Below are 288,358 nucleotides of genomic sequence, written 5' to 3'. Positions count from 1 at the left end.
TCACTACTCTTGTAGCCCAATAAGCTACCACTCCAGCCCAAAATGAGTCCAAGCACAAGTCTCGAGACGACCTCCACCACTAGAGCCACTAGATGGTCCACGTGGAATTCTTGGATCCAAGGGTATTCCCCCTTCTACCTATGAAGTTAGTGAACCCTCTCATGCTAATGACAAGCCTCTTTTGAGTTCCCCCATCATCCATGTAGCCAACCCTCCAATGAGACCCTCATCCACCATTGGTCAAAGCTCCCCCACTCTTCATAGGAGCCCCAATGGAACTTATATGGCTCAGCCCCATCGTGGACAATATGGTAGTAATGGCCAACATGGTAATAATGGACAACATAGCAATAATGGGTAGCATGGGATAATTGCACAACATGGTATGTATAGACAGCATGATATGTACCATCATGATATGTATAGGCATCAAGGCTTCCATAGGCAGTAAGGCCCCAATGATCTCCATGACAAAATCCTTTTCACTAAGTACAATGGGCAGTCTCCATCACCATTAGATTTGGAATAAGAGTCCTATTTCTACCCTCATATGGATGATAAAAATTTTATGTTTGCTTCTTTCCACTTGGAAGGGTTTGCCCACACATGGTGGCACTATATCAATCAAGAGAATCATCAATTTATCGATTGGGAAGGCTTTAAAATGCATATGGTTTAAGCATTTGTATCCCTTGTGAAAAAAGAGCAGTTGGCAAGACGATGATACACTCTTGACCAATGCAATATCACTGTACAAGAGTATACAAATTAATTAATGAACTTGACCATGTATGTGGAGAGCATTAGTGATGATGCTAAATTGCACAAGTATATCTATGGGTTAAACCAAGCCTATCGGTGGATGTCATAGCTCAAAAGCGTACTACCCTATTTAATGTAATTGAATTGGTTGAAAGATATACAAGAAAATACTGTAAAAGTAAGAGTTTTTAGCAAAGTTATAGATAGCTCCATAGCCCATTGAGGTTAGTCCCATATAGGGGTGTTTTTAGAGGCAATTCCATACCTAATAACAACTCAAAAATATCCACTTATTCCCCCTTCCATGGTGAAAAAAAACAAGGCACTTTTGGGACACCACATTGCATCACCTTCAAATGGTTCAAGTGATCAAAGGTTCATTCTCCCAGATGTTGTGAAGGAACGTAAAGAAAAAGGCCTATGTTTTAAATGTGGAGATATAAGTACATAGTCAACCGTGCCTCAAAATGCCCCTATAAGACAACCAAGATCAAAGTTCATAGTAGGCACATAATGGAAGATTAGAACAACGATGAGGAAGAATTACCTCTATGAACATGAAAAATATACTGAGAATGTGGACCAAGAGCAGTTCTATGATCTGGAGGGTGGGTTCCCCTTTGACCCAAGCAATTGCCCCTCCTATGCTTTTGATATGATACTCCACCTGACTACCACCTCCCTTTGCTCCATCTCCTTGGATGCTTAAACTAGTTCTATGAATCCTAGCAGCCTATGTATTCAAGGCAATATTAATGGGAAGCATGTGATTATTTTTATGGATAGTGGTAGTACACACAATTTTTTCAATGAATCAACCATTGATCGATTGAAATGCACCCCTATGGAATTACAACATCCCCTAAAAGTTCAAGTAGCACATGGCGATGAAGAAAGCAGCACACATGTATGTTCCAAACATCCCCTATGCTTGGTTGAGAATTATGTGGCATTGGTTGACCTAATCACATTAGACATGGGCCCCATTGATGGTCTTGGTTGTGACTGGCTGAAACAATTGAAAAAAATTGCTATGGACTTCTCTCAGCTATCTTGATGACAAGGAGATGCAAATGAATATTTATGACCAAAATATGTTGGCCATTCTCCACGTTATTAAGAAATGGCACCACTACCTATATGACAACTGTTTTAGAGTGAAGAGTGACCATAGAGTCCTCCAGTATTTTGTGACTCAGTCTACTTTGAATCCTAAGCAAAGGTGATGGGTGGAAACCTTACAAAATTATGATTTTGACATCTCTCACACTTGGAGCAAAGATAACATCGTGGATGATTCACTCTCATGGAAGTGGGCATGCAGAGTATCCTCCATTTCAGAGTTACATAGTGATTGGATCGAGGAACTTCAAGAAGTTTATTTGTTGGATGCCACAAATTTCAAAAATTACAGCATGGGGTAACGGCTGAAAACTACCAATATAAGCTCAAACATGGCCTTATTTGGTTCCATGGCAAGATTGTCATCCCCCACACTTCTCCCTTCACACAGAAGATTATGGAAGAGATGCATTCTTACCCCACTACTACTGATCACTTGGGTGTTTTCAAAACATATGATAGAATTGCCAAGAGCTTTCATTGGAAAGGCTTATGGAGGGATGTCAAGGATTTTATGATCAAATGTGTTCCATGCTAGAAAACCAAGGACAACATGCTTAAACACGCTAGCCTCTTGCATCCCCTTCCTATCCTTAAAGGGAAATGGACATATATCACTATGGACTTCATCACTAGCCTCTCTATTTTACCAATAATGGATTTAATAGTATATATGTGGTAGTTGATCGCCTTACCAAGGCTACCCGCTTTATCATCACCAAGATCCAATACATTACCTCTTAGGTGGTCACTGAGTTTATGGAGTATCTATTCAAGTTGTATGGATTACCGCAAGTCATAGTAGTATATGATCAAGATGCCAAGTTTATGAGTAACTTTTGGTAGGCGGTTTTCATGTCTATGGACATTGAGATTACTCCATCCATTGCATACCATCCACAGATAGATGGCTAGATAGAAAGGGTAAATAAATGGCTTGAGATGTACCTATGGCACTTCTACCATGATGTACAATACAATTGGAATATGTAGCTCCACTTGGCTGAATTTGAATATATCAATTCCACCTACTCTAGCATTGGGGTTTTCCCTTTTGAGGCATAATAAGTGTATAAGGTTCCCCTCCCTATAGTCTTATTCAATGATAAGATCAACCCTTAGAGTAAAGCCGACTTGGATCACATGCAAGCCCTACTTCAATTATACAAAGTGAATCTTCAAAAGGCATAAACCCACATAAAGCTTTATGGTGATGAGAAAAGAAGGCATTTGGAATTTCAAGAGAGAGACCTAGTCCTCTTGAAAGTGCCTAAGTCCTGTTACTCAACTCTTAAAGAAGGTAGCAGTAATAAGCTAGCCTACCATTTCTATGGCCCCTACCAAATCCTCAAGAGAGTTGGTAACTTGACTTAATGATTAGAGCTTTCCCCTACCATCAAGATTCACAATGTGTTTCATGTCAGCCATCTAAAGCCCTTCATTGGCACCTTAGTGAACTATCTGGAAGAGTTTCCCCCCATAGATGAAGAAGGTATCATTAAATACATCCTTGTCAAGGCAATCATTGAGTAATGAGATAAACACTAAGATCTAAATCCATCAAGAAATACCACATCAAATGGCAAGGCCTATCCTTGATGCCCAACGGGCTGAAGACTAGCAACTTATGTCCCCTTTTGACCACACCCTGCTTGCAGATTACACATTGTTTTAGAATAGTTTTGTACCTACCTAAATTATAGCCATGTGCTTCCTACATGGGCTAAAAGTACAAGTCATAATCCATTTGGACATGTGGTGGCACACCCCATTTGGAGCAGCCTATCAAAAGTTATGGCAGATTTACCCCAGTAGACATGTAGTGGACAACATAATGTCCATAGTCTTCATCCATCCATTTTCATTGTAATGTGGATCAAAGTAGTCCCTCCTGTTGTCTTTTGTTTTTAAGGGCAAAAACTTTTAGGGTAGGGATGCAATGTAATGAGTGAGATACATGAGAACTAGGGGTTAGACACCCAATCACACTAATTGGGATATATAACGTGTAAAAGACCCAATTTAGGGGCATCCAGATATTATCAAGAACTGACTCTTCACCTCATCTCTAGCTTACATGACTTCCTCATTCTTTCTACCCTCTTTTCTATCTTTCTCTCTCCTCTTCTAGTCTTTCTTCTTCTTCTTCTTTTTCTTTCTCTCTTTCTCTCTCTTCAGCTCATTCTCCTCTCTCCTCTCAGCTTCATTCATTATAAAAAGATAATCTTTTGAGATGTCAATTGGTTGAAACTAGTATTGAATTTATTGAGAATTAGACATTAAAGCCTCCTTCTCCATGTGGAGATCAATGAGTTTTTTCAGCCAATAAACCTAAGAAGTTGCACTTTCTTCTTAATACATGTTAGCAAGCTTCTTTCATACGCTGTATGCACTTGCCATGTCTTTTACATTCAAATACATGGATTTTGAGAGTACTTAGAATATTGGCTTCTTCTTAATAAACCTAAGAAGAAAGTGTTATTTATTAAATGTCTTTTACATTCTAAATACATGGATTTTGAGAGTGTGAACATAATAGTAGAGCATGTCAGTTTATCCAATTCCTCCCATACATCTATATTTGTTCTTTCTAATATGAAAAGTCCATACCACCAAGCTTTTCAATATTGAATAACGCATTCTCTAAATTCAATGAAGAAGTGATAATGAAAGAAGTATGTCTACACACCAAAAATAGCAAGGAATACCCAATTAAACAAATAATATATACTAGAGAATCAAATGAATCACTTAGAGTCAATCACAATGCTTTTTAAAACTATAATCTTATGAAAATTATCTTTGTGCTTTTATGTTGAGATATATATTTTAATCATAATAATCTCCCTTTTAAAATTGGGCCGATATGTTTGAATTAATTTCTCATAAAGCATAATATTAGACCAAATTAAGATCAATGTGCTAGATAGTTAAGAGCTTTAAATAAACATAGTTTTTTAAATTTAAAATTATATGCTAGTAATAAATAACAAAATTCCTCAAAAGAGTACTTAGAATATTCTTTAACTTGAAGAAGAAATTTTAATTTAAATTATACATTGAACATCAAACATGGAATTCCTCTTGCATTCCTTAGGGGTGGCTCGAGTAACTTTCTTTATCATAGATGTGTATCTAAAAATATTGTTACATCTCCATAGAGTCATGGAATTTGGTTGAAAGTCTATTGAAGTATCTATGGATGTTGAGGGAAATCACCTGTATCTATCTAGCAAATTATCAATGCTTGCTTGGAAGTTATTGTAAGTTAATACAAACAAAATATTAGTCCTTATCTAGAAAAAAAAATAGTAGGATGCATAGATGTACTCCTTTTGATAGGTCTCAACATCTTGGTATGTTGTCCATGTGTGTAGAACTAAATGGCCTACATTTACTTTGAAATAAAGTAGGCATGTAATGTGAACCCAAAGCAAATTGGAAGATATGTTGAAGCCTTTTATGTGAGTCTTAGTAAGGTTGAATGTGAGGCCTAAAGAAGGAGAAATATGTGTAAGGGGCTTTTACGATCTTCACAAGCTTGAAATAAGAATTCCAGCAGTCCCATAGAAAAAAATTATTTGCACGTAAATAGGGTCCCGAGTTTCGAATAGGAGCTATAAGTTCTCTACGTGGAAACACATGTTGAGAAAAATCCTCTCAATCTTGGAAAATTAACTCTAAGACATATCCACACACGAATTGGGCTATATTTAATGATGATGGAAAATCAATCGTGTGAATATAGGAAAAAAGAGAATAATGCATGAGGCTTTGTGGAAAAAGGGGGGAGGGGCCTCCTTCAAAACAATTGGGTGCTGGAAAAGACAAATAATAAACTTACTAGTGTTCCGCGCATGCTTCACACGCATGAAGTGCCAAGCGACGAGCGAAGCTTTCTCTCTCCTCTTTTTCCTCTCAGTTTCTACTTTTTTAATTTACTCTCTCTCTTTTTCTCTGCCTTCTATTTTAGTTTATTTTTTCTCCTCTCCTAGTTCTCTCTCTCTCTCTCTCTCTCCCCCCCCCTTTTTTTCTCTCCCTACTTTTCTCCTCTCTCTCTCTCTCCATTCTCTTTTTAAATTTGTTATTTTCTCTCTCTCCCCTTTTCTTCTCTCTCTCTCTCTCTCTCTCTCTCTCTCTCTCTCCCCCCCCCTTCTTCTTCTTCTTCTTCTTTCACTTTCTCCCCCCATAGTCTCTCTTAAAGTAGGTAAATTTTATATTTTTCATGTATATAATTCTCTTTATGTTTATATTGTCTCTCTTCTTCTCCTCTCTCTCTCTCTCTCTCTCATTTTATTCTCTCTCTCTCTCTCCCCCCTCTTTCTTTCTCTCTCTCAAACAATATTTAAACTTAAAAAAAGACTTTTCTCTTTTCTCTTTTTCCCCAACTCTCTTCCTCTTTTTCTCTTTCTTCTTATTTTTCTTCTCTCTCTCTCTCTCCCCCCTCTCCTCGCTTTTCCTTCTCTCTCCTCTTTTTTTCTTCTTCTCTCTTTAATTTTTTTTTCTCTTTCTTTTAAATTTTATCTTTCCTCTCTCGATGTTTCACTCCTAGACAACTTGCGGGTCAGGTGGAGCTTTGGACACCCCTTGCTAGGTCTAGAATGGAGTTGAATACCTCCGTGGCCCCCAACATCTGGGCATGTTGGGAGATCCTATTCTAGATAAGTTTTTGGTGCCATGTGATTTGGACTAGTTACTTCTGCAAGGCAAAAATGAATACTTCTGTTGGACAGAAGGGATACAAAATTTCCCCTATATGGACGGAAGACAAAGATTAACTTGGAAATAAGTTAAGGAACTTGTTTGAACTTGTGTGTCAGTAGATTGCTTGCTCTATTTTCGTGTCTATGCTATAAGTTATGCGAATGAACCATGTTTCCTAAAAGGCTTAATTAATGAAGCTGACTTTAAGTGTCACACATAAATGTGGTAGGACCTAATTAGAAAACTAAAGCTATTAAGGGAAGCGGGTGGGCGGAACCCCTGACGGGTCCGTCCTATGGCAGGGTGGTCCCAGAGAATTGGGAGGCTTCTCGCAAGATTTTATCGTCATTCAACCTTTAGGTATTGTCAGGTTAGAACCTGATTCATGCCATTTTAGGGGACTGGAATGGGATATGCCCTACGGGCAAAGAGGTTGAGCAGTGCATCCCTCTTGTTTCCCATTCTCTTTGAACCAAGTGTGGCATGGGTCTGCTTCGGCTTAGGTATCTCTGCATAAAGTAGGATGTCCAAGATCTAATGCTAGAATGTTGTTAAGAGACCTTGGCCACTAGGAGCCCAAGTTTCAGGTCGATCCTAATGGGTTCAACTGTGAACATTTCGTTACGAGGCAGATTTGGAAAACCCTAGGCGACAAAACTCGAAACATTCCATGGGAGTGCTGGGCAGCGATGCTTAGATTCGTTTCTCGATAGACAACTAAAATCATGCCTGGACACCCGATGGGCGGGCACCTTACAAACAAAATTTGTGAGCATATACCAATCCACCTTTGGAATGAAATCCAAGCTTCTAGACCAAGTTCTACATTTTTTGCCTATGGAAAGACCAAAATCCTAACCCTATTTATAATCAAATATAGAGCCACTAGTGTTACATACTTTCTTAAATTGTTTAATGAGGCCTTAATGATCATTTTCTAATCTATACTTGTCTACTCACTTAGCAACTACAAGGATTTAGGCATGGTCCAAATCTAGCAATATGTATGAAAAAATTATTGTTTAAACCTTTCTTTGTACAAGATCCGAGGTAATGTCTATTGAAGTGCTAGCTACACCAAGATGAGAAAGATAGTAGTCTATAGATTCTAATTTATCATCTCACTTCTTTGTCTCTTCCAATTGTATCTAGTTTATCGCTTGTTCTTCACTTAGTACTATAGCTATAGTATGTGAAACGTACCCAACCCTAATTCCCTTAGGGAGAATCGTTCCATAGTTGTCTAGGGACCAATCCTAGTAACCACCATTCAGGCTAACTTTGGGTGAGCGGATTTAGGTGACCAAGTGTTCCCTAGGTTTATCTTGTGTGAAAAGCATCTAGCCTCATCCCATGAGGACTGACCTATAATTTCCTAAAGACACAACTATAGTCTCTAGCAACAATCTAACATCGAGCTCAAAATAAATGCATTTCATGAGTTGTCCAAGATTGAGGTAGGCGCCATACTTGGTTCAATGAGAGTGAGAAATGAGGGGAAGCTAAGTGTCAGCCCCTTTGCCCATAAGGCATAGTCTCACATTGGCCCCTTACAACGATGCTTAATCGATTCTAGAAATGACTCCTAAGAATGTCATGCTTGTCAATCTTTTTCTAATTTTTTTGAGAAAAGCCACCCTGCTAACAGACTTCACCCAGCCGTAGGACGATTCCATCAAGAAACCATCCCTTCCCTTGCCATGGTGTCAATGCATATTTTAGTATTCTAAGCAATCATGCTACTACACTTGATGGCATATACAAACAACTTGATTAGTGAATGTTTGCATGTGGTTTATTGGCATGTCCTTGAAATGAAAATAAGTTATTTTTTATTTTTATTCTCATATATACAATCTCTTCAAAGGTGTGTGAACCAATCCAAAATCAGGTTTCAACCCTTGCCCTATACATAAGCCTTCTAACACTCAACCATGTTGGGCTCATATAGATTTCCTATCCAAGATTACAACTCAAACTATAGACTAATTATTCTCGCCCACCATAAGAGTGAACCTTCTTATATGAAAAACAAAACATACCTAAGCAGTGGTTGGCCACCTTAGATAACGTTGTATCGCAAGCGGTGTTCGGGAATAAATTCCTCACACAACCCAAGATACAAGAGGAAAAGGAGCACTTGAATAAAGTTGTGGCTTGATGTTAACCTCTAGTAACTTGTATTCTCTCTTCAACAATCTTGTCGAAGTTTCATTATAATATCAACTCGGCCTAAATAAGCAACTACTAAGAGTGGTGTGACATCTGTTTTTAACTAGACATACTCTATTTTCTAAATATCAAGAGCCTATGCATACTGAATAAAGTCTATATTTTTGCGAATAGATTTATAGTTCTCATACAACTTGTCATTTACAACTGGATTGGAAAAACGATCATCAAATGTCCCTTCATCCCCTTCAAGAATAGCATCAATAAGTCTTTGGGAAAATATCTATGCATCTTCCTTCGATGTCAAAACATGCCTCTTTGTAGCCTTTAGAATATGAATCTTGAACCTTCAATCCCTCTACCATTCTACAACTTTGTGAGCTCCATCTTTGTGTATCCAAGAAAAAATTGAAAATAGGTTCAAAATTGGCATGAAAGCATCCATGCTTAAAAGTGAATATACCACTATTGGAGAAAGACAAAAACGTTGAAACTCTGAAGTGTGCCCCTGCCATTAAACATCATGTATAAACTTCTCGCAGGGGGGAAGCATGACTTATGAGGCATCTGCAACATAAATCATGAACACTTTAGTTCTGTTTATGCTATGTAAGAAAATGATGAAAAAGTTATCTTGAGCACTCTTTCCATCTATCACTTACTCCTCAAAAGCTCCTGTAATTCTTCATTGATTCATGTTAGCATGATGAGATCTTCAAATTGCTGGTACCCTCTAGTCTTCATCGTTCCCCTTGAACCGAAAATTGGTCAACTATTGAATATGACATTGTATTCAATAGAGATAACATTGAGCCTCAATAAAGATTGCTTATGCTTATATCAACACACTCATATGATCAAATTGCTATTGTCTAAAGAGTATCATCACTCCTTCCATTGCCTTTTCCAAGCATATCTAGCTTTATGGCAATCCTCCCGGCCCCATACATCATTTTTTTTCTCTCAAAACAACACAAACTACATTTTTAATTTTTTTTAATTAAAGCTATGTTTAGCTTTTGGGTGTTCCCACACACTTTCTTTGCATGTATCAAAATCACAAATATTCTAAAAAACACCTCTTCCTTTTGAATACATTCACATGCCCAAGTAGTTACAAATATTGTATCAAGTGTTGAACTTGTATGAAGATCAAAATCCCATGTTCTCCAAGTTAAGTCCATCACCGAATGGAATCAATCTCGCACTTGCTAAGGCTCGAAAAAACATTGCAAATACACACTGCTATGATTCTCCATCTGCTCAATCTCTGAAAATCAAACTTCTTGTGTCCAACTTGCAAGCTCCTGTATGCTTGTTCCACTTCATCAAAATATAGTTTTCAACTTATTTGACATGGATCGATTTATCACAAAAATACCTGGCAACGTACATATACTCTCGGTGAAGAGTAAGCAAGGCAACCTTCAATATGGCATTATGCCTCATTCCCGTCCAACCTGTTAAAGCCACAAATGTGATTAGTATAATTCTTTCATACTTTAAAGAAACCGTACTTAGTTTTTAATTTTTTGTATGAATTGTTCCTTTCAAAATAAAATTTCTAGTAAATCAAAATTAACAAATAAAAAGTTTCCTATGATTTCTCAATCAAACAAAGTTTATTTTTCTACCTTTAAATTACGTGTGAATGTATTCTATTTCCTATTTTTTCATTTATGAAATCATACCTAAGTATTTCTATAACATTAAGTTACACTAATTTCAATATTTATCTTATTTTTTGCCAAGTAAAGAAATAATACAAAAACAATAATGATCTTATCATGAAAATAATCTTTTTAAAGAGTCTAATCTTAATTTATTAAAAGAAAATTAAATTTTTGATTTAAGGATTTGATTAATCAACCATCTTAAATGTCAAATAAGATTTTTCTACAAATTTACATAGATTTTAAGTATTAATAAGAATTTTTAAACTAATTTTTATTGAAAATTTTTTATAACTAATATCTTTAGTCATACTTAAACTAATTTTAATTTTTAATCTAGTTTATTTCCTTTATTTTAAACTTTGTCATAATTTTTAAATTTTATCATTATTTTGATTATATTTTTAATTATAAAAGATAAATATATTAAATAAAAATAAAATAAATATTATTTTATTATTTAAAAATAGTTCATATTATTAGAATTAATAATAACATAAATTCAAAATAAAAATAAAATAGATTTAAATTTATAATACTTTTTTAAAATTTTAGATATTATTTTAACTTTATTTTTAATAATAATATAATTTAAATATAAGATTTAAAAAATAAATATCATATCTTGATCGTATTTATAGCCATGCTTTTTGTATCATGACTGCTCAAGGGTCCTGCTACATTGATACACTTGCAAGGGGCCATTGTGGATGGGAAGGATGAGGAAAAAAGAATGATTTTTGGGTAGAAGAACCATACGCAAACTGTCGCTAACTTCTTGTTACATAATTTTCACACCTTTAACTTATTAATTTCCACTCCCTCTCCCACTCCTAGAAGTAGACTTGTCCTCGTTATGTGTTGAAAATAAGAAGAGAGGCCCTTCTTTAAATAGTTTTTCTTGGGAAGGGGGGATTGTCTTTTAGTGAGGCTCTAGTAATGAAGAACTATTTTCATATCAATACATAAGGGATTTTTTATTTTCTATTGAAAAAATAAATTTTTATTTAATTTTATGTAAATATTTTTACTTGGGTTCTCATTTTATATTGAAAAGAGAGGGGGGAGGATTTTTTTTTCTTAATTTTAAAAAGGAAGAGTTTGTATTTTCTTAGTTTGTGTGTGTGTGTGTGTGTTTGTGTAAAAGAGACACATCCTAATTTTTTTTCTTTTTACAAAATTTATATCCCAAAAAAGGGGGGAGGTAATGGTAGGGACCCATCCCTAAGACTTTAAGAAAAAATAACTTAAGTGTTTGATTTCTGACATTAAAAAGTTTAGAGAAAAATTTGCAAAAAATCATCAAAATTTAAGATAAGGTGTAAATTACTTTAAGGCGATTACGATTGAGGCAAAAACTACAAAATTATTTCTAAAATCAAATTTTTTATTATTATCCTTATCTTTTTTCCTTTTAAAATTTTGATATTATTTTGATCATATTTTTAATTCTAAAAGATGATGTTTAAAAATAAGATAAAATTATTTATTATTTAATATTTTTATATACTTTTCTAAAGTTTTGAGTATTATTTCACATCTATTTTTAATAATAGAATGTTAAAATAAAATATTATACCTCAATCATATTTTTGACATCATGCATTAGGAAAAAAATGAACTCACAAATGGGCCCTTAAAAATGATATAGTTTAAGATGTGGGCCTTTTGGATTGTCCAATAGGAAGGTTAGATGTTGACATCCATGGAGGGTGAATCTTCTCTCTCCAAATCTTGGGTTTTCTATTAAAAAAAGGGATAATGGGGGATTAAAAAAAAGAGAGAATGAATAGTATACAAAATTTGAGTTTCTCTCACCTCGTATTTTCCCCCCTTTTTTGGAGAATTTTCAATTTCGGTTTTTTTCCCTCTCATGAAATTAGTTTGATCCAAAAGTTGAGCAACATACCACTTTCCCTCTCTTCTCTATACTCGTGAATTTTCGTCTCCATTGAAGCTCCCTGCTGAAAGTAATTAGGGTTTTGAGCATTCTACTTACCTTTGCACTTTCTTCTCTATGCAGCTCTAGATTTTGGGCAAAACACAGGCACCCATCTCTCTTTGCATTTTCTCTTGTTTGCTATTTTTTCAATAGGGTTTGATGTCGTTTCTTACTATTATTGTTGTTTTATTGCAGAGGTTGTTTGGAGCAAGAGACAGAGGTGCTCATATATATATATATATATATATATATATATATATATATATATATATATATATCTCTCTCTCTCTCTCTCTCTCTCTCTCTCTCTCTCTCTCTATGTGTTGTTTCTCTTTTATGTTGTGTTTTCAATAGAATTTTATGTTGGTTCTAATTGTTGTTTTCTTGCAGAGTTTATTTGGAGCAAGAGGCAAAGGTGTTAATCTCTCTCTGTTTTTTTTTTTTTTTTTTGCTAATATCTTTTCAATACAACATAATGTTAGTTCTAACCCTTGTTGTTGTTTTATTGCAGAGATCATTTTGGGTGACATTGCATAAGTGCTCATCTCTCTCTCCCTCTCTCTTTCTCTCTCTGTGTTTCCTCTTTTCTACTGTTTTTTCAATATATCTTCATGTAAATACTAACTCTTGCTATTGTCTTTTGTAGATATCAATTTGGGCAAGATTGGATAGGTACTCATTTCTTTCTCTCTCCGCGTACTCACACACTCTTTGTTTCTTTCTCTCTGCATTATCCCCTTTCTACTATCTTTACAATAGGGTTTGCTGCTAGTTCTAACTTAAGGAGCAATTGTTGTTGCAGCACTTAACATAATGTAGAGTAGAGATTCTGTAGCTCAATTTATAGGTAAATCTGCCATATTGTGTGGTGCCAAAATTTATTAATTTAATTAGTGACCTTTATATTTTATGGAATTGATGTTTTCTTATGTCCATCATTTACAATGGGTTTTGATTAGCAACAATTGAATCTTATCTTTAGCAAATCAACTTATAGGTAAATTGACCATGTTTTGTATTGCTTCTATTCATGCAGTTATATAGATATTTTTTGCTAAAAGGGATTCATGCATGTGTTTTTTTGTACATGCATGTATTGTACAAGGTTTAGATGAAGCACATAATTCTCGATCAACTATTTTGATATAGTGAGTGATTCCTTTGTGATAGATGATATGGATATGCTGGAAGTTGATGGTTCAAAAATCCTCTGCTTTATTGGTCCTATGTGTCCATTTGGTTCTCCATGCCAATTGGCAATGATCCATGAAACTCTTATATCATATCATCCATATAGCACACAATGTGTTGAGTCTTAGAATATCTCTGGTGTCAATCCAATGTGCCTATTAAGATTTGCATGCCATGTGGCTGCTATCCTTGTAACAACTACTCTATAATACCCACATTTCATACAATGTATTGAGTCAAATCAGACTCCTTTTCATTATAATAAAATTTATTTCGGCAAAATTCTCTGAGTATTCTTGTGCTATTCTTTTCATTATATTTCATGTAAATGGTATGATTAAAGTGATGCCTTGAAAATGAATCTATACTTTATGTCGATGTATATATCCACATGCGTTTCGATATCGATGTTTATGTCTGTTTACAAAAGTATAAACATCTCTTAATGCCATGTTGATTTGTATGGTATATTGGTGATTACTAGATAGACTTAAAATGCTTATTATTTAGGGGTTAGTACATACTTCTTTACATCTAATGCGTAGGTTATAATGTATGAGAGAAGAACAAGCATTCTCTCGATAGAAGTACATAACAGAAAAGATGAAGAAGGGATTTGGATCACTAATACGTATCATTGCTTGTCTTGGGTACATATGCGTCCAAGTATGAAGGGAGCTTTCAGGGTGAAAGCATTTGCAATTGCAGATGTATCAAAGCACTGGAAGGGTAAAATCTTACCTTGTAACAGAGGCATTTATATAACATGTATTCATGCAAAAACAAATACATATTACACCCACTGTGTCCTTTCAACAAAACATTGCAAACAATAAGTATTTGCAACTCATTGAGAATGAGAAATTTCATGATACCTATGTAACAACTTATCTCGTATTTGCAGAAGTATACCCTTCGGATTGCTGTGAGTGGCAAAATGTTGAGAGTTTCATTGGTTCTTTTAAGTGTTACCACCTTGAAATTGTTAGATTGCTCTTTGAGGGGCATACAACTAAGCAACTCACAAAGGACCTTGTTTTTTTCTATGACTCCAAGTACATATTACCCAAGGGGAGTCGAAAACAAGGATTCTAGGCAAAACTTGGACATAAAAAATAACTCAAGTCCTGATAGAGTGGAGTGTCGAGTCACAACAAGGGACATGGCTTTCATGTAAATTTTTTCTAACTTAGTTGAGTATTATCTTACTTTGGGATGAATCGGCTAAATTTCCTTTCCAATTACAGGTACTTTGTCATACGACAGACTTTATGCCTAGTGTTCAAGTATCGTAGATGGAGGATGCTCAAGGGTAAATGGTTGTGCCTTAATCAAGACATGTGTGAAAGTGCAACTGTGGATGTTACTATCATTTGTGAGGGCCGTGAGTCCCAAGTGTTGCAAATGGAGGATGATTGGCCCTTGAGTATAATGTGCTAGGAAATTACAATGTTAATGCAGAATCCACCTGTTAGCTTTTATTTTAAACTAGATGACAGGAAAGTTCGAAGCCAAGCTGAGGATACTGTTACCAGTGGAAAATGTGTGACTCCACATATTTTAGAAATTGTAGAGTCTCCCTAAAATTCTGTTATGGCCTTTCAACATGCCATAATAGCCACGAAACATCATTCTGCCTGAATACATAACAGTGTTGTAAAGGAACTTCCTGAATGTATTTCTAGCCATCAACACTACATTATGTTCAAGAAATACATTCAAGCCCAAAGTAAACATCATACTCAGCAACATAGAATTGCTATTCATCAAGTGCGACACTGTTTTCTATAACCATAATCATTATTGATTAAACAATGTGAAAGAGAATAACATCAACACAAAAAAGACAATCAAAAGATAATGGGATCAAACATCGACAACCATTTCTGGGCGCTGCATACAGTCATATTCCATTCCTGATCAAGAACCAACTACTCGAATACAACTGCCTGACGTTTTTGACCTGCGCCTTGACTTTTAGGCGACACATCATATGAAGTATAAGGACTGCTTTACATATGTTGATCTAGAAGACTACATGCATACTTATACTAAGGTATGAAATAGTACTAAATAGATGTTAAAGTTCAAGTCCTAACACCCGGCACATCCCAGTGGATGACTGGGCCAATCATGACTCAAACCCACGAACATGTAGATAGCTAACTAAACATATGGAAACTAAATATGATGAAGAACTACTCAGAGAACACAATTATGCCTTACCAGAGGCCTTGCACCCCTTAACAAGCCACACTGAGCTATCATGAGTAGAGCCCCTCTAGGATACTCATAATCCTCTTATGCAGTTGCATAATTGGTTCTAAGAGTCAGTGGGATGAACAAAACAAAACTACATCCAAATTAATAACTAGAAAGATCTAGGAGTATAGGGAATGATGTCTGTGCATGAAGATATTTGACATGCCACAACACCAACATCATGATTCTGAACTATCCCATGATCCATGACAGAAGAATCCTGATAAAGTGTATGAACCACCTCCTGAATGACAAAATCATGCTCATCAGACCGAAAATCTCTATGCTGCAACAAAGAAGCTACATGCTCCTCACTTGCTCTCTTTGCATCCAAAGCCTTCTCCAATTTTGCATTGACATCCATGCATTTTGTCTCCGATTCCTCCACTTTCAATTTCAAAGCATCTCTCTCATGCATGACATCCTCATAATTTGCGAACACAAAGACATTCTTAAGCATATGATAAGGCCGAGAAATCGTGCCTTCAAACCTATGTGCAACCATTTGCCATGCAAGTTTGACATCATTCACCAATGCATTTCTAATATCCTCAAAGTCAGATTTCAATATCACTGAAGCATCCACTTCAACTTCAACATTGCTCAAAATTTTCTTTTCAACTTCAATGGCTGAAATCTCTCCAACAACATTTGATAATCAACTTGAAGTTGAGTATGTTTCCCCATAAAAAATTGCATCTCCTCCAAGCATTAAGTCTTAAGTTCACTAGTCCATTTTTCAAAAAGTGTAGTAGACAATTTGTTTTCATCCAACATCTGTTGCATATTTGCAAATTTACCCCTAAGATCCACTTCTAATGCATCATACGCTAATTGCTTGTGCTGCAACTTCTGACTCAAGTTTGCAATTGCCTTCTGCCTGACAGCCAATTGAACCTGCATATCAGTAATCCGAACAGCAGTCCGCTTATCATAATCCTGAAAGTATGCCATGAGTTTGTGCATAACTCCAACAACATCAGAAATACTATCAAACTAATCATCATGCATCCTAGAACCAGGTAAAACCGAAGGTATTTCTGCTGAACCTTCATTCACCTGGCTGATCACCAAAGACATTGTCAAGTTGATTCCGAGCATCAAGATTAGCATCTTGCTTCTTCTCCTATGATACAGACCTACTCCTCAACCATATTTTCCCAATTTTCTATTTTTTCTTTGCATAAAGATTGCCATCCACTTTAAAAGCATCCCCATCACCATGCTTACCAACATGAAGTGCATCTTTAATACCTACATCTTTATGATCTCCCTTAAAAAATTTGGAAGCAACCTGCTTGGCATATGCCTCATCATATCCAACCTGTTTCAAGTCACAATAAATAGCCTGTTTTGCAGCATCACCATCAAACATATCATGAGCATCATTGACATTTTCAACCTCATGAGAAACATCAACCTTATGATCAATTTCCACTGCATCTTCGGCCAAAGAAGTAACATCCATTTTCAGCAAATATTCAGCCATAAGCTCTAGATACAAGACCCGTGCATGATCATACAAACCTGCTAGAAAGCAACCCATCTGAGATTTCTGAAATATCTTTTTAGTTTTGGAAATCTTTATCTCGGCCTTTAGCCTATCAAACATAAGGCCTGCCCAATTTGGCATCCCCAAATGCTCTGCACAGTAAAGAATGCCATAAGTATCTCGAGCAATACTATCGGTCTTAATGAACATCATGAAGCGCTCCATGAACCAATGCAACTGCAATTTCTTGACACCATCAACGCGCTTCAGCGCATAAACATTCCTGGGTCCAATTGCTTCAGCAAAAACATATTGCATTTGGTCTTCCGTACACTTATATGCAATCGGATTATCATTCATAGGGAGTGCAAACACTTGACTGACAATGGCAGGAGTTAACTCAAGACGACCTGCAATTTTACAATTTGAGTGCCTCAAAATATCCTTCTGTATGGAGGCATGCACATTCAATGCCCAACAATCCCATGGCAAACAAGAATAATCATACAACCCGATTTTTTGCAACCATAACCGATGAACTTCTGCCTCAAAATTCAAATACAAGTTGGAGTCCACGAAGGGAGTACCAACAGCACTAGGGCTGGAAAGAGATGAAGCATTTGGCGGTGTTACCTCTTCATCTCCCTGCAGCCCTAACATGTTGTCATCACTGACCACATAGAGCTTATCATCTCATTGTCTTAGTGCCCACGCTTGTTCAGGGGGACAGCTTCCGGGCTGAATAGCAACGAGTATGCATCATGGCAGTGAGAGTTGCAGTCCGAGAATGAGTCGAGAGTGGAGAAGGAGAGAAACCCCCAAAAGAATACATTTCCTTTTCCATTTGCATGCCAAAGTCCAAGTCCTCTCTCAGTCCACCCTAGTTTGTACTAAGTGTCACCTCAACATCATGGTATTTAGACCATTCACACATGTAACTACCAATAACTGATTCTATTGTCCCATTTTGAATGATAACATGAACATTTGAATAATAAGGTTGTACTAACCTCTTAAGCCTAAATCCATTCACTGCAGGGTGTAAAACCTTCCCTTTCAAGTCCTGCACCAAAAAAGTACCCTGACCCATGTCTTTGAAAATGACAAAATGACCTGCATACTTGAGTTTCAACTTACCAGGAAACTTGCCAAGGCGAGAGTTATAAACTACAACCCAGTCTCCCTCCTGAAAAATTTTCTTCTTGACATGACTATTAGCCCATGCATGTCTCCTCTGTTGTGTGACACCCGTAATATAAGCTGCTAATAGCCGGTCCTCTTTCAATTTCAAAAGTTGTTCGAATATATGATGCACTGATTCTTCAGGATCCATCTTGCTCATAACACCAACTCTCAGACTTGGAACTACAAATTCCATAGGAACTATCACTTCCAAACCATAAACCAGCCTAAAAGGTGTAAGCCCTATTGCAACTTTATATGCTGTCCTGAAAGCCCACAATGCTGAATCAAGTTTAATATCCCAATCTTCTCGATTATCTTCAACAAAATTTTTCAAGATATGAAGCAAAATATTGTTGGAACTTTCAGCTTGACCATTAGCCCGAGGATGATAAGGAGCAGACTTCTTGTGCAAAATCATATGCTTGATAGTCAGTTCTCTGATCACTTGATTCAAAAAATGCTTACCCCGATCACTGATCAGCTCAATAGGACAGCCAAATCTAGTCATAACATTAGAATACAAAAACTTTGCCACACTTGCTGCTTTATTACCTTTTAATCCATGGGCTTCTACCCACTTAGTAGCATAATTAGTCCAAACCAAAATTTATCTGTTACATGTCCTTCTTGCACCTGGTTTGATGGGACCAATGAAGTCAATCCCCCACTTTTGAAACAACTCAAGTGGCAACACAGGATGATCTTGCATCCTATCCCGGTCAAGTGGTTGACCTTCCTTGAGACATTACAAACACTCTTTAGCATACTGATAAGCATCTTTCAACACAGTAGGCCACCATAACCCTGCTTGTTGCAGTATTTTTCTACATGTAATCTCTCCTAAAAAATGACCTCCTAACAGTCTGGCATGAGCTTCATATAACACTACTGGTTGCTCAAACTCAGGAACACACCTTCTCACAAGACATTATCAACTCCCCTCCTATACAATGTGTTCATAATAACCTGAAACATTCTTCTCTTCAGTGCCAACCTTCTTCTCTAATCTGCTGAAAGGTGTGTAGGCATAATTCTTGACTTCAGGAAATGTAGCATCTAGTCATAATATGAATCACGATCAAGGACCTGAACCTCAAAAAGTTCAGCATCAGGTAACTGATCAGAAACTCCAACTTCAAACTCATCATTTTCCAATCTACTTAAATAGTCAGCTATAGCATGCTCTTTCCCAGGGGTATGCACAACCTTGAAGTCAAACTCCTGTAACAACAACATCCATCTTGCCAATCTTCCTGTCAATTGAGGCTTATTTATCAAGAATAAGAGTGCTTGATGGTCGACATGAAAAATGACTTGATTGCCAAGCAAATAATGCCTAAATTTCTGCACTGAAAAAACCATTCCAAGTGCTTCTCTTTCAGTTACTAAATAGTTCTTTTCAGCAGTGCTTAATCTCTTGCTTGCATAATAGATTGATCTATACTAACCAGATACCTTATCTTGCATTAGAACTACTCCCACATCCAAGTCAAATGCATTAACAAAAATATGGAAATGTAAATCCCATGCTGGAGGTTGCAAGATTGGAGCCACCACTAACGTTTTCTTGAGAATACTAAAAGCTCTCTCCTGATCTTCCCTCCACACAAACTGTATCCCTTTCTTAGTGAGAGTTGTAAGAGGAGAACATATATGTGATAGGTACTTTGAGCTTTAGCTTTCTGAACAGTTGCAATCTTTCTGGGATCAATATTCATGACTTCTTCTGACAAGATATGACCTAACAATACACCCCTTTTGGTTGCAAACACTGATTTAAAAATATTTAAAGACATGCTAAACATTCTGCATCTTTGAAAGCAGAGTCTAAGGTGTTTAAATGTTCTCTCATGCTGCCAAACACACAAAAATCATCAATAAAGACCCTCATAAAAGTTGTTAGATAAGGCTCAAATGTCTTAGGAGCAACTCCCTGAAACTCAGGCGGTCCATTTTTCAACCCAAAGTTCATAACTGTGCTAACATAAGCTCCCCACTCTATGATAAAAGCTGTCTTATCCATGTCTTCCCCGGATGCATCCTAATTTGATTGTATCTTGAAAACCCATCCAGAAAACTGTATATCTCATGACCTGCCACATCATCTAGGAGAGAATCAGTAAAAGGAATCGGGAAAGGATCAGTAATAGTAGCTGTATTTAATTTCTTGTAATCCACACAAACTCTAATCTTCCCATTATTATTTGGCATTACAACAATAGGAGATAACCAAGTAACCTCATTGACTGGTTTAATGAACCCCACTCTCAAGAGCTTGTCAATTTCTTCCTTGACATGTTTGGCATAGTTAGGATTCATTCTATACCTCTTCTAAACAATAGGCTTAGCATCTTTCTTCAAGTTTATAATGTGCTGACACACAGCTAGATCAAATCCTTTCATATCTGTATAATCCCATGCAAAAATATCTTGAAACTCTCTGCACAACTGAATTAGATCCTGCTTGAAATTGTCCTCAACAAAAATACTAACCTTGATGGGTTTAAGCTCTCCTCTAATATTCAGGTTAAGCTCCTGAACCTCATCTTCAACAACTCTTGTAGATCTTCTCATTGTATGCTCATACCTTAATTTAGCCTGCACAATGGCTTTCTGCCCTTCATCATCCAGTACACCTGAACTGTCTATGAAACTGTCCATACCAGTTTGCTATTTTTCAAGTCCTTCTTACTGCAAAACTTCAGGATGAGTAGTGCCTTGGTCCTGAAATAATTTATCATGTTCATTCCCTGACCTGTCCTGAAATTTAGGATGCTCCTGACCTTCAGGAAGACTCTCTGATTGTTGTCCATACTGATTTTGACCTGCAGTTTCAACACATTGATGCTCCAAAAGTGCATTTCCAGCCACATTGGGCTGCTCTTGATACCCTTGTATAATACCATGAACATCTATCTCAAAAACTGGAACCACAGAAGGATTTACTTGAAGAAATAATTCCTCCTCATCATCTTCTACTTCATCTACAAGGTTAATAGTCTAAGCTACTATAGGTCTAGCTGAACTTTTCAAGATAACCTTATTAAATGTAGATAACCTGATTTCCTTGAGTCCTCTTAGAATACACACATAATCATTTCCCCAATCCTGCTTGAGTTTGGCCAATCTAAACCACAGTCTCCCCAAAAGCATTGCATAAGAGTCTCCAATTTCTGACATTCTCAGCACAATAAAGCTCACCCTGAACTTCAGACTAGCCACTAAAATTTGTTGATTCATTAAGATACCCAAAGGCTGTAACCTCCTTTGATTTGCCATCCGGACCTAAAATGGGACTGGTAAAAGCTCCTCTTGCTTAGTTGCCAAATATGTATGTTCAGGAAGTATATTAACTCCGAAACCCCCATCCAACATGACATCATCATGTTTTCTTCCGGCATACTCAACTTGAATGGTGGGTACTTGGTAATCCACAACCTCATGTTGAGTTGGTATGACTGCCTGGCAATCAAGAATTGCTTGATATTGAACTGTTGTACTTTCAAGGACTTACTGTTGCTTCTGCCTAATCTTCAGGAGTAACTTCTCCTTAAATCCTGGTATCAAATCCAAAATTTGCTCCAAGGTCAACTGCAAAGAACACTTGGCCAAAGCTTGAAAAAGCTCTTCTGAACCTCCTTGATGTAATTGTCTAGCAATTCTGCTATCAAGAAAATGATTCTGATGTTGAGGAACATACTCCTGATGTTCAGGAAGTTGGTCCTACAGTTCAGGCTCATGTATGCCTGAAGTCCCTACATCATCAACTTGATCAAATTCCAATTCTTTAGCAAGTTTTTGCAACTTTCTTACTTGTTTTGTTGCCTCTTTTCTTGTCTTTTCTTGTTCCTGCCAATCAAGCTTCTTACCAACTTGGCTTCTAGTTATTGCTAATACCATTGGTTCCTCTTGATATTCCTCTACTTCAATACAATTAGAACAATCACAATGAACATGCATACTTACAGCATTATTGTTACCTAACACCTCCTTTGCCTCTTCATGAACTATCTCTTGCAGAATTTCCATACAGCCAATAGTTCATATACCTTCAGGAGTCTGCCCTTTCTCATCTTGATCAAGTAACTCTATAAGGACTATTGCAACTGGGGGCAGGTGGATGCTATTGATGAGATGCTCATGCAGGTCTTTCGTCATTGCGGGACCTTGTTATTGGCATTCCTCTCTCAGTCCTATGCCTTGCCCAAAGCTCACAGTTTGGTCCAACAAAGTGTCCTTGACCTCCACAATAGTGGCATGCTCCCATTTGTGGAGTTTGCTACTGTGCCTGAAAATTTGCCCAAGGATGTCTAGCCTGCATTCTTTTAGGTCCTCTGAAGGATCTCTGTGGTATGGTGTCCGAGGTAATCTGATTTACTGCAGCTAGTTGAATAGGTCTTGGTCTAGCCTGCATCACTGGCATTTGTTGTGCCATCCTGACATTAGGATTATACCAACAAGTCGTAGTTTCATGGCCCATTCTCTAGCATATCTCACAACGCTTTTCCTTCCTCTTACTTTCAAAAATACCCAAATCTTTTAACTTCTATTTTATCATTTTATCTAATTTGTTGTCCGCCCCGCTGACTTCTTCCTATCTTTGTCATTTGCTTTCTTCTTTTTGGTCTTGGCTGATCCTAATTTCTTCTTCTTCTTCTTATGCCTCCTTCGGCTAGAATTGTCTTCATCAGAGTCACTAGAATCATCATCAGAATCCGAACTGTAATCACTGCCCTCATCATCACTGTCTGTATCTGAATCTGATCCTGAATCTACATCAGAATCTGAATTCGAAGAGTCCTCATCTTTACTGTTCTTAGATCTAGAGGTACCAAGTCTTTTTTCCACCCTCATAGCTGCCCTAATCATTGTGTACAATGTATCATTCTGGCCCATCTCAACATTGGCAATGGGATTCCGAATCTTACCTCTCAAGCCCTTCATAAAGTAGGTAATCTACATTTCAACTGAAGGTATATAATCAACATGTAGCCTATTTAACAGATTCTTGAACTTCTGGGCATAGTCCTCCACCAATATAGCCTTTTGCTTGATCTTCTTGATCTTCCTGAGAATGTCTCCCAGAGTTTTATATTTACGGAACCTACCCAAAAATGTTGTTTTTAAAGCATCATATGAATTAAAGGCTGCCATACCAAAACTGGCAAACCAATCCATAGCCTTTCCTCCCTGGAAGGTGGCAACAAATTGTTGCATTTTAACCTAATCCCCATACATTTGATTGAAACCACTAGATGTCCATCTGGTCTCAAATTGTGCCACATGGCAATCAGGGTCTTCCTTCTTCTTGCCTGAAAATTTAGATGCACGAACCTTTGGATTAACCAACTGATTTAGATTCATTTTGGGTCTCTTCTTGGGCTTCCTTGGAGGTTGTAATGGGTTAAAATTCAGAACCCTCTGAATTTTAACGCTCTGAGGTGGAATTCTAGCACTTCTTAACAAAAATATTCTCCCAAGCACTACATGTTTGTAACCTCTCAAATGCCTGCCTAGGAGGAGTATCCTGCTGGTCAAGAGGTAATATTCCCTCATCATTTAACAAATTTGGAGAGTCTGATAAAGTGGTAGGAGAATGATAAACTGTTGAGGTACATGTAGAGGTACCCCCTTCCAAAGAAGTCTTCCCAGCATCAATAAACTACTCATCCATCCTATCCAAACCTTTTTGTCCACCCTTATCATCCAGCCCTGCAACTTGGTGTTGCTGTCTTGCCAAAGCCTCCTTGATTTCCCAAGACCTGCTCCTGGTAAGTATAGGATTCTTAGGGCCTAATTCCAAAACTACACCTAAATCAAGAAATTATTTTCCTGGACCTGGAAGGGATCGCCAAAGTGTTATGGCCTTTCAACATGACATAACAGCCACGAAACATCATTCTGCCTGAATACATAACAGTGTTGTAAAGGAACTTCCTGAATGTATTTCTAGCAATCAATACTACATCATGTTCAAGAAATACATTCAAACCTAAAGCAAACATCATACTCAGCAACATAGAATTGATGTTCATCAAGTGCGACACTGTTTTCTATCACCATAATCATTATTGATTAAACAACATGAACGGAATAACATCAACATACAAGAGACAATCAGAAGATAATGGGATCAAACATCAGCAGCCATTTTTGGGTGCTACATACAGTCATATTCCATTCGTGATCAAGAACCAACTGCTCGAATACAACTACCTGACGTTTTTGACCTGCACCCTAATTTTCAGGCGACACATCATATGAAGTATAAGGATTGCTTTACATATGCTGATCCAGAAGACTACATACATACTTATACTAAGGTATGAAATAGTACTAAATAAACAGTGAAGTTCAAGTCCTAACAAATTCCCAACACCACAAGTTGTAATATCCAACACCTATAAATTTTTGGATTTTTTTGGCCAATAGAATATTGTTGCTTGCAAACTTGCAATATTTAAAAATGATGGTATTCATGCAAAATCATACACTTGTTATACACTTTCCACATCAACACATTTAAATATGCATGTAAACTTTACAAAGACGTAAGTAAAGCCATAACTAAATATCATATGTGAATAGACCTTAATGGTTTAAAACTTAAGGTTTTTAAGGTAGAACTAGTTTAGTTCTTGTTTCATTGTTTCATTTCACACTTTCTCTCTTCATCTCTTTACATCTACCACATCCCTCCTACCTATTACGATGGATGTTCGCGCACACTTTGATGAGTGGATCCAAGAGACTATCTTAGCAAACCAGGGTGACAAGATATTCCACGTCTTCTCTAAGAACTTCAACCTTGAAAGTGTGCTCTCATCGCTGGATCCCCCCCTTCAGGTTTTGGAAGACTTTGTGAGCACCATTTGTTTACCGCAGCACAGAGGAACGGAAAATGGAGCAGAAGTGCGGAAAATCTAGAAAAAGGAGACAACCAAGAAGGCACAGGACAAAGGAAGGAAAAGATGTCCTGGATGGAGGTTGGACCCTGAAATTTTGAATGATTCGAATGACAGTGTTACCTCGAGGAAAGAAAAGAGTAAAAGTGCGCCATTAAATATGAAGGCGCCCCCGAATCCTTGTAAAAAGAGCGCCAGGCTCACTCCTGTGCAAATTGTATGCATTAGTGGAAACAGGATAAGTTAGAATGGTGGAAAATAGAAGAAAAGGGCCTAGGCTAATGGCTAATGGCCGGCCATGTAAAAAGTGGGGATGACCGCCCAAAAGGTAGGGCATGTATATAAAGTTCAAAAGTGAATGAGAAGCTCATTCTTGGGTGTGGCTAAAGCTTCTTCTTCTTCTTCTCTTGTCTCTTACCTTCATGCTTGTGCTTGAGTGAGGGATTGAGGGAGTGTGAGGGAGTGAGGGAGTGAGTGTGTGAGAGTGAGGGATCGTGGAGAAGAAGCTCCCCATCTTCTCTCTTCATCTTCCCTTCCCTTCTTCTCTTCTCTTGTCTCACGCGGCTATGGAGGATGAAGCTTGACGGAGGGGGCTTGAGGTTTCTTGAGCTTGCCACAAGGATCGTGGAGCTACCGGAGTGCAAGAGAGAGGAGGGAACTCTATCAAGCATCAAGGTAAGCTCACTATACCCGCAAGGTAGGCATTGCGAGTCGGCTATGTGAGAGGTAGCCATGGCCGCTTGGCTTGAAACGCTTGATCAATAAGCGGTCTGTAGGTCTCGGGGTAGAGCTCCGTAGCTCCCCTATATTTTGGTTCCGTTGTCGGGACAGAGGGAATCGAGCCTTGAGCGCCACGCGCATCGGATCGAGCATAGCAGTAGGGTTTGCAGCCTGAACCGGTGCTCAAGATAGTTAGGAGATTTAGGAGGTTTTAATCTCTAGAGCAAGTAAGTATGTTGATTTGCTGTTGAATGTTAGAGTAGGACCATCTGTCTCTATCTCTATTTTTTATTTCTGTTGCATTAGGTTAAGTGTAGGATAGGAAAAAGAAGGGAACAGAAGGGTTTTGCTACTCTGGAGACAGGGAAGTTGGGGCACAGATTCAGACATCTGGCTGGAAGAGTGTGCGAGATTAATCTTTGAGTCTACAGCAGGCTGAGATTAGGTAATAAGGGGCCCAAGAAACCAGGGGATGCCACATTTGACATTCTGCCTTCTGAGAAGACTGTGAGCCTGAGAGCCAGGGTGAGAGCAAGAGAAAGTGTTGATCGATTCGAGCGCCCCATCGCTTCGAGGTATGCCAGACGGTTCCCTCTGTTGCTCGCATCTATTTGGAAGGCAAGGCACGATTTGATAGAGTAGACGTTGACCTAGAGGCATCGCGTGCAACTTGCAGGCCGTCGTCCCCACGCCGTCGGACCGGTGCGTTCGAGTCCCAAAATAGGACTGTCCAATTTCAAGAGTCAGAAAATCCGACTCCCATAATCAGACCATCCGAAAAATGGACCGTTGGCGGATCGGAAATCAGATTCTTGATCCGATCCGACTCTTATAATCGGACCAGCCGAAAATCGGACCAGCCGAAAATCGGACCGTTGGTCGGATCTGATTCCTATAATCGGACCAACCGATCAAAGTCAGGCCACATGTCCTAGTCCTAGACTTGGACCACTCGACCCATTGCAATAGGACCTGAGTAAAATTGGACCTGCCCGTCCGATCGCCATAATCGGACTAGCCTATTCGATTCCCAGAATCGGACCATTTCGTCCGATTCCCAAAATCGGACCATTCTGTCCGATTCCCAAAATCGGACTAGCTCACCAGAGTTTGAATAGAAGGTTTTTAAACTTGCCCCATAGTCTTGGGCACCTTGGTCACATCTCTAATCCCCCAGGGAACCTAGTTTAACCTTGGAAGCTAGAGGCCAGACAGGGTAACTAAAGATTCACCCCGAATAGCTGGACACTGGGCAGACCAAATTCAGAATTGGACGTGGCGTTCGGCGACCAGCCAACCAACTAACCAACCCTGAAGTAGAATAGAGAATGCAATAGGGTCTTTCAGTAAAACTTTAGATTGGCTAGAACCTGCGCTTGCTCTCACATCAGGCTACGAATGTAAGGGGTAGGGTGGAGTCTGCATTGGGCATTTCGTGCATCCTCATCTCACCTTTTGATTTCATCACCTAGGGTGCAATACAAGGAAAGGAAAAGCCTGTTTTCACATGGAGCACTAGAAAGCACGAAGCACAAGTTGTGGATAAGATTGACGACGATTTCCAATAATAAGGAGCTGATCAAGAAACATAATAACATCAAGGAACCCACTACTAGGAGAAGATCCCGAAACATAGCTAGCTACTAGAGAACCCCATCGATAGGGCCCTAAGAGGACATAAAGGTCCGAAAGGCAACAACATAGAGGATCAAACATTGCCGGAGTTACTCAAGTTGATCGATGGCCTTGTGGAGCTGGAAGTGGGAGCAATGTCAGGATCACAAGGCAGACAAGGAGAGGACCGACTAGACTTGGGAGAATTCCCAGTCATGGTGCAGGAGTTAGTCAACGAGTATGACTTGTTGGCTAGGACGGTAGTTCAGGGTAGGCCAGTAGAGGAAGTGGTAGCAACCCTAGAAGAGGAAAGAAAGGCGATCATAAGGGCGCTAGAGAGCATGATCACCTATAACCACGAGCAAAAGGATAGGAAACTCCAACAAGACGTGGATATGTACGAGGCCCAGCGTGTGCTAGCCCTAGCTGGAGCAACCAAAGCAGGACCAAACTCAAAGAGAGAGCGGGCAGTGGAGGCTGACTTATCATTAAGTGAACTTGTAGCCAGGCGGCTCATGGACAACACGTCCACTAAGCAGAGCACAACAGCCTTAGCCACAGCATTACTCTCGAGATTAGGGGTCATGCAAGGGGCAAAGGGGCAATCTAGGATCCCTGTAGTGGCAAAACAACTAGACAAGTATGAACCTAGCAACGACCCATATAGCTTTGTGGAGCAGTTCGAATAAGTTTGTGAAGCAAACGGCCTCACAAACCCTGCACAATGCTCCCAAGCTTTTGGGCTATGCTTAGGTGATAAGGGGAGGGTTTGGTACACTAGTCTAGATGCAGCCGAGCGCATGAACTTTGCCCATCTTAAAGATCATTTTATCAAGAGGTTCTCTGAGGCAGGATACTCTGACAACCTCATCGTCCGGTTGATGAATGTCAGTCAGAGGGAAAAGGAGGACGTAAGAGACTATGTCACTCATGTACGTAGCCTCTTCAAGAGGATCCCGGCCAATGAGTGACCTAATGAGAAGGCTGTCTACAGTGTTTATAAATGGAATCCAAAGTGAGGAACTCTACAAGGCCTTGGCTAGTAACTCCACCCTACACAGAGATGTGCTAGCTAGGGTTTTTGAATAAGCAATAAGGGTGGAGGATCAGCTTAGGGAGCGAAGCATGAGGAACTCCAGTCAGGACGGTACAAGCTAGAGAGCTTCAGAGTGGGCAATGACGTCGGGAGAGAGAGAGAACTCTAGCATACGAGATAAGGGAAAGGGTGTTGACCAAGGCCAGGACCTGGCTAAGGTGAGAATGGAGCTTGCACGATTGCAAGAACAAATAAGGAAGCCTGCGTGGACTCACGTGCAGTGTATACACTATGGTGGAAACCACCTCCCAGCCAAGTGTCAAGATCCTAGATCTAGGCTGTGTTTGAACTGTGGTAGGTTCGGTCATGACGTGTTGCATTGCAGATTGCCTAGGAGGTTCCCATATGCACAACAATACAACCCTCCATACCTAGGCAACATGCCATCTAACTTCCTTGGCAGGGGAGCCCAACTGGCGCTTCCAGCACCAAATGACTCGAGACCAGCCATCCCTAGGCTAGAGATGAACCCGACAGGCATACCGAGACCATCAGGACCCTACGTAACCCAACCACCAAGTGGCTCTCATGTTCACTATGTGAAAGAACCTAGTGAAGAAGAAAGCTACGTGAACCCATACATCTCCTATGATAAGGAAGGCAATCCAGCCCTGATGGACTATCGACCAGTACCGGTGATGGCGCTGGGTAGAGGAAGAGGTAGAGGCTTTGGAGGACCAAGCCAGGATCCAATCTCATGTTGGACTTGCGGTCATCCAGGCCATATCTCGTCACGCTACCCGGAAAGGGAATGGGCAAACCAAGACAAGGTTGACCTTCGATGTGCTGAGTATGGGATCACATACCTGTTTTCTGACTGCCCTAGACGGAAACCATCAGCCAGTTCTGCCAACATGCCCTCCTTGCCCTTGGGACTATTTGGTGTGGAGACCTTTGGCGGGAAGGGCATGCCCATCCCACTGCATGTCATGACGCGAGCGCAAACAAAACGAACAGGCATCTCGCTGCCTGGGCCAAGTAACCTAGATGCAGCCTCGTTGGGAAAGAAAAGCCAGAGGAGAAGGAGAAAGAGAACAGACGCAAGGATCACCCTTAAGACTGAGGAAGCTACAACCCTAGTGGCATGAAAGGGGGTCACTGATGCCGAGGTAGAGACTTCAGCTCCTAAGACGGCAAAACTAGGGAGTGCCAAGGTGGGGGAATACCCTCATCCCAGACGGCAACTCGAGGCTATAGCCAAAGTTAAGGAGTGGGTCAAGGACGCCCAAGAACACCTTAAAGACATAGAACCCATGCTGGAGGATCCGATGGAAGACCTTTCTAGTGTGAGCACACCCACTTCACCATCATGACCTCAATCGGGAAACGCACCCACACCACGAGAGATGCCACAAAGGCAAGACCAGGGAGAAGCTTGTCAATAAGCTAACCAAGACATATGGCCAAAGAATGGCGACCAAGGAGAAAGCCAACTACCTAGCAACCTCCTCACCACCTTAGTAACCACCCCAGTGTGACTGTGAGCCTAGGAGATTTGCTTAGGCAACACCCTCCATTATGGCAAGAATTAAGGCACTGGGTGGAGGGACCAATGTCACTGCACATCAACGCTTTTTGGGAAGGCATGGAGATGCATGCAGTCCTACCTATCTTAGCCTTGGGGGACGCAACACGGAAAGGAATTGTAGACACCAGCGCCGGGGTCAATGTCCTGAGCCACGCAGTTCTACAGGCCTAGGGAAACCCACCTGTGCAAGCGGCTAGGTTTAATGTTACATTGGCCAGCAGAATGAATGTCAAACCATTCGGGGTCTTAAGAAACTGGCCAGTGAAGGTTGCAGGAGTGCAGTTCTCTGTGAACTTCATTGTTATGAAGGGTGTAGACTACGACATACTGCTAGGCCGGCACTGGATGAGGAACGCACGAGTGGTTGAAGATTGGGAAAACAACCTCATATTCTTGGTTAATAGGATGAAAGTGGTAAGGGTTGAGATGGACACCTAGAAGACTACCCCAGCCGACCTCGATGCTACCTCGACCATGCTAAAAGGTGATGCCCAAGCAAGCAAGTCCTATGGGACACTAACCAAGTACATCCCCTGCCCTGAGGACGAGAGGGATTGGATGCATGTCTTGGCAAACCGTTGACCTACCATTCCCAGATGAGGAAGAGCTATATAAGCAAGCTGCTAAATCACCAAACATGCCAGCAAAGGAGCCCATGGTGCCACTCTGCATGATGGCAGGAAGCTCGCGGGACCCAAGGAGACCGGTCTCATTCCACATCCCCACCAATAAGCTTGAGCTTCAGGAAATCGTAGAATGCCTGACCAATAAATTGAAAGGCAACAAGGCGGCTAATCTAAAACCCCTAAGTGATCTCTTGGCTTGGCCTGAATGGAAATAGACCAAAATTCACGATCTTAACCTATTATACAATTGGGCTTTAATCACCGACGAAGAGGAGATTGGAGAGGAAAACCAAGGGGATGATGAGCAGTCGGAGGGGCAAGATTCCAATGATGAGGGGTACGAGCACTATTGCTCTGAGACGGACGAGAGTGAAGAGGAGTTAAACATGATAGAATATGACACTGAAGGGAGAGCAATCGAACAGATCGAGGCAGACTGGAGCCCCAAGAGGAACACCAAGGAAAAGGGAATTCTCTTGCAAGAAAATCTATCTTGTAACATCAACAAGCTTGTTTATTATGTTTTATATGATCACAATAAAGAAAAGAACACCAGGCAAGCACAACAAATCTTCATGCAGCATCATGTAGATCTCCCACGGATTTGATAGAATCAACCATATTCTTCAACATCTTCTCAAAATCCATCCATATAACAAAGAAAGCAAAGTAATACACCATCTTTGAATGGAAATACATCACATAGTATTCATCTTCAATATCTTCATAGTCTTCTCTCTCAATCTCTCATATACAATCACTCTGTTCAGTAGAATTGGCTATCGCTGTCTGTCTCTCTCTCTCTCTCTCCATCCATAATACATCATATCCTCACTACACTCTCTCAAAATCACTCTCAATAATCCTTCTTAGGTCATGGATACCCCTCCCAAGAGGTATGTCTGATATGAAGAGTCACCAGAGCCACTATAGTGTCTTTTCATAGCTCACTACTGTCACTTCACTTGAGTCTTCAACAGCTACTTCTTTATCTTCTTTCAGCTCTTTTGCACTTGTATTCACCTCTTTCCAAGGCTAGAAAACTTTCCCAAGCTACACTCTCATCCATCAAAACATATACAGAAGCATACATAATAGTCACAGTACAGTACCAGAACAGCTACAGTACAGAACAGAACAGAGATAGAAGCTCTACAGAAGACCTACAGAAGGTTACAGAAGGTCATCAAAACCACATAACTCATACCAAAACCATTCCAAACTCTCTCAAACCATTCAATAAGCTTTCACAAGATCTCAATCTTCATCAATCAATACTCCATCCCTCCTTACAGAAGACAATCAGAACAAAACAGAACAAAACAGAAGCTATACAGAAGGTATACAGAACCAATCAGAACCTATCAGAACATCACAGAACCTCACATCTCTACTAATAAACATCATGAACTTCCAAAACACAATCAATATCATCCAAAACACTCTCAAACCACTTTCAAACCAATCAATCATCTCATAAAATCAACCATTCAGCTCTCAAAAACAACAAAAATCAGCCAAAAAACAAGTCATTTCAACACTTAACATATCCCCACACTTAATAAGGAAGCGTCCTCACGACCCAGGAAAAAGGGAATACAAGTTCATTCAAAAGCTCAACTTTGATCTTCAATATGTCTTCAAAAACAATCCATCCAACCACAACCCCAACTGATCACCTGTATCTGATATAAAAATACAACGAAAGGAAAACCCTTTATACATTAACACTTCTTATCAAACTAGAAATCACAACAAACTTGTAAAGGATATAAGAGGTTGTCTTCTTCTTCTTCTTCTTCTTCAGCATCTTCAACTCTCCAACCATGACCCCATCACCACAATTCTCCAAAATGTAGCTCGCACGAAATCCAATCCAATAGGCAATCACCACGTTCTTTTTACATAAATTAATCCACAACACAAACACTACACACAACACAACCATCTGAATGACTCCTCCAAAAAGAGAGATTTTCATTAAAAAGCGTCCACCATACATTGGAAAAGGTATCAATGAAGATGATCCCTCTTGAAAGATTGGTGATTTCGGAAACGATCCATAGACAAGGATTCATCTACAAATGTTTTGGGAGGATTCTGAAAAAACTGAAGACAACACATTCTTTCCAACATGACAAGGTATCTGCTAGGCAAACAAAGGGCATGAAAATACAATATATCCAGCTGTTGGGAATCAATGCTCACATTGACATTCATGCACAACTTTGGAATAGGCTTGGAATCATTATGAGAGTGCCTATGCATATACGCCAAGTACCAAGCAAAGTGAGCAGTTAATCGCACTGAAGGATCTGCAGACTGTGAATACTGCTGAGCAAAATGAATATAGTTCTGGTATGCTTGACTGGCAGCTGTCCAATCTCCTGGAATTACACTGCCAGAGGTAGCAAGAATGGGCACTGAAGGACGAACCGAAGGAGCTTTATCCGCTACCCGCTTCAAACGTTTGCGTTGTATGACAAGGGGAGGCGGAGAATCATCATCCTCTATATCAATGGGTTCTGACTCATTTGAAGGTGGAGGAGGAGGTACTGGATCTGATGGAGGAGGTGGAGGCACACTCTTCTGTAAACCTGAGTAGGTCAAGAAGGCAGACAAATACGAGCCATAGGTGACATTGGTAACATTACCCCTGGTGACTTTGACGAAATGTTGATTCATTTTAGTGAGGAGGTAAGTGCTCCAATCAATATAGCGACTCCTTTTAACACCATCCTTGAAGCTGTGAAAATCTCTTTGGACAAGTACTGGGATGGCGTTTTGGCAGGCATAAACCTGTCTTGGAGAAACTAACAGACCATCTTCCACACAGAATCAATAATCATGGAAAAGGAAGCTCCGAAAGAGTTGATCACCTTCTTAACATCCAGCAATTCCCTTGTCTGCTTTTGTAACAGCTTTAAAATCTCTTCATTAGAGAAAAGCTGGTGAGTGGTAACAAAGGGGTCACCTTTGAAGGGAAGAGACAGAGCCTTCCCTAGGCCTCGAGGTGTCAAAGTCATAGAAATACCCTGGACCAGTCCCGACTTCTTGCTGTAGGAGGCCAAAAACTCGTCACACAACGATGGATCCTCTGGAAGCAATGGAAAGGAGGTAGCCACAAAAGCAACGAATCCCGCCTTCGTGAGAGGCTCAAAAGTGAGTAGGGAAGAGTAATCCCTACTGACTAGTGGGACATACTGGATAGGGGAGGAGCGTGAGAAGGCGCCATTCAGATGGTTACACACACACCACAAACACAGACAATCAAGGAGAATGCCTGCAAAGCAACAGACAAAAAACCAAGGATAAGAGAACAACCAAAACGATAAAACGTGATGCAACCAACTATCCCCAAGCAAACCACAGCCTAGAAAAAATTTGACATGACCTCTAGACATATGCGACCAAAAGCTTCATGCTATGCATCATGCAAACACCCAAATCCCCGTATCAGGCAATAAAGAAAAAAAAAATGACACACCGTACCCTTAACCGGAACAAAGACACTAAACCAAAACATCACCACAACCTACACACATCAAGACCACAACTTTGATAAACCGGTGCTTGACCATGGAAATAACTCCAAAGACTGTGCATACCCATCCCACGAAACGGGTTCGTTAAAAAGGGAAATTAAGTGCAGTGAGAGGGAATTAATTTAATGAAAGGTTCATTTTAATAAATTATTAAGAAATGGGTGAATTTTTATTAAGTGATAAACCTTAGCAAGAAAATGGCGGTTCCTTCTTAAAAATTTAATTACCAATTATTAGGTTAAAATGGTGCTTTAATTCAAATCCCAGACTGCGATACCCAGACTCGCTCTCTAAATGCAAGTTCATTTATTACAAAATTAAGGTGATGTGGAGCGCTTGTTTGCCACCGCGTGCGCTTGTGACGGCTGGTTCATTTTAATTTAAAAATATTAAAGTGCCTCTTTAGCGCACTTAGCGCGTGCGAAGTGAACGGTGGGTTTATTTTTATTTTAAAAAAATGGTGTGTTTAGCGCGAATGCGTGTGCCATGGTGGTGTTGAGGGTTTATTTTTTTAATTATTTGTTTGTTTGTTTGTTTTTTTTTTTTTAAGTAACCGTGGGGTTTGGGGTAGCTGGAAAAATAACAAATAAAAGGGAAAATACCTGGTAGTGGGTGTATGGAAATGCAAAGAATGCGCTCTCCTCAATCCAAAAATATCTGGATTTTTTTCTAGATGTTTAGTTGGTGTTTGGATGAAAAAGGTGTTTTTTTTAAATTTATTTTTGATGAATTGAGGTGTTTCATGAAGTATTGTGACAGCTTAGAAAAATATGCCAAAAAGAAGTAAAAATGTTAATGGAATTGTTAGAAATTTTTCGGAAATTAATTGGAAATTTTTTAGCATTTTTAATGAATTGTTTGCATTTTTTTAGTATGTTGAAAAGAAGTGTGATTTTGAAAATGGTTGGAAGTTTTTTCTTTCTTGAAATTTATAGGTTTAAAAAAAAGGCAATGTGTTGCAGAAATAGTAGGAATTTGGCTAGATTTTTGTTGGAATTTTTTCAGAATTTTAAGGGTTGTTTAATGGTTTTTTTTGTATAAATTTCAATGGTTTTGTGTTTTTTTTGTTTTTTTAAAGGTTGCGGGTGTTTGAATTAAAAAATCTGGGAAAATACCCAGAAATAAGCTGTGTGGCAGCTGCTGGCAGCAACCGGCTAACTATCTCCCGCACCCGCGCACGATCAAGTGCGAACAATCTCCAGCTCCCACACGTGCGTTCACACCGACGCGTGTGTCGATGCCGTGAGGGTGTCAGCGGGTGGGATGGGGGTTTATGGAAGGAGTGGGGTAAGCTGCTGCGGAGGAACAGGGTGCGGACAGCGGGGTAGGGCGGTTTGAGTGGGTTAACGGGGGGTGGAGGTTAGGGTACGATGTGAGTGTGTGACGTGGGGCTTGCTGGGAGGTAGGTGTGGGCGGGTGTTGGTGGGGGGAAAGGCGCGTAGATAGGGGTAAGTGTATGTTTGTGGGGAATGGGGGAACAGGGGGGAGGGTGGTGTGTGATGGGGGCTTAGGTGGGGCAATGTGTGTTTAGGGTGGGAAGGGGGTTTATGGGGTAAGTGGGTGTGTGAGGTGTGCAATGGGGGGGAGGTGTGTAATGGGGGGGAATGGGGGTTTAGAAGGGGGGGGGGGGGGGGGGGGGGGGGGGGGTGTGTGGTAGTGGGTGGTTGGATGGTGGGAAGGTGGGAAAGGGGGGTTAGTGGAGGGTAATGACGGGGGGGCACGTGGCAAGGAGGTGGGGAGCAGGCAACCATGGCAGGTGCAGGAGACGCGGCGACCGTGGCACGGGCAGAGCGCGGGTGGCGCGGGCAATGGCGTCGTCGAGAAGGCGGTCGTCCACGTGGCGAAGGCGGGGCGGCACAAGCACGAGCAACCTGGCGGGAGGCACTGCACGGCGACCTGGGCCTCCCGCACGGCGACCTGGCGGGCAGAGGGTGTCGAGGAGCGGGCGCAGGCGGCGCAGTTGAGGGCGGTCGTCACGGCAACCAGGGCAGGGGCGGGCAGATGTCGCAACCTGTGGACTGGCGCAAACGGGGCGACAGCCAGGTGGACCACGAGGCGACTGAGAGGAGGCCACGTGGGGGTGGGCACGGCGAGTCGCACGGAGGGGGCGCCAGGCCACAGGGCAGCCATCCGGCAGGGGGGGCATCCAGGGCACGCGGCGGGCAGCAGGAGCAGGGAGGGGCGAGCAGGAAGGGAGGAGAGAAGGAGGATAAGAGGAGGAGAGGGAGAAGAATGAGGAGAGGAGGAAAGAAGAGAAGGAGGGTAGGCGGGAGACGAGGGAGGGAGGAGAGGAGCAGGGATGAAGAAGAAGAGGAGGGGAGAAAAAGAAGATGGAGGTGGAAAGGGAGGGGCACGATAGGGAGAAAGGAGAGGGAGAGAAGGCAGGGAGGTGGTTGGAGGGGAAGGGGTCGTGAGAGGGGAGGGGGGATAGGGAAAGGTAGGGGTGGGAAGGGGCAATGGGCAGGGTAGGGGTAGGGGTTGGGTAGGGTAGGGTGGGGTAGGGTAGGCCATAGGGGGGGTGCCCAAGGGGTGGGGTAGGGGGAGGGGGTGGAAAAGTGAGGTTAGGGAGGCTAGGGTAGGGGCCCGAGGGGGTAGGGGGTACCCGAGGGATGGGGTAGGGGTAAGGGCAATGGGCGGGGTAGGGGTGAGGGTTAGGGGTAGTAGGCGGGGGGAGGGGTAGGGGTAGGGGTAATGGGCGGGGGAGGGGTAAGGGTAGGGTCGGGTAGTGTTAGGACCCAAAAAGGAGGCGTACCCCCATCCCGCACGCGTGCGCGGGGCGGCGTAAAAAAAAATTTTCCGTTACGGTATTGAAAGGGCACCCGGATGCTGGGACGAGGCACGCGGACGCGACCGGGGCGCGTTAAGACGGGTAAAATCGAAAACGGGCGCGTTCACGCGCGGGACGGGCGCGCGAAAACACATAAAAATAAAGAAAAATTAATAACTCCCAATTCGGACGTCAAACCGAAATGGCGTAAAAACAAAAAGTGGGCAAGACGACAGGGGGAAGACAGGGAAAATACGCAACGGAGGTTCCGGGGGGAGAAAGGGCGGTCACGTGCAAAAACACCAAAAAATGAATCAAAAAACGCAATTAAAAATTAATATCGGAAGATCCGTGTATCGGAACGAGGTGCAAGAAAAAGGAAAAATGTGCAAAAAGACGTGCCCAGCAATCCTATCACATCGAAACATAGTTCTGACTGAGATAAGACGCATTCATGTGGGAAAAACCCAAAAAAAAACCCGAAAATGGGATCGGAAATTAATATTGGACGAACCATTCGCCAGAATGACACGTAGTAAGAAGGAAAAATGTCCATAGGAAGGGTAGCCCAGGGTTGTCATGTTAAAACGCAGTTCCGGTGGAAGTAGGAGGGGTTCATATGCAAAAAACACCAAAAATACACCCGAAAACACATTTAAAAATTAATAAGTAAAAATCCAGAAGGCGAAAGAGGATGGAGGAAAAAGGAAAAAGGTAGGAGAAGGCACGGGGGACACGGATGTCAAATCAAATTGGGACTCCAATGCAAACAGGGCAGGTTCTCATGGAAAAATGTCAAAAGGACGCACGAAAAAGTCTTTAAAAAACCGGAAAATTAATATTGGACAAACCGTGCATTAGAATGACTCGGAGTAAAAAGGAAAAATGTCAGGGGAAAAGTGGTTGTCAGGTCTATGATGTCAGATCACAGTTCCGAAGCAAGCAAAGCGCGTTCACATGGAAAACTGGCTAATTTGCGCAAAATGCTTCAAAAATTAATAACTCGAAAACCGTGCACCGGAACAGGGGTAGGTAAAAAGGACAAATGGTTAGTTTAGAGGGAGGAACATGGCTATAAGGTTGGATTTCAACTTCGGTGAACGTAGGATGCATTCACATGGCAGGACAGCAACATCAGGGAATTAAGGAGAACTGCAAGGGAACAGCCCCAAGGGTGAGTGAAAAATGAACGAGTGGGTGGGAAGGGACCCCATCAGGGTAAAAACAAGTCATGGCATAGATGCATTAGCAGGTTAAGGCATACGCAGAGGGGTATGCAATGTAGACGAGCAAGGACACGTCCCCACACTTAAAACCTTAACGGATAGGGTTAACCGAGCAACAAGGACCTAGAACCACATAGCAGACCATCCACTAACATCCCCACACTTAAAACATGAACGTCACTGAGAAACAGAAGTTGTAGGGTTAGAAAAACTTGGCCCATGTTGTAGAGAATCAAGGTTGCTTGTCAATGGCACATCCTGTGTCATTGTCGGCTGCTGGAGATACCAAGGCAACAATGACATCGACACAGGATGTGTCGTTGTCTAACCAAAAACATGGAGCCCCAAGAGGAACACCAAGGAAAAGGGAATTCTCTTGCAAGAAAATCTATCTTGTAACATCAACAAGCTTGTTTATTATGTTTTATATGATCACAATGAAGAAAAGAACACCATGCAAGCACAACAAATCTTCATGCAGCATCATGTAGATCTCCCACGGATTTGATAGAATCAACCATATTCTTCAACATCTTCTCAAAATCCATCCATATAACAAAGAAAGCAAAGTAATACACCATCTTTGAATAGAAATACATCACATAGTATTCATCTTCAATATCTTCATAGTCTTCTCTCTCAATCTCTCATATACAATCACTCTGTTCAGTAGAATTGGCTATCTCTGACTCTCTCTCTCTCTCTCCATCCATAATACATCATATCCTCACTACACTCTCTCAAAATCACTCTCAATAATCCTTCTTAGGTCGTGGATACCCCTCCCAAGAGGTATGTCTGATATGAAGAGTCACTAGAGCCACTACAGTGTCTTTTCATAGCTCACTACTGTCACTTCACTCCAGTCTTCACTTGAGTCTTCAGCAGCTACTTCTTTCACTTCTTTCAGCTCTTTTGTACTTGTATTCACCTCTTTCCAAGGCTAGAAAACTTTCCCAAGCTACACTCTCATCCATCAGAACACATACAGAAGCATACATAATAGTCATAGTACAGTACCAGAACAGCTACAGTACAGAACAGAACAGAGACAGAAGCTCTACAGAAGACCTACAGAAGGTTACAGAAGGTCATCAAAACTACATAACTCATACCAAAACCATTCAATAAGCTTTCACAAAATCTCAATCTTCATCAATCAATACTCCATCCCTCCTTATAGAAGACAATCAGAACAAAACAGAAGCTATACAGAAGGTATACAGAACCAATCAGAACATATCAGAACATCACAGAACCTCACATCTCTACTAATAAACATCATGAACTTCCAAAACACAATCAATATCATCCAAAACACTCTCAAACCACTTTCAAACCAATCAATCATCTCATAAAATCAACCATTCAGCTCTCAAAAACAACACAAATCAGCCAAAAAACAAGTCATTTCAACACTCAACACAGACTCTAGGCCTAAAAGGGAAAGGGCAGGCAGGAATGAAAAAGGAGTCATGTGGATGGAGTGCGATAGGACCTAGCTGGAGTACATGGGGGCCATGGATTATGAGCAGGCAAGGGTGGCGCAATCGCTGGTAGCCCTAATACTGAAGATGGATTCACCTACTGAACTACGACCCCCTGGCAAAACTCCTTCCTCAAGCGAGGGATTTGAGTTTAACTCAGAGTCTAAAGTCAGTACTACAAAGAGTGATCCTGAAATACTCCAACTCTCTAAGGTCAGACGCACCGAAGGGGACTTGCCAGTCCACTTAAGGCGCAGACGGATAAAGGAGGAGGCCAGGAAGCAAACTAAAGACTCAGAAGCAGAGGCAAAAGAAGCCGCAGGACCTTTCCAAACGCTTCACGAAGTTTAAAAAGGGTGATAGAGTGGTGGTTTTGCTACAAGCAAAGAGACAAGGGCAAGCCAGTGAACCAATTGAGGGACCCGCCCGGGTCAAGGAAGTCGACCTGGCAAGGGAAGGCAAGAAGCCTCGGCATGTGTTCATTGCTGACGACCTGACCAAGGAGGAGGAGGCTAGGCTGGTTGCTCTCCTACAAGAGTATATCGATGTGTTTGCGTGGTCCTTGGAGGAACTAACAAGAGTCAATCCTAGGGTTATGACCCATAATATTCCAATGGTTTCAGAAGCGGTGCCAACGAAGCAGCAACCTTACCCTATGAATCCCAAACACGCCCATGCAGTGAAGGAAGAAATCGATAAGCTCATGAAGGCGGGATTTATATATGAGATCGAGCACACAGATTGGGTATCGCCCATAGTGATTGTTATGAAAAAGAACGGTAAAATTCGGGTGTGTGTGAATTACAAGAAGGTGAATGCCACTACGAAGAGGGATAACTACCCCTTGCCATATACCTAGCACATGCTGGAGAGGGTGGCAGGCAAAGAAGCTTACAGCTTCCTGGATGGTTTCTCCGGCTATAATCAAGTGCAAGTGTACCCTGACGACAGGCACAAGACTGCCTTCGCCACAGAGTGGGGTGTATTCGCCTACATCGTTATGCCCTTTGAGCTAATGAATGCACCTGCAACCTTCCAACGATTAATGTGCACGATCTTCAAGGATATGCTACGACGCGAGCTAGAGGTGTTCATAGACGACTTGTGTATACACTCTAGTTGAACCAAACACTTAGAGAGGTTGAGAGCTATCTTCGAACGATGTCAGTTATACAAACTCTTGCTGAACCCCTTGAAGTGCTAGTTCTGGGTAAAGCACAGATGCATCCTAGGGCATGTAGTGTCAAGGAATGGCATTGCCACTGACTTCTCAAAAGTCAGGGCCATTATCGACCTCCCACCACCCATCAACTACAAGGGTGTTCAGTGTTTCTTAGGCCACATGGGATACTACCGACGCTTTGTACTGAACTATGCGCTGATTGTTAGACCATTGTACAAGTTGTTGATTGTATTCGAGTGGACTGAGGAATGCCAACACGCGTATGAACAGTTAAAGAAGGCTCTTACCACTGCACCAATCTTGCGAGCCCCAGACTGGAGTGTAACATTCCATGTACACATAGATGCCTCCAAGTTTGCTATCAGAGTCGTTCTATGCCAGCCTGGTGAACATAGTCTTGATTACCTTGTGAGCTTTGCTAGCAGGCAACTCACTGAAACAGAGATAAACTATTCCACTACAGAAAGGGAAGGGCTAACCATGATGTTTTCCGTAAAGAAATTTAGGCATTACCTATTGGCCACACGCTTCGTCTTTTTCGTTGTCCATCAAGCCTTGTTGTATCTTGTAAACAAGCCGTGCGCTACAGGTCACATAGCGAGATGGTTACTTCTCCTGTTGGAATTTGATTTCTCAGTGGTTGTACGTAAGGGAAAGCAGCACTACATGGTGGATCACATGTCCTGCATACCCACAAGGGAAGCTGCTGGACAAGGCATACCTGACGACTTACTGGGCGCACATCTCTTTGGCCTGTCTAGCAAAGGGGAGTTGTTTAGGGCTGATTTGACGCCATATTGGGCCGATGATGTTGTCCAAGTGCTAGAAAACGGTCTGCTTGAGAGGCCTATTGATGAGAAAGCCAGGCTAAGGAGACTTATCTTAAAAATCCAGCCACACCAACTGATCGTTGGCCAACTCTATAGGTTGGGATAGGTTGGGTTGTTGCATAAATGTGTGTGCAACCACGAGATGCACGATGTATTGAGAGAGGCACATGGCGGGATAGCTAGCGGGCACTTTAGTGGAGATACGACCACCCGTAAGGTACTACAATCCCAACTATGGTGGCCCACCCTATTCCATGATGCCGCTAAGTTCGTCAAACACTGCGATGAGTGCCAGAGGACTAAGGTGCCCATGCGCAAAGATAAGATGGAGTTGACCCCCGTAATAGTGTGACAGCCCTTCGAAAAAATGGGGCATCGACTTCATCGGACCTATCATTCCTACGGCGCAATACTCCCAGGCATGCTACATCATTGTAGCAACGGATTACCTAACAAAGTGGGTGGAGGCAAGAGCCACTAGAAAGAACGGCGCTAGGACCACTGCAAAGTCCCTGTGGGAATAGGTCTTTTCACGGTTTGGTTATCCAATCGAACTAGTGAGTGATCAAGGCATGCACTTTGTTAATGAAGTACTATCCCACCTACTCTCAACCTTCCTAATCATCCATAGAAGGTCCTCTCCCTACTACCCTCAAGCAAATGGCCAAGCGGAGTCCACGAATAAAATCCTAGTCAACATGCTTACTAAGGTAGTATCCACATCACAAAGAGACTGGGATAATAAACTGATGGTGGCCTTGTGGGCCTATCGGACAGCTTATAAGACGGCTGTTGGACAAATGCCCTTTAGGCTGACCTACAAAACAGAGGCCATTCTACCTTTAGAGTTCTTTGTGCCTAGCTTAAGAATAGCAGCACAAGAGCGTTGGGAGGGAAGAGAGGCTTGGACTAACCGCTTAGTGGAGCTAGAGCATATCATAGAGACTCGACTTTTAGCCACCCACGCTCTAATCTGTGAGAAGGCATGATGAAGCTGTGGTTTGAAAAGCATGTCAACTAGCGCAACTTTGATCAAGGGGACCTTGTCCTAGTCTACTCAGTGAAAGGGCACAAATAGAAAATGAAATTTCAAGGACTAGGATCTTTCCGAGTGCGTGCAATTAGTAGAATGGGCAATGTGGAGTTGGAGACGCTCGAAGGGGAAGGAATAGGCTTCTTCAATGGCAGTCACATGAAGAAGTACTATCCTCCTTCCCATCCATTGCACGAGCCATCGATGTGTGAAGCTCCTGTCAATGTCTACGTGGCCACAATTACTGAATTAACAGATCAAGATGAAGAAGCAATAGCACCCGCCTACCTACGAATCACGGTCACTACAGAACGGATGTATTCTTTTGATGCCCCGATTGACCGACCGTAATATCTTGACACATGACCATTGGACATGCATTGGTCAGCCTAAATTACAGCCCACAAATGTGAAACTTAACCCATTTGGGGGCAACACTTACCCTCTCTTAGGAAAATGCCAAGTGGATGTCTCCATCGAGCCTGAAAGTGTCCCAGTCGTCTTTTATGTGTTACCACACACTAAGGGGGCCGGTGATAAATCACTACTAGGCCGCACTTTCAAAAAGCAGACAAACTGCAATGTGGACTACAACTTATATCGCATCCATCTGGCTGTAGGCAATGTGCACATGGTAACTACTTTCAGCAAGGGCCATCTTGCACCTTCTACAACTGCAGAGCCACCGATAGAGACCCCCACGACCAAGCCTAAGGAGAAGGGCATGGATGTTTTACCATGTGCTCCAACCGCCAAAAGAAAACCCACCCAATCCATTCACAGGGCCAAAGAGCCCACACGTATATGGATGCCAAAACAGCGAGGGCCACCTTCTGGTACTATGAGGGCAACCCCTGGATATGGATGCCTAAGGGTAGACACCCCAGAAGCTCAACTCTGGGCAACCCCACTCTAGCTGGACAGGCTGGCACAGCAAAGCAAAAGTCGCAAAGAACGACAAACTAGCAACGGTGATGATTAAGGGCCCCCAATACATTCATTGTCCCAAACTGGATGTCCCAGCCACCATCCAGGTCAGAGGAGGTGCGCACCCCCATGCCAGCTCAAATAGAATGCAACATGCCTCCTATGGCACGGAAGCCCACTGCAGCGTTTCCAAATGCTCCAAAGTGCAAAGTCCCATTGGTGACGCCAGCAAGGGAATCACCACTTTCCAGCCCAACTGCACCATCGCCACCAGCAAGTCTTAAGCCTTCGTACGAAAGACGATCTTTCCTTTCAGCGGCCAAGGATCTCGCTAAGACCTTGGGGAATGACGTAGTGACATGCATCAAGGAGTTGGATGACACCTTCACTACATTCGCTAGAAGCTATGAGAGGCTTGACCTAGGACTTCTTGAGGAACCCCTCGCTTTTGATGTTCGCGCATTGCCATGCACTTGGGAAGACTACGAGTTTATGACCGTCAAATTTCCCAAAGTTGCAGCCCAGCTAATCGCTAATGGAGAAATCTCAAAGGAACAAGTTGTTCTCAGACGACTAGTCACCTCGTACCGCAAACCTGCTCGCTCTACTCCTGAATGAGAACTGGAAGAGCTCACGTAGCTTGCCAGCTCTGCTTCTCCATTCTTACAACTGTGGTACGCCTTACAACTCCAATGGGAGAAAAAAGGCCACCGGATCATGACCAATGCTAAGTAAAGGAGGGCAATCAAAACAATTGAACGCGACCCTACTTACGTGGCACCTCTTTTATTCAGAGTTTTGGCCATTACACGCAACTTACACTTAGATGATCAGGTATTGGCCCATCCATACATTGACCAGTTCCTCACGGAAGAGGAGTTGCACATTGCTAGTCGCCTCAACTCAGGGGACATCTTTCATGACATCTTAACCTACATCACTCAAGCTTCCCTACAGCCATGCGAGCTTGATCGTCATGCCTAGTTTGAGTACAACCCTAACCTTTATACCTAGCTATTGGCCAAGTAGCTTGCCCCACACAGCCCATGCAAGCCCTCCCCCTTCCCCCGCAAATCCTGAAAAGGATCCCCGTAACACTTAGGAAAAAGGGGGGGAAGAGCAAGTGGCGAACCAAGTAATGTAGCAAGAGATGTAAAGGCTGAAAGTGATCAACTAAATTCAAATAGGAAAGAAAGCAAGGAGAAAGTAGATGATTGTTGTGAATTATTTCTAAGTTTCATCCCTCTGAATCCGCATGGCAAACTGTCACACACATTTTTTCTTGGGATTTGCTAGGAATGAATCAAGTGGTAACTCTAACGTCGACTTGGGTGATGACAGGCACCTACCATGGCAGGATAGGGTAGACTTCCATTTACGAAAGCGGAGCTGACGAAATATGGAATCAACATCGAGACGCGGGGATTCAGCCAATTTGCATTCAAGCATACCATGAATCTAGATGAATCCATCTCAAAAGAGCCGGTCGTGAGAGAGCTGGTGGACAAATGTAAGCTCCAGAAGTACATTGAGAAGGTCGGGCAGGCAGTGGACTATAGCATGTGCGCAGATTTCTTAAGGAATTTCGATGAAGGATGAAGCTGTGGCATAGTCACGGTGAGGGCAAGTGATCAAGAAAGAAGGGTGCAGGTGCCCCTTAACGCAGTCATTGTCGAGAGAGCCATGGGACTTGTGCCCAAAAAAGAAAGACGCCCAAAAAGAGATGTGTACGACATGCTAGGAGTCAGAAAAGAGGATGTGCACACGATCGATGGAATCAGTCTAGCTGACATTCCAGACCCTGCGACGAGGATGCAGGGTAAGATGATCCACTCTCTCTTCTCCAACAAGATACAACGCACTCATGAATAGAATCAGTGTGCCATTGCTAAAAAGCATTGCGGCAGGAGTCCCAGAGGAGGTGGACACTAGAACGGCTTCGTCCAGAAGACTATCAAGAGTTCAGTCATCCTTCTAGCTCTAGCGCCGCAGCACCAGCCGGTGGGGAATCTCTAGCCTCCACCGCATGATCCACCAGAAAGAAACCTGCCATCAAAGCCTCTACAATCAAGTACGAAGGTATCCTCACAGCAATCATTGACGAGGCTATCAAGGATGCCGGCGTGGAGGGAGAGCAAGTTAAGAACCAAGGCTCACCACATCGTGAAGAAGAAGGCTCGAGTGAAAGGACGGCAAGCGACGAAGGAGAGCCTGAAGTGCCACCCACTCAAACGGTCGAGCCTCAGAAGCAAATGAAGAACAGCAAGAGCCAAAAAAAGGAGGAGAGACTGAGCAAAGAGGAGCAGGCCAAGGTGAAGATGGCTTGAAAAGGTCAAGTAAGTTGAAAGAACAACGACAGAAGAAGGAGGAGGAAGAACTCGAAAGAGTTAAAGAGGAGTCAAAAAGGGCAGAAGAGGAAAGGCAAAGAAGGGTGGAGGAGGAAGCCCACGAGCTGAGGATGAAGGAACTGGCTAAGTTGGCAAAGGCCACTTGCAGGTCTGTTGAAGAAACTCATGGAAGATGAGAAATCAACCCCTATAGTCCTCATCATGAGGCCGAAGCAAGTGGCAGCGCGAGGGCAGTCCCAATGATCGTAGGCAAGGGGAAGTCACTGTTACACCCCCTGCCTTCCCCCTTAGTGCCAGCGCCGCAGACACCCCAATTGCCCCACAACCCACGCCCTCTCTGGACACGGCCCAATTGATGAGCATGATGCAGATGCTCGTTAGTAAAGCGGCTGAGATTGTCCCAGAAACTGGAGCGAAAAAGACCTACCACTACTGATGCTGAGTCCAAGAAAGACCCGAAACGGCAAAAGCTAGAAGCGTCAACCACCACAGCTTCTATTCCCATGCCACCTGGTGTAGACTACGATGCCTACATGGCTGAGCCCCTAGCGCAGTTGAAGAAGGTGGCTCTGTTGGAGCTGGAAAAGGAAAGGGAAACTTTGGCAGCCTTGAGGCTCGAAGTTTCGAGGCAAGGAACTAATCGGCAAAGGGAGGTCAAGGCACTGCAAGATCAGCTGGAGGTAAAAAAGAAAGAGACCCAGGATAACGAAAACCGCCTGAGACAGAGGCTAGAGGATGAAGAACAAAGCTTGGTGGCCGAGCAACAAAGCTTAAAGTTGCTAGTGCAGCAATATGCTGACCTAGAATAGAGAACGGCCAGACTGGAAGGGTATGGACCCTTGGCAACTCATGAGGGTGAGCCGAGCGAGTGGCAGGCGAATACCATGGCAAAGCTACATTATGAACTCGAGGAAAAGATAGGCTGGAGAGAGAGATAGAGTTCCTAGCAGGGGAACGGCCGGGAACCCTCGCAGCAGAAGCACAAGAACAACAACAGGAGGCACAACGGCTGCAAGGTGCATTGGAAGTTGCCAAGGAAGACACAGAGACCCTCATGGCCATGGCCTTCATGCAACGAAGACTGCACCTTGCGGAGATCCAGAGCCACGAGCAGCTAGCGCAAGAAAGGTCGGAACTAATCGCTGAGGCAGAACAGAAATTCAGTATTGCAAATCAAGCGAAAGAAATTGTCGAAGAACAGTTGGCTCGAAAGTCTAGGGAGTGGCACCAACTCTGGGCCTTAACGAACAAACAGCAACAGGTGGTAACCACACTAGCAAGTGAGCTGGAAGAGAAAAGGAGAAAGATGGATGAAAGGGCCAATGCATGGGAAGCGAACAACTTTGAAAGAATCAGGCAGTTAACGGAGCACTTGGCAGTGGCCGAGTGCGAGAGAGTGCTTGCCGAATCTAGGGCTGAAGCAGTCGATGTATGCACCAACGCACAAAGGCAAGCCTTTCTCAGCACCGTGCTACATGTCACCCAAGCACAGGGCAATGATTCAGTGGAGAGCGTGAGAAGGAAGCTAGAGTTGATTGCTCGGGCGCTAAGATATGGCCTTCAGGTATGGGAGCTTCCCACCGGCACGGGACTCACCAAGGAGCAGCAGTTCCACTACTTACATGCGCCGTGCCGGCCTCTCCACCGTTGAGCTCAAGGAATTGAGGTTCAAAGAGCAGGAGCAACCCGCATCATCACGACAAACGACCCCAGCAATGGCCAAACTAAAAACCGAGGAGGGCCCAGACTTGGAGCAGGAGGCCGAAGAAGAACAACGAAAAATGCCCAGTCCACCTTTACCAGACCTCCCACCAGATGAGAGCCTAAAGATGCCCACATGCTTGAGTGCATCGTGGTAGCCAGAAGAAGGAGGTAGGAGCTGGCAAAGAACACACAACGCAGAGTACGATCACTACCCAGACAATTCTCTGACGAGCCGTTACCACTATGACCTATCGATTGGCCTCAGGAATTGATCATCTAGCATGACCGGGAGTTCCAGACGAGACCATTTGAGTTGTCATTTTCCTATCCATGCTCGCTGGACCGTGCATTGCCTCTAAGCATCCTATCCAAGATCAAGGACATGGCCAATGACCTAGTGAACAAATGGATGGCAGAGAGGAGCCTTATTACAACCAGGTGGAGGTAAGAGCCCGCAGATTACTGGCAAGACAAGGTGCTAGGAGGGGGGTAATGTTTACCGCACAACAGAGGAACGGAAAATGGAGTAGAAGTGCAGGAATGCTGCAACATAGAGGAACAGAAAATGGAGCAGAAGTGTGGGAAATCTAGAAGAAGGAGACAACCAAGAAGACACAAGACAAAGGAAGGAAAAGGTGTCCTGGATGGAGGTCGGACCCTAAAAATTTGAATGATTCGAATGACGGTGTCACCTCGAGGAAAGAAATGAGTAAAAGCGCGCTATTAAATATGAAGGCGCCCCCGAATCCTTGTAAAAAGAGCGCCGGGCTCACTCCTGTGCAAATTGTATGCATTAGTGGGAACGAGATAAGTTAGAACGGTGGAAAATAGGAGAAAAGGGCCTAGGCTAATGGCCAGCCATGTAAAAAGTGGGGCTAACCGCCCAAAAGGTAGGGCATGTATATAAAGTTCAAAAGTGAATGAGAAGCTCATTCTTGGGTGTGGCTAAAGCTTCTTCTTCTTCTTCTCTTGTCTCTTACCTTCATGCTTGTGCTTGAGTGAGGGATTGAGGGAGTGTGAGGGAGTGACAGAGTGAGTGTGTGAGAGTGAGGGAGCGTGGAGAAGAAGCTCCCCATCTTCTCTCTTCATCTTCCCTTCCCTTCTTCTCTTCTCTTGTCTTGCATGGCTATGGAGGATGGAGCTTGAGGGAGGGGGACTTGAGGTTTCTTGAGCTTGCCACAAGGATCGTGGAGCTACCGAAGTGCAAGAGAGAGGAGGGAACTCAATCAAGCATCAAGGTAAGCTCACTACACCCGCAAGGTAGGCATTGCGCGTCAGCTATGTGAGAGGTAGCCATGGCCGCTTGGCTTGAAACGCTTGATCAATAAGCGGTTCGTAGGTCTCGGGGTAGAGCTTCATAGCTCTCCTACACCATTGCTACCTACACATACTCCATCGAGGGGATCCGACATGACTTGTGTGCCTCTGGAACAGCTCATGGTATTTTAAGCAAGAAAGAATCACCAAAAAGTGATGAATACCTAGGTGTCTAGCCCATGTGGATCCTTCGCACAGAGTATGCACTGTTCCCATGGGCAGTGCACCATGTACATCACCTTTGGACCTCGTGGAGTGTGATTGCGCATTGGCAATTTACCTCCTTGCATTGGATACACCCCTAGAGGAGGAGAGCAATGAAGATACAACTCCACAGGTTGTTGCTATCACATACTTGGGAGAAGAACTGATTGAAGAGCTCATAAATGTTGAAGAGGAACATCGGGTGGTGGGAGAGCAAGGGTTGGCTCTCATGGTGCCATCTTCTTCAGAACAGCCACAAGTCGACAAACCCAACCTTGCCTCCTTAACGCCCATTGAAGTAGATGGTGTACAATACTTGCTTCTATCAGATGTGCTACAATACTTGGAAATGAAGGAAGAAGAGTTATTTTCCATCCTAGTCAGGGACTCGATGGAAGATCTAATCGATTATGATTACATGGATGTGTATCTGATGATGGTAGAGATTGGAAGAAATGATGGCACAAGCTTAGATATAGTGAGTGCCATCATAGCATCACATGAGCATATTACCTCGGTTGAAGAAGATTACCTTGTGTCGGACGATGAATTTGAAGCACTACATTATGATTTATTCAGACGAAGGCCAGCTTCCTACCAAGGAGTTTGTAGATCCCCCTACCCAAAGAGGTGCCTCGCTGACACACGAGGAAATGAAGATACACGATGATTTGGAGAATGTGAGATTTCTAACTACCATATATTTTTAAGTGATGAAACTTGACGGTAGGGTGCATCAAGTCCCTCAGAGTCCACCGGTGAAATCTTGGCCAAAAATGATGCCTGCAATTGCCCTGTCCGAAAGTGGTGTCTGGGCCACTTTCGAATAGGACAACTACATGCATCATTTTTTGCCAAGATTTCACCGGTGGACTCCGGGGACCCAACACACCCTACCGTCAAGTTTCATCACTTTCTGATAACTCTAGGTTAGTCGCTAAATATATTGTTCGATTTAACTTTGTCATTCCACTTTCGAACAGGGCAACCGTAGGCATCATTTTTTACCAAGATTTCACCGGTGGACTCCGGGGGACCCAATGCACCCTACCGTCAAGTTTCATCACTTTCTGATAACTCTAGGTTAGTCACTAAATATATTGTTTGATTTAACTTTGTCATTCATGACATACTGTATATAGATGAGTTTTGCATCAAGGCAAGGAGGAGCTCGACATGCGGATCGACGGAAGGATTCAGCTCTGAAGGAGTACATTGGCAACCTTGTCGTAGACTTGCTGGTCTTCTATAAGAAGTGCTCACCAGGAGAGTAAGAAATAATCATGAAAATTTGAGCTTTGACCAAGTTTGGACCTTTTCGATGGACCTTTTCGAGCAATACGTGTGACATCTAGCTTGGAGAAGGTGGTGCTAATTAAGCGATCAAAGGTTCTTTACTTGTTTGACCAAACGCGTGGTGCAGCAATGTGTGTGCTTGCTCCATTAGGTAACCTTGTTAAAGTGCCAAATCCGCCTCTCCTGGAGAAAGAGCTGAAGGGGAGCGCATCATTTTTAAAACAAAGAAGGAACTTATATTTTCATCGGAAGTTGGCCTCTCCTCTCCACTGATGAAAAAGCCAAGGAACAATTGAGAGTTCTTGTTGGCTATCGGCTATTTGTATCTACCATCATTAGCAGCCATCGCATGTATTTTTCTTGATGAATATAAGATATTTTACTTTGTCTCTATAAGTAAATATTTATTAAATAAATGTGTGGTTCGTATAAGTGTGATGATAATGTGTGGTACGTGAATGACGCATTCGTATACATTAACATAATTCAACACATAGTACTGCACTTGCGATTGTGTAAGTGTGATGATAATGTGTGGGTACGTGAATGATGCATTTGCATACATTAACATAATTCAACACATAGTATAGCACTTGTGATTGTGCATAAGAAATAATGTAACTTGTATTCTTATGTATTGCTGCTTTCGATGTGTTCGTATGTTAAACAAAAATTAAGAGTCATGCGTTTCAAGAAAAAAAACAAAACAACTTTACTCAATTATTTGATTTCAGTACACATCACATGAGATATTATGTATATATAAATAAATATTCCAATGTGGCAGAGTATACATAATTTATTGGCCTTCCAAGATGCTATGGTGCTATAACACTCATTACAAAACCTTGCATCATTAATCTAGTAACCTATGGCGAAGCCCCCTTGCCATGTTAAAGTCGAATGATAAAGTTCATGTCTTTATCTGTGATTGCGATACGCTTTGCATGGATGGCCGCAAGCTGTGTATCATCAAACAAGTCAATCGAAAATCCCTCTGCAACTGTTTGTAGGGCCTTCATAGCTAAACTTCGGACCAGGGATCTGCAAGCTTTTTTTTTTTAATGGTGCCAGACGATAGACTTCAGACCAGGGATCTACAGGTTTTCTTTTTCAAAAAAAAATAATTTGGTTGACAGGAAAGTAGCTCCAGACACCAAACTTCAGACCAGGGGTTTGTAGGCTTTTTTTTTTCAAAAAAATAATAATTTGGGCTCTTGGCCACCTAGCAAGTGCGTGTGTGAAGTTTCATCACATTATGATACAGTTTAGTATTTTAAAAATTATTCCACACCAAAATTATGGATGCATTGATAATTGAGAAATCAACATCATGACTACTGGCCCTTAGAAACTTCGTACCATATAGACTATACAGAGGCATCAAGAGTAAAGTCTGCAACAAGAAATGGCAAATGTTTGCATATTTGTCATATTGAAATTGATAATGCTAACAAAAACTGTAAGTAAGAATTGAAAATACAACGAAGATGCACAGTCAAAGTTGAGAGCGAAGGACAAGTGTAAAATTTTAATCTATATTTTAAGGGCGCATACAATAGTTTTGCACTGGGACATAGTCATATGTCCAATGCACGAGGATAACACTATGCCAAAAAAGATAACATTACAAACTGTGTTTATTCCATTGGAATGAATGCATCCTTCACTGCTTGAAGTTTTCTTACAAGTTGGAAGTCCTTGGGAGTTATAGTGATGCGCTTCACATGTATTCACAACGTTGAGCATCAGTCATCAAGTCAACTAAAAAGGCCTCTGCAGCACACTGTAGAGCATGAAGATATTCTTTTGTAAAGTGATCAGGTCTACCCTGACCTTGTGCCAAAAACCACCTCCTGCTTTCTGTGCGGCAGAGGTCTTGCACAATCTCGCAAACGAGTCTCGAGAAGCTCACCTTTGGAATGATGAGATCAAAAGAGCATTGATACCTCCTAATTTCTCTCAAGGCCACTGTACCTGGCTTCCACTTGCGTTTCTTGTGGGGATGCTGAGGAGGACCCTTGTAAGGGCAGCTTGAGGAAGGTGGGTTAGGTTGAGAAGGGGGTGCATCTATGAGATAGTAGATGCTCCAAGGGACTGAACACGATATGGGGCTCTGAGTAGAAGCTTATTTGCAACTACCTTAGAGCTAGCCATCTTTCTTAGACAAGAGATGTGAGAACTCAATGAATAAGATAGAAAGTGAAACCCTCTTTTATATAACCCTACACTGTAAGACTCATTCACATAGATGCACACTCTCTCTTTCTCTCTTAAACTATGAATTGCATTCACACTGAACACATTGTTCATCTTACTATCTTGGCTCTCTTCGAACCCATTTGCTCCCTTGTCAAAGCCTTGTTTCTAGCCACTTGGCATGGTTTTCTTTGGCACTTGAGGCTTCATAACGCACTCTTTTAGTGAACGATGTGATTCCATCATGTGTGCAGTCGATTCATCAGCACTTTCATTTGCTCTCTTTTGCGAGAGTTTAGCTTCATCCGCTACTATAATCCTATACCACCAAGATAGAAATTAGATCATTAGATTGCTACCATTCACCCCTCCACCATGATCAGTTTTTCTTTGGTATGCACCTTGCACGTCCAATGTGAATTTTCCATCCCTTGTGTGGACTAAATTCCGATGCTTTCCTTTTCTGCAAAGTATGGCCCATGTGCCTCAAGGATATGCTACAAAGACACATATCACACATGAGTAAAACTATGCTCAATAGTTTATACAATTCATACAATTTTAAAATATTAACTTAGTATGCACCATGTAATGTGTGATAAAGCTTTTGCCCCATGCTTCTTCCACCATGTTTTCGTAGAAGCTACGCATAGCATTGGTAAATTCTTGCTTATCTTCATTGTTAAACACCACCTTGCGAAGTAAGGAAGCCAATTTGTTAAAACTTATCCAAACCTTCGCTTTGGCCAATCTTGTTTTTCCTCCATTACTTCGATCAGGAACCTGCAAAATGTAACTTTTTCCACCCATCGTAGTCCTGCGGCCTATGAACCATGACATTCCCTTCCTCATTGATGGGTGCTGAGAGAAACTTCCTAGCCTTTGCTCCTCCAAAGCAAGACTTTTTTGGCAAGTTACCAGATTTTACTGATCTCTTCTCATCTTTTTCAATCACCACTTGATGCTTGTGTAGCCCAATTTCTGATAGCACTCGCTCCACATTCCTACACGTTGCAATGGCTTCTTTTTCCGGTTGCATCCTTTAAGCAAAGCAAATGTATTCATATACAAGTTTCTCCATGATTCTGACAAAAGTATGCAATGAAAAAATGTGAATACAATCCAATGGAATGTTGAAGATGGGCTTCCAAGTGGGATCTTCTCTATTGCACATCAATGTAGCACTTGTCACCCTTTGCCAGTTTTTCTTTCCATCCTTTCCTTCCACCCTCTCTATCAAGCAATATAGGCATGGATTCTTTGTATTTGCACCATTGAAGATTCCACACATGCATTTTAAAGTTTTCAAGTCTCCTACAAGATACCATTCAACCAAGTATTGACCATACCCTTCAACCGAGAGTATCTCACCATGTTTCTGACAATCGATGATGCTTGGAATGCTTGTGTGCATAAAGAACAGCTGCAACACCTCAAATGTTTCCCTAGGAACTTCAAATGCAGCGAGCCACCAAACATGGTGCTCAGATTGAACACTAAAGTTCCCTGGGTTGTTCTTATCGAATTGTAAAGCTCTATTCATCAGAGCTACACTAACTCTATCAAGCTTTACTCCTTTGACGACCTCACTTTCATCTAATTTTATAACAAACTACAATTTATCATTACATTCCTCAACAGACATATTGTAGTACATTACCATTGTTGATTGCACTTGTATAAATCTAAATAGTAATTGTTGAGTTCGGTGAACTTCACCTCATATGCATTTTTTATCCCAACCTTTAGTGTTTCCACGCATTGAACATGCATGGGATCTCCTATCAGCTCCAAAACCTTTGTATTAAGTTGCCATCGGGCCTCTATTAACTTTGAAGGTTGAGGAAGAGGCATGATTCTATTTCTCTTCAGCACACGACCAAACCTAGCCTTCACACATTTGAATATCTTTGAGTAAGTCATTGTGCTAATACCGGCCCTGTCACAAATAGATTGTGCATCCATAGCTGAGAACTCATTTGACACATTTTTTAATGTGCACTCAATCACCTTTTCCTTCACAGCCTTAAACTTAGGATTGCTCAATGTGTTTTCCAATGTACTTGCCTTCAACAATCTACTAATACACGATCCAACCTCACCCTTACCTAGGTTCTCTTTTTTAGCTACCTTACATGCTTTGATACGTTGCTTATACTAGCCACTATTCACAATTAACTCATTGATTGGCTTCTTCTTTCGTTTGCACTCCTGTGTTAGCTTGTTGTTGATCTTTCTCAAGTCGTCCAATTGTGCCTTTGCCTCCTCATATGAGATACCAATGTCATGGATAGTGTCCTGCATTGAAATAATTTGATTGTTTTGTTGAATTATAGTGCCATTCAGCTGTACCACTTGTCCTGTGAGCTATTGTATATGAAGTTGATGTGCAGCGATCACATCATGGCAATTTTTAATGGTTGCTTGGCAAGTTGTAAATACTTTGAATGCCTAATCATTGAGCCGCCTAGTATAACCGAGTAACCCATTTTCACCCTCGCACACATACTTTAGCAAATTTGTGATTCTTGAGAAAGTTGGAGGTCTATTGTTTAAGGGGTCAATTAGGTAGATTCCCCCATCAACCCACAAATCCACATGTTTCAATCCCGTTTGCCTGTAACTCTACAAAACTTGAGGGTTGACATTGGTACGCTGGGTTCTTTTGAATAATGGGGCATATTCAATCTCTACCTCAATATGCAGCTCCTTCTTTCCTATATTCATTTTATTATTAATAGAAATGAGAAGCCTACTTCATTATCACATGAGGTAGAATGGAGATGCACAAAGAGGCACACAAAGGGGCCAAGGGAAAGGAGGGTGTAAGTAATTCATTTTGTTAATGAAGGTTGCATAAACACAAAGAAGACGTCGCAATAGAGCCATGAGAGAGTAAAGATATGGGGGAAAATAGCTCAAAGAGTAGGGATGTCCAAGACTTTTCGTATTTTAGATATTTCTATTTTACCTCCAAAAACATCTCCAAAAAACACGAAATTTGACCAGTTGGTTTGTTTTTTTACCAAAAGCTAGAATATAAAAAATGCCCAAAATATCTTAAAAGGAACTTTCAAAATTTCATTTTCCTTGTTCTAGATTAAAAAATCAATTACCTCGTATCTACTAATCATTTTGCATTGAAAACGAAGCACCACACTCCCGTAACTAACTCCTTTTTTAATATAAAATTTGGTTGAAAAAGACTTCTTGAATGAGGAGAGAGAAGGAATCTTAGTATATCTTTGTAGATAATATAAAAAAGGCAAAATGAGATTGCAAAAGTGGAGAGAGAAGAGGATTATTTTACTATTATTCTCTCCTCATTTCCTTGTTTTAAGGAGGAGAGAGGGGGGACTAAAAGGCCCATTTGTGAGTTCATTTGTTTCCTAATGGGCTACTCAAGGTCTTGGCATTTCGATATGCTTACAAGGGACCATTATGGATAGAAGAGGCAAGAAAAGAAAGGATTTCTTGGTGGGGGGACTATGCACAAATTATCACTAACTTCTTCTTGCAAAATTTTATCACCTCTCTTAGCTAATTAATTTCCACTTCCTCTCTCACTCTCAAGAGTATTCTCGTCCTCGTTGTGTGTTAAAAATGAGAACATGGCCCTCTTTTAAATAGGTTTTTGTTTTTGGAAAGGAGGGTGGTTTGTCTTTTAGTGAGGGTTTCGTAATGTGAAACTATTTTTGTTTTCTTACTTGATGGGTTTTTAATTTAAAAATAGTTTTTCATTTCATTTAATACAAATTTTTTAACTTAGTTTTCCTTTCATATATGAAAAGGGAGGGGGAGGATATAGGGCATCCACAAAACAACAACCTCCATATCTATTAAGGCCCCCTCCCTGAGGCTTTAAACATTATAACCTCCTTTTTCTTTTCTTTTCTTCTGTATTTATCTATTTATTTATTCCAGATTTATGAGTTTATTTTGTAATATTAAAAATGATTAAATTTTAATATAATATATAATTTATTTTAAGGAGATTACAAGTAATAAAAAATTTACCAAAGTATCAAAAAATCAAATTAATTTTTAATAATTTTTATAAAATTATTTTGAGTATTTAAAATAATTTTTTAAAATAATTATAATTTAAAAAGATTGTTAGCTAATTCAAAAAACTAAAATTTTGGTTTTGGATTCACAAATATTTTAAAATAATTTAATTTAATTTAAAAATCATAATCAATCAGCAAAAATTATTTTTTCTTAAAAATGCATTGATTATTTTTAACTCCAAATTGAGTTTTAACAATTGGTTTGCTTCATTATTGATTATGCTAGCACCATCACTATACTGCAATTAGGTTTGAGTTTCATTTTGTTTCAACCACAAAATCCTAAGTACTTTCAAGTAAATTTAGTGTAAAGCTTTAGGTTTACTTTTTGAGGTTGTAGAAATGTAGGCTACATTTATATGTATGCATTATTTAAAAATATATTTTATATAGTTAACACAATTGTATAATCCTTGTTATATATAAACAACCTTATAATCACTATTTTCTTGTACAAAAATTACCATATAATGACTATTTTATTGTACAAATATTTACTTAATTTTAGATAATTACCATATAATCACTATTTTCTTATACAAAAGTGTACTTAATATGAAATAATTATTTTGTATTAAAATTATTTTCATATGATGTAATATTTGTATTAATTTTAAATATAAATATTAAGTCCCTAACTTTTCTTTTGTTTCTAATTTTAGTAAATACTTTAGATTGGCTAACAAAAGTTGAAGGAAATAAATATCAATCTTTTAAAGATGAAAGAAAACAATGTAAATTTCTTTTATATATTTTCAAATTTGTCTTTTTTTGGTGGTGTGTGACCCCACTTCTTCTTCTAAAATAATTGTGTTACTATAGGCCAAAATCAACTAACATTGCATTTTCAGGTACTTCATTAAATTGAATAAAGAACTAGTAAAGATGGCAACCACATGTCTTCCACTCAAGTTAGAAAATTGGATAAATTAGCCATACTAATAGATATGGAAGGGGGTAACATGGAAGAAAAGAAAGCTATCTATAAACTTGCAAAATGGTTTGAAGCTAGAGTAGTAGCAATGGTAGATACTTTTTATTATGAGTCATCATTTAAGGAAAAGAAAGGAAGGCCAAAACCAACAAAGCCTTAGCTAAGTGAAAACTTTTTTAGCTTTCAAGGGCCCAAAATGAAGATCTTGTTTGCCTTTGAATCTCAAGCTTGACTCAAACTGTCTCAAGCCCAAAGTGAAGCGATTTCTTTGCTTTAAGTGAATAGTTTCTTTTGCTTTTCTATTTCAAGCAACCTCATGAGCCATGATTTATACTTAAGCAATGTAAAAAACTTTCCTCCTTATAATATAAAAGATATTGTTTTTACCAAAAATCTATTTTTTTTTATTTTTAAAATTTTATTTTATTAGAAATTAAATGTTAAAAACTTATTTTTCTAAAGAAGCTTTAATTATTCAAATAATAATTTGATTGATTTATATATTTTTAAAATATAACATTTAATTAATAAATTTTTTATTTATTAAATAATTATATTTTTAAATTTAAATTTATTATTACATTTTTAAAAATTTAACTTAAATCTATCTTATTTGCTTATCTCGCCTTAAGGAGTCATAAAAGAAAATTGAAATCTAAACAAGTAATTACTTATTTCTCTTTTGCTTTCTTCTCAAATGTCTAAGCAATCTCTCAAATCCAAAGTCCAATCAAACACGACAATCATTTCGATCTCTTAGAATTCATAGGGGAATATTATTTCGTACCAAGGAAACTTTCTTTCATATGAAATAACATTTTGTATGAAAGAAATTTTCCACCTAATCTTTTGCTTAATCCAATATCATAATCCACCTATTCGATGATGTGTCTCCGTATTATATTCTCGATAGGTAGTCATTGTATAATAGTCCCATATTTTCCATATAATACAATCTTGTATTTACATTGATGTAATTTAGCTAAAAATGGCACCAAAATGTTATATCCTCCAATACAACTCAACGATAGGGAAATGAAAAACCTCATTTTTGTTTAAGAAAAATTGCTCATTATGTGGTTTTTTAATCTCTTATATAGAGTGCTTATATCCCTCTCTATTATTCTATGTCATTTATGTTGAGCATGCAAGCTAGAAGGTAAGAAATCTCAAGTGAAGAAAATAAGACTCGGCATTACATTTTCCCTTTTTGTCGTAGTCTAGGCTAAAGAGGAGAGGCTCTACTTGAGCTTCAACCCTAGTGTAAGGTCCGATGGTAATCCTGAATCTATGCCTTTATCTCCCATGAGCAAGTAAAAGACAAAAAGAGAAGAGAGAGATAAAGAGAGTACAAGGGAAGCTCTTCCATACACTCTCAAGCAAGCCTCACTCAAACTTGAGCTATGAAGAAAAAAGAGGAGGGAAAGCAATTGCACATACAAGAATAAATGTTCTATGCTCCATTTGCACTTGAAATACCTAGGGTTAGGGCTTTCAGATTTCCACCCTTCCACTAACCCTCTTGGCTGTTTACAACTCTATAGGCCTTCATAGCATACTTGCATGATTTCACTATGTGTATGGGAGAGAACTTGGCTCTTTGATTTACAGTTACATGCACTTTAATAATTATTTGCATAGCCATTTTTATGGAAGTCTAGAATATTTAAGCAAGATATTATGTTTTATGAGAGTGGAGTCTAAGATATTTCTAATGGTGATATGGGTTATTTTTAAGCTTCCCTTTGATAATCCAATTGCTATCTTTAGTAATAATATTTTACTTTGCCCTTCTTCATTATTGGGATTTGAGCATGCTCCCAAGGGTTTAGATATGCCTATAATTGCCACTAATATTAGGTGTTAAGAAAAAATATTATCTAGATTGTGGAAAAGCAAAATAAAAACTAACATGAGCGTGGTTTGCACAGCGATCAAGTCTACTCTCCCACGACTTCAGCCATTGCTCCAAAGCTGTGATGTTCTCAATTGGTAGTTTATGGGACTGCTACTATGGCCTTATATGCAATGCATTGTTATTTTCTTTCTCACATATCTAAGAAAGCCGCCATTTTTTGCACAATGCAAGGTGCTTTAGGCCAGTAGGATTTGCTCCTTGGAATGCTTTAGCAAACTTTACTCCCAATGAAAAAAACATGATTGCTCTTTTCCCTCCATTACATTGTTAGGCCTACCATTAAAACACTGGCCTAATTGCAATCCAATTGGCTCTCACTTTGTCTACCATGAAGCCAGTAAAGTCTACTAGGGCTGATCATTCTCCCTCATAACATTATTCAAGCACTCCCAAAAAAGGATTCGGGTATTTGTTTCTTTCTCCTTTACATCACAAATGGTGATCACCATTAGGCCCTTCAATTTGAAATGATAGCAAAAATCATCACAAGGAAATAGGATATTGGAATAACTCATGAACTCCAAAATGGAATACCTTGGGTCAAACACAATGCACAACATTGGAGAGTATACGAAAAGCAAGCTTTTGGAGCAAGTGTTTTTGGCAAACCCTCAATTTTTGTTCCACATAGTCCACTTGTTCCACTTTTTATTAAAATTGCCTCCTTTCCCATAACCTTCACTTGTGCCACTACTATCACCAACATCTCCTCCTCAATATCACCACCACCTCCATCATCTCCTCCTCCTCAATGTCACTACCACCAACACCCATCTATCTCTTTCTCCTCCCAACTCTTTCACTCACCAATTCTCCTTCCTCCCTCCCTACTCACTCACTCACACACACACACACACACACACACACACACTCACACACACACACACACACACACACACACTCTCTCTCTCTCTCTCTCTCTCTCTCTCTCTCTCTCTCTCTCTCTCTCTCTCTCTCTCTCTCTCTCTCTCTCTCTCTCTCTCTCTCTCTCTCTCTCTCTCTCTCTCTCTCTCTCTCTCTGTGACGGGGAGCTAGCGTGATGGGCGTGACGCTGACAAGACGGGTGTGACGGGATCGTAACGGCGGGCGTGATGCTGGTGTGATGGGCACAATGGACGGCTGCTGATGCAACAGGCGTGACAAGCCAGATGCAGACAAGACATACGTGACACCAGCACACGTATCTGGCAGAGCAATGTACTTTGATGAATGTAGTTTGACAAATGCACTGTGACGAACTACAGAGATACGCAAGGACTGATGGGACAGTTTTGGGTCATGATTATGACTGTATAAGAAATCTGTGGACTCTCTCAGACTGACATGAATGTAGACCTGTGTGAATGTACTGAGATTGCAGATGTGCTCATGCTGATGTGAACCTTGCATGCTATGTAGACTGGAGACCTGCGTGATTTTAGACTGACGCACATTAACATTTCATGCTACAGTGACAGTTTATGTGAGATTGACAGTTCTATGCTACATTGACAGTTCATGCTATAGTCATATCTTATGATGCAGTCACATTGACAGTTTATGATATACTAACAGTTCATGCTATAGTGATAGTTTATGTTACTGGTTTACTACTCTAGTCAAACTGTAAATAGTTTTATGCTATAGCACATACTATAATCATGATGGAAGAAACTGACAATGAAGGAATCACAAAACCAACCATGGAGACAATGTTTCATACACCGCCAAAGAACACGAGATACAAAACCTATGGGCATAAAACCCAAGATTGGAATGTCTCTTTAGGGTCGAGTAGATATGGGAAGACATCCCGCAAAATTAATGAAACACTATATGAGGAGATGTTGACCATACTCCGTGCTGAAATGCATACCATGAGGAAGGAAATGGAAAAGGATATACAAGAGCGGGTTCGAGCTGAAATTATGGAAGAACTAAAAAAGGAGATGCAACAAACATTGGATGCACACATGGCAAAGAAAGACTCAATGATCTCTAATCTACAAGAAGAACTAGAGGAATGCAAAAAGAAAGGACGCACAAAAGGAACCACAAATCACACCGGAACTACAAAAAGAAATGGATGTTTTAAAAAAGGATATGCACACCTATGCAAGTGTGGTGGAAGGCACCCAAAAGAAAATGGAGAATGTTGAGAATACCGTCAAAGAAAATGCAGAATGGATAGATGTAGCAAAAAAGAATAAAGGAATGCATGGCAACAAAGTGGAAGTTATGAATGCCACCTTGGAAGAAGAGGCAAAAAGACGGGCATGCGCACTCCACGTAAGAGTGGTTGGACTAGATGAGAAAAGCTCCCCAATTGAAGATGCTACAGCTCTTGCCACCAAAATTGGGGCTACGAATGTACCCATCATTGGGGCTTGGCGAGTTGGGAAAGCTGACACAAAAACAAAAGTCCTCATCTTGAAGTTTGGAGACTTGGAAAAGAAGAGAGCCTTCCTCTCCAAGAGGATCGCTCTCAAAGGAGAAAAGATCTACCTAGATGAAGACCTCACCCCAGCCCAGTTAGCCCACAGGAGGGAAAATATGCCACGTGTTATAGAGGCACGGAAAGCAGGTAAATGGGCTGTATACAGAGATGGAAGAGTCATCATCATAGAGAAAAGGACGGCATGACGGTGCGCGGCCTATGAGACCCTGAAGTTCACACTGTGGAATTGCAATGGCTCCCTTAAGATAGATGCAGGTTATTTTGAGGATACTTTCAAAGGGATAGACATTGCTATGTATACTGAGACACATCAATGTAAAGACAGCCATCTACTTGATGTATATGGATATATATGGGAAAGTGTATATCGCCCTCAGCCTAGGCGGCCTGGAGGGACGAGGGGATCAGGAGGTGTGGCAATCCTATTTAAAGAAGAGCTCCAAGATACAGTCCAAGTGGTACATAGAAATGTAGAGGCAAGATACATGTGGATCAGGTTATGTACAAGCAGAACTCGAGACATGTATATTGCCATATGCTATTTTCCCCCTGCATACTCTAAGTTTGCCCCTAAAGAGGCATCCCTGTATACACCACTATATGAGGACATAATGAGATACATGAGAATTGGGGATGTTCTACTAGCAGGAGATTTTAATGCACGCACAGAAACAACCAATCTACTTTCTTTAACACTAGTGATGAGATGTTCAGAGATATTGCATTAGATGAAGTGGGATTAGTTAGATCAGCCCAAGATAGAGAGATAACAGAATATGGAACACACCTACTGGCATTGGGAAGTGCACATGGTTTGGCCATCCTTAACGGGCTACCATAGTGGCCAAGATCTAATGGCTTCACATGTTGGAATAACAAGAAAGGGTCAAGCACAGTGGACTATTTGATTGGATCACCCAACTTGCTACCTGGCATAAAAAGCTTTGAAATCTCAAACATACCAATTGGATTAGTAGCAGACCATGCTATTCTAGCTTTCAAAATGCAATATGGGCATATACACGAAGCACAGCCACACATACCAAAATTACCATGCTATGATTTTGTGGAAGTGACCTCACACATATACAGCACTATTGTGCGAGATGCATTGAGGGAGCTAGAAACACAGGCCTCTCTGGATGAGTTTATAGGACAGTTGGCCGAGATAATACACACTTCAGTAGCATAAGCTTTCCCACACACTACACCGTCAGATAAACCTCCATGAGGTAATGCCCCACAGAATGGCTGGTATGATGATGAGTGCATAGAGACACGAGCACGTTTTCAGCGAGAGATGGCACTTGGCATATGTACACATAAGCATGCTCGAACGCTCTTCAGACGGTTGGTACACAAAAAGAAGCGGGAATACTTGAGCAGACTAGAAACAGAAATGTATTCCATGTTCTTGGGGCAGGACAGCAAGAGAGCATGGAAAAAGATGCACGAGAACCAACCACCCCTACAAATTACTAGACCGGATGATTTGCATGGATATGCTTGCACACTCTATGATATTCCTAGCCAAGAGCCTATGCCACTCCCCTCAACCTCAAGACCAGCAAATTGCAGATTTTTCACAGAAAAAAAAGTGAGGAATGCCATATGGAAACTGAAAAATGGAAGAGCCCAAGATCATGATGGTTTAGTGGCTGAACACTTCACGCATGCCTGTGATATTTTGGCACCAACGCTGGCTCACATCTTTAATAGGGCAGTTTGTGAGGGATTTCCAACCTGTTGGTAATACCATATTATTGTGTTGCTCTTTAAGAGTGGAGATCCCACACTATCTAGTAACTACCGAACTATCATGATTGGACACATGCTGGCCAAGATATATGGCTCTATCATGGAACAAGCATTGAGTGAATGGGCCGAGATGCATGGCCTGAGATCAAAAGGCCAGGCTGGCTTCAGGAGGGGATATACAACTCTAGACCATATCTTTACATTGAGGGCAATCATCGAAGAAGGCAAGGCATTCAAGAAAAAGATCTATTGTTGTTTTGTGGACTTTCGCAAGGCCTTTGACACAGTGCCACGTGCTAAACTCATGAGAAGAATGCAAAACATTGATGTGCCTGTAGAGATACAGTGGAGTATCTATGCCTTGTATGAGACAGTGACGGCGAACACCTGAGGGCATCTCAGATACAATCAATAGCACCATTAGGGTGAAACAAGGCTGTCCACTTTCACCAACACTATTTGGGCTGTATATAGATGAAATTTCAGAATATGTGGATAGGACTAGTGGGGCCAGAGCCAGCCTAGCTGGAGTGCTGACACCATTACTACTTTATGCCGATGATATTGTACTTATATCTGACTCACCTGAGGGACTAAATAGACACTTGGATGCATTATCAGCTTTTTTGCAGAGATAGAGATCTTAAGGTGAACCTTGGGAAAACTAAAGTTATGGTATTTAACACTTCAGTTGCTTGGGTGACAAGAGCTGAGCACCAATTTAATTTTGATGGAGAGCCAGTGGAGATGGTTAGGCAGTACATCTATTTGGGGGTCACATTGAAGGGACCACAGTTCTCTTGGAGAGAGACATCAGAGGCTCGTTTGGCAAAAGCATATGCAGCCTTAGGTGCATTGGAGAGGCAATGTGCTCACATACAATTTCATAAGCCGCGCACCAAACTGTGGCTTTTTGACACCCTAGTTACACCCACACTCCTATATGGGGCAGCTATTTGGGGTCCGAGTCTCTTTCACATGAGGAGACAGCCTTTGGGAGACCAGGATGGACTAGAGAAGGAATACTATGACGGATGGGAGCATATGGAAAGCCCACTGGTCATGATGATCTCACGTATGATACGAGCGAAGAGCTCGACCCCACATGAGATTATCAGAGTTGAGTTGGGAGCATCACCCATGGTGGCTGAGACCTTGGTCCAGGCAGTGACTTTCAAACATAGACTATGGGAGCTCCCCCAAGATAGATACCCACGGCTAGCCCTGGCCTCTTCTAGACAACTAGCAACAGACAGTGAGATAGACATTGTTGTTATGCTCAGATGAGTACATGGATGAGTCTACGTGGGCTACAGATTGACAGACTACCCCCCTTTGACTATAGCCTAGATTGCCCTACACTTGACCTAAGTCGATCAGAGCTAAACCATGTGATCAGAGTAGACATACTGAAGTTAGATACAGAGAAGACCTGGATCGCCGACCCCCCTCCCCCCATGGCACAAGGATGACACACTATCAGACCCACTTCCTTCCGGTATCTGAGGATGGTTTCATCACCCGACCCAATTACATGGACACACAACTGCCTCATGGACTACGTACAGTTATTGGTCAAATCTGCACCTCATCCCACCACCTGAGGATTGAGACAAGCAGATGGAAGGGTATACAAACAGAAGAACGCATATGCCCACTATGCGACAGAAAGCCAGAGACAGAGGAACACTACATCTGCCAATGCACTATATATTATGACATACGAGGTAGATACCACTGTCTGTTTCGAGAGGGTTTTGGACCCCTGAGACGGATCATGCAGTTTGAGGATCAGAGATGCTTGGGATTCTTCCTCTTGGAGCTCCAGAGGCGCAAAGCAACAATTCTATGGAGTAGGAAGCCCCCACAGCTCGGCTCACATAGACAGAGAGCAGTCACTAACTTTTTCACTGATACACGACAGAGTATGGCAGATACCACTACTACTACCACACAGCCTACAGGAGTACATCACCATTGGACCTCATCTTCTATAAAGTGTCCCTTTGGATAGAGCAGTGGCACTTAGCCCTAGGTGCCCACGTCCACCCGGATGAAGGCCTAGACATCCACACCACAGACAAATTAAAGCCATCCTTGAGTGCCACAAGAGACAGATGTCGAGACGCCTCAGCCATGCAGAGATACACCTCCTTAAAGAATAGACATATCATTGATGGAGAGTTTTCCTTTCTCTACTCTCACTTTCAGATCACTGACATGTTTCCCTTTTATAGGACACTATTTCATTTTTTTTCAGTCTTATAGGCATGTTTTTCATCTTTTTCTCGTTCCAGATGAGAAACACACCATCATTGTATGTATTGCTTTGGTCTCATAGGCCACATTGGCCTTTTAGAGATGTTAATATACTCTCTCTCTCTCTCTCTCTCTCTCTCTCTCTCTCTCTCTCTCTCTCTCTCTCTCTCTCTCTCTCTCTCTCTCTCCCCCCACTTGTACTTGGTGATATCTTATTTTTTATGTATGTTGTACAAGACCATGTGCCCTTGTGCATTCAATGAGTGGATTCTCACCATTTACCAATGTAGCTTGCCTTCTCTTGGTTTATTAGCTTCTCATCGTGTTCTCTTGGGTGCCTTTCTAGATCATCCTTGGCTCTAGCCATGTCATGCTCTTGAACAAGTCAATATCCTTGAACGTCTATTTAAAATCTAGGTTGAAAACATTTATCCATCATAAATGTGAGAGAGAGAGAGAGAGAGAGAGAGAGAGTGTGTGTGTGTGTGTGTGTGTGTGTGTGTGTACATGTATACATGTGTGACTTGAACCAAGTATTTTGACACACCACTTCATGATCATTTGGGTATTTATATTTAGATAACTAGAGTGGGATTCACATATACACACTTGTGTACACAAACACATGCATGTACACACACAATATGTTAGTTAATTATCTTATCTCCCCATTGATACATACACATCTTGAGAGTTACACAAAAATAGCTCTTTTAACATTACAAAAACAGGATGAAAGGACCTGTTGGAATAATATAACAACTTGGAGGTGTTGAAAACATTCTTATGTACCATATACACCAATACACACTATCACAATTGCACATACATGTATCACACAATAGAGATTATAAACATGATTATAAAGTGAACGAGAGAGAGAGAGAGAGAGAAGAGAGAGAGAGAGAGAGAGAGAGAGAGAGAGAGAGAGAGAGAGAGAGAGAGAGAGAGTGTGTGTGTGTGTGTGTGTGTGTGTGTGTGTTTATATGAGAGATACGAGGGAGAAATATATTTTTTTAAATAGTTTTTGAATGAGAGAGGAATGACATCACTACTAATGTTTATTTGTAATAATAATATTTATGCTTATGTTATGATAACATATGTAAACATTATTAAATGTACAAACAATCATGAGAGAGAGAGAGAGAGAGAGAGATTTTGTGATAATAATATTTATGTAGTTATAAATGTATAACAATATTTTTACTACATATTTTATAAAATAATTTGTACATATAATAATAATACTTATGTTTATATATATTAATAATATGTATGTACACACACATACATATCACATAAACCATGAGAGAGAGAGAGAGAGAGGATCATGACGAAAGTTGCAAGCTCATTCTGCCTCCTTGGCCATGTGCTCACCCTAACCTTACCCCTACCCTATTCTCACCTAAACCTACACAGCATTGCCCTACAAATTCCCTTGCATAGTGTGCCACAACTTCAAGGTGAGAGGGAGTGCATGTTTGCTCATGATTGGGTTAGTAATCCTTGCATAATGTGCCATAGCTTTAGGGTGAGAGGAAGCACATGTTTGTTGTGATTTGGTGAGTAATCCATGCATAGTGTACCACAGCTTCAAGGTGAGAGGGAGTGCTTATTTGCTACAACTTAGTAGGCCAAGCTTTAGAGAGAGGACACTGCAAAATGATTATCTAAGAGAGAGATAGAAAGAGAGAGAGAGAGAGAGAGGGGGTTTCTTTTGCCTTCCCTCAAATCTTTTGTGTTAGGGAAGGGGGTGCTGGCACCCTCTCTCTGGTGCAAAAAAATTTGAAGGGAAGGCAAAAATTTTGGTTTTTAAAATCAATCTCTCTCTCCACCATCTCTCTCTCTTTCTTCCCCCCTTCCTCCACCCCCCAACTCTCTCTCTCTCTCTCTCTCTCTCTCTCTCTCTCTCTCTCTCTCTCTCTCTCTCTCTCTCTCTCTCTCTCTCTCTCTCTCTCTCTCTCTCTCTCTCTCTCTCTCTCTCTCTCTCTCTCTCTCTCTCTCTCTCTCTCTCTCTCTCTCTCTCTCTCTCTCTCTCTCTCCACACCATCAAATTTGGTGCTTATGATGACTCTTAAATTCATAAATGTATGAGCTAAAACTTCAAGGCATGACTTAGGGTGCTTTGAACTATGGTGGTAATCACCAATATTTAATTAGCCTAAGCACATAGGCTATATCAATGAAGTAGAATTTATTTTAAAACACTTAACACCTAAGTCTAGCCTATGTAAGATCTAGAAATGTCCACTTATATGTAGCTTGCTTGTGTTGAAGCTTGCACAGCCCAAGATAGGCAATTTAAACTTACCAATGATTTTTTTGGCAGTCATAAGAGAAGTTTTGATTTAGGAAATCACAAGTATGTTATCTAGTTATAAGTCCTTAGCCAAATCTAACCAAGTGCAAAATTTATAATAATGAATCATAAAAGTCAAACTAGGAAAAACAAGAATAATATCTAGCAAATAGAACTGTGTGGCCATTCATAATGCATCCAAACAAACTAGAATTACACAAAATAAATATATTATCTTCATTTAAAGAGTAGCTCGAAGTAAGGACCTCCAAGTAGCTTAGGTAAATGCATCTCTATATTTGGAAATGGCCAACTTGCAATATAAATATAGAGAAAGAAGGCTCTAGTCTTGCATTGATAAAGTAGCAAAGTACTATAAGTAATGATAGGAAAGTTCAATCTACAAAATGTTAAGAGTTCACTTGTTGAGAAGATTAAGGAAGATTATGAGGGGGATGATTGTCATTATCTGTGAGGACCCCCCAAAAGCTAGCTAAGTATGCACACAAGGATTAGTGTGGACCATCATGTAACATATTAACTAAGCTAAATACCATTGAACTTCTTTGATATACAACAATGTAATGTCCAAGATATTAATACATGATGATTTCAAGGATTCTTCCTTTGCTAGGTTTTGAAGCCAACTAAGGATGAAAGTTCAAGCAACTACATAAGTTGGAATCGCTAGCTCTGTAAGATAAACACAAGCCTTCCTTTGTTCAATTTTGAGGATTTGGGTTGTTTTGGAACCTTTCAAGGTGTACTAGATGGTCAATCCTAATGCTTCTTTCTTTATTTCATGGAGCTTAGTTTCAAGCTTCTACCCAATGGCTATGTCAAGGGAACACTAATCACATTAGTCTTTCCAAGGCTTTCAAAGTTTGCAAGAGTGATGGTCAAGTTTGATTTTTACCTTTGTACCTCTTGCATTTGTGACCTCAAGCACTCCAATGCAAGGCAACTTCCAAGTCCTTCTTCTTATTGTAGCAAGTCTACTCTTTTGCAGTCCAAGTGGTCAAGGCTTAATAGAGTGTCACTTTAGGAATTTAAGGACAAGATAATGCAAATAGGAAGAGCTTGATTTCCTTGAGTCTAGAGTATCCAAGTCTTATAGATGTTTCAATTGGATCAAGTAGCACCAATACAAGGTAACAAACCAAAGCCCAAGTATATCAAATTTAGTTCAAATCCAAATGTCAAAGTATGTCATAGCCATATCTGTGCTCATACATCAATGCTAGATATCACCATAGACATGTAGTGTAGCCAAAATACAATGTAGGCATAATAAACATTCAAAGTATGAAGCTCACTATTGTATCCTTACTCTCCAAACTATTATGATAGTAATAAATCTCTACAAAACTAAGTCAATGAAGCTCTAAATGATCCAAATATCATCCCAACAGCATAATCATACCATCTAAGTACCAAAATGGGATCCTTGAAGCATCAAACATGTATTACAAAATTTAATGTTTGCTGTCCAAACCAGAACTATTTTATTTGGTGTGAAACAAAGAATAGAAGATTGCACAAAATCAATTCAGTACATAAATCTATAGCTCTCATCGTGCTCTTTGTTTCTAGCTATAGAATACTTGAATCCGATATCATATACAAAAAAAGTTATAGCCAAAATAAAACAATGTTGTCAAGCTACCATAGTTATCCATGACTTTTAGAACATGATTCGTATCCACTCAAAATGGATAAAATGGCTACTCCTTGGCTCAATAAGTACTCAACAAGGCTTAGCTAAGCCTTGGGAAGATCCTTAACAAGTGTGGAGCAAGCTGGAAGAATGAAAGGCTCAATGCATGTCTTGAGAGGAATAAATAATGGCTGCCATGAAACCTTGAGCTAAAGCTTTATATTTGGGCTGAAGCAAAGGATGAAGAAGCTCCTCGAATGGTTGGATTTAACACTAGTTGAAAAGCAGAGTCCATGGCAGATGGAACAAGAGAGCAAGAGAGAGAGACAACATATATGAGAACTCCAAAAGTCACAATGTGTGACCAGCCTTTCCTTACTCAAATGTCACTAAAAGAATAAAGAATAAAGTGATAGTGATGGGTGCCTGTCACCTGTAGTGCACAAGTATGCAGGTATTGTAAGTGTAATGAATACCTAGGTAGTTAGGCACATGTGCCTTTAGCCCCAACAAATTCAACACATGTAAGTAAATTGAGAGAATTATGCAAATTAACTAAATAAACATACAAGTAATAGTAGAGGTGATATTAGAATTAGGGGATAGAGATAGTGGGTACTTTCATTGCAAAGAAAGAGGAGTATAGAGAGGCATATCATAAAAATGGATTGAATGAGAATGATTATCAATGAGAGTTTACAAGAGTGAATGAGTGAGAGAGTGGGTGAATGAGACAGAATGAGTGAGTGAGTGAATGGGAGTTTATGAGAGAAAATAAATTAGTAAGAGTTTATAAGAGAATGAGAATTTATAAGAGTGAACGAGTGAGTGAGTGGGTGAATGAGACAGAATGAGAGTTTACAAGAGTGAATGAGATAGAATGAGTGAGTGAGTGAATGGGAGTTTATGAGAGAAAATGAATTAGTAAGAGTTTATAAGAGAATGAGAATTTATGAGAGTGAACAAGTGAGTGAGTGGGTGAATGAGAGAGAATGAGAGGCAATGAAAGTGAATGAGAATAGTATAATTGATTTTGTCCCCATAATATGTTTTGTACTTGACAATTTAGGTAGGACTTGTATGCTAGAAATTGTCATGAAGGAAAAATACAACATTAATATTTGCACCTTGGATTAATTCTAGCCTTTGTATATTTAGCCCTAGCCTATGTGTACATGTGTGAATAGCCCTTAAGTTTGGAAGAGGGTTAGAATAAAAGGGACTAGAGGCCAAAGGCAAGACATCTTTTGATCATTCAATAATCTTGGCTTTACCATTTTTCTTGGAGTTAGCTTCTTCTAGCCTATGAAGCACTCAGCCATGGCCGTCATGTATTCTTGAATCCCCAACCATTAATACATGATGAGGATGTCTTGGTGCAATAGATTTGTTAATTCTTTGTTGTAGCTTAGTTAATTTTCAATTTCAGTTAGATTTCATTCCATGGTTGATTGCTTTCATTACATTGGTATCAGAGCCATAGCTTAGATCCTTGCAGAAGTCATTTTCAAGTACTAGATTCAGTTTCCTAGGCTAGAGAGAGCAAACCATAGTTAAAAATTTGAGTGACAGGACTTGACAGGACATGAAGGATTCAAACCGGAGTTACATGTGAAAGTCTGCTACAAACAGGGATGAAGATGGTGATTCTTGGCATTAATAATGGAAGAAATGGAGGGCTCCAGCCAAAATAGCAGGACGTGATCAAGATTTGAGCCAAAAATTGGGGTAAGTGGACAAACTAATGGTTACAGGATTTAGAGGAAGGAAAAGTTAGAGTTACTTTTCATGAAACAAAGGGTTTCTTCTCTTTCCCTTCAAACTGTCCACAAGAATCCATGGCCAAGACAACATCAGATCTTCTCCTTCTCACTTCTATCATGAGAATGAATTGGATGACCTTCTTCCCTGCTTCAAGAGCTTCAAGTGGAGTAGCTAATTAAGCTACTTAGCATCATTATGGATTTCTAGTACGTGAGTATGTACTCACGTTGTTTGCGCCACCTGTACATACTCTTCTACTGCGTTAAAAAAATTCAGAGTTATGATGCCTCTTAAGCATTGCTAATGATCTTCAAACCCTAGGCAAGAGATCTCTCACAAGTTTCTTCAAGATTCTTACTAGTTTGGAGTTTTCCTCTTCTTCAAAACCCTGGTTATGACAGTTTTGGACAGCACTCATATTTCTCAGATTTCTTCATCAAGATCAAAGGGTTTTTGTTCTATTATACTCCCTGAGGCTTCTACATACATCCTAGTACCAATATTGATTGATCTTGAAGCTTGAAGCTTTGATGGAGCTTGGATATGGAGATTGCATTGGGACAGCACTAAAGATTCCTGAAATTTTTTAAGCAATTCATGGGGCTTTTGTGGGCAAAGCATCTCTGAAGCTTCCTCAATCATTTCCCCTCAAGAATCCATCAACATTGGACCGAAATTGAAGAGATTGAAGCCAATGGAGGTCTAGGTGTTCAATGGACAGCATGAAGCTTTTATGCCATTAAATTTTGGCATTCCCTCTCAAATTTCGGGATCTCTTGGACACATTGAAGCCCTCTCTACTACCTATTGCAACCTACTTCAAGTAGAGAAGAAGGATTATCAAGCTCAACTCACCTATGTCAAGCATTATGGATTGAAGGCCTTTCCATCAACAATGCTCTTCTCCAATCAATTAAATGAGGTACTCTAATCACTCTTAATTTCTCTTTACATCCAATTGCTGATCTCATTTCCAATTGCTGAAGAGAAATAAGAGGATTAAATGAAGCTTTCATTCATAGCCTAATGCATTACATGAAGCCTATAGGTTATCTCAGTCATTGTCTTTACTAACCTCTTCAATTTACTGAAATGGCCATCTCTAAATGTCTCAAACTCTTCCATAATGAATGAGTATTACCCATCTACTTTCATTCACTGAAATCAGTAATTTCTTGAGCTTCATTTCTCAATCTTTATTGCCTAACCCTGACATGAAATTGATTGCCTATTTTGCCTATTGATCATAAGAAAATCATTACCCAACTGGTAAGTGAGAAAAGCTTTGTAAGCAGTGAGTCACTGCTGAGGTAAATACCTCTCCACTTCTCATTTACATTTCATCCTTTTCAATTCCAATCTTGCATATCATGAAAAGGGCAAATGAAAGGCAATTGTATTTCCTTCCTATTCCATGCATATCATACTGATTTTTAGAGCTAGAATTCACTTGCCATGTACTTGCCCACGAGGAAAAGTGGATGCCGGGCAAGTCGGTAGGACAAAAGAGAGGTGACCCTCCCCTACCGACGAGGACCCTGAAGGGGAGCGCAACCCGGCCCGAGAGGGAACTTTGCAAACCCCTCGGGTCTCGGATCCCACGTATTTTCAAGTTTAGGTGCAGGTACAAATCTCAATGGCACTTGAAATCAGCCTACAGCATGAGTTATGGGCAGTGAGTTCTTGAGATTTTGGCAAAAGTATGGTATGGCAAATGTATGAAGACATATGGCTACAGTAAAATGTATGCATCCTATGGTAAAGACACTATGGTTCAGCATTAAAGTTTGGAACAGAGTATGTATGCATACCCTCATTAAAGATTGCAGTCTACTTTGAGTTAGACAGCCATTTTACTCGTTACAGAGGTCATTTTCAGTATGGGCAGACGTATGAGACTCTCCTACAAGGTTATGAAGTTGGTACATGCTTGGTATTGATGGTACAAGCCATTAATTGACTAGAACAGGGTATTCACTGCCTGCAGGAATTTTCAGACAACAACAGAAAATCCCTTACAGAAATTTCTATACTCATCCATTTTCTGCACTTGATAGATTGTTGGATAGAGGGCTCTTCAAGCTTTGAACAGAGCCAAAGACCTCGTAATTTGGAGCTCTAGAAGTGAAGATAATCAAGTTTTTCTATTGCAGGAAATTCAGGATAGAAATCAACCCATGGCTAGGAATAAGAAGAGAGACCCTGTTTTGGATACTATCAATGAAGAATTGAAGGAATATCAGCAGGAAAGGGATGAACATCAACAGGAAAGGGGTGAACATGACACTTCTCAAGATGCCATTTACCGAATGCATTATGAGAACGATGAAGTCGATGCAAGTTCCACCCACTCCCCTACCAATCAACCCATAGAGACGTCTCATATCTCAATGAATTCAAACAGTTTTCAACAATTGTCAAATGACATAAAGGATATGAAATCAGGTTTCGAGGGTATGAGATTGGGTATTGACAAGCTTGTAGCACTTCTTGGTGAGAAAATGTTGCCTACAGCTGGTCTTAATATCCCACATCCTCATAGGGCTGAAGAACCACCTAAACCACCTACTCCTAAGGTGGTAGGTCAATTTGAAGTCGGAGAGTCATCTAAAGCTAAGGATTTTGTTCATCCCACTTCACTTCAGCCACAATTCCATCAACAAAAGGGTCACTTTCAGCCACATGGGCATGATCTTCAAGAAAGAGTGCAAACAAACTCAAAGCATGATGAAGACATCCATGGGTGCAACTCTTTCTACAAGCAATTTTACCCTCAAGCAAATGTTGGTGGCTATGAGCAAGGGCATGTTAATTCAGCCCCAAACTCTTATGGGCAACCACATGGACATGTGAATTCAGCCCCAAATGCTTTTGGACAGCCACAACATAATTTCTCTACTCAAGTGCAGCCCAATAGGCCAAGTCCCGTGTTAAATCATGGTTGGAATCAGCAAAATAATGGGCAGCAACCACCTTTCAACTCACCGATGCATGGAAACCTCCCAATGTGAGCAACACATACTTTCAGCCTCAAGGACATTGTTTCCAGCCACAAAGTCATGGTATGCATTATGGACAGCAAACTCCTTATGCACAAGGGCATGGAAATAATGAATATCCTAGGCAAGGACCTTTTGGCAATTCTTTTGGGCCACAACACCATAGTGGGCAGCAGCACCCTAATGGACAACCTCCTCAATATGAGAGAGAGTACAAGGAGAAAATAATTATCTCAAACTTCAAGGGAGAGAACCCTTCACCCACAGAGTTGGAGGAGTGGTTTGACAAGTTAGAGATGTATTTTTCCCTTTACCCAAGGCCCGAGAATGCCAAAGTAAAATTTGCAGCTCTTCATCTAGAAGGCTATACTCACACTTGGTGGAGATATATGGCGAGGATGGGACATGACTTCTTGTCTTGGGATGCATTGAAAAATGCTATGATTGAAGTCTTTGTTTCTCCTATTGAAAAAGAGCGGTTAGAGAAAAAGTGGTATGCACTTGAGCAACATGGTCTCTCGGTTAGAGAGTACTCAAATCAGTTTTTGAACCTCTCGATGTATGTTCATGGGGTCTCCGATAGTGCCAAGTTGAATAAATACATATTTGGTTTGGAACCTATTCTTTCTTCTGAAGTTGGAGCCATGAATCCTACATCCCTACAAGCTGCCATTCAATTGGCTGAACGTTATGGGCAGAAATACAAGGGTTTTCAGCCAAAAACAGGGCATTCTTTTCAGCCTACGCAGTTCCCAAGGACATCAGGCCATTATGGGCATGCTAAAACTGATTTTCAGCATATTGGGAAGCCATCAAATACTTTCAGCAATACCTACAGCAAGATACCCACTTTTCCTACTGTGTTTGGGTCAAAACAAAGCAGTAATTTCAGACCTAATGCTGAAAATAGATTTGATGCAAAGAGGACTGATATAAATGCCAAAACTTCGGCCCCTACTCAAGGCAAACATGTATCGAATGACAAGCTCAAAGATATGTATGCTAAAGGTCTATGCTACAAATGTGGAGAGAAATGGTCACCCGATCATAAGTCCAAATGCAAGGCCAAAAATATGAAGATTAGCATGATCATCGAGGATGATTCCGATGTTGAATCTATTGAAGGAAGCTTGGCTCAGCTTGATGTCACAACAACTCAAGAAGAGGTGCATGAAAATGAAGAGAATGGCCATGATGAGTTCTATGATCCGATGGATGGGTTTCCTTTCGACCCGGGTGGTCATTATTTGGATGATTCATGGACTGATTTACATCCATTGCTATGTGCCATATCAAGTGATGCATGGAGTGGTTCAAGAGGGGATAATACCCTACACCTTAAAGGTCAAATCAAGGGAAGGACCGCTCATATACTCATAGATACGGGAAGTACACATAGTTTCATTAATGCTAAGTCACTCAATGGGCTGAAATTGAATACGCATGAAATGCCTACATCACTCAAAATCCAAGTGGCAAATGGAAATTTTGAGAAGAGCAATCAATGCTGTCCAAATGTACCTATCACCCTTTCCCCATTGTGCATTACATCAGTGAGCCTAATTGCATTAGAAATGGGTCCCATTGATATAATACTTGGCTGCAACTGGCTGAAATCTTTGGGCAGATTTACCATGGATCTCAACAACATGGAAATGGAGTTTAAATGGTGTGGACAACAAGTAACACTACATGGAGCTGAAAAGAAAAGAATGGAGATGATCAGCCCCAAGAAAGTTAAGAAAGAGATAAATGCAAAGGCATGTATGTTCACCATTCTTCTTTCCAAGATTGAAGAGGATCAGCCCTCTTCTCCTACCAACAATATGGACCCATGTCTTTGTAATTTGCTGAAAGAATATGATGATATTTTTCAGCCACCTACCTATCTTCCTCCCAAAAGAGAAGTAGATCATCCTATTGACTTGCTGCCCAATACAAAGCCCATCAACAAACCACCATATCGCCTCTCCAAAGTGGAAAGAGAAGAGGTAGAACGCCAAGTCAAAGAGCTTTTGGAAATGGGTCTCATTAAGGCAAGCCAATCACCTTTTGCTTCTCCAGTCCTTCTTGTGAAGAAGAAAGATGGCTCCTTTCGAATGTGCATTGATTACCGCGATCTCAACAAGGTCACTATCAAGAATAGGTATCCAATACCTAGAATAGATGATCTCTTAGATGAATTGAAGGATGCCAAGGTGTTCTCCAAAATTGACTTGAGATCGGGATACCATCAAATACGCATGAAGGAAGGGGATGAATTCAAAACAGCCTTTAGGACGGAGAGGGGTCTTTATCAGTTTATGGTTATGCCTTTTGGGTTATCAAATGCTCCAGCCACATTCCAGTCTCTCATGAATAAGATACTTCAACCATTGCTCTTTAAAACAGTTTTGGTATTCTTTGATGACATTTTGATCTATAGCAAGAATAAAGAAGACCATTTGCAGCATGTAAAAGAGGTCTTTGACATATTGAGGATACACAGACTGTTTGCCAAGGCCACTAAATGCTCTTTTATGACAAAGGAAGTGGAGTACTTGGGTCATATAGTGGGAGAAGATGGAATCAAAGTGGATCCTAAGAAGGTTCAGTGTGTCAAAGAATGGCCTACACCAACCAATGCCACTTCATTAAGAGGTTTCCTTGGTTTGTCATCCTTTTACCGACGGTTTATGAAGAACTATGCTCATGTTGCAGCTCCTCTTACCGATCGGCTGAAAAAAGAGGCCTTCTTTTGGGATGAGATCGCTGACAAGAGCTTTAATGAGCTGAAAGAATTGCTTGTTTCAGCACCCATACTAGTTTGCCCTGACTTCTCCAAGACTTTTACCATTTATGCAGATGCCAGTGGTAGAGGTTTGGGAGCAGTTTTGGTACAGGAGCATGGTGTCATTGCATTTGAGAGCAGAAAATTTGATGACAAAGAGAGAGAGATGCATGTTTATGAGCAGGAGATGCTTGCTATCTTACATGCAATCAAGAAATGGCACCACTACCTCTATGGGACACACTTCAAAGTCAAAAGCGATCATAGGGTCTTGAGATATTTTCTCTCGTAGCCCAATCTTTCTCCTAAGCAAAAGAGATGGTTGGCCACTTTGCAATCATATGATTTTGAAATATCATACATGGCTGGCAAGGATAATGTGGTGGCTGATGCGTTATCAAGAATGTGGGCATGCAGTCTATCTACTGTGTCTACCATCTATAAGGATTGGATTGAAGACATTCAAGAGGAATATGTGCTTGATGAGCATGCTGCCCATATTTTACAGAAATTACAACAAGGGTGTGATGCTGAATTTCCTAATTTTAAAGTGCATAATGGCCTCTTATGGTTTAAGGGTAAAGTGTACTTGATTCCCAGCAGTAAATTCAAGCTGAAAGTGCTTCAAGAGATGCATTCATCGCCAATGGCTGGTCACTTGGGCCTTTTCAAGACGTTTGATAGAGTTCATCAAAGCTTCTATTGGAAAGGTCTATGGAAAGATGTTAAAGAGTATGTATCTCAGTGCTTGGAGTGTCAGCAAATAAGGATTCCACTCTATTACCAGCTGGCTTACTTCAGCCTTTACCCATACCTACGGGCAAATGGACAGATATTTCCATGGATTTCATAACGGGATTGCCTACTACCAGTCATGGATGGAACAGTATCTATGTGGTAGTTGATAGATTGACCAAATCAGCCCACTTTATCCCAACTAAAGTCCAATATTCAACAAGGCAAGTCGCCGAGCAATTTATGGAAGGTGTGTTCAAACTACATGGTATGCCTATGAGAATAGTATCAGACCGTGATTCGAAGTTTATGGGCAACTTCTGGAAAAGTCTATTCTCCTCTATGGGTACTTTCCTCACTCCTAGCACGGCCTATCACCCTCAAACTGATGGGCAAACGGAGAGAGTTAATCATTGGGTGGAAGTGTACCTTAGGCATTATTGTCATGACACACAAGCTTCATGGGATCGTTGGATCCACCTTGCTGAATTTTGCTATAATAACACGCATCACATGAGCATTGGGATGTCTCCGTTTGAAGCTCTTTATGGGTATAAAGTCCAACTTCCATCAGTTTTATTCCATGAAGACATCAACCCACAAGCAAAGGAAGAGTTGGAAAGAATGGAGTTGCTCATGAGGCAATGCAAGGACAGCATAAGGAAAGCACAAGACGTAATGAAGGTCTATGCTGATGAGAAAAGAAGACATTTAGACTTCAAGGTTGGAGATTGGGTATTTCTCAAAGTGCCCAAGACGCATTATGCTTCATTAAAGGGTGGGAATAACAAGCTTGCTCATAGGTTTTATGGACCATATTTGATTTTGGACAAAATTGGAGAGCTTGCTTATAAACTTCAGCTACCATCCTCCACTAGAATACATGATGTATTCCATATTTCACAGCTGAAGAAGTATGTTGGGCCCGATGTACAAGTATTGGAAGAGTTACCACCATTGGATGAGGCAGGACTGATCATATATGAACCTGAAAGCATTATTGGAAAAAGAGAGAAAGTTCTCAGAAATCGTACTCTCATTGAGTATCTCATTAAGTGGAAGAATTTGCCCATTGAAGAGTCTTCTTGGCAACCATCCACTTATGTCAGTAACTTTCCTTGGTTATTACAGGATGATATATGATGCAGTATGCAGTGACTGTGCAGAGACAGCTTGCTGTATGAAATTTCTGCAGACAATAAAACTGTCCTGACTTCATCAAAATTTGATTCTGATGTTATGGGGTGATGCTTGGGAGTGTATACTTTGTTTCCACACCTCATACGCCTTATTTGGACCAATATATCAAAAGTTATGGCAGTTTTAGTGAATCAGCCCTGTTTGGACAGCAGCCAGTTTTCTCACAGTTTGGCATGCAAAAGGTCGTCTTTTCATGGACAGTGCTTTCTAATCATTTGGAAGATGAATGGGCATGATTACTATCATCCTTGACTTGGATTTAGGCCATTACTTCTTGGTTTTGAGGACAAAACCATCTTCAGGACGGGATGGTTTGTCATGAAGGAAAAATACAACATTAATATTTACACCTTGGATTAATTCTAGCCTTTGTATATTTAGCCCTAGCCTATGTGTACATGTGTGAATAGCCCTTAAGTTTGGAAGAGGGTTAGAATAAAAGGGACTAGAGGCCAAAGGCAAGACATCTTTTGATCATTCAATAATCTTGGCTTTACCATTTTTCTTGGAGTTAGCTTCTTCTAGCCTATGAAGCACTCAGCCATGGCTGTCATGTATTCTTGAATCCCCAACCATTAATACATGATGAGGATGTCTTAGTGCAATAGATTTGTTAATTCTTTGTTGTAGCTTAGTTAATTTTCAATTTCAGTTAGATTTCATTCCATGGTTGATTGCTTTCATTACAGAAATGACAAATAAAAAAGTAACCACACAAACATGCAGGTAATAGCAGAGGTGATTCTAAATAAAATTAGGGTATAGAGATGGTGCATACTATTCTTGAGAGTGGGTGAATGAGAGAGAGCCCATGAGTGAGTGAGGGTGAATGAAAGTTTATTAGAGAAGATGAGTGATTGGATTTATGAGAGTAAGTGAGCGAGAGTTTATGAGAGAGAATGAGAATGAATAAGTGAGTGAGTGAATGGGAATGATTGGGTGAGGGGTTATGAGAAAGAATTAATGAGACTTAATGATAGTGAATGAGTGAGTGAGTGGGTGAATGAGAGAGAATGAGCATGAAGGAGGGGTTGTGAGAGAGAGGGTAAATGAGTGAATGAGAATGAACAAGTGACTGAGAGTGCATGAGAGAGAATGAGAGTGGACATTGAATGCTATTGAAAAGAATAAAATTTATACTACACATCAAAGTGAATTGAGATTTTATTTACAATTCAATGAAAGTGTATCTTAGCAACAAAAGTGTAATCACACTTAATATATGCATTGGTGGAATGGAGAGCTAGCAAGGGGTCTCCTTTCTTTCTCTTCTCTACATTTGTAAATTGACAATGAAACCTTGCATGCCTTAGAATATCATCAACATGACAAGAAATAATTAGACACATGTCCTACCATCAAATTGATAAAAAATGACTAAACAAAGGAGTCCATAACAAACTTACCATCATTTATTCTCTTCATCCATATCTTCAATTGATGGTTACCATTCCAAACCAAAAACTTCATTTGCTTTAGGTCAGCCCATTCCTTTATCAACTTGTCTTCAAACTATCTATTGACTTCCCTCCACAATTTGGGGGGGAGGAGGCTTGGCCCCCTCCCCCATTCCCATGTCCTTTAATTTTTTTCATTATTAAAAATTTAGTCCCCCCCACCCCCCAGTTTAATTTTTATATTTGGGGGAAGGGGATTGGAGCATCCCAATTTTAATTCTCCTTTAATATGTTGGGGGCTCGAAGGCCCCCCCCCCCCTTGGGCATCTACACACACGTAGATGCATGTGTGGGGAGCATGGGCATCCCCCCTTGTGTTTGAAAACAATGATACCTTTGGAGAGGGGGCTCGAGCTTCCCTCCCCTTTAATTCATTCTTATTTTTGACTAATATGTTTATGGGGTGGGGGAGCATCCCCCCCTCCCCCCTTTAATTTTTCTCTAACAGGTCGGGGGACCCGAAGTCCCCCTCAAGTGCCTATGTGGGTGCAATAATCCACATGGGTACATCCCCTTGTGTTTGAAAAGTGTAGAAGGGGAGGCAAGATCTCCCTCCCCCTCCCCCACCTCCCTTCCAAGAGCTCCCCTTCTCCTCCCCCTTTACTTTTTTTGAACAATACGTTTAGGGGGAGGGGAGGGCGTCAAGGAACCCCTTCTTCCCTTTAATTTTTCTCATTAATATGTTGGTGTAGAGGCAATCAACCACTGAGACCCACGGACCGCTTATTGCTTCAAGCATTCCAAACCAAGCACTAATGGCTACCTCTCACATAGCCGACACGCTATACATCTCTATGGGTGTAGTGAGCTTACCTCCATGCCCGATCGAGTTACCTCCTCTCTCGAGTACTCCGGTAGCTCCACGATCCAAGTGCTAGCTTCAAGCAAGCTCCATGCTCCAAGCTCCATTTCTGCAAGCAAGATGAGAGAAGAGAAGAGAAGAGAAGAGAAGAGAAGAAGAGAGAAGAAGATGGAGAGCTTCTCCTCCATGGTCCCTCGCCCTTACACACTCACTCCCTCACACTCTCACACTTCCTCTCTCAAGCACAAGCTCAAGCAAGCAAGAAGAAGAAGAAGAAGCAAAAGAAGAAGAAGAAGAAGAGAGCTACTTTTGGCCACACACGAGAATGAGCTTCTCATTCACTTTTCAACTTTATATACAAAACCCTAAATAACTTTTGGGCGGCTATCCCTTTATCCCCTTTTTTACATGGCCGGCCTAGGCCCTTTTTCCCATTGTCCTCCTATCTTCCTAGCTTCCTTCCTACCATCCATCTACCTTTACAAATTGTATGGGTGAGAGCTCGACGCTCTTAAATTAAATCATGATGCCTTGTGCTCTTTTACAAAAGTTTTGACTTGCGCTTTTTCTTGTGCACCTTTTTCCTTGATTTAGGACTTTTTTGCACTTCTTGTGTTTCTAGATTCTTCTTTGGCGCGCCTTCGTCTTCCATTTCGCGTTCGCCTTAGCCTTGTCTTCTACTTTAGATTTTTCAAATTTTCCACCTTGTTCGTTTGAGGGTTAACATTACTCCCCTCCTAGACGAGTGCCACTCCCATGGCACTCACCTCGTAGGTAGCAGGCTTTGGCATGCACCGAAGACGTGGGTGGAAGGAACTGCTATGATTTGCCTTGGAGTTCTGGTGGTGTGGATGAAGGTGGTTGGTGGCACTTTGTTGGCTTGATTGGTTGGTGATAGGGTTGTTGAAGTTGGTGATAGGGTTGGTTTTTGTTGGGAGTTGCACTCATGGGTTGGTACAGGTATTAATGTTCTGGAGATTCTGCAATGGGCAATGATTCTTTGGTGGGCTTATAGGATGATAAAGGATAAGAATTCAGAGTTGAGTGTTGATGAAGAGCTGACGATACTTTCGTTAGAGTCTGCAATACCTGCAATTGAAAACCTCTCATATGTGGTCTCTCCCTAGGATAGTGCTAGTCTTCTTATCGTGCACAAGAGATAGTTTGATTAACTTGGGAGACAAGTCAAACTCTAAGCAAGCTGAGAGTATTGTCTTGCACTTGAGGACCCAAACTATGTATATATTGTGGTGTAGATATTATGTGAGTGCACGTGCATACTTAGATATTACGTAACTCGTAGCAATGGGTGGATGAAGCAAGGGTTCGATGGGGTGGGAAAATTTGTCCATGTTGAGGAGAAGTACACTTGAAGGCTTCTTGAGACATCATTTGTGATTTTTGACATCACAATTTAGCATAATTGAGCTCATTGACACCTTAGCTTTTGGTGGCTGGTGGCTACTTGTATTGTTCGAAGAGTATGGTGTACTTTCCATGGTCTTTCATGCCTTGCTTACCACTATTGATTACAATGGTACTAAGATGGAGTGTGAAAAAAGAATCATGCAAATGGGTCAAGATGACAGGTCTAACCATAGGGCGAGACAAGCTCCCTAGGTATGTCCTGCCCTTGATGTGCCGCCCTGAACAATTGTGGGGGATGTGTAAAGAGCTAGGGGACTAGGGACGGAGCCAGCCGACCGAGGTCAATGAACGTACCTAATTTGAGGACCCCTAGGTGTTGTGTTGTGATCGTGGGTGCGTTTCTATTTTTTTTCTTTTCTTTTCTTTTCTTTTTGTTTTCTCTTTTTTTTAAAAAATAACCTGAATACAACCATTGCAATATGTTGAGGCTATCAGCCTTTCATTTGGATTGAGAAATGTCGAGATTCAAAGGCTATGAAAAATGGATATTACAAAGATGATTGTGTTACTAGCCTCGATGCTAGAGGAACAGTTGTTGAGATGAAGAGATATACTTGAGATTTTGCAAACCTCTTTGTAACATATGAGACATCGATACAATTGAGGTAGCAACTGCAGTGAGCCGGATGTAGAGTTTGGCCAAAAAAGAGAGAGTAGCCAATGACTATGCTTTGGGCCATGCTCAAATGCAATGTGTGCTTTTCTATAGGGGTGATTTTCTCTCCCCGCAGCGGAACTTCCATCATGGCTCTTTATTCTTGGTATTTCTATTGCTTTTTTTGTAATGGCTCTTTGTGGGGTTGGTGATCTTGTGGTGACTTGGACATTGAATGGTTTCGTACAGAGACATGTGTCGTCCTGTATCCACTTGACAACTCATGAGAGTACATGCGAGTCATATGCTTCAATCATAATGAACACGTGTAGCTCAAAAAGGCATCACTTATCTGAATCCCATAGTGTTGATTTCGATGCATATCACTTGCGCTTGATTACCATTGCTTGTGTGTGTGCTAGCTTTGCTTTTTTGGTATTATCTATACACAATCACAAAACTCATTGTTTATTTATGTACACATTTATGAATCCATGTCATTTTGTGAGGATAAAAACCAGTTGTAGAACTCAAGATTGTATTGGAGTGTGGCACATGCATCCGATACTCGTGGCAGCCTACTCAATATCAACAGATATTTCGCAATGTCGAGTAGCATGGTACCTTCTACTTGCAACATGTAGCTCCTCCTCAGTGAGAATCTTATCAAGCAGAGAGTTCTCTTGGCTAGTTCCGTCTAAGTCCATACCCCGAATGGCAGTTAGTACTCAAAAGAAAGTTGGCGCTACATAGGTTGGGTCTCTTTGAGACTACCATTTGGCCAATTGCTCCTCTAATATGGGCTCCAAGTTTGGCCATTGTAGTGCGGTTTTCAAACCAACGTTTTTCAAATTGACTTGGACCCTTTGATTGTTGCTTTAATTGCTCTATCTCTAAGAGATTTAGTTGGCAAAGCACTTCGTTGAATGTCACAGTTAGGTGTAGTTTGTCGGCCTCCTTGTCAGAGATGAGTTGCATATGTTCATATAGAAGCTTGTCATAGTGGTCGTTAAGATATTCCTACTCTTCTGAGGGTAGAGGATATGGCAAGTCTTCCTCAAGCTACTCCTTAGGAAATGTACCCATGTCTGCAATGACGTAGACACATGCGAATAATTTGAGTTTAGCATCCAACTAAGTTAAGCATTCTATGACACTTCTATGTTCAAAAAGGGCTTGCTCGGTTGCTATCTCTGCAAGGTTCTGGGAGTTTCCCTAGGCTTTAGCATGGCTAGGGGCTCAAGCCTAGATAAGTAGGATTGGTCAACGCTAGGATTGCTTATGTCCTTGGAGTTTTCATGTTTCTCCTAAGGCTTTGCTACTATTGTGTCATGGTTCTCCTTGGATGTGACTAGTATACTTTTGTCAACCTATTGTGATAGTGTTATATCCACTCTTGATTGGTCAATGCAAGTTTTGTTGTTGTCGGTGGATTGAGTATTGCAAGCAACCGTTGATGGTAATGGTTGCTTTGACTTATCCGAACCCATGGATGTATCTGAGGTTTTACCGCTGTTAGGAGAGATGGCAATGGGTTCCTTGGTGGGTGGACTCGATGCTTTATTCCTTAGCTCTTTAGCACTCTTGGCCTCAATCTTCTTGGGGTCTACAACCACTTTGCAATTGTCGTTGTTTTCGTTATTTTCTCCTCTTTTTCTTGGGAAATTGGGGTGTATCCTTTAAAGATTCAAGACCTTGAACTACATCAGCCGTTGATGTGCTTGGTTGGGCCTCAATATTCTCTATTTCTAGTTTGTCCTCATGGGACATAGTCGCGGCTTGCGGGACAGCCTCGCTAGGTTGTGAGGGTACAACTGCCTCTCTTTTTGGAGAGTCTAGCTCTTCAGCTAATTCCCCTTTGTCTAATTCCTCATCCGATTGCATCGGCAGTTGCTCCATGTCAAGGGGCATTTGCTTTAGACTCTTGTCCTTACCCATTGGAACATGCCTCCATTGCTTCTTATCAGAGCGGGTGTTGTGTTTAGAGCTGTTTTTCTCTTACTCTCTGGAGGTTTAGGTGACTCTAGTGTAGAACCAAGATCAGATGGAGATAGAGATTGGGATTGAGTAGCCGCACTTGACGACTATTGTTGTGCTTCCTATGCCCATTTAGGGAAAGAGGATGTAGGAGACTTGGGACTCCTAAGTGGCTTTGGCACTAGCTGGAAGATTTGCTTGCGGCTGTTAGATGATTCTACCATTTGCTTTGTTGAGCAATTAGCCTTATCATGAGCAGCATTGTACATGTGGTGCTCATTATCCCTTTGGGAAGTCAAAGGCTCCTTGGACACTAGTGGCTTTTGTGCACACTCTACGATTACATATGATATCCACTTGTTAAGCATGCTAGGTTGAGGATATATCCTTTGAATAGTCCTATTTGGTTTCTTGATTTCAATCGTGAGGGGCTCGGTCACTCCAATGTTTTTGACTCGAGACTTGTTCTTTCGTTTAGATTTCCTCTTGCGCTTCTTCGCTCTTGATATGTCTTGGCCTTCAACTGATAGAGATGGTTTAGTAAGGGGTTTTGGTACCCAAATCCATCGGTGACATGCGTAATACCCTTGAGCACATAGCAACACATAAGATATCCATCGCGGTGTTGTGTTGACTCTCCATCTATACCTTCAACTATAAGGCTTGGGCTTCTTTTGTGGTCTTCTACAATATTTGTAAGTCCAAAGCCTGTCCTTGGCATTGTCTCTTGACCTTCTTGTTTCAGGCATGGCCTCGCTCATTGGTTCTCTCTGTTCAACATGTGCTTGTATCAACTCTTTTAACAAGTCCTTGCTCTCATCACTAGATTTGCCTAGTATGTCAGAATGTTCATTGTCCTTCCCTCGAGGTTTAATGAGGTCACCCTTACTCAAGGTTGTGATTATCCTCACACTCAGTAGTGTCAAATGTATCCTCTATGCTACGTAATCGGCCTCACACTTCATCACCCTTTTGAAGGGTCTTCCTAGGAGAGTTTCCTTTCCACAATTAGCACTATTTGGAGGAACATGGAATAGGATAGGCAAGCTTTATGTTTCAATAGTTACAAGGATTTTGCACTTCCCTATAAGTGCTTATAAGTGTCCCGCATAAGGACTAAGAGTTGCATTAGTCAGTGTGAGCTCTAGTTGGCCTAGTAGAGTCCAAGCTTCATAGGTCAATATATTAAAATATGCTCCTTCATCGATGAGAGCATCAACACTATGCTCTCTGTTTGCGGTGAGTTTGACCCTAAGATAAGCAGGCGGTACTATGTCTTCATCTTTCGAGTCTTGGCTTATAAATTTAAGCCTCCTGATACATGCCTTTGAGTCCCCAACTACACAACCAAATGTGGATTCTCCAGTGATGTCTTGGGTCGAAGGTGCATCTATCATCAGGACTATCATGTCTAGCCATCCTCGCAGTAGCTTAATGTTGTTGCATTCTGTTTTGACTAGATACAATCCGGACGCAACTTATACATGTTTTTGTGGTATGGCCTTTTTGCCCTTGTTGGCTAGATTGGCCCGTTGAGGTTCTAGGGTTTCTATTCGTCTTTGTTCGGGTATGGGCTTTTGGTTATCGTTTTCCAAGTGAGAATCTATGCCTGTGCATAGCCATTACTACACTAGGATCTAATTTGGAGGGCCTGTCGCAGCGCACACTTTCTCTCCAGCCTACTTGGGTAGAGAGAGCCCCTCTGCGGGGGCCCGGTGGGGGCAGTCCCCCCAGCCCACAAGGCCGTTACAGTAAATACCGTGCACAATTTGAAGGACCATTCATAGCCAAGTTTTGAACTACTTGCTCTAGATTTCAGTCTAATGATAGATCTATGATGTGTTTTTGGCTCTATATGGTCTTTCAGTCGATTTCAGGGTCTACACGTTAAAATTTAAAAAAAATCCAAATTCGGCCTAGTAGGTCCGAATTGCAGGGGGCTGAATGTCCGATTTGGCTCATATGAGTGGTCGAGGGCCAAATGAGAAAAGGGTCGAATGTAACGAGTTCGAATGTCGAATTCGGATAGTTCGAATGTGGTTGTCCAAGGGCTGAATGGCCTAACAATAGTGGGCTGAATCGACTGGGCCGAGGGCCGAGCTAGGTGGACTGAGGTCCGAAAGGAGAATTCGGCCAAGGGCCGAATATTAAGTTGGTTTGAATGGTTGACTTGGATGGGCCGAGCGATGAGTGTCCGAATCAAATGGGTCGAGTGGTGGGCATCCGAATCAGGTGGGCCAAGGGCCGATTCTAGGACTTGGCCCAAAATCGCCATCACTTAGGCGGGCCGAATGCGACGCTTTTTTGCCGGACTTGCACAGAATTCGTCACGTCGGACGATTGAGGCCTTCCTATTAGTCAAGCACCTCCAAATCCTAGCTAATCATGCAGGAGAAGGTGTGGGAGTACCTATGGTGGGCAAAAAACTCCTCGATGGCAAGATCAAAGCAGGTCTACACAATGAAGCTCTCCCTCTCCCTCTCTAGCTCCCTGAATCCTTAAAGTGCGAACTGAGGTCTCTCCTGCCACTCTTGGCCTCTTATTACCTTGCCCAGGCCTACATCCACCTTAGTCTTGCTCCCCTTACCAATATTTAACCCAAAATGTCATTTTTTTCCATTCTTTTCCATGTTTCAGCTTATTATATAGCAATATAAAACCTTGCTACGTATTCCAATGTTTTGCTCCTATCCTACCTAAATGCAAGCAAAAACATTACTCCAACCTACTTTTCCAAATCCAAAAAATCAAAAACCTACTCACTAAGGAGATCGAATACCTCTTCAAACTCCCTTGCTTCCTACCTATCTACCTCAAGCATTGGTTTGGGGAAAACCCTACTTCAATGCTCAATTCGAAGCGGGTAAGTGCTCAAGTCTTGAATCTGTTTGTCCTGGCAACGGAACCAAAATGTAGAGGCGATCAACCCCCGAGACCCATGGACCACTTATCGCTTCAAGCGTTCCAAGCCAAACACTAATGGCTACCTCTCACATAGCCGATGTGCTATTCATCTCTATGGGTGTAGTGAGCTTACCTCCATGCCCGATCAAGTTACCTCCTCTCCCAAGCACTCCAGTAGCTCTATGATCCAAGTGCTAGCTTTAAGAAAGCTCCATCCTCAAGCTCCACGCTCCAAGCTCCATTGCCACGAGCAAGAGAAGAGAAGAGAAGAGAAAAGAAAAAGAGAGGAGAAGATGGAGAGCTTCTCGTCCCCGGTCCCTCACCCTCACACACTCACTCCCTCACACTCCCTCTCTCAAGCACAAGCTCAAGCAAGCAAGCAAGAAGAAGAAGAAGAAGAAGAAGAAGAGAGCCACTTTTGGCCACACATGAGAATGAGCTTCTCATTCACTTTTCAACTTTATATACAAAACCCTAAATCCCTTTTAGGCGGCCATCCCCTTATCCCCTTTTTTACATGGCAGACCGTCGCCTAGGCCCTTTTTCCCATTGTACTCCTATCTTCCCAGCTTCCTTCCTACCACCCATCTACCTTTACAGATTGCATGGGTGAGAGCCCGATGCACTTAAATTAAATCATGAGGCACCTTGCACTCTTTTACAAAAGTATCGACTTGTGCTTTTTCTTGTGTGCCTTTTTCCTTGATTTAGGACTTTTTTGCACTTCTTGTGTTTCTAGATTATTCTTTGGCACGCCTTTGTCTTCCATTTCATTTTCACCTTAGCCTTGTCTTCTGTTTTAGATTTTTCGGATTTTTCACCTTGTTCGTTTGAGGGTTAACAGTTGGGGGGGAACAAGTGCCCCCTCACTATTTTTTCTTTTATACATTGGGGGGGCCAAAACTCCCACCTAAATGCACATAGAGATACCCCTGCGAGGGGCATGGGCACCCGAGGTCCCTTGCATTTGAAAAGTGGGTAAGGGGATGCTCCAAGAGTCCCCCCTCCTCCCTTGGGGGACTTGCGTGCACAAATGCCTATGAAGGGGTCATAGGTAGCCCCCTTGTGCTCCCCTTGCATTTGAAAAGTGCTAAAGGTGGGGCCAACAGTCCCCCCTCCCTTGCTCTAATTCTTTTCTTTGGTGGGGGGAGCTAAGCTCAAGCACCTCCTCTTTTGATTTTTCCCTTATATGTGGGAGAGAGGAGCATGCACACCCCCCTTGTCTTGGGGTAAAGGCACAATTGCCTAACTGCTTGTGTATTCATTACACTGATAATATCTATACACCTATACACTACAGGTGTGGGTGCCCATCATTATTACTTCATTCTTTATTCTTTTAGTGACATTTAAATAAGGGAAGGTTGATCACACATTGTGACTATTGGAGTTTCTAGATTTAATGTCTCCCTCTCTTACTCCATCAGCCATAACTCTTGCTTTTGCTTGTGTGCTTTCACTCAAACTCTATTTTTCAACCAGTATTAAAGTCAATTATTCGAGAAGCTTCTTTATCCTTCACTCTAGCCTAGATTCAAAGCTTCAACTCAAGGTTTCATGGCAACCATTATTTCTTCCTCTCGAGGTATGTATTGATTATTTTCTTATTCTAGCTTGTTCCAACTTGCTTCCACTTATTGAGGAACTTTCCAATGCTTAATTGAGCCTTATTGAGTGCTTATTGAGCTGCGAAGAAACCATTTTATCCATTTTTTAGTGAATGCAAAGCATGTCATAGAAGTCATTGATAGTTATGGTAGCTTGACAACACCATCGTATTTTGGCTATAACTTTTGCATATGGTATTGGATTTAGACGTTCTATAGCTAGAAATGAAGAGCACGATAAGAGCTATAGATTGAACACTCACAGATTGATTTTGTGCAATGTTTTATTCTTTGTTTCACATAGAATAGAATAGTTATGGTTTGGATCACAAATATAAATTCCATAATGTATGTTTGATGCCTCGCCTACGATGCTATTTTGGTGTCCGAATGGTATGGTTATGATTTTGGGACTGATTTGAGCTTGAAATAGCTTAGATTTCACTATCTTTTTAGTGCCATAATAATAGGGCAGTAAGCATTTATCAATGAAAAGCTTATGCTTAATGCTCATTGATACTTTATGGGATACTTAGTGAATGTACCGCTACTTTGATTATTGATCGTAGCTATAGTTACATACCTTAGTTACTTCAATGGCTTATGTAGATACGAGCTTAAAGAATCCATTGGGTTTTATGCTCTCGAATTATGCTTCATATATCTGGTACACTTAGATGTCATGTACTTCATATTTTGAGCCTGCATTGCTCATTTGATATTCAATTTTGTTTCAGTGGAAGCTACTTGTGCTACTTTGGATGTTACATAGAGCTTTGGATTTATCCAATTGAGTTTGAGCTTACATTCACCGAGACTGTGGGGCATCTACTTCATGTGCATGCTCTCTTGATATGTATTGGATGCAATCACCCTACAATGGACTGATTTGATTACTTTGGACTTGGCACTTATGTATTTCATTGATATTCATATGCTTTTTGGTTATGTATTGAGCTTTTCTCAATAGGTTATGAATTTGGCAACTCTCCTCTCTTTACCTTGAGATCACTTATGTGCATGATGTCTATGCCTACTACATGTATGGCTACTAACACACTGTAGTTGTGACAACCTTCAGTGCCAATTGTTCCTGGTCTTTCTTTCTTGATTGCTCACACTTGATTATTAGCATATTGCTATAATTTATTATAGTAGCTTGTCATTTGAATTTTATGTATCCTATCTTAGGGCAATCACTTGGATTTGATAGTCACTTGATTACCATTAGTGGATAGATAATCCTTATAGCAATTTCTCTTGCTCAACCCTTGATTTGCTTATGACTTTGGAGCTATTTTACTATCATTTACAACAACCTATTTGTCTTAGATTATGCTTTCATTTACTCCATTATGGCTAATGGATCGCATGACAGTGCTATCTTCAACATTGACAAGTTGGATGGCACCAACTACTACAGCTATTAGAAGGTACAAATTTGACAGGTTCTAGTACAAAAACGATAAGCCTAAACACATTGATGTAGAGAATTGGGTTGAACTAGATAAGTTATGTAAATCTATAATCATTTTGTCACTCTTTAAGTAGGCCTACCATAATGTTATCTCTCGTAAGAAGAATGCTTGGAAATTATGGGATAAGATTCATAATGTCTATGATAATAAGAGTCATGCCTCTCATATGTATTGGCTAAAGCAACTCACGGACCTTCATATGAAGGAGAGGACTTCCATGAGTTTCATTCTATTTTCAACCACTTGTCTTCCTCCAAGGGATTAACAAAAAGAATGTGTGAAAACATGCCTACTAATGGGCTAAAATTACAAGATATAGAGGGTGTGTTCTTAAATGAAGGGATTAACAAAAAGAATGTAGATGCATGTCGCACCTCTCATGCTTTGACAATCAAAGGCAATAATGGTAGGAGCGATAATGACCGCCGTGGAAGAGACTCTCATAAGTCTTGTTCTCAGTCACATGGACAATCTCGCAAATAAGTCCTATAACCATAAGTCCACATTGACTGATCACTATTGTGGGAAGTAGGGTCATGTTTGACCACAATGCCATAAAATGAATGATGACAAGCACAAGGAAAAGGAAAAGGATAAAATGTAGAAAAAGAATAATGATCTAACAGCATCGTCCCTAGCAAGTCCAGTGTCAAGATTGAGAAGATTAATGTTATATAGACTAATTCTAATGATGACTACATTCTTGTCCCTAGCAAGTCCAGTGTCAAGATTGAGAAGATTAATGTCATATAGACTAATTCTAATGATGACTACATACTTGTAGCTTCTTCTTTTGATGTTTCACAGTTGATTGATGCCTCATACACCTATGCTCAATGTTGGCTAATTGATTCAAAGGCTTCGTTTCATATCGCCCCTCATCTAGAGTGGTTCCACTCCTATCACAACATGATAGAATATATCAAATTGGATAATGACTTGCCATTGGATATTGTTGGTATTGGAGATGTCTACTTGCCATTCCCTTTAGGCAATATGTTTACTTTGCTTGATGTATGCCATGTTCCAACTTTGACTAAAAGCCTACTTTTAGCTAGACAGTTGAATGATGCATGTTATGTTGTCTCTTTTGGTGATTCCTCATAGAATCTTGCTCGTGGGAATCTTGTCCTTGCACAACGTACCAAGTCTAGCACTCTTTATTGCTTACTTCTATTTGGATCTATCAACTGTGTTATGGAAGTGGTGTGGCTGCAGTACCATATGGATCATTATGGCATTGTTGCCTTAGGTACATGTCCTTAAAGGGAATGAAAATGCTTACCCATTTGTAGTACCTTCTACCTCTTAACTATAAGTGTTTTGATTATTATGATCATTGTCGTTATGGAAGGCAGACTCGTAATTTGCATAAGAAGTTTGGCATTATGTACATGGGTGAGCCTTTGGCTCTTGTTCATTCTGATGTTTGTAGACCTATACCCTACAAGTCTTTAGGTGGCATGAAGTATTTCATTGCTTTCATTGATAATTACTCACATAAGGTTTGGGCATATCCCATAAAGTACAAATTGAAAGTCTTGGCTACATTTCAGCATTGTCTTGCTTTTGTTGAGAACTAGTCTGGGCATAGACTAAAATACCTGCATTCTAACAATGGGGGATTGTATGTCTCTAAAGCCTTTGAGAAATTTTGTAATGAGAGGGGTAGTAAGCATTAACTGACCACCCCATATGCCCCACCCAAGAATGGTACGGCTAAGCACATGAATAGGATGATTTAGGAGTGAGTTTATAGTATGCTTAGCCAAGCAGGCTTATTGTAATACTTTTGGACTGAGATAGTTACTATTGCTGTACATTTTATTAATTGATCCCTATGTATTGCTCATGAATATTAGGTTGCACCCTAGAACAAGCGCAATAAGTTGGATCCTATGTCCATGAAATGCATCTTTCTTATTTATGGGGATGCAGGGTGAGATGGGCTATTGCCTTTGGGATCCGCAAGCTTGGAAGGTCATCCACATCCAATGATATTGTTTTCCATTAGGAGAAAATGCATAAGCAGCCTAAGCAAGTCATTGAGGTATATAGTGTGATATTTCAGGAGGAGTTTCCCATTACTGTATAGCCAACAAGATAGCCTGTAGCAAAGCTCATGCTCCAATGGCCTAGGACCCTAATGTTAGTCAAGATGTAGTTGCCCCATAGCATGTTTTGTAGCAATATACTAGAGATAGACATTGGTCTGATCGCTTTATGCCCTCTACAGATTATGTTAAGGTGATAGATGTTGGTCAACCTCCTCTACCTATGATGAGGCCATACATAAGTGTGACAATTACTCTTAGGAGAAGGCCATGCAATCAGAGTACACCTCACTGCAAAAAAACCATACATGGGATTTGGTTCCTTTGCCTAGTAGAAAGCGTGCTTTGCCATGCAAGTGGGTACACAAGTTGAAGAGTATCCTTGGAGACCCCAAGCTAGCATATAAAGCCAAATTAGTTGCTAAGGATTTTAAGTAGGAGCACAATGTTGACTTTGATGAAATCTTCTCTCTATCATCAAGATGACTACCATATGCTTGGTTTTGGCTTTGGTTGTGTATTGCTAGATATAGACCTCTATCAAATGGATGTCAATATGGCTTTCCTACATAGGGACTTGCATGATGAGATCTATATGTAGCAACCTAAAGGCTTTGATGAAAAAGGTAGGGAATACCTAGCGTGCAAGTTGAAAAAGAGCCTTTATGGCCTTAAGTAGGCACCTAGTGGTACCACAAGTTTAATGCTTTCATGCATCCATAGGGGTATACCCATAGTGATATAGATCTATATTTATACATGAAGAAAGCACGTGATGGAAACCTTATGATTTTGGTACTATATGTGGATGATATGCTAATTGCTGGGAGTGCTCATGATGAGTTGGATGCTTTAAAAGGCTAGCTAAGGAAGAGCTTTGGGATGAAGGATATGGGACAAGCCTTGCATATTCTTGGGATGTGTATTACACACAATTGCTATAAGGGTTCAGAGAAGGTCACCTAGTAGGTGACATTGGGATGTCGTGAAGGGTATCATGAGGCACATTAAGGGCACTATAGATATGTGCATATATTATGGTGGCTAGGATACATGAGTCGTGGGATACACTAACTTTGATTATGCAAGACATTTTTTGTGATAGTCCTAGAGTTGCCGAAGTCCTTCAAGGTTCTCTCCTCATTCTTCAAATGTTGGGAGATCTATAGGAATCAATATATTTGATCGTCATTTCATGATACTCGAGCATATGTGGATATCTCTAGTTCTTCATGTGGTTCCTGTTACTCTTCATTATTCCCCTCCATGGACGAGTCTATTTCGCATGGGTCTATGTGTAATCCACTAGTGGTGTTGTCACTCTCATTGGTTGCATGGCTATTATGATAGCCCCTTTTTGTGGACTAGGACAAATGTTTGATGTTGAAAGTATCTACAATGATGTATTCACTAAAAAATCAGATATCTTTTAGGTCCTACTTGCTATAAATTGCATGTTTGAAATGTTTCACCAAGCTTTTTTTGGCTTGCTTATAGATAGGTACCTTAACTTCCTAGCCAAAGTCCTACTATAGAAAGAATGTGACCAATGAGAATTTAGCTTTTAGCTCCTTCACATCTTTAGTTCATTTTATTGTGATGGTGGCATTCTTATAGAGCTCCTACTGCATAGAGGTGATGTGCTTGCATATTGCAACTTGCTTCTTTCATCAACCCTCTCTTTGTAAGGCACTTTTGCTAAGATGATGGCCATTTTCTTGAGGAATACATCCTTTTCCCCTTGCCCTTTTCACCCCTCATTTTCTACACCCCTTAGCTACCCCTATCAAGGGTGTGACTATCATGTCTTGTAACCCTATCTATACTACTCCAATTGTACATTCACCTAGCTAATTTCCTCCCTATTTCAAGCAGTTACCTCAAATTTTTCTTGCTCCATTAGCATTGTAACTTTGGCATTGAATTGCTAGCTTCTTTTAATTTTGTAGTTGGTGGGTCTACATATCATTATTATGCAGGTTTTCAAACCACATTGTTCCACCACTTTCTTCGTCAGGTTGTTGCTCTCAATTATTGTGTCTAGCTTGCTCATTTCCAATTTAGCTCTCCAATATAATAGACCTATGGTTGTAAGTCGAACTCTATATCCTAATCCACAATCTAGATGAACTTGTCCTCATTCTCGGCGCCTCTAATGAGATCTAGGATTGCTCCTTATCTTGCCCTCTGAGTTGGGATTACTCCTTGCCTTGCATCTACATAAAGATGACAAAGTGTTGTCCTTACAAGGAATAAAACTTTATCATTCAAGATGAAAAAATAACAAATTTTCAACTTTATTACTTCTCTATCTCCACCTTGTACTCCTTATCTTACCCCACTCAAGTTGAGTTATATTACTTCTTAGCATTGTAAGGGTTTGGCATAGTTGATCACTTGAGTGCTTACTTGAGATCTACAATGTGCTTTATATATTCACAATTTAATTCTGTGCAGTAAAAATAATATTTTTTAGTTATGTATGAGAAAAAGTTTTAGCCCATGCCTTAGGCATTTGCTAAGGACTTTAGATAAAATGGATAGCACACTAATACACAAAGATAGTGAAATGTGGAGCAAGAGCGAATGCACAAGCACAAGTAAGACAGAAGCAAGAGCTATGGAGGTTCAAGCAAGAGAGAGCAATATGGTATGTGGAAACTCCAACAATCACAAAGTGACCTACCTTCCCTTATCCTATTGTCATAAAAAGAATAAGGAATAAAGTGATAGTGATAGCTTGCCACCACTTGCAATGTATAGTTGTACATGTAGTAAATACAAGTAAATATAGACAACTAGGCACATGCAACCTTTAACCCCCCAATAACCTCTCACTTAAAGGTGAATGTGCATGACTATGGACAAAATAAGAAAAAAATAACAGAGTACAATGTGCACATGAAAGGACAATAAGATGAGATAGACGTCATCTCATCCTACGCACATCATATTTTTAAGAAAAGAATAACATTCCATTGGGACTTTTACCAAGTACATCTATAAGATTCTCATCAATCGAGATCTTAACAAGCTCTATCCTGCATTCCCAACTGTGGTGGCCTACTCTCTTCCGAGATGTGGCACGATTTGTGAAGCATTGTGATAAGCGCCAATGAACTAAAATCCATATCCATAAAGATCACATACAGCTAACCCCAACTATCGCACGACAACCTTCGAGAAATGGAGGATTGACTTCATCGGATCCATTAGTCCCGTGGCACAATATTCACAAGCCAAATACATAATTGTGGCCACTGACTATTTAACAAAATGGTTAGAAGCACGAGCTACAAGAAAAAATGATGCTAGGACCACTGCCAAGTTCTTATGGGAGTAGGTGATCTCACAATTTCGGTTGCCCCATCGAACTAGTCAGCGACCAAGACACACACTTCATCAACGAAGTGATAGCTCACCTCATGCCCTCCTTCCTAATCATCCATCGAAAATCTTTGCCCTATTACCCTCATGCAAACAGTCATGCTAAGCCCACAAATAAAATCTTAGTAAACGTCTTACCAAAGTCATCTCTGCCTCATGTAGTGATTGGGATAACAAGTTGATGGCGGCCTTGTGGGCCTATCTCACGGCTTACAAGATAACTGTAGGATAGACTCCCTTTAGGGTTGACCTATGGTACAGAGATAATTCTACCCTTGGAGTTCTTCGTACCTAGCCTCGGGATAGCCCTTCAAGAGAGATGGAACGAGAAGGAGGCATGGACAAAATGCTCGATTGAGCTCGAACACTTATTGAAAACCCAGCTTCTAGCCACCCATGTGCTAATATGCAAGAAGGCAAGACGCAAATGCTAGTTTAACAAGCATGTCAAGCAACGCAACTTCGAACAGGGTGACTTAGTACTACTGTACTCAATCAAAGGACATAAACAGAAACTGAAGTTTCAAGGGCTAGGTCCTTTTAGGGTTCAAACTATCAGCCAAACTGGCAACGTAAAACTCAAAACCCTAGAAGGTGAGGGCATAGGCTTCTTCAATGGTAGTCGCATAAAGAAGTACTTCCCTCCCACGCACCCATTGCATGAGCCTCCAATGCTGGCACACCCTATCCAAAGTACGAGTAGCCACTATCATTAAGATGGATGATGAGGATGAGAAAGCTATAGCACCAGCTTACCTAAGCATAACGGTCACTGCCAAAGCATACATGCACCATCAATGCATTGATCGATGAGGGAGATGATTTTAATGTCTTAACCCATGACCATTGGACCCAAATTGGCAAACCGCAATTGCAGCCCACTAATGCTAAGCTTAGTCCTACACACTTTTGGAAAAGTGTCAGATTGCAGTTTTTATCGAGTCTAAAAGCATGTCGATGATCTTCTATGTGTCGCCCTACACTAAAGATACAGACACAGAATTGCTGTTAGGACGAACCTTTAAGAAGTGAGTTCATTGTAATGTCAACTACGAGTCACAACATATCCACCTAGCCATAGGCAACATCCAAATAGTTAAATCTTTCAGCAAGGGCAGCGTGACTCCCTCCAAGTCCACAAAGCCACCAGTAGAGAACCCCATCATCAAGTCTAAGGAGGAGGGTTGTGACTCATCACATCCCACCAAAACCCAATGCCGGCAACTCGCTGAATCCAACATTGAAGCCAAGAAAACCCAATTCAAATGGGTACCTAAACGTCAAGGACTGCTACCTCGAAGCAAATACCCACACCCTCGCAGAGCTAAGGGCCCACACTCGAAACCTAGGAGGCCAAGACAAAATCGTAAATATCGCCATGATGGATCCCCAAAACCTTATTGCAGGTGCAAGGCTACTATGAGGGTAACCCCTGGATTTGGCTCCCTAAAGCCAAAACAACCAAAAGTCCTACTCAAACACCACCCTTGAGCTTGGCCACATGAAACAACGGGTTAGAGACACTCGGGCCACAAGGGAATCAGGCTGCCAAGTCCATAGAACCGCCAAAACCTAGCTCAACAGCGCCTTAACCAGTCTATCGCCCAAAGTCACAACCTGCTACAAACAAAATGCCCGAATCTAGAGCTAATGATATCCCTCAAACCTCAGAAGCATCTAGTAGCATGACAACCGCAACCACAACCAAACGCATTGAACATAAAGCCAAGCTACAATCTAAGGAGCAAACCAAGCTGCGACCATTAGCTGCTGAACTCTCTAGTTCTATCAAACATCAACCACCTACCAGCCTTAGTCCCTCTTATGAGTGGCAAACAATTCTAACTCTAACCGGTTGACTTAGTTAAAAATATGGGGGATGACTTGGTGCTTAAAGCGTCTTTGATGCTTGGACGACGCAACTTTCATGTTGCTTGCTAAAAGCTATGACCGCTTAGACTTGGGACTCTTGGATGAACCTGTGGCGACAGAAATATGGACACTCCCTTGTTCTTGGAAAGAATTGGAATTCGTGTTCATCAAAGCTTTCAAAGTAGCTGCTGGAGGTGATTGCCACTGAGGTTTCCCATGAAAAAGTGCATCAACAACGCTTTATCACTTCACATGACAAGCGCACAGCTTGTGCCAACGATCAAGAGATCGAAGACTTGAAACAACTTGTAGCCAACAACTCCACTTTCTTGAAAAAATGATACACTCTTTGCCTCTAATGGGAGCTCGAGGGATGTCAGGTCATGTCAAATGCCGAGCAACGAGACACAATTAAAACATTGGAATACAACCCAACTTATGTTTCTCCAAACTTTTAGATCACATCCTTACCGAGGAGGAGTTGCACATTGCTAGTCACATGGGCTCCAGTGACTTCTTGCTTGATATCCTTACTTACATCACCCAGCTCAGCATCGAACCTTTTGACATGGATAGGTATGCCCGCATGGAATATAATCCAAGCTTCTATGTTGGGCTCATGTGGAAGTAAAGCACTATACCCACGTGTAGCACATCCTTTACACTCTAGCCTTCAATCCTAGAAAGGATTCTTCTCAATTCCAAGGGGAAGGGGGTAAGGGTAAGGTAAATCAAACCACAAACACACAAGGAAAACAATAAAGGAAAGGCACACGTTGGTAGGATGGAACAACTTACGTCAATAAAATTTGAAATCAACAGACCAATTAGAAGAAAAGTTGATTTCTGCACTCGAACAATTCAATTCAACAAATATGTAATTGTTCCCTTTTGTTTGTGATTGTTCTGAATAACACTAATGGCAAGTATGGTTTCATAACAGGCACCCATCATGGCGGGCCAAGATAAGGCTGGCAAATTGCAATTTTTAGAAGAAGAACATGCAAAATACGGTCTTTCGGTGGAAACACGAGCCTTCAACCAGTTTAAGTTCTGGCATATCTTCAACCTAGAAGATGTGGCCATTGAAGAATAGCGGGATGTGAGGCAAATCATCAAGCAATGCAATCTACAGAAATACATGGAAGCAGTAGGCCAGGGGGTAGACTACATCCACTACAAAGAGTTATTGAGGACTTTCCATAGGAACCACGACACCATGATGGTGCATGAGGGAGAGAAGCTTGTCGGGTGCAGATTGAATTGACCCCGGAGTTGGTGGAAAAGGCATTGGGCTTGGTGAACAAAGTAGAGAGAAAGCCAAAGAGAGATGTATATGTCTTGCTAGGAATTGACAAGGTAAAGGTCCACACCGACGGCATCAGCTTGGCGGATATCTCAAATCCCGAAGTCCAACTTCAAGCCAAGATGGTGCATGCATTGTTTTCTAGTCAAAGATGCAACACCATCATGAGCCGCATTAATGTCCCCCTGCTAGAGAGCATCACAATACGATCGCTAAATAAAGTGAACCTCAACGGTTTTATGAGGAAGACCATTGAAATCTCAGCAAAGGATTTGGCAATGGGAGGATAGCTTCCTGGAGGAGAATCTCTTGCCATCAAGGCTAAAAGGAAAGCTTCATCTTCAAAGGCTACAACCATTGGATTCGGTGGGGTTCTCACTGCTATCATCAGGGAAGCCTTGGGGCAAGGGCAGGAATAAGTAGGAGAAGCAGTGGATGAAACACCAAGTAGGTCGCCACCTCACCAGGAATAAGAGACGCAGTCCCATGAAAAGACACTGAGTGAGGAAGAAGAAAACAGGGAATAAGAAGAGCAGACTAGCCAGGGAAAGGCTAAGAAGATGAAGAAGAAAACTGTACTAGAAAAGCAGGAAGGGGAGAGAAGGAAACAAGAAAGTGAAAACTTGCAAAAGGCTCGTGGGGAGTCCAAAAAATTTCGAGAAGGAAAGAAGGAGAAAGCAGGAAGAGGAGGATTTGAGAAAAAAGAAGGAGGAACACATGGCCCTCGCAATGCATAAGTCCATTGAGCGGCAATTCGCAGCACGAGCTGGAACCCACGAGCATAATCAAAGACAAAGGGCCGAGCTCAAGCACCCATGTGCCAAAGTTTGTGCCACCAGCAGTGCAAGAAGGCAAGGGCAAGGCCCCAATCACCCCCATTCCCACTCTCCTAATGTCCGCCACCACCACCGCTATGTCCACACCCAGCTCTACGACCCAGGTGAACAGTAGTAACGTAGTGGCTTGGGTCCAATACTTCATGAATAAAGAAATGGGCCAAGAAGAAGGAGAAGGAATCCCGTTGGTAGAAACCAAAAGGCTGGCTACGGCAAATGTCGAGTCAAGGCAAGACCCTAAGAGGCAAAAGGTGGTAGGCTTCACAACCTCCATCCCCGCAACAAAGAGGCCACCTGAAGAATACAATGAGTATGTCAAGGAGCTTCTCTCTCAATTAAAGAAACCCAGAGGAGAAAAAAATCATGGTAGCAGAGCTTAACGTCGAAAAAGAGGCCATGGTTGCATCCCAGTTGGAGAAAACACGCCAAATAGCCATGCCCCAAAGGGAAGTTCACGAACTGAAGGAGCAGCTACAAGCTAAGGAAGGGACAGAAGCAGAATGGCAGGTGCAATTGAATGAAGAAACTAAGGCCATACGATGCCTATGACGGCACAATGAAGAGATCGTGGCATGCTACAAATATCTACAAGCTGAAATGGAGAAAATCACTAAAGCCACAGAAGAACTGGAGGAGCTAAGGGAGGAAAGAGCTTGCATGTATGAAAGAGAGGTGGAAAGATTAACCCAAGAAGCTGCCTCAGCACAAGAAGAGCGGTAGAAGCTAAAGGAAGAAATGGAAGATTAAGAATGAAGGTTGATAGTGCTAGCTCAGAGGCAGGGGAAAAGCCTCGAAGACATGGAAAGGAGAGTAGAAGAACGGGCTAACCAGAATGAACAAAGAGTTAAAGCCTTGGCATGCCGTCTTGCTCAAGCAGAAAAAGAAAAAATACTTGCTGAAAGCAGAGTGGAGGCCGCCCAAGTGAGCTTCCAAACGCAGCAATGCACCTTCTTGGATATTCTATTGGATGTCACCCAGGTAGAGGAGGGAAAGTCCATAGAGGCCATGAAAAGGAAACTGGGAATGGCTCGTGTAACACTAAAAGCAAGAATGTAGATGTAGTCACAACCTAGGGGAGTTGGCCCAATCCTGGAAGAGCAATGCAACTACCTCCTATTGGTAGGCTTAACCTCAAAGGAAGTGGACATACTTGGGTTTATCGAAGAAGAGCAGTAGGAGCCAAGCTAGGAAAGGGAGGTGGATGTGAACTTTGGAATGGGACCACACGAAAAAGAGCTTGTTCCACTACCTCCTTCCCCACGGCCTAAAGAGCAACAACATGCAGACACCTCAGCGAAAAGAAAGGCAACACTAAGAGAAAGAAGAAAACAAATGGTGGAGGAAACAAGGAGAAAATGGAATGCCAAGGGAGTGAGGGCACCCAGGCACCTATCCCACCATGTGAGGATGATGCCCCAGCAAGCTTCCACGCCAACCTTGTAATCTGGGAGAGGCAAAAAATGTCAAGAAGCCACTTCTTCGACTTTAACTTCCAGTTCCCCACCACCTTGCATAGGGTTTTGCCCATCAATGTGGTGGAGGAGATGATTAACGTTGGAAGCAGGCTCGGACAGAAATGGTTGGAGGAGAGAGAGTAGAATCCCACATTATGGGCCACTGAAGATGCCGAATTTTGGTAGAACAAGATTTTTGAAGTGCCAAGGTCTATGCTTAGCTACGAATGTCAACCTAAATGGAAAAGAAGGGTCTACGACACCAACCAAGACACTTGGATAGCCTTTTGAAACACTCAATCCTTCGAGCGGAATGATCCAACCTTTATGCCCTACCCTCGAAGGATGGGAGTAGATTTTGACTCCAATGTCCACGGCCGCTATGATTTTCCTATATTTTATAATCCTCATTGTACTACATATGAAGATGCCCTGGTCTTCACATCAGAGAACTTTTATGATACCCTAATCCACTTCACCAATGAATTCTCTTCACGCCCTAACCTCGCCTTTATTACTACTTATAATTACCTTAGACTGCTTAGGATACTCCTTAGGCAAGACCCCACCTCATAGGAGAGTGGCCTCCTAGTACTCCATTTTGATTCTAACGCCACAGATAGTTGCGCGATGGCTCGACTAATGATACGAGCTGCTCTATTACCTTCATTTTGCTTAGCTCTTCTAGAGGATATGAATGATAGCCACTTCCCCACTACAATCATCCATTCCTCTCCACCACCACCTTTCAGGTCTGTCTAAACCTCAAGAGATACCTCAAAAGCTGCCAATTCCTTAACAAATCTATTAGGGCCCCTTCTCCACCCCACTCCACTGACGAAGACTAACTTCTGTCACAACCATGTAACTTGGACACCTAAAAAAAAGAAAAAAAAAAGGAAAAAAAGAAAAAGAGAAAGAGAAAGAAAAGAAGAAGAAGAAGAAGAAAGACAAGGAGGTACAAAGCAAAAAGGCAATCACAGAACATCAAAACGAAAAGAGATCACACGTAGACATAGCAAGATGCACAAGGGTCACAGTCACTACACCTAGGGGTTCTCAAGCTAGGTGCGTCTGGTGGCTTTGGTTAGCCGGCTCCATGTCTAACCCCCTAGCCCTTTTTGATTTTCCACTACACATGCTTAGGGTACCTCAAGGGCAGGACATACCTAAGAAAGTAATTCCTGCCTATGGTTAGACCCGTCACACTAAGCCCCCTACACCACACCTCCCTATTGCACAAATTGGGTCCTCGAGTGTGGGGCACCATTGAGGGCTTTAGACCCATCTCCCAGGCCTATAAGCACGTGCACCCTGCACTCCACGGTAAGGCAAGACACCCCCAAGTAGTGCACCTTCTTTTCTTTTTAGGTACAAACAAAGGCCTCAACCACTAACTTCGGCGGCCCCATCATCCATGCAATATGCCCCCGGCCCCCACCACCTTAACTGGGTGATTTGTTTATTCCCAAGCTCACTTCCTCTACAACCTCGTCACCATCAACTCACACATCCACCCTTTCTTATCAAACCCTCATCAGCTTAAAAACCCCAATGTCTCGAGATTAGCAACCACCTACGAGAGGGGCCATTTTATGCGACAACGTTCCCATGAATGCAAACTGAGGAAAATATGGATCCGCACATCTGTCTCTCTCCACGTAGGGATCCACCATCCAACATGATACTCAATTTCAAAGGCATAAATCCCTCCAACATACCCTCAACCAGGGCTTGTATACAAACTCAAAAAAGCCATCTGGCTACACCCATCAGTGCCATGGGACTAGCACTCATCTAGGGGGGGTAATGTTAACCCTCAAACGAACAAGGTGGAAAATTCAAAAAATCTAAAGCTGAAGATAAGGCCGAGGCAAAAGTGAAACGGAAGATGAAGACATACCAAGAAAAATATGGAAACACAAGAAGTGTAGAAAAGTCCTAAATCAAGGAGAAAGGCGCACAAGAAAAAGTGCAAGTCAATACTTTTGTAAAAGAGCACAAGGCTCATCATGATTCATTTTGAGAGTGCACGGACTCTCACCCATGCAAATTGTAAAGGTAAATGGGCGGTAGGAAGGAAGCTAGGAAGATAGGAGGACAATGGAAAAAAAGGCCTAGGCCATGGCCGGTCATGTAAAAAGGGGATGGATGCCCATGGGATTTTAGGGCATGTATATAAAGTTCAAAAAGTGAATGAGAGCTCATTCTTTGGTGTGTGGCAAAGTGGACTCTTCTTCTTCTCTTCTTCTTGTCTCTTGCTTGCTTGCTTGTGAGTGCTTGAGGGAGGGAGTGTGAGTGAGGGAGGGTGATGGATCTTGGAGGTGAAGCCCTCCATCCTCTCCTCTCTTCTTCTTAAATCAAATTAGCCCATTGAAGAGTAATTACATCCAACAATAAGCATCAAGAGAGCACGTACACAACTCAATGAGTCCCACTATCTCAATGAAAGAAGCTTAAGCTCAACCATATAAATCCAAAGCTCTATACAAATATCCAAGTAACAAGTAGCTCCCACTAGAACAAAGCCAAATGCCAACTAAAGAATAAAAGCTCAATAAATCATGTGCATGACATTTGAGCATCCAAGATATATGAAGTACATAGTCGGGAGCATAAAACCCAATAAAATCTTCAAGCCCATAAGTGAATGATCATTATAACCATTGACCAAAGCTCCAAGACATGTAGCTGGGGCAGCTCAAATGTGAAGCTCAAAGTGTTCCATAAGTATAACTAGGTCCAAGCATGCTATACATCAATACATGCAAGTAGTAGCTTTGACTAGCATTAAATCTTGATAGACATACTCTCCTAGTGTAAATGTTTGCTACCGAAATTGTTTACAACAATAAAATACACTATAAATCCCAATAGACATACTCTCACAATGTAAATGCTTGCTACCGAAATTGTTTACAATAGTAAAATACACTATAACTTTGAGCTATCTGAGCTCAAATCGATTCAATGGCACCTTAATACATCACCATAATGTATTCCAAGCATCTAAGCAACCAATGAGTATCAATAGAAGTAAGAAATGAGCTCCAATCTCACTAAGAAAAAGACTATTATAGACTTATGAGAGTACGTCTACTATTGTATACAGTAGAGAGCAAAGATATAATCACTACAAAGAGTGCTCCAATGGAACCAAGGATGCCTTGGGGAATTGCCATGTGTATGCCCAAATGCTTAAGAACTCTAGAATTTGAAGGAGATGCCCAGACTAATCACAGACGAGGGGGGGGTGTCATTAGTGTAGTCATGTTGTTTGTAGCCCCCTTTCTGACTGCTGATGTTGAAGAGAATGGGGGTGGGGGAGCACTTAGAGGTGCTCAAGCAAGCCTACTCAATGAAGGGAAGATGCCCAAATAAGTCAAGAAGAAGCAAATGAAGCATAGGACTGATGCATACCTTCTTGAGTAGTAGCCACTAACCTTGAGCTAAAGCTTTCAAAATTGGCTTGAAGTGAATGCTAAGGAAGCTCCTTGATCCAAGCTCTAATATCACATGAAGGGAGAAGCCTGAGTGGGAGTATGAGCAAGCATAAGCAAGGGAGACACAAGGTATGGTGAATGGAGCAAGAGAGCAAGAGAGCAAGAGAGAGAGAGACTCGAGATGTGGGAACTCCAATGGTCACAATGTACAACCAGCCTTCCCTTATTCATTAGTCAATGAATAAATAAAGAACGAAGTGACATTGATGGCCATCTACCGCCTACAATGTACAAGTGTGCAGGCATTATAATTGTAGTGAATATAAGGGCGATATAGGCACACACACACATTTACCCCCAACACTTAATCTATTTATATTGCACTATAACTTATCCTACTTTCAGGTAGGCATATTCTCCTTCAAGTTATCTTTGTGTCCACTTGACATAATAAATTGCTAATATTTATTTGCCTATTGATGCTTGTGTTGAGAAAAGTCTTTGTAAGTGGCCTTTCCTCCATTTCCTCGACTTCACCAAACATATACTAGAGGACACCACAAGGCTATGATCTCCATTAAAAGTTGCATCAACATCACTCTCTTGAGAGGTGTTGAGCTAGTTTGCACTTTTGCTAATACATAAATCCCTTTTTCTCAATTTAGCGTTGAACATTTCATGGCAACAATGAGGAAAAAAGCCTACTTTTATACAAGCATAGCATACATAAAGAAATGATGCAAACTTGACATCAATACATAGCTTAATCCCATTAGCATTTTAGAGTTACAATACTTAAGGGGGCCACACCTCCATTCCCATAACATGTATGCCTTCTTGTTAGCTACCATGACTCCATAAGGTTCATTATGATGCATTAGACAACTTAGGTAGAGATGTTGAGATACTAAACCTTTTTTCTTCATTATATGGTCCAATGTCATCATACTATGATCTTCTCATTAACTCAATAGATGAGGAGCTAGAACATTGTGAAGATGTTGCATGGTCTTAAAGCATACAAATTCTTTACGTCCCCCCCCCCCCATAACATGTATGCCTTCTTGCTAGCAACCATGACTTCATAAGGTTCATTATGATGCATTAGACAACTTAGGTTGAGAAGTTTAGATACTAAACCTTTTTTCTTCATTATATGGTCCAATGTCATCATACTATGATCTTCTTATTGACTCAATAGATGAGGAGCTAGAACATTGTGAAGATGTTGCATGGTCCTAAAGCACACATATCAAATTCCTTACGTCCCCCCCCCCCCCCCCCCCAAAAAAAAAGTATCTCTTACATATCAATATTTGAACTCATTTAGGCGATTTATTCCATTACATTTTGCCACAAATTTTGGTTTCAACCAAATCCTTTCTTGTTCCAAGTTCTCATTTTATTAGCATTCTAACTCACACACACACACACACACAGACACACACACACACACACACACACACACTCTCTCTCTCTCTCTCTCTCTCTCTCTCTCTCTCTCAAAAGAAAAAAAAAGCACACGTATCCAATATCCTCCCCAAGTAGGCCCTTTCTTATGGTTAGTTCTTTGAAATCTGAGCCTCGATCATTGCAAAGGGTCCTAGATCTAGCATTTTTGCCCTTGCCTATCATAGCCACCACCTCCCACCATTGTCACAAAACAATCACATGCAATAACACCCTCACCTGCGTCATCTTCCACCTCCAATCTTCCAAGTACTTAATCTTCAACCTCCAACCTTTCAATAGCCCAACCTTTTGCCTTTAATACGTTAATAATCCATCCTTCCACCTCTACTCCTCCACCAATGCAGCTTGACACTTCTCCATCCACCAATTGTAGAAACAAAAAATGAGTTATTGATGAGGTAAGACATGACAAATTGGTAGGACTCAATGTATCTAGTGGCATTAGGATTTCTAGACACTAGAGCAATTTCAGTGTTAGTTGAGGGAGAGAAAATACTAGAAAATGAAATGGCCATAGCCAAAGGACCCTAACAAATTCTCTCATTGAATGATAGGTGGAAGTGAATAGTAGAATAGGGCAAGGAAATTGATGTCCAAAAGACATTGCTTCAATGTCGTGATGAGTAGAGAAATTATTATCCAAATTATAAACAGATTTATGATTGGGAGAAGGAGTTCCTTCTAGTTGTACAAAGTGTGTGCACATGGACACTAAGGAGCATGAGGACACAGGGTTGCAAAAAACATTTGGCAAGGACATGTTCAACATCGTTCGTGAAAAGATTTCATGGAATGTGTTTTGGTGGGATATTAGTCCAATAGTGGTTGATTCTTTCATACTACAAATAAGTACATATTTGATTCTTGAAGAGTTTTGTCAATTTGTTGATTCTTGAGCGTTGATTTACAAATACCCTTAACTATAATGGAATTCAAAAAGCAACTTTGATTGTAGGTACTACAACTAATAGGAGTGCTAGTGCAATCACATATGTCAATTCCAATGTGAAAAAGAGGGCTTGAAGAGAGCATGATCAACTTGATAAAAAAGGACTTCCATGACATCAACAAAAATCTCATTGACTCCATGGAATATAGTCAACAACAATGCATGTAAGAGTTGAGGATGCAAGTGTAAGAGTTGTTTGCCATGCAAGAATGATATACATAGACAACCATGGAACAAGTGTAAGGTAAGTTGAGGGATCATGAGCAAATGATTGGCTTTCCTTCAGTAGTACCTTGCTCAACAACCATAACTCTAGAGCTAAAGTTGACAATAAATGTTTGAATTTTTTGTATTGGCTTATCTTAGAATTTATGATTAGCGAACCAAGTGAAGGCAAAGGAAGATGTAATGCCCTTTTGCAATGCACACCCTTAATTACTACTTTGGTAACTTTTTGTGTTGGAAATTTTTTGATGGAAATACATTGTTTGTTGTGGGTGGGTTAAGGGTTCCTAGAAATTTTGAAGAAGCAACATGAAACTTGAGCATTGAATACGAACAAGCATAAATGACACTTAAACAAATAAAATACTTTCTAGTATTGAGTATATCCCTACTATGGTGAGTTTGAGAAGAGATAATGACATCAATCCTTTCACAATCATACTTAAAAAGTAATAATGAAGTCCATAAAATTATTGATTCAAACATTGTGTGGTGTCCAGAAAGTTCAAATGAGAGTGGTAAGGTGCACGTGAAGGAATGTAAAAGAAAGGGTTGCAAGTTTAGAATAGGATTGAGTGAATGGAAAGGAAAGAATATGGTGAACAAGTAAAATCCAATATACAACATGATTAAGAATGAAAGATGTTATCATTTCATAAAAACCACAAAACTTGTCTAGATACATAAGAATAGTCTCCTTATTGACTATGGCATAATCATCATCAAGATCATACTAATTGACACGATAAGTTGCCAATGTGCAATCAACAAAACATTCGACACAAGAAGGTTGTGATCTATTGCTACGTTGTGCAAATTGCAACATATCATGATCAAATTTGGGATCTTTGTAGATGTTAGGGTTGGTGAAAAGGAATTAGTAACCAAAACAATTGATAGTATTCCCCGTCCCCAATAATCTACTCTCGAATGCTATATCTTACTTCTTACTACTATATTATTTTGGTTGTAGGTTCAAACCTCCAGAGGGCTTCCCGAACCTACTCCTTACTCCAAATCTCCCTTTTACAATCAAAACCCTCTCCCATCCCCTCTCTCCAGTAAGCTAGATTATGCAAGGTGGCAAAAGAAGCTCACCTAGGGAGAGAGAAGAATGACCATCGAGTGAGCTAGATTGTGCAAGGTGGTAGGGCTCCTTATCACAGCGCTCTCCACTCCCCCCCCCCCCACAAAGGATACGCTATTCTTCTCCCCCTGCCGTTAATTTGAGAGAGAGAGAGAGAGAGAGAGAGAGAGAGAGAGAGAGAGAGAGAGAGAGAGAGAGAGAGAGAGAGAGAGAGAGAGAGAGAGAGAGAGAGAGAGAGAGAGAGAGGCCTCAAGGAAAATTCATTTCTTCCCTCTCTTGAGAAGAGGATACAAGTACCCTCCCTCCCTCGCTATTCTTGTGATCTCTCTATCGACTACCCTTCTATTTGGCAAAAGGTTGCGAAAGTCAAAGCAGAGCATAGGAAATTCTAGCACAAAGGAGTGCACCGAGAGAAGAGAAGGCCCGCATTCCAAGCTCCGATATGGCCTCGAAGTGCAAACTCTCCCAAGTAACTGGAAAGGCCACAACTATGGGGAAAGGAGGATAAAGCAAAGATGCCACCGCTAACACAAATGGGTTATCGGGTATAAATGCCAATTCGACACTCCAAAACCAAGTACTACTACGATGACCTGTCTTGTGAATGGAGTGGTAGAGTGTAATTATCATAGAAAGGAATCATACATTTGCATCGCATAATTAGTATAATTGGAAAGGTAGATGCACATGTTTGAATTAAGTTCATGATGGTCATGATATGCTATGAGTTGATTAATCATTCATGGGTTGTAGACAATACTAAACTAATTATTAGGTATAAAATTTTGCGAGTGCATCTTAGATTGCCAATATATATAAATATAGAAGACCGTGCAGGACGATTATATCCTATAAACCATTAAGGATAATTAGCTTGCATGTACATTAGGCATGATAAATTCACGTATCTCTCACTTAAAAATATGAGTCACAATTTACAATTTGCATAAATTCATTGGAATAAATTTTCAAGAATAGAAGCTCCACATTGTATCATCAACTCAGGAAGGACTTGCATCTAGTTGTGCATGGCATCATGGATAGTTTCGATTTCATGATAGACATTCATCTTAAAGGATAGATTTAAGATGCACATGTAAGTTGTTAAACTTAGTTGCAAGAGGCAATTTGGGTAAATGAAACCCTATATGATAAGTAAGGCTAGGGTTTAATTGTAAATAAGTCAAATTAATGCTACAACCATAGATTGACTTAGAATTAAGTAAATACGCTCATAGGTCTCTATCCTAGTGACTAGCTACGATAAGCCCAATAACACTCTTCGAGGTATAATTTTAAGCCATGATACAACTCGATGTCAATATAAGAAAACTCGAATGTCGCATCGACAAGAAAGAACGACCATTCACTACATTACATTTGATGCTTGCAACTACTCAAGGATTGCAAAGGACTTAGTTTACTTTTGATTGGCGGGAGGAATGAGCAAAAGTTTCTGTTATGAGATCCTGAGGGAATGAAACCCTAGGGTAAACTTAGAAACCCGATAAAGTTTTAAGGAGAAAAATAGTTAGCAAGTGACCAATTTGGATCCTAGAGTGAACCATTTAGATCTTATGATCTCAAAACAAGAAACCCTGGTTTAAAGGTTACTAAATTAGAGTAACTACCATCCATGAATTATTGGATATAAACCCAATTGACTAAATGCTCACTCCTATTGTATAAGAACGAGGGTCAGAACGAGGGTAATTCCTTCCCCCTTAAAAGGCCATTGCAGTTAATACCAAGGCAAGGAAAATCTAAAAGGATGAATGCTAGGCATCCAAAAATAGGAACTCCACCTTAGCGGATGACCTAAGCACTCGCCTTTATTGTTGTTCATGCTTGTAAATTTAGAAATACCGTTTGTGAAAGGATTGTATGACCCAAACTTACAATAATGAATCGGGTTAAATTCATGGAGGGCGCACCAAACCACCCCGAGTTGGCCGCTAACCCTATCCAAGGGGATTCTAAATAATCGTGATTGAAACATAGACCGAATACGCCACGAGAGGTCTCTCCGTGGATTAGTTTGAACGTAGGAGGACGCTTGGATGCCAGGGGGGCTCTAGTTGTGAATTCCCTGCCTCCGGGTTCTACTCAAACGATCTACGTGACTCAAGATGGATTCTCGAGGTCATGTTACTAGTGCAAGGGCGAAAACTTAGAGGAAACAAGACTCATCCTCACGGATTGCAGGAATCGTCCTTTTTGGACAAGACTTGTATCTTAGTTAAAATGCTAATATAAAGTTTACTTCCAAGGAACTTGTCTGAATTGTCTTCATGTTAGTACCATAAGTTATGCGAATGAACCCTATTCCCTAAAAGCTTAATTAAGGAAGCTAATTTTAAATGTCACACATAAATGTGATAGGACCTAATTAGATAACTAAAGAATACTTATTGAAGGAAGAGGGTGGGCGGAACCCCGGATGGGTCTATCCTATGGCAGGGTGGTCCTAGAAAACTGGGAGGCTTCTCACAAGGTTTTACGGACATTTGACCTTGAGAAATTGTTAGGATAGAACCCCGATTTATGTAGGTTTAGAGAACCGGAATGGGATTATGTCCCATAAGCAGAAATGTTGAGCAGCGCATCCCTCTCGTTGCCTATTCTCTTTGAACCAAGTGCAATATAGGTTTGCTTCGGCTTGGGTATCTCTGCGTAAAATAGGATGTCCAAGGCCCGATGCTAAAATGCTGTTAGGAGATGTTGACCACTAAAGACTCAAGTTTTAGGTCGATCCTAATGGGTTCGGCCGTAAATATTATGTTATGAGACGAACTTGATAAACCCTAAGCAATAAACCTCGTAACATTCCATGAGAATGCCGAACGATGTTGTTTAAATTCATCTTTCGATACAAAAAACATGCTTGGACAATTGATAACAGGGGCACGTTAGAGTTGGTATCGAGAAGGTAGCTAAGGAGGGAGAAGAAGCTAGAGGGTATGACCGAGAGAGACTAGCTGGGTCGTGAGAACGAGGTTTCCTGGCTCGCTTTCTCGCTCGAGGGAAAGAAGGTGCAAAGGATACGACAGGGGGAGACTGGCTGGGCCGGTAGGTCCTGAAGGGGAGGTTTACCGGCTTCCTATTTGTTTTTTCTCTCTCTCTCTCTCTCTCTCTCTTTGCACGTTCCTAATTGCGCAGATCGCCGACGCCATCGTTCTTCGAGCTCCCTTTTTACGCTGCATTCCTTCATTCCCATTCTAATTTTTACTCTTTCCTCGTCGGTTTTGCAATCCGACATTGGCATTGTCTTTGCTGTCGCGCCCTCAGATCAGGAATTTTAATGTGCTCTTGATACATATTTCTGTCTTTTCTTGGAGCTACAGGTATCTCGTGTCTGCAACAGGTCGGCGAAACAAATACATCGCTGGCCGTAGGCTTTCGCAAAAGAGCTCCATAGCTGCTGCTTCAAGCTTCTCTCTCTTAGCTTGTTAGATCTCGATCTCGTCATTTTGATCTTCTCGGCAGCAAACACGCTTTCCTGTTTCCTCTTTGATCCGTAGTCTGGAACGCAGGTTTGATCAAATTCTGTCATCGGGCAGAAGCAGGGTTTGATTCCAGGCATGAAGAATGCAGTTTAACTATGGCACAAAAGCGACTGCAAGCTGATTGTCAAGGATTGGCTTTCAGAATTTTTAGACCAAAGACCGAGGAGGGAGAAGGCTGGTCAGTACTGTCTCTCTACGTCCCCTGCTCCACTAGTCACGTTTGCAGGTTTTCACACACTGCGGCGCGTCAAAACCCTTCCCTCAGCTGTCTATTTTGATTGCCTGAGTTGGCAATGTCGGTGAGCGGCCATCACCTTCTTGCATCCCCAGTGCCTTCAGTAAGCAGCTTGCCTCAAGCAAGCTCACCTTCGTCACCTGCCGTTAATGGAGGTCTTGGTTGCCTCTGCATTAACAACATGTTGGCTGCAGGCGAACACCCACTTTCTAAGGTTCGTACTCCATCATGTGATGAGGTTTCCTTTGCTGAGCACATTCCTTCTCTCTGCTTGTCCGAACCAGCCCCAGAGCCTAGCAGGATCAGCAATGCCTGTGTCATTGCAGCCGCAGAATTGGTTCATGCCTCACAGTCTCATGGATCACAAGCAGGCTCATCTTCCCGACTAGATGTGAGCGTTCCCACTTTTGAACGGTTTCGTTCTGAACTAAGTCGGCCTTCCTGTGAGCTTTTTGAGCCCTGGGACACTAGATTTTCTTCGAAACAGGACTCTTCAGCAGCATCCTGTGATGTACAGCAGGTTTCTGCATCACCAGCCATGGATGGACTATTATCTGATATGGATGGAAGTGAAGAAAAACCCAAATTTAAGTCTCGCAGGGTGTACATCAATAATTCATCCAGGACCATGAACAGCACCAATGACATTGGTGGAAATAAAGTGAGAACTAGCAAATATACACTGCTTAGTTTTCTACCGAAGAACTTGTTTGAGCAGTTTCGCCGAGTTGCCTACATATACTTTCTGGCCATTGTGATCTTGAATCAGATTCCTCAACTTGCTGTGTTTGGAAGAACAGCATCTCTGTTTCCGCTGTTATTTGTTTTAGTTGTCACTGCCATAAAAGATGGCTATGAAGATTGGGGAAGACACCGATCTGACATTATTGAAAACAACAGGATAGCGGAAGTTTATAACCATGGAGAGTTCAGGCCCAAGAAATGGAAACGAATACAGGTCGGGGAACTGGTGAAGGTTAAAGCCAACACTCCAGTTCCGTGTGATATGGTGTTGTTGGGAACCAGCAATTCTGGTGGGGTAGCTTACATCCAGACTCTTAATCTCGATGGAGAGTCCAATCTCAAGACCAGATATGCTTACCACGAGACACATGCTAAACAATGTGGCACAAATCCTCCAGTAACTGGAGAAGTGGTTTGTGAACCACCTACTCGAAATATTTATGAGTTTTCAGGGTTTGTGAAGCTGGAAAATGTAACGGTTCCATTAGGACCATCTAATGTGATTCTTCGTGGCTGTGAGGTGAAAAATACAGAATGGGTAGTTGGGGTTGTGGTGTATGCAGGAAAGGACACAAAAGTAATGATGAACAGCTCAGGGGCACAATCTAAACGGAGCAAATTAGAATCTCAAATGAATAGTGCAACAATGTGGCTAGCCATATTTTTGCTTATAATCTGTCTAATTGGTGGATTGGGGATGGGATTGTGGGTTGGCAGACATGAGGATATACTGGACTCCTTGGCCTATTACCACAAACTAGATCTTTCAACCGGAGAAAATGTGGATTTCTATAATGCTGTCGGGGAGGCTATTTTTGCATTTCTTAGCTTCATCATTATGTTTCAAGTTATGATACCTATTTCTTTGTATATATCCATGGAGCTTGTGCGGTTAGGACAGTCTACATTGATGAGTAATGATGCAGAGTTATACTATAGTGACACAGACACCCGCTTTGAATGCAGAGCTTTAAACATAAATGAGGACCTTGGTCAGATCAAGTACATTTTTTCTGATAAGACTGGAACACTAACTCAAAATAAGATGGAATTTTACACAGCAAGCATAGATGGCATCAATTACAATGATGCCACTGCATACCCTGGGAACAACGAGGAAATGGCAAACACAGGTTCTTACACTGATCGCATTTGCTTTGTTTTCCCACATAAGCAGCCTAGTTTGTTATGTTTCTTGTAAATTTAGAACAAAATTACCCAGTCATTCTTTCAATCAACAATACAGACCTCTGTGTTGTTTCCACTAAGCTATAGTTTCTAAGCCTTAGTAGGTTGGCAAATTTTTGATAAGAGAAGTATCTGTAACATTATTTCATTTGCTTGTTTACTTTTCCAGGCAGCAATTTACGAAGGCTGAAGCAACTTGTGAAAGTTGACAAGAAGCTGTTTCAGTTGCTACAAAATATGGAGCAGACACCAGAGAAGAAGGCTGTGAAAGAATTCTTCCTAGTGTTAGCGGTTTGTAACACTGTTGTCCCAATCAAAGTCAAAGAGGACAAGTCTTTTGAAGCCTCTACTCCCCACCTGTCTGCTGACAATTATTATAGCTTAGAATATCAGGCAGAATCACCTGATGAACAAGCTCTTGTTTCTGCAGCAGCTTCATATGGTTATGTTCTGCTTGAGAGAACAGCAAGAAGTGTCACAGTTGAAGTACAGGGAAAATTGGAAAGGTAGGTACATTGTCACAGTTAAAAGGCCTATCACGACTTTGTTTTTTTGCAGTCAATGCATTATTTTTCAGTTACACATTCTTTGATTAGTAGATTGAATAATTTGAGCTGGAGATACTTTTAGTAACATTTCTGAAGATAGTTTGCCAGAAGATTGTAGCAATGAAATGTTGCTCATAACTTTCTCACCTAATTTGGGCTACAGGTATGAGCTGCTAGGTCTTCATGAATTTGACAGTGTGCGTAAGCGAATGTCAGTTGTAGTGCGTTGTCCAGATGGTTCCATCAAGCTCTTACTGAAGGGTGCAGATACAGTGGTGTTGGATTTGATTACAGAACAGGGATTAGAACCTGAAGTAGCCACACATCATCAGGAGGTCTTATCATCCACGCGGGCACACCTTGATGAATATGCTAAAGAAGGGCTCCGCACATTGGTAGTTGCCTCAAAGAATTTATCAGCAGCTGAATTTCAGCTGTGGGACAGTGGGTACAGGAAAGCAAGCACAGAACTTGGCAATAGAAGACTTGTCTTGCTGCGAAGAGTAGCAGAGTCAGTGGAAAATGGCCTTGTTCTACTAGGGTCAACAGGTGTGGAAGACAAGTTGCAGGATGGCGTACCTGAGACCATAGCAGCTCTAAGAGCTGCAGGAATGAAGGTTTGGGTACTTACTGGAGACAAACAAGAAACTGCCATTTCCATTGGGTTCTCCTGCAGCCTATTAACACATGATATGGAGCAAATCATCATTAGCGCCACCACAGCAAGTGATTGCAGTGATGCATTTAGGAGAGCATTTGAAACAATTAGGAGGAGAAGTATTACCACTTCTTTGCACAATGTTAACAGGTTTTCTGAAAGTGTACAATCAAGTCCAGTATCAAGCATCATGTCAAATGCCGCCTCATTGGCAAGTCTCTTGCATGAGGATGTCGAGAAAAGTCAGGAGCCTGCAGGATTGGGCAACAAGGGGAGTCAAGCATTGGCCCTAATAATTGACGGCAATAGCCTTGTCCATGCACTTACAAAGGAGCTTGAACAGAAAGTAATACTCAACCTATGCTTGCTTTCTCACACTTTTATTTTGCTGTTATTTGTAAATCTTCGTGTACAGTTAAAAACCATAACCATCAGGCACATATTCCTTGCTCTATGTTCCTTGCATCACTCTCAAATGCTGCTCTCTCTACAATGTTACTGATCTTTTGCAACTTGTTATTGCTGCAAATATGCATCATAAGTGTGTCTTTCTAAAGCAACTGTTGTCATTTATACATGTTCAGTCTTATGACTAGAACCAGACTGGAAGCAAGAAAGAACTTTTATGCATGCAGATTGTAAGAAGCTCTTGCAATATATTCAAGGCCAAATATGCACTGTAATAAGGAGAGAGGTGGTCGCATAGGTTTATAGAATCAGGGCTATATAGTTTGTCTTAGTGAAGCTTGCCTAAAAGAAATTCACGATAGACCAACATATTGAAGGCAAAATATGCACCATAATAAGAGGAGAAAGGGTCGAAGGGTTATAGACTTAAGCTTAAAAAGCTTGTCTCAGATCTCTCATTTACATGATGTGTATGTGGATGCTTGAGTGACTATTTCATGCTAAAGGATGGACAAAGTGCTTAGATATCACAAAAATCTTTGCTTGGTTTTGTTGTTGAAATAATATAGAGATCTTTAGTGTTGAAACTTATATATTAGTTGTCTAGTATCATTAGGCTCTCCTCTTGTCTAGATCAATTTGCATCACATAATCTCGGGCTAGTTAAAAGTTGTAGATGCCTATGAAAGTGCTGCATGGAGATGTGGTCAAGACACACAAAATGGGTGCAAAAGTGTCATTTGAAGATGTGTTTAGATGCAAATATGGGCCCTGTGGAGAACCATAGCTAGGGATAGTTGCTTTGATAGAATTTTGTGAAGGAAAGTTGCAAAGTAGGCAATTGCCTAATTGGGGTAACTCATGGTCTCTCGCATGGCCAAATGTGCATTGAGACACCATAATAACTGCTTGAAAAGGTGGAGGAGATTTGAAGCTTTAAAAGCTTGTTGCGCTTCATCAATGTACCGCTGTGTTGTGAGCTCATGCACTTCCCCGTGGAGCTGTAGGTATGCCAATTGAAAGGTAGAAAATGTTGGAGCCTTGAGGTTCTGAATTAAGAGGAAAGGCTATGAGAGGAGGCAAGAAGACCTCAGTGAGCCTTGACTCTTCCATTTACAACTATAGAATTAAAAACCAAGAGTCGTTTCCACCGACGAGAAGAGACAAATTTTGGAAAGCTACTTGAGCTTGTGAGAGTCAATCAAACCCTACAATGATCCATCTCTTGACAATTGGTTAGGCAAGGATGTTTTTGTCCAGGTGCAAGGCCATGTGAGCATTAGACTCCTCACGAAAATGTTGCATCTCTAAGATGATGGTTCAATTGCTGAACTGGCCAAGCTCGAACTGTGAAGGATTTGAGGGAGTGGGGAAGCCATTGAAAGAGGATTCAGTGTGTTGCTGTTGTGCTAGGTTCAACCAAGTTGTAACGTGCAACCCTTCAAAATGAGTCTTGTTGTCAATGACATTCTTGGTTGTGGCAATTGGAGTGTGAGTGCTGAGGGTGAATAAGGAGAGTAGGGGCTTGAGTTTACACATCTTCGATCTTTGGGAGTTTGTTACAACTTACCATCCCTCCTCCCTAGGGTTAGGGTAACTAGGAGACAATGAACACAGTGAATAATGTGAAATGAATGAATCTAAATAATACAATGCTCTTGCAACAAACACACTATGCAGTGAATGAATACTGAACCTTGGCATTCTCCTGTCTCAAGGACCGAGGTAGAGATAATGAGCTAGAGAGAGTGTTGTACTCTGACAGATCCCCGAAAGATAGCAAGGCGGCCTCTGAAAACATTTGGCAGCAACAAATGTAGTAGTGTGGATGTTGGATTTGTATCGACAGGCAGAGGAGAGAGAAAAGCTGAACCTGTCTCAAGGACCGAGGTAGAGATAATGAGCTAGAGAGAGTGTTGTACTTTGACAGATCCCCGAAAGATAGCAAGGCGGCCTCTGAAAACATTTGGCAGCAACAAATGTAGTAGTGTGGATGTTGGATTTGTATCCGATAGGCAGAGGAGAGAGAAAAGCTGAAAACACAAGTCTGGAGTTGGGCAGCAACTATAGAGGAATAATGCAGCTAGTAGAGGGCGATGACGTGTTAGGTAGCAACTAGTGCCCAAACGCAGCCTGTAGAGGGTCTCTTGGTGCAAATGCAACCTCTAGATTAGCAAACACAGCCATTGAAGGTTTGTCAGGCAGCAAACATAGGGTGTAGATCTCAGGGATTAGTTGGCGATAGGTTGTAGGGGGAGAGATCAGCAAGAAGATGACTGAGAATAGGTGTCAGTAGGTGGTAGACAATGTGGGGCAGCTTTGGCTAAGACGTTCTCCACGAATGGGGTGCGGGTAGCAAAGCTCTAGCACTTGCAAACTGCAAAAATGAGATCGGGTTGAGTGGGAAAGCTGCTTGTCTATTTATAGAAAGTTTGGGGCCTCTCAAATTAGGACTTACATGTGGGACACTCAAACTGTCTAAAATTGCATTTGTTTAAAATAAATGGTTTAAATTCATTAATTAACTTGAGGTTTGGGGTTGTTTAATTAAAGGCTAATGATTATTTGGCTCAACACCCCCTCTCAGGTCCAAAAGTGGAATCATAGTTACCAAGTGTCATGAAGACATGTATTTTTGGAAACCTCACTTAACATGTGGATTAATTTTTAATCACATGATTAAGTAAATGTTGCACATGTGAGGTGCAATTGGGGTTAAAGTAAATTTACGAGTCTGGGACCCAAAGAAATCACAGGATGTCAAAGGAAAAAGTTGCTATAAGTTATGCCGCACAAGTACTTGGTGGTATCTGGTGCCAGTTGTTGGCTAGGTTATCCATTTGGCCATAAGTGTCAGTTGGTGACACTAGAGAAGTGGCGTTTAATGGTCCCTAACACCAATTTGATAGTCAAAGATGGTGTAGTGACACTTCGGAATGGAAGTTGTCTAGCCAATTTAATTATTGGCGAGTCAGATTATTTTTCAGGGCACCAAAATAATTATTAGATTAATTTTCAGTATTTAAAGGCTGAAAAGTAATATTTAATTATGAAAAATGTTGGAAAAACCATTTGGGAAGGTTGCCACTTGTCAAAAATGCCCATGCAAGACTGAAAAACGTCTTTAGAGGCTGGAGAGAGGCATTTTTATAAATTCAGCTATTGGAGGAGAGGTTGCTGGTCTGATTTGCACCCATTGGAGGACCTTCTGAGACTGCCAAGGGTAGGAGAAGACCAATCACCAGCAGGAGACAGCATCTACAGGCTGTTGAGACAGGGCAGCAGCAGTAAATGACTGATTTTCTTCAGTTCTTTGCATCCATAAGCTGTTGTGGCAGGGCAACAGCTGCATTTGACTGATTTTCAGTCATTCTTCGCGACAAAACTTTGAATTTCCTCTCTCTACAACTTTCCCTCTCATCTCCCAGCCATTTCATAGCTTTGTTCCGAAGATCTCAGCATTTGGACCCTTGGAGGCTGAGAAGTTTTAGATTTCTCTGCTGTAAACCCTAATCTGTAGTAGAAATTAGGGTTTAGCAGCCTCGGGAAGCGCGCTAGAAATTGGAAGCTCTAAGACTTGGATTCAACAAGGCTGAAGCTATTTTTTAGCCTATTCAAGTGGAGGGACCAGCAAATAATTGAATTTGGGGCATTTTCCATCTCCATCAAAGCGGGTGAAGGCCAATTGATTGCTCGGAGAATCCCATTGTAAATCAACTTCTTCTTCAATAAAGCTAAAGAATTACCGAAAGGGGCGCCAATTTTGAGGTCAATTAAGTGTGCATTCTCCAAGATCAGTAGGTAAATTTGTGTTTTCAAATTTGCACTAATTGTTTGCTGCTGTAATTAAGTTGTAATCAGGGATTTACCACCCATCCACGGAAGGAAGGCTGGTTACACCAAGAAACTCATTTCATAAGGTTAGGAAACTTGTTTCATACCTAGGCGTTTCATAAATGTATGAAACACCTATTTTAAACTTTCACAAATGCCACACCCTAAATGTCTTGGGACTTTTGTAATCATCGTTTATCATGGATTTATTTAATACATTGACATGGATATTGGCATTAATTGCCAAAGTTTTATTTTGAGTTGTTATCCATGATGATTGCATATATTGATGGCTCCCTTTACAGCTAAAGTTGATGTTTGGCATGGATAATGGACCATGATGCATGCAAATATTGATGCTGTGTTGAATATTCATTTGCATTGTATAGAATAATGAATAATGTCAATCTGTGTTTTCTACATTACATGAGTCATATAGTATATGTATATAAAACTTTCATACTTTTTATACCTCGAACAAAACCTGTTTCTAACATTTTAGGAAAGTCATATGAAACCTACGAAACTTGTTTCATACCTCTCGTTTCAGAAACCCTTGGCAACTATGACTGGAATTAGAAAGGGATTGCAAATAAGCCCAAGCCCTGCTGCTTTTGTTTTCCCTAAGGCATCCCACCACAAAGTAGGCATTGGGCAAAGTGTTCTCATCAGCTGTCCAATGACCCACCAAGACTACAGAGGCGATGGTTATCTTACCAAGGGAGCCCAAGTATTTACCCTGGAGAGGACGGAGCATTGGACAAAGGGTGCTCGTTGGTTGTCGAATGGCATACTAAGTCGAATAAAAGGTGGATGGAAACACAACAGAGTATATTTTTTTTCCCTTTTTTATTTAAGGGCTTTTGTTTTGTTTTTCAAAAGATTTAGCATTAAGTGAGGGTTTTCCGTAAGTTTTCGGCCCTTTGAGTAATAGTGCTTGAAATTCCAAGATCTTCATAAAACAAACAAGACTATCCCTACCGCTATTGGATGTTGATGACACAGAAAATAGGCTAAGCGTGTGATGTGGAGATGCAAAAAAGAAGTGTGGAAAGTAAGCTAGGCAAGCTAAGCAAGCGAGAGAGTTTGCTCTTGGAGACTGCTATGTGCAATCTTGTGAATATGGTGGATCTAGAGTCAACCACTCAAAGATTGAAAAGGGATAAATGTGCATAGATGCATTTTTATAAGAATAGAATGTTGATGCACTAGATTTATCCAAGAGGCAATTCAAGTGTGATCATGTTTATGCAAAATGCTATACAACGGTGCCACTTGGAGAGTGCCCTCATAGTAAAATTGTTTACTTTTCCAAGTGTCCTTTTACAATCATGGTTATCTTGATGATGCATGAGATAGAAGTAAATGGAAACTTATTTTTGCAAAATTGAAAATTAGATGTGAATGGAAAATAATAATTTTGAAATTGAAATGATGATGATGATAATGCAACAACTTCATTTTGACTTTGAGAAACAAAAGTTGAAGAAGGCAAATTTGAGTTTTTTTCATATGCACCTCTTCTTGTGTTTACATAAAGGTGTTTGTCCTCTTCAAGACACAGATTGCTATGAATTGAGTGAAGAGTACCTTTTTGAATATTATTAATATCTTGCATGAAAGTAGAAACATCAAAAGTGGAAACAATATTAAAAACTTGTGTATCTGACACCAGAGTGGAAGGAGGGAAAGAGTATGAATGTTTGTGATTTACGTCAGCTTGTCCAATAGGATGGCTAGTTCCAGTCCCAGTTCCATATGGAGGTTTTGTTCTTCTTGCAAAGTTGCTAGTCATGTGTGCAGAATCTAAGGGTGAATAAATAATGCTACCTTTTGAAACCAGCTTTTCTTCTTGGATAGGGTGGTAATTCTTGATCAAGCACTTAATTACAGCAATCAGTAAATAAACATAAACTGGAATACACACTTTACATTCATAATCTTGGATAGTAGACACCTTGTTGGCCCCAAAACTAGCGCCCCTTTCGGTATTTCTTTAAGTTTATTGACTAATGGATTGGGTACAAGCTGAGATTCTGCAATCTCTTTTGTTGAGGAATGTTCCTAATGCATTGATCAAAGTCTACCAGGTGCTAATCCTGGAGGTGGGATTGACATCTAGGTTCATGATGGGTAGGTGCTTGACAGAGAGCGGGCTTGGCAGATGCAAATCCTGGAGTTGGGATTAACATCTAGGTCCATGATGGGCTGGTGTTTGACAAAGAGTAGGCTTGGCTTCTAGTTTGAGTTCATGAGGGGACACATGTTCAAGAGGCATTTTTGACAGGATGTCTTGTATGCTATTGTGAGACATTGACGCACATAGAGACATGCTATGGTTCTTCTCTATTTTTAGGAACTGGTCTGATCGACATTAACATTAGGTTCTTTGCGAGGCCTCTTGGTAGTGGCTTGATTATCCACTGCTTGGGTATCCATGGTTCTACTCTAGTGGTTTTGTGTTGTATGGATTGTGATGAGAGTTATTCTCCTTGTATCATTGTATTGTATCAGATCACCCATGATTTGAGAGAGGGTGTTAGTAGGATTGTGAGCTCATGTGTGAGTTTGTGCATGCCTATTAAGGATAGACACATTATTTTTATTTTAGGCATTATTGTTGTGATTTATTTGTGGCATTTTATGCTGGCCGCCCATCTGCTATTTATGTCCTATTTTGTGCCTATTTATAGTGGGGTCCCTTCTTCTCATACATCATCATCATTCACTAGGTGGACTTCTTATTGGAGAGAGGAGTTGATGCTAGTGCCCAAGCAGTCAGTGACTCACCCTTATATGCGACTATCTTGTGTTTGGTATATGGATTCCTTTTGCCGAGCACATTGACTTCTCTTCTTTTGCAGTTTTCTTTTTTTCTCTGTCTTGTATTCAACAGTCTATTTTAGCTTTCGTATACGCTTCCATTGCTGCATCCACTTCTGACACAATGCCCAATGTTTTAGTTAATTGGTTTTTAGTGTGAAAACAACTACATCAATAAGTTGTGTCACCACTTCTAAAGTTAGTTCTAGACTTAATTAACTCTAGTTGAGTTAGGGATAGATCTCACTTAAGTCCTATTGTACTTTCATTCTAACATTGTAGCACTTTCATCTTTTGAGTGTGGAACTGCTATCCACTCTTGCTCATTGTCTTGTGTTCGCATACATATTCTCTTTCTCCATTTCCAACATTTGGTATTGGAGCTAGATACATGGGTTTTGTCTCTCCACTGCTTAGTTGGTGTCACCCATGTGGATTCCACTCAATCGACAAGGGAAAAGGAGCTGTTGTTTTGGAGGGAGAAGTTGCTGTTTTGGAGGAGGTGTTGCTACCGCTTTCAACTTGCACGCAGTCCCCTACGCAGTCTTGCAGGTAACTTTGCACACACAGCCTCTCTCAGCCCTCCTCATATTATTCTTAGCCTTGCTCTCTGTTTTCTTAGCCTTGCTCGCCATTTTCTCAGCACTGTCCTCCATTTTCTGCAGATATGAGAAAAAACATAGAAACCCTAATTCTCCAAATTTGGGGATTTTGAAAAATTACTACAATTTCTCATCCGTCTTGCTCGTCTCATATCTAATTTTAAAATTTTTACAATTTCCCACACTTAATGCCAAGAAATTTGGGGATTTTTGGTCGACTTTCCCAATTTCTAAAATTTTTGGAAATTTCTTTGAGAAAAGTTGGGGCTTTTGCTTGATTTGAGTTCCCATGTGTGAATCTCCACTGAAATTGCCAACATTGCACAATTTCTTTGACATTGGTGCAAGAAATTTGGGGTTTTTCAGTTTTTTGGCTTTGGCACACATCATGAGGCAGATTGTAGTTGCTGGTTATTGTTGGTGTACATCCTGAGGTGACAGTTTTGTAGAAATCCAGACTATAAGGTATGAATTTCTTCAATATCTTTGAAACTTTGAGAATAAATTTGGGGCTTTTGCACGACACGCATCCCAAGGCAGATAATAGGTGGTACACCAGCATTGATTTGCTATGAGAGTCAGATTTAGAAGCAAAATTTGGGAAAAACAAAAAAAAATTGGTGAGACTTTGCCAGAGTGCAGCAATGCGGAAGCGTAGGACAAAGACAGAGAGAGAGTGAACACAGAGAGAAGAGAGAGAGAAAAGGAGATGTGTAAACGCAGAAAATCTGTAGTGTAGTATGTTGTATAAGAGTGCAGAAATATACAAGGGGGCAGAGGAAATATCTGCGTATGTCTCCGACTTGATGACCTCAATCTGCGTCAGCCCGAGCACAGTCTGTCTCAGCCAACAGATCTCAAGATCGGAATCTGAAAATGAATGAATGTTGGAGTGTGCCACAAACCGGCTATAAAGAGCCACAAAAATAGGAAATAAGTGCACCAGGTCGGCTGCATTTAGCTGATTGCAGTAAACTAACCGACTGTGCAGTAAAACTGTCCGACTACAGGCTGCCACGTGGCGCCTGCGCAGTCTACTGATGTGGCTGCTGACGTGGCACTACCATACTCCGCTGTCCACCAACTATCCAAGAAATGACTGTCTAACACCCCCTCTCAGATCCTGGACGTGTCAAATGACTGAGGGATTTGAAATGCTGCCGAAGAAGAGCCTGGGGAAGCGCCTTCATAAACAAATGTGCAAGATTATCCTCCGTCTTGCAATACTCCAGATCAATGGTCCCATCCAGAAGCTTCTCCTCGAATGAAGTGATACTGGATCTCAATGTGCTTTGCCCGGGCATGGAATACGGGATTCCGCACCAAGGCAATGCAACTCTCATTGTCGCACCATAGAAGAGTAGGACGAGTTTGGGGCAACAAAGCTTCTCCAACAATCTTCGAAGCTACACAACCTCACATGTGGTGGAAGACACAGCCTGATACTTCGTCTCAGTAGAAGAAAGGGCTACTGTGGGTTGCTTCTTGCTACTCCAAGAGATAACACCTATACCCAAGGTAAAATAGTAGCTTGTAGTAGACCGTCGGTGGTCCACATCGCCAGTCCAATCCGAGTCACTCCAACTTGCAAGAACCAGATCGGAAGCATCTGTACCTGCGGGATAAGAAATCCCTAAGTTAGAAACCCCCCTCAAATACGGAAGAATCCTCAGGGTAGCCTGCCAATGCACCTGTTTGGGTTCAGTCATGAACCCTGCCAAAGGATCCATAGCAAAATAAAGATTAACACGAGTGTTGAGAAGCCAAATTAAGGATCCAATCAACTGACGGTAGCGTGAAGCATCTACCACGGGAGAATCTGAGTGGGAAGTGGCCTTCCAATTTGGATCCATAGGAGTAGTAATGGGCCGACAAGTCTCCATCTCAAAAGTCACCAAGAGCTCCTGAATGTATCTCTGTTGAGAGTTGAAAATCCCCCTCTGAGATTGATAAATCTTGTGACCCAAGAAGAAATGAAGAAGCCCCAAATCCGTCATCTCGAATGCCTGATGTAAAGCTGTCTTGGTCTCTTGGACCTTTTGTGCATGATCCCCTATCAGAATCAAATCATCAACATATAACACAAACAATACACGACTAACCTTGGAAGTGTGCACATAATGTTGCGGATTAGCCTTGGAGCGCGGATATTCCAACTTTGACTGAAGAAACGAGTCAATCTTCTCGTTCCATGCACGCGGAGCCTGCTTGAGGCCATACAAGGCCTTCTTCAACCTGTAAACTTTCCCATCCGAGGATCCAAAGCCAGGAAGCTGCACAACATAGATCTCCTTCTGCAAGTCACCATTCAGAAAGGCCAACTTCACATCTAGCTGATAGACAGGCCATCTCCTATAGCCAGCCAAGGCAAGAACAACTTGAATAGTCGCCATACGAGCAGTGGGGGCAAAAGTATCATGGAAATCAATGCCTGGGCGTTGAACAAAATCTTTAGCAACAAGGCGAGCCTTGTGCTTGTCCAAAGAACCATCGCTAAGATACTTGGACTTGAAGACCCACTTGACACCAATCACCTTTTTGTGAGAGGGACGAGGCACAAGAGACCAAGTGCCATTTCTCAATAACCTCCAACTCGGCTTCCATGGCCTTTCGCCAATGATCAAACTGCAAAGCCTCCTTCACTGAAGTGGGCTCACGATCCTGCATAACACAGGTCAGCAAACAATAGTTGGAGCAAACAAGCTCCGAAGAATGTGTTTGGTTCCTCTATGACCTCCGGGGTCCATCCTGTGGTTCCCACTCCTCAGGGACCCCCTCGATCCTTGAATCTCGGAGTGTGTCACGGGTCCAACGAGGAGGAGGACGAACCTCTCATCGTCGCTCTCCATTTGCTGAAGACTGAAGAACATCCACCAATGAAAGCTCCTCGGGGGTGGCCGATGGAAGTGAAGACTCGAAATGAGAAGAAGAATCTCCATCAAAAGACTCTGGCTACAAAGGAACTGTCTCGGGAGCCTGTCACGAGGACATGATGCTTTGCTTATGTTTAATTGACATTTGATTAAAGGATTAATCAAATGTGCAATTAAAAGATGCACATGTGTTGCATATGTGAGGTGCAAGCTACTTTTTCACAGTTGAAGGCCGAAGGACCCTGTGAAAAAGATGGGTGTTAAAGGCAAAAGTTGTAACAAGTTACACTTATTAGATTCTAGGTGAATTTTGGTGTCAGTTTGCCCCTAGGACCATTAATTGGCCATTAAGAGTCAGTGGTGACATTAGGGACTAGGCATTAATTAATGGTTTAATGCTTGTCCAAGGGTCAATTAATACATGGGACTACTTTGGGTTGCAAATGGCCTAGCCAATTAATTTTTGGATGGGCAAGGTCAATTTTCTTGGCATGGATTAAGAGCTGAATTAATTTTCAGAATTAATTAATTCTGAAAATTTATTAAATGCCTGGAAATTGCTGAAAATGGATTAAGAAAGCTGCCACTTGGCAAAACTTTCCCATGCAAGTGGGGGAAAGGCTAAATAGGGCTGAAGGGAGAGGGAAATCTCGTTTTTTTCATTTTGGAGCTGTTGGAAAGAGGTGTTGGACTGTTTGTTGCCAGCTTTTGGGGCCAATTTCCAGCCATTGGAGACCATTTTGGTGATGGAGATTGCATATTCTTGACCTTGGGAAGTTGACAATTGCTGCTGATGCACTTTCTCCTGAAGATCACAGTCTCTGATTCTCCTATTGTTATTGGTGCATCCGTTTGGGGCTGGTACAACAGGGCAGCAACTGATTTTGATCAGTTCTTCGCGACAAATGTCAAAATTTTCTCTCTCTACAGCATTCTCTCATCTCCTTCAGCCTATGCTCAGCCATTCTTAGCAATTCTCAACCATTCGGAGGAGATCTCAGCCATTTTTGGTGGGCTGATCTGTAATTTCTGTAGTAAACCCTAATTTACAGCAGAAATTAGGGTTTAGCAGCCACCTTGGGATCCGTGCCAGAGATTGAAGGCTCAAGGGACTGAAATCAGCAGCTGATAATTGAAGATTATCAAGGGATTTCAGGAGCCAGCCCATCCCGAATCGATTTGGGGCAGCATTTGGCCAGCCAAGGGTCAAGGAGAAGAAGTCTTGGGTGAATCAAGGGGCAAATGACCCAAAAGGCTTGCTGGTCATTTATGACAGCAAAAGCAATTGGTTAGCAGGAGGAGATTGAAGAATCTCAAGTTGTACTCCTTCCAATTGAATGAAAGCTAAAGAAATACCGCAAGGGGCGCCAATTTTGGGGCAACAGGGTGTCTATTATCCAAGAATGTTATGGTAAAGTGTGTATTTCATTTTATGTGCATTTATTTATTGCTGTAATTAACTCTTAAAGCAGGTTATCACCAACCATTCCAAGAAGGAAGGCTGGTTTCAAGGTTCCGTTGCCGGGACACATCAAATCTCTTGATTTGGTGGGCCTGCGGCACATGATTGCAAGCCAAAGCTTTGTGCTAGTGATGATCTTTGTGCTCAGCTGAGAAATTACAGCAAGATGTCTTTATACAGTGGGATGCAATCAAGCAGTAATAATGCCTCTCATGATGTACATTCACATGGGGAAGAAGGAAATGCAATGCCTGATCTTGGACAAGGCACGAATCACGGACAACATGTTGAAGGCCAAGATGTTGGACCCTCAATGCAAAAAGAGGATGATGATCAACAAGGGGAAATGGAATTCGATGATGCGTTCAAGAATCGAATGAGGGCAGCAGCCAATATCTTTGCTGAATTGGCAAAAGATCCTCAGTTTACTCGGTTTTTTGAACACTCCTATGAAGGACAACAAGGGCAAGAAGAGAAAATCCTCTTCTAGAACTTCGGGACAGCAAGATGCACAGAAGAACAAGCCAAAGCCTTCTCAAGATGCTCCTAAAGATGCTCATGGTGAAAAGCAGTTGGTGCCAGTTGGGCAAGAAATGCAAATGCAAGTTCATGATGTAAATGCTAATCCTATGGTTTTTGGATAGCAAGGTTTGCATGAGAATTTGGGGCAGCCAGCTTACTTTGGTGGTAGCACAATTTTTCATGCTATGGTGGGTGAGCGACCGAATGTGGAAATGTATGGCACACCTCCCCATAACTTTCAGCAACCAATGCATGGCTTGCATAACCCAATGTACTCGGGTATGGTTCATGGAATGCATAATCCGATGTATGGCGGCATCGGTATGATGCCTGGTGTACAAAATCACGCATATGGGCAAGCATCGGTACCCCGTTGTGCTTTTGGGGCTCAAGGAATAAGTGCTGGTCATGCAAATGCTCCGTTTAATGCTGGCTATCATGGAAATTGCCTCTACACTAGCAGATACACTATGCCTTTCATGTGAGCTTGTTGAGGCCTTTTTATGCTAATGTGCCTAAGGATATATTTGCTGAAATTCAGTCCAATGTAGAGAAGCTGAATGAGATATTGGTATCTGAGCAGATTTTGGCACATAAAGAGAAAAGGTCAAAGGTAAAGCTTCCATAAGCTATTGGGTGAAGTTTCACAACTGTTCACCAATGGATGCTAAATGGATGGAAGTGGATGACTTGGCAGACCATCCTCAGTTGTTGCAGCTTTACCTTGATGCCTTTCAGTTAGAGTCGACTTTGGATCGGACTCTTTCAGGTTCAGCAGGACAAGGGTCTAGAGTACCACCTGATACTCAAGGGGGAGGTAGCACTTCCACTCCTCCAGGAATGGACTGCGCTCGTATAGTCAGCACTGTTGAGAAACAAGAGTTTGGGATGCATCCGATGAGTTTCTGGCAATAGTTCTGGTCTATTGTTGAGTTTTATGCTATGTTTATGTTGGCTTGAAATTTTCAGCAAATGGTGGGCATAAGAGATAGTTAGCCAGCAGTGGCCAATGTTGTGTTGACTATGATGCCTTGTGAAAAATTCTAGTGCAATATTGTTTGCTTTGACACATTACAGTGCAATCGAAGACAATTACAAGGATTTCAAGGGGGTGGTCTGTTACGAGGACGTGAAAATTTGATGCTTTGCTTATGTTTAATTGACATTTGATTAAAGGATTAATCAAATGTGCAATTAAAAATGCACATGTGTTGCACGTGAGGTGCAAGCTACTTTTTCACAGTTGAAGGCGGAAGGATCCTATGAAAAAGATGGGTGCCAAAGGCAAAAGTTGTAACAAGTTACACTTATTAGATTCTAGGTGAATTTTGGTGTCAATTTGCCCCTAGGACCATTAATTGGCCATTAAGTGTCAGTGGTGATACTAGGGACTAGGCATTACTTAATGGATTAATGCTTGTCCAAGGGTCAATTAATACATGGGACTACTTTGGGTTGCAAATGGCCTAGCCAATTAATTTTTGGATGGGCAAGGTCAATTTTTTGGGCATGGATTAAGAGCTGAATTAATTTTCAGAATTAATTAATTCTGAAAATTAATTAAATGCCTGGAAATTGCTGAAAATGGATTAAGAAAGCTGCCACTTGGCAAAACTTTCCCATGCAAGTGGGGGAAAGGCTAAATAGGGCTGAAGGGAGAGGGAAATCTCGTTTTTTCATTTTGGAGTTGTTGGAAAGAGGTGTTGGACTGTTTCTTGCTAGCTTTTGGGGCCAATTCCCAGCCATTGGAGACCATTTTGGTGATGGAGATTGCATATTCTTGACCTTGGAAAGCTGACAATTGCTGATGATGCACTTTCTCCTGAAGATCACGGTCTCTGATGCTCCTATTGTTATTGGTGCATCCGTTTGGGGCTGTACCTTGGGGCTGGTACAGTAGGGCAGCAACCGATTTTGATCAGTTCTTCGCGACAAATGTCAAAATTTTCTCTCTCTACAGCATTCTCTCGTCTCCCTTCATTATTCCATTCATCAGAGTTTCTTTTCTCTTCTCTTCTCTTCTCCATGTTTGCCGAGTTCACTCTGTGTTCCTTCCCGCAAACCCTACTGTTGTTGGGACTAAAGGGCCATCGTGCCTTTTATATGTGCACGGGTGTGAGCACACCCTTAGCACATTTGTACTTTCATATATATCTATCTAAAACCTAAAGAGATACACACACAAAATTGTACCCAAGAACATCGTGCATCTCTCTCTCCGACTCTCTCTCTCTACTCTTGCTCACGTTTTGCTCTCTACCTGATATTTTCATCGCAGGACATTGCATCGCCATTGCGCATTGCTCACTTCAAATTGGTATCAGGGCACATAGGTTGTGTATGTTTCACAAAGCTCATGACAAGCGAGCAGGAACTTCAGGCATCAGCTGTCAGCGTTTGATATGTGCAGAAGAGACGGCAAGGGCAACAGGCCGCAGACTAGGTAGCAGGTTTGACTGTAGTTGGCAGGTCATAGGTTGTAGGAAACAGTTGCAGGCGACCCAACTTTATGTTTAGCAACCAGGCTCAGGCGAAACGGGCTATGAGCCATGGCGCACGACTGAACGGGACGGGCTTTAGTGGGCATCTGATAGGTCACACGTGAGGGCCGTGATCAGGCGGGTCGTCATGAACCTGACGGTCAACGTTTTCCTTTTTTTTCTGAAATTTAAAAGAAAAAAAAAGGAGGTTTCCTTTCCTTTCCCTATTGAATGTTCACGTGTACAAGCACAAAATACAAATGTATGCACATTTGCTTCTAAAAAAATTGGGGCTTTTCCCAGATTTGGGGATTTTAATGCAGAAGTGGAGAATCCGACTCAGAAATTGCGAAGTCAATGCACAATTGCATGTGAAATTTTGGGGTTTTTTTCACATTTTGGTGAAATTTCTTCAATTTTAGTGAAATTTCGGCACAGTAGACCCAAAAGAATTTAGGGATTTGTCCAGATTTGATGCGAGCAAGACACAACAATGATACTTGTCTCAGAAATTGCAGGAATTTGCGACATTTTGCCTCCGACATTTGGGGCTTTTCATATACATGCAAGAATTGGGCTGAAATTTACCCAATTTCTCGACCTTGATGCACATTGGACCCCGTGCAATTTGGGACTGTTGCTGTTTGGGTGAAATTTGTGTGCCATTTGGTCATTTTATATATATGCGGGCTTAATTCCATGCAATTTGGACATCTAGTACTTGGAAAAATTCGGGGGTTTTGCTGAAATTACTCTATTTTGGCAAAATTGGCCTATTCTATGCATGTCAGAGATAGTGCAAATGTATGGTTGATGCTTTGAGCAAAATTTTGGGGATTTTGACCGTGTGTGTCAAATTTTGTGCCCGTGGGTGCATGTACAACAGAAATTGCAGCTAAAGTTTGGGACTTCTCATGTAATGTGATGTATTTGTCCTTGGAACAGCTGTAATCAGTTGTGGAGTGTTGTAGCACAAGGTTTAGTGCTTCTGAAAATTTATGTGCAGATCTGAAATTTCTGCTTTTATGTGGTTATTTATTGCTGGTTGGTACTTGTTTATACCTTGGTCACTTGTGTGACAGTTTGGGCCTGTATTTGTTGAGATTTTTGGTCACATTTGGGCTGAAAATCATGGCTGGCAGCAGTGACAGCAGTCATCTCATGCACATTAAGAAGCTTGAAGGAGCACATAACTTTACAGTCTAGCAAAAACGATGCTATAATATCCTGTTGCAGAAGAAGTAGGCAAGGCTGATTGAGACCAAAGGGGCAAAGCCCACAAATATGGAATAGGAAGACTAGGATGAGTTAAATGATCTTGCACGCTCAACCATGGAGCTATCGATTTCGGATGCCTTGCTGTTTAACATTGAAGGTTTGGATTCTTCCTATGCTATTTGGACTCGACTGGAAGAATTATATGCCAAGAAGAGTGCCGCAAGCAAAGTTTACTGGCCGAAAAAAGCTTATGGATTTGCGTATGAAAGAGGGTACAACAATGTCTACTCACTTGAGTGAGTTTAACTTCATTTTCAGCTAGCTGGTTGCCTTGAAGTTCTTGATTGATGAAGAATTTAAGGCTACGTTCTTGCTTTGCACTTTGTGAGAGAGTTGGGATACATTTAGGATTGCTATGAGCAATTCTAATGCGATGCTTTTGTATGCTGATGTAGAGAGTACTCTACTCATGGAAGAAATGAATCGGCAAAACAATGCATCCAATAAGTCTTCCGGTGCTTTGCATACTAGGGGCAAATCACAGCAGAAAGGCAAATCTAATAGCAAGGGACGCAATAAATCACGTGGTAAGGATGTTAAATGCCATCATTGTGGTAAGGAGGGCCACTTTAAACGTGATTGCTACAAATGGAAGAAAGAGAAAGGAAAGGGCAAGAAGACAGATGATAGCAAGGAAGAGAAGAAAGAGAGTCGGCCTAAGAAGAGTAGTGTCAAAATTGAAGAGGTGAATGTAGTCACTCATGACAGTGACAGTGGGAATGAGGTACTCTTTGTCTCTTCACACTTTAGTACACATGCTTTACTTGTAGATAGGGATGATGACTTGCACACTTGGATTCTAGATTCAGGTGCTTCTTTCATGTCACCCCTTATCGTGAGTGGGTTTCTGACTATAGAGGGGGTCGACATGGTGTTGTCCATCTTGGGCATAACTATGCATGTGACATTGCAAGTATTGGTAGTGTGCAGTTGCAGTTTCAGAATGGTTCTGTCTTCACACTTCAGCATGTACGGCATGTACCTTAGCTCAAGAAGAGCTTGATTAGCACAAAGCACCTAGATGACGATGGATTTCATACCACCTTTGGTGATGGGAAATGGAAGATCTGTAAGGGATCTAGAGTGATTGTCAGAGATTGTAAAAGTGATACCTTGTATCCTCTCCATGTATCTAGTGTGCGTGACCATGTTGTTGCCGTACCGAGCAGCCAAGTGCACAGACGTCTCATAAGAAGTCTCTTTCGTTGAAATCTTCTCCTTTAGAGTTAGTACGTTTCAATGTATGTCAAATGCTAGGGTTATCTTTAGGAAAAAAGAAATACTTTGTCACCTTTGTCGATGATACTATACGGAAGGTATAGGTTTACCCTATTCGTAGCAAGGACGAACTGCTTGACAAGTTTTAAAAATTCTTGGCATTGGTTGAAAATCAAATTGATAAGACACTTAAGTATCTTCGCTTTGACAATGGTGGGGAATATGTGTCTAAGGCCTTTCAGGCATTTTGTGATAGCAAAGGGATAAAGAGGGAGCTCATTGCCCCTCATAATCCACCCCAAAATGGAGTTGCAAAGCGTATGAATCGGACCATACAGGATAAAATCCGTACTATGCTGGTGTATTACCCCTTGGCTTTTGAGTAGAGGTTGTTATGACAGCTGTTCACTTGATTAATCGGTCACTGAACTGGTCTTTGGGGGGGGGAGGGAAAATCCCTCAGGAAGCATGGTCAGGCAAGCCACCTTTATATGCTTATTTGAAAGTGTTTGGCTGCGAGGCTTTTGTGCACATTTGTAAAGAAGAATGCAACAAACTTAAGCTAAAGGCCTGTAAATGCATTTTCCTAGGATATGGTGACTCGGGTGAAATGGGGTATAGATTATGGGATCCCGAGAAAAGGAAAATAGTACGTAGCAATGATGTTATCTTCTGGGAAGATCGCATGTATAAACAGCCCAAAAAGATTGAGGAGGTTCGTAGGGTTGTATTCCGGGAAGAAATACCTTTTGGACAGCAAAATATGCCCGCTGTACAACAGCAAATACCTGCTGTAAATGAACCTGCAAATGCAGAAAATAATGCTGGAAAAGATCAGCTAGCCATTGCCCATAATGATGAGCCATTGGATGTGCAGGAACAGCCAAGACAGCAAGCTGTTAATGCTGATTTAGAGGCTGAAATGCCAGGACAGCAAGCTGAACATGGAAATTTGCAGGTTCAATAGCCAACAAACAATGATAATTGGGTTAGGAGATCGTCTAGGGCTACTAAACAACCTGATAGATTCGTTCTTGATGCAAACAATGTGACTGATTATGGCATGTTGATAGACTGTGGTGAACCGTCTTGCTTCAGAAGCAATGGACAAATAGGACAGCAAGAAATGGTATAAAGCCATGTTGTTAGAGATGGAATCTCTTGAGAAAAATGGTACTTGGGACTTGGTGCAGTTGCCTAAAGGGCAGAAAACCCTTCCATGCAAATGGGTTTACAAGATGAAGGTCACTTCTGGTTCCTCGCCAAAGTACAAAGCAAGATTGGTTGCGAAGGGGTACAAGCAAGAACATGGAGTTGACTGTGATGAGATATTCTCTCGTGTAGTCAAGATGACTACATTGAGAACCATTTTGGGCTTGGTTGCAGCTGAAGATATGGAGCTCATACAGATGGATGTAAGGACTGCATTCTTACATGGTGATTTGCATGAAGACATATATGCAACGGCCTGAAGGGTTTGTGGCAAAAGGGAAAGAGAAGATGGTATGTAAACTCAAAAGGAGTTTGTATGGGCTGAAACAAGCACCAAGAGAATTGTATAATAAGTTTGATACATTTATGTAGTCTCAAGGTTTTCATAGAAGTGAAGTGGATCACTGCTTGTACATCAAGAAGGCAGCAGATGACAGCCTGATTATCTTGGTTCTGTATGTTGATAACATGCTGATTGTTGGCATGGATACTCATGCCTTGGACTCACTGAAGCAAAGTCTTCATGGCAGCTTTGACATGAAGGATCTTGGTGATACAAATCACGTTCTTGGCATGCGAATATTCAGAGATAGGTCAAAAGGATTACTCTATCTATCTTAGCAAGAGTATATCTCCAAGGTTTTGCAATGTTTTAATATGGAGGGGAGGAAAACAATTGGGGTTCCATTGTCTCCATATGTGAAACTCAGTGCAGAGGACAACTCTACATCTGATGATGAGAAGAATGAAATGGCCAAGATACCATATGCTTCAGCTGTTGGCAATTTGATGTATGCTATGGTTGCTATACGTTTTGATATTGCCTTTGCAGTGGGAGTGGTTAGTAGATACATGGAAAACCCTGGTAAAAAGCATTGGGAAGTAGTGAAAGGTATTATGAGATACCTCAAAGGCACAAAGGATTTGTGCATCTGCTTTGGAAAGTAGAAGGCATTTGTTGTTGGCTTTACAGATGCAAACTATGCTGGTCATGCGAATTGCATAAAGTCCACTTCTAGGTATGTGTTTACCTTCACAGGAGGAGCAGTCTGTTGGATCTCCAGGCTACAAAAGTGTGTTGCATTGTCTACTATGGAGGCAGAGTTTGTGGTTGCCACTGAGGCATGCAAGGAGGCTTTATGGCTTTCACGTCTGGTGGGAGAGCTTGGCATTACAAAGTTACCTGTTCTCCATTGTGATAGTCAAAGTGCTATCATGCTAGCACGGAATCTCGTCTTTCATGCAAAGACGAAGCACATACATGTGAAGTATCACTTCATTAGAGATGTACTTGACAGCAAGAGCACTGAGCTTGTCAAAGTGCATACAGATGATAATCTTGCAAATCTTCTCATGAAGGGTCTTCCAGTAGAGCAGTACAGATGATGGGAGTTGGATAGGTATATGTATTTCAGCTTTGTACATATCTAGACTTAGCTGACTCTTTTCTCCTCTTCAAGCACATTGCCTTCAGGTGGGAGGTTGTTGGGAATAAAGGGCCATCGTGCCTTTTATACGTGCATGGGTGTGAACACACCCTTAGCACATTTGTACTTTCATATATATCTATCTAAAACCTAAAGAGGTACACATACAAAATTGTACCCAAGAACGTCGTGCATCTCTCTCTCTGACTCTCACTCTCTACTCTTGCTCACGTTTTGCTCTCTACCTGACATTTTCATTGCAGGACATTGCATCGACACTGTGCATTGCTCACTTCAACTGTCTCGCTAGTACGTCATCTTTTGAGGATCTTGTGGATTTACCACCTAGCAAGAGGGCCATTGGCACAAAATGCGTTTTTAAACTCAAACACAAAGCTGATGGTACAATTGATAGGTACAAAGCACAGTTGGTAGCAAAAGGCTATGTGCAGAAGAAGGGAACAAATTACGAGGAAACTTTTGCTTCTACATCCCGTATGAGTATGGTGAGATGTGATTGCTATGGCTGCAAATTATAGCTGGAAAGTATACTAGTTGGACATTAAAACAACATTCTTGAATGGGGATTTGCATGAAGATGTTTATGTGTCATAACCTCTAGGGTTTGTAACTAAAGGAAAAGAACACATGGCAAGTTGCCTAAAGCCCTTTATGGTCTCAAACAGGCTCCTCGTGCATGATGCTTATTTTGCTAGCAAAGGGTTCAAAAATAGTCCAAATGCTCCTACTCTATACATTAAGAATAAAGGGGGGAACTTCCTGATTATCATTTTTTATGTAGATGACATGTTGCTTACTAGACCTACAGAGGGAAAATTGTAGATTTTAAGGCCGTGCATTTGCTATGTCAAATATGAATTGTCTATACTACTATTTGGGGATTCAGCTCACCCAAAATCAGCATGGTATCATCATGTCATAGTTACAGTATGTGGATAAGCTATTGCATAGGTTTAATATGCAAGATTGCAAATCTATGTGCCTTCTATGAAGCTAGGCTTAAAGCCATCCGTGCATGATGATGAAGAGATGCATGATGTTGTAATTTATAGCTAGGTTGCTGTTGGCCACCTTATTTACCTTTTCACCCATATCTTGACATTCAGTATGCAACATCTTGGATGAGCAACCAACCCATGGACCATACATTGGCAAGCTGTTAAGATCTTTAGATATTTGCAAGGTACTTAGTCACATGCTTTATTATTTTCTAGGGGGGAGACTTGCACTTAGAGGCTTACAATGATTCAGATTGGGTTGGTGATGCACTAGACAATCTACTGGTGGGCACAGTTTGTTTCTGGGCCATTCGTATATTTTATGGCTAAGTAAGTAACAACCTATTGTGGCTATCTTGTCTTGTGAGGCCAAGTGTAGGGCAGTCTTCACTGCAACAATGGAATGTGTATGGTTGCATAGATTGCTGGTTGATCTACAAATTTCTTTGGAGGGTCCTACACCCATTTCTTCTAATAGTCAAAGTGTTATTGCAGTGGTATAGAATTCTATGTTTCATGCTCCTATGAAACACATTGAGGTATATTTTCACTATACTAGAGAGATGCTATGCAAGAGAGCCCAGTTTGATGTATATTTCTACATAGGAGAATGTTGCAGACATTTTTACCAAAGTACTTTTTCGTGAGAAGTTTGAAGCTTTTTGAAAGTCCTTGAACTTGCTACCCTTTGATGATTGAACTTCATGTACTTCTACCACATTGGCACTACAGGGCGGTGCTAGAATTTACCAATTTTATGGGCAATGCCTAATGTTTTAGCTAGTTGGTTTGTAGTGTGAATACAACTACATTAATAAGTTGTGTCACCGATTCTAGAGTTAGTTCTAGAGTTAAATTAACTCTAGTTGAGTTAGGGATAGGTCTAACTTAAGGTCTATTGTACATTAATTCTATGATTCTAACACTTGTGTCTTTTGAGTGTGGAATTGCTGCTCCCTCTTGCTCATTGTCTTGTGTTCACGCTCTCTCTCTTTCTCCATTTCCAACACGCAACATAATTGGGAATTAATCCTAGAGTGCCCAATATGCATGCGGGAAGTGTGTAACGTGGATCCAAATGTGAGCATGGGTATGGTAATTGCATGAGGATAATTGCATGAGCAGCCCATGAAGGAGGGATAGGGACGTGTGGAGTAGAAGATGAAAATCCTTGCATAGAAGTGACCCAAGGAATGTGTGATGATACACGATATGCAGAGGATGGAAATTCTTGCGTTTGAATGATAAATGGGAATGTGAGTGTTTGGGGGTAGGGAGGGGGGTGCCCATCATAGCTGTTCGAGGATGAGAAGAAGGTGCTCACTTATGGGTATGTGGAAGGCACAGTGTTAAAGGGTGGCATTTCCCCTACTAATGTATTGAGGTGTGGAAAGGGGTAGTGAAGTGAGGGTAGGTAGAAGATGGTGTGGAGAAAGAGAGAGTGCCAGGAATGGAGATGGAGGATTCAACGTCCAGTGTGCTAGATGCGGAAGCGAAGTGTAATTCAAGGTTTTGGAATGAAGAAGAGAGGAAATTGAGATATGGGTTAGAAGAGGGTGGGATGAGAGGGATTTAGGAAGAGTAGCTTACATGCTCAAATGAAACAATAGATATTGATATACCTAATGAAGGATCTTTGCTTTGAGACCCTCTATATTGAAGTCTATATACAAAAAATCATTTGGATCTTGCATACCTAAAGGAGAAATAGGAGAGGGTTTTGATTCATACTACTCAAAGGGGTTTTATGAACTTGACATTGGGCTTGGTTGAGATGAAGAAGATGGGTCACCAGTTGTCCCAAATGTCGTATGTCCTTCATGATTGGAGAGGTGGCTTGCCTCACCAACTAGTCTGGATGGTGTAGCAAAGCTAGTAGGAGGGATGTAAGCTCGACTATACATGACGCGCAAGTACTCTTTAATCTCCTTTGTCATGAGACTGAAAGCGGGAATATGAGAAAACAAAGAAGGTGAAGGTGAAGGTGAAGGTGAAGGTGGGCTGTCGTCTTCCTTGTCGAGTCCATAGTGCCTCCTCAGGGCCTCCAAAGATGGAGAAGCCTAATTAATAACTTACAAACATCATGGAGTCCTGACTCTCTTTACAAGAGCACTGGCTTTGATACTAAGTGAAAAATTTGCTAGAGTTTGCATTGAGGAAACACAGAGTGTATGACCACGACAGAAACACAAAGACGTAGAAAGTGACATGCAAAACTCAAAACTCTAAATGCAAAACTCAAAATTCTAAATGCAAAACTCAAAATGCAAAATGCAAAAACACAAACACAAACATAGAGAGAAGGAGAACTCTGAAGCGTCAATTAACTTTGCAAGCTTCTTTGTACAAGTCACTTCTCAGCTGCAGAAGTGCTTGGAAGTTAGGAAGGGCTAATGTGACGAACCTGACGTGAAAAGCTGCATCAAGAATGCAAGATGAGAGACCATAGTAACCATGAAGCTATATAGGGACATTATCAAGAATGTTTGCAGGGAGCAGATTACCGAAAGAATGTATACAAGAAGTTAAATGTGAAGATTTGGATATTGATAGGAAGATATGGGTAGCTCAAATATTTATGAAGGCCATATGAATGCACTTACCACACCAAGTCATAAATATGAAAGAATATGAATAGGTGTCACATGTGGAAGATAGATGGGCTTTGGGTCTCCTAAGGTACCTTACAGAGAGTACACAACTGGAAATTCAAAAGTTTAGTTCTTACAGAGAGTACTCTGAGCACTGCTTGGGTTTGCAACACCCGCTTAAGCCTCCCACTGGTAATGAAAGCTGGCTAAAACGTGAGCAGGGTAGGCCTAGGCTGAGTGCTAGCTGTAGGTGAAAAAGCACCTAGGTGAAGCATGGATGGTAAATCTCATTAAACAACTTGTGTCCAATTGGACAAGGGACTGTCTATTTACAGACTCACTTGTTCAGACTCACTCATGACCCTGGTATCACAAGCAATGTACAAATAAGATGAAGTTCTAAAGCACTTGAGAAACTCTGGGCTCTGGTCTCCATTCAAACTGTAGTGTGACTTAACTTTGAATCATCTGAAAACTCCAAGTGGGTAACAGGGGACTAACTAATTGCTTGATGGCTCAAGGCCACCACTAGCCTAGCCCATGCTCAGGACAATGCAAGTTGCACCCAAATGTGCCCAGACTTTTGAGACCTAGGGCATCCTTGGCTGTCTAGATATATCGTGTGGCCCAAGTACTAGTGGGTACACATGATAGTATTAGATGTGGACATAGAGTTAGTATGATATCATTAGATGAGGAAGGAGAGTTAGTATGGTCGATCCCTAGAGGAAGTGGTGAGATAGTGAAGACATTGATGTGGTATGGGGGCATATGAAGTAATGCACTGTGCTGGATCCTCCTCCATATAGAAAGCATGTGAGGAACCTTGAGGCTGGTCATCTATGTAAGCCATTGCAGAAAATGAGACCATGTTCTGTCACAAGGCCCAAGTGAATCACTTGAATCTCGTCCAAGTATCTAGAGTGCCTTAGTGCAACCTGTCACATAGTGATAAAAATGCTGGTCTGTTGAACTCACTCTCATTTGTCTTGTAGCTTTGTCGTGAGCCACTTGGAACACTTTCCTTGATCTTGAATCCCCCCTAAATTCCTTAGGTTTTGCCTGTTTGGATGGAGTTCCCTTGGTATTGTACTAACAAACGAGAATGCATTGGGTGTTGGCCAAAAATGGAAATATGGGTTGGTAAATTCCAAGGCCCTTGCCCCTCCCCCTAAACAACAAAACTAAAGCGGAAACAAAATAACTCTTTAAAAAAAGGGGAAAAAAGAAAAGAAAAGAAAGAAAACAACAATTCCAAAACACACTTTGGAGTTCCCAAAATGTTTATGTTTCCGTCTCGAAAAGTTTCTGTTTCACCATTAGGGTCCTGAAATGCTGTTTTGGGCAACTATGCCAATGCAATTTCATACTGCTAGCTCTCACTAAGGCTACATGCCCTATTTATTAACTTCTGGGTGTAATGAAAACCTTGCCATCCCCCACTTCTTTTGTTTAAATGCTGGATCTTTGGCATGCAAGATCTCCAATGCTCTCTAGTACTGCTTTCATGCCATCTCCCAAAAATACTCTTCCCCCCGAACAACTGTGACACGGATTTCATGAAACAAAATACACGAATTCAAGGAAAGAAAAATCTCTAAAAGAAAGCATAAGAAAGGTGAAACAACTATGATGTAGTTGGACTTGAAAACATACATGAATGCATGGCAACAAGAAATCTTCCAATTAAAAATCTCAAAGAAAGACATCAGGTAAATGGTTCCACAACATGAAAACATCCTTGAAATGTATGGGGTCCCTGATTTTTTCTTACATGGTCTATTCCTTTGGGAAGAGGCTTTACAACCCTTGTGGAGATTTCTTCCATGAGATTGTCTGCCTTCAAGAATGCAACGTCCTTGTGAATCTGCCCATCTCCGAGCTAGGTCTATCTTTGAAACTGCTTATGTGCTCTGCTCGTGTATTTTCAAGTAGATTCCTTGTCATCAGGCTTGCTGTTTATATTTTTAAACCTTCTATTTCTAATAATTCTGAGCATTGTTTGAAGACATTTGATTTGAGTTTTGTTTCTCTCTTCTTATATTGTCAAACTTTAATGAGAATTTGGCTGACAGTATCCTGATTTGGGGCTTTTCTTATGATGCTTTTTTCCCCCAGCTTTTTGATGTGGCTACAGCTTGTGATGTAGTCATTTGCTGCAGAGTTGCTCCATCACAGAAGGCCAATATCGTCTCTCTTGTCAAGGAAAAAGCTCAAGAGATGACTTTGGCAATTGGTGATGGTAAGCTGTTTATCTCTTTATGCTGAAGAGATTGCTGAACCTCGTCAATGGTCCTAATGTGCCAAAACATGCAATCTGTTCTGAATGCTTACTCTTAATGCTTTATGCAGGAGCAAATGATGTGCCCATGTTACAGAAGGCACATGTTGGAATTGGTATCAGTGGTCAAGAGGGAAGGCAAGCAGTTATGTCTTCAGACTTTTCTATGGGACAGTTCAGATTCTTGAGAAAGCTCCTATTAGTGCATGGACATTGGAATTACCAAAGATTGTCCTACATGGTGTTGTATAATTTCTATCGCAATGCTGTGTTTGTCATGATGCTTTTCTGGTGAGTGCTGCTAACCAAAACCACCACTGGGAATGCTGAATACCACGCTTCATCAGTTCTGTGTATGCATTTCTGCTGTGCACATGCTTTGCGTGTTGAAGTTATTAACTGGGTTGCAAAAGTGCCTGCCATGAAACATTTCTTGCTCTGATTATAAGTCAGCTACACCTTGTCTTGGACATTTTTGAGTGTGGGCCGTATCTGTGTTAATGCTTCCCCGTCCCTGAAAAACAGGTACATCTTACAAACAGCATTTTCTCCCTCATCTGCCATTTTTGATTGGAACCTGATGTTCTATTCTTTGATCTATACATCTGTTCCTACTGTTGTGGTTGGAATCATGGACAAGGACATTGATCACAAAGCATTGCTGAAATATCCTCCTCTCTATGGAGCTGGTCAAAGAGATGAAAATTACAACAGTTTGCTCTTTTGGGTCACCATGCTGGATACTCTGTGGCAGAGTTTAGTACTCTTCTATGTCCCTTTCTTTACTTATCAAATAAGCACAGTTGACATCTGGAGCATGGGCAGCTTGTGGACAATCTCAGTGGTTATATTAGTGAGCTTACATCTTGCAATGGATATTCAACAGTGGACATGGATCACACATTTAGTTATCTGGGGCTCAATACTGGCTACTTTTGGCTGCCTTTTGATTCTTGATTCTGTGACACAAGAGTCTTTTCTTTCACACTACGGGTAAGAACAAAAGTTATAAAGCTGGTCATTCTTATGTGATCATCTTCTTCTTAACACATTTGCATTGTTTTTTTTTTTTGGAGGGAGCCAGCATCACTGTATGCATTCAAACATGTAGAACAAGCAGTCAGCGATATCAACTCAGGAGGGTAGATACAAGTGTAGTTTCACGGCAACCTTGTTCCATTAGTTCATACTGCACTGAAATAAAAGGGTGCTATTATGCTTGTGTCCATTTATTATATCAGCACTTTGTCCCTCTCTAACTCCTTACCCAAATAAAATCAAATACACCCCTCTTGCACTGTATACATAGTGTCTTAGAAGGCAGTGGTGGGCTATGAGACGTCCCATTTATCTCAAAGCCTGTCCCAATTTTATCAATGAGATTTCCTTTGAGTACAACAAAGGAAAGGTCTTGACACCTGCACAGAACTGTTCAATAATCACTCTCTCTTGCGGGAGTGGACTGAAGGAATGTTGTCCTTTGAGAATGGATCTGCAGTGCAGCAAAACCACTAATGATGATGTTGATGTAGAAGACTGGAGCTAAGGGTGATGAAATGCAGCAGCCGAGGGCTAGTCGATGTGGAAGATGATATAATGGAGCAGCACACAACCAAAACACAGCTGCTTGGAGATGAACTGGAAGAAGGTGACTGGTGCTGTAGATATGCTGATGTTGGACAGCAGCTTGGAACCAAAAGCGCCACCTTCATGGTGGCAAGATTGGAGACAACAGCAGTTCAATGAGGAAGAGGATGTGAATGATGAAAATGCAGCTCTAGAAGGAGCCTGCACATGTGTGACTACCAAAGAAGGCATCTAGTAGCAAAAATGTAGGGTGGAAGACCCAAAATGAAGTTGCTACGTGCTTTGGAACCTCCAATAGTTGGGTGGCAGCTTAGATAGGCAGGGCAGCAGCTTGGAGGACTAGAGTAGTTGGTAGAGGAGCAAGATCGTTGTCACGAGGACGTGAAATATTAATGCTTTGCTTAGTATTTGATTAAAAGTCAATCAAATGTGCAAATATGAGGTGCAAGTTGATTATTTTGCAATGTGAACCAAGACCTTGGTCCTTGAGATTTCATTTTGTGCCAAAGGCAAAAGTTGTAATAAGTTATGCCTGATAGACAGAGGTGGTACTTGGTGTCAGAACTTGGCCTAGAACATATAATTAGCCATTAGTGTTAGTGGTGATACTAATGAGTGCTCATAATTACTTGGGTGATAAATTGGCTTGGCCAATTTACTTGTTGACTAGTAAGATTATTTTTCTAAGCTATAAATAATTGGATATATAGGAGGTATCCCAAACTATGAGAATGTCACTTTCTTTGCGACAAAGTTGCCTAGAAAGCCCATTAGGCTTGAGATCTCAGAGGAGAAGAAAGGATCTTAGTCCATAGTGTTGTAGTAAGAAATTTTTTAATATTTAGTTAAAAAAAGGTAGCATAGCTTGCTATAAACAGAGTTACAAAGCTACCCAATGGATTTCCTATGCCAAGAGAAGAAGATTGATTGCTTTCCACACTCCATCCATGCTATTAGCTCATGTTCTATGGATGAAATGTGTAATTTCTGCAACAAAGAAGAGAAGAATGACTCTCTCTAAACTTGGACTACCACATGGTAATATGTGACAAGTTTTGGGAACAGGGACAAGAATTGGAACGGGGTTAGAAATTGCCATCCCTTGTTACCATGAGAGGGGGCTTTAACATGGAGATAGGATTGGGACAGTATGGGAACTGGATGGGATTGGGACGAAGCTAAAAAGGTGTGAGATGGGGACAGGATCGAAGCTCAGCACAGAAATCAATAGACAGTGTGAGAGTGAAGCACGACACCCAATGCAATAGACTGAAGAGTGTAAAATGAAAGTACAAGGTACAACCCTTAAACTTTAGGGTTGTAGGGGGTGTTCACAACTGAACACGATAAGTGCTTGTAAGTGTGTGACATAAGCACATACGAAATAAGACCATAAGTCTGGGGAAAAAAACCTCTCGTACTGAGAGTAAAAAGTGCTCCAGTGTCCTACTGATCACTGACACTCCTATGTGAGCGTAGGCGTAAGTGAAATACCCAACAAAACCCCCTGGAGTGAAGAGTGATCAAAAGTACAAGGATCATCTGCCACCAAGGGAGATCAAATTTAAAGCATTGCAAAATGCTTCAAATTTATCACGAGAAAGAGCTTTGGTGAAGATGTCTGCAACATTACTGGTGGTAGGGCAATAGACAAGGCTAATATCACCTGCATGTAGTCTCTCTCTGACAAAGTGATAATGTATCTCAATGTGTTTTGTGGATGTATGAAATACTGGGTTCTGTGCCACTGCAATGGCACCCTGACTGTCAGTGAACAAAGGAGTAGACTCCATAACAGATACATCCAAATCAGCTAGCAAGCGTCTAATCCATACACATTCAACTGTGGTAGTGAAAGCTGCCTTATATTCAGCTTCACATGACGATGTGGCAACAATGGACCGTTTCTTGCTAAGCCAAGATATGCAAGATGAGCCAAGAAAGAAACAATTGCCACTAGTGGAGTGACGTGAATCATAATCACTAGCCTGATCAGAATCACTGTAAGCATGTAACTATAGTGGTCTCCCCTTGGCATAAAGCAATCCAAGAGATCTAGTATCCTGCAAGTAACGGAAGACACGCTTAACAGCTTGCTAATGTGACATGCGTAGCTGATGCATATATCTGCTCAGGGATGAAATTGTAAACTATATGTCTAGCCTAGTGTTGCATAGGTAAATAAGACATCCAACTGCTGGACCATATGTGTGTATATCAAACAAATCACTGTCATCATGCAATGACAGTTTTAGTCTAGGTTCCATTGGTGTATAGATTGGCTTGCAATCCTGTAAGCGAAACTTCTCAAGAAGTTTATCAATGTATCTTGACTATGATACACCGATACCTCTAGCATCATGTATGAACTGAATGCCAAGTAATAATGCAAAGACCCCAAGTCTGACATGTTAAAAGTTTGCTGTAAATTTTGTTTGAATGCTGAAATCTGATTAGCATGTGTCCCTGTAAGCAAGAGATCATCAACATATAGACAAATGAACAGCATGGATCCCCCCTCTTTACATACGTAAAGGGTAGACTTAGATGAGCTGTTTATGAATCCTTGCTAAGCAAGAAAGCATCTATTTTTGCATACCAAGCTCTAGGAGCTTGTTTCAAACCATATAAAGCTTTTTTCAGCTTATAAACCAAGTGTTCCGATCCCTCAACTGCAAAACCAAAGGGTTGCTGTACATATACTTCCTCATGAAGTTCCCCATGTAAAAATGTAGTTTTAATATCCAATTGATGCACAATCCATCCATAATGGGCAGCCAAAGCAACCATAGACCTGATGGTCGTCATGTGGGAAGTAGGAGCAAATATCTCCTCATAGTCAATGCCTTTTTTTTATGCATAGCCTTAAGCTACAAGCCTTGCCTTATATTTGTCAATGGATCCATTTGCATTCCGTTTCAGCTTGTAGACACATTTTGTTCCAATGGCTTTCTTTCCAAAGGGTAAAGACACTAAATCCCATGTTTGGTTCTTAGCGATAGAATCCAATTCAGCTTGCATTGCTGCCATCCAATGCACTCTCTGTTGTGTATCCTCAAAACAATTAGGCTCCTCATCATCAAGTGTGCTTGCTGCCATAACAAACTCCTTGGTATGTGCAGTATCATGCATACGAGCTTGCCTTCTAGTACAACCAGCCATGGGTGCATCCAGATGACTATCTTTCATAGTCTGTAAATACCATCTAGGTATTTGTCTTGCCTCCTGACTGTGCATAAGCTCTTGCTGAATTTCAGTTTCAGCACTTTGCTGAAAATTCAGATCAGCCAATGGCTGATTTTCTGCATTTTCCAATTGAGTAGCTGGCTGAACATTGAGTTCACTTGCTGAAACTCCAGTTTAATCACCAAATGTAATGGGCAGCAGCCCTTCAAATACATCATGGGCAGCCTGATATGTATCTAAACCAGCAAGGGAGAATTTTGATTTTTCATCAAATAATACATCCCTATTGACAAACACCTTTTTAGAGACAGGATCATAGAGTCTGTAGCCTTTGCTCTCACTACTATATCCCACAAAAGTGCACTTGACAGCCTTGTTATCCAACTTTTTTCTAAGTACCTGTGGAATGTGCGCATATGCAAGGCACCCAAAGGCATGAAAATGTCCAACAAAAATAATACATCCCTACTGACAAACACCTTTTTAGAGACAGAATCATAGAGTCTGTAGCCTTTGCTCTCACTACTATATCCCACAAAAATGCACTTGACAGCCTTGTTATCCAACTTTTTTCTAAGTACTTGTGGAATGTGTGCATATGCAAGGCACCCAAAGGCATGAAAGTGTCCAACAGAAGGTTTCTGGCCGTTCCAAGCCTCAAAAAGTGTAATTTTCTTCAATGCTTTGGTGGGGCATCTGTTCAAAACATGGCAAGCTCACATGACGGCTTCCATCCAAAAACTGTGTGGCAAGCTCTTTGCTTCCAACATACATTTGGCCGTCTCCATGAGTAACCGATTCTTCTTCTCTGCAACCCCATTCTGTTGTGGAGTATAAGCAGTAGTGTATTGATAGACAATGTCCTTTTTCTTTAAAAAAGAATTCAACATAGAGGACATATATTCCCCCCCTCGGTCTGAACAGAGAGTCTTTATTTTACAACGAGATTGGTTCTCAACAAGTGCAACAAAAGCCAAGAATGCATCATACACTTCTGACTTTTTGACCAAAGAGTAGACCCAACAAAATCGAGTAAAGTCATTAATAAAAGTCATAAAATAGTAACATCCTCCCAATGACTTTGTTTGCATAGGTCCACAGACATCTTAATGCACTAACTGTAACTTGGCTGTTGCTCTAAAAGCAACATCACGGGGAAACAAAAAATGATGTATTTTCCCAAAAATACATCCTTTGCACAAGTGCTCAGGAGGTCTCTCAAGTAGAGGTAATCCATCTAGCATCTGTGTACGTTGTAAGAGCATCAAGCTACCAAAGTTCACATGCCCCATCCTAGCATGCCATAACTCTACCTGTATCATAGCAGGAGTAAGAGTGGATGCCAAGTATACTGAGTGATCGACTGAAAGAGCATCCAACTCGTGTAACCCATGACATAAAGTGCCTGTCAAAACCAATGTCATGTGTTCTTTGTCTCTTACCATGCATGTGTCATCATCAAATGTGACTTGCAATCCACAACGTGCCAAAGAAGAAATAGAGAGCAGATTCTTATTTATGCCTGGTATAAACAAAGCATCCTGTAAGCGGAGAATAGAGCCATCAATGGCTGTGAGCACAATCTCCCCAATACCTCTAACAGGGTATGATGCATTGTTAGCACACTGTACAGATTTGCCAATTGGAGCTGCACCAACAGAAGTAAATAAATCTCTGCGAGATATAATATGTCTAGAAGCACCACTGTCAAAAAACCAAGTGCCTGTATCCTTAGTAGAGCTAAATGCTCGATCAGCCCAAGAAGTGTCATAACTGCATGTGTAAAAGCAATAGTCCCTGTATGCAACAAAGGATGCGGACTCAGTAGTAATGGAAGGAGCATTAGAAACAGACATTTTTGACTCCTTCTTCTCCTTGGCGATGCACTTTCTGCATTCAGCGATGTAGTGGCCTAGCTTTTTGCAATAATGTCATTTACTCTTTTTGGCTTGCGTGCCCCCTTGTTTTTTACTTTGCTTTGAAGTGCTAGAAGTCCCAAAGCTCTGTAGAGCATTCTTTACTTGACTGCCTTTGCCTTTCTTTCTAGCCATAAAAGCTTGCTTAGAGGCTATGGCATCCATACCACTATATCTTTTTGTTTGCTCCTCTTCCAGAAGCAAACTGACTAACTGAAGAAAAGTGATCGGCTGTGTGACAATCCTCATGGTGAGGTTTAAGGTTGTATAAAAAGCCAAGTATGAAGGAGATAATGAGTTCAATGTAGTAGATATCATATGTGCACCCGAATAGTACTCATCAACATTCATGAGTTGCTCACGTAAATTTCCTCCACGGTGCTCCTGCGTCTCAATCAGCCCCTGGCTCGACTGCCCTTCCTGCCTACGACCTAACCAACGTCCATCTTCTCCATGTCGCCTCTGGTCCATTTGCCCCTAACAATGCCTGCACCCACCAAGTACAAGCCGTCCACCCGCTTAGATCTTAGGCGCACGCCGCTGTGCCTAAGAATGGCCACACGCCTTGCCAATTCCTGCCCTGTGCCTCATGTCCATCTTGCGCCCTCCCACCAGGGTTCTGACACCTGTCCACCCGCTTGTGGCGGGCGCCACCCGTCAGTGTGCAGCGCCGCCTCTGCAGCTCACCACCTGCTCAAGCCGCCCGTCTGCCAGGTAAAACACGCTTAATTAACGAAAAACATAAAATTGACTTGCGGTTTGAGATAATTTCAGTGGCTCCCCAAAACCCTAATTTTTGGGGCATCCTTCAATATCTATAAATAGATAGGATGTCCACCATTCAATCTCATTCCTTTTGTATAGGTTCTTACTCCTCTTGTGCAGATTTCAGCCAATAGCCTTCATCCACGTGGTGGTTCTCCATTTGCGACGGCTGCCATACCTTCCACAGCTACTCCAGTGCTTGGCGTCTTCATCCATTGTTGTCGCCTATATTGTCTTCCTACTTCTTGTGCTTGGTCTTCTCCTTTGCAGGTGGCAACTGGCATGCTTCTCCATTCTCCTAGCAGCTCTCCTGTTGCTACGTGCATAGCTTTTTGGTACCGTCCATCTCATCGGTCACCTCTTGTTGCAATTGCCTCAGTCTCTCCTCACTTTAATGATCAACATTTGGTGTTTTCTCGCCTTGCGTCACTCGAACTAGTGGAGACTGCACTCGGGAGTTGTCTTCTATGGACGTCACTCTTCGATACTTTATTGCTTTGCCCTTGGGCATTCTATACACTCTTACAGAGTTTCTTTTCTCTGTGTTTGACTTTGTGTTTGAGTTTTGAGTTTTGCGTTTGCATTTTGTGTTTAGGGCTTGAGTTTTACTTGTCATTGTTTGAGTCTTGGTTGTACATGCTATGTTTCCTCAGTGGAAACTCTAGTATAGCTTCACATGGTATTAGAGCTGGAGCGTGGCACTCTTCTAAAGAGTATCATGCAGTGATTGCGGAGGCTAGTCTTTGTGTGAGTTTCATGCGCGACTCGATTCTGACTCATAATGTCTCAGGTACCTTCTTTTGGGGATTCGATGACGCCCTATCATGTGTCTTCATCATTGGAGGCTTTGAGAAGATATCATGGTCTCAAGGAGGAGGTAGATATACCTTCACCTTTACCATCTTCTTTTCCAGGTTTCAGTCATCTTATAGAGGAAGAGTTTGAAGAGTACTTGCACGTCATGTACAATTGGATTTAGACACGTATGAATCATCATATCGGACTTTTGAAAACGTCTGGTATGAAAACGTATGATATGCCATTGCATACTTGACGTTTTTTTCACATTTAAAAAAATTTGCCATGACAGCCCTAATTTGACGATTTCTTCCTAGCTCCCTGTTTGGGGCCGTTTTTGCTTGAGTTCTTTGTGTTTTTTCTGCGTGTGCAGCCTGCGTGGTCAGCTCTCACCCTGCATGTGTGCAACCAATAGTATTTAGACTTCTGTGATCAATGTGTGCAGAAATTCAGCTTTATGAGTGTGTGCAGAAATTGAGCTTCACGAGAGGGCAGCGTGTGAGACTGCAGTGTGCTCACTGCTGAGTGCTCAACCCTATCCTCTCTCTCTCTCTCTGTCCGATCTCAGTTCTCTAGGTTAGCATGGTTCGAAAGCAAGGAAAAGAGTGGCAATTTGTGACTAAATCGCAGAAATTGAAGAATGGACAGCGTATTATGCAATGCAAATATTGTTCCCACACATGGAATGGTGGTCCCACTCGTATTCGTGCCCACATCTTGGGGCTGAAGGGATTTGGGGTTGATAAATGCTTTAGTGCATCCCAAGATGTAAAAGATGTAGTTCGTAGATTGCATGTAAGTGCTCCCACGAGTTCACATAATGCATTGGTTGCAAAGATTTGGGAGATGCATCACGAAGTGCTAGTGCCAATGTGGCTGCTTGTTCCTCTCAAGCTAGTGATACTCATGGAATGATGCCTAAAAAGTGCAAAGCTAATGCTAGGGAAGGACCCTTGTTTCAAAGTTGGGACATACAAGCAAGGGAAGAGGCATCAATTGCCCTTCGTTGATTCTTTTATGCAGAGGACATTCCTCATTGGAAGGTGAGAAGTCCTTGCTTTCTTGACATGGTTAAGGCAATTGAAAATGATGGCCCCAGCTTCAAGGCCCCTTCATACCATCACTTGTGCACTAAAGAATTGGATGAGGATGTCAAATGTGTGCAAAGAGATTTGCTTGATGTCAGAGAGAAATGGAAAAGATATGGTTGTAGCATTGTTTGTGATGGATGGCCGGATGCATCTCATGGACCCATTATCAATGTAATGGTTTCATGCATGTTTGGTTCCACATTCTTGCGATCAGTTGATACAAGTGGTGGGTATAAGTTAGAAGAGTACATCTTTGAAATTCTTAAGAGTGCCATTCTTGACGTGGGTTCTCAAAATGTAGTCCAAGCATGCATGGATAATGCAGCCAATTGTGTTGGTACTGGTCACTTGGTTGAGCAAGAGTGACAATCCTTTTTTACACCCGTTGCGCATGCTAGTGCCTTGATTTGTTGTTTGAGAATATTGGAGAACTTTCTTGGGTCAAGCTTGTTTTGGAAGAAGCTGTACAGGTTGTGACATTTGTCACACGAAAAAATATAGTTCTTGCTTTGTAAAGAAAGTTCAGCTCAAAAGAATTGCTTAAACCATCACAAACTTGGTTTGTATATATGCTTATTATTTTGGCAAACATGTTGGATGAGAGAGTCTTCAATGGATTGTGTTGCATGGTTGTTAGTGATGAGTATTGCAAAAAGAAAGTGAGCATAAGTGCTAAGGCTCTGTAGGTTTCATCTATTGTCTTGGGTTCTTCATTTTGGCTCCATGCCAAGATGGTTGTGAAGCTATGTGCTCCAATTTTAAAGATTTTGCATCTTGCTGATAGAGAGGGTGCCACTATGGGGTTGGTGTATGAGTTCACTGATCACATGATTGAGGTTTTTGGTGCTCCTAAGCTATATCAAGTCAAGGCACTTTGTGTAGGTCGATGAAACATGATGCACTCTCCATTGCATACTTCTGCTTTTGTACTCCATCCTATTTTGGAGAGCAAAGAATCCTAACAGTGACAGGGAGGTGAGTAAGGGTTGGATGGATGTAGTTGAATGTGTTTCAGACTATGATGTAAGTGCTTAAGGGGAGTTATATGATGAATTGGGTAAGTATAAGTTTGAGTTAGGTGCATTTGCGCATCCTATTGCATAGGGTGAGAAGAGGATGTATCAAGGTGTGAGGTGGTGGGAAACTTTTGGGGCAGAGACACCAAATTTACAATGCTTGGCACTTTAGGATATTGTCTCAAGGCACTTGTACTTCACCGTGTGAGAGAAATTGGAGCACTTTTTCTCTCATTCCTATGAAGAAAAGGAACAAGCTTAAGCCAAAGAATATTGAGAAGCTTGTTTTTATACACACCAATTTGTGTCTCATAAGCAAGTTGAAAGAAAGAGGATTTGAGAAGATAGAGGTGACCTTGGAAATGCTAAACAAGGAAAAGGATGATGGAAGGCTGCTTGCTTTGCAGGAGATGAGAGAGGAAGATGATGGGAATTCAGCTCCTATGACAATAGGTGCATCAAGTGTTGGTACCTCTAGTGTGCCATAGGATGAGTTGAAGGATAATGAGGATGAGGAGGAGGGTGAGGGTAAGGAGAATGAGGATGAGGATGAGGATGCTAGAGATAAAAATGACTCATGAGTCAACTTGAGTCATGACATTTTGTGATCTTAGTGGGCTGATTATAATTTATGAGTCATGACATTTTGTGATCTTCGTGGGCTGATTTTAATCTCAACATTCATAGTCCCCTTGTGAAATTTCAATGTCTTTTATGCTTGTTTTTCAAAGTGTAAGCTTTTTTGAAATGTCTACAATTCATGTTAAGGCTCAACTTATCATTTTTATATTTTCTAGTCTTTTGAGAAAAAAATTTGGGCAAGGTATGGTTCAGTCCGGGGGTTTGAATCGTACTTCAATCATACTTTCATACCGGTACACATATGGAAATATGAGATGCATGTTATCAACTACTACTCGATCTTGGAGGACCATGACATTCGATGCGTTTAGCGATTCATCTCCTTCATTTTAGTGAGGCCCTATGTTAGGTTCATGTAACCCTTTTGAGGCTTTTGTTTCTCCTTTTAGTGTGCAGGATTTGGATGGTTTTCAGTATGTTAACTCTAATAGAGGAGGCTCTTAAAGTAGATACCCTTCATCAGGTATATCTCCACCATTTGTTTTATTTGAGCAAGTAAAGCACACTTCTCAACTCTCTCCCATCCCACCACTATCTTTTCCACAATCTAATCTACTCACATCTTCATTCCAAAACTTGGGATTACACTCCACTTTCGCTCAAAGCAGACTAGGGGTTGGATCTTCCATCTCACAATCTACCTATCCTCCATTCACTACACCTCACTGTGTATAGTTAGAGGGAATGCCATCCTTTAACACTGTACTTTCCATATATTCCACTTTTTCACATCTTTATACTCTAGGATGGCTGTGGTGGGCATCCCTCTCACTATTTATCGGACACTTACAACCTCCCTACACGACTTTTTTGACACCAAGATAACCATTCTCTGCTTATGGATTGTGGTCACACATCCCTTGGGTCACTCCTACGCAAGGATTTTCATTCTTTGCTTCTCGTGTCTGTATCCCTTCTCTCTAGGCTGCTCATGCGGTTACCATGCCTATACCCAGCCCCCCCATGCCTACATTTCAAACCATTGTGCGGACTTCTAGTATGCATGGCAGACACTCTAGGATACATTCCCAAGTATACTCCACTTCTTTACTTTATCCCCCCTATAGGTTGGATCCTTGATTAGCTCGCCCTGATCACATCCGTCAATGGAGAGCCCACAATGCTACGACCAATGTTGAGTTGATGCGGGGGTTGCTTCGTGAATTCCACTCTCAATTGCAACATTTTGTCCTCACATTTGAGCGTTGGAGTTATCTCATTGACCGATATGTGGCATGAGATCGCACTTCACGTATCAATCGTGATATTGAGCTTCAGGAGTTTTCCATTAAGGAAGGGGATGATTTGAAAATCAAGTTGGCCGAATATCGGCGGTTACTCATCGAGTTTGCTACTATTGGCTTCTTGAAGTCAGGTGACGATCAAATCACGTTTTTCTTAAACAAGTTGTCAGACAAATACTTCCATTTTCTCTAGCATATTATTTTACTACCTAGATTGCCTACCTTCTATGAGTTTGAGTGCTAGTTCTTGTGCTATGCAAGGCTACATGATCAAGTTCGCAAAAAGTTTTCCACACACATCCGTTCGGAGGGGCGAGGATTGGCTGCCTCTTCTTCGGGAGGGAAAACCAATAACATCAAAAACTCGTAAGATGTGAAGTCAAGACAAAACAAGGGTGATACCTCTTCCTCCGATGGAACCAAAGAAACACGATTCCTTTGGCAACAAATTTCTAAGAAAAATAGGTTTTGCACACATTGCTAGAGGTTAGGCCATGTGGATGAGAAGTGTCATACCATGGCCCAAGGTCTCCCACCTAGAAAACCATAGTTACTGTTGAGATTGCCTCCACTTTGGCTAGCCAGTCCCAAGGGGCTATGCCTCGCATTGGTGCACGATCTGCTCCTTTTGCCCTAGTGGCTAGTGGACATATGGCACGTGGACAGCCTCAGTAGCCTATCTCCTTCACTACTTGTGAAGGATTAGCTGATTATTCTACTAGTGGCTCACCTATTGCACGTTATATGTCCATTCCTAGGGCATTCATTGCATCTTTTAAGACCACTTCTCCACCTCAACATACACGATGGTAGCCACACACTTAGCCTTTTCCTTTTTAGACTTTCATTGCATGCTTACTCATTGCATTGCACTTATCTCTGCTTTCCTTTATTTTTAGTTTTACTTTTTGGAGAATCTCACTCCTAATCTTTGTGTTTGCAGACTTTTATCTCTTTTGTAGGGTTTTGTATTTCAATGTAGGGCTAATATGTAGGTTTGCACCAGTTTTTCTTAAGTTGGAGATAGGAGTTGCGCGCCCTTTCTTTCATGGTTCCATCTACTAGTAGTTTTGCTCTTCAGACTTCTACCAACATGGAGGCTTCCTCTCCTATGGTAGATCATGCTATGTATCCCATTGTGCAAAGCACCACTGGACGGATCCTACGCTGCTTCCATCGATTGATTACAGCACCATCCTTCTTTACACGCTACTTCATCACGTTTGCCTTGTCATCACAATCCTCGAGTGGATGGGTAAGCTTGTACTCTTTTGTGATGTGTTGGTTGTAACATCCTTACTCCAGTCTTCTGGGTCACATTTACTTAATCGGCCACTATCCATAAAATGAACGTTCAACTTAAAAGGGGAAAAAAAACAACAAAGTTCAATGTGGTTTCATTCGGCCTTTGTAGGGCTTAGTAGGCCACTAGGCAATTGATGAGCATCCTTTGTTTTATGCCCTATCCTCTTTGGGGTAATTGCTTGGACTCCCTTGGTGCGATAACAATTGCCTCTGTAGTCTTGGTAGGCCACTGGGCAGCCGACGTACGCCCTTTGTTTGATGACCTAGCTGCTTTGGGATGGGACGTTGCAATGTCTTGGCCCCTTTAGCCCTCCCTATGTGTAAAGGAAACTTAAGAGGGGAAGATTAACATAAGTACAAATCTTAGTTTTTAGAAAAAAAAAAAGATACGAAGGAAAAACGAAAAAAATGTTGACGCAACTTGATCGGAGACCACCGTTTTCTTTGTCAACATTGCCATCAGTCGTCGCCTCACAAAATCAAGTATGCTTCATGATTATTAGATCAATGGTATCAATGTTGCTGCAAACCCCACAAGTGTCATGATTATAAAGTGCCTCGAAATGCCTCTTTAGCCCTTCTTGCGCATGAAGGAAACTTAAGAAAGAGAGGGGGATTAATAAAAGTATAAACCTTGGTTTCTAAAAAAAGAAAGATACAAAAGAAAAACAAAGAAAAAGTCCAGACAAATTAATTGGACCATCATCTCCTTCATCAACATCATTGCCAGCTTTTGCCTCACAAAATCGAGTATGCTTTGTAATCATTAGATCAATGACATCAATGTTGATGCAAAGGCCACAAGTGTTGTGATTGCAAAGTGTCTCAAGTGTATCATCATGAGGAAGAAAGAGCTTCATTCAATGGCAAGACATAGTAAAAGGGAGGCTAATAGCGTGTGATAAGGCTATATAAGCCTTACCATTAATGCTTAAGGTTAGTTTTTTCAATCAGTGTTCTAGTTGCCAAACGCTTTGACACACATAGATAAAGACAGATTGGTGGATTATGTGCTTGAGATTGGACAGGAGTCTCGAATTAAGGGATAGAATGCCGGGTTGGCATTGTACCTTGGAGAAGATGTGGAATAAAAATACATTATTTTGCAAATGCTTTCTAAGGACTGTTTATGATTGTCTTTATGTATGTGGCAGTAAATTACGTGAAGGAACTATTGCTTAATGGTTAATTGGAGGGTTGTCAAGTCTGATGGCGTCCGATCAATACAATCTGATACTAGTACGGTATTGATCGAACTAATAAATCTTGGGTCTATGTTTGATTTAAAAAATAATAATTTTAAGTTTATACTTAATGTTTAGACTTAAAATATAAAGTTAGAGATTCAAGTCAAAAGTAAGTGCAAAAGAGAGTTGTTATAAGCTAAATATAGAAGCTCATATAAAAAGATATACAAAAATGGATCGAGATAAAGCCATCATTCATGGCTCAATTCAAATCAAGATACATGATCAAATGACAAATCCCTAGGCTCTAAGTGTTTATATTACTCTTGGCATCGAAGGTAGAAGTATCCTCGTTGTCATTGGAGGAGCTATTACCCCTCTCAACAAAATCACCCTTACTAATGATATTGTCCTTGTCATTATACTCGGGCTTTCTAAGCTCTATGTGAGAGGTAGTGATAGGTATATTCTTTTGAGCCAAACTAGGAGTACTTCTCCAGCCACTCTAACACCTTGTGTAGCATCTAAGGGCCCCACGAGCATCATGGATAGCAGATGTGGGTGCCATTGTGGAAGCGCCATTACTAGCGGCGTGAGGGCCAATAATAATACGGGCTTCGCATGCATGAGTGTAAGAGATCCGTTGGTCTATCCCCTCGAGCTTCAAATAAAGATTCTTAAATATTTGCTCATTCTCTAAGTCTCTCTTGCGAGTCACACTTTTAAGTATGCCAGTGAAGAGCTTGAGTGTAATCACATTTACCTATATATTTAAAGGATGAAAAACTTAGGTCAAACAAATGTAATATCTCTAAATATATTTCATAATTTATGAATATAGTTATAAACTAAAAAGTATAAAAATTGGGTATACGATATCTATCTTGCTATAGACATCTCATGCATAGTGCGTAGCATGTGTAAATTGGAGTGACAATAAATTAGTTGCTCCAATTGCTGTGTGCTAAGCTTATTACGAATTTTGGTGTGCATGAGGGAATAGACGGATCAATTTCTCTCACATGCACTTGACGAATAATCCTACACCATGTGAAGAGAAAATAAGTTTAAACTTCAAACTTACAAGTCATAAGTAGAATCAAATGAAAAAAGAGGAGAGATTTTTAGACCTGTGCAAGAATAAGGCCACTTTTTGGAGGTGGGTCAGTTGGTAGCCAAATGACTTCCACAGAAAAAAGAAGCTTCACCAGTGGTTCTTACTTTCAATAAATGGTTGATGCGAAAGTAGTGCCCCTTTGATCGCTATAATTGATGAGCTCTTGGAGGAAGACACCATGGTGTTTTTTTGCCAAAGCTTTTGGAAGAAAGCCATCGTGGTCGGCAAGGACATTGGCATCCATGAAGAGAGAGGGTTTTTTGAAGGCGAGATACAAGAGTGCTGTGAACCCATGGATTGATTGCTTCATTCACTCTTATCTCTTCTTCGTAAAAAAGAGAATATAATTTCTTTTAGGGGTAGTATCCAAGATATCACTACAATAGGTGTAAGAGGATAGAGATTTAGCGATGAAATTGGAAAAGAAAGAGAGCGAGACTAAAAAGAAGCATGAATCATAAAATAAAATAAAATAAAAAGAACACCATGAAGAAGAGGCATTCCCATCTAAGATAATTGATGATTGTATCTCCTCCATCGCATCTACCGTAAGATGATAGAGCTGGCCAATAGTAGCCCCCTTTCTTTCTATTCCAACTTACCTATATCTTCCATAAAAAGATTTAGACAATATGTAGCACATGGTATCCATACTATGGACGGAAGCTGGGCCTCGACTTTTTACCCCATAGATGCACAATTCTAAAATTTCTCCTTTAAGAAAAGCCTTTGAATGGCCTTTGTTTCCATTTGGCTTGATGTGGACTCCCCTCCAAGCCACTCCTTGAATTCATTTGACAAGACCGTTTTATTAAGCTTATTGTGAATGCCATAGAGAGGCTTGAGGAGAAGCCACATGCCCACAAACTGAGTCTTCGAAGGCTTCTTTAACTCCCAAGTCTGAGTATGAGCAATAAATCGCAAGAACTTTAACCTTTGAGTTGATGAAGCCAACGATGTATAAGCATTGTTGACAATCCTTCCCACCTACTCCAACTTGGCTATATCTTCCATAAGAAGATCTAGACAATGTGTAGTGCATGCGTCTATACTATGGATGGAAACTCGGGCTTGAGTTTTTGTCCCATAGATGCATAACTTGAGGCATTGTCCATGACAACTTGCACCACATTTTGTGACCCTACCTACAAGATTATACACAATGAAGTTAGAACAAATTTGGGAGGTTAAAAGAAAAAGGAGATTGCAAAATAATGTATTTAGAAGCATTATCTCAATGATGGCTTGTCATATGTGCTGATGGTTCTCCTTTACCTTGTGTCCTTGTCTACCTCTCATAGAAAGAATGTGCAAAGCAGGCAAGAAATGAGGATGTTGATGATTTGCTGTTTTTTTTTGCGGTATTAATCGAATAGGATAGAGCATCCATACTTCACTTAATTGGCATGCATGGGCCCAAGGGACTTGTCAATTCTCTCTCTCCTCATGGAGTTTCTTGGTACGCATATCATTGTATGTGACACCCTACCATCCCTCGCATGGATCAACAGCGGCAATGGCTTTCAACATCCGCTTCCATCGATCCACTTTGAGAATATAGAAAGAGAGATTGTACTTAATTATGGTGCGTGTAATCTCTATTTCCGCTTGCCTTTGCCACTCCTTGAGAAAGGAGAGAGAATCGAAAACTTACACCGCTACTTGGGCAAGAGTAGCTTGTCTCTTGGGCATAGATGCACCACGCGAATGGCTTTTTCTAAACGGGATAGAGGAAGCTCCTCCAACAAAGGAAATCGAGACGGTTGGAGAGGGATCTTTCGCATTCGAGACCTCATGATCTAGAGAGACCACCTCTTCACTTGCCCTTGAAAGGCCTTTGCATTACTTCTATGGCAAGTATTTTCGACGATAATTATTATGGAGATTGTCGGGAATATCAGGGTATGTAATGGCCTCCCCTCCTAATTTGCAAAGGTGGATGAGAAGGCGAGTGATGGATGAGATTTGGAGCTTTGGGTAATACTTGCACTACCACTTGTAACTGTTGGATTTCTTCTTCACTTGCTTGAAGTAGGCACAATGCAAGCGAAAGGCTTCATGAAGAGGGGGGTACCATTGATGATGTATAGAGAGAGGGTCAGGAGTAAAGGGTGAGATGATTGAAAAAAGGAGTGGAAAGAGTAGAGAGATTGAAGGAATAGGGAGCTTGAGGGAGTAGAGAGGCTCTAGAGCTTGATGGAGGAGGAAGTTGGAAGGTTGAGAAGTTGAGGGAGGAGAGAGCTTGAGAGAGTAGGAGGGATGGAGAGCTTGAAAGGAGTAGGAGGTGTCTAAATAGGCTCTGGATGGCTAGGGTTAGGGTTTTTATTTGCTCTCCAGTCCATTCACACTCATCTATCCTTATCCACCCTTGAATACGTAGGGTTCACATGCCTATCACTCAATACCCCTCCCTCAATGCCAGAGTGGCATTGGATTACGAGACATGTTAATGTCCCCCCCTTCAATCAAATGGGATGCCTTTATAAATCAGGCTACAAGAGTGCTTATAGATAGATGATTTATACATTTAGAAGAGTCAATCATCAGGTGTTGTGGAGACAAAGTTGACCTCCAATTCTTTTGGTACTTCAGGGGTGGTAAGGCATTTACTGGTGATATGCCTTGTCTTCTTACATTTGTTGCACTTCATCTTGTCGGGGTATTTTTTCCAACAGTTGCTTACAATATGTCCGTTTTTATTGAAAAATGAGCATTTAGTGGAAATGGTATGAATCATGAGTTGCTCACGGGTTGTTGAAGTGGATGCCTAACTAGTGCTATCTTATTTCTGATTTCTTTTCTCCTCATCCAAATAGGATTGAATGGTGCTTTTCAAGGTCGGCGGATTAGGTATATTTGTGAGAGTTGTTATAAGGGTTGCGAACACCTTCTTTATAGCTTTCAAGAGAATTGCAATAGCATCTTCATCATGAATTGGAGCTTGAACTGAGGATGGCTGAGCCATGAGTCCCTTCATGTGAGAGATGAACTTATCCAAGTCTTCTCCTTGCTCATACTCCTGGCTAAAAAATTTTATATTGAGGAAAATTTTAGAGTTCTTTCCTCTAGCCCCATAAAGCTTTTCAAGCTCATCCCATTCTTCCTTGGTAGTGGAGAGTTAGTCAATGTGACAAATCAAAGATTCATCTAGATGAAGTATAATTATGGCTTGGGCTCTTTCATCATCTTCTACATCAATCGGGTTGGATGGATCAATAACTTTGGTCCCTTTGATGAAGGGCCAATAGCCCCGCTCCATCATTTTGTACATCACTAATACTTGCCATGGATGAAAGTCTATTCCATCTAACTTACGGATTTGAGGTCTAATATCGGCATAGGCCATGGCCATGATAGGAAGGTCTTACTGATTGCACCAAGCAATGTCTAATCCTTTACACAAGGGCTAATAATTGCGGAAGCAAATGAAATGATACCAACATTAATAAGTAGTAGGCTCAAATGTGATGTTCTACAAGATGCGATAAGGGATAATGACAATGGTCTATGTGTTTAACACATAGCCTTACAATGATCAATGGAATGATGATACTTAGGTACTTGTTGAATCATGCTTAAGCTCTAAAACTTTTCAAAATTTTGAAAATAATCAGTAGGAAGTTATAGACAAATTTATTAGTAGTGCTAAGAAGTACTCATTGCAAGCATAGGTGAACCACTTGACATTAACCCGATTGTAACCGGCTTGAGAAGTCACCTTTGGTTGAAGATGCTCTGAGTTTAGAGCTTTCAGCTTTGCAATAAACTCCACAAAATCTAATTGGCTATGGTTGCCATAGAAAACCACAATTAGGATTTTGCTTGGTATGGGCAATAGAGAATGAATTTCTTTGAACCCTCTCAGGTGTAGATAGCCCTCTTGGGGGGCTATGAAAGCTCGTTAGTAGCCGCCTCCATTGCGCCCTATGCTGCCCATGCTGCAACTCAAAGTATGCTGCTGTCAAAAACTGCGCCAAATCTACATTTGCAACAATGTTGTGTTGCTAGAACCACAATGTTGTGGTTTGATGTACCAGGATGTTGCGCCATGAGCTAAGGAAGAAGTCTTTAGCAGGAATTAGGAGCAGATATGGCTTCCTTTGCTTATACTAGCTCCTCCAATGGAGGTAGGCCTGAACTAGCTATGGTAAAAAGAAGGATAGGTTGAAGAAATGGAGGTCTCTTGTGCACTTAAGCCAAGATGTGCTTGTAGGAAGCTCACTAGATCAGAGATGGCTCTGATACCATATTGCAATATCAGAGTGACAACATGAGAAGGTGTGCACAAGAGGGAGAGAGAGCTCAAGTACAAGAAGAAGATCTTGCTTAATGAGGTTCACAAGTACAATTGGTACACTTTTTCTATACTTTTGAGAGTGACCTCTAGGTTGCTTAAATAGCCTTTGGATGGCTAGGGTTAGGGTTTTCCCTTGCCCTCCAATCCATTCATACTCATCTACCCTTATCCACCCTTGAATACATAGGGTGCACATGCCTCTCTCTTAATAGGGGGGGGTAGAGAACTTGAAAGTTTGAATGAGATGGAAGGGGGGGAGGGAATATTTTTATAGAAAGGGAGAGTGCCTTAGGGTTTAGGGTTGAGAGAGAGAGAGAGAGAGAGAGAGAGAGAGAGAGAGAGAGTTGAAATTTGAAATTTGAATGGTAGCCCATAGGAGAGGATGGTTGTATAGTGTCATTGTGTGTGTATGAGAGAGAGAGATGAATGAATCATGAGAGAGGGAGAGGGAAGAAGAGAGTTTTTAAACTTGTTAGTTTAAACTTTAAACTTTTCTCTTGAGTCTTTGTGTGAGAGAAAGAAAAGATAGAGAGAGAGAAAAGAATAGAGAAGAGAAAGAGAAAAATAGCGAGAAAGAAAAGAATAGAGATGGAAGAAAGAAAGAAAAGAAAAAGAAGGAAGAAAAGAAAGTGCAGAAAAAAGAAGGAAAAATGGTCACTTTTGTGACCGTTGGTTTACGGGTTTACGTGTGTAGTTGGGCAGGAGGTCAAACGGGTCCCGAACGGGATCGGACAGGACGGATAGAAAATCAGCTCTCTCTCATTTTGGATTTCTCTCACCTTCTCCAATCCATTCTTAGGAGATCTCAACATTTCTCAGCCATTTTGAGCAGATCTCTGTAATATTTTCACACAATAAAAGTTAGTTGGTTAGTTCGAAAGTTAGTTAGTGAATTAATAAGTTAGTAAGATTACTAACTAAAGACTAACTAAGATAAAAACTGACTAGTATTAATAGCTAATAATTTTCATTCAATTAAAAATATATTTAAAAAAATCGAGTGTCATAAATTTGGCATTTTCTCGGATTGATAAGGACCGTAGCCACCCTTTACGAAAAGTACAATGTGAACGGGACTTATGAGCCATATTAATCACTAGTATTAATGTGTATAGTTTGAATGGTCCAAAAATATTAGATTCTTGGGGGAAAAAAAACTATTATATTTTCGATATTATCCTAAAAAGACAGAACTAAAAGTCATTTAAAAGAAAAGACAGGTGATGTTTTAGTTAGTTTTGGAGATTTTATAAAAAGAGAAATAAAGAAAAGTGATTGGCAAAATCGCGCGCACTGCGATCGCAGTCTACAGGCAGTAGACAGTACTTCGAACAAAGAAAAGAAGAAAGAGTGAAGTAAGAACTTTCTAATCAAGTGTCTTGGGGTTTTACCCCCCTTTTGGAGCCAATGCAACCATCAGATTTATGATCTGAGCATCAGATCACTGAGTCTTCTAAGAGCCCCTGTACTCTTGTTCTCAGACTTATCCCCTCCTCTCTAATTCATTATAAATATGAGGGATGGGGAGGCACAAGGGAGCATAAGGAGACCCCGAAAGGCTGCAAGAGAGCGGGAGAGAGAGAGTATACCCCTCCAAGAGATTGTGAGAAAGAGCTTGAGAGAGAGAGAGAGAGAGAGAGAGAGAGAGAGAGAGAGAGAGAAAAGAGTTACCCCGAGAGGCTGCACAATTTTCCTCTATCTCGATCCTCGATTTAACCATCTTCTCTTTCACTCTCCCATCTCAAATCTATTTTACCTTCTAATCTCGAGTCTACTTGTGGACGATGGCCTCTAAGCAAAGAATGTCGCGTGCGGATGACAATCCTACAACTAGCAACAGGGCTTCGGGCGAAGGCATCACTATCAATCCAATTGCGGTACTGGTCGTAAGTAATGTGCTTTCAATTTAATAGATGCTTGTTTTAATGCTCGCAAGAGATGCATTAGGCTCCGTACCTTGTGATGCTAGAATAGGTCATTGAAAAGGATAAATCGCATCTCAAATATTCAAAGATGAAGTTTGTGAAGTGCTTGTATCAAAGGGAGTTAAATTGCACCTAGTTGCTATGTGATGAATCCATGCATAGCATAAGCAACATATGGGACACTATAGTATTGAGCATCGATGAGTCTTTGATTAATCTTTACCGAGGATAATATTTTTTAAAGTTCGCAAATGCATATACACGGTACATACATGGGAGAGATTATGTAAACTTAACATCAATGACATATGACTCCTTGCCTTTGGAGAAATGAATATAAATCCAAGAAAAAATATTGCATAGTAGGGAAATGCTAAAAGATAATTGTCACTTAGAGAAGAGGCATAAATGCTCTTGCTAGATTGATTAATTTGTATTGGAATGATAGGACTTACGTCATGTATAGTATTGGAACCTTTAGCATATGCCTTAGGCTAAAGGAGGTAATATTAAGTAAATTCTACTCTTTGGCCCGAAGGGAGGAGAGTGAATATGCGATGGAATTATTGTCACGTCTATTATTGTATTGTTTGGGAAAATAACAATTAGTTTTGTTGGTTGATTGAACAACACCCTAAATGTTTTTCTTTCAATCAAGGGATTGTTGCATTGTGATTTGGATAAATATTCCAAGGCTTGTGTTGATGGCAAATGAATGGCAAGGGTCTGTAATGACAAGTTGCCATGGGAATAAAGGAATGTTTTTCTAGAAGATGATATTAGGGCTGATTGCTTTGATTGTGCTTGAATTTTAATGAATTAATTAAGGAAGGATATTTTGCATGCGTGGATCATCTCCAAGATCACATCGTGGATTATCCCAAGAGGGCACTGCTCGATTCACAGGCCGATGGTCGAGTGGTGAAAAGGCCAACTACGGAAATGACATCTCACTCCTAGATCGCTTGTGGGCTAGGTGGAGCTCTGGACATCCCTTGCTTGTCCAGAATGGAGTTGGAGATTCCCGTGAGCCCAACGTCTAGGGCATTGTAAGATCCTATTCTAGATAAAGGATGGAAATTTCGATACCATGAGATTTGGACCGGGTACTTCTGTTGGACAGAAGGGATACATAATTCTCCTGTATGGACAGGAGACAAAGATTAACTTAAAGATAAGTTAAGGAACTTGTTTGATAAAAGGACTGCTTGTTTTGTTTTTGTGTATATGTTGTAAATTACGTGAACGAACTTTGTGCCCTAAAAGGCTTAATTAATAAAGCTGATTTTAAATGTCGCACATAAATGTGGTAGGACCTAATTAGACAACTAAAGCTATCGAGGAAAGTGCGGTGGACGTGACTTGGGTCCGTCTTACGGAAGGATGGTTCCGGTTAGCTGGGAACTTTTCTCAAAAGACGTAATAACGAAACTGTGAAGACCTAGAGTCAATTGAGTTAGAATCCCGATTTATGCTGTTTTAGGGGAGCGGAATGGGACTATGCCTTATGGGCAGAGAGGTTGAGCTTCGCATCCCTCTCATTTCCCATTCTCTATGAACCAAGTGCAGCATAAATCTGCTTCGACTCTGTTGTTCCTACTCAAAGTGGGTCATTTGGAGCTCGACGCTAGCTACTTTCTAGAGACTTGGCTGATAGGAAAGAAACCCTGACTTCAGGTCGGTCCTAAGTGGGAATGGCCGGATACTTCCGCTTCGGGGCAGACTCCGGAATACCTAGATCGCAAACCGTGTGACATTCCTTGCGAGTGCCAGGTGGTGCTTTCTAGACTCCCCTCCCGATGGGCTGCTAAGACGTGTCCCACAAGTGATCAAGCGGACACGTTGCAATCTCAACCAAATTTGGTTGACAACAAACATTTCTCTGTTGTAAATCCTAAATTTTTGTAGAAATTAGGGTTCGACGGCCATCTTGGGATTTGTTCCAATGGGTGAAGGCATTGTACACTGAATTCAACACTTGAAATTTGTGTAATTGTCAAGGAATTCGGATGCTGGCCCATTCATTGTAATTTGGGCCAGCATTTGGTCAATTGGTGGTTCTATTTATGCAAGTCCTGGATGAAAAATCAAGGGGCAATTAGCCTGAATTGATTATTGCTACAGCAAAGAGGCTTTTTAAAACAATAAAGGAGATTGTGAATCTCAGATTGTACTCATTTCATTAGCAATTAAGTTAAAGAAATACCGAAAGGGCCCCAGTTTTGGGGCCAATAGGGTGTCCAATGTTCGAGACTATTAAGGTAATTTGTGCATTTCAAGTTATATTATAATGTTGATTGCTATAGTTAAGTGGTTAAATAAGGAATTTTAGCCCTTTTCAAGAAAAAAGGCTGGTTTCATTATACATGCTGTGTTTCCTCAATGCAAACCCTAGCATATTTTCACGCCCCTATTACTATGGATTGCTAAAAAATGAGAGGACGGGCCCCAAATAGCCAAAGTAAGCTTTCCAAATGAGTAATTGGTTGCTTCTTAATCAAATATTATTTTTGATTAAGGGCTTTTTAATAAGTTAGTCATTAATTATAAGTTAGATGCTCATTGGACAAAAACTTAAGCTCACGGCTTGCTTTATGACTGAGGTGCCCTAAGTGAGTTGCTTACTGGGTGAAACTTTCAGTATAACTTATTTCTAAGGTGTAAACTTTTGATTTTGTTTCACATTGCACCTTGTTACTTTTGTCTTGCTCTTGCATCATATAGCTTGTATACTTGTCTAGTGCATGCCAAGTGTCAAATCCTTTCACTGGCAATGCAATGGTCACTATGCAAAGAGCTAGGGGTACCATAATTAAAGTTTATTTTAATTAGAAAACCTTATGAGGCTTAATTAAACCATTCATATCATTTCTCATATTGACACATCTTGCCATTGGGGATGCTTTAGAACCTTCTATCAATTGCTCAACTCAAGAGTGCGCTATGTAATTCGTCATAAGGATAGATGCAGATAATGTTGTATGCGTGAGCCTAGCAAATGTTCTAGGATGCTTTGGGCATGTATTTGATGGAAGAATCTCCAAATCGCACATTGTCTACTGGTATCAGTGAGGTAATGTTTTCCTAGTATGGGAGGGGGCTTCGGAGTCAAAGACTACAATTGTAGGTGGGTTAGGAGCAAGGCGAAGGCGAGGCTTAGATGACAGTATCTAGAAAGTGTAGGTTGAGGATTAGGATTAGAGGTCTCTGTTGGTATAGGAGGTCGCATGATGTCTCTCGTGTCAAATGCAACATCTGTTTTTTGTAGGATATGATTTGATTAGGGCTTAGGGCATCTGCAATCACATTCTCCTTGCCTAGTCTATACTTGATTTCAAAGTCAAATTCTTGCAAGGTCTCAATCCATCGGCGTTGTCTCATATTGAGATTGGGTTGAGTAAAAATCAAATTTAGGCTCTTATGATCAGTGACTAGAGAAAATCTATTATCAAAGTAGATAATGTCTCCATAGTTTAAAGGCATGAATTACAACATGTAATTCTAGATCATGTGTGGCATAGTTTCTTTCTTGAAGCATAGGTTATTGGATGTCCTTCTTGCATAAGCACACAACCCAAAGCAAAAGAGCTTGCGTCAACTATGACTTCGAATTCTTTGCTGAGGTCGGGTAGTCTTAGGATAGGGGCGGTTACCAAACTCTGCTTAAGCTTCTCAAAGCTAGATTGTTCGTTGGACGAATACCAATATGCCTTAACTTTGGAAGAGTAACCTTATAAAAATCAAGAGCTTTGATTTGGGCACGAGCTTACTCGTCTTATCATGAGGAATATATTGTTAAGAGGACTTCTAGGGTTTGTACTGAGGACACGCAGAGTGTACGACCACGACAGAAACACAAAGACACAGACACAGACACAGAAGGCAAAACTCAAACCCTAAACGCAAAACTCAAAACTCAAACCCTAAACACAAAACTCAAAACTCAAACACAAAAACTCAAACACAAACAGAAGAAGGGAGAGAGAGAAGACAACTCTGAAGTGAATGAATGCTGTAAATGAATGTAAGAGTGTACAGTGTGCTCAAGGGCAGAGCAATGTCGGAGTGTGACGTCCACCGAAGACGGATCCCAAGTTTGTGACCACCAGTCGGAGTGTAGGAGTGCTGAATAGTGAATGGAAGTAGGCTGGTCACCAAAATGCAGTAGTCGGGAGACTGGAAATTGGTAAACGCAGCAGTGTACCACCGATCGGGGGCTGGAAACTGTGGACAGTCTATTGTAAATAGCAGGCTGAAACAGTGTCTGAGAGTGTCAGGGTCTGCAATGTTGAAAATGTAGGCTGGCTGACCCTAGAGATGATGGACAATAGGCTGAACAGCAGTCTGGGACAGTTTGGAGCAGTCGCCAACAGCTGAGAGCTGTCGCCTACAGCAATGGACAGGCTGAAGATGATGTGGTTGTAGTCGATGATGGCTGGACAACAGATGGAAGCGGGCTGTAGGCTGGAAATTGGGCGCTAACAGCAGCAGAGGGTGTGGGGCTGGTGTAATCTGCAAACAAGGATGATGGCTGAATGGGGGCATCCTGTCTATTTATAGATGTGGAAGGGCGCCCCAAAAATTAGGGTTTCCACTAAACTTTCTCGTATTGCTCCCCGTTTTAGGGTTTCCATTGAACTCTCTCAAACCGCTCCCCGTTTTAGGGTTTTACTCTAAAAGAGCATTTTTAGTGTGTTTTGGGGCTGTTTAAGAGGCTAATCAGCAAGTAATGCATATTTTAGCTCAACATATATATGTGGGTGTATGGTTCCCATAGACTTGAAGTTGATAAATTATAGGTTGAATGTTGTGTAATGCCATGAAGGGGGTCTTATGAGGAATCACCACAATTAGGCATTGGTTGAGGATGTAGATCAAATTGTTAATAGCCATGAACCATTAGTGCTTAGGGAGCGTTGTTGGGAATAACATTGAGCGTACCATGTTCATGACAATACTCACTACCATTATCACTTCTTAGTGTCTCAATACGGACACTCTTTTGATTTTGCACTAATCACATCAATGTAGAGAAAACATGGAAAGGCTTTAGATTTGGCATTTAGAAAGTATACCCATGTGGAATGTTGAGGTTGGTGCCTTGTACCTATCAATAGTGCCATCATCCTTATGTTTGAGTTTAAAAATCTATCTTGTTTGTGCCAATAGCCTTTTTACCAAGTGGCAAATCAACAAGATCCCATGTAGAGTAAGTGGCAATAGAGTCTAACTCTTCTTACATGGCTTGCATCCAACGTACATCTTGCTAGGCTTTGTCCAAGGAAGTAGGGCCATCATCATCTAACAGTGAGCTCATGAACACATTCTTATCACAAATATCATCTACTTTCGTAAAATTAGCAAAATGTGTGCGCCCCCTTAAAACCCACCCCCCCCCCCCCCCCCCCTTTCCTTGCATTATGTATTGCATGTTTGGCAACCCTTCTAGTTCTTTAGGTAAGGGAGCATCCAATCTACTCTCCTAGAGAGTTTGTAACAACCATCTAGGGACTTTTTAAGCTTCATTTACAACAGCCCTTTCATGCTATACTACATCTTCCATTGCATGAAGCAATCCAAGATCAAGTGCTTATTGTTCGGGATTGGTGTAGCAACAACTTGCTGAAATAAGTCTATTTGGCCATTTACAACAAGCTTGGACCTCAAAGAAAGTAGTAAAGACCCTCAAATACATCACCTATGTCATAGGTGGCTGGCATCTCAAACTGATCATGTGAAAATGTTGCATTTTCAATGAAGATAACATCTTGACTGACAAATACTTTCTTTGTGCGTGGATCATACAAACGATAGCCTTTGCTCTTCAAACTGTAGTTAACAAAAATACATTTTATTGCTTTGTCATCGAGCTTTCCATGAAGCTTCTTCGGGACATGTGTGTAGGCTATGCATCCAAACACCGGAAAGTAATCAACTTTGGGTTTCTTTCCATGCCAAGTCTCAAATGGTGGGATCATCTCGAGTGCTTTTGTGGGTGCACAATTTAAGATATGATTTGCACACAGAAGGCCCCTCAAGCCAAAACTTGCATGACAACTCTTTGCTCTTAAGCATACAAGTCATTTCCACAAGTGTTCGATTTTTCCTTTTAGTAATGATAGGAGATATAGACAAAAGATTCTTTGTCACACCATACACAAAGAAAACATTGAGAACCATAAAATTTGAACCATTTGCAGCAGTAATCAAGACTAACCCGATGCCACATACATCATAATTGCTGCTCTTTGCAATTTAACACACTTCTCTACAGGGGCTTAATGCAAATATGTAAAGAGACACTTCTTGGAAGTGATATGCCTAGATGCTCCATTGCCAAAATACCATGTATGCTGTGTTTCAGTAGCATTAAATGTTGAATCAACCATCGAAGAATCAAAACTGCATGTTGAAAATGCATAATCCTCCTCCGCAAAATTGGGTGTAGTATCACCATTAGAAGATTTGCTAGTTGGTGTGTCTTGGACAGATGAATCAACGTCTTTCTTCTTTTCTTTGGCCAATTCCATCCTATTTTTATGAATATAATGATTGGGTTTCTTGTAGTAGTGGCATTTCCCCTTTTTCTTTGTCTTCTTTGTCTCATGGGCAGCCTTGTTCGTTCACTATCCCAAATCAGCCTTTTGCTAATTTCTACAAATTGCTTCACTTTGCCCTTGCCCTTGTATTTAGAGAGTATGACAACATGTCTTGACCTCACACACACCCACAGACCCACATCCACACCCATAGCCACAGCCAGAGCCACACACCACCACAACCACCACCACTACCACAAAATAAACAAAGAAGAGATAAATTGAGCGAGGTGTGGAAACCAAGATAAGGCTTAAGGAGTGAGTTTAGATTGACATTCACCTTTTCTGCATCCACATTAATCTTATCAGTGTTTAGCAGCTATTCATGGATATCCTTCAAGTGTGTGAGGTGATCAGTCATGCTGTCACCCTCATCCATATGTTCGTTAGCCAATTTTCTCCATAAGTAGGAGATTTTGGCTTCATTACGAGTTGCAAACATGCACTTCAAAATATCCCCTGTGACTTTAGGGATCTTGCATGACCGTATATGAGGTATGATGGCTCTCTTAACTGACAAGTATTGTGACAAAGAGAGTGTATCTTCCGAGTCCTGTCTTTTTTGATCTATTGTAGGAGGAGCAAGGGCAGCAACTAGAGTAATAGGACCAACTAGTTGTCCTCTAGTACCATGCTGAGGTGTTTGAGAGCAAGCTCACCTGGTCTCGATAAAATCACATGTAACATAATTCCGGAGATCCTTTGCAACGAGATGATGGCGCACCATAAACTGCATCAAGGATAGTTGGTGCCATCTAACTTTTCCTCCTGAGTGAGAACTCCCAAAATGTTGCTATGATCTCGGGTTTGGTGATTTGACATTGCTACAATTAATGCACAAATTGCAACCAAACACTTCCAAATTGAAGTGCAAAATGTACTCACACGAGTATTGAGATCCTAACACGAGATAGATTATGCAATCACTAGACTATCCAAAACTGTCTCAAAGTAACATTTGCCTACAAATGCCTTGAAAAGCATGTCCAAACTGCTTAGAACAGAAGCACACAGCTGTACCTTGAAATCTGACATACACAAGAATATAATGCTGCGGTAACACCCGTTCCTTGTCTTGGAATGCGTGTAGGCCAAAAGCCCCAAAATTTCTTCTCAAAAATTTTAAGTAATTGAGGAAATTTATACTTTTCAGTCCGAAACGGGTGGCATATGTCACGGGGATGTAAAATTTTTGGATGCTTTGCCTATGCTAGATTAGTTTAATAATCTAATGTGCAATGTTGAGATGCACTAGTGTTGTGTAACAAGCAGGACCTCGAGGAAAGAGTGGGAGCCAAAGATAAAAGTTGTAACAAGTTATGTCACTCGGGTTCTAGGTGAATGTTGTCAATTTGGTCCTATGATAATTAATTGGCCTATAAGTGTAAGTGGTGACACTAGGGATTAGGCAATAATTAATTATTTAATACTTGTCTGTGGGTCAGTGAAGGCTTGGGACTACTTGGGGTTGCAAATGGCCTCGCATTAATTAAATGGCTGAAATTGCTGGAAAATGAAAAAGGAAGGTTGCAATTTGACAAAAATTCCCATGCAAGAGGGGAGAAGGGTGTTTGGGGCTGGTAAAGTCTTATTTACAAGGGGAGAGGAAGAAGAGGCTGGTAATCAGTTTTCCCAGCTGTGGAGAACCTTCTTAGGCGATAGCAGCAAACACCTTCTTGGAGGTAGGTGACAGCATTAGTGACCTCTCGAGCAGTTGGCGACAGTTATTTTTGGCCTTTTGGGCAGCAAGTGACAGCTTGGGACTGATTTGAATAGGGCACTAGCCATTTTTTAGGGTTTATTGTGAAGAAACTATGAAATTTCTCCCTCTACAGCATTCTCTCACCTTCTCCAACCTATGCTCCAATATTCTTAGCCATTCTCAGCCATTTGGAGCAAATCTCAGCCTGATTTGGTGGACAACAAAGGAATTTCTACTGTAAATCCTAGTTCATAGTAGAACTTAGGGTTTAGCGGCCACTTGGGATTGGTGGTAGCAATCAAAGGCATTGAAGACTGAAATCAGTAGCTGGAATTCGAGGAATTGTCAGAGATTTTAGATGCCAGTCCATCCCAATTGATTGGGGCAGCATTTGGCCAGCCAAGGTTCAAATTAAGACAAGTCCTGGGCGAAATTCAAGGGGTAAATTGATCAAAAGGATTGCTGATCATTTATGATAGCAAGAGGCATTTGGATCAGCAGAGATTAAAGAATCTCGGTTGTACTCCATCCAATTGCAATATATGATAAGGAAATACCACAAGGGGCACCAACTTTGGGACCAATAGGGTGTCCAATGTCCAAGATTGTATGGTGAAGTTTGTATTTTTCAGCTTTGTGAATTTGTTTATTAAATTATTATTGTAATTAAGTGCTTAATCAGGTCACACCCTTTCCAAGGAAGGTTGGTTTTAGTGCACTTGTGAACAGAGCTACAGATGTGGCAGGGCACATAGGTTTGGGCAAAGCTGCTAGCAGAGTAGTAGCTGGCTGAGCTGGTGAGGTTGTTGAACAAAGGCATCGTGGGTGGTGGCTGCGTTGTTGGACATGTGGCTGGAGCCATAAATCTGTTGGTAATGGAGCTGAAGCAACTTTTCCTCCTGTCCTTGGTAGATAGTGGTTGACTTTTTCACTTGGGCTAAGAGCTCGTGGCAACAAGACCTTGGCGGAGTGGCATCAGTTGACGATGGCTATTTGAAATCCGTGTATAGAAGCTGCTCTGATACCAACCGTGAGAAATGGCACCAGCTATGGAGGAGAGAGAAAAAGAAACAATTTTAGTATGTGAGCTGAAGCAAAAGAGTAGAGTGTACTTGCTGAATTGAAAAGATGGTTGAAAGTACAACTGACGTTTAGGTCAAAGGTTGACTTGACTAGCCTTCCACCAACTAACTAGAGTTATGGTTATTTACTCTAGAGCCTATTGTCACTACTTTAATGTCCTATGACACTGTATATACACCCTACATTGACATTTTAATAAGTGTCTACACCACACAAATTAGATTGGGTATTGCCCAAAACTGACAAATTCTAACAGAGGAACCAACGAAAGTTTGTGGGCTTGCGCATGGGACACAAACACTAACTTTATGGGATTTTGAGTTTTGGGGCTGTTTAAAATGAGCTAATGAGGGTATTAATGTTAATGCACCTTTTGTAGATTAACAAGGTTGGTGCAAGTATCATACAAAAAGATGTAAAGTGCATAGTCAGTGCAAAGGTTTTCTTCATAATATGGCTTGTTTTTGTGGAGACCCTTGTACTATAAGGCAAGTCTTGTATTGATCTAAAGTTCCATCAGCTTATAGTTTAGTGTGAAATATCCATTTGGTCCCAATGACCTTGCGGCCGAGATGCTCAACCAAGTTTCAGGTTTCATTTCTGGCAATGCTTTTTAGCTTCTTGTCCATTCTTGATTGCCACCATTTTGTTGGGCTCAATAATCAATGTAGATCCTACATGTGCCATCCTTCTTTCAAACAAGAAGAATTAGTGAATAAAATAGTGAGCTACTTGGCCTAATTAGCCCATGTTCACTCGCTTTCTGATTGTTTCTTGCTGAGGGTTGCTTGTATAGTATGTACTATGATGCTATATTAGGTGGAGAGTTGCCTTGAAAGACATACTTTCTGATTTTTTCTTACCAAGGGTGGCTCACAGAGTATGATGCCATGTTAGATGGAGAGTTGCTCGAAAGAACATCTATATGGTGGTCTTTTGGCCTTTGTGGAGGAAGTTGATAAGGAAGATTCCAAAAAACAATCTCTATACTTTTCCAAGGGTTTAAATTGCTCTTCGTTTTGACATTCATATCATCAACATAAAGCAAACAATATTGAGCACTATCTTTAATTGCTCTAGATACTTGCATATAGCTTACCTTAGGTATGGTGATATTTATTCCAGCTTGGGTTTTGTACTTCTTGCTTTTGTTCATAAGTTTACCTTATGATTGAAGGGCATAGCAAGAATCACATCACAACAATCAAGGTCTACGATGCGAAAGGTGTCTGTACAAGGACGAAATGTTCTCTTCAATCACCACGAGACAGCCCTCAGCCAATTTCCGCTCTGTTTGGCTAGAAATCGAGCTCAAAGATGGAAAATATTCTCATGTCCACCGAAAAGTGAATCATTGTTTAGCTTTTTCCATGCATCCAAAATGACCTAAAAACCACCTTCAAATATTCCTTACACATGTTACAAAAAATGTTACAATATGTAATTATTGAGGCTCATAGATATTGAAACAACAAGAGGCCCTCATTGGTCTGAAAAAAGCCCCTTATCAATCTTACTTTTCATCTTTTACACCTGTAGACCTGCCTATTGTGGGTGCTCTTTGTATCTTTTGAAATATGAATTTTCTCTCAAGGGAACCTCTACATTCCTACACCAGTGGATTGTGTAGAGGAAGATAAACTTGATTTCTCAGACTATGAGATATTCAGGTCCCATTTTTTCACCTTCATGATACAAGAAGTGACCACATGGGGTCAAACAAAGTTGTCATAGCTGAAAGTAGCCTCTGTGGATGTTGGTTTTAGATGTCAGAGACAGTTGTGATGCCTGCAGGTAAGCTTTCCAAACAGATGTTGATTGTGAAGTTAAGAGACAGATGGGTTACTTTGGTTCATTGTTTACAAGGAGGTATGTGTACTTCTGTGATTATCACCTGGCTGACATTTTGCCTTACCCAGATCTTTCCCATTTCTTCTTTGTTTTGCTTTGTTTCCATTATCCTTAAAGTCTTCTAAAATGAATGAAAGTAATTACTACATACTCTGCATATGGATGTATGAATTCAGTGTTAACATGTTCTGCATGCTTTTAGCCTCATACACAGACTTGAAAGATCTTACTAAGTTCCTTTCTTGTCTGTATTCTTCATGGTCTCTTGCATGTGATGGGGAGCAAGGGAGTGGAGGGGTGGGGTGGAGAGAAGAGGTTGGAAAGGGAAGAAGTGGGAGGGTGCGAGAAAGGGAAAAGGGAGAGGGAAATCCCACTAATGGATGTAAATAAGGTAGTTTGCCCAATTATGCTAACACTCTGATTTTACTTCACAGGGTCGTGTATAAGATGGTAACTTCATTCAGTTACTGGTATGATATTATCTTGATTGTTGTTCTATCTCTACTGCCTCGATTTTGTGTCAAAGTTGTGGCGCAAAGAATCTGGCCTTCTGATGTACAAATTATCAGAGAGACAGAGCTTAAACATAAACGTAAAGGATCTGAAACTGTGTCACCAACTTCCGAGGTTGGTTGAATCTGGGGATGGCTTTGCCTCATGAGGTGGGTGAATTGCAGAGGGGCTTTTTAAAGGCCGCTGGTATGCTCACTGCTGGAAGTTTCTAGTGGCATACAGCATTTGATCTGGAGTGCTGTACCATGAGCATTTTAAACTCAGAAGATCTCTGCACAGAAGAAATGCAAATTTTCCTCTTCACACGAGCAGTTTGGGAATCCAATCTGCCCTTTGTACCATATCTTGTGTATTGAAAATCTGGAATCCATCTATTCATCTCTCATTGTTCAATTAGAATTCCTGTAGCAATAAATATAAGTTGCCAAAATGGTTCAAAGAATTCTATAGCAGATTCAGGGCTTTAAAAATAGATAAAGCTCACTGATTTTCAAGGGTTACATTATTTCTGAAAAGCACATATATTTTGCTCAATGCCATGCAGAGCAATTATTCCTTTAAAAACACGTATAATTTGTTCAAGAGTGTGCAGGTGGATGGCATACTGGCAGTTAGCATTGATGGTTCAATTCTGTTTCATACCTGCAACTTATGCGAACAATGTCATGTGGGACAAACGTAGATGTTACCAAAGTTTTGTTGAAATTATCAGCTGATTTGCATAATTTTTAGTCATTTGTGACATATCATGTACAATAACACTTTCCTTGTTCAAGGGAGCATACAAATTTTTTGTTTTCGTAAAATCATTGATCTGAATTATATCAATGAAAATAAGTGTGGTAGGCCACAAAATAGTGAAGCTGTGGTAAAAAACATCATATTTCTCCTGATTGATGTAATGGAAGGCGAGAGAGTCATACGGAGACTGCTGCAAAGATCCTCTAAAGAAACTGGTGGTGGATCTTTGAAGAATGCATGATCAGGAGATTTTAAGTAACCTGAGCAGCCTAGAGTCTTGTCCAGATAAAGGATGGATCTTTGAAGGACTCATGATTGAAGTTATAGGTGGATCTTTGAAGGCGGACTGCAGATTAATGAGATTTCTAAGTAGCCTAGAGTGTTGTCTAAATAAAGACTCTTTGCAGATCTGAGGCCCTGAACAAGATAATATCAAAGACAAGAAGCATGGGTAATTCTTCTCACTCAAGCAAGCGACTTGTTGGAAAAATACTTTACCAGACCATGACATAGGAGGTACTTTTACTTGCTGTGCAATTTATTAATGCCAAGCCCTTTCTATTCTCTTGTTTTACTAGCCAAGTTATTATATGCAGAACTTCATTTGTATGATTGTTAATCTACCACCTTGGCAATAGAGACATACCTTCTTTGTAGGAAGACTTCTCCTACAGCTGCAAACTAGTGTTCTTTTGAAGACTCCAGAAAAATTAACATAGACAGCTGCTACTTAATAGTCAAGTGGCCTACGTTTTGCACTTATCATGGCATAACATATCCCTTTGATCATTCATAGGGAAAATGACCAGGAAATAAGCTTCGGAGGCTCCAATGTAGGGTTAATCGGTGTTTGGTTTGATGCCTACTTCACAACTACATGAATTTGCCACTTTGGGGAGGGGTTAGATGCATCAAAGCATATCATTTGCTCATGAAAATACACGTATACTTGTGACTCACTAGTGCACACTTTTTTTCTTTTGGAGTGAAACCATTGTTCATTGCTCAAAAAGAAAAAATGTACAAGAAAATGGGCTTCATTATAAAGTCTATTGAATGCTTTTAGAAATTGTTGTAAAGCACATCCAAGATAGAAGCATGCAAATCACCGATATGGCATCAATCATGTGATGGTTGCTGTTGTGAAATGCTAAAATGAGCAATTATCCACAAAAGTATTTTTAGTTTTTTGAGTATGAGTATTGCACAAAGCCCAATATCCGACCCAACAAAATAACGAGGGAATGTTTAGAGATCGCTCTAGAAAACCTCCCAAACAATCAAAAGAACTTTTAAAATCTTTGAGTTGGAAATGAGGCATGCAAATGTTGAAAAAGTCCAAGTATACATTTAAAGACCAAAGTTTTGCATGTAAGGAAGGATAACAAGAGGAGACGTCTCTCATAAATGTTTATCCCATGGGAAATACTCAAATGATGCATCTCCAACAAGCAATTCGTTTTTCCAAATTGTATGTGTGATTTTCACTAGATTTTTTTTTTCAAATTTTACATAGATTTGAATTATCCAAGAGCCTTAAAGCATTGCCATGCTATGCATATCAGTCCAACGTGGAGATAAACAATTTGATGTATACCTTCATGGACATTTGTTTCAAAGAGACATGACATCTTGGGGTACTATATTTTAGACTCCAATCCACCATCTTGTCGTTTTCAACCTTAGGGCACCAACAAAAAAGGCTACAATGATTTTTCTCTGCATGGGCTTGTTGCCTACCAAGTGCATGATTGCAACATGCAACCAGAAAGGATAACATGTGATTCTTTTGATCAACATGGTCATCGATGTATCTATTTCTCACATTTGTGAAATTATAGTTTTTTATGGACACTTGAATTGCCGATGGTTCTCTAAATGCATACTTTCTTTTGCAGAGTTACCCTATGAAGGTGGCATGCTTGACCATTCAATGTGAGATGACACTAGCTTCCCATCTTCTATTAAATAAGTAGATTAAGGACAAGCTAGAAATTTCCCCCTTAAAGGGATTGAATACCACTTCCAATGTTTTGCAATGCAATGCCCACATGCTTCAATTTTCATATTAACACATGATTGCCAACATAGCCTAAGGTTATTTTTGCTACAAGAAAGTAGCCAACAATGTAGCTCTCTTGACTAACACATGAAAGTGAGCATTAAGTATACGAAGACCCTTGTATCTTGGGAATGCATATAAAGGCCACCTTACATAGTTGTAAAGACTTGCAAGTAGGAGTCGTCTTCCACATAAGCTCCATTGCTGAAGACAAACTCCTCAATATCCTTACACGTCCACATTTGGTGCTGCAAATAAAATTGCATATAGGTCACAATAATAAATTGAACCATTCGAGGCTTTACATGCAATAGCCAAGTTAAGGGCTTCTAATATTGCACTTCTTTTTCTCATGTTTCTACTTCATTTGTTGCTTGATTCTTACATTCCGCCCCATTGGATAGCCCAAATGCCTAACAACATCACGTGGCTAACTTACAGCCAAGTCAAAAGCAAATAAGTGTCCATCAAAATTGGACATCTTGAATAAAGGATCATCATCATAGGCTTAACATTGTATGTGAAATAAAATCCCGATTCCCAACACTAGAGTATCGAATGCTCTTGCATGACACATCCTTAATATTGTCATTTATTTGCTTTTTAGGCAGAAAAACCGTATTTGCCTCGGATGCAGTCCTTCGTCCTTCAATTTTGTGAAGGCTCTGAGATCGCTGATTGGACGCCGTGCAATGAGATATGGCGAAGGGATGGATGTTGCTTCGAGGGATACCCACAAATGATCCAACCTGCTGTTTGCTTGATCTCATGTTTTGCGTTTTTCTTTTTTCCTCTCTTGCGCTTTTTTGAGTTATGTGAGTATTGCAATCTTTTCATCTTCCATATACACACACAATTGGTCTTCTGTGGTGATTTACAGAAACACCTGCGATCTGCAGTACTGTCACACACTTGTGTGAAATAAAAAAGAGGCGTATCTACATTCTACATTTTGAGTTTTGTGAAGTTTTGCGTTTTAAGCTTTTCTTTTTTGGGTCTTCGTGTTTGTCTATCCTATTGTGTTTCTTCTTCCCTACAATTCTGCAAAATCTTCTCTTTCTTATTCTTTTTGTTCCCTCTTCCATAAACCAATCCTCCTCCTAACCTAGCTGTGCACATTTTGAAGTATGCGAGATGTGAGTGGGGATGGCCGATCAATCCAATCACGCTCCAGCCTCTTAATTTTTCACATGATAGGAGCGTGAGAGTCTCAGCAACCTGCACCATCCTTGGTCCTAGCAATGCTTGCCAGTAAAACTCACAAGAGTTGGGACATTGGATAGACTTCTATTCTTTTAAAAGCTACAACTCACAAGCTTGGCAATAATCTCTCACATTGTTTTCTCAACATTCTACTGTGGCAAACCATGTATCCTCCTCTCTATCCCAAGAAAGCAAGAACACAAGACTATCTTCGAGGTATAGTAAACTCACCTATCTTACCATTACATTTGAGTTGTAGTCCAACATCTTGAAGGCTCAAAGTTGGTTCCACAGCCCAAGATACGCAATCCAATATTGTTGATCCTTTACATCCACCACACCAAGCACACCAACAATGGGAGAATAAGATACAGAAGAAGACGAAGAGAAAGAAGATGGAGAAGTGCTTACCCTCGCCAGATCTCTCACTCTCTTGCAGTCTCACAATCTCACACACAATTTTATACTCAAACCTTACTATTGATGGAAGAAGAAGATGATGTATAGCTTTACTCTCTCTCTCTCTCTCTCTCTCTCTCTCTCTCTCTCTACCCCCAAAACCTACATATATTAAGCCCAATTTGAGGGGAAACACACACACACACACACACGCACGCACACGCACGCACGCACACATCCCCTTCAATAACCAATTAAATAATACTAGATAGGAAGCCTCAAAATAACAAGTTCAAGTATCTTCTAAAGATGTAATCAAGCTATCGTATATCTCACTTACACACACACACACACACACACACACACAAGGGAGAGGGGGGGGGGGGGGGGGGGGAGGGGGAACTAGAATGAAGGCTTGTAATAATCATGGATTTTTAAGGATTTCTAAAGCTATTGAAATGCAAATACAAATACACAAAGGAAGGCCATTAAAGGAAATTTTGGCCAATGCAGAATCTTTTAGAGTAATAGGAAGGGGTCCCATATAAAGCATGATTCAATGGACTATAGAATTCAATGCAAAAGCCAAAGAAAGGGCCATAGAAATACAAGAATGCGACAAAAGACATGTTCAAAAGATGTCTAGGAGTACTCATGGGATAAACAACCACATAGAACTTTGAACCTCTACTACCTCAATGCCACATAGAGAATCCAAAAACATCTCTTAAGAGCAAGAAAAGTGCAAAATACAAAATAGGATTCATAACCATCAATTAAGAGTCATAATCATCAAATTAAGCAAGTTGTGATTACGAATACTACAACCCACTTAAGGCAAATGAAAATGAGCCCATAATATGCCCAACACAACTAAGGATTAGGTTAGTTTCCAAGAGGGATTTTTTAGTGCACGCACAAATTAATGAAGATACAAAGTATAACATATTGCCATACAATGTCTAGAACAAACTAGGATAACTAGATCTCATGCCTACTATTGATGCTCAAATCTAACACTTTGGGGGCCCACTATACTTTCTATAAGGCAAATGAAAAGTCAAAATGATGTTGGGAATGGATAAGATAGAGACAAGCTATCAAGTTGACTACAAGGCTAGCATAATACACTTGACCTTCTCTATAACTATATTCATTTCCAAGCCAAACCCCATAGGTTGCAAAGGCCAAGAAATAGATCCAAGAAAGGACAAATCAATTCTAGTTCAAATGCTTTAGCAAAAAAAAAGACAAATTAGTTTATGGCATCATTATAAAGAGCTCAACAAATGAATCAAAACTAGTTCATCAAGTCACATCACTACCCCAAGTAAATGCCAAGCCTAATTAGGAGCAAAGACATACAAAGCCCAGGAACACTAAATCTCAGTATAAGTAGTGGAAGAAGAAAAAGTAACCACAAAAGAAGCAACACAACTATAAAGAAGAAATCCTAAAGGATGGAATAGGCAACACATTGGGTTTTCAATTACTTATTGCACACTCAAGGATATTACAAACTAAACTACTTCATTTGGCCACCTCTGACCAAGGCAAAAACACCAAGAATGATCACTCCAATACCCAATGTGATAATGCCTAAATCAAAAGCAAAAAAGTCTCCTGACCCATGATCCACTATAACCTCTAAGATGGTTACAACAAAACCAATAGGGACACAAAATTTTGAGTAAACATGTCAAAGATTCCTCAAAGTTAGAAGTGGAGAAGGAATAAACAATATCTGACTATCAAACGACCAAATGTATAGCCCCTGATAATAGGTGATAAAATCAAGAAACTAGCACTCAAGAAGTCTAAGCTAGCAACAATAATGAAGGAAACATCAACTGTAACAATAAAGACGGTTGAGCTAGCATACTCAAAATAGGAGCAACCCTGGACTATTGCTAACACTACAATGAAGGACAAAGCCAAAAGGAAAAAGAACAAGAATAAACATGAACCATTAATTGGCACATTCCTTACTATAAATAACAAACTTTGATAATCTTAACTATATCTAAACACCTAATAGGATTAATTTCCAACTATCAAAAAAATAAAATGCTTAAAAATCTAGCTTAAAGTTGAGATTTCCTACAACTGAGTGCTACCAAAAGATTAACATCATTATGACTTACTTGCATGTGGCCATTATATTATGGATCTAAGAAGAGAGGATAATGAAACCATGGTAGAGATAATAGATACAATGAATGTCTTATGGAAGGATCAAGACCACATCTTTAGTAGACACAAGCATATAGCTAAGGAGTTCACAAAGACCCTCAATGAACCTGTAGCTAGGAAAATGTGCCTCATCATCTCTCATCAAACTAGCATTCTTAGAGCTAATGAAGAGAAGATTTGGGCATTAGAAGTAAAGACCAAATCCGATACCCCATACTTACTTGAGACTAACTCAAAATGTAGAGTCAATTGATTGACCAATGCAAAGTAAAGAAGCCCATAAAAGGACTAAACATAACATTGCATGCATAACACGTAACTTTCTTAGTGATTGCAACACCATGCAAAATCTCTCAAATTCTAAACTATTGTATCATCCGCTTATAAGAAAATGTAACAATTTTGCAATGGATGAAGCTTTAAGGCACTCAGGAAAATGAATGAACGGGCTTGTCGATTGCTTTAGCCCTCGATCACAACTACTAGCGAGCAAGTCCAACCATTGCAATACCCTATCATCATGCAACTCAAGGAAAACTCATAAAGGCCTATCAACTCAACAAAACCTACAAATTCTTCAAGCAATAGGTACCTTGACAAACCACCTCCTGTAAAGTTGAGTTTCTCAAAGCAAGGTAGCTCAATGCTTCTTCAATCAGCTCAAAGATCTTCACTAGGATCACCCTTAGTAATCTTGCTTTTTCTTCACTAATAATACCATCGTTAAGCTTTACTGATTCATTGTCCACTTGATTGTCGTCCTCTTATGTATACTCAAGTGCATGAAATTCATTTGAGAGCCAAAAATATAATCCTTATCAACCTTAACTTTAAATCCCATATAAGCAAGGATGAAATCTTGATATGATTATATATGGTATATGGAAAAAAGAACAAAACAGAAGTAAAAGGAGAGGACAAAAAACACACACACACACACACTCTCTCTCTCTCTCTTATAACATCACACCTAAGAGGTCTCAAGTTAGACATATTTGATGATGTGGCTGATCAACCCCATCTCTAACCCCCCAACCCTATTTCCCTAACCCCATACGTACTTAGGGCAGATCAAAGGCAAGGAATACCTATAAGCCCTTGCTTCCCTAGCATTAGAACCGGCTTTTTAAGTCACTTGCACCTTTCTTGCTTACAAGTCCATTCACCCACCCTAGTGCTAAGGAATGAAGTTGGAAGTAGCAAGGTATAAAAGGCACTTTAAAATGAGAGGATTCTTTATAGCCAAATAATATCTTACATTAGGGGAGTTTTGAGGTCTCGAAAATGCCTTTTAGGAGATAGAAAGAGAGTTCTCTAGACCAATAGGAGTGAAGCCTCTGTAACGGAACTTCTATTTTTAAAAAGGCAAAAAATTATTTTACAAAAAGATACATATATAATAATATTACGAATTTGTATTATCAATATCTATTTTTAGCCTCTTATATTCGTGATTATGACATTCTTTGCATTAATGATACACAATCCTAGTCACTTTTATTTAATGATATGTCTAAATTAATGATAATGAAATTGTTTACTCTAAATTCAAATTAGTAAAAAGCTTGGCACATATTTTTTCCCTCCTTTCTTTTGTCCCTCTCGTGTTTTTTCCTCCTTTGTGGTAGCCTAGTCCTGTGTGTGTGTGTGTGTGTGTGTACTATAAAGACAGAAATTTGACCTTCAACAAGGTGTCCAAGCTCCCAAATCACATCCATATCAGTGTTTAACTCATTCCAAAAAGATGGAAGATGGATTCCTACAATAATTAGCAAAGGCTGTCGGATCACCATGCAACAAGCAAAACGTGGGAACATGCAAAGATATGAGAGCTCGTTCATCTCTGCTTGGAAGGGTAGAATCCGATATTTCAAGCTTGGATAAATAAGAATAGCATAAAAGATGTTCTGGTGCAACATGTGTTTATGTATAGAGAGCTATATTTGGAACCTGAAATTTCAAATCTTCCAATGCATAAACCAAATTGTAAGGATTTTATTCTTAAAGTCTTTCTTTTCTTGAACTTGGTTTAAGGTTTTCCATTATAACATTTATTCATTTGTCTTGTAGATGTCTATCTCTCTAATCTTGAGCAATGGCAACGGTCGAGTCTATTGTTGATGTGATACATGGCTTGATTGGAGAAGAGATATACAAAGGTAGAAAGAAGATAGAGCTTGCAGAGAATGGAATATCCTTCTATGACCATTCTTATATTGTTCCCATGCAATGTAACGAGTGGGGATCAATATCCCCCCATCCTTTGCCAGATTTTTCAAGCTTTGAGTGGTCTTTGCCAAGTCCAACTACTAGTGATGAGGGCTATAGATGTAAAATATTTTCTGAAATACAGAGAGCATTAAAACCTAGTATCTCAAGTAGGCTAAGAAAATTTACTTTGTTCATGCCTATCAATATATTTGTTGACTTCTTTTCTAATGCTGAGATAAGAAAACTTAGATGTATATCTACTTTCACTTCCTGATTAATAAATATTTGTAACATGTTTTTTTTTACAGATATCAATGAGGAGAGAAAAGAATATACAATGCAAGGATATTGAAGAAAAGATCTTTGTACTATCAATATAAAATACATGTACAAATTTTTGTCAGTCATCTCCATGACTTATACACAAGGGCTTACAATCTAAGGCAAAGCTACTTTTTTTGAGAACTTTTCTTAGGAGAAGGGACATCCTTTCTGGGAGTCCTTTTGCCTATCTTTGATGCTTTGGTTGCCTTGGGTGTTGAAGGCATAGCTTCACTTGTTGTAGTTACATGCACCTCATGCCCTTCAATGTCCAAGCCCCCACTATTGCCCATTCGTGTCGGTTGTATACAATTGGCCATTATGTACTTCATGAGCTTTGCCCTTATATACCAAACGTGCTCACTTGTATAGCAATCCCTTGTAAATTGTCATACATTTGTAAGAAAATATTTTTAGTTCATTGTTATTTTTTACAATGGACTATTTTGCAATAAAACTCTATCTTAAAGTTTAGTATGTTTCACATTGCCTTTATAAGTTTATCATCTTTGAGATAAATAAACCGAATCAATATTCTAGCATTTACAATTACTCTCCAGCCGCGAGTAACTATCATCTTGATGAGGACATTGCAATCAACAATATAAAGTAAAACTATGAAACTTGTTTATGGTAGTTTTTAGAATAAATTTTCTTAGTATGTTCCAACCGTATTAATCAAGACCTTGCTATAACTTGTCTATATTGCATTGTTACAAGTAAGTCAGAAGGCATGGGAGACCTTTTCTCTAGCACTTCAATCAATCTTTTACAACTCTGTACCAAAAAGGTAATAAAATTTAGAGTTATTACAAAGGAAAGATCAAAATATTTAGAGTACCTGCAACAAAAAGATCAAAATATCAAGGAGACCCTAGATTATATAACTTATAACTTGGCATTTCCATGGCTTCCTTTTATAGAATTGATGAGGAAACATTACCTCTCCACACAGTCTATTCCAATTAGGCTCCAATGAGAACTGAAAATAAAAATATTTCAATAATCTAGTAAAACAAGATCTTATAAAATCTAACAAAATATCAAATTACTTTTCATTGTATGGAATTAGAAGAAGCTCAAAAGATTCAAAGTCAATTAAATTGAACCAATGGTCAAAAGCACTTGCATCAAGCTCACTCCTCATATAGTATGAGATAGATGGATCAAGAACCTCAATCTTTTGTTGTATATCAAAGGGGAGCTCATGCATTACACACCTAGCAAAGGAATGGAGATAGTAAGCATCAACATGAAAGTCTATTGCTAGAAAAATATGGTGAGTAAAAACAACTTTTGGTGTACTATACCTCATCCTAGCAAGAAGAATCAAGTCATTTACTTCTCTCACTTTATTCTTGAGAATTTGAACACAATTAGAGTCTAAAAATACCATATCACATCTTTTATTAATATCACTAGGTAAAAAGCAACAAACATTGAAGCCCTTAGGGTCATCCCTTTCAAGAAGGGTAGATAACTCCTCTTCAAAAGATGGGAGTTGTCTTTTATACTCCCTCCATTTATCTCCATGCTCTATTGTGGCCTTTTCCTCTTTCTTATGTTGTCTTGTGTCCTTTACATGCGTAACATCTTCAACCTTCAGACCACAATCATTTTTCTTCTTTCTATGTATGGAGGCACATTTAAAATATTGAAAGCCTTCACATCAAAAAGAGGGATTGGCTCAATGATCTTTGAAAACTGGTATCTCAATCTCCTAAGAATTATCATGTCTTTATTCATAAACGTTATGTGCATGAGCAGCACAGATATAAGAATCTTGGAAAAACTAAAAAATCCTTCGTAGCCTCTTGAATACAGTTGAGACGTACCTCAGTCCATCTAAAACTATGCAGACTATGCTTGTCACAAATTCCTCTGACAAGCCTCTGAAAAGACAGCTTTCGAATTGCATTATTCAGAGCCTTCATTGCACTTCTAATCTCCTTAAGGCACCTCACATACTGTGAGAACCTTCCTCTTGGTTTTGATTTCCTTGTAAGTTTGGAAGGCTTGGAGGACTGATGGATCTTTGAAGCAAGACCTCTAGGATCAACTTTTTGCTTTCTTGTAGCGGTCTTAGTTCTAGCCATCTGTAACATCCAAAAAAACAAATAATATAAACAAATTAGGAAAGATCTCCAAATCTCTCATATCAATTTACCTACAATCACTAAGTGCAAGCAAACGCTAATCACATAGTCTAAATCCAATTTCAATAAAACAATGCACAAGACGTATGAAACACGAGGAGGCCCTTTTGACCAGGGAACTTAACACCATATCGTGTTTCATACGACACAAGGGAAACAATGTAGGCCTAAGTCATATGAAATGCGAGGAGGTCTCACATGGAAAAGAGAACATAACACCAATCGTGTTTCATACGTCACAACAGAAACAATACAGGTCTTAGTCGTATGAAACATAATGAGGCCTCGCATGGACAAGAGAAACCTAACATCCATCATGTTTCATACATGAAGAACAATATGTGGTATCCAATTACTTAAAAGCTCTTAGTCGTATGAAACAATACAGGTCTTAGTCGTATGAAACACAATGAGGCCTCGCATGGACAAGAGAAACCTAACATCCATCGTGTTTCATACATGAAGAACAACATGTGGTATCCAATTACTTAAAAGCTCCATGATTGGATGTTAATACTTCTCTCTTGTAAATGTCCTCAAAAAGCTATAAGATTCAAAAATGACATACAAGCATTCAACACATCTATTCTACAAGGGATCTTCACCTAGGACCTTCTAGCAACATTTTCCATCTCACTATCAGGTAGTAAAATTTATATTTCAGGGAATTTATATTTGAAGTTTTATTGTTCCACTAAGCTTTTAGACTACTTTTTGGGCAGCAATATTTACCCTAACCATCTCCATCCTTCTTCATTGATTTTTTTTAAATTTTGACTTTATAATATATGTTGTTCCAACATACACACATGCATTTGAAAGATTCAAAGAGATTCTTTCACTTCAACTCATTTATTTACTTGAAGCTTAAAGTTAAAGGTCATAGAGGATATTCAAAGTTATATAACCTGCATATGCATGTGCATGACGTATAAAACACCCATCGTCACAATAGAAACAATGCAAGCCTTAGTCATATGAAACGCGAAGAGGCCTCATATGGACAAGAGAAACCTAGCACCCATCGCGTTTCATATGTTTGGCATTTTTGGGGATGATTTGGTAGGACCGTTCAAGTGATTCATAGCTTACTTATATTTTGGCAAAAAAACCTACATTCTTGAGGGTTCGGTGCGTATGCTGGGCGATGAAACCTTCTTTAGTAGCCTTGTGCAAAAGAATGATTTTGTACTACGATCAAATTAGCGTTGTGTTGGGTGTGGTTGAGCATAGAGAGGGCTTTATCTTCGAAAAACTCTTTTGTGGTTCAGAAATCGGGTTTATAAGGAGGTTGGTTCACACGTGTGGTTGTTCTAATGCGTAGTTAATTTCACACGTGTGACTGCAGACCATTTTGCCTAGGAAGTTGTGCCACGTGTCACTTACTTTTTCGACATGATAGTGCTTTTATGACTCAAATTTTTAAGTTTTTACCATTTTCTTTTTCATTTTAAGTGCACCTCTTCCGAATTCATGTAGCGTACTTTTTTATCAAACATACGGTGATCGTTGGCATATATATATATATATATATATATATGAACACTCAAGTTCAAGTTTTGGTTACTATTTATTTCATGTATCTTATCTTGTCTTCAACCAGCTATTTATCTTGTAAGCATCACAAGTCAAACCAAGCATATTCTTATAAGAAACCATTCATTCTCAAGAGTAAGGCTTGCAAATATCAGGTATTACACTTTTCTTAATATTTTTCTCTACAATCTTGAATTTCAAGGCATTAAAGATATTAGTTGGTTTAAGAGGAGAAAGATACATCAGGGACTTAGAAATTCTATAATGGTTTCTTTTTTCCTATCAATATTAGTCTGGTACACATGTTAAACAATGGGGTTTTGATGTTCTTGGCGCATTGTTTTGTTCAAATTTTTCAGATGTATAAAACACGAATTCGTCAAGTTTTTTGTATAGGTGACGTGTGAAATGCGATTTTGTGAACTGCGAGGCGGTCTGAATCATTGTTTTTACATTTCATGAGTCGTGAATGTTAAAAAAAGTTTGATCAATAAGACTTGGAATTTCATGCTTTCTTTGTTGCATAAAGTTTTAATTCATTTCATTCATCTTGTATTTCTTAATATCTTACATAACAAACACGTTAAATTTGTCAAATTACAAAAGCAGTGAGTGCCTAATAGGTTTTGACTAAATTTTTTTAGCAATCTTTCTTAGTGTACTAGATATGAGAAAATGTGGATTTGTATATTATGCCCCTAATTTTTATTTTTTGTTTTTTGGATTTTCCTTTGTGAGTAATTAGGATGACGAAAAGGAAGTTGTCTTTAGAGGGAATGGAGGAGAAGGATCCAGAGGATACATGTGATGAAAAGTTGTTTGATTTTCTTCACGCAACTAGAAAATCATCTAGATTTATTTACATCAGAGATATGCTCAATGTTCCCTTCGATTTGTAAGAGGTTTTAAAGGATCTTGAAGATAAACTGAAGGATTTTAGAGTGTTTTATGATAGACATGTGGAAGGCCTAGAGATTGAGGGATTTGTCCATTATAACAATGTAATGGAAGTTTCCAATGTTGCCAGAACAACTTTGCAAACAAGTTTTAGCCTTATTGATGAAGAATTCAAGAAGTGGAAAGCAGATTGCCCTTATGGATAGTTGTTCTTCAGATACAATACAAGAGAAGAAGATGGAGGATATTGCATGCAAAGACAAATAAGTTGAAGAGAATGGTGAAATGTTTCATGAGGATATTGAGAACCAGTTAGTGCAAGGATTCGATGTTGCTTTGTTTAAAAGCGAGAACATTACAAAAGTGGAAGAAAAGGAGATAGACTTGAGTGCAAAGATTGAAATAGGTCCTCTTGAATGTGTCCCAACATTTGCCAATTATCTTATCAACAAAAAGAGAAATGTATTTCTAAATGATATTCAACACCTTTTTTATCTTAGAGAAGATTACTTGACAATCCTTACTGCATGGGGTCAAAATGATAAGAATTTTATAGCTTATGAAGAGGAATTACTAGCAACTCTTGATGTTGAGGGAGAGAATTTTCAAGACAGTTCTGTAACCTTGCATTCTTGTATTAATAAGATTGTGGAAGATAAAAAGGGGGGATACATACAGAGGAAGAGTACTTACAAATTCAACAGAGACTTGGTATTGATAACAAGGGGTATGAAGAGAAATTGAAGTCTCTTGTAATATTTCCGCAATGAAATATTGAAGATCCTAAATCTCGCGTAAAAGCGGTTCAAAGTAATCTCCTGTAATGGAAAAACCTTGGGCTAAGTGCTCCCTCAATGTGAATCGATAAACATCAGCCCACGTCGTGTATAGGAAGCTGTGGCTCAAAAGCCGTAGGCCTACACAGGAACACCCCTTCAAGGGGAAAAAAGAGATAATGGATAAATTTTTGGCAAATTTTTTTATTAGAACTCCCCTCCCCTTCAGCCGCTGCATGGTGGGGAGGGGGAGTATGAGTATGAGTATGAGAAGGAGTTAATTGGAGGAGGAGCGTGGGGAGGGGAACATGCTGCCTGCCACGTGTGTGGCTATCCCTCCCCCCTTCTACCTATAAGAACATCCCCCTCCCCAAGCTTGAGGGAGGAGGAGGACTGGACCATGCTGCTGCTGCCCGCCCGTGGAGTGCGTGCTGCCCGCCACGTTGCCACACTGCCTGGGAGCCTGCCGCCATCGCCACGCTGTTGCCGCCTCCACCTTCCCCATCATTATCAACATCATAATCATCATCGTCATTATCTTCACCTCCATCCTCATCATCTTCCAAATCATTTTCACTCTCCACGTCATCAGCCTGTGGACAGAAGCTTAGAAGCTTCCATTAAGGTTTCCAAAGGCCTTATTCACCCATGCCTTCCCGGGTCCCTTAAAACCGCGACCGCAAGGCCTGTGTCCTGCACAGAAGAGGAGATCTCGGACTGAGAGACTTCGAAACGAGTGAGTAAACCAAGGGGGAGTTTCTGTGACGAAATTCACTGCATAAATGGCTCCTAAGCAAAAGGCGAGAGGAGCACACGTGGGAGCTTCCACCTCGAGTACGCAAGTGGACAACGTCCCGGTTCTTAATGCCCAGGTTCCAATAAATTTCCTGCATGAAAAGGATGCACTAAGCATGTCTAATTCTCGTAGGCAAGTTTAAATACATTGGAAATTTTATTTTGCTCGCCCGATTTACAAAATTTAGTTGCACGTCGTGCATTTGCAATTGCTTGCACTTCCGTGGTCAAGTTGCAATTCTAAACATATGATGCTTAAGTTAAAATACGAAATTGTGCATCTCCCAAAGGAAAAGATTTAAGAACTTGATGTTATGCAATTCGAATGCAACGTTAGTTACAATTTAGGTTGCGATAAGCGGTAGAAGAAGGATTAAATCAACCATGTATTCATTAGCATCTCGTCACGAACGAATGATGCATCCATGCATAGAAGCTCTTTTATCAAAGTTCAAAATTGGGAAAGTATGCATTTTCATGAAAAGACTAAAGCCTTGAATTTGATGCATATATGTGGGATTTACAAGAAGTAGTTTTGAATGTCAACTAATACAGTTTGGGGCAAGGCAAAGAAAGATCATTGAAGGTCTTATAGCTGCATAGAAGGAAAAGGTCTATGGTCTTGAAATCACATATTTACATGGAATGATACATTGCATACATCTTGCAGTACTTGCTAATTTGGAAGAAAGTATTTGTATCTTTAAAATGAAGATCATCTTTACTCGCGGGTTGGTTAGATCAACTAAGTAATCCGCATATAATTGAGTAGCTTACATGAAAATCATAAAGGTACGATTAGATTGCAAATGACGATCACCTCAAAGTGCTAGGTAGGGTTAAGTTATGCTAAAATTCTGCCTAGTATTGCACTTAGGATGCCAACCTAATATTTTCGATCCCAAAGATCCTACCCACATTCTCAAAAATGTTAGGGTTAGCTAAACGCCCATGCAAGAATGATCTAGGGTTCTCACCCTAAGGATCAATTGACCAAATACTAGACTTCTGTATAAATTTAGGAACCCTAGGGCCAAAGCATTATCGGCCTAGGTTAAGGTTGGGTTGGGTCAAGAGGACTCCCAAGTCCTTATCTTGATCAAAGGTATTCTTGATCAAGAAAGACCGTACGAAGAAATATATAATCCCACAAGTCAGATACTGACACAAGCTGCAACACCGTACGATCTTGTATCTAAATCATAGAATAGTACTGCCACTCGACTAAGTTGGCGAGTTCTAAGGACAAGTCAAATTTTCTAGAGGATGAGTAGTCATCCTGCTACATCACTCTTCCTTAGGCTGATTTGCCAAGTTAGGGAAATTACGAATTTGCCAAGAAAGCAATTGACCAACTAAGTTAGGGCGAGGAGGTTACCCAGGATTTATTAATTAAGATATAAGGATACCTAAGGTAGTGACAATTTGGGTTAACAGGGTATAAACCCTAACCCAAAGAAAAAGGGTAAACAAGCAACTCAGCTTACGAAACCCTTGGGATCTTGTCAAGTCGCGATTGATCCCGGATCGAATGCTAGATGTATTCGAAGAGAAGAATTCACACCTTAGCAGTTGGCCGTATAAACGACCACTGGAGTGCTTGTGTTTGTACACTTAGGAGCATTGTTTGTACTTCTTTGTTCAAGGAACTAATGCCAGAAAAATAACTAATGTTTCAAGTTGAAAGCCTGGAGGAAGAGGCAGTAGCAGTTACCTCCGACTGTCTGCCTGACCCTATTCAAGGGGGTTGTTAGCCGCGCCAGGTACGTGGACCGAACCCGCCGCGAGAGGTCTCTCCATGGGTGCTACTTGGAGCAGGAGGACGCCTGGGTGCCAGTGGGGGCTCTGGCCATAAATCCCTTGCCTCCGGATTCTGCATAAGAGGCCGACGTGACTCGAGATGGGATCTCGAGGCTCGTATACTAGTCAACGGGCGAAACTTGGAATAGCGATCCCTGAGGATTGTTGGAATAGCCTTCGAGCGGATTATATGATGTATTCCAAAGACTGATAAATAAAGATCAAATGTTGAAAATGAACTTGCTTGTCATTGTTTTTCTATGTCAGTGCCTAAGTTACGTGAAGGAACCAATGTTTAATTGGTTAATTAAGGAAGCTGTTTTTGCTTGTCAAACTAAACGTGGTAGGTAATTAGATAACTAAAGCAACCTGAGGAAAGTACGGTGGATGTGACCCTAGGTCCTACGAAAGGCTGGTCCCGATTGGTTGGAAATTTTTCTCAAAGGAATTGACAGCGAGGTAACAATGACCTAGAATCTATAAAGCTAGAGTCCCGATTTATGTTATTTTAGAGGAATGGAATGGGACTATGCCTTATGGGCAAAGAGGTCGAGCTTCGCATCCCTCTCGTTTCCCATTCTCCTTGAACCAAGTGCAATATAAATCCGCTTCGACTCTGACGTTTCTGCGCAAAGTGGTTTGTCTGGGGCTTGACGCTAGCTACCTCATATGAACTTGACCATTAGGAAAACCCTGATTCAGGTTGGTCCTAAGTGGGAACGGCTGGAATGCTTCCGCTTCATGGCAGACTCGGAGATCGCAAACCCCATGACATTCCTTGGGAGTGCCGGGCGGCGCTTTCTGGACTCTCTTTCCAATGGGCTGCTAAGACGTATCCTACAAGTGGACAGGGGGACACGTTACAAGAAACCAAAAAGTTCAATAAATCTATATGATGATAGTCTTCTTGAAGAAGATGAAAACCCTACCGTATGAAAGATAATTATAAGATATCCATTGTGATTTATACTAGAGTATGTTATGCATTATAGACAAATATTTTTGGATATTTATCTATTGACATCTTATACTATTATGATTTATTCTGCAAATAGAAATTGAAGATGTTAACAACTTTCTTGAAAGAGCCAAGGGCTCAAGGCCATTGAAGCTTGGCAAAAGTCAAGGCCTTGGTCATTATATTGGAAGCTTAAATAATCAAACAGTTGCAATTTATCATAGCAGGTTGTCAAGCTTTCCAAGCTTACCAATAATGGCTTTGAAAGCTATCTCTAAGGTGATTGGATCCCAAGCTTTCAATAGAGGTTCAGATAAGATAATTTTAGTGGAGAAGGAAGAAGTTATAAGAGTTTTTGGCTTCATGCTTTGACACAATAGATCTAGGGCATGATACTTTTAAGTGCTTGCCTCTTATTCGCTCTCCATGTAGGAGATGTCAAGAATTTGAAGTTCCTTCCAGGCTATAGGAAACAAGAGTTCTTAAAATGTAGAGGTATCATCAAGTGGGATGAAACAAAAGATTCCCTTAGAGGACAGTGTGAATTCTCTAAAACTAAAGACTCTTCTACAATAGAGTCATACTAAAATATATTAAGGGTTTCTTGAAACCCATCTTTTTCCGTCTCTTTGTCTAGTTTGTAACCATTCAGAATATCTTTGCGTTGCACAAGAGTTAAATATCCCTATTTTCTTCTTTGGGTAATAGTGGATATAGTCCTTACCAAAGATGATGTATTACATGATGTGATTGTGTCTTTGAGCTTGAATTTGTGCCAAATGTCTGTAGAAACATTGAAAGACCTCTAATAAACTATTTGCTTTGTATCTTCCACCTCCATGTCTTGTGTATCTAAAGTATTTTGTTCTTGGTTGTATAAAATATGCTGCATAGTTACCAAATAAAGAAATTCAATTAGAAAACCCTATATGAGTCAGGCAATAAAGAGACATACATGTGCAAACTTCTTATCATATAGTGAGTGAAGTGTTAATTATTCCAAGCTTCTATCATTGCCTTTTTAAAAAGGTTCAATTGGTTTTTGAAGTCTTTGAGATCATCATCATTCCACTATGTTTTATCACAATAAAAAAATACTTTGTATAGTGTTTCTCAAACATTCACTTTTCTATTCCGAGCTTATCCATTATCAGCATGATCCTTAACTACATTATGTAGGCACTTCCATTGATTGTATCTAATAGTTGAGTCACAATTTCTAGATTTTATCTTACCAAGTATCCCATGAAAGTCTAGGAACCTTCTAGCCTTCACTCCACCAATAGATGGCTTTTTGGGGACACAATTGCCATCCTTAGACTTTGAAGATCTAGTTCAATAACAACATTACCACCATGCAAACCAATTGAAGATAAGACTTTTTCAATCTTTGTTATAGCATCTGTTCTAGCTGATAATGGCTTCAGCTTCCATGCAGATCCTATATAAAGATGAACAAGCTTTTCAATTATCCTACAAAGCACATGAAGTGTACAGATATGGACATTCACTAAAGGAATATCTAAGAATGGCTTAAACTATGGATCCTTGTTGTGCCTAGAGGAGGGAGCTCTATTCCAATTACTTGAGTTCAACTCTACAGTTGGGGACATGCAATATAGGCAAGGAGATCTAGAGTTGGCTCCCTTTGATACATTGTACATACATTTAAGTGTCTTTAAGTCGCCAACTATGTGCCACTTAATCTTATAGTTCCCAAATTCTTCATTAAATAGCTCTTCTCCTGCTTGTTGTCTCTTAATAAGATTAGGTATTGGTGTTCAATGAAAAACCCAATACAATATATATCAAAATCCTCTATATCTACTTCAAATACTCCTAGCCACCAGATGTTTGTGTTCCGATTGAACACTAAATGACATTGAGTGATTGCAATGATATGATGAAAGTACTCTATTCATCAAGGTAATAGAGATCCTCTCTAGTTTTGTACATTTTAGAATCTCAATTTCATCAAGTTTAACCACAAATCTAGCCACTCCTTCTACCTCTTCTAGTGACAAGTCATAGAACCTAATCATTAAGCATTGCAAGGTGGGCAAGTCAAGGAAAATATTGTTAAATTCATTGAATAAAACTTCCTTTTTCTTGCCCTTGAAGCTAGCCTTGATATAAAAAGGCTCACCCAGAATCTCCATTATCTTGTTATTCACTCTCTGTCTAATAGTTCTAATCACGGATGGCCTTGGAAGCATGCAATTACGTACTTATCCTTGCTTCATATTTGACTGTAAAAGCTGAAAAAGTTGTATATAAGCATCTCGATTGATACCAATATTATCTAGTATCTTCTGCACTAACTCAGTATCCAAAGAGAGATCCTTTATAAATGACTCCAAGCATTGTTTCTTTGCCTTTTTCAATTTCTTCTTCTTCAAAATATCTTTTGAAACTACTGAAGGAAAAAGATAATAAAACTAATATGCTTTTAAAGAACCAATTCACTTGCATTCGGTTGAATAAGAGACCTAAACAAAATCAACATCACAAATCAATACAATTAATTATAAAGAAAGTCATATTTCATATTTTTAAAGTTAAAAAAAAATATACATTGTTGCTTGGATTCTTTTACTACAACCACCTCCTCCCCGTCTGAGACTCTAAATATTTCTAAGAGCCTTTTATCAATTTCGAAGTCCTAAAATAGTTTGCTTTCGTTGATAAGATTTGATATGTTTCTCCAATAAATGAATCCTCTATTGATAGACTTCTAGCTTCTGCAGTAACTCATTATGTTTTGATAAAAGATGGTTCTCCAATTTAAGGACATCCTTTTCTGCAACCAAGTTAACTGTATAGCCTAAAAACCCATTATAACCATCACCAATGAACCTCAACAATAAAGAGCTATTATAGAAAGGCAAAGTGCTATTTTTGCTAGGATCTTTCACATATAGCCTGCCATCTAACCAAAGATCAAGTTTCTTCTTTCCTTCCAACCTAAGTATATGTTTCGTAGACTCTTTAATAGTAATGGGTTTTCTTCTCTTCCTTATTGGTTCATACTCACTATCCAACTCAATATGAAGATGATAGAGAGACCTTTTACTAGAGCTACAGAGATCATTGGATGACTGATCTATAGCTAAGGATGTAATTAGAAGATTGGATTGAAAAAGTATGTGAATAAAAAATAAGAAGGAAAACGAAAAAGAAACTAGTAAGGATGGGAAAGAAAAAAGAGAGAATGGAGGGAAGTAATCAAACGTCGAACAAAATTCAAATTGAATATTAGTTTTCACTTCAATGAGGATGAGTAAGATCTTCATTATGACTATCTTTGTCACCTTTGTGGCGACCTAGATTTCTAGATTTGATATAACCACGATAATATCACGACAATGACTTGTTAATAATTTTTTATATATTTACTTACCAAAATATTAAAGTTTTTAAAAAACAAAAAAAATTATTTCTTAAAATATTCTCTCTCTAGGATCGCTTACAAGGCATTTTCGAGACCTCAAAACTCCCCTAATGATTAGTTTGATAAAAGGATGGCTTTTCCTTCGCTAGTATTAAAACCAACTCCTTAAATCACTTGCATCTTTCTTGCATAGAAATTCATTCACCCACCTTGGTGCTAAGAAATGAAGTTCGAAATAGCAAGGCAAAAAAGACACATTAAGTGAGGATTCTTTATGGCTCAAATACCATCTTAAATTGTAATGGAGTTACAACAGAGACATGCTTCAACTAGAATGATCAAACTCGTCAATTTACCCATCCAACCTTACGTCTCATTACAGTATTCTTCACGATTTTCTTTTTCTCATCATTGTCCTATCCCTCAAGAGTGGAGATTACCCTTGCAACAATGATGAGCTTTAAAAACAAGTTACAAGAAAAGTCATCTTCTATTTATATATTAGCCTATGTGAGCACGTACACTCATATTTTTATGTTGTTACGACATACGAATTGGGTCCTCAAGTGAGATATACCCTAGGGAGTTTTTACTGCACCTAATGCTACACTCGTATCCCAATCCAACACTATATGTCCTATGCACAAGATGACCAACACCATACATAAGATGTGATTGTATGTGTTCTCTTTTTTGTAATGTGATTTTTCTTCTCTTTCGAGACATATGCTATGGTAGTCTATTTGTAGGTTTCAAACTCAAAGCTCATGGAGAGCCCTAACTCCTAATCTTTGTTTCCAAAACCAAGTTCTTCATCCTTCAATACCTCATGTTTAGTCGTTCTAGTCATTTTTAATCATGAAAGGAGTTGATTTCAAGTGTATCGACACCAACACTGCTATAATCTTTGACAAAGCTTATCATCCACCATGCCAAAACCAACTACCAAGAAAGTCCTAGTATTCCATGTTCAAGGTGCATAATGCAACACGTGTATACTCAATAGTGAGTGCCAAGGCATTGGTACTCGTGTATAAGAGGATAATATAAACTAATTTCAAGAGCTAGTAAAAACAACTGTAAATGTAGAAATTACTATAATAGTAGTTGGTGAAGTCGGTGTGAAAGTTCCTGAAGGCACCAAGAGTCACTAAAAGCACCATTTTGTAAGATGTCATGAATAGCAATTGTCAAAAGTCCCAACTATTAAGTGATGATAGTAGACTATGGGGTAATATATCTTAAAGCTCCACTATCTACAAACCAAGAAAGCATGAAGATTTATTGGCACAATTCTTCACGCATTAATCTTGGTTTTAGACATAAAAGAAGAATACTCAATTCATCTCTTTTTCCATTCATATTCGACACTAGGTGGTGCACTCTTTGAGCTTCTTACAATAATAGCATTTTTGTTTTTTTAAGACTTAGGGACAACTAAACTTTCATTGCCTGAGGACTATCCATCTTTCATTGAGAGTTGCCACAAATTTTACCTTTGCCTTTGTTATGCATAACAAGAGCTAAATTACCATCGCATATCTTTCTATAGCCTCGACTCAGGGTGAATCTGGACCAGCTAGCATAGAGATTCAAAACCATCCCAAGCAAGGGGGTATCTCCAAGTATCTCCTAATATATTATGGAATTGGATTATTAATGCTTCTCTCAACTTCACCTCAGGGCATGACTAGTACAATGTACGTTCTTGGTCAATGGCAGCCCATACATCGTGTGAAAAACATGCACGTACAAGTTGGACATCTAACGAAGCAACCTGCAAAAAGGTGCAAAAGATGGTTTTGACTCTCTTGGGGGAACTCCTACATAGCATGAGAGAGAGAAAGAGAGAGAGATTTTGTGTGTGTGTGTGTGTGTGTGTGATGAAATAAACAAGGCCGAAGACAAAAGTTACAAAACATGTCTAATGAGATACAACTGTTTATAATGTGCTAAAAATGAGAAGTACCAAAAAAAAGAGCAAAAATAAAATATACAATTAAGGAGAGAACAAGAAGTGATGATAACCTTCAAACAGCTGAACTCCATAGTTCTATCATGTCATCACAGTCTCCTCCAAAGTGAAATGTATAAGAAGACTTCTGTTGATGTCAAGAAAAGATAACTCAGATCCTCCTAGACAACCGGGACAATCGGATAAAACCATGAAGCCTTCTTCTTCAGGCCTGTAGCTCATCTCAATCGTAACATTGATACAAAATGCTTAGATTTTCACGTATGTCCACTCAACAAAGGCTAAACTCTAAAATCAAACGATCACCAATGCCCAAGAGTTTAAGCTTGCACAAATCAGTAGTTTTAGGTCAAAAGAAATTATTGAAGGTATGCCGCAATGAAGCCTACACTCGCAAGAACAGTGAGCTGTAAATCAATGTTAGGGAATTGGACTGGTGCAATAGCTTGTAAAACATATCCAATGATCTGAAAACTCCAACTGCTCACCCTTGTGTATACATCTTTTTGAAAGAATTGAGTATCGTGAATGTTCAAAATTCATGAAAACTATTCTACATCATTGTTGGACTGTTCACAAAAAGCCGACTGATGCTCTCAAGCAACTGTGCACCAGAAGGGCTCTGAGGGGCGGTTCATCTGAATGCATCAGTGAAGATTCTTGATGTAAAGTCAATCAGCCCTGTTTAAGTCCAAGATGTAAACATCTGCACTGAGAAGGATTCAACATTCAGCCATTTGCACTCGGAGAAAATTCCTTGCACTTTGTGCTGTTCAAGTTCCAACTGGCTTCAACAATGAGTCAGTCAGTTTTGTTTGGAGTATTCTCATGTATACATTTCTTGCTCTGGTCGTGTTCTGGAGCTCCATCTGGCTCCAGTTCTTGGAGCTGCCGCTTTAAATAGTTGCATGAGCTTTTGATGGTTCCGTGAAGATTATTATCACTGCCGGAATCGTGATGACCAGTCCACTTCTCCATTATAAGCAAGAACCTATTTATCTATAAAGTAGTTAAAGCGTCATTACCATTAAGCACATATCATTTATGTCAAGGGTTAATTAAGCAAAACACATCTTTCAAAAGATTAGATGGATACTGTCTCAAGCTTGCCGTTGCTATCCTTGGCATTTTGTGATTCGTCTTCTTTATCTTCCATTTCTTCACCCTGGTGCTCCTGTACATCTTCGAGCAATATACTACAGCTCTCAGCAAGAACTAGCAGCACATCTGAGCAGGGAAGAAAGTCCTTCAAGCTCATCCAATATGTATGACTTAACCTGTCTAAGATGCTCCAAAGAGCATTTCGTGCACCAGAATCATCAGTTGCTGTGGGCAAAAGCTCCAGCAACTTTTTAACGAGTACTGCATCTGGGGGATCAACATCCATTTACACTGGCTTAATTTGTTTAGATCTTCCCGCTAAACAGACTGACCTAGATTGAAACTACTTACTATGAACTATTTCACGAATGAGACTTTCTTCTTCAGCAAGCAGGTTCGCTACTAAAACTGATGCAGAGATTCCTGCTGGTCCAACCTAAGTGATAAAAATATAAGTAGTACATATATTAGGAATGAGCAAAAACCACTGTACATTGAAAATTTCACAAGAAAGCTGAACTTCTAGCATTGAAGCCAACTCCTGTGTTTTGATTGAAAGAACATGTGGAGGGAGTCAAATTCCTGATGTGCAACATAGGACAATGCAAGACAGCTCTATTCATCATGTGACTAAAATTGCAACTTTGAAATATCACCTCTTCTTTCCCTGAAAGTTGGATAACTTGGCATGCCAAAGTAAACAGCTTCAAATTAGCAGCAAGCTGTGTAGCGACATCATCAGCTAAGGAAAGAGCCTCAGCAATTTGCAAAAGTGTGTCTAGAACAAGACTCCTGAATCATAGTAGAAATTGCAGATTAGGATACCAAACAGATTAAAGAGTAACAAACTTTTGATTCGACCATGCTTAGAAAAGAATAGTTGGTACCCATGTGAGAAATTGCCCTCATTCAACGCATCAATCTCAGAAGCCAGAAGATCGGTGAGGACAGCAGGCAACCCTAACTGAACCAGAACTGTGATAAGGACTGAGGCAACGTTTCCCTGACAGTCAACTATGGCAAGCAAAAGCTCTGTGCTCTGCAAAAAGGAGAATGTATAATTGGTTTGTAGATCATAAGATTTTGCACCAGACTTCAGTAGCTTATGCAGTAATTAACACATACCAACGTACTTTACATGTACCAGATACCGATCTACTTTCCATGTACCTGATTCAAAAATAAGCTCACTTACCTCCACAAATTATGAACATGCACCTCATGCTTACTTTCCCATCACAATGATAACTCTCCTCAAATTAACAGCTCATGCTGTGTTGAGTCTGACACAAGCTTGTGCATTATCATGAATACTTTCCTGTTCTTGCATGGTGTTTTACTGCCTGAACATTGATGCTATCAAAGAAGGTGCAAGAGGGGATTGCAGATGTCCTATGAAAACATCAGAAGAATAGTGTTTTTGTTGAAAGATCTCTTGCTTTCAAACTACAGTATATATCAAGACATCAGAAAGTAGACGGGAACCTAAGGCAAGGGTGGGCTTCTAATTAACAAAATAGATGCCAATAATATTAGTATCAATATCAATAGCACATAATCACTTGTTTCTAATGAGAACAAAATGTGAACTCTGCCTTCAAGGCCACCTATCTCCATCATCTATACACCTTGGCTGATTTCTTCAACTTGTCCAAAGGTTCTATAGTGAATTTGTTTTCAATCACTTTACAATAGGTTCTCTATCGCACAAATGGAAGGCATCCATTTGCATTGTAAAAAGCCTTCACCAACTTGAGAGCACAATAAACCAATAGAGCTGAAATCTCTTCGTAATATACCTGATTTGGACAAATTCCAATATCGAGAACTAAACCTACACTAAGAACAAGAAATGTAGAAACACAAACAGCTTCACTTCCTATAATCCAACAAGAACAAGCATAAAAACACAAACAGATTTGACTTCCTGCCGAACCAACAAGTAGCTTATTAACAAAAGATAGCAGCATACACACGCAACACAATCAGGCTGACCTAACTGTAAGATGCAGCCATTTACTAACACACGCACAGAAAAAGAATATCCCAACCCCCATAACACTCATACATGCCGTAATACTGTTCAAAAGAAGGAAAGGCGTAGCAATAGGAAAAGATGAGGTAAATTACAAAAAGATGGTGTAAGACACACAAATGCAATACACACTCACTTCTGCAAGAAAATGGTGCACTAGAAACACAATCATAGATGATTGAGATGAGAGCATACAGATGCAAAAGTGACCCATACTAGAAGACAAATAGCTTTTGATAAATATTTCCCACACCATAAGCCACATTTTGCACACTGTTTCAGTAGGATTCAGAGAAGAGTAAATCTTTCTATCTCATTATTTCCAAAGGTCAAAAGCAAGCAGCCATAGCCACAAGATTTTGCCATTTTCAAACGCCGCGTGCGCCTGCCGCCTGGTCCCCACGCTGGACCCCTATCGTCACACACAACGCCCGCCCGCTGGTCGCTCGCTGGACCTGTCGCCTGTTGACTGTCACATGCAGTCCATCTCGTCCACCTGCTCTGCTGTGACTATAGCCTACGGCTATTGCCTGCACCTCAACAGCCCGTTTGACCTGTCGGTCTCAATGACGACTGCACTATGTGCAATGACTGTCGGCTTGTACCGTCAGCTCTAATACCAGTTGTTGGAGCTCAATTGGAGATGTGCAACAGTTCAAGGAGTGAGAGTGATGGTGAGAGAGAGTGTGAGTGAAAGTATGATTGGATTTGAGCGTACCAACAATGTGTTGGTACACAAAGAATAAAATGTATTTTTACTTGGGCATATAAGGGTGCATTCACATGTACAACTGAATAGTGTGTGTGTATTATACACGGAGGTCAAACGGGCCTCTATCCCAACACTGCAGCAGCAGAAACCAAACACTATACTAGAAGACCTTCAAGGGCTGGCGACAGCATGTTGGCCTACTAGACAACAAATGCAAAAGTCTAAAGGATGGCAAGAGAGCATTGAACACGTGCTAAAGTAGTCAAGGACACTGATGGAGATAATGGTGAAGAATGGGAAAAGGGATGCAAGTGACCTAATACACTCTATTTATAGAGATGGAACCAACCAAAATCCATGGCTTTTCTTATTGGAGACTAAAGCACACTAAGTGCATTTGACTTTTGGGGCTGTTTACTAAGGTAATGAAGGTTTAATGTATAACACACTCTTTAAGCTTAACACCCCTTCTCACCCCAAAATAGGAACCAAGAGGAACTACCAAACAAATCTCACCCCATTTTACCTCGAGGATCCCATCCCAAAGCGATCAAGGCATCGGTTAATGGGCTATCCAAGAACCTACCAGGACTACAAAGGTGATGATTATCCTCCTTCAAGAGCACCAAAGGGCCAGCCCAAAGAGGCCAAGGTATTAGACAAGGGTGCTTGTTAGCTACCCAGTGGCCTACCAAGACATAAAAAGGGATGGTTGGACCACGAATCATAGAACACAAACTATGTATACACCCACCTGCAAGGGTGTCGATGATGCATGAAGGGTGAAGAGGCACATAGAGTATACAAGTGACTAGACCGTAGGTGGAGACTGCTTGAGATCCAAAGCAAGCAAGGTACTCATGGATGCTCTAGATTCTGTACAATGAGAAGCATAGTAGAATGCCACACAATGCAAATGAGAATCCTCGGTATTAAGATGCCACTTGGATGATGTCCCTCGTGGAGGAAATTGATCACTTTCCCAAGCACCCCTCTACAAAGATGATGATCATGTAGTGTAAACAATGAGTACAATAGGAAAGGGATGCCAATGTCAAGGACAAGATGACAATGCCAAAACCTATAGTTACCAAATGAAGTATAGAAACCCCTTATTAGCCATGGATGTTAATGTCAAAGGAAAAAAGGAGCTTGTGGAACGAAATCTAATGTGTCTGATGTGGCAAACCAATCAACCAAACCTTGAAGTGTCCTACAAGGAGTGGATGAAAGGATATGCCACATGACCAGCAATGCACTACTAAGATGGGTGGGCACTAGGAGGAACAATAGCAGTAGATGCAAGTGCTCGAGGGACCCCCTCTAGATTTCCCCAGGGGAAATATTGCCCATGGGTGCAGTTGTAGTCTGCTCTAGTAGTGATCTAAGTGAAAGACCTTGTGTCTTGTTACAATACTACTTGTTGATGTGACCCAAGCACTGACAATAAGTGCAAAACCTATTCTTTTTAGCAAGTTGTTGACAAGTTTAGATTCTTTGTTTCCATTCTAAAAACATGTCACCCTCATTAGGACTTTCCTTCCCTTCTTGGCATTTCTTGCCACCTTCCAATTTCCCCTTTGAAGCAGAGGAGACTAGGGCCCCCTTTGAAGTGGACAAAATGGGGGAGGTGTATTGACTTGATCGTGCAACCTCATGTAATGCAAGAGTTAACCTTGAAGTCATAAAAGGTTGGTAATCAATGCAACAAAATGACTTTTTACATGAAGTGGAAGTATTTAGGAGACAGCTTTACTTAAAAATAACATGACTTGATCATCATTTGACTCCCATGAGCCAATGGTGGCAAAGATACTGCCTATACTCTTCCAACTACCTATACTCCATCTTGACTTTCGTATCATTCCCCTTTCTTAATAGGAAACTCCTATGGGCCGTAATTGAGATTGATACATTGAGTTCCATCTCTCACCACATAGCAACCAATGATATGACTTCAACTATCATATGCTATGGAAAGTATTGTAACTGTGAGTGAAACTCGAGAAGTAAACCTTACATCAGCTCATCATTCATTGCAATATTGCAAGCCTTCCATCGACGAATACGATAAAAGTGGAATGGGGAGGCTCCAACATAGCCTCTAAACCAACTAGGTCCCAAGATCCAAAGACCTTGCAACTCAAGCATTTGTTGTATTAGGTTCGACTAAGTCATGAAATTTTACCCATAAAACAAGCCTTATCGATAAGAATGTTCTTGGCCATAGCAATATGGGTATGAGTGGTGAGTAGGCTAGGCAGGGTGAGGGACTAGCATACAGTTGGGGAGTTAACCCCAAAGTGCCCATCATGCATCATAGATATATGCACAATGGATCTATATGTGTTCATAAACTAATCATGCATAGGCAAGGCAACTACATGAGTAGCCTAGGAAGAGTGGATAAGCACACGATAAGCAAAGGATTGGAGTCCCTATGTCTAAGTGACCCATGGAATGTATGAAGGTGCATATAAGTAGAGGATGGATATCCCTACATCTGAGTGGCTATGGGTCGATGTCCGAGGAAACTGAGAGGGGAGATTGTCAAGAGTGTTGAGATGGCAAGCTCAACACGTGCAAACATTGATGATGGACCACCTGGTTAGATGGGTCCACACATCTACACTTTAGCACATTGGTAATCATTATAATTCTCACATGCCACCACTACCTTATCACTTATTATATTTGGTTTGTTGCACTTACCTACAGCTGGTATAGTTACAACACCAATTAATTATTATAGCCAATTATGCACTATTCGACTTATTAGGCCACTTTCCTTTAGGTTATATCATATCTATACTTTGTGTATATTGTACTGTGAGCGGAAGAAAAAGAAAAAACCAGCAAGGAAATGTTTTGGCCTCCATCTCTCTTCTTGTGTTCTTGAGCGAGCTTCCTCTTATAAGTAGTGTATGGTGTGTGTAAGGTGCAGCAACTCAAGCAAATCCCCCCACCACCCGATTCTTAACATGGTATCAGAGGAGCGCCATTGAGAGAGGCTAGTTTTAATGATTGAAGTGAAGGAGAAGAAACAAGGGTTCTTGAGTAAGCTTCCTCTTATGTGTATGGTGTATGTAAGGCGCAGCAACTCAAGCAAGTCCCCCCACCATCCGATTCTTAACATGATATCAGAGCGGCGCCATTTAGAGAGGCTAGTTTTAAAGACTGAAGTGAAGGAGAAGAAACAAGGGTTCTTGAGTGAGCTTCCTCTTATGTGTATGGTGTATGTAAGGCGCAGCAACTCAAGCAAGTCCCTCCACCACCCGATTCTTAACATGGTATCAGAGCGGCGCCATTGAGAGAGGCTAGTTTTAAAGACTGAAGTGAAGAAGAAGAAACAAGGGTTCTTAAGTGAGCTTCCTCTTATGTGTATGGTGTATGTAAGGCGCAACAACTCAAGCAAGTCCCCCCACCACCCGATTCTTAACATGGTATCAGAGCGGCGCCATTGAGAGAGACTAGTTTTAAAGACTGAAGTGAAGGAGAAGAAACAAGGGTTCTTGAGTGAGCTTCCTCTTATGTGTATGGTGTATGTAAGTCGCAGCAACTCAAGCAAGTCCCCCCGCCACCCGATTCTTAACATGGTATCAAAGAGGTGCCATTGAGAGAGGCTAGTTTTAAAAGGCTGAAGTGAAGAAGAAGCAACAAGGATTCGAGGAAGCGAGTAACAAATAAGAAACTCTTTGATTCTTCTACTCTTTCTCTTGGATAATACTTGCGGAGGCACCGGAAGCAAGGTAGAGCAAAAATCTCAAATTGCTATGAGATTTAGTGTGCAAGCAAAGTATTGTATATTCTGCAAATCCATTCTTTAGGGCTTTCCCGCTACTATTTTAGGCATTTAAGGCCGTTTTCGAACCTTGTTTTAGACACGCAAAGTTGCGGACAACAATTTCAAGGCATACTGCAATTTCGGCAATGTCCGCTGAAAGTGAATGCATCTCAAATCTATAAGTATTTGAGGTGTTTATCAAAAAATAAACATAAGTTTTATGTACAAACAGATTGTAGATTATATGTATTGTTGAGTAGTTAGTGAAAAAGGTTGCTTGGTGTATTACTGTGAACTTATGAAAGTTTGCAAAAGACTTACTATTTTTAATCATTTTTGTGATAATGACAAAGAAAAGTGAAAATCCCATCATTGAAAAGTTGAACAAGAACAACTACCTATCATGAAAGTTCCATGTAACGAACTTCCTTATTGGAAAAGACCTTTAAGAGTTCATTTCAAGTGAAGAGAAAGAGTCAGAGCTAAGTAATCTTATGACTGCAGATGAATTAAAGGCGTGGAAAGAATGAAATACAAAGGACAAAAAGGTGATGCATTGGCTATCTACAATCATTGATAATACTATGCTGGGACATATCAAAAATGCAAATACTTCACATCCATATCAATGAGTATATTTTAAAGGTGAGGAGTATTACAGATGCTTTGGCAGCAATTGATGCAATGTAGTTTCATCTACTTTGAGTGGCCTTAATAATAAAAAGGCCTCAAAATCATTTGTTACTTCTGTATATGTACAAAAGCCATTTTCAGATTTTAATGAGTTGGTCTCTCTCATGATCACTGAAAAGATCAACATATAGGATGGATCTGTTAGAAGTGGTGCAGCAATGGAAGCATAAATATGTACTGAAATAAACTGCTAAACACAAGACAAAAGAAAAGAAATAACACAATACAAATGAGAACTCAGATGTATGCTCGAGAAATGGAATCCATATACCAAGACATGAGATATTACAGATACAATGTGAGCAACCGGCTGTGGAGGCACTGGCACCTGCTCCCTCTCTCCAAGGACTGTCCAGTGATGAATGAATAAATGGAGGAGGGAGCCACACAATATATAGGACAAATAAATGCCCAAAGTATGACAGGCCGGCCAGCATTAAATACTAGCCGACTGGCTGCAAATAATGCCAAATCCCCATAAATAGTGACAAATAAAATGCCTAAATAATCTCTGTGCCCAGCCTACTGAACCACAAGTCCAAACTCAACCGTGAGCTCACTAATTTGCTAACACCCTCTCTCAGATCATGGGTGATCTGATACAATACAATATACAATGATAATGTCGCATCATAGTACATACAACAATGTCCACCAGAGTAGAACCATGGGTACCCAAGTAGTGGGTGTGCAAGCCACCACCAAGGTGCCTCGGAGAGAACCTGGAGTCGATGTCGATCGTACCAGCTCCTGAAGATAGAGAAGATCATAGCAGCTCTCAATGTCTGTCAACAATGCTCCTGATGTAGCATACGTGACCATCCTGTCACCAATGCCGCAGCGCATAAATGACCATGAAATCCCCTTCTTTGGCCAGACCACCAAAGTGTCCCCTCATGTGAGCTCCAGACAAAAGCCACCCGCTCTCTTTCAAGTAACCATCCCATCATGAACCTGGATGTCAATCCCGACTCTAGGATTTGTACCTGCCAGACTTCGGTTGATGCGTCAGGGATTTTCCTCTCAGGATCCTGTGCATCTGTATAGAAATATAGATGAGGCGCGGCTGCCCCATCTCACCACCCTCTCACACTCTCCCTCTCTGGCACTGGAGAGTTGTGAAAGATAACCTCATCGCCACCACTAGAAAGCAATTGAGAAAGGGGCCACTAAACCCTTCCCACGATCCGAAGAAGAGAATCCCGTCCACGCCTTGAACTTTGCCTTGACTAGAGGATCCGAATCGAAATCTGAGGCAGATGATGACTCGTCGGATGAGTCCACATCCCACTTCGTCTTCTGCTCCGTGTTCTTCTTGGAAGCCACTAACTCTTTGTAGTCCTTCCTTAAATGACCTTTCTTGCCACAGTGATAACTCTAGGCCTTCGACTTCTTCATCTCGGAACCCCTTTCTGAAGCTGCAAGAGCCTCACATGAACCTCCATATAGCGTATCATCAGTGGATGAGCATGGAGCAGCCATCTGTAGAGGATTGAGAAAAGAAGTAGAGAAAAGAAGGGATTGGGAGAGGAAACACAGTCAAACCACGAGCACAGACTTGAAAAAACAAGAGTTCACATATAGTATAACCCAAAATCTGATCAAAATAAGACAAAAGCTGTTGCTAGAAGTCAAAAAATTGGTTCAAAACTGCCAGAAACAGCAAAAACGGCCTGTTTTGCCAGTCGCCCAGCCCAAAAGAGTGCTAAAAATAGCAAAACGCAGGCAACGCACTACATAAACAGGTGTAGGAAACTGTTGCCAGCAGCCTAATGATGAAAACACAGGCTGAAACAGATGCATAGGCTGTATGGATGCTGACATCAGCAAAAAACGCAGGTAAAATTGGTCGCCTGATGGGAGCAGACAGCTGCCTGATCAGCAAGAGGGAAAACAGTCCTGAAATCAGCAATAAAACACAGCAAAAACACAAATCCTGAAATCTGATACCATGTTAGAAGTGGTGCAGCAATGGAAGCACAACAATGTGCTAAAATAAACTGTTGAACACAAGACAAAAGAAAAGAAATAATACAATACAGATGAGAACTCAGATGTATGCTCGGGAAATGGAATCCATATACCAAGCCATGAGACAGTACAAAATACAATGTGAGTCACCGAGACTGTGGAGGCACTGGCACCTGCTCCCTCTCTCCAAGGACCATCCAGTGATAAATGAATAAATGGAGGAGGGAGCCAGACAATATATAGGACAAATAAATGCCCAAAATATGACAGGTCGGCCAGCATTAACTGGCTGCAAATAATGCCAAATCCCCATAAATAGTGACAAATAAAATGCCTAAATAATCTGTGTCCAACCTGCTGAACCACAAGTCCAGACTCAACCATGAGTTGACTAATCTGCTAACAGAATCATCTGAAAGCAGTGAACAAGTCCAAGCTTTTGCCTCAAGTTCAAGAAGGAGACGTAACAAATTCTCTTCAAGAGACCATGGTATAGGACATGCTAGTGATAACCAACAAAATAGGTTAAATCAGCAATTCAATGAAATGCAGCTTACAGAAAGCCATGGAAACTTTTGAGACAGGGAAATCCCAAGAAAAAAAGATGAATGGCAAAACAAAAGTTTTGACAATTCTCATATTGTTTGTTATTATTGTGGCAAAATAGATCATATTGCAGCTCATTGCTATGCTAAGAAGGATGATATCCACAATGGTAAATTGCAGTAAGAAAACTATACATCGTCTTTACGATAAAATGAAGACAAAAATGAGTATCTGTTTGTTATATAACATATAATGAATGCTATTACAGAAAAGAAAAAATATGATTATGTATGGTATATCGATTTAGGTACATCTAATCATATGACCAGTCATGCTGAATGGTTTGGAGAGATGCAAGATTTACAAAATCTAGGTTATGTGCAGACGGGTGATGATTCATGCTGCCCAATTTCACACATTGGAAAGATTCTCTTGTCCTTGCCTAATCACCAAACAAAGACTTTGTCATATGTATTACATGCGTCATCAATCACAAAGAATTTAACATATGTTGGCCAAATGATAAAGCAAGGATTGCAAGTTTGATTTAATGTAAAAGGTTGTTTTGTAGAGGACTTTAATAATAAGTGCAAGTTGGTCGCAAAAGAAAGTAGAGTTAGTCACGTATTCTTTAGATGCTAAGATTTTTGCTATAAATACTGCTATATATGCTAAAGGAAAAGAAGTGGTTGCAGACATTAAAATATAGCATAAACATATTGGACATGCAGTCCAAAGAATTGTTTATAAGGTTACATATTTTTAGAGTTACCAAATTTCATAAAGTGTGTGAAGTATGTAAGTTTGGTAAGCAGACAAGACAACATTTTTCGTATGACAAAGATGTGAGCACAAACATACTTGATGTTCTACATACGAATATTTGGGGTCCTATACAAAAAATATCTCTTAGTGGCAGCAAACATTTTGTTACATTTATTGATTATTGTTCAAGAAAGTTGTGGATATATTTCATAAAGAAAAAGAGTGATGTATATAAACACTTCAAAACTTTCAAGGCTGCTGTTAAAACAGAAACAAGCTTGAAACTTGAAGTGCTTAAGATTAGATGGAGAGGGAGAGCACCTCTCTGATGAGTTTAGTGACTTCTTCAGATCTCATGGGATAAAGAGACAATGTACTTGCAAGTATAGCCCATAGCAAAATGGGCTTGCAAAAAGAAAAAACAGACATATTGCAGATATTGCACGAGCATTGATAATTGAAAAGAATATGCCAAAACATTTTTTGTTTGAAGCTATTCATATTGTTGTGTATATTTTAAACAAAACTCCCACAGCTGCAGTTCATGAGATGACCCCAAAGAATGCTTTACAAGCAAAAATCCCAATGTGTCATACTTGAAAATATTTAGTCGTATTGCATATGTTCATATGCCAAATGAGCTACAAAAGAAGCTTGATCCAAAGGCTGAAAAATATATTTTTATTGGATACTCTTTAGAGCAAAAAAGAGTGTCGTTGTTATAACACAGTCATAGGTGAGTTAAGAGCAAGCAATAATGTTATTTTTTATGAGATAAGTAGTTGGTATGCATCTAGTGGTGATACATTAGATGATGATCATGATCATGATAGTTATATGTAAAAAGAAAAGCAAGAATCACAAAGCCTTAGTGGACCAAAAACATCATTCAATACTACATCTACAGTTAGCCCTTGGTCTGGGAGACTAAAGAGTAGCCCCACATTTTCAGGTGGATCTACAAGTGTTGCAAGTAAAGACAAAGAGAAAAAGAAAGTGTTGTATGGTAATGATACATCTACTACTTATTTGGGATTTGATGGAGATTCCAATGGTTTAGAGAGTTCGGATGATAATCTTGGTATTCCTTCAATCAAGACACCAGGTGTACAAAGAGCACATAGTAATATAAAGGCTCCATTAACTAATCCATTGGTACGTAGGTCTAGCAGGGTCAAATACCCTGTTAACAGATTTGGTTTTGAAGGTTATGCAACTCACCATTATGCTTATATGGTAAAGGTGATTGAGGATGTTGAACCCACTTACTTTAAGGATGTTGTTGGTCAATCACATTGGAATATATCAATAGATGGGGAGTCGGCTACATTGGAAGCCAATAAGACTTGAGATCTAGTACCATTGCCTAAGGACAAGACAGCTATTGGTTATAAATGGGTTTACAAAATTAAGTATAATGCAAATGGTTCCATTAGCAAGTATAAGGCTAGGTTGGTTACAAAAGGCTATGCTCAAACATATGGCATAGATTACGATGAGACATTCAGTCCAATTGCTAAAATGACAACTGTTAGATGTGTGATTGCTTTGGTAACAGCTAAAGGTTGGAGTTTGTAGCAAATGGATATCAAGAATGCCTTCTTGCATAGTGAATTGCAAGGATAGGTGTATATGGAGCATCCAATAGCTTATGAGGATTTAGAACATCCCACATATGTGTGTAGGTTAAAGAATGCGCTATTTGGGCTAAAGCAAGCACCTAGAGCATGGTCTAACAAGATCGAAGAGTATCTTATCAACATTGACTTTTATATTCTGATATTGATCACTCACTTTATGTGAGAAAGGGAGATGGAAGCTTAGTCATCATAGTCATCTATGTGGATGGCTTGATTATTACAGATAACAGTGACAATGGAATTACTAAAGTTGAGGACTTTTTGAAAACGAAGTTTGAGGTGAAGGATTAGATGAGCTAAGATAGTTTCTTAATATTGAGATGATCATATGTAACAATGATATATGGCTATCACAAAGGCAATATGGCTTGGATACGTTATCCAAGTATGGTATGACGACATATAAGCCTCTTTCAGTGTCATTGGAGCAAAATGTGAAGTTGAGTGCTAATGTTGGGGACGAGATAAAAGACCCTACTATGTTCAAGAGAATAGTAGAAAGTTTGATTTACATGACTATCACAAGGCAAGACTCCAGCTATGTTGTTGGCTTTGTCAGTGAGTTTATGCAGATGCCTGGAAAGCCTCACTTGAATGAAATTAGACACATATTGAGGTATGTGAAGTCCACTTTGCACAGGTAAGGAGATACAAGTGTTTGGATGCACAGATATAGATTAAGCTAGTAGCATGTCTGACAGAAGATCTACCAGTGGATTCATGTTTTTCCTTGGTAGTGTAGTACTTATGTGGGGCAGCAAAAAGCAACCTACAATTGCTTTATCGAGTACAAAGGTTGAGTATAGAGGTGTTGCTATGGCAGCATGTGAGGTGGTATGGTTACAAAAGTTATTAAGTGATTTGGATGTGCAGGGAGATGGTCTAGTTCTCATTCACATTATGACAACATGAGCAGCACACAATTAGCCAGCAACCTAGTGTTCCATCATCCATGCTAGGACAAAACACATTGAGGTGTGTTACCACTTTGTGAGAGAGAAGGTACTTGCAAAAGAGATTAACTTGGTATATGTCAACACAGGATCATATAGCTGACATTTTTACAAAGGCATTGGGTGTAGAGAAACTTCAAAAATTTTGAAGCTTACTTGAAGTTACAAAGATACAATTTAGCTTGAGAGGTAGTATTGAAATGGCAAGCTCAACACATGCACACATTGACGATCGGCCACCTAGTTAGATGGGTCCCCATGTCTACACTTAGCACGTCGGTGGTCATTATGATTCTCACATGGCCACTGACTTATCACTTATTGTATTTAGTTTATTACACTTACCTATAGTTGACATAGTTATAGCACCAATCAAATAGTATAGTCAATTATGCACTGTTTGACTTAGTAGACTACTTTCCTTTATGTTATATCCTATTTATACTTTGTATACATTGTATTGTGAGCAAAAGATAAAGAAAAAACCAACAAGAAAACGTTTTGGCCTCCATCTCTCTTCTTGTGTTCTTGAATGAGCTTCCTCTTATGTGTACAGTGTGTATTTAGCATAGCAACCCAAACTAAACCCCCCACAACACAATTCTTAACAACGAGAATGTATATTTTTAATGCCTAGCTTTGGCATTGTTAAGTTATACACATATGAAGTGCAAAGTTAATTAAGTGATTGTGAATACCTTAATGACCCAAGGGATCAATAGTAGGTGACATTGGCAAAAGTTAAATAAACTTATGTTGGACAGGTACTTTTGGGTGCCTAGTGGTAGTAATGTGAATGGACACTAGCCAATTCTTACACATGATCAAATGGTTAATTCGTTAATTTTCAAAAATTAAAGTCTGAAAACTAATTAATTAAAGCTGAAAATTACTCTTGAAAAGTTGCCAAGTAGTAAAACAAGTTGTCACTAGTCAAAACTTTCCATATAAACTAGAGGAGGGTTGTTTAAGGGCTAGCTAATGGTCATTCCAACATTCAAAGACTACGAGAGCAATGAAAAGTCATCGGATGAGCTCCGAGAGATGCAACAACTGACCCCACATAGTGCGACAAGACAGGGGCAACAAGTTTTCTTCTCCCCTTTCGTGAGAGGCCACAGTAGAAGAGGAGGGCTCACTAGTCACACTTGGGTTTTGCCCTCTTTGAAGCTGTTGGTGCCATGAGGATTGCCATCCAAGCTACTAATCAAAGGATACTCCTTTCAGCTGATTTTCTCTCTTGTCTAGCAATCAATCCTTAGCACTTCCCAACCAATTCCAGCTTGGGGTGAAGAGCAATTGCAAAAATTGCTGCTGAAACCCTACTTTACAGCAAAAAACAAGGTTTCCAAAGCCACCTTGGGACTTGTGCCCAATAACTAAATATCCAAAATTTGGAGTAGTAGCTTAAGGCAAGATATTTACTATTGAACCAAAGGGTAACCCATTCTCAATTATTGTGGCTGCATGCAAGAGATTGTGACCCAATATATGCTCAAATTGTTGTATTATCAAGGGGCAAATTGTGCCAAAGCAATGCTGGTTATTTACAACAGCCCATTGTATTGAATTTGAAGAGGGATCCACCTACATCTCTATGTACTTCAAATTAGAGCATACAATTTGAAAAATACCACAAGGGGCGCCAATTGTTGGAGCCAATTGACTATTAGCTGTCCAAGATTAAGTGGTATAAGTGTATATTTTCAGATTTGTGTATTTAATGCTTGCTCTATTTTGAGTTGAATCACGTTTATACCACCCTTGCCATGAAGGAAGGCTGATTTCATGGTTCCATTACCAATATACATCAACTCCCTTGAGTAGGTGGGCCCGAGTTACTTGTATACAAGTAAACGAAGTTGCATATTGCTGAAATAGTGTGCAGCTAAGTGCATAGCAAGCATGTCATCATACAGTGATTTGGGATCAAGTCATAATGATGCTTCACCATCGGAAGGTACACAAAGTAATAGAGGAAATGCAATGCCTAATCTTGGAACGAGCATGTAGCATAGGCAATAAGCTGAAAATGTTGGTGTAGACCAAAATGCAAGACCTTCTATGGTAAATGATGCTAATGACCAGCAAGAGGGTCAAGAATTTGATGACTAGTTTAAAGATCGATTGAGGACGGCAGCTGATATGTTTGCACCATTTGCAAAGGATCCTCAATTTACTCGCTTTCTGAGTTCTTCCAAGGAGGATAGCAACAGCAAAAAGAGGAAGGCATCCTCTAGAGCTTCGAGAAAACAAGATGTACTAAGGAAATGCCAAAACTATCTCAAGGTTCTCCCAATGTTATTAATGAGCAAAAGCAACTAGTGCCAATGAGGCAAGACACACAAATGCATGGCTATTTTGGTAGTATCAATCCAATGGATTTTGGATAGCAAAGTATGCATGAAAACATGGGGTCCCAAGGTATTTTGGTGGTGGCACGATATTCCAAGCTATGGTTGATCAAGGAATGCATATGGGAATATATGGTACAAATCTTTATGGTATGCAAAGACCAATGCATGGAATGCGAGGTCCCAATGTATCTAGGTATGGCAAGTGGAATGCAAAACCTCATGTATGGTAGCATTGGCATGACACCTAGGGCATGTATGGTAATGCATTTGCACCCCCAAGTATGTATGGGGCTCAAGGAATGAACGACGGTCATGGAAATGCTTCATACAATGCTGGTAAAAATGCAAATACAGCCAATACACCCTTTTTTCAGCTGCCAATTTATGATTATTTGCCTCCAAAAGGGCCAGCAAAGGACTACAATGAGGGTGGTAAAGGGATAAGGTTTGAGGCTTTTCATGGTGCATAAGATAGATTGGAAGCATCGACTTTCATTCAAGAGTTGGATGTGGCTTGTTGGTGAGGCAACTTCACCAAATCCTCTAAAATGGAAAGGCAACCAATTTTTGAAGGGAAATACATTGCAATGTTGATCCGCACTTCTAATGCAAGTAGAGCCACTCCAAGGCCAGAGGCATAAAACCAAAACGTAAAAATCATACCCTGCCCCTCAGTCTCAAGGGAACCCCCAACAAGGAACGCAAGATGGTGGCAACCAACATCAAGGAGAAAGTGAAGATCTCAAACCCACACAGCCATCAGTCAATCATCACAGTCAGCACCGTTCTCAACTTCAAAGGGCACATTAGTCTATTGAGCCATTGATGGGCTTCCGTCCTTGGGCCCACCTCGTCTCTATAGAGACATCTGAGGTTGAGAGCTTGGTCCACATTTGCAAGATGCCCCCTGACGAGGCGACTACAAAGGCAAAAACTAAGCAGCCAATGTAAATGCATCTAAGACTGACTGGAAAAGAAATGCAAGTTCTAGAAGGAGTTGCATCCTCTATCAATACACATGATGGGCTGAGTGTTAGAATTCCTAATGTCCCTGTCTCACTCAAAATGAGGCACACTAGTAGGACATAAATATGCATGACACATGACTGCTAGCACCCCCTCTGAGATCCTAGATGTGGCTAAATGCCAAAGAAGATGGAATGGATCCAAGAATGGTAGAAGTACTAGGGCTAATGAAGTCTGTTGAGGTAGTCTCACAATCCTAGAAATCCCCCTCTGAAATACAAGGGGCTAGGGTATCCACAACTGCATCGCCAATATTGTTCCCTTGGTAGGTACAAGGAAACCACTAGAGGAGATGGTAGGAATGAGATGGACCCTCTGAAAAAGATTATGCAAGTGAGAATGGATGCAACTACGGAGGAGTCAAGACTGCCTTGAATGACCCTATACTATAATAGGGGAATGGAGCCTATATAGGCATCTCTCCTACCAACCTATCACTAAAATGTCCCTTGAAGAAGAATCCTCAAGAAAAACACCCAGATCGGTGAAGAGAACCTGGGTAACGAGTCTAATAAGGCCATGAACTTAGAGAAGTGGGAAGCCCAAGTCCAAAACATGAGGAGTTCTGATACGAAGCTCAAAGGGTAGTCAGGCAATAGCAACAAAGCGCCAACACCACTAATAGGCACCATAGAAATGTCACCAACAATGACTATATCCTCTAATAGACGAAGATCCTACAAAAAATCTCAAGTGTAATATGACTCAAAGCACCACTATCAATACGCCAAGGCCTCTCTGTAGCCAAGGAAGAAGGCTCCTCAATCTCATGGATGTGAAGTGTAACAACCTTAGTTAAATTGCTTTTTAAAAAACAATGAAATGGCTGCCGCCTACAAAAACCAAGTCGTCATCATAATCATCGTCGTCACCACGTTCAATTCATAGCTCATCATCACCTACGTCATAATCCTCATCAATCTTGAAAGTAGCATTCGCATCCACAAAGCTCACATGTAGATCTTTGAAGTAGCAAAGCTTGCATCATGATCTGTTAAGCTTGAGTAGAGCATGTTGGGTGATCAAGCAAGCCAAAGGCTATATAAGCCTTTGAGGCTTAAGCTATTGGGCTTTTTTTTTTAAATAAACTTCTACACTGCTAGATGGGGAGAATGAGAGAGAGAGAGAGAGAGAGAGAGAGAGAGAGAGAAGAGAGAAGAGATTGTGAGAGATAAAGGGGGTTTTTTTATTTTAATTTCTTTTTTGCGCGGAGAAAGAGAGAGAGGTTCGATTCGTAGCTCAACATCACCTACATCATGATCCTCGTTGATCTCAAAAGCAATGTTCACATCCACGAAGCTCGCACGTTGATCTTGGAAGCAGCAAAGCTCGCATCATGATCCATCAAGCTCGAGCAAAGCATACTAGGTGATCAAGCGAGCCAAAGGCTATATAAGCCTTTGAGACTTAAGCTATTGGGCATATAATTTTCTTAATAAACTTTTGCGCTACTAGACGGGAAGAATGAGAGAGAGAGAGAGAGAGAGAGAGAGAGAGAGAGGCCAGGGGGAAGGAAGGGATAGTGATAGATAAGGAGAGAGTGAGAGGAGTTAAGAGCGAGAGAGAGAGAGAGAGAGAGAGAGAGAGAGAGAGAGAGAGTGTGTGTGTGTGTGTGTGTATGTGAGAAGAGAGGAAGGTAGTTAGAAGAGAGGAAGCTAGAGAGAGATAGAGAGACAAGATACTCCCCCTGCTTTGCCAAACTCCACATATCTTGTTTTACCTCGCTAAACTCTACTTCAAAGACATACAATCAAGAGGCACTGTAAGGATCCAAAAAGAGATAGAACAGAGAACGTGTTAGAAGAAGTTTTCTTGCTATGATGGCCCCAAAGCAACAGAGAGTTGGAGCAAGACAAGAGGTTGCACATGTGAACAAAGTCCCATCCACACCAACTTCTATTCAAGTGCCATTGGATAGATTTACAATAATTTTGATTAAGAACAATGATTGATTGATTAAATGATTAGTTGGCTATTGTTACTATTTGCGACAATGAAGGGTAAATAGTAGTTTTTGCCCATCCTTGACTATCCTTAAATTATTGTACATTTAGGAGGAAATTACAACTTACATCCTCATATTATGGAAATGAATTGATTGTTAAAAACTAATCATGACTATCCCTTAAAGGATGTAACTACTAGAAGAAAAGGTAGATGCCTTGCACATGCATGTTGAAGTGTCATATTACATTATTGCACTCTAAGGTGAAATAAGTTGTGGATTGTATCTTCTCTTGTGAGATATTCAAGGAAAACTAGTTTGACTTCGATGAAATGTTTCAAGATAGGCTTGTTGCTTGGAAAATAGATGATTTCCTAGTTGAGAAAAGGTTGATTGGCTTGTTTGTGGATTTTGAGAAAAGAGATATTGTGGCCACATGGATAGATTCTTGGATACGCCTGGATCTCCCCTAAGACTAGGGGTGGATGTTAAGCTAAAAATGCATTAGCCTTGGCCTGACTTAAACAGCCTTAGCCTTGGCCTGACTTAAACAGCCCCAAAACACACTTAATTAATGAAGAAACCTTATTATTCTAAAAAGAAATGCAATCCTGGAGAGTTACTATGTCCGACATGCCAAACCCTAATTTGGGTGCCCCAAACTTTCTATAAATGGGCATGCAGCCCACCACTCTCCCTCGATCTTATTTTTGCAGGTTTCAAGAGTCGTATCTTTGCTGCCCACACCTCGTTCGTGAAGGACATCACAATTAGACCTTCCTCTTGTTGTATGCTATCATATGGCGCCTAACTCCAACCTACGTCTCCACCTATGAGCTCTCGCATGCATCCTAGAGCTATCGCCTATATCCTAGAGCTATTGCTTGGTACCTTGGAATTGTCGCCTACAATCTACACATTGTGTTTGCTGCTGATGTCATCATCTGGAGCTGTCGCCATCAGTCAAACATCGTCACCATCATTCAATTCTTGTATTTGCTAAGTCTCTCTCTCCTCCAACCTTCACCTACACTTCCTACACAATCGTCTACTGCTTGCAACTATCGCCCAATTTTTCTCTCCTCAAGTACTCTCTCTCTCTCTCTCTCTCTCTCTCTCTCCATCAAATCCAACCTCTCTAGTTGCATTTGCTGGTGTTTGACACACACGGGCTGCCTTGCTGCATTTCAGGATCCATTACGGAGTATGACACTCTCTCGAGCTCATAACCTCTACCTTGATCCTAAAGATACAAGAGTTCAAGGTTCAATATTCACTACATAATGTGTTTGCTACATGAGCATTGTATGTTCCATGGTCATTCACTTCATTATTCATTGTGTTCATTGTCTCTGAGTTACCCTAACCCTAACTATGTTCTCTGTTTATCAATTTGTGCTTAGTCATATGATTGATTTTGTATTTTCTGCATTTAGAGCATTTCTTCACATGATATCAGAGCTAGGTACTCTCTCGGAAACCTTGGCCTTGGATCGAAAAGCTCATCTGCAAAAGTAAGAACAACAAAAGGGTCTAATGACTTCGAACACATTCACACCACCACTCCATTCTTTGCATTTAGAGCATTTCTTCACATGATATCAAAGCTAGGTGCTCTCTGGGAAACCTTGGCATTGGATTGGAAAGCTCATTTGCAGAAGCAAGAACAACAAAAGGGTCTAATGATTTCGAACACATTCACACCACTACTCCAATCTCCACAACCAAACATGGACAAAAACGATTAGAAGTTGGCCTTCTAGCTTGCTACTGCCCAATCAGACATGGATGGAGAACCATTGGACTACCATGGAGTCCATAGACCATATCAGATTTCCGCCATTGAGTATGATCTCATCCTTATGCAAACAGCATAGCAAGAGGTTAAAGGCAAGCCTACGTTATCTTCTTTAGATTCAATGCACAAAACTAATGATCTTGTAATACATTCGGAATCTCCACTACAGACTAGCCATCTACAAGTGAAATCTGGCTCGGATTACACTCCACTTTCACAGTACTTGTAACAAGAACTTGTAAGTATTCCGTCCCTTCCTTTTTCTTCAAATGATTTTATTTCTCATGGTCAATTTGATATAGGTGCATCTTCATCTAATGCATTTAATGGACAAAAGAAACCAACCATTTTTCCCACAACAACATCTATTACTAATCCATTTGGGCTCCCATCGATGCCTCCCTCATCTTCTGTTGCACCTTCCTTTCCGCTTCCATTAAATGCATCACATTCACCACTACACACCACACCGAGGGGTTCTACACGCTTAGGTGCATCCTTTAGGACCTCTAGATACCCATTTCTTAGTGGTGTACATGTGGCAGAGGCTCGACCTCCTATTGAAAAATATACGAATGATGTATGCTCCAGGAAGAGTTGTCCTGAATCCCATATGCACAATGAGGAAGGTGGAACAACCCAAACTCTATAAAGCATTGTACTTGAATATGAAATGAATACAATGTCATGATACTTTATACTTTCAGTTAAGTGTAGTGTCATTGTCGATCTTACACAAGATTGTGTTTATGAGTCCAAGCTAATCTATCTTGGAACCTAATTCACTTGTGTAACAGTTTGTCTCTTCTTAATCATGTCATTATGAGTTTGGTCTTCATCTTTCATCCACCATAGCGTGTGTCATGCTCTAGATCCGCAGCTTTCCACATGGTATCAAAGCCCAATTGGGCATGGCACAGCTCATACTCTAAATCTCTAGTCTCCCTTCACCTCTAGTGATCTCTAACCAGCTCACATTCAGCTCATATCTCCAGTTTCAACTTCAAATCTCAATTGAACCTTGTGGCAGCCATAGCCAGACTGCACCTACCCACCTTGGAGCTTTTGGATCTCTCTCTATAGGCCATATCTTCAAGTGATTCTTTCTAGAACTATCTTCCTCTGCTTAAGACGCTTCATCCTGGCACCACATTCGACGACATTACTACTTCCCAGCTCCAGCATTACAGAAATCGAAACATGTCCTGTCTGCGCCTGTCCACAGTCGTACTGCTATCGCCAATCGTACAATTCATGACTGACCCTGTGAGCATAGGGCTTTTGAAGCTCACTATGCAAGCCTACTCCCCATGCAATATCTTGGGCAATGGTCAACTCGTTGAGCTGCACAAACTGAAAGAACAGTCGGCTGTCGGAAACTCTAGAGGAAACCATATCCAGAAATTTGAAAAGCTTGGCAACCTTGTTCCTTTTCTCACTACCATTATCAACAGTGATTTTAATCATTGAGCAATACTCTCTGAAGTTCATTACTATTCTGGAAGTGCCCGAGGGGAAGCTCAGAAGCCGTCCACAAAGTTCCTAAGAGAAAGCAGATCAAGTACCGACTAGTATCCATTAACACTCAACTAGTGTCAATTTGACACTGATTCTCTTGTGTCTCTTGACACATTAAAATACAATCTTTTGCTGGTTAATTGAAGTTTAGCAACATGGCAGAGATTGAGCAAATAGCTAAATTCAACGGTGAAGGATTTTATGCCTGGAAAGAAAAGACCATGTATCACCTGATGCAAAAGGACTTGTGGGACCTGTTTGAAGATGATGCAGATAACAAGAAGGAAGATGATGAATACGGGTTCGTTGAAGAAGACCAGTTCAAAACCAAAGAATGGAAGAAGATGAATAATAAGGCACTAGGCATCAATGCCTGGGGACTAAGTGATGATGTGCCACATCATATATATGGCATTAGAAATGCTAGAACCGCTTGGGAGGAACTTGACAGAATGTTTGATACCCAAGCAAAGAACTCAAAGGTAAAACTCCTCATGCAATTTTATAAACTAGATATCAAAGACAGTGCTTCTATGACCACGCACATTAACAAGTTCAAGAGCCTAAAAACCCAGCTTGCAACTCTTAAGAAGAATATTGATGAAGATGAAGCAATAGCCGTACTACTTGCAAGTGTTAACCAGGATTCATATGAGAACCTTGTGTCCACTCCAAGTAATGTTCCGAGTCTCTCACTCAAAGATATTGAGCACTCACTGCTTGATGGAGAAAGCAAATTTGAAAGCAAAGATGTAAAAGAGACCAGCTCAAGGGAAAACCTCTTATACACTAGAGGAGCTACTGGACCCAAAAGAAGAGGTCGAGGATTCAACACCGACAACAGAAGTCGGATGACATGTCATTATTGTGGTAAAACTGGCCATATTGTCAGTGAATGCTTCCACAAGAAAAGAGCACAGCAGATGCAGAATGACCATCCCCAAAGTCAATTTATGAATGAAGAAGAAAAAAAAGATACTTCCGCTACCATCAACAACTCTGACAGGTTGTTCTAAGGAATTTGTTCCCATAGTGGATCTCTGTGTTTCCCTTAGTGGATTTGATTTGTAAAACCCTTGCCAAAGATATAAAGTCTCAAGCTTTAACTTGACTAGGCTGCCTATGAGCTAGTCTTCCGGGCCATGTTATCATGAAGGGGGGGCAAAAGCCAGCAAGTGTAGGGATTCATCATTTGAGGGGGGGTGTTGAAAAATAAACAAATGATGTAAGCTCCAGGAAGAGCTGTCCTAAATCCCATATGCAAAATGAGGAAGGTGAAACAACCCAAACTCTATAAAGCATTGTACTTGAATATGAAATGAATACAATGTCATGATGCTTTGTACTTTCAGTTAAGTGTAGTGTCGTTGTCAATCTTATACAAGATTGTGTTTATGAGTCCAAGCTAATCTATCTTGAAACCTAATTCACTTGTGTAACAGTTTGTCTCTACTTATTCATGTCATTATGAGTTTGGTCATCATCTTTCATCCACCATAGCTTGTGTCATGCTCTAGATCCGCAACTTTTCACACCTCCCACACACATACTTTTGGGTTATCCCTCTGGGAGTGCATCCAAGTCATATTGGAGTGTGAATCATTTGGTACCATAGTTTGCCTCTATGGCATTATCTAGTGGACCATTCAGTCATTATGTTATGCCCTTAGACAAAGCTTTCATGTCTCGATGGCTCCACCTCCACCTATGATACCATCTGGACCTATGTTTGTTTCAGTACTGCCGCATCAATCGGCACTCATTGGACATCACTAGCCTATTTCTGCCTATCCACCATTACCCCCTCCTCCTCCTTATCCACCACCACCACCACCATCTTATCCTCCACAATACCCCACCTATCCATCTTCATAGACACCTCATGGTTCTAGCTCCTCATCCGCCAAACATGCTTTTAATGACAAGACTCATTTCAACGTGTCAAACTAAACCACTTGGTCAAACTTGATGAGACATATCTTAGATTCTCAAAACCTATGGGGTTTAGTGCCCCAACCTAATCCTGCACTTGTTCCATAGAAGGTCGTTTGCTCATGAAATGCTCGTAACACCTCCGCTATTGTCGAGCTTATGCAGGGTTTATTGCCTTGGTTTCACTCTTAGCTTCAACATTTTAACTTAGTATTCGAGCGTTGGCCATACTTGACTAACCGTTATGCAACTCAAGATAGGACTCGTCGCATCATTTTGGAGCATAAGTTTCAAAATGTTAAAACCATAGATAAGGATGACTTGAAAGTCAAGTTGGCTGAGTATCAGCATCTGCTCACTAAGTTCTCAATCACCTGGGCTCCTAAGTCCTCCGACGATCAAGTTACTAGGTTCCTTAACAAGTTGCCACGAAAATATTTTCATTTTGTGCAGCAAGTAATTTCACCCTCAAATGCCCACATTTTATAAGTTTGAGTATCAATTGTTGCATTATGTGTGGTTGTTCAAACAATTTCATAATGCGTCCTTGATAGAGGGAACTCTTGTTGCATCTTATTAGAAGGGGCAGCAAGACAAGGGCAAACAAAATTCAAATCAAATTCAAAGTCAAAACAAGGCTAATGAATCCTAAGGAACCACACAATCCACTCTCAAACATGGATGGCATAATGTACCTAAGAAGAATAAATATTGTCAACATTGTCAAAAGACTGGCCATTATGACAACCAATGTCGATCTAAGGCAAGAGGCACACGACCAAAATCCAAGAATTAGAGGCCTACACCCCAGTTAGGTAACCCCCAGCAAGGGAAGCAGGGTGGTGGCAACCCCCAATAGGGGCAATGGCAAGGCTAAACCCACACTGCCACCGGTCAACCGTCGTAGTCGACAAACTACTCAACTCTCAAACAATTTGTTTGACCGGTCTACAGAGGCCCACATTGTCTCCTTAGAGACATCGGATGCAAGTCTCATTCATCTACAAGTTGCCTCCAAACGACGAGGTAACTGCAACGGCCCACTCATCACAGCCAAGCACATCAACACCTGTTTGTCTATAGACAGCAGAGCTACCTATCACATGACTCCTATAGATGACATTCTTATTTCCTGAGCCCCTATACTCGGGATAGTCCGCGTAGAAAATAACTCCTCAGTCAAGATTCAAGCCTAGGGTCGCGTCAGTTTTCCCACTGACCAGAGTCCGAACTGGCTTCACTAGATGATTTCTATCATGTCCCCCAACTTGGGTAAAACTTGTTGTCTATTCGACACCTTTGCCACTTGGGACGAGCAATTTTCTTCACAGTGACCAGAATCGAGGTCCTAATCTCTCAAACAAGTTTTGTGATTGCTCGCGGCAAGGCGCAACCTAATGGCCTTTACCACATGACCCATTTTTTTACTAAGCCGACTGCCGATGATTTAAAGTTCCATCACTTCCAAGCCTTGGCCACCACACTGGAGCCCACAAACTCTAAGCGTCTTTGGCATTTTCACTTAGGACATCTTGGCCATGACTCTCTTTAAGAGTTGTCGCATCAAGGGATGGTTGAGGGCCTTCCATGCCTAAACTATCTCAAGAGGTCTGTAAAACATCTTAACTAGGTGAGCAACATCATACACCCTTTCCTTCATAGTCTACCACATGCATTGAGGCACCCCTTTGGCTCATTCATATAGACCTTTGTAGTCACACATCCACTATCACCTTGAATGGCACATTGTAATTTTTTTCTATAGTGGATGATTTTCTTTAGGTACATGTGGATGTACTTTCTCAAGCACAAGTCAGATGCCCTCACTTATTTCCATAGAAACATGAAACGGGAAACAAGAACGAGGAACGGGGACGGTGATGGTGACCTGGATGCCAAACCTAGGGAATGAGAGCGTGGGAACGGAAACAACATTTAAAAATTTGAAATTCATGAAAGAAATTTAATATTTCACTCATAATCCATGTGGAGTGCTAAAACCAACGTATAATCCACAAGGACAAATCATTTTAAGTTTTAACTTTAAAGTTATCATGCATCATTCTAAAACTAGTCATTACAAATTGAATTACAACTTACAAGGCTCAAGAGTTAAGCTATTCAATATAAAACACATAATACATATACCATAAAACAATGAACAATGAACTAAACTTTAAAGTCTAAAAGACTACAAATATGAAGTCTATCTTTGAAAGAACATGCTCATTGCCCCAAAAAAGACTACAAATATGCAGCTTGATCTCTAGACTGAAGCAAAATGTGGCATGCCAAAATAGCCCAAAGGGCAACTGCAAGACTACAAGTAAAAATATAATGTTGGCATTGCACAACGGCCCAAGTGTCACCAAACTATCATCAATGATCATAATATCATATCCAATGCACATGTGACATGAGACTCAGGATAAGCAAACTAAATCAAAGATCATTATCATGATCTGAGGCTGCTCTAGCTGCTCTTGAAGTGTCAACCTCATCATCATGTATACCATGAACTGCTAATCCCCCCTCAACGTCAACATGTGTCTCCTCTTCTTGCTACATCTCCCACTCTGTGAATGGATCGGGCTTTATTGTCATACTGTTACATAGCATCCTCAAATTAGCACTAATAAATACATGATCGTTTGTCCTCTCCACATCAAGACAGTTCCTCTTCTTTGAAGCAATGTGAGTGTATGTACTTCACAATTGCTCCAAACAAGAGAAGCTAACTGACTGACTCAAAATACGGATAGCTAGTTGTTGCAACTCAAGACCATCTAAACCATAATCCTCCCACCACAAAGCTGCCCCAATCTTATAGTGGTCCTCCTTTGCATCCCCACAACCAAAAGAACCTTGAAGGTCCTATAACATGAAAGCTCTAGTCCCTGATCTTTCGTCTAGTGTCATGATCAAGCACTAGACGAGACAATGTAAGTCTCCATGCATCCATAACCTCAATGTCATTCTCTTGACCCTTGCCCTAGAACTCAGGATCCACAACAAATGCAGCTGCATGCATGGGTGAACTACAGGAGTTCCACCTCGTCACAACTAAATGGCATATCTCCTCATATGCCGCATCATTTGGTGCCAACTCTTGCAGCTTTTCATTGAGCCTATCCATAGTCTCATATATCTTGCCAATGCAAGGTTGCATAGCATCCATAACCCTCAAAACATGCACAAAAGGTGATACCATAGTATCTATCCGCTTTACATCATCCCAAAAAGCGGAGTTATTTACTTTCTCCAAGCATAAGATACCTGTAGGAGTATCTACCAATGTTAATGAGGTAAACTCATCACTAAGAAATAATTGCCTCAAGGCACCTCTTAATCTGCCTAACATAAAGAAAATAGAGGCAAATTTGCTATCAGAGTATTTTAAAAGTGTCTTTTTGGACCACAAAGAGAACTGATGGCGAAGAAATCGGTGATTCAAAACAAAGCTAGCCATTTGAGCTCCTTGCTCTATGACAAGAATCCATGACAGGTTACCAATATCCTTTAGTAGGTTATTCAAGCAATGAGCCATACAATATAAAACTGTGATATGCGGATAATATCCTTGGACAATAGTACATGCTACCCTATTTGCGAGCTCTCCATCTGCAACAAATCCCACATGCTCTGGGCCAATAAGCTCAATACCTATAGCCCACTCTACTGTAAGTACATCTGCCAACTTTCCTATCCTTGAGGCATCATGTGAAGATATGAAATACATTTCCCCACGAGAATAAGCAACCATGCCATGAATGGATCACGTACGTATATCACTCCAACCATCAACAATCAACGAAACTCCATTTTTATCCCACATGCTCTTTCTAGTCAGTGTTGCTTCCTCAACAAGGCGCTTTTCCTTGTCAAGCAAAGTGGTGCATAAGGTCTCTGATGATGGAGATACATACAAAGGGCCATACTCACTAATCTTATTGTACATCAATTTAAAATGCTCTAATCTGGCTACATGAAATTGAATGTCGTCATGATAAAAAAAACATGCCACTGATGTATCCACCTCTTCCTTCTTCTTGGGATCCCAACTAGCATCAAGTGTGCCCTATCTACGTGCAATATGTGGCGTTGTTGATGCCATGGCCGAAGCAATGCTTGCAGTAGGTATAGAAGTAGCACTTCCTAATACTGATCCTGCTCTAGACACATCTGATAGGGATGGTGTCACAAAAGTTACAGGGTTAACTGCAACACGTCATGGTCTAGACACAAGATAATCTTATTGACCTGTAACACAGTAACAAAGCTCCCTTTGCTTCTCCAATGTCACATTACGATAAGACTGTACCTCTCAATTTGGCTCATGTAAGAGATGAGCTCTGACCTAATTATGCATAAGACGAAACAAGTGGCAATTGGTATTCCATATTCTAATATTTAAGAAACTTTGAAATTTTTAAATCAATAAAAATTCAAAATAGAAATGCTCGGTCTAATGGATTACCTTGTTTGCTCCACTAGTTTGCTTGTATGGGCAAAGCTTGCAAGTTGCAAGCCCATGGTCAAGTTCCTCCACCACTCAATGGGCGGTCAGCATTTACTTCTTCCCACCATGACCAATCATCAAACCTTCTTCCTCGACCACTGGCACGACTAACGGGGCCGGAAGATGAAGCCATTTCAGCCTGAAAACTGAAATAAAAATGGCTGGAAAAAACCTAAAGGACTGGCTGCTGCGAAGAGACTTGAGAGAAGGGAGAAGGCTCAAGACTCGAGTGGGAGAAGGAAGAAGAGAAGAGGAGAAGAATGGAGAAGAGAGAGAAGAGGGAAGTAGAGGAAGAAGGAAGAACGAAGTGAGAAGTTAGAGAAGAAGAAAGAGAGATGAGGAGCTTCGAGGTGATGGTGCTGGCAGCTGCAAGCGGCAGGAGCAAACTGGGGGACTCCGGAAGCCGAAGGCTGGAGCAAACCAAACGGGGCAGCAGACCAAACACGAACGCCGCAAGCTAGAGGTTGGAACGAAACATGCAAGCGGGGGCGAAACATGTAGGCACGAGGCACAAGGGCAGGAGGAGACCGGTTAAGTGGCATGCCACGTAGCATTTCCTATCCCATTTCGGACAAGGAACGCAGCAGGCTGTTCGAAATGGGACAGGGAACGTTTTGCAATTTGGGGACGCGGTTTGGGACAGATTCGTACTGGGGACGGCGTTTGGGCGTGCCAACGGGCCATTCCGACCGTTTCATGTTTCTATGCTTATTTCACTACTTGGGTGTTCCTGGTACATAACCAGATTATTCATCATGTATATAATATACTATGAGCAGTGATTCTAGTGGCGAGTTTACCTCCCACAAGTTCTCTAAGTTTCTATAGGAGCAAAGCATTGCAAGCAAGCTCACCTCTACCGACTTCCCTACCCAAAATGGAGTCGTAGGGCATAGGAGTCAAGCAATCATGAATATGGCACGCTCTATGCTATTTGCAACAGAGCTCCTGAGCGCCTTTGGGTTGAGGCTATTAAACACAGACATAACTAGTGTTCGATTGCAGAGGCCCCTACAAAGACTCCGTACAAGGCACTTTTTGGCTCTTGGCCTAGTATTTCTCACTTCAAAGTCTTCGATAGTCATGCTTATATGCACACTCCGAGTAATAAGATAGAAAAGCTCACCACTCAAGCTGATCTCTTGATCTTTATGGGCTATTCTTCCAAAGCAAAAGCCTATTGTTTGTTGGATCCTTGGACGAACAAAGTGATCATTAGAAGAAGGGATGTCTTTGATGAGAGGGACATCATGCTATCTTCTGCACCGGACTTTGCATCCTCACCTCCACTCACATCATTTTAGATCGTGCCTATTGAGCCAAGTCTACTACCCGCTCCTAACCTTCCTACAAACACTTCAGCTCCTATGCCTCCTCCGCAAGACCCGTTACCTTGTTGGTACCAACAAACCATATGGGATCCGAGGATCCTTTTACCATATTTCACTCTAAAGGGTTCTAGAATATCTACTCAGCTTGCCCCTAGAGCTTCATATGCTTTGTTGTTTACAGGTCATTACATTGCACATTCTGAGTTGGACAGTTGGCAAGAGCCTCTCCAAGACATTCTATGGTGTGAGGCCATGGAGAAGGAACTACATAGTATTGATGAGGACTCTACACCGAATGCTTCTGATGCTGCAATGACGGCTCCCCAGGCTCGAGAGTGGATCGTTGATAGTGGTGCCTCCCGGCACATGACTCCTTCATCAGATGGTGTTGCCCAGCTGCGACCCTCGCGTGGGCAAATTCTCATTGGAGATAGCTCTTCAGTATCTATTGCAAGACGGGGTAAGATGCAGCTTATTCCAGATGGACGAGGTGGCACCCATACCTCAGAGGTTTTGCATGTACCAGGCTTAGGGTATCATCTCCTGTCAGTTCATAAGATTTGCTCCCTTGGCCTTTTGGTGGAGTTTGAAAGTACTACGGTGCAAGTCCTTGATCGTGGGTCGAGGAAGGTTCTATCATCTGGATATGAGGAGAACGGCATTTATAAATTGAAGTCTTCCACCGCCCTCTCTACTCTTCTTCTTACCTCTCAGTCACAGTCAGAGTTATGGCATGGTCGGTTTGGTCACCTCAACTATGATTATCTTAGGAGGGCGTCACGTGGACAGCTTGTTCGAGGGTTGCCAGATATAGTGGTGAGCCAGCAGCCATGTGTCTCCTGCATTCGTGGGAAGCAGCATAGGGATGCCATTCCCCACACAGCTTCGCGGCGGTTTACTTCACCGATGGAGCTTGTATCTACAGATCTATGTGGCCCTATGAGGAACGACTCCTTGCGTGGGAGCTCCTACTTCATGCTGATCGTAGATGACTACAGCAGGATGACATGGGCCTATTTCTTGGCATTGAAGTCAGAAGCTTTCTCCCACTTCAAGGATTGGCTTCTCTTTGAGGAGAACCGATCGGGCCGGAAGTTGAAGACCTTGCGATCCGACAAGGATAGTGAATTTGTTTCTAATGAGTTTGCTCGGTTTTGTGCAAATAAAGGTATTCACCAGGAGTTTGCCAATACAAACACTCCTCAAGAAAATGGCATTCTTGAACGGAAAAACCGCAGTGTGATCGAGATGGCGTGCACCATGATGGAGCACCGAAGACCCCTCAGGTTCTGTGGGCCGAGGCTGCCGTCCACATCCTTAATCGATCCCCCACTTCGGCCGTTGATGGGATGACCCCTTTTGAGGCTTACTTTGGGACTAAGCCCGATGTTTCTTACTTTAGGGTCTTTGGGTGTGATGCCTATGTTCACATTCCCAAGGCTCACCGTGATAAATTTGAAGCAGCTTCCCGAAGACAAGTATTTGTTGGCTACAGCTCCTAGTCCCAAGGCTATCGATTGTATGATCCCGTCAAGCGGGATGTGTACACTAGTCGAGATGTGCGGTTTGTGGAGGTTCCGGCTATATCAACGGGTGAGGAGCATCCCGTTCTTGGAGATCCAGGGGAGAGTTGGGCTCCTGCTACAGTTCCATTGGAGCCCGTGCCTTTTGATTATGATTATGTTTCTGACACAGAGTCTACTGTTCCACCGGTCACCCCTGAGGCGTTACCACCGGTGGATATTCTAGAGTCTTCAGCTGATGGAGAGAGACGAGGGGAGGTTCGGCCTCCTCCTTGATGGGCCCGTGACACACTCCGTGATTCAGGGATCGAGGGGGTTTCTGAGGAGTGGGGACTGCAGGATGGTCCGCGGCGGTCACAGCGGCACCAGGCACATTCTACGAAGCTTGTTTGCTCTAACTATTGTTTGATGACCCGTGTTATGCAGGATCGAGAGCCCACCTCTGTGAAGGAGGCTTTACAATCCGCCCCATGGAAGAAAGCTATGGAAGCCGAGTTGGAGGCTATTGAGAGGAATGGCACTTGGCCACTCGTGCCCCGTCCCCCGAATAAGAAGGTGATTGGCGTCAAATGGGTCTTCAAGACCAAATACCTTAGCGATGGTTCTTTGGATAAGCACAAGGCTCGCCTTGTTGCTAAAGGTTTTGCACATCGCCCAGGGATTGATTGTCATGATACTTTTGCCCCCACTGCTCGTATGGTGACCATTAGAGCTGTTCTTGCCTTGGCTGGCCATAGGAGATGGCATGTTTACCAGTTGGATGTGAAGTCGGCCTTCCTCAATGGTGATTTGCAGGAGGAGATCTATGTTGAGCAGCCTCCTGGCTTTGGATCTTCAGATGGGAAAGTCTACAGGTTGAAGAAGGCCTTGTATGGCCTCAAGCAGGCTCCGCGTGCATGGAATGAGAAGATTGATTCGTTCCTTCAATCTCAGTTGGGATATCGGCGTTCTAAGGCCGATCCGCAGCTTTATGTTCACACTTCCAAGGATGGTTGTGTGCTTTTTGTGTTGTATGTTGATGATTTGATTGTCACTGGTGATCATGCACAGCAGGTCCAAGAGACGAAGTCAGCTTTGCATCGGACGTTCGAGATGACGGACTTGGGTCTACTCCATTTCTTGTTGGGCCATGAGATTTATCAGTCTCAGAGGGGGATCTTCATCTCTCAGCAGAGATATGTATAGGAGCTCTTGGTGTCTTTTGCGATGGAGGATTGTCGGACCCTTTCTACTCCTATGGATCCGAACTGGAAGGCCACTTTCCATTCAGCTTCTCCTATGGCGAATGCTTCCCGCTATCGTCAGTTGATTGGATCCTTGATTTGGCTTCTCAACACTCCGGTTGATCTTTGTTTTGCTGTTGGGCTCTTGGCAGGGTTCATGAGTGAACCTCAGACGGTGCATTGGCAGGCTGCTCAGAGGATACTTCGGTATTTGAGGGGGACGTCTGATTTAGGGATTCATTATCCCGCAGGGACAGATGGTTCAGATCTTGTACTTGCCGGTTGGAGCAACTCGGATTGGGCCGGTGATGTGAACCACAGGCGGTCTACGACAGGTTACTGTTTTACCTTGGGTGCAGGTGTTATCTCATGGAGTAGCAAGAAGCAGCCCACGGTAGCCCTTTCGTCTACTGAGGCAGAGTATCGGGCCGCGTCTTCCACCACATGTGAGGCTGTGTGGCTTCGGAGATTATTGGAGGAGCTTGGGTGCCCCCAGACTCGTCCTACTTTGCTGCAATGTGACAATGAGAGTTGCATTGCCTTGGCACGGAACCCTGTTTTTCATGCCTGGACGAAGCACATAGAGATCCAGTACCACTTCCTTAAAGAAAAGCTTCTGGATAAGACCATCATTGTGGCGTACTGCAAGACGGAGGACAATCTTGCAGATTTGTTTACGAAGGCACTTCCCCAGGCTCTACTTCGGAGACATTCCATATCCCTCAGGCTTCTACCCTGCCCAGGCTCTGAGAGGGGGTGTTAGAGATCACAGCCTGATCAGGAGCAGCAGGTGCAGTCGGACAGTTTCTGTCCGTGTGCAGTCGGACTGCCACGTGGCAGTCCGACCTGTTCAGACAGTTGGCTGCATTTAATGCAGCCGACAGGCTATTTCTAGCGCCCTGGTTTTCGCCCAGATTCTGGCTATAAATAGCCGAGTTCTCCAGCAGTCTCCTACACACTTCTCTGCTCGCAGATTACAGACCGGTGGCACGCACAGATTCCGTCTCTGTTCGCAGATTTCAAACAGGAGATAGTGCAGACTGCAGCGGACTTCGAGGTGAACAGCAGGTTGCATCGTCGAGGTGGAGACACGCAGTCCAGCGCACTACGCCCGTGTATATATCTGCATATCTTTGTATTCAGCACACTTTATACAGCAGATCTTCATCTTCCATTGTCTCTTTCTCTCTCTTCTCTCTCTGCGTTCTCTCTCTCTCAATCCTACGCTTCCGCACCGCTGTACTCTGACAGCTTGGGCAAGTAAACAATTCTCATGCCAAGGCACTATCCAAGTGGCACCGTTGCATCCCATCTCGTTCTGCATGAGCATGTAAACTTGCATCTTCTTTTACATTACCCCATGCATTGCTATTTTGTTCATGTAAACTTACATGTGTACGCATTTATCCCTTTTTGGTCACCCATGGAGTGGTCGACTATAAATCCACCATACTCATGGTATTTTACATGGTAGTCTCCTACGGAAGTTGTTTTTCCTTGTGCGGAGTGGAAAAGGTAGGTTATCCCTAAGTGGGCAAAACCTCCCCTGTGGTGTGGTGGTAAATGTGATGCACTTAATGTCAGCGGAAAGGAAGGTGCAGTGGAAGATAAGGGAGGGAGGGATGGGAGCCTAGTTGGATTAGTAATAGATGTTGTTACGGTAAATATGGTTTGTTCCTTTTGTCCATTAAATGCATTAGACAAAGATACACCTACTCCAAATTGACTATGAGAAACAAAATCACTTAAAGGAAAAGAAAGGGATGAAATACTTACAAGTTTTTGTTTCATTTTCTTACTTAGTTTCGAGTTCAAAAAGAAATACATGGCTTCCTCATTACTTAAAAACCAAAGGTTATTTTGAAGAGTTCCTTCCTAACGAGCATTCCCCAATCCAATAGAAAATACAGAATCAATTGGCATAGAATCTAACATAATAAGGTTTGTACCTGGCATTGAGAAAAGAAGTAATGTGTAAGTGGAGTCTAATCCGAGTCAGGTTTCACTTGCAGATGGCCAGTTCATATTAGAGATTCCAAAAAGCCCGCAAGATCATTAGTTCTATGCACTAAATCTAAAGGAGATAACGTAGGCTTATCTTCAACCTCTTTCTGAGCCCAGTGCATAAGGATGAGATCGTACTCAGCGGCGGCAGAAAGCTGATATGGTCTATATGGACTCCTTGGTAGTTTGATTGTTCTCCGTGTATGTCAAATCAAGCAATAGTAAGCTAGGAGGCCCACTCCTGATCCTTTATGTTCATGTTTGGTTGTGGAGACTTAAGCGGTAGTGTGAATGCATTCGAAGAAGTTATCTAACCCTTCTGTTGTACTTGCTTCTACACATGAGATTTTCGAAAGAAGGCCAAGCTCTCTCAAAGAGTACCTAGCTCTAATACCATGTGAAGAAATGCTCTCAACACAAAAAACACAAAACTAATCATATGACAAAGCACAAACTAATAAACACAGAACACAGTAAGAGTTAGGTGACTCAAAGACAGTAGACACAATGAATAATGAAGTGAATGACTACTGAATATACAATGCTCATGTAGCAAGCCCACTATGCAGTGAATACTAAACCTCAAACTCTCGTATCTTTGGGATCAACGCAGAGCTTATGAGCTAGAGAGAGTATCTACTCCGAAACAAATCTTGAAATGTGACAAACTCTCATATCTTTGGGATCAACACAGAGCTTATGAGCTAGAGAGAGTATCTACTCCGAAACAAATCTTGAAATGTGACGAGGCAACCTCCGTGTGTCAAACACCAACAAAAGCAGCCAGAGAGGCTGGATCTAATGCAAATAGGTAGTGAGAACAGAGAAAGATCAAAAATACATGTACCTAAGGAGAGAAAAACCAGGCGACAACTAAAAGCAATAGACAATTGTGCAAGGAATGTAGACGACAGTTAGAGAAGAGAGAAACTCAGCAAACACAGCAACTAGATGATAGTTGGCAATGTCTGACTAATGGCGACAACTCTAGATGATGACATCAGCAACAAACGCAAAGTGTAGATTGTAGGCGACAACTCCAAGGTACCAGATGACAACTCATAGATGCAAGAGAACTTATAGGTGGAGATAAAGGCTGAAATCACAAGCCAAATGATAGCATATAGCAAAGGGAAGGTCTAACCACGATGTCCTCCACGAACGGGGTGTAGGTAACATAGATACGGGTGCCCAAATTAGGGTTTAGCATGTGGAACACAATAACTTTCTAGGATGGCATTTATTTTTAAAATAATAAGGTTTCTTCATTAATTGAGTGTGTTTGGGGACTCCTTAAGTTGGGCTAATTGCAAGTTTTAAGAGCCGTATTTCTGCTGCCCACACCCCATTAGCGGAGGACATCACAATCAAACCTCCCCCTTGCTAAATGCTATCATCTTGCGCCTAAGTCCAGCCTTCATCTCCACTTGTGAGCTATCGCCTGCATCCTAGAGCCATTGCCTATATCTACAAGTTGTCACGTGGTGCCCATAAGAGCTATCACCTACAATCTACACATTGCATTTGCTACTAATGTCATCATCTGAAACTGTCGCCATCAATCAAACACTATCACCATACTCCAGTTATTGCGTTTGCTGAGTTTCTCTCTCCTCGAGTCATCTGCTGCTTCCAAATATTGCCCTATTTTTCTCTCCCCAAATACCTAGATTTTTTGTATTTCTCTCTTCTTACCACTTGTCTACATCAGATCCAACTTCTCTGGCTCCGTTTGCAAGTGTTCGACACACAAAGACTACAGACAATAAAGTCCTTCAATAAGGATTTGGATTTGTCCACAAGGGATGCTAGGACTAGCCCCGAATGCGAGAGGTCTCTTTGTAGAAAGGATATTAGGCTAGGAGAAATAAGGGTGTTAGGGGGACTCTGGCCGTAAATCCCTTGGGCATTGAGGACCCAACTTAACCCCTACAAACTCAATATGATCTTCCTAGAAGGCATTGGAACCAAAAAAGGGCAAACTGGTAGATTGTGCCCATACAAGAGTATCTAGGTATCTTGATATGGGTGCCGGTGTAAGGAATAGAACGTTGGCACGCCATTGCACTTTGGAGAAGGTGTTAATAAATATACTACTCGCAACTATTTTCAAAAACTGTTTGAAATTGTGTGTGTCTCTGCCTAATTTATATGAATGAACATTCTTTAAAAGGGCTAATTAATAAAGCTAATTTCTCTATGTCTAATTATTAGTTAGAGAACTAAATAAACCCTTTGAAAGAAGCAGGTGATTAGATCCTTGACGGGTCTTTCCAATGGCTAGGTGGTCTCGATTAGCCAAGAGGCTTCCAACATAACTCAAAGATTAGATTAGGTAAGTCTAAAAAGAGCCAAACTTTGACTATCCTAGTGTGTCATCATTAGAACCCAACCAATGTCATTTTAGGGGGTCGGAGTTGAGACTTTATCCTATCTATAGAGGAATGAACGCACATCGCTCTCTCCTCGTTTTTCACTCTCTTTGAACCAAGTGTGACAATGCTTTGCTATCATGAGGACATGTATTTTTGAAACCTCACTTAACATGTGGATTAATTTTTAATCACATGATTAAGCAAATATTGCACATGTGAGGTGCAGCTGGGGTTAAAGTAAATTTACAAGCCCAAGACCTGAGAAAATCACAGAATGTCAAAGGCAAAAGTTGCTATAAGTTATGTTGCACAAGTACTTGGAGGTATCTGGTGTCAATTGTTGGCCTAGGTCATTCATTTGGCCATAAGTGTCAGTTGGTGACACTAGAGATGTGGCGTTTAATAGTACCTAACACCGATCTAAAGATCACAGATAGCACAGAGAGACTCAGGAGTGGAAGATGCCTAGCCAATTTAATTATTGGCCATTCGAAATTTTTTTTGGGCACCGAAATAATTATTAGATTAATTTTCAGTAATTAAAGGCTGAAAATTACTATTTAATGATGGATAATGTTGGAAAAACCATGTCTCTTGCTGTTGTGGCAGGGCAACAGCTGCATTTGGCTGATTTTCAGTCATTCTTCGCGACAAAACTCTGAATTTTCTCTCTACAGCTTTCTCTCTCATCTCCCAGCCATTGCACAGCCTTGCTCCAAAGATCTCAGCATTTGGACCCTTGGAGACTGAGAAATTGCAAATTCCTCTGCTGTAAACCCTACTTTACAGCAGAAATTAGGGTTTAGCAGCAGCCTCGAGACACGTGCCAAAAATTGAAAAATCCAATATTGAAATTCAGCTAAATTCAAGTGGAGGACTAACCAGCCATTGAATTTGGGGCACTTCCATCGTCTATGAAGTGGGTGAAGGCCAATTAAGTGCCCGAATTTGTGAGAGTGCGCAACGAAAGAAGAGACACGAACACAGAGGAAGAGAAAGAAAGCAGAAAATGAAGGAAGAAAATCTGCACTGACTGAAACGAATGCTGAATACAAAGGTGTGGACCGATCAGTCCCTGCACACAGCCCGGAGTGTCAATGAGGATACCAAATCAGGCTGGAAACAATGGCAGCACCAATGCTGGAGTGGGAGAGGAGGGGGAGTGTGCTGAAAACTGCAAGAGAGAGAGTGGGACTGATGGGGGGGCTGCTATATATAGCCCCCCAGCCTCCAAACTGCCGGACCTGGCCCAAAACTGGCTGACCTAGCCTAAACTGGCCGACTGTACCAAAAAGAGGCCTAAAATGGCTGAGTGCCACCTGAGAAGGGAATGCACAACAAAAACAGCAACACAAACTGACAAAGCTCCTCTGTCTCCTGCCAAACTTTGACAGGAGCTCACAACCAGGAGATGACAAACTAACAATGAAATAGAGCACGCTAACACCCCCTCTCAGATCCTGGGAGGGTCTGAAGATCTAACATCCGCATGTGATGAAGCAAAGAAGCCTGAGGCAAAGACTTCGTGAAGAAATCAGCCACATTGTCCGCCGTGGGACAGTAGGCCACCGCCAGCTCCGAATCCACGATCCACTCTCAAACATAGTGGTACTGAACCTCAATGTGCTTCGTGCGAGCATGAAGCACCGAGTTCTTTGCTAGAGCAAGGACACTTTGGGTATCCACGCGCAGCTTCATAGGTCCTATATGGGAAAAGCCAATCTCCGCCATCATACGACAGAGCCAAACTGCCTCCATAGCAGTCAAACATAAGGCCCGATCCTCAGCCTCTGTAGAAGAAAGTGCCACAGTAGGCTGCTTCTTGCTGCTCCAAGAGACAGCACCGGATCCAAGGGTGAAAGCATAACCTGTAGTGGATCGTCTCGGATCCACATCACCTGCCCAATCAGAATCACTCCATCCAAAAAGAGTGGTCCCATCTCCATACATGATCCCGTAGGATGGAGTCCCCTACAAATACATAAGGACACGCAAGGTTGCACGCCAGTGATCCTGAGTAGGAGTCTTCATGAAAGAAGACAACAAAGCCACCACAAAAGAGATATCCGTCCGAGTGTAAAGAAGCCAGATAAGTGAGCCAACAAGGCACCTATAACAGGTGGAATCAATAAGGGGAATGCCATCTGCCAAAATCTTGGACTCAAGGTCCATGGGGCATGAAATAGGCCGACACTCGGCCATACCAAACTCTGAAAGAAGCTCGGAGATGTACATGTGCTGCAATATAAAGATGCCCTGTGCCATTTGATAGATCTCCAGACCAAGAAAGAAGTGAAGGATTCCTAGATCCGTCATGTCAAATTCCTGCCGTAGAATAGACCGAGTGTGCTCCACCTACTGAGTGTCGCTCCCTGTAATAATAAGATCATCCACATACAAGATCAGCAAAACACAAAAGTCACCCACAACCCTAAAGTAGAGGTTGGGGTCATGATCGCAGCGCTGAAAACTACTCTGTAGAAAAAAGCAGTCAATCCTCTGGTACCAAGCACAAGGAGCCTGCTTTAGGCCATAAAGGGCCCTCCGCAGCTTGTAGACATGATCCTCCTTCCCTTGCACAAGAAAACCTAGAGGCTGTGAAACCTAGATCTCCTCCTCAAGGACGCCATTCAAAAAGGCTGACTTGACATCCATCTGGTAAACAGGCCAACAGTGGTGAGCTACAAGAGCCAAAAGAACTCGAATGGTGGACATCTGAGCTGTAGGAGCAAAAGTCTCAAAGTAATCCAAACCCGCCCGCTGTGCAAAACCCTTGGCAACAAGCCTAGCTTTGTGCTTGTCCAAGGAGCCATCTGCAAGATACTTGGTCTTAAAGACCCATTTCACACCTATCACCTTCCGTTTCTTGGGACGCGGTACAAGGTCCCAAGTCTGATTTCGCTCGATGGAATCAAGCTCTACTTGCATAGCCTATCTCCAAACATCCTGTGCAAGAACCTCCTCAATAGTGAAAGGCTCAGAATCCTAAAGAATCTGGGACATAAGAGCATAGTTCACACAGAGGGAACTATCCTACGGGGCCCATAATCGGGCTGTAGAAGAAGCAGGAAAGTGAGTAACACATGAATTCTGCATAAGCTGGTGATACCACAAAGGAATCTTGAGAGACTCCTAATGCGAGGGAGACCGAGTAGCCTCCGGAACCTGCAAAACACCTATCTGAGAAAGGGACTCCCCCTCGCTAAGGGAAGGTAGATCCTCCTCATCTGAAGAAGGCTCCCCATTTGACGGCGGTGTATCCCTAGAAGACTCCTGAGGGGAGGCTGAAGGAGTGGAAGTACTCGAAGAAGGAGTCACATCCGCCAAAGGGGGAGGGGAAACCGAAGTAGAGGGAACAAAAGGAGGAATAGGAGGGGGAGGAGCTGAAGAAGGAGGAGAGGTGCTAAGAGGCATCTTGGAAGGAAGAGTAGGGAAAGAAGGTGGGGGAGGGTCTGTCGATGACGAAGCAGCACCTGTAAGAGAACCATCAATTGGATCCTCGAAGGCTAAAGCCTCATCGAAGATCACATCCCTGCTCACCTCAATCTTCCAAGTCGTCGGGTCGTAGAGCCGATATCCCTTCGTGGTCATGTTATAGCCCACGAAGATAAGCTGTCTCGACTTAGAGTCGAGCTTCGTCTTCCTCTTCTTCTTGTCCACATGGACAAAAGCATCACATCCAAAGATGCGAAAGTGGGACACAGAAGGCTTCCTCCCAAAGAAAGCCTCAAAAGGAGTCATGTCCTGCAATGCCGAAGTCAAAGAGCGGTTGCGAATATGCATCATTGTAGCCACCGCCTCACCCCAAAGGGAATGAGGTAGACTCCTATGCTCCAGCATGGATTGGGCCATCTCCACCATGGTCCAATTCGCACACTCCACCACACCATTCTCTGATGATGTGTTCGGATGGGAATACTCCACCTAAATGCCGTGATCCCTGCAAAACTGAGAGAAAATGTGAAAAGTGAACTCACCACCGTGATCAGCTCGAACACCATGAACTTTGGAAGTAGTTTGTGTCTCCACAAACACCTTCCACTCGCAGAAACGGGAGTACGCCTCGCTCTTGTACTCCAAGAAATAAGGCCACACATAACGACTGAAGTTGTCCACAATCAGCATCAGATACTTGGTCTTCCCAAGGGAGGCCATGCCCATAGGTCCGCAAAGGTCAGTGTGAACCAACTCGAGCGGTGAAGAGGCCTCCTGGAAGCAACCTGTGGGTGAGGCTGCCTATGCTGCTTGCCCTTCAAGCAGCTTGGGCATAAAATGTGAAGAGGAGGGAAATCAGGAAGTCCCTCCACCATCTTCCTCCTGGAAGCCCGCCGTATCGCATCAAGGATCAGATGCCCGTAACGAGCATGCCAAAGCAGCCCAAGCTCGTGGGAAGCCCTCGCAGCCAAGGCTGTGAGCTTGTAAAGCCCACCCTCCTGTGTACCTGTCCAAAGAGCATCACTTGTAGAAGCATCCTCCACTATGACTGAATCCTGGGAAAAAATGACTCGAGTACCTAGCTGAGTAAGACCATGCACAAACAATAGGTTAAAGCCCAAATCAGGTACAGAAATAACTTTGGCGGAAGAAGGCCGCCTGTCTGAAAACATAGGTAAAGTCTCCACGCCTCGAACAAGAACTGTAGAGTTGTCACCAATGGTGACAATGCCCCCTCTCGAACGAAGATCCTGAAGCCAATCCTCCCGAAAGGTCATGTGAGAAGATGCTCCAATATCCGCCAGCCAAGGCTTCTCCTGAGTGGTAGAAGCTAGGGTTGTATCTTCCTCCACAAAGACATGTACAAAAGCAGACTATCGTGGCTGGGGCCGCCTTTGAGTCCTCCTCCTTGGGCTTCAGATAGAGGTACTTCTGGCCAACACTTCGCCTCGGGATGAGTGCCCTTCCCATAGTGTGGACACTTGGGCTTCTCCTCCTTCGCATCCTTCTTGTCCTCCTCCTTCGTGTCCTTGGCCTTCTCCTTCTGCTACTACTGCTTCTTGCCACCACCAGTACCTGCAGTAAAAGCCTTGGTGGAGCCACTAGCACCCACCTCTCTGAGACACTCGTCATGCTCCAAGACAAGCAGGGAAAGTTCCTCCCATAGGAGTTTCTCAAGGGTCCTCGAGATAATGAGGCTGGTATAGATGGCAACTGAGTCAAGAGAATCATCGCCATATCCTCGGACGAAATCACCCGACCGAGAGAGGCTAGCTCGCCTCGCATATCCTCCATCTTCGTGATGTGCTCCTTCATGGAAGAAGAAACATCAAGACTGAGCATCCGCAATTTCTTTTCCAAAGAAATCTTGTGGGCGAACGTCTTATGCTAATACAAAGACACAAGCTTCTTCCACACTTCCGCCGCGGTCTTTAACCTATGAGCATGAACAAGAACAAAGTCGTGAAGACTCATTAAGAGAAAGAAACAGGCTCGAGAGTTGAGCCTATCCCACAAGGCTGCACAGTCCATGGAAGCTCCATCTAACGGATCCACCGAGGGACAGTCGATGGGGGAAGAAACAAGCTCCCATAGGTCGAATGTGTCAAGGATGCACTCCACCTTGCACGACCAAAGGAAGTAGTTGGAGCCATCCAACTTATCTTCCTTCGGAAAGGAAGGGAGTATGGGCACCTGTATCGAGGGAATCAAGGAAGGCATACGGACATCTGAAGCAATCTTTGCTGATGGAACCTTCACAGTAGATAGAACCCTCCGAGATACATGGACTAAAGAAGGACGGGTGCGAGGAGACTCCTCCCGTCATCGATCACGAAACTCCTGATAATCCCGTCTCCGCTCAAAGGAATGATGAGAAAGAAGCTCATATTCTAAGTCATCGAAGCCTGAAATTTGATAAGACATCTTCCAAATCTGCAAACACCAAACACACCAAAGAAAGTTTGCCAATGCCGAGTGATAACCCCCAGAAGGGTCACCAACCACCGATCAGCCTCTGAACGGCAAGAAACTCAGGTCGCCAAGCACCAGAAGCTGTGGACGCAATTGGAGATGATGCAAATGCTGATGCAGAAGCCGTCAGACACCAAAACGCAGCCTAGGGTGGAGTTGTCTGCAAGAATAGCGCCGCCAGAGGAGGAGAAAACCGCCTGAAGAGCAAAACACCACCAGGAGGAGTGTCGTCCAGCTCATAGAAGGCCGCCTTGCAGCAAAACGCAACCAAGAGGAGGTAAATGGTGACGAGGCAGCCACTGGAGAAGACGCCTGCAGCAAACCTAAAGGTTGGGACCTGCAGTAAGAGCCGCCTGGCTGATGGGGAAGAACTCACAACAGCAGCAGAAGGGGATGGTGTCTATTTGTTGATGGAAGCTCCTCCGTGTTGTCACGAGGACATGAAATTTTAACATGCTTTAATCTTGCTAGTAACATTTGATTAAGTTACTAATCAAATGTGCAAGGTTGTTTAGCACATGCGATGCACATGGCAATTATTTCATGGGAACAGGCCAAGGACCCCGAGAATGTAGTGGGTGTTAAAGGCAAAAGTTGTGTTAAGTTATGCCAACTGGATTTTGGTGGTCAGTTGGTACCAGGTTGGACCCTAGGACAATTGTTTGGCCATTAAGTGCCAGTGGTGACAATAGGAACTAGCATTAATTAATAGAGGTTGGAAACCACTCCAAGTTGCAAATGGCCTAGCCAATTTTATTCCAGACGGGCATATTTAATTTTGGGCAGGGTCAAAAGGGCTGAAATTAATTTTCAAAATTAATTAATTCTGAAAATTTAATTTAATGGCTGAAAATGCATTAGGAAAGCTACCACTTGGCAAAACTTTCCCATGCAACTAGGGAGAAGGATGTTGAAGGGTGGTGGAAGCTGAATGGCAGCCATTCGGAGCTTGGTGGAGGGAGAGGAGGTGATCAGATTTGGCTCTCAGAGGCGACGACGACTGATCGCGCGCCGCGACAGAATAGGGGGCAGCAGGTTTTCTCTTCCGCCTCAAGAGAGGTGACGGTAGGAGAGGAGGGCTCGCCAGCCGAGCTACTGTTTTACCCCCCTTTTGAAGCTGTTGGTGCCATCAGATTTGTCATCAGAGCTACGAATCAGAAGATACATTTCAGCTGATTTTCTCTCTTTCTACAGCATTCTCTCATCTCCTCCAGTCTATGCTCAAGTATTCTCAGCAATTTTCAGCCATGGGTAGCAGAGTACAGCCAAATTTGGTGGACAGCAGAGAGTTTACTGCTGTAAACCCTAAATTACAGCAGTAATTAGGGTTTAACAGCCACCTTGGGACCCGTGCTATCAGTCAAAGGCATTGTACACTGAAATCAGCACCGGAAATTCGTGGAATTGTGAGGATTTCAGATGCCAGCCCATCTATTGTGGATTTGGAGCAGCATTTGACCAGTTGGGGTTCCATTAGAGCAAGTCCTGGGTGAAAATCAAGGGGCAATTTGCCCGAAAGCTTTGCTGATTATTGAATCAACAAGGGGCTTTTGAATCAGCCAAGGAGATTGTGAAATCTTGGCTCGTAATTTATCCATCAGCAATTGAAATTAAAGAAATACCGAAAGGGGCGCCAGTTTTGGGGCCAACAGGGTGTCCACTATCCAAGTTTATGAAGGTAAAGTGAGCATTTCAGTTTATGTTCATTTGCTAATTGCTGTAATTAAGTGCTTAGTTAGGTTAAACCACCCTATCCGAGAAGGAAGGCTGGTTCCACATGCTCTTAGTTAGGCTCTGATACCATGTGAGAGTGCACAACGGAAGAAGAAACACGAACACAGAGGAAGAGAGAGAAAGCAGAAAATGAAGGAAGAAAATCTGCACTGACTGAAATGAATGCTGAATACAAAGGTGTGGACTGATCAGTCCCTGCATGCAGCCCGGAGCGTCAATGAGGGCACCAGATCAGGCTGGAAACAATGGCAGCACCAATGCCAGAGTGGGAGAGGAGGGAGAATGTGCTGAAATCTGCAAGACAGTGGGACTGATGGGGGGGACTGCTATATATAGCCCCCCAATCTCCAAACTGGCCGACCTGGCCCAAAACTGGCCGACTGTACCAAAAAGAGGCCTAAAATGGCTGACTGCGATCCGAGAAGGGAATGCACATGAGAGTCGTACAAACCACAAGGTTGTGGGCAACTAGTAGATTGCTCCCAATCTCCCTCTCTCCAACACGATGCGGCATTGAGCCTTTTATCTATCCATTCATTCATTTATCTTCAGCGAAATATAGGGTATCCCTAGCGGCTAGATGCCACATAAAAGAGTAGGAATGAAGATATTGATAAGACAATGAAGTCAAAACTTTCAACCTACTTCTTCTATGAGTGAGATAGAAAGCAACAAAAGCAAAATAAGGAAGCTGCTATATACACAATGAACGGAATACAAAGATGAGAACAAATCAACTCATGGGAAAAGAACTTGGGAGGTGGAATCCATATACCAATGCATGAGAGTGTGTACAAACCACAAGGCTATGGGCAACCAATACATAGCTCCCAATCTCCCTCTCTCCAATAGGATGTAGCATGCATTTAAACAATGAAATGGAGGAGATAGAGCACATAAACACGACAATAGTGGAGCTAATGCAATCCAAGTCAGCCAGCAAAATAGAAGCTAAAAAAACAAGGTGTCAAGCATCACAAAAGATCCACCCAAACTCCAATCAATAAGAAAGGCACCTTGCTCAACCCCACTACGCTGCCCAAAGAAATGCCCATATGATTGCCCATACAACCCATGAAATAAACAATGCTTACTCCTTTCTCAGATCATGGGTGACTAAAGGACCCACCATAGTACATACAACAATGACAATTAGAGAGGACCATGGATACCCGGGTAGTAGGTCAATGTTGATGTCGAACCTTGAAGAGTAGAAATAGTCAGATACCGAGAGCAACTAATGGTTAATAGGCCCAAAAGCACAAGTTCAACAGTTAAAGTAAGAAAGTACACTTGATTCCCTCTCTTCTTTCCACTCACTTGAAAACAATTCGATAGAAATAACACTTCAAACCAAGGCAAGAGATAGGAACATTAAGTGAAGTGACTGTAGTGAGCTTAGATACAACAACCAACACTTATGAACCTTTCCTTTGGTGTAGATCAGGTCGAAAATACCACCACTAGTGAAAATGCAAGCTTGATGAAAGTCAAGGCAAATCAACAACTAGAAACAGCCAAAACGACTGCAGTTGGAACAAAGGCAGGCCTGATCAAAGCAAAGGCAGAGCTGTTGAAACGTAAGGTACAGCAGCATACAGCAGGGTGAAAACAATTCAACCAGTAGCTATAAGAAGTCACCTAGCTAAAGGATGATGCATTCAGGCCAGCCAAGCGATAGACGGCAGTAAAATGCAACGGTTTATGGCTTCATAAGCAGTGGAGTAGTGTGGAGGAGACCTGTAACAGCAGTCAATCACAGCAGAAGCACCAGGACCAAATGACTTCGTCTTTTGATACCATGTGAGACAGATACAGAGCAATGGAAGCAAAACTGAGAAGCTGCTGTATACACAATTAACTGAACAGAAAGACAAGAACAGATCAACTCAGGGACAAAGAGCTCGGGAAATGGAGTCCATATACCAAAGCATGAGAGTGGTAGACACCACATAGCTGTGGGCAACCAGTAGAGTGCTCCCAATCTCCCCCTCTCCAACAGGATGCAGCACACAATCAGATGCTGAAAATAGACGATATCGAGAACATGTATAGGGCAGTAGTAGAGCTAATGGAACCAGGTTAGCTAGCAGAATAGAGGCCAAAAATACAAGTTGGCAGCATCACAAAAGATCCACGCAGTAATGAGAGAGATGCCTAGCTCAGCTGATTAAGCTGCCCAAAGAAATGCCCATACAACTCCCCACACAACCCATGTGATGAACAATGCTAACATCTCCAAACGTAAATCAGACTGCATTGATGCTCTTTTCGATCATGCATCTACAATCCAAATGTGTGCCCCATCTGCACAATCTACATTGCCAAGCTCACATGCTCCTACTCTTTTACACACATACACATGCTCCCAAGCCCTAGCCTCATGTAAGTGTGTGTATTATGGTCCAGTCAGTTCATCTCCTTAAACAAAATCTCAATCTATGTTTTTAAAGCCTAAAAAAAGAATTTAAGGATCAACTATATATTTAATTGTCCCCATTAAGCTTTTCTAGAAAGCTGCCAGACAGACTCCAAATCATTTTGGATCAGCAAATAGAAGCAAACCAGGTGTTGTAGCTGACCCATTGTATGGAGTTCCTCAATCAATCGAAGCCGACAGGTTTTGACAAACCTTTTCTAAAAGCAAAGAGTTCATTGTGTTTGAAGTAATCCATATTATACGTTCCAGAATTTCCCGAGATTCAATGGCCCCAACCCAATTATCGACTTCTTCGCTATGAAGGCCTGCACTCAGCAACCTGCAGAAAGAGGATGCTAGATCATGTGGTGATGTTCAAACCTAGATAAGCCTACTGCCCTAGTGTTTCCAAAAACTTCAAGGACTCTTTCCTATATTTTACCCCTTTTGAGATTTAAATGTTTTGATCTGAAACTTTTAATTAATCAAATAAAACTTGAAGAATTGGCAAAGATGAGACCAAATACTGTTTGTAAAACGAATCTACAACTGGAGCCTCTAATATACACATTAGTCAACCGAGTACAGTACAAGTAGTTATGCAAGCTGCTGTCACAAGTCACAAGCTTCAGGTGATGCAAGTGCCACTTGACAGTAAGTCTTGCATGATTTTAAAACCTTTGAAGTTAAGAGAATATGATGACTGAACCTTCAACTGTAGAATTTCTGTAGCACTTGTAATAAAAAAGAGCATTACCTGCATGCTTCAGAAAGGCTCGGTGCATCATCAACAAAGAGGCTCTGGACGATCTTACTCTGCAAACCTTTGGTTTGGACAATTGCCTTTACAGGAGCAGCGTGGCAAGCTAAATTTCCCATTATTCCTAAGCAGATTTCCTGCATCCACGCAAAGCCATAAACTACAGAGGAATGTTATATCTCCTTAAGACATTGTTAGGTATGTCTACGCTACATGCCTATGAAATATTACTCACACAACCACAGTATGCTTATACACATTACCCTTAATCTGTCTGTATGTGAGACGTCCAAAATAGCAAGAAGCACATCCAATATTTGATGATTCACCTGTACAAGTTCGGATCATTCTTAGCATAGCGCGTAGCACAGAAAAGTAAAGTTTAGCCAAGTGCGAAAAAGTGGAAGCAAATTAGGCTAACTGGTAGCGCAACAAATTGCATTCAAAGTTGTGTATCATGCTCTTCTATTTATAGAACCTGCACATCTGACATACTTGTTAAAGGATCATGCATGCTATGGCAAATTGGTGATTAGACTCATGAGACCATAAACTGGACATTTTTAAATTAAAACAAACCATGTCCCTTCATTAAGACAACCTATCCACACTTCAAGCTATCCCTCAAAGTTCATGCCATTGATGATGATAATGATGAAGATGACGATGGCGATGCTGATCAGGTGCATAATGATGATGATGATTATTGCAACAAGAAGCAGTCTATGTAGACAGCATTTGCACGCTTGCTGTAGATGGTGCAATATTGAGGGCCAAGGATCTCAATGGCCCTTCTGAAAATGTGTAGTCAGAACATCAATACTGACAAGACAGTCACTGGCTTAATATAGAACTGCAGCAAGAAGAAAACTCCTGCACTCGTATGCTTGTACATGAGGGCATTAGCTGGATTCACTTCATACTCTTGGCAATGGCCTTATACCAGTACTGCTAGAATGTGGGTGTTCAGCAGATGCTCACACATCTCCAACACTCTCTTATCAGTATGAGAATTCTTGGAGCTGCCTTATTTCAGGTTATAACGACTGCTCTGAATTTCAACAAGCCTTACATCTCTACAACAAACTGCAGGAGGATAATGACAACCTAGTCATTATACCTTTGTTGCCCTGCTCAGAACTTGTTCTAGGCTGCAAGATGCGTGAGAGGCCAAGGCCTATACACTTAACTTGCTAAAACAGGCTTACAAGACAACCCTTCTTTTGGTAGCACCACCAATATGGATCTTTGCAAGAAGCCTGACGGACTTCTTAAAACAAGAAAGAGTCTCAGGGAAACCACTACTGCAATTTGGTGGAACATGGGCTTAATGTGAAGCATTCATTTGCTTTGAACAAATAACAATGCATGGTGGTATTTTTCCAGCTGATGCCGCTTTCACTGCATTTTGAAAGCTTGTAGTGGTTTAGGAGCCTTAGAAAGAGACCAGCTTTTATGCACGACAGATACTTGTATTAGGAGTATAGTAGTAGATATGTGTGCTAAGTGTGGCTTTCTTGCTAAAGCATGGAAAAGGTTTGCACCTTTGCCAGTCCAACATGTAATTTGTTGGACAGCACTCATTGCAGAATAAGTTTGGTGAAGTTTTGGTGAGGAAGAGTAAAAACCGTTTGGGAGAAATGCCACTGGAGAATGTGTGTTTGTGAGCTGCCACGTTTGCTTACAATTTGAAAGCTTCTGACATGGCAGAAGCCTTAGAAACAGGCCAAGTATTATGTACCGAACTCACCAAAAAAATGTTCGAAGCAGACCTTTCCATTTTCAACACCTGACAAAGACACGTATACCAGATGTGGCTCCCCTACAGAAGGACAAGATGTCTTTGAGTTTTCAAAGGCTGTGCATTAAAGATATTGTGAGTTGGAACTACTATGATAAAAGCCTACAGAATCAGAAGGGTTAGATAGCTACAAAGGTTTTCAAGGTATACGGAAGCAATGTGTGAAGTCAAGAGCTATAATGTTCACATGCCTTCTTATAGCATGCACCCATGCTAGCCTGGCCATTAAAAGCCAAGAATAATTCAATATGATGAGAGAGAAACATGACATCAAACCAACATTTGATTATAATGTTTGTATAGTTGACATCATGCACAACCAATGCATGTCTATGAGCCAAGGAAGTCCCTTGACGTTTTGCAATCTCTGCCATCTAGAGAAGAAATCTTGACAGCTTCGCTTACTGCTTGTAAAGTTCATGAGAATGTAGAATGTTGAACCATTAAAATTAGGGTTTGCACTAATCTCAAATTACAGTGCATCACCCTATTTTATTGTCCCTAAAAGCCCCAAAAAGTGATTAATGCAAATTACCAAAACTAAATAGTTTTATCCTTGTAATAGTGGGACAAATGCTCCAAAACCCTCTACAAATAGAGTCAGGTGCAGACATACCATTCATCCCCACTTTGATCATTCATCATTACACTCGGCTAAAATGACATCTCCTTTCACTACTGTGCATAGCCCGTCTTGGAGCTGCTGCCACCATCAAAAGCTGTTGCCATTCAGCTAGAAGACATTGTCAATCAATTGAAGAGAGGACCTTTAACTGGTGCCCAAACTGCCATGCCATCACCAAAATGCTGCCCTGCTGATGTCTGCTTGTGTAGAGCCATGGTGCATTTTCAGGCTGCTACTGCTGCATCTTGATCAAGCGCAGGCCACCCTAATGATATCTTCACCCACAACCTGTTGTGAGCTGCTGAGTCATCGTTGCACAAGGATACAGCTGCATTTTTTGTCATTATACTGTATTTTGCTGATCCACTGCTCCCCTGAAATCTGGCACACTCCAGAGGACTGCATAACTTGCAGACACATGTGGCAGTCATTTTTGGACTTGAGGATTGCAGGGATGGTAGCTTATTTCCATCCACATCCCATTCCATGACAATAATTCCTCCCCATCCCCCGTCATCATCCCATTTTGCATCACTTGTGACTATGACTGCATTCTGCTCCCTCTACTACCACCCACATCATCTTCCTCCTTGATGGACTGTTGCTGCTGCATTTCAAGATCCGTCACATGTATGGTACACTCTGACACCATTCTCATGGACTGTCGCTGCTACATTTCAGGATCTGTCACATGTACAGTACACTCTGACACCATTCTCAGTTACCTCTGCCCCAGTCCTTAAGGCACCAAGGTTCATTGTTCACTCATTCTCATTCAACATTCTACATATTGTGTTTTGTGTCATACATTTTGTGTTTCAACTTTCTCCTTGTTTGCCATATCATTTTCTTTACATGAAATTGGGAGTGAGATGCTTTCAACAACTTGTTTAGATCAACAAGAACGATGATGCATCAAATGCTCTCAAAGCAGATATTTATGTAGGTTTCGGCAAATGGTATGAGATACAGAGAACAGAGGAATCTAGGATATCAAAGGCCAAGAAGCAGCCTGCAAGTGCATCATTAGAAATGAATGTGAGAGTGTGTGCAATGGAAGAAGGAACAGGAACACACACACACACACACAGAATCTGGAAGGAAAGAAGAAAAGAAACCTGCACCAAACAAGGAACAAATGCTGAATACAAAAGGAGGACTGATCAGTCCCTGCATGCAGCCCACTGCGTCAATGAGGGCACCAAATCAGGCTGATGATGGACAACAGCACCAAAGATGGAAGAAGATGATGGAGTCGGAGTGTGCACTTGCCAAGGAAGGAGTAAGATTTAGGAGAGAGAATTTGCCAAGTGGGAGAAGTGCCAAAAATATAGGCACACCCATAAAAAACTGGCCAACTACAATCTAGAGCCAAAAATATGGCCAACCAGCTTTTAATGCTGGCAAATGCCAAAAATGCTCAAAACAAATCCCAAAAATAGTGGACAATGTTTGACAGGTGAGGCAACTACTATATGCAGAAACTGCCCGGGAAATGCACACAAAATCTCAACTAGAGGAGAGAATGCACTGGCATGCAATAAACTAACTGCTCTAGAATGAGCTACCTCCTCTCTCAAAACAAGTGACAGACAAGTCAGAACTCCTAAAGTCCTCATCAAAGGCTCATAGGTAGGATGTGACAAGGCATGACAAACATGACTACTAACGCCCCCTCTCAGATCCTCGATGTGACAGAAGGCCAAGCAAGAAACGGATCCTGGGATGGCAAGAGAAATGCCAATGTCAATGAAGTCTGTAGACTGCCGATGAAGAGGCTCCTCACGATCCTAAGGAAACCCCCCTCTGAAGCACTAGGGGCCAAGAAATCCACAGCCACATCACAAAGGTCGTTCCCCTCTCAAAGGGATGGAGGGAAGTGTACCAATAGACAATTGCCACGGAGGACCTTGTGTCACGGAGACGTGAAATTTTGAGATGCTTTAATCTTGCTAGTAACATTTGATTAAGTTACTAATCAAATGTGCAAGGTTGTTTAGCACATGTGATGCACATGGCAGTTATTTCATGGGAACGGGCCAAGGACCCCGAGGATGCAATGGGTGTTAAAGGCAAAGTTGTGTTAAGTTATGGCAACTAGGTTTTGGTGGTCAGTTGGTGCTAGGTTGGACCCTAGGACAATTGTTTGGCCATTAAGTGTCGGTGGTAACACTAGGGACTAGCATTAATTAATTAATTAATGCTAGTCTAAGGGTCAATAGAGCTTGGGAACCACTCCAAGTTGCAAATGGCCTAGCCAATTTTATTCCAGACGGGCATATTTAATTTTGGGCAGGGTCAAAAGGGCTGAAATTAATTTTCAAAATTAATTAATTCTGAAAAATTAATTTAATGGCTGAAAATGCATTAGGAAGGCTACCACTTGGCAAAACTTTCCCATGCAACTAGGGAGAAGGATGTTGAAGGGTGGTGGAAGCTGAATGGCAGCCATTCGGAGCTTGGTGGAGGGAGAGGAGGTGATCAGATTTGGCTCTCAGAGGCGACGACGACTGATCGCGCGCCGCGACAGAATAGGGGGCAGCAGGTTTTCTCTTCCGCCTCAAGAGAGGCGACGGTAGGAGAGGAGGGCTCGCCAGCCGAGCTACTGTTTTACCCCCCTTTTGAAGCTGTTGGTGCCATCAGATTTGTCATCAGAGCTACGAATCAAAAGATACATTTCAGCTGATTTTCTCTCTTTCTACAGCATTCTCTCATCTCCTCCAGTCTATGCTCAAGTATTCTCGGCAATTTTCAGCCATGGGTAGCAGAGTACAGCCAAATTTGGTGGACAGCAGAGAGTTTACTGCTGTAAACCCTAAATTACAGCAGTAATTAGGGTTTAGCAACCACCTTGGGACCCGTGCCATCAGTCAAAGGCATTGTACATTGAAATCAGCACCGGAAATTCATGGAATTGTGAGGATTTCAGATGCCAGCCCATCTATTGTGAATTTGGGGCAGCATTTGACCAGTTGGGGTTCCATTAGAGCAAGTCCTGGGCGAAAATCAAGGGGCAATTTGCCCGAATGCTTTGCTGATTATTGGAACAACAAGGGGCTTTTGAATCAGCCAAGGAGATTGTGAAATCTCGGCTTGTAATTTATCCATCAACAATTGAAATTAAAGAAATATCGAAAGGGGCGCCAGTTTTGGGGCCAACAAGGTGTCCATTGTCCAAGTTTATGAAGGTAAAGTGAGCATTTCAGTTTATGTTCATTTGCTAATTGCTGTAATTAAGTGTTTAATCAAGTTAAACCACCCTATCCGAGAAGGAAGGCTGGTTTCACCTTGCATAAGAGGAGGGGAATGGAGCCAGTAACGTCCGCTCTCCTGTCAACCTGTCGTGATAGCCGCCCATGTAGAATAATCCTCAATACAAATGGCTTGCTTAGTGAAGACAACCCGAGTACCAAGCCTAGTAAGGCTATAAACTGAGAGGAGTGGAAAGCCCCAAGTCCAAAACATAAAGGCCTTGGGAAAGGGAGCTCAAAGCACGGTCAAGAAACAAAGACAGAGTGCCAACACCACTAGTAGGCACCGAAACAATGTTACCAATAGTGACAAAACCCTGAGAAGGGCATAGATCCTACAACAAATCACCTCATGGAGTCATATGACTAGACATTGCCAAGGCCTCTCAAAAGACAAGGTAACCACTAAAAAAGGCTCCTCCAACTAAACGATATGAAGGAACACTAACTCATGGGTAACCATTAGAGTAAAGGTAGAAAACTCAAATGTTGTAGCTCCATCCCTCGCTCCCAGACGAAGGTGAGGATACTTCTTCCAACATTTCTCCTTTGGATGGGTCCCCTTCCCATATTATAGGCAATAAGGCTTCTCCGAGTCAGAATCAGAGCCAAAAGAACTCTCTTGTCGTTTAGCCTTCGACTTCCCTTTCTTCTTCTTCCCCCCTCCCAAACTTGCAACAAAAGCTTTGGTGGAGGTAGATCCACTAGCAACCTCTTTGGCGCACTTGTCATGCTCCAAAACAAGTAGGGCAAGCTCCTCCCATAGAAGCTTCTAGCACGTCCTTGATGTAAGAAGGCTAGTGTAGAAGCCATCAAGCCGGGGAGATGGTAGCTAAGTCAAAAGAATCGTGCAGAGATCATCCTGCCGAGGTGGTGTTCTTTGTGTTTTTGATTGCTATTTCAGATCCAATCACTCTTCCTGACTGCTACGAATTTTCTGTTCCCTACTGTTTTGGGCATCTCGTATCTGACAGCTACACAACAGTTTACAACTGCTGGGCGGGCTATTTTCTTTGCGTTTTCAGTGTTGTACCGCATTTTCATCGTTGCACTTTGTGTTTTGATCTCCCAGCCATCGTTTCTCATCAACTGCTCATGATTTCATCTTCCATACAATCATTTCCTTTTTCTTTCCCACAAGCGCCTACTTGCATTCTCCTCGCTTCTACATTTTCAGCCTGATCTATATACTAAAGGGAAGGTTGTCATGCTTTTGTTCTCTACCCTCACTTCACATCTTGTTCCTCTCTCTTATCTTTACTATTGAACTGGTATTTCATGCTTAAACTGTTGAACTCTTGGTATTAGGCTTACTATCAAAAGTTCCCCAAGTATTCTCTCTACTCCCCCTCTCTTGTATATCATCTATCAATGGCTGCTTCATGTTGTAACACTATTGACAAGCTTAAAGGCCTTGACTATCTAACATGGAGTATGGTGATGAAATCGTGGTTTGCGCAAACGCATATTTGGTATGTTATTTCAAGTTCTACCTTGCATCCCCAAAAACCCTCTCCTCTTCCATTCAATTGGGACTAAGGCAGCTATGAGAAAGCAATCTAGACTAGGACAATGACAATACCAAAGCATACTCAAATGCTCAACACTTGCTCAATGCATCTCAAAGGAAGTCTTACAAAGGGTTACCTCCTATAGAACATCTCCTAGGGTATGAGAGACACCAGCTTATGTACAAGCCTCCGTTGATCATTAGTTGCAAAATATCCATTTCAAGGCGACTAATACAATTCACTCATTCATTCTTTGAGTGATACAGACCCAAGGTCAGTTTTGCAACATGCAACCTACTCTGTTCTCTACAAACTGCATCCGGAATTTGATGGTGTTGCCAATGTTTTATAAGCTCAAACATCCAATTCTCCCGTTACAAAAGGGGAAGAAAAAAAAGAAGGGCCAGGACGCCTCCAACCCATTTATGACCATTGCCCCTGACCTTTTATCAATAATTAGCCAGTGAGTGGTTGAATTAGCATGTAAACAAACTAATAACTAAATTAAACTCAAATACTATTCTCTTCCACTGACAAATCCTACTGCATCTTTGTACAGATCGAACCATCTTTAAAAATAAAACATGTCAGCAATACCTACAACCTTAGATATGTAAAACTTTGCTATTGAAAAGAAGTGTACACTACTGAGATGCCTCCTTGTAAGTTAAGCACATAATGTTACCCTACTTCTTGAAGAATCAAATAAAATGTCAAAGGTACTGGAGATACAAATCGCATCTATCTATGATGTGTAATCACTCATGAAGTGGAGGTTCCAGAGATATCACATATTCAATAATTCATTATAGCTAATGCACTATCAGAAATGAGCTTTACATCCCTTCTGCGTGAATGTTTGCATTCATGGGCTTTCTCTATCAATAAGAAACTTGGGACCATTACAAAATTGTCACAAACCTTGAGAAGACAAAGCAAACCTCGATAAAGACCAGATGACATCCCTGATAATCATTCCTAGTGTATTGCTAGTAGAATACTAGATTTACCATAAAGAGACCGAATGACATCCCTGATGATCATTCTTAGTGTATTGCTAGTATGGCCTTAGAAAAGGAGATTTACCATAAATTCTGCATGCGACTGATTTGCAGCAAGATCCCAGAGCAGACAGCCAGCCTCCTCCCTCTGCTCTTCCAACACATCTAAGGCTCCCATATCAGGAACTGTAGAGTCCATCTCTTTTTGAGATGGCAGTGCTAACTGGGTTGCATTGTCACTTTTAAAAGAGCCACATAATTCATGCCCATTGTCCAAAAAGCTTGAGCCTTCTATATTTCTGTCTTCCATCCTTCCCCTATGTTCTACAGGATCTGAAACATGGGCATCAGCCTCTTCTCTTGATAGATCTAATGCTCTTTCAGTACTTCCAGTGTGCTCCTGCACTTTCTCAAGTGTGCTGAGCCTGTCATCAGAATTCTCAGGACAACATTTGTCCACCTCTTTTGTATAAACTGTAGGCAGTAGTTGCCGTATAAGTTTAATGATGTAGCTGGGATCAACAGTGGTAGACAGCTCAAATATCTGCACATGAGAAGAAAGCAATCAAAAAGAATTATTTATGAGGCTTTTGGACCATGTTGAACTGTTTCCTGCAAGCCATGAATGACCTGGTATTCTGTTCGGAAAGATTTAAAAAATGATTCTAAAATTAACCGGATCAGATAAGAAAATTCTGGAGAGAATTTCATGCTACAATCAATGCAATCAGCCATGCTAGAATAAAAGAAACTTTTAGTAGACAATCACATCTGAAACTGCAGTCTGAGATTGTAAAGACACACGAGCATTTTTGAAGATGAATCCACTAGGCTCATTAGGTTTCTGCATATGAAACACGGGCAGTTGAAAAGACATATGTTTTTGAGTCAGTATCACATATCAAATGGCCGCCAATGAAGTGCAATAATTGTGCTATTTGGCCAATGTACATGCACATCAAAACATCAAGACAAACATAAACACCATCTCCAGCTAAAAAATTTGAAACTAAATGACAAGGATTTTGCTGTTGTCAATTCTAGCAGTTGATACTGTTCTTCATATCAGCAACACTGGCACTCTTACATAATCTACAGAGCTAGTCCACACAGTTGCTTTGGAACGCTTGATAAACAGTAATTAGAACCTGCGAAGGGAGTTTGATTGTTCTCTATACCTGTTGCTCTGTAGAGACTTTTAGTAGCTACAATCAATGCATTCGTCTTCAAAAATGCTTATGTGTCCTCGGGTCTTTGCATATGAAAAGAAGGGAGTCAAAAATACATGTTTTCGTTTCAATGTCACATATCAAATGGCCATCAATGAAGTCGAACAATTGTACTATTTGTCCAATGTACATGCACATCAAAAAATCAAGACACGCATAGGCATCGCCTCCAGCTAAAATTTTGGAAACCAAAATGATAAGGATTCGCTGTTATCAATTCTAGCAGTTGATACTGCTCTACATAGTATCGTCTTATCAGCAGTGCTGGCAATTTACATAATCTACAGAGCGTATTCGCTATAGAACAGCTGATAGGCAGTAATTAGTACGTGACACGGGAGTTCAATTGTTGTCTATACCTCTTGCTCTGTCGAAGCGGCAGCGGGAGCTTGGTGCTCGGAAGACAGTGAAATGTCATCGGCCATCTCCTCCCGTTTCTTCAGCTTCCGTCATAAACGTTGGAGCAGAAGATTTCGACCGTCAAAGTGACATGTCTCCCGGAGCAGGGGGAGGGGAAGAAAAAGCAGAGATGTTACGTTTCCTTCTCTCCCGTGGGATTCATCTAGCAATGCTAGCCAAACAAAAGATCTTCTCTCTCTCTCTCTTTTTTTTTCCGTGAATCCTCTCTCTCTCTCTCGTTCTTGCACAGGCAAAAGGGCACAGACAAGCATCCAGCAGCCCCACTGCGTTTGCGCTTTTGTCTACCGGCTGCCCCGGTCGCCAAAATATCTGACTGCCAACTGCCGGTGCACCTCACAATCATTTCCCGTTAAGTACTCTTGCAAAACTTTGAAGCGTGGTAGATTTAGGGTGGGTTCACACTTGCACGGTGGACAAAAGGGTGAAAAATCCCATTTTCCACCCATCTACAAGGATTTCCCAAGAGTTGTAACTTGTCCGCCATCTCATTCACATTAGTGGTGGACAAAGAAAGGAGCCAAAGAGAAGACATGGCATGAAGGAGAAGTATCCGTGCTGGGCAAGCCAGAAGAGAGGAGCAAAAACTTGGCCATGACATGTCAAAAAAGGCCCCTAATTTTTTTGGCATTCCACCATGTGTGTGAACATACAGTTTTCCATGCTGAAATTTGATTGGCCATCTGTATTTGGGATCAGCCCTCAAATTTGAAGGTTGCAACGCCCTTCAAAGGGGTTTTGACCCTTCTCTAGAAGCCTAACAACTTATGTGACATTCAAAAAAAATGCTTTTCATGAGAATGACCTTCAACAATTGAAGTGTTAAACCTTTTATGAATTTTCAAAGGAAAGTTGAAAAATAAAATCAGCATTCAGAGAGAAATGTAAAAAACAATTACACTTTTCAAAAGAAGGGTGCATTTCAAAGACACCCTTCAAATAAAATTTTAAAATCTAATAATAAGTTTAAATTTTAATTTTAATTTTGAATAATTAGATTTGGAATCCTAACTTCTAGTCTCTAGAATCTAAGTTCTAGACTTCTACTATGGGGTACACGGTACACCTGTCACCCACCTTCCAAAATAATAAATTTGGTTATTGAAAATTAAAATTTAACCGTGCACCCAGTGTCCACCTTCCAAAATCCTTAAATTCCTGTGCCATGTGGAGTCAATACCTAAACTTTAAAGGGCCAAGCCTCAAGGGCCATTCGCCAGCGGGCACTTTCTAATTTCTCAAGTCTCAGACTCTCCTCCTCAAGTCCTCCTAATTTCTCAAGTCTCTCCTCTTGAGACTTGAGTCCTCTCGAGTCTCCCTCTCGCTCTTTCATCGCTCATTCGCTGGAGCCTGGAGGCTGGAATGTCCTTGAGCCTTGAGGGCCGAGGCCTCGCTCTCACTGTCTCCCGAGACCCTAGAGTCCTGGACCCTCTCGCTTGAAGCCTGGGCCCTGGCCCCTGATTCATGAACTGTGAAGGCTTGAGCCTTGAGATGAGCCGCTGAAGCCCTCTTGCTTGAAGCCTCTCGCTGAAGTCTGGACCCTCTCACTTGAAGCCCTCTCGCTGAAGTCTGGACCCTCTCGCTTGAAGCCTGGGCCCTGGCCCCTAGGGCCTGATTCCTTTAAGGCTCAGCCTTTGACTGAGCCGTAATCCCTAGGGCCGCAGGGCGTGCGTCGTGACCCCTCGGGCCTAGCCCCTGCCGTGGCGGACTGGAGTCTGGCCCAGTGGCCCTCGGACTGGCCCAGTGGCCCCTGCCCTCGCTCCCCTGAAGACGGCCCTGGAGACTACGGTTGGGACTCGGGAGTCCCTTTGTCTCTCTCCCCTCGCACGGGCTCTGTCTCTCTCCCCTCGCTCGAGCCCTGGAGGCTGCGGCCTGGGCTCCCCCCTGGAGGCTTCTACTCAGCTGGCGGCTGGGAGTCTACGGCCTGGGCTTTGAAGACTGTGGCCTGGGCTCCCCCCTCTCTCTCTCGCTTGGCCCTGGAGGCTGCGGCTTGGGCCCTGGAGGCTGTGGCTTGGGCTCCCGAGTCCCCAAGTCTCTCTCTCACGACTCGACTTGCCACCTGACCTTGGAGACCAGCTCTACCTCTCCAGTCATCAAACTTCCAAGTCCAGTATTGTCGATTTTGATGAGGTAAATTGGGTTAGGATTTTGAAACTTTGTTTTGCAAATTTGTGTGTGTTTGTCCTTATTGGGAGTGCCATGTATCAAGCATTGGTGAATCTCTTGGTTATAATCTGTCTTGTAATATCATAAGCATAGAAATGAAACCTACAAATTTGGATGAGCAAGAACAATAGATTATAATGCAGAAATAGAGAGAAATAGCAAAGTAAAGGCGGTCCATTTTGTGTCATCAATCTGTAGTCATTGTGCTATGTTTATCTTGCTATGCTGAAAATAAAGATGGTGAAATTTGAATTAAGATGGTGAAATTTGAATTCATTTATCTTGCTATGCAAATCCCATGAAAGAGAACATAATAATGATTTCCTAACCACAAATTCTAGTTGAGTCACATTTAAACATGGTGGTAAATGCAAGGTGTTAGCACTGAAGACTCACTAGAAACCACAGTTGCCACTTGAAGAGTTTTCATCACAAATGCAATGGTTTTATTATATCTATGCTAGTAAATAGAGATGCTAATTGCTCCTTGAAGAGTTGTGTGGAGAGACATAGAAATAAGCTCCTTCTCAATGCAAGTCCATGCATTACAAAATACGATTTCTAGTTGGTAGGTATTGCCATGGATAAGATTAGGCATAGATTGAACAATGTAGACTATGTAGCATGCATTGAATATGGTAACTATCTTATTACATTTGCTAGCTATTCTTTGTGGCAATTGTATAAGACGTTGAAAAAAAAAGTGTGCTTAACACCTCAATTTATTCCATATTCAAGCATGTCTACAATCAGCTTATTTTAGTTTCAAGCTTTTTTGACTTGTGATTTTTGATTCTACTCAAGTCATTGATCTTCTGAGTTGTGTTTAGATACATGTAATATAGAATTAACTTGCTTAGTTTCAGTTAAATACATTATTTGAATGCGATTATGGGGTGGCTGTGCTTTTTTTTTTTTGATAATTTGAATGCATGTTTAGATGCATATGTTAATTAGTTTCATGTCACTTTTTAGGTTTTGGTGTGATTATTGGGTGTTTGTGCTATTTTTTGTGTATATAAGTAAGCAAATAGGTAAGCTTGCTCTATATTATGTGATATTAAGTGAATATGATTTATTAGTGATAGCTCTCTATTCTACAACTTCATCCACACTATTAAATTGATCAAAATGTAAAGAAGGGAGTGGATGTATGCATATCAAGTGCTGCATGCATGTTAGTTTTAAAGTCTTGTTGATATGTTATTTTAGGATGGGAAGGCCTAAAAAGGATAAGCGTCAAAGATTGCTTGAGCAGATCGGGATTACTTTTCCAAATGTAGAATGTTTAGAGAATGAAAGTGCAAATGGTATTCTTAATGGGAAAAAGAGAGTATATGTTCGTAGCTATGTATCCTCATGGAAGCTTCTCTATCCTTGGTCTTATTCAATCTTGGATGAAGAGGGGAAGGAGAGAGGAAGTGCTCAATTTGCACTTCATTGAACATGCCAAATCCTTTTGGAGGAAAAGGTAGCACTACCATTCAAAAGCAAGCATTGGCTATCCATAATGCCTCCGAGTCGCATAAGTTAGCAGTTCAGCGCAAAAGCTTTATGGCTGGTGAAAACGTAAAGCATATTGACAAGCATGTGGAACTTATGGTAGACAATGAGAAGTGTAGAATTATTAGTGTTATACAAATCATGTATAGGGTTGCCATAAAGGACATGTCTTTAGAAGCATTTGAAGATGAATGTAAATTTCTCATGTATATGAAAACTCCTAGCATGCCTCTTTCTTGCGAGTATTCAGCTTATATCAATCCATCCTCTGGAAAAGATTTTCTCTCAGCCATGTATATGGTATATTGGGAACAACTTAAGGAGGAGATTGGGCACAATCCATTTTTTTCTATCATTGTAGATGAAAGCACGGATAGAAGGTTTGAGAAGCGTCTCATCCTTTATATCACATACTTAAAGGATGGTGGTGTAGGCTCTCCTAAAACCTCCTTTGTGAAACTCATTGGTATTGATGATGGAAAGGCTCAATCCATGTATGAAGGCATTATGAAAGTGCTGCATCAATTAGATCTTCCACTTTCTGAGATGGTTGCTATGGGCTCGGATGGTGCTGCGTCTATGGTTGGAAGAAGATCTGGATTATTTTCAAAGCTTTGCAAGGATGTACCACATTTGCTTGGGGTACATTGTATTGCCCATAAGGAAGCACTTGTAGTTAAAGATACATGTGAATGCTTTGCAGAGATTAGCTATGTGGATAGCTTTGCTAACAAAGTTCGAGAATGGATAGGAAATTCGTCTCTTCGAAGAGCCGAAGTGATCAAGCTCATGCTTGCCTTTTTACCAAGAAATTACGAGATAATGAGAATTCATGGTGTGAGATGGTTGTCGCGTGGAAATGTCATGAAAAGGTATACATTTGATTAGTTATTAGCTTTAGATTAGATTAATTCTAATTTTATTCTTGTTTTTTTTTTAAACTTAGTTGTTTTGTCATTGTAGGTTGGTAAAAGTGCTGCCTATATTGTTGGAATGTTGGAAGACAAAGTATCCAGCAATGTATAAAAAAACAACAAATTTTCAATTGCTATTTATTATTCATTTCATGGCAGATGTACTTAAAGAAACTAATGTATTGAGCCAAAAATTTCAGGAAAATGATTGTGACATTACAATGATTGGAAGAGAGATAGATGTGCTTATCAATCTCTTGAAGGGTTGGTATTTGACTGATACATTTGCAAATGGATCTAAGTACTTAACTAGCTTCATTAAGGCAACAAACAATGGATTGTTCTTAGTGAAAGACAAAGAAGGTGTTATACATCTACATGTGTTGCAGTTCACTTCATTAGTGGGCAAAGCACAAGAGATCACTTTTGATGAATGTACATGGTTAGCAAAGGCTTTTATTCAGAGGTTGATAATCAACTTTGATGAAAGGTTTCAAGATCATCACTTGTTCAATGCAGCAAAGCTATTTTCTCCTAAAAACTATTCCAAAGATCCACAAATTCGAGGCCAATTAGTTCGACAATATCTCTCTCAGCTTTGCGAGAAATTTGGTAAAGGAGAGAGGTCTTTGATTCAGCCTGAGCAATGTGAAGGTGAGTTGCAAAGATTTGTTCTATATCTCTTTGAATCCTATCCCTCAAAGGGACTTCTTGAAGCTTGGAGACAATGTGGTGGGGAAATAGAATGGATGCAAATGTTTCCTGCTTTGTACAAGTTATGGCAGATTGTGGTAGTCCTACCTGCAAGTTCAGCTGCTTGTGAAAGAGGGTTTTCAAAACAGAATCGTGTTAAAAGTGATGAGAGATCATGTTTATCTCTCACCACTTTAGATATGCTCATGTTCATGTCTCTTTCTTCTCCAGAAAACTTGGAAGAAGTAGATTGGAATTTGATTTTTGAGGTATGGAAAAATATGAAGGTGAGACGCACTCAAGCTTTAGGGGCATCATAAGAAGTAACAACAATGACTTTTGGATATTATACTATGTCATGGGCATTGTACAAGAACTTTTTGTAATCACTTTAACATTTTGTTGGCAACTTGCCTAAATTTATATGATATGCAATGTACATGCCCTCTTATGAGTACTACGACAATAGAAATTTTTTGTAATGATCTTTAACATTTTTTTTGGCAACTTACCTAAATTTATATGATATCAAATATACATGTTCTCTCTTTTTCATGTATTTTGTAAGTGCTTTAAAAAGTCTATTTAAGTCAATTTGTAAGTGCATATATAATCTAATCCAACTTTACTTGTATTATATGTGGATTCGACTATTCTACTCTTATACTACAATATATGAGAGTTGAAGTAAACTTTTAAAAAGCATCCTTCAACTTAGAAATGCTCATAAAAAATGTACTTATCTAATGAAAGTTAACCCTTATTTTTAGCCATCATTTTTGAAGTGCAGACTCATTTTTGCCCTTCAAAAAGAAAAGTCATGGTACCCTTCAAATTTGAGGGCTGTTTGGGATGCCTGTTTGTCTGCCGGGTTTGAACCCACCTTTAGAGCGCGCTGATGCACTCCTTGCTAGTGATAATGTAGTAATGTACTGCTTGTGCCCCCCCGCACCCCTCTCTCCCCTCGTGTACATGGCAAGAAAGCTTTGCTTAATATCACAGAACATAGATGACATACATGCAGATCATTTGGGAAGGCTAATACAAGAATATATTTTTTGACAATGACTTGAGCACCACATCCCCAAAGGGCTAATAAAATATCTATTTGCTTGTAATAATGTATTTTTTTAATAGTAATCATTTTGATAGTCAATATTGCCCTTGTCGTGATGGGAAAGGAGCCACTTCGCAGGGTATTGCAACATTTAACCTTGAAGCGTGTACGTCTAGACCATGAACTTGCAAGCCAAGGCTTGGAAAGGACTCATGCCTTGAAACATGGGCTGGATCCACTAAAACACACAAGTTACAATCATTAAAGAGCGTGATCATGAAAGTTTGTCTAATGTAAAAGTTAAGGATGAAAGTTTAAAGTGCATATATCTATTGATAAGGTTATTACATGACATTGGTATTTTGTTTTCATATTGCACTCTAAAAGAGCTTTTGTTTTAGAAGTCCCATGTTAGCCTAAATGATTAATACTAAAAGAAGGGATTACTTAATAAGGTGAGTAAATTTTCCATACTAGTAATTGTCACTAAATCAATGTTTGATAGTCCTTAACTTGAGAAGAAAGCATCTTACTATTATATTATTTTAGCTATAGGTTTGGAAAACCCTCGAACCTCCAGAGGGCTTCCCAAACCTGCTCCCTTTTCCAAACCTCCATTTTTCAATCAAATCCCCCTCCTCTCCTCTCTTTCTCACTTGCAATATCTCATTTTCTCTTCCCCTTCCCTTTTTTCATTAAAGCCTTCCCCCCCCCCCACCCCAACTCCCTTTTTTAAATTAAAACCCCTTCCCTTCTCTCTCACTTATAATCTCTCTCTCTTTCTTTTTCCCATCCCCTTTTTAATTAAATTCTTTCCCCCTCCCCCTCCCCCTCTCTTCTCATGTGTAGACCTTAGATTCTCTCTCTCTCTCTCTCTCTCTCTCTCTCTCTCTCTCTCTCTCTCTCCCCTTTAATTACATCAAACTTCTTTTTAAATCAAAAGTCTCCCTCACACACATATTCTCTCTCTCTCTCTCTCTCTCTCTCTCTCTGATTAAACTTTTTAATTTAAACTTTTCTTTAATTAAATATTTTAAAAGTTTTTTAATTAAAAATTTTTCAAACATAGTTTTTCACACACTTTGAGAAGGAAATAGAATAAAAGAGAAAGAGAGAAGAGAGAAGAAAAAGAAGAATGATAAAAAGAAGAAGACTGAGAGAGAAGGGGAAGAAAGAGGAAAGAGAATAGTCTTTTTTTAATTAAACATTTTTCTTCTCCCCTTCCCCCCTCTCTCTCATGCGTAGGGCCTAGGTTCTCTCTCTCTCTCTCTCTCTCTCTCTCTCTCTCTCTCTCTCTCTCTCTCTCTCTCTCTCTCTCTCTCTCTCTGTTAGATTAAACTTGTGTTGAGTGTTGAAATGACTTGTTTTTTGGCTGATTTTTGTTGTTTTTGAGAGCTGAATGGTTGATTTTATGAGATGATTGATTGGTTTAGAAGTGGTTTGAGAGTGTTTTGGATGATATTGATTGTGTTTTGGAAGATCATGATGTTTGTTAGTGGTTCTGTGATGTTCTGATAGGTTCTGATTGGTTCTGTATACCTTCTGTTTTGTTCTGTTTTGGTCTGTTTTGTTCTGATTGTCTTCTGTTAAGGAGGGATGGAGTATTGATTGATGAAGATTGAGATATTGTGAAAGCTTATTGAATGGTTTGTGAAAGTTTGGAATGGTTTAAGAATGAGTTATGTGGTTTTGATGACCTTCTGTAGGTCTTCTGTTCTGTTCTGTACTGTAGCTGTTCTGGTACTGTTCTGTGACTGTTCTGTATGCTTCTGTATGTGTTCTGATGGATAAGAAGTGTAGCTTGGGAAAGTTTTCTAGCCGTGGAAAGAGGTGAATACAAGTGCGAAAGAAGTGAAAGAAGTAGCTGCTGAAGACTCAAGTGAAGACTAGAGTGAAGTGACAGTAGTGAGCTATGAAAGGACACTGTAGTGGCTCTGGTGACTCTTCATATCAGACATACCTCTTGGAAGGGTTATCCACGACCTAAGAAGGATTATTGAGAGTGATTTTTGAGATATTGTAGTGAGGATATGATGTATTATTGATGGAGAGAGAGAGAGAGAGAGAGAGAGAGTCAGAGATAGCCAAATCTACTCAAACAAAGTGATTGTATATGAGAGATTGAGAGAGAAGACTATGAAGATATTGAAGATGAATACTATGTGATGTATTTCCATTCAAAGATGGTGTATTCATTTGCTTTCTTTGTTCTATTGATGGATTTTATGAAGATATTGAAGAATATGATTGATTCTATCAAATCTGTGGGAGATCTACATGGGTGTTTTTGGTGCGCAGCTGGGGAAACTTGCCATCAACAAGCACCAGAAGAGGTGGAAAATGAAGGAAACGGCATTGCCAAGAAGAGAAGAATTCAATGGATGTTTGTAAAGTTCCTTCTTCCACTGAAGAGTTGGAATTTCTCATAATCAAAGCCACTTTCCACAAGAAGTTCATCCCATAATGGCGGAAACACATCACCATCATGATGCATGCTCTATGTGGTGGACAGTTTCCTCTTCCTGTTGAAGCAGCAGAAACTTGCATCTTGGTGGCAAACTGTTTGGGAATAAACTGAAGAGTAGAAACAGAGAGAATGACCATACATGGAAGATTTGGCATTCATTGAGAAGTTTCCAGACAACATCAAGTGGGAGATTGTGAAGAAGCTTCAGGAGTCTTGGTCTGTAGAGGTTCACAAAGACAAGAAGGAAAAGAGTTGGAATTTGTTCGTGGATGCTCAACAGCAAGATACATGGGATGCTTGGTGTACTGATAATCTTCTGTTTGTTCAATTAGCAACCCACTGGAAGTTGGTAGACAGAGTGTTTTTCACAACATACACTGTTGAAACCATCAAAAGCTGGCATTACTACTTTAGAATCGAATACCTTCCTCTGTGCAGTGGAATGAAAGCAGAATTCAGGGACGTTGAAAAGAAAGAAGTAGAAGAAATGTTGGCAAGAGAGTCCTCCAGAGACTGAAGCCTTCTGTTAACCCTCTGTGGAACACTAACAACATAGTGGAGCCACACCCCTGATGAATGACGCAATAAAGAGGCAAGCGTTAGAGCGAGTCCAGAGGTACGTGAGAAGAGAGAAAGCAAAAATCAAGGCCGAGAACGAGCTCACAGCAGAAGCTGCCTTTGACGCCCTTGCAGAACTCTTTACAGAAGTCCCAATGGCACATCAAGCCCTTCCTCCTCTTGCTGGAGGTCCACTTTCAAGCCAGATCCGTCCTGGAAATATTGATGACAGGCCAGCGAATGTAGTCCCATTGCCAGTTTTTAAGGGAGAGTACAATGAAGACCCCGATCTTCATGTAGCAGAGTTTATAGTAGCATGTGTGGCTAACAATGCCATAACCCCTGAGCATTGGTTAGCAATATTCCCCGCCACTTTTAAGGACGTGGCGTTTCAGTGGTATGAGAGACAAGCAGCAGGAACTTTTGGCACATGGGACGACCTGAAGTTGGCCTTCCTCACTAAATTCAGGCGTGAAGGTTTTGAAGAGCGGATGCGAGAGGAATTTATGAACCTAAGTCAATTCTCTGGAGAAAGAGTAGAAGCTTATGTCTCACGAATGGAATCCATCCTGAAGAGATGGACTAACCATAATCTAGATGATGGCATTTAGAAGGGAGTGTTTCTCAGAGGATTACAACCAGAAGTCCGCAAGTTTGTGGAGTTGCAAAGACCAGCCACCCTGCAAGCTGCAACAGAATGTGCAAGACCGTACGATGAAGTGGAAGCTAGATTAGCGATGAATACAGGAAGAGGAGTCCTACCTCCTCTGATGCCAGGAATGATGTACCCACCAAATGCAGTCCCAGGGACTGTCCCCTACCCTTACCAACAGATGCCTCCAGTATCACAGTACAGTGCACCAAATCCACAGTGGCCACAATCCATGCCTCAAATGATGGTTCAACAACAACAACAATGGTCCCAACCAATTTCCTCCATGACAAATCAGCAGCAACAGTGGAATCCTACCAACTGGAGCCAACAGCCAACAGTTCAAACAGGAGCTCTGAATCAGAACCAAAACAGAGACCCCTCTGTACCAGCCCAACCCGTTTATGCAGTGATTACAGAGACTCCTCAAAACCCTCCTGCCAGTACTCCGGAGGAGAAAGCTTGAAGGATTACTTATCTAACTCAGTTGCAAACATAAAAAAGGAGTTGATGGATGCGATTACAGAGCAACTACAGACGCTGAAAGTGAATACCGCTAGCATATCCAACGTTGCAGGAGCAGAAAGAGATGTGATGCGATCAAATACTTGGTGTGGTAAGTGTCATCAAGTAGGCCATTTAGCCACTGAATGTACACGCAAACCAACCATTCCTGGAGCCTTCTGTTCCTACTGTTTGCGGAAGAACCATACAGAGGACATTTGCTCTCTGAAGGAGATGCATGATAGGAGAAGGAAGGAAGAAGATGCAATATTTAACTTGCTGAAATCCAAAATGACAACACAAGATATTGGACCCAAGCCTAGAGAGTTTGGTCTTAATTTCGGACCCAGAAGATTTCCTTCTCAAAGTTACAGAGGAAGACAGTCTTGCGGTGGTCAGAGATCAGAAGTGGAGTGTTATAGATGTGGAGAAAAGGGACACATCTCACCAAATTGTCCAAATCCCAGAAGGTCAGTGGATTACAAGCCCTTATGCAGTCGATGCAAAGGAGAAGGCCACACTGCAAAAGACTGTCCAAGCCCAGCCCCAGTGAAAAACAGTGCTACTGATAGTCCGGCCAAGGCCCGAGAGCCTACTCCAATTTAGTGGAATTGGAAGTTGCTGCCATCACTCGTGCAAAGCAGAAGGAACCACCTATCCAGAAAGAAAATAACCCTCCAGTCAGAACAGTAAAGTTCAACCTTCCACCAGAAGAACAGATCAGAACAGAGCCTGACAGTGCCGTACAGAGCCCTACAGTGCCACAGAGAGTTACAGAGACAGTTACAAAGACAAGACCAGAGGTCCAGGAGACAGAAGAGGAGGAAGTGCCACAAGTGGCAGAAGACGTTCCCATGATGCCTCTGTTGGAAGAAAGAGGGAAAATGAAAATGGGTGTTGCCCCATTCCCTAACCGATTAGAGAAGCCAGTGGATCCTATTAAAGAATACGATCTGGTCAGAGATCTAGATACCTTTAGACCAAATCTCACATTCCGACAATTATTGATGTTGTCTCCCAATTGCCGGAAAAGGTTCAAAAGTATATTGACAAGAAGACGTGGTTTAAGGATTGCTCCCTCAACAGTGACAAAGTCCAACAAGGCTCCAGAGCTTGTAAAAGAAGTGGATGTGGCTAACGCTGTCCTAGATCCAGGTACCCCAAAGACTGGCGTGTGGATAGAAGGCTGCTTCATTTCAAATGCACTGATTGATGGTGGTTCATCAGTGAATATTATGACGGATGTGACAATGAAGGATCTAGGCCTACAAGGTGTGCAACCCACCCAATGGCTCATCAGACTGGCGGATCAGAGTAGAATCAAGACTTTGGGCATTCTCCCATATGTGAAGACTACAGTGGCTGGAAAAGATTATTGGCTAACCTATCTGGTGGTGAAGCCAAACTCTTATGGCACATCCTACCCTCTGTTACTGGGCAGACCATGGCTTTTTGAAGCCAGAGCAAGGACGGATTGGTTCAAAGGAACCTTGACCTTGGGTAGAGGGCCCAATAAAGTGGTGCTGAAACTGTATGGTTCTCAAAAAGGACATGGATCCACCTCCTTGGAATTATCTTCTGACTCCCCTAATGAGGCTACAGATGGAACATCAACAGACGAAGATGCTGTCAAACAGATCCTTCCTAAGAAAACAATGGCACATTCCTTAACAGTGGATACTGTAAGCCGACTTCCAAAAGATGCAAAGCCATTATCAATGGGTGAATACTTCCTGCATGAACCAGGAATGACTTTTGAAATCACTTCTGACAGTGAGATAGAAGCATGGATGTACTGCTCTCCCTGTTACATGGCCATAGCAGAGACAGAGACAGAGGCAGGAGAGGAAACAGAGAATCTGTTCTTCGCCTGCAGAAGCAGAAGCAGAGACAGAAGCAGAAGCAGAAGCAGAAGCAGAAGCAGAAGCAGAAGCAGAGACAGAGACAGAAGAGGATGGATATGATATGAAGGAAGAAGGTTATGAAAGTGAGCTAGAAGAGTTTATTCCACCCGAAGAGGATATATATGAAGAAGAAGTTCCAGAAGCATCAGAAGTAGACGAGCTCATGCTATGGGACAGAATGGTGATGGTACCATTTGGTCTGGTAAATGGATCTTCTTATATGCAAAACCTTTATAAGGAATGGATTAAGAAGAATAAGCCGTTTTTCAGCAGTGGCTCATGCTGTTCTAATCCATCTTTGCCTAAGAAAGATGATGATGATGCACCGTGCCAACAAGCACCAGTCGCACCAACCCAACAGGCATCAGAGGGTCCCTGTTATGTGACCTTCCTGGATGTGTCATCTTCAGAAGAGGAGTCTTCAAGCCAAGAGGTAATTAATTTTGAAACCAAACCCGAAACGGCCCTAATCCCATTTCAACATCTCAAAGAGCACCCTAAGTCTCCACCAAAAGAAGAAGTTGGTTCTAGTGGAACATAAGAAAAGGACACCACTCCCTTGAAGGAGTCGGATCTGTATCCAGAAGCAATCCGTGGGACCTTCATCCGTGAAGTCGAAGGTGAAAGGTAGTTAACCTTTGTGGATGCAGATTGCACTGAACGCCACTTGAAGGTGGGTAGCAGCCTCCCAGAAGAGCAGTTGTCAACCTTGTACAACTTGTTGAAAGAAAATTTGGACGTGTTTGCGTGGTCCTACAAAGACCTAAAGGGGATTGATCCCACAATATGTCAACATCATATTGACTTGGAGCCTAATGCCAAGCCAGTACGACAACGACAGAGGCGAATGAACCCGAATTATTCCACATTGGTGAAAGTAGAGCTGCTGAAGCTTCTGGAAGCTAAGTTCATCTATCCAGTGGCAAATAGTGAATGGGTTTCACCCATCGTGGTTGTACCCAAGAAGAATGGCAAGCTTCGAATATGTGTGGACTTCCGCAAGTTGAATTCCAAGACGAAGAAGGATCACTTTCCTGTCCCTTTCACAGACCAACTATTGGACACAGTGGCAGGACATGAGCTTTATTCCCTTTTGGATGGATTCAGCGGATACAACCAAGTCCAAATCGCAGAAGAAGACCAGTCCAAAACAACCTTCACCACAGAATGGGGGATCTATACTTACCGAGTGATGCCATTTGGGCTCTGCAATGCCCCTGCTACTTTCCAGCAAGTCATGATGGCCGCATTCCAAAATCATCTGCACGACTTTATTGAAGTATATTTGGATGACTTCTGTGTCTATAGTTTGATCCGTCAACATTGGGAACACTTGGAACAATGCTTTGACCGATGCCGGGAGTATGGGATTTCCCTCAACCCTGACAAATGCATCTTTGGGGTCTCTTCTGGAGTTCTGTTGGGCCACATTATCTCTGCACAAGGGATATCAACAGACCCTGCAAAGATCGCAGCTCTGACCGCACCCACCAACCTCAAACAGTTGAGGGGATTCATAGGCCATGTGGGTTACTACAGAAGGTTCATAGCTCATTTTGCAACAAAGGCAACCTCCTTGCACAAGCTTCTGAGGAAATATGCAGAGTTTACTTGGACGGAAGAATGTGATAAAGCCTTCCACACTCTGAAGCAGTGCCTGATTGAGGCACCCATTCTGCAACCTCCTGATTGGACGAAGGAGTTTCATGTACACACTAATGCATCTATTGAAGGCTTAGGCGCAGTCCTATGCCAGAAGGGCTCCTCGAAGCTGGATCAACCGATCTATTATGCAAGCCGAAAAGTCACTGATAGGGAACGAAACTATACAGTGACAGAGCTTGAGTGCTTGGCAATAGTGTTTGCCCTAGAGAAGTTTCGCCACTACCTCCTATCCACCCACTTTAAATTTTATATGGATCATGAGGCCCTATCCTTCCTAATGAACAAAGCAAATGTGAAAGGATGAATGATGAGATGGCTCCTTTTATTCCAGGAGTTTGACTTTGAGGTGATTACTAAGCCTAGCCTGGTCGTTCCCATGTTCTGGCTGATCATCTGTCGCATATCCCACAAACTGCAGACGAGGAGCAGGATGACCCAGACCTCCCTGATGCTTCCCTATTCTTGGTAGAAACTGTAACTCCCTGGTATGCAGACATTGCCAATCTGCTGGCAATCCAACAGTATCCTCCTTGTATTTCTAGTCAGGAAAGGAAGAAGCTTATGCTGGAATCAACCCCCTACACCTTGTTAGGCGGTGCACTGTACAAGAAAGGCAAAGATGAAGTGCTCCGAAGATGTATTGCAGGATATGAGATTGGGATTGTTTTGAAGGCTTGCCATGACGAGCCATGTGGAGGCCACTTTGCAGGAGAAGCTACAGCCAGGAAGGCTCTGCTAGCAGGATATTGGTGGCCTACAATTCACAAGGATGCCTATGATTACTGTAAAAGATGTGATGCTTGTCAGAGAATGGGGAAACCCACCAAGACAAGTGCCATGCCACTGCAACCTATCCTTCCCTTAAAGCCATTTGAGAAGTGGGGCATCGACTTCGTAGATCCAATCGATCCTCCTACCAGAAGGAAGCAGAACCGATACATCCTCGTATGTACGGATTATGTTACAAAGTGGTGTGAAGCTAAAGCCCTAAAGCGGGACGATAGTAACAGCGTGGCCCTGTTCATGTACGAGAATATCATCACCCGTTTTGGCAGTCCCTTAGAGCTGGTAAGTGACAGAGGCACTCATTTCCTCAACAAAGTCATGGAAGAGTTGACAGAGTTGTATAAGATCTGCCATCGCAAGTCCACTCCTTATTACCCTAGAGCCAACGGCCAAGTCGAAGTCACCAATGCATCCTCTGCTCGATTCTGACAAGAACAATTGCCGCACATCGTCGCGATTGGGATGATCGACTTACCGAGGCCCTCTAGGCATACAGAACCTCCCATAAAGCAGCAACAGGACAGACGCCCTTCCAGCTGGTGTATGGTACAGAAGCTATTTTCCCTCTTGAACTAGAATTACCCTCTTTACGAGTGGCTATCAAAGAGCGTTTGGGGGACGATGATTCACTGCAATGCCGTCTCCTGCACCTGGAATGTTTGGACGAAATTCGCAGGATGGCTCTACAGTGCATGGAAGCCACGCAAGCTCGACGCAAGGCTTACCATGACAGCTTCATCAAGCACAAGGAGTTCAAAGAAGGCGATTTGGTCCTAGCCTATGATTCACGATTTGGCAAGTTTCCTGGCAAGCTCCAACAGCGGTGGATGGGCCCCTATAAGGTACTTGCCGTCAACCCTAATGGCTCTGTCCAAGTGTAGACCGTTGATGCCTCTGATGATCCCTTTCTGATCAATGGATATCGCCTGAAGAAGTACTTTCCTCCTTGGGGATCTTGACAATTACGGTCACTTGATCTTTTCCCTCATTGGCGCGGCACTGTACTTCTTATGATGCTACTTTTGATAGCCGTTCTTTAGTCACTCCTGATGAAGTGGACGCAACCCTCTGTCCCCTCAAAACCCCCTTCCAGTCTTGATCTCTTATCCTCTATTTTCCACCAGCGACAGTGGCGAGGTTGGTTTTGATACATGGTCTCTCTACCATTCCCTTGCTTAATTCGAAGAAAAAAAAAAGAAAAAATATATATATATCGGTCATGGGAGAAAAGGACTTAGGTCCCTGTCATGCTAACCTATTCTTCGAGAAAAGGTGGAAACACCCTCGGGAATAGGGGAAAATTAAAAAAAAATTAAAAAAAGGAAAAAAAAAGAAGACAAAAAAATAATAAGAAAAACAAATCTGTTATGAGAGAAAAGGAAGCAATTCCCTGTCATAGCAGGCCTCGTTCCAAGAAAATGTGGTAAACACCCTTGGGCGGGAAGCTGGCTGTGGAAAAGGTGGCAACACCCAGCAGTCCAGAAAGTGGATTCATTAATTGATATCCCCAGGATCCAATTCCGAAGCTGCCTCCCTTGGTACGCTGTGTCCTGGGTCTTTCTGCAGAGTGTCTACCTGTCCTCTCGCAGACGACATGTCCTATCTAACACAACGTTCGATTTGATAGCTACCTCCCTGGGTACGCCTCTTCAACAACTGACGACGCGATCTTCATCGACAAACAATCGAGTGACGTGAGCTTTCATCCTAACCGGATGGGGAAGTGAGTATGGTTGCCCTCTATAATTATCAACAGAGCGTGAGATAGAGGGTGGGTTGAGTGTGACTGGAGTTTCTTTAATCAATTACCGAGAGGTGAGATTGAGGGACGTTACGATACTTGGAGTCAGGTATGTTTCCGTTTTCCTATGCACCCACGGGATGGGTCTTTGCCGTTATCACAAGACACGTCACCCTGTTCTGTACATTGCACTATAAGGCTCCCTTGCCTTCCTTCTTGCACTTATGCCAGACGGGTTGGACGCACTGATGCACCATCAACTGTGCACCCTGGTATACTCCCTCTGCACCATCCCCTTGTCAATACCTAAACCGGGTGTGCGATATGGGTTTTAATCATTATTCATCGAGTGATATTAGTAATGGGGCAAGTGACTGTTCTCTCATCCCATCTGAGTGTTGTAAGCTGAGTGACTCTCCTTCGTCAGTAATATCGACTCGACGTGATTCATCCATCAACTACCTCCCTGGGTTCTGTCGCGTGGTCCCTGCCACGAAGGACGTGTGCTGTGAAGATGCCTTGGTACCTCCTGTAGTAGCCGACAACGACGGTGGACGTGCCATCGACAGTCAACCTTGATTCTCGATAACATGGACCAAGTTTTTCTAACCCTACACCTTGTTTTGTCAGTGACGGTCATGTTTTAAGTGTGGGGACGTTAGCGGTTGGTCTGTTGTGTGGTATTAGGTCCCTGTTGCTCGGTCAACCCTATCCGTTAAGGTTTTAAGTGTGGGGACGCGTCCCTGCGCATCTACCTTGCATACCGCCCTGCATATGCCTCACTTTGCTCATGCATGTATGCCATGACTTTCTGTTACCCTCCTGGGGTCCCTTCCTCACCCACCCGTCCATTGTCACCCTTCCCTTGGGGCTGTTCCTCCTTCATTTCTCTTTTTCCCTTATTTTGCTGTGTTATCATGTGAACGTATCCTACGTTCAGCGGAATCCCCATCTGCCCTTCTACCCCTGTCCGTCCCTTTGAACTGTCCAATTTTTCTCTTTACCTACCCCTGTTCCGATGCACGGTTTTTGAGTTATTAATTTTTGACGGGTTTTGCGTACTTTAGACCGTTTTCCATGTGAACGTGCTTTTCTTGCTTCGGAACGGTGATCTGACGTCATAGCCCTGACAACACTTTCTCCCTGCCATTTTTCCTTTTTACTCCGTGCCATTCCGATGCACGGTTTGTCCAATATTAATTTTTGTGATTTTTCGGGACATTTTCGTGCGTCTTTTTGACATTTTTCCATGTGAACCTGCCTTGTTTGCATTGGAATTCTAGTTTGATTGGACAGCCGTGTCCAGCGCGACTTTCCCTACATTTTTCCTTTTTTCTTCCCCCTATTTCGACTTTCGAATTTTTAATTATTAATTTTTAAAAGTGTTTTTGAGTGTCTTTTTGGTGTTTTTTGCATGCGAACGCCTTCTAACCCTATCGGAATTGCATTTTAACGTGACAAGCCTGTGAAACTCTATCCCTTGCACATTTTGTGTTTTTACTGCCCTTCGTTCCGGTGCACGGATCGTTTCGTATTCATTTTCGAATCCCTTTTCGGGTCTAATTTTTGATTGTTTCCCATGTGAACGCATCTTCTCTCAGTCGAAACTGTGTTTTGATGTGCTCGGGTTGTCGCGCACATTCTTTTGCACATTTTTTCTTTTTCTCGCACTTCGTTTCGATGTACGGATCTTCCGATCTTAATTTTCGTTTGTGTTTTTGGACCTGTTTTTGTGTTTTTTCCATGTGAACGCCCTTTATTTTCCCCAGAACCCCCATTGCACTTTTTCCCTATCTTCCCCCTGTCGTCTTGCACAATTTTTGTTTTTACATCATTTCGTTTCGATGCCCGAATTGGGAGATATTAATTTTTTTTCTTGTGTTTACGTGTTTCGTGCGACTCGTCCTGCGCGTGAACGTGCCCATTTTTGATTTTACGTGTCTCAACACGCTCCGGTCGCATAAGCGCACCCCGTGCCGACGTCCTGGTGCTGTTCCAATCCCGCCACTGCAATTTTTTTTACCCCGCCCCGCGTACGTGCGCGAGACAGGGGCGCGCCTTTTGTCTTTTTCTTTATTTCTTTATTTATTCCTTAATTTTTTAATTAATTAATTTAAAAAACACTTATTACCCCCCTTCCCGCGTCCGTCTATTGTAACAACCCCTCTCCCTCTCTCCCCTCTTGTTTCACCTCTCTCCCCTCCTTCTGTCTCGCTTTCTCTCTCCCCTCCCTCCTTTCCCACCTCCACCTGCACCTTCTCCCTCCTCCTTCTTCTCTCTCCTATTCTCCTTCTTCTTCCTCCTCCTCCTCCTCCTCCTTCCCCACCCCCTCCTTTCTCAGGCGTCTCCCACAGCCATTTGCCAAACGCCTTCTCCCCTCCCGCGAAGTGTTTTCCTCCCCCCGCCAAACGCCTTCTCCCCCTCCCTCCAAATGCCTCTACCCGCCCACAGTGTCTCCCCTCCACCACCGCCTGCACACGCCATCTTCCTCCCCTTTCAGTGGCCGTCTCCTGCCGCCCGTTAGCCCTTTCGCGCCGCTGCCCGTTAGCCCTTCCGTGCTGCCGCCTGGTCCCGCAGCGCCGCCGCCCGTTAGTACTTTCGTGCCGCCGCCCGGTCTCGCAGCGCCGCCCCTTCGCCCTCCCGCACCCCGCCTGACGCCGTGCGCCGCCGCGCGGGTCTATTCCAAAGTTGTGCATGAATGTCAATGTGAGCATTGATTCCCAACAGCTGGATATATTGTATTTTCATGCTCTTTGTTTGCCTAGCAGATACCTGGTCCTGTTGGAAAGGATGTGATGTCTTCAGTTTTTTCAAAATCCTCCCAAAACCTTTGTAGATGAATCCTTGTCTATGGATCGTTTCCGACAACATCAATCTTTCAAGAGGGATCATCTTCATTGATACCTTTCCAATGTATGGTGGATGCTTTTTAATGAAAATCTCTCTTTTTGGAGGAGTCATTCAGATGGTTGTGTTGTGTGTAGTGTTTGTGTTGTGAGTTCATTTATGTAACACGAACGTGGTGGTTTCCTATTGGATTGGATTTCGTGTGCGAGCTACATTTTGGAGAAATTGTGGTGATGGGGTCGTGGTTGCAGAGTTGAAGCTGGTGCAGATGAAGAAGAAGAAAACTCTTATATCCTTTACAAATTTGTTGTGATTTTTTAGTTTGATAACAAGTGTTAATGTATAAAGGGTTTTCCTTTCTTTTTATTTTTATATCAGATACAGGTTATAAGTTGGGGTCGTGGGTGGATGGATTCTTTTTGAAAAGATATTGCAGATCAAAGTTGAGCTTTTCCCTAAACTTGTATTCCCTTTTTCCTGGGACGCGAGGACGCTTCCTTATTAAGTGTGGGGATATGTTGAGTGTTGAAATGACTTGTTTTTTGGCTGATTTTTGTTATTTTTGAGAGCTGAATGGTTGATTTTATGAGATGATTGATTGGTTTAGAAGTGGTTTGAGAGTGTTTTGGATGATATTGATTGTGTTTTAGAAGATCATGATGTTTGTTAGTGGTTCTATGATGTTCTGATAGGTTCTGATTGGTTCTGTATACCTTCTGTTTTGTTCTGTTTTGGTATGTTTTATTTTGATTGTCTTCTGTAAGGAGGAATGTAGTATTCATTGATGAAGATTGAGATATTGTGAAAGCTTATTGAATGGTTTGTGAAAGTTTGGAATGGTTTAAGAATGAGTTATGTGGTTTTGATGACCTTCTGTAACCTTCTGTAGGTCTTCTGTTCTGTTCTGTTCTGTTCTGTACTGTAGTTGTTCTGGTACTATTCTGTGACTGTTCTATATGCTTCTGTCTGTGTTCTAATGGATGAGAAGTGTAGCTTGGGAAAGTTTTCTACCCTTGGAAAGAGGTGAATACAAGTGCAAAAGAGCTGAAAGAAGTGAAAGAAGTAGCTGCTGAAGACTCAAGTGAAGACTAGAGTGAAGTGACAGTAGTGAGCTATGAAAGGACACTGTAGTGGCTCTGGTGACTCTTCATATCAGACATACCTCTTGGGAGGGGTATCCACGACCTAAGAAGGATTATTGAGAGTGATTTTTGAGATATTGTAGTGAGGATATGATGTATTATTGATGGAGAGAGAGAGAGAGAGTCAGAGATAGCCAAATCTACTCAAACAGAGTGATTGTATATGAGAGATTGAGAGAGAAGACTATGAAGATATTGAAGATGAATACTATGTGATGTATTTCCATTCAAAGATGGTGTATTCATTTGCTTTCTTTGTTCTATTGATGGATTTTATGAAGATATTGAAGAATATGATTGATTCTATCAAATCCGTGGGAGATCTACATGATGCTGTATGAAGATTTGTTGTGCTTGGTGTTCTTTTCTTCATTGTAATCATATGAAACATAATAAATAAGCTTGTTGATGTTACAAGATAGATTTTCTTGCAAGAGAATTCCCTTTTCCTTGGTGTTCCTCTTGGGGCTCCAACTTGTAATATTTCTGTTGAAAATATTACGAGGCCGTGTGAAGTCTCGGGCATTGTAGTCACGGACGGTGCGATCTTTAAATGGTATACTCTCCACGGACCAATCGAGACTTAGGACTGAGGTTTAATAAAAATCCGCATTCTTCATAAGAACCTCCTCTTGGTAGGAGGCCAAAGGGATAATTGATGGATATATGGCAATTTTTTTTTATTATCCCATCGCCGAAGGTCGTGTTGGAGGGAAGGGATTGAAGGGGGAATGATTCAGCACAGCGCTGGAGGTCATGGAGAAAGATGAGCCATGCGGTTGGCCACGTGGGAGAGAGAAGGTCTCTCTCCCTAGCTTATAAAAACCCCTGTGGGGGGGGGGGGGAGTAAAGAGAGGGCCATAACGCTGCAGGCCGAGGAGGGAAGTTGAGGAGTTGTGATGCTGACAGAGCGTGAGAGTGGAGGAGAGATATAACGCTGCCCTTTAAGGCCGTGACTTGACTGTGAGAGCTATCGTTATACTGCCGTTGTGCTGTGTCGAGGAGGAAATTTGTTGTTAAGAAGGATAGGCCGCCATCATGAGAGAAGGGAGATTGTGCAAGATTGTGTGGACGTGTGTTGCTGCAGAAAATCGACATGGTGGGAGAGTGGTGGTCGCCACCGTTCATGCCGTCAGCCACCGTGCTGAAGTACGCCGCCAGTTCCGCGTTCCACTACGCCACGGTCGGTTATTGATGACGCCGCCCTTCCACAAATTGGCCTTCTACTCGCCCACGTGGTCTTCATCATGCCCCCAGAAGCTCCTTAGAAGCTTCCCAATAAGCCCCCTTTTCCATTGCATTATTACACAAGGGGATTTTACCCCGAGAATTAAGCCCTTTCCCTTGCCTCCCCCGAGAATTAAGCCTTTCCCCTTGGATCCCCTAAAAATCCATTTACCCCAGTGGTAAGCCCTTCCCGTGGATTCTCCATCCAAGTCTCTATAAAAGCCACCTTAGCCCGGTTTTTAAAACCCTTTCCATAGCATTTCCACAACGCCTTTGTACCCCTCGGTTTCCTTTTAAAACCATTCCCACCCAAGTCCTTTCAAGCCATTTTATCCCTTCCCGTGAAGGCCATTTTATATTCGGAATTTAAAGGCCTTTTTCATTTCGTCCGTCACAAGGCCAATATCCTTGCCGGGTTTAAGGGTGTTCCCATGGAACCCTCCTAAAGATAACTTCTCTTTCCTCCGAGCTTTGAGGAGGAAGCCTATAAGGCCTTCCAAAGCCCAATTCCGCAAGATAGCCGAATCTCAAAGGGAATTGCGTGTGCGAGGGAGACGGGGCCAAGATCATAGGACTGCGGCCAAGGCAAGAAGGTTGAATTCACGATGGCCCCTAAAAAGGCACAAGGTGCAACTGCAGGAGGATCATCTCGTAACATTCATGTGGACATTTCACCGAACCCACAAGTCCAGGTTTTCTTCCTAATTTTGTTTACATTTCAATTGTGCATGATTCATTTACGGAAATTAGGATGCACTTTTTGGATTGAAATACCTTGGCTAAATTAAAGGAAATAACTTTCATCAAAGAATCGGTCATTTGTATTAAATGAATGAAAAAGAAGAGCATAAGATCTCTATGCATTCCTAGCAAGTGGTTTTTGTGCATTGCAAAGTAACGGACTTAGATTAACTAATGCCCATTTTTATAAGTCGAAATAATGATAGTACACTTCAATTTTGCATGGAAAGAATAAATTACATGTCGCATTATTAGGCATCTTTCCTTCGAAATGATTCATTAAAAGAAGGTTGCTAATCATCCGTAGGAATTTGCAAGGCATGGAAAATGGTTCTTAAGCTGCGTGAAGTAAATTAAACCCTAGTCAATTGGCTTAAATCTCAATCAACTATGTAAATAGTTACGAAAGGTTGTGTAATGCTCATTCAGCGTACGAATAACTCATTTAGAAAATAAGTTAGAAAAAGTTGCATGGTTCACATAAAACCCTTTAGCTTAGTAACATGAATCTTGATTGCATATTATAAAAGGAGCAATAGGAATTATGCCATAACCTAACATACGCTTTGATCTTAAGCAAGAAAAGTAGGGTTTGTAAATCTACTTAAACGTAGACAATGAATCATGTGGTTACGAAAATGGTATCGTAAATATCTTCAAGAATAGACAAGTAAATTGCTTTAACCTAAACACTTAAACCGCGAGGGACTTGTTAGGAATGGTTAAATCGATGCAACATATCCCAAGTGCTAACTGGGATTTAGCATGTTGAGGACATGACCTAATCGCTCTTATTGCCAAAGCTGAAACTCTTATACCCTAAAGACTTGCCCTCATTCACGGAATGTAGGGACAATAGGACACACTTGCGAGAAACGATCTAGGGTTTTTACCCTAAGGATCGCTCACTAAAAGAATGAAACTCGATTTGGATTTGGACCTTTAGGATCGACAATATCGACCTAGTGCAATCAGGAACGGATTGTTATGAAGATACCCTAATCCTGCTTCCTATCTAATCATGATTTCATGATTAGACAACACCATTCGATGGGTAAAATAGTCCTATGATTTTTATGCGACACTCACGCAATAGGTTGCAGAGTTGCATGATCTTGTGATTTGATCAAAAGGGAATGGCCAATTCCTCAAAATGAGATTGGCAGATTCTTACGCAAGTTTATCTTGCAAGAGGAGAAATAATCGTCGTGTTATAGTACCTTTCTTGGGTAAAGTAACCAAGATACGAGGATTAGATATTTTCTTGGAAGCAAAAGACCAATTAGTAAATTGGAATAACCTATTTATTGCCAATAGAACTTAAGGTATTGGTTAAGTTGGGTTAGTAGGGTACGGCCCTAACCCAAGGATATAGGGTTAACAAACAAACCCTTGGGGATCTTGCCAAGTCGCAATTGATCCTGGATCGAGTGCTGGATGCATTCGGAGAGAAAGATTCACTCCTTAGCAATTGGCCAAATAAACGACCACTGGAATTGATTGTGCTTGTAACAGTTTAGAAAGCACTGTTTGCATTGTTTGCTCAAGGAACTAAAGGATGAAAAGATATCTAATGCTTCAGGTTGAAGGCCTGAAGGGAGAGGCAGTTTCAGTTACCCCCGACTGCCTGCCTGACCCTAACCAAGGGGGTTGTTGACCGCGCCGGGAATGTGGATCAAATCCGCCGCGAGAGGTCTCTCCGTTGAGTTCTACTTGGAGCAGGAGGACGCTTAGGTGCCAGAGGGGGCTCTGGCCGTAAATCCCTCACCTTTCGGGTCCTGCACAAGAGGCTATCGTGACTCGGGATTGGATCTCGAGGCCCGCATACTAGTTTACGGGCGGAAGCTTGGAATAGTGATCCTTGTGGATTACTAGATAGCCCTCGAGCAGATTATGGACAAGCCTACGGGCGAAACTTCTTGTATTTCAAAGATAAAATGATGAAATGTTAAAAAAAAAAACTTGCTTGATATTGTTTTCTATGTCACGTGATAAGATTACGTGAAGGAACCAGTGCTGAACAGGATTAATTAAAGAAGCTGATTGTTATATGTCCAATTAATGTGTTAGATAATTACATAACTAAAACAAACCGAGGAAAGTGCGGAGGATAGGCCATAGGTTCGTCCTACGGTTGGGTGGTCCCGGTTAGCCGGAAACTTTTCTCAAAAATCTCGAAGAACAGCGGGATGATCATCATCATCAAAACAAATAACGAGAGCGATGACCTAGAGTTACGTCTTACCCGATTTACGCTGTTTTAGGGGAACGGAATGGGACTATGCCTTATGGCAGAGAGGTTGAGCTTTGCATCCCTCTCGTTTCCCATTCTCCTTGAACCAAGTGCAGCGTGATTATGCTTCGGACTTGGCGTTTCTGCGTAAAGTAGTTCGCTCGGGTCTGACGCTAGTAGCTGTTAGTTAATGACCAATCAGGAAAACCCTAATTCCGATCGATCCTAAGTGGGAACGGCCAGGATACTTCCACTACGTGGCAGACGCGGGAAGACCTAGATCGCAAAACCCGTAACATTCCATGGGAGTGCCGGGCGGAGTTTTCTAGACATCCTTTCCGATGGACTACTAAGACGTGTCCTGGATGATACTAGTGGACACGTTACAGTTGGTATCAGAGCGAACCAACAAAGGACTTAAGAAATTTTAATAAAAAGAAGTAAAGAAAATGTTGCGTCTCAAACATTTCCTTACCTTCGATGCTGTCTTGCAGAATTATGAAACATGGAACAAGTTTTTAGTATTCCGAATCATGTTTATGACTGCGATGCATTCCCCGGATTATCGACAAAGGGTTGAGATGATGAACATCTTAGATCGTATTTACAATCCATCGCCTGTGTACGTGGAATGGAGATGGATGGGTGTTTCAGGGATCTATCACATAGCTGCCCATCGACCTGCGTACCTTCAAATTAACTTGAAGAGAATCAAGTGGATGGAGGATTTGAAGATCGTGAAGCTGTTTGTCTTTGTTGAGGCTCACGCAAACGCGACCCTACAGGTCGGGGGTCGAAGGGTTAACCAGAATAAGTATGTGTACGGGAAAGTGATTCAAAGAATCCCTGTCGACCGAATCAAGGTTTTGGGACGTCATGAGAAAAATGGATATCAAAGGAAAAGATACCCTAATCTTCCAATGAACTATTGATTCTTGAAAATCGATGACCCCAATCCGTACTACTACTCAGTTCCTGTAGCTGAATGCAACAACATCTTATTCTCCTCGAATTAATGTATCAACTTGTTCCATTGCCCAAGAAATAATCGTACCTCGAAAAGGCTATGCTGATATGAATGGAATAAAACTTTTTTTTAAATCAACGATTGTCTTGACTGTGAATATTGATAAAGAAGTAAAGTGATTTGGTCACTTGGCTAAAGGAATACGCGGACGTAGTTCCTGAAGAGTTAACAGAACTCCCACTTCAAAGTGAAGTGGATCATGAGATCAAGCTAGTAATAGGAGCTGCGCCAATTGCGAAGAGACCCTATAGAATGTCTATACCGGAAGCAATTGAGCTAAAGGAACAACTCAAGCAACTGCTAGATCAGGGCTACATCCGTCCTAGCAGTTCACCATGGGGAGCACCAGTACGGCTCCAGAAAAAGAAAGATGGAACACGTCGACTATGTATTGATTACAGAGGGTTGAATCAATCAACAGTCAAGAACAAATATCATATTCCTAGAATAGATGAGCTTCTTGATCGTCTTCAGGGTGCCAAGATCTTCTCCAAGATTATCTTAGGTCTGGTTACTATCAGATAAGAATCAAGGAAGAAGATATCCCAAAGACGACCTTCAACACTAGATATGGACACTTTGAGTTCTAGTTATGTCATTAGAGCTTACGAATGTGCCTGCCACCTTCAATAGGTTAATGCAGGATATCTTTAGACCATATCTTGATAACTTCGTGCTCGTCTTCTTTGATGACACTCTAGTCTATTCCAAACAGGAAGGAGATCATGAACCCCAACTTCGGATTTTCCTTGAGACAAGGAGGTCACACAAGCTGTATGCTAAGATGACGAAATGTGCATTCCTCAAACATCAGATTGGTTATCTGGGATTCATCATATCAGCAGAAGGAATCTCAGTGGAACCGGCCTAAGTCAGAAATGTCCTAGGATGGCCAAATACCAACAACTGTCAAAGAAATACACAGCTTTCTTGGATTGACAAGATGGTATAAGGTCTTCATCAAAAACTATGCTTTGATTGCAGCACCTTTGACAGACTTACTGTAGAAGCAAACGTCCATTGCATGGTCAATTGCCGAACAAACTAGCTTTGATAGGCTGAAGCAAAGTTTGGTATCAACACCGATCCTAAAACTTCTAGACCACAGTAAGGAGTTTGAGGTAGTAACTGATACTAGCATGCTTGCCTTAAGATGTGTGCTCATGCAGGAAGTCATCCTGTAGCATGCTCTTCAAGGAAACTGAAGAGCCATGAGAAGAATTATGCTACCCATGAGCTAGAATTGTTAGTTGTCATCCATGCTCTAAAACTTTGGAGACACTACCTGTTGGGTAACAAGTTTACTCTAGTGACTGATCATAAGAGTCTCAAGTGGATCTTTACCCAGAACGAGCTCAACATGAGGCAATGTCGGTGGATTGAAGTGCTGGAGGAGTATGACTTTGAAATCAAATACCAACCGGGAAAGGAGAATGTAGTTGCTGATGCACTCAGTCGCAAGGCATTCCTTAATTCTCTAATCTTTCAAAATCCATCAACAGCTAGATCTCTAGCCACAAACGTGTCCATGCCAAACAACCCAATACTTGAGCTAGCTAGAGAAGAAGCATGCCATGATCCAGCCTATTAAAAGATGTTAAGGGAAATCTCTATCAAGGACCAGGAACAAAAGCTACAGGCTAAGTATCATGAATTCTCTGTCAATAGTGGACTTGTCTACTATAGAATGAGAGCATGTATACCAGCAAGCTAGTCACTTAAGCATAAGATATTGTGCGAAGCTCATGATTTCCCTTTCTCAGGACATCCTGGCTATGCCAAGACTCTCAATGCAGTTAGGAAGAGCTACTATTGGGAGAGTCTTAAAGGTGGCATTCTCAAATATGTCACTGAGTGTTTGTCTTGTTAACGTATTAAAATCGAACATGTCAAGATGCCAAGGAAGTTGCAACCACTCAACATTCCCCAAATGAAATGGGTATTCATCAGTATGGACTTTGTTGTTGACCTACCCCAAGTTCAGGGAGGATACCACTCCATCATGGTTGTGGTTGACATACTGACTAAGGTTGCATACCTTATTCTGGTAAAGACAAACTATAAAGCCTCAGACATTGCAAGGTTGTTTATCAAGGAGATATTCAAGCTATATGGGCTACCCAGAAGAATCATTAGTGGTCGTGACTCTCTCTTCACATCACACTTCTGGAGAGCTATCTTCGAAGCCATTGGGACTCAGCTCAGTTTTAGCACAGCTTACTATCCCCAAACTAATGGCCAAACAGAGCAAGTCAATCAAGTTATCAAGGATATGCTTAGGGCATACTGTTGTCATGAACCAAAAAGGTGGATTCAATACTTGCCTTTGGTTGAATTTGCCTACAATGCTTCTTACCAACAAAGTATTCAGATGACCCCTTTTCAAGCATTGTATGGTCATGATTGTTGAAGTCCCCTAAACTTCTCAGATCCAACCTTGAGGGTTTAAGCTTCAAGGCAGATGTTGGAAGAGATGGATGACCAAGTAAAGTCAATAAGACAGGACATCCAAGCCGCCAAGGATAGACAAAAGGCATACGTAGATTTGAAGCTTCAAGATAGAATCTTCGAGAAAGGAGACATGGTTTTCATTCGCGTACGCCCAAAGAAGAGTTCCCTATCCTTAGAAGATTGCAAGAAGCTAAGTCCAAGGTATTGTGGACCATACAAGATCCTTAAGTGCCTACGACCTAATGCTTATAGAGTGCAACTCTCCGAGAACCTAAAAGTTCATAATGTATTCCATATTAGCCTATTGAAGAAGTATGTACCTAATCCTAACCATGTACTTGATGACCAACAAGTTGTAATGCCTAGTCAAGGAGTCCTTGAACTACGGCATGACAGGATCTTAGATGTTAGGGAGAGACAACTGAGATCCAGAACCTTGAGAGAATGCCTCGTCCAGTGGAAAGATTATCTCGACGAGGATGCCACTTGGATAGATGAAAGCATTCTCAACCATCAATATCCCTAGTTTATCTCGAGATGAGGACATCTCGATTCCTCCAAGGGGGAGAGAATGTAATATTTCTGTTGAAAATATTACGAGGCCGTGTGAAGTCTCGGGCATTGTAGTCACGGATGGTGCGATCTTTAAATGGTATACTCTCCACGGACCAATCGAAACTTAGGACTAAGGTTTAATAAAAATCCGCATTCTTCATAAGAACCTCCTCTTGGTAGGAGGCCAAAGGGATAATTGATGGATATATGGCAATTTTTTTTAATTATCTCATCGTCGAAGGTCGTGTTGGAGGGAAGGGATTGAAGGGGGAATGATTCAGCACAGCGCTGGAGGTCATGGAGAAAGATGAGCCATGCGGTTGGCCACGTGGGAGAGAGAAGGTCTCTCTCCCTAGCTTATAAAAACCCCTGTGGGGGGGGGAGTAAAGAGAGGGCCATAACGCTGCAGGCCGAGGAGGGAAGTTGAGGAGTTGTGATGCTGACAAAGCGTGAGAGTGGAGGAGAGATATAACGCTGCCCTTTAAGGCCGTGACCTGACTATGAGAGCTGTCATTATACTACCGCTGTGCTGCGTCGAGGAGGAAATTTGTCGTTAAGAAGGATAGGCTGCCATCATGAGAGAAGGGAGATTGTGCAAGACTGTGTGGACGTGTGTTGCTGCAGAAAATCGACATGGTGGGAGAGTGGTGGTCGCCACTGTTCATGCCGTCAGCCACCGTGCTGAAGTACGCCGCCAATTCCGCGTTCCACTACGCCACGGTCGGTTATTGATGACGCCACCCTTCCACAAATTGGCCTTCTACTCGCCCACATG

The 288,358-nt window shown here is 41.3% G+C and overlaps 2 protein-coding genes and 1 pseudogene across 3 annotated transcripts; 2 read left to right on the top strand and 1 right to left on the bottom strand.

Annotated features, from left to right (window-relative positions):
• Positions 1 to 113,244: 113,244 nt before the first annotated feature.
• LOC148017048 (phospholipid-transporting ATPase 1-like) lies at positions 113,245 to 177,828 on the top strand. 2 transcript variants are annotated; one of them, XM_087663418.1, is made up of 7 exons: positions 113,245 to 115,815; positions 116,040 to 116,376; positions 116,582 to 117,422; positions 142,944 to 143,067; positions 143,178 to 143,397; positions 143,632 to 144,099; positions 175,744 to 176,692. In XM_087663418.1, exons 1-7 carry the CDS (start codon positions 113,997 to 113,999, stop codon positions 175,748 to 175,750), a joined length of 3,816 nt encoding a protein of 1,271 aa, XP_087519544.1. In that variant the 5' UTR covers positions 113,245 to 113,996; the 3' UTR covers positions 175,751 to 176,692. The 2 variants fall into 2 exon arrangements, with proteins under 2 accessions (XP_087519544.1, XP_087519543.1); XM_087663417.1 differs by lacking the exon at positions 175,744 to 176,692 and adding an exon at positions 176,852 to 177,828 and having other exon boundaries at positions 113,247 to 115,815.
• LOC148017049 (uncharacterized) lies at positions 151,236 to 154,046 on the top strand (annotated as a pseudogene).
• A 22,919-nt stretch (positions 177,829 to 200,747) lies between the features above and the next one.
• Positions 200,748 to 258,990, bottom strand: LOC148017047 (ARM repeat superfamily protein). The gene is made up of 10 exons (XM_087663476.1): positions 258,693 to 258,990; positions 257,190 to 257,648; positions 249,179 to 249,244; positions 248,913 to 249,052; positions 248,369 to 248,495; positions 202,333 to 202,484; positions 202,102 to 202,237; positions 201,797 to 201,881; positions 201,441 to 201,712; positions 200,748 to 201,343 (listed from the first exon to the last, which is right to left on the bottom strand). Exons 1-10 carry the CDS (start codon positions 258,756 to 258,758, stop codon positions 201,146 to 201,148), a joined length of 1,701 nt encoding a protein of 566 aa, XP_087519602.1. The 5' UTR covers positions 258,759 to 258,990; the 3' UTR covers positions 200,748 to 201,145.
• Between the last annotated feature and the right edge of the window lie 29,368 nt (positions 258,991 to 288,358).

The sequence above is a fragment of the Lygodium microphyllum genome, chromosome 22 (assembly GCF_053477565.2).
Source record: "Lygodium microphyllum isolate KBCC chromosome 22, Lygodium_microphyllum_v1.1.10, whole genome shotgun sequence".
NCBI classification, from domain to species: Eukaryota; Viridiplantae; Streptophyta; class Polypodiopsida; order Schizaeales; family Lygodiaceae; genus Lygodium; species Lygodium microphyllum.
The sequence above is the reverse complement of the archived record's forward strand: the minus strand, read 5'-3'. Positions and strand labels throughout refer to the sequence as shown.

Coding starts and splice junctions, on each gene's coding strand:
- LOC148017048 (XM_087663417.1), top strand. CDS start 113,997: ATGTCGGTGAGCGGCCATCACCTTCTTGCATCCCCAGTGCCTTCAGTA. Junction 116,377..116,581: donor GTACAGGGAAAATTGGAAAG/GTAGGTACATTG, acceptor TTTGGGCTACAG/GTATGAGCTGCTAGGTCTTC. Junction 117,423..142,943: donor CAAAGGAGCTTGAACAGAAA/GTAATACTCAAC, acceptor TTTTTCCCCCAG/CTTTTTGATGTGGCTACAGC.
- LOC148017047 (XM_087663476.1), bottom strand. CDS start 258,758: ATGGCCGATGACATTTCACTGTCTTCCGAGCACCAAGCTCCCGCTGCC. Junction 201,882..202,101: donor AACTTTCAGGGAAAGAAGAG/GTGATATTTCAA, acceptor TTTATCACTTAG/GTTGGACCAGCAGGAATCTC. Junction 201,344..201,440: donor GCAACGGCAAGCTTGAGACA/GTATCCATCTAA, acceptor ACTACTTTATAG/ATAAATAGGTTCTTGCTTAT.